The sequence below is a fragment of the Choloepus didactylus genome, chromosome 10, assembly GCF_015220235.1.
Source record: "Choloepus didactylus isolate mChoDid1 chromosome 10, mChoDid1.pri, whole genome shotgun sequence".
In the NCBI taxonomy this organism is placed as follows: Eukaryota; Metazoa; Chordata; class Mammalia; order Pilosa; family Megalonychidae; genus Choloepus; species Choloepus didactylus.
Window position 1 is genome coordinate 108,583,955 of NC_051316.1, and position 271,240 is coordinate 108,855,194.

At 51.9% G+C, this 271,240-nt stretch overlaps 4 protein-coding genes, 1 long non-coding RNA gene and 1 other non-coding gene across 11 annotated transcripts; 1 reads left to right on the forward strand and 5 right to left on the reverse strand.

Moving 5' to 3' along the window:
• Positions 1-21,778: 21,778 nt before the first annotated feature.
• LOC119505267 (alpha-1-acid glycoprotein-like) lies at positions 21,779-25,735 on the reverse strand. The gene is made up of 6 exons (XM_037797917.1): positions 25,577-25,735; positions 25,094-25,236; positions 24,742-24,812; positions 23,938-24,045; positions 23,695-23,798; positions 21,779-21,976 (listed from the first exon to the last, which is right to left on the reverse strand). Exons 1-6 carry the CDS (start codon positions 25,688-25,690, stop codon positions 21,911-21,913), a joined length of 606 nt encoding a protein of 201 aa, XP_037653845.1. The 5' UTR covers positions 25,691-25,735; the 3' UTR covers positions 21,779-21,910.
• A 9,828-nt stretch (positions 25,736-35,563) lies between these two features.
• LOC119504896 lies at positions 35,564-37,377 on the forward strand. Its single transcript, XR_005210650.1, has 3 exons — positions 35,564-35,921; positions 36,343-36,406; positions 36,886-37,377. It is a non-coding gene; the product is annotated as an uncharacterized LOC119504896 (long non-coding RNA).
• A 1,723-nt stretch (positions 37,378-39,100) lies between these two features.
• Positions 39,101-52,402, reverse strand: LOC119545330 (alpha-1-acid glycoprotein-like). The gene is made up of 5 exons (XM_037850823.1): positions 52,242-52,402; positions 51,341-51,471; positions 50,885-51,015; positions 40,648-40,822; positions 39,101-39,551 (listed from the first exon to the last, which is right to left on the reverse strand). The coding sequence occupies exons 2-5, from the start codon at positions 51,452-51,454 to the stop codon at positions 39,486-39,488; spliced, it is 486 nt and encodes a 161-aa protein (XP_037706751.1). The 5' UTR covers positions 51,455-51,471; positions 52,242-52,402; the 3' UTR covers positions 39,101-39,485.
• Positions 52,403-63,661: 11,259 nt separating this feature from the next.
• Positions 63,662-66,934, reverse strand: ORM1 (orosomucoid 1). Its single transcript, XM_037797701.1, has 6 exons — positions 66,774-66,934; positions 66,292-66,434; positions 65,971-66,041; positions 65,167-65,274; positions 64,925-65,028; positions 63,662-63,861 (listed from the first exon to the last, which is right to left on the reverse strand). Exons 1-6 carry the CDS (start codon positions 66,885-66,887, stop codon positions 63,796-63,798), a joined length of 606 nt encoding a protein of 201 aa, XP_037653629.1. The 5' UTR covers positions 66,888-66,934; the 3' UTR covers positions 63,662-63,795.
• Positions 66,935-74,503: 7,569 nt separating this feature from the next.
• Positions 74,504-74,609, reverse strand: LOC119505843. Its single transcript, XR_005210878.1, has one exon. It is a non-coding gene; the product is annotated as a U6 spliceosomal RNA (small nuclear RNA).
• Positions 74,610-75,689: 1,080 nt separating this feature from the next.
• COL27A1 (collagen type XXVII alpha 1 chain) lies at positions 75,690-229,241 on the reverse strand. 6 transcript variants are annotated; one of them, XM_037797556.1, is made up of 61 exons: positions 228,737-229,241; positions 222,429-222,499; positions 217,383-219,151; positions 208,675-208,728; positions 204,695-204,748; positions 194,867-194,920; positions 193,375-193,428; positions 184,062-184,106; positions 183,512-183,565; positions 183,061-183,105; positions 180,067-180,120; positions 178,648-178,692; positions 167,823-167,876; positions 165,288-165,332; positions 157,547-157,600; positions 156,822-156,866; positions 153,516-153,569; positions 152,613-152,666; positions 151,984-152,037; positions 148,989-149,042; positions 148,776-148,829; positions 147,443-147,487; positions 146,191-146,244; positions 144,358-144,402; positions 139,653-139,706; positions 137,733-137,786; positions 137,465-137,518; positions 130,033-130,086; positions 125,233-125,286; positions 124,735-124,779; positions 124,565-124,609; positions 124,271-124,324; positions 123,112-123,165; positions 122,239-122,292; positions 120,321-120,374; positions 118,668-118,721; positions 114,185-114,292; positions 108,980-109,033; positions 108,691-108,798; positions 107,530-107,583; positions 106,611-106,664; positions 103,015-103,071; positions 102,804-102,857; positions 102,193-102,246; positions 101,889-101,942; positions 101,016-101,069; positions 100,831-100,938; positions 100,239-100,346; positions 99,308-99,415; positions 86,907-86,960; positions 86,369-86,431; positions 85,961-86,014; positions 85,770-85,805; positions 85,650-85,667; positions 85,397-85,432; positions 85,081-85,107; positions 83,210-83,269; positions 81,338-81,506; positions 80,350-80,459; positions 78,673-78,891; positions 75,690-77,628 (listed from the first exon to the last, which is right to left on the reverse strand). In XM_037797556.1, the coding sequence occupies exons 1-61, from the start codon at positions 228,790-228,792 to the stop codon at positions 77,482-77,484; spliced, it is 5,565 nt and encodes a 1,854-aa protein (XP_037653484.1). In that variant the 5' UTR covers positions 228,793-229,241; the 3' UTR covers positions 75,690-77,481. The 6 variants fall into 6 exon arrangements, 5 of the variants coding, with proteins under 5 accessions (XP_037653484.1, XP_037653483.1, XP_037653485.1 ...); XM_037797555.1 differs by having other exon boundaries at positions 83,210-83,275; XM_037797557.1 differs by having other exon boundaries at positions 83,210-83,275; positions 100,831-100,852; positions 101,051-101,069; positions 101,889-102,012.
• Positions 229,242-271,240: the final 41,999 nt, after the last annotated feature.

Below are 271,240 nucleotides of genomic sequence, written 5' to 3' on the forward strand. Positions count from 1 at the left end.
ATCTAAACTTATTGGATGTAAACCTAAAATGACTGTATTTTATTGTATGCAAATAATACCTCAATAAAGTTGATTTTTGGAAAAAACCTCCCCCAGAGCAGAGAAAGCAAAACATGGCAAATAAAAAAATACTCACGATTCTTAATCCTGTATGAATTTAGCAATGCACCAGTGAGACTCTCTCCACATCCTTGTCAGAACTGGAATTCCCCCTTTTTTTCTTTATATTTTGTCAGCTCAGTTTGGATTTTGAATCTGCACAGCTTTAATTTGGTTTTTGAAAAAGTGGAACTTATCAGGAGGGGAGGAGTGCAGGTGAGGGTGTAGCGTGTCAAGGGATGGAAGGTCTGCAGGGCTGGAGCAGGTGATGGGTACGGAAGGTCCAGAGTCGATGGTGGAGAGGTTGGCGGGAGGCCAAGCCTGCAGGGCACGGGAGCCAGGCTGAGGGGTGTGGTGGGACTCTGGGGCACGTGGGAGAAACTGAGAGATGTCAAGTGGGGTTGAGGGTGACATCATCAGATTTGCTCTTTAGAGAGATCGCTCTGTCCATCTGCAGTGGGGAGATGGGGAGGGCAGCGGTGGGAGAATAGCCTGGAAGGACCAGTGGAGGCTGGAGCAGTGGTCCAGGTGTGAGATGATGGGGGACAGAGTCCAGACACTGTTTATTTCAAGGAGAGGCTGTGCATTGTGCAAGGATATCAGAATCCTGAGCTTTAGAGGGCCCCACATACAACACAGACACACACACATACAGACACACACAAACGGAAGTGTGCACACACCCAGAGCTTATTAAAACACAGCAGCACCTCTGTCACTTGGGATCAGGTACCAGGTCCTGGTACAGAATGACCCGTAGCCCCAACACCCACTTTCATGACCAACACTGTTCAGGTCCCAAGCAGACAAGTCTCAACAGCTTACATTCCTTAATCTTGAAGCAAGAGGCCACAGCATCAAAATTGATGATCTGAGGATGATGCTGCCACTGACATGGGAGACAGACACTGCTTTGGAGTTTAGGGAGGAGTGGAAGGACAAACGGAGAAGACACATCAATTAGTGTGGGGTGGAGGTGAAGAGCTATGCTAGCTCGACCACTTGCTAGCTGTGTGGCCCTGGGTAAGTTACTTCTCTGCTCCTTGCCTCAAGTTTTCTACCTCTAAAATGGGGCTAATCCTAGTAGAACTTCATCCAGTTCTTATGAGGTTTAAGCCAGTTTACATTGATAAAATGCACATTCAATGAAACAAAGTTGCTTTCAAGACTCTCCTAATCATCATAACTATTACCATCCATTTAAGGACAAGCCGGGGGTGGGGGTGGGGCTGTACTATTTTGTATATATTATGTCCCCCAGAAAAAGCCATGTTCTTTGATGCTCTTGTGGGGGCATATGTATTAGTGTTGATTAGGTTGGAACCTATTAATTAGTTCAGTGTTTCCATGGAGATGTCACTCAATCAGTTGTGGGTGAGACCTTTCATTGGATTATTTCTATGGAGGTGTTGCCGCACCCATTCAGGGTGGGTCTTTATTGGATAACTCTGCCCAGATGCAGAGCAACTGAGAGTGATATTTTGAAGAACAGCTGTAGCTAAGAGAGGACAAAACTCCCCAAAAGCAACATTTTGGAGAAAGTCATTTTGAAACGCCACCTGAGAGAAAGCAGATGCCAGCCACGTGTCTTCCAAGCTAATAGAGGTGTTCCAGATGCCAATGGCCATCCCTCAGTGAAGGTACCCGAATGTTGCTGTCTTACCTTGGACACTTTATGGCTCAGACTGTAACTTTGTAACCAAATAAAACCCCTTTATAAAAGCCAATCCATTTCTGGTATTTTGCTTAATGGCAGCATTAGCAAACCAGAACAGGAACCAAGAAAGAAAGAATCCTGCTTACAAAATACTTCAGTGATTACAAATTACATCCCACTTCTAAAGACATCCAAATTCAAAAATACATCTATCCTGGATTCAAGGAAATAGTGTATTTCCCACATTATAGAGATGAGATTTAAAACAATGGCTCAGAAAGGTGAGGTGACATGGTGAAGTGTCACACAGCCAGTCAGCTTTAGGGAATTGGAAATGCACACATTTGAACCCCTTCATTTCTGGAGAAGCCAATTCGAATATTTCATCACGGAGGCCAGGATTTAGCCTTGTTGACAAATGTGTCATCTCCTTCCTGATGTGCAACCCTGAAGAAACAGCAAACCACCCTACTTAGTAGCTCTGTGTCTGCGCCTAAGGAAACACCCGCAAAAATCTTTTGCTCAAGTTCAGATCCTCTTGTGTCATCTTGAGTAACTTATGTAAGCTCTTTGAGCTTAGTTTCCCTCATCTGAAAAACCAGGAAAATAATGCGAGTTACAGAGGTTGTACATGAGGTGAAAGCATGTCACACTTAGCATGTACCTGGTTCACGGTGGGGGCACATAAAATCGATGTTATTGAAATTGCCATTTGGGGTATGAAATTGTCAACCATCAGAGACTGTCAATTTGCAGATCAAAAAGCACTCGAATATCATCAATTTCATATAGTTTACCCCACCATGATTGACCCTATCTTTGCTTGGCAAGCAGGACAGGGCACACCACCGCATTACACAGAGAAAGAAACTTGACACACGGGAGAAGTCATGAGCGGCACAAGGTCAGGTTCCGGTCAGGAGGCTGGGACTGGAGCCCACCTGCCAGCCTCTCCCTCTCCACCTGCCCCTCCTGCACTTTCCCAACACCGCGCTGCAGGTCATCCTGGGATTTATTTGACTGTTCTTCTGTGCCTCAGTTTCTTCCTCTGTGAAATGGGTTGTGGTGAGTATTCAGTGAACTCGATGGAAGGTCCACAGCACATCCAAGGTGGCCAGCAAACCCTAGTGCTTCTAATGCTCCTAGAACTTGGGCTGAGGTTGTCTTGAAGTTTGTCCAGCCGCTGGTCAGCAGGATTGAGCATGCTCAGTGGCTCAGACCAGAGCGGCCCTTTAAAAGCTCAGTGGGCCTGTGCTGCCACCTGCCGGCCATCCGCTTACAGCCTGCACCGGGGGCTCTCCAGCCAGGAGGGGTTTATTCTAGTGTCTGCCCTGCGGGAAGCTTTGGGTGACTTTCAGGCCAAGCTGGTCATCAAAATAACAGCAAGTGGGGGTAAGTGGGAACCTGAAATTGCACCAGATAGCCCCTAGGGGAGGCTGGTTGCTTATTGGATTCAGAAAGCCTGTTCATTCCCCCAGATGGTGTTTATCAGCCTCCCCTGTGTGCCCATCAGCACAGGGCAGAGGCGCTGGCCCAGGGCAAGTGTGGGTGTGAGGCCCAGCGCTGCCGCTCCCCAGCTCCCCAACCCTGGGCCAAGGTGGCTGACATGGCACAGCACTTAGCCACGCCAGACAGTGCACAGAGCCTTTTAGCTAACTTTCCCACTGATCTCCACAGCCACCCTGGGAGGAGTGGAAAATGCCATTTTAGGTGGGGAAATGGAAGCCTGGAAAGGTGAAATAGCTTGTCCAGGTCACCCCACTCGCCAAGTAGATTAGCCGGGCTATGGGCACCGGCCTCCAGGGCCTGAGCTGTTGAGGCCAGCAGGTTACACTGCCTCCACATCACTTGGCTCCTGCAAGCTGCACTTCTTTCCTCATCTATAAAATAAGGATAATGATGCCGACAGAATAAATGAGACACTGCTGGTAAAGCACATGGTCTCAGAGCCTGGCACCTGGGTACAGGACAGGAGGGTGCCAGCCCTGGGCTAGGCACCGTGTTTAACCTTTTGAGGAACTGCCAGACTGTTCTCCAAGCCGGCTGCACCATTTTACTTTCCCATCAGCTGTGTATGAGGGTTTCGATTTCTCCACATCCTCATCTACACTTATTGTCTATTTTTAAAATTTTAGCCATTCTGGTGGGTGCGAAGTGTGTGAAGTGGCATTGCGTTGTGGCTTGGATTTGCATTTCCCTGATGGCCAATGATGTTGAGCATCTTTGCATATGTTTGTTGGCCTTTGCATATCTTCTTCTGAGAAATGTCTATTCAGATCCTGGCCAAGCCCTTTATATGCACTGTGCAGTAACACAAGTTAGAAAGTGGAGGCACAGGAGGAAAACCAGAGTTGCTGAGCCCCTGCAGTGTGCCAAGGAAGAGGCCACTGAATGACTCAAGCCAGATCCTCCCAAGCTCAACCCTGCTTTATTTAGGTGAAATGCCTCTATCCCATCCCCATGTATTCCATAACTCAAAGGCCACACCCTCTTCTTACCCACTGAGAGTTTCCTTGGTGGCCTTTCTGAATGCTGTAGTCACTTAGAGATATCTTTGCCTCATCTCATGGCCTCTTAGCCCATCCCACCAGGTACTTGTAAACCCCAATTTCTGCAGGCCCAGGCTGAGGAGGAGGCCTTGCCTCCACTGTCCCTGATGAGCAGAACCAGACCCTTCACCTCCCAGAGAATCCTAGTTGTTATGACATTTCTCCGGGGCTCTACGCCTGGCAAATGGGGCCACATGTAAAACCCCTTCAATGAGGGGTCTTGGCTGCGGAGCCTGGGGTGGTCCTGGGCCCCTGAGATCCTGGCTTTCAGGTTAGAAGCTCCAGAGGACTGAGTTCCCATCCCTTCCATCATCCGGTCTGGTACACGGTCTGCATATGGTGGTTGGTCAATAGATGCTTGTTCCATGTTCAGGTAGCTGCAGAGCCTGGTCTTGAGCACCTGTCCCAGGCCAGGCCTTCACACCTTTTTTATTGTCCCTCATCCTTCTGAGTCCCTCAGGTGTTACTCCCATCCTAGGGAGTGAAAACACCCAGGAACAGACAGTGGAGGCCAGTGCCCAGCTGGGGGTTAGTACTGGGTCCCAACCCAGGCCTCTTTGGCTCTCCCAGCTTTCTCCAGGTTCACAAGCCACCTCCCTGTCTCCTCAGGTACTCCACACCCCCAGGACCTACCTCAGCCCCCGCAGCCCGAGCCGCTGCAGAGTGGCTGCCCACAGCCTCCTCCCGGCCGCCCGCCCAGCTCCCCCTGGATGACCTGGAGGAGCTCAGTGAGGCCTGAGCCGCACCGTGAGGGCCGCCAGGAACATCCACGCTACCACCAGACACATGCACCGCTCCCTGCTGGCCGCCCTGCACCAGGCCCACAGCTCACGGGGCTCCTGCCTCTTCTGACCCCCTTGCGGCTCAGAGACGGGTGGGCGGCAGGAGGGCCCGGCAGCCCACTTCTGCTGCAGGCCAGGGGTCCAGTAGTCGGCCGGACCCAGAGGCCGGAAGGAGCCTGGAGACCCCCCAGCAGGAGGTGACCCCCCAGTACAGGCCCCACTTGCTCAGTCTGGGTTTTTCAAGGGAGGGGGCATAATGGGTCGTCCAGAGGGTAACTTCTTGGGGGACCAGCCTCCTGAAGGCGGGGAGGGGGCCAAGGCCCCTTCTGTACAGGCTGAGCCCCTGGAAGGGTTTTCTCCTCCTCCTGTACTTGCCCACTCTGGCTAATAAGTTGTAATTTATGTGTGAATGGACACGTGGTTTTGTAAACTGAGGCTTATTTCTGGTATTGGAGACAGCTCAGGAGGATGGAAAAGAAGGGAAAGGGCCAGGGTCTGTGGTGCAGACCTGTCTCCCTTCTTGTGACCAACACAACTTAGGACTAAGTGACTCTGTCTTTGTTCCTGGTAACGGGTGGCAGGGGGTACCTGGAGCCCCAGGTGGACATGCACCCAGCTTCCCCAGGGCCGGAGAGGCCTTTCCCACAGGCCCACTGGGATGGAGACATCCACGGAGGGCCCCAGGAAGCTGTGCCACCACGGCCCTCCCAGCCTGCACCCTGAGGCCCCAGCTCTCTCCCTGGATCCCTGTGGCATTTGGCGATTGGCGCTACCTACCAGGCCCCAGTTTGGGTCCCGGTCCATGGCCTGGAGGCCAGGCTGCCTCCTGCTCCCCCACCTACAGCAGTGCTTACCTCAGCATTTCGGGAACATGTGTGCAAAGATGATGTTTGTATATTTTAGGCATTTAGAAATCTATTTTTGTTATGAGGTCAAATGAAGAATGAATATTGACTTAAAAAAAGAAAAAAAAAAATCCCAAATCCTGTTGCATCTATATGTGTCATAGACTTGTGGTTTCTAAAGTCAGCTTTGTGGGGTGGAGGGGTGGATGCCCAGCCAGCCCTTCCCACTGGGGGACCTGTGGGGTGCACGTTCCCAGACTCTCTCTAGTGACTTCTGCTTCTCCCAACTTTCAGCAGGACTCAACCCCAAGGCCAAAGAACATGCCAGGCAAAAACTTCCCCATGAATTTTAATTAGGGACTGACTTACAGGAGGATTTTGGATTTTTCCCAATGGCGGCTTGATGGGAAGCGGAAGTCAATGATCCTCGCAAACAAGAGGAAGAGGAGTGCCTTATAAAGCTCAGCACAGCCTCCCGAGATTTGGTTACAAAGAAGCCTCAGCTGAGTCTGTGAAAGTTTATTGCCCACAGTGATCAGCTCGATGGCCTTCCGTGTCTGTGCTCAGGTCGTGGCTGCGTGCTCAAGACTCCACCCTTTTCCCTAAGGGAGGGGGGTTCCGGGCTGCCACAGTCCTCCCCCACACGGCTATTTGTGTTGACCTTACACAGACATTGTATCATATTCCACAACAGCAGGATAAGAGATAACAGAACATTAGGAGCCCCCACAGAGATAATGTAACAAAGTGATGCGGCCAAGGCCAAGAAAGGGAATTAAACCATTCTGCTAATAATTGACTGAATTACTGAAATTGTGATTTGTCTTTCTTTTCCAGATTTTCTGATATGTTGAATTCTGTCAGCAGTGTATTCTACACAGTCCAATTTGCAGGGTTCACAGTCCAAGGCAGGCTGGTGACACCTGATGATGGTAGTTCAGCATTGAGATTTATTGTACATGTAGATTACTGCAGAAGCCTATTGCAGAAAGGTATTTGCTATGATGCTAAGGGTGAAAAGAAAGATATTTATGGGGAACTATGAGAGGCAAATCCTGTTGATCTAATAGAATACAAGATAAATTTCCATTGGTAGACAGAGGTGTCCCTGGAAAAGGAATATTATCAGAGGGTTTCAAATACTATATTTTTTCTCCCAGAATTTGCAGGGAGCTTTCTGGTTTACATCCTGTTCCAGTTTGCTAATGCTGCCATTTTGCAAAACACCAGAAAAGGATTGGCTTTTATAAAGCGGGTTTATTTGGTTAAAAAGTTACAGTCTTAAGGCCATAAAGTATCCTAGGTAAGGCATCAACAATAGGTTACCTTCACTGGGGAAAGGCCATTGGCATCTGGAAAACTTCTGTTAGCTGGGAAGGCACACGACTGGTGTCTGCTTGCTCCCAGGTTGAGTTTCAAAATGGTGTTCTCCGAAATGTCTGTGTCAGTGTCTAATGGCCATCTTCAAAATGTCCGTCTCAGCTGCAGCTCCTCTTTAAAATGTCACTCTCAGTTGCTCTGAGGTCCTTCTGTCTGTGAACTCCTTTATATGACTCCAATGAAATTAATATCCGCCCATTCCTTCATGGAAATTATCCAATCAAACATTTCACTCACAGTTGATTGAGTCACATCTGCACGGAAACACTCAATCAATCAAAGGATTCCAATCTAATCAACACTAATATGTCTGCCTCCACAAAATTGCATCAAAGATGATGGCATTTTGGGGGACATAATACATCCAAACTGGCACACATCCATTGTTAACCTGGGCAAAATGAGTGACTATAAAGTCATAGTCATAGTTCTCTGGGGTATTGGGGTCCTGGATTAATGATAGAAATAACCTGTGGCATTTTTTTCTGTAAATTATAGTTTAATGCTTAAATTTTGGGTGACCCTGATACCCTATGGGCTTAGGATTCCCAACCAGTGTGGTTGCATCGGCCAGGACCAAGGCCAATCAACGCTATTTTCCCCACTTGCTAATGCTTGCAGCACAAGCAAGAGCAAATTATTTTCATTACCTTGTTGTCGTTGTAACGTTGCTGGCCCTTTTACCTGAATTCACAGCGCTTGCATGGGTCCTGCAGTTACAAGCTCAACGGGGGCAGGAGCGGCTGCTCGAGGTTGTGAATTGAGGCTGGTGAGGGCTGGATCTAGCCAATGGGTCCACTGCTGTAGGGACTGTCTGTCATCTTTTACCTGCTCTCTCAAAAGCCCACTCATTCTTTCAATTAACCCTGCTGCTGTGGGGTTGTACAGCAAATGAAATGTCCATAAGATGTCATGTTCAGTAGCCCAGGCTTGGGTTAATTGTCGGTAAAGGGGTTCCCTCTATCACTCTCCACATGTTTTGGGACCCCAATGAAAGCTCTTAATTTCTCTAGGCTACATATTGTAGCCCTCTGGTTAGCTTTTCCTACTGGGAAGGCCAGTAACAACCCAGTAGCCCTGTCCACAGCTGTAAAGGCATATTTTGCACCCTCAGATAAGGGAAGGGGCCCAATGTAGTCTACTTACCTTCTGGTGACCAGGATCTGTTCGCAGCTGATGTGACCTGGTTGGTGAGGAAGCATTCTTGGTCATCACAGCAAGCAGGAGGGGCAGGAGCCCACCAAGTCGTCTTTCAGCGGTTGCCTCGTGATGGGCAACTGCAATTTTTGCACCAGCCTCCACGGAGTCTGGTATCCTCAGTGTCCCGCAATGTTGACTCTAGGCTACAAACATTTACTAAAGCATCTGCTTCAATATTGGCAGGTAAAGTCAGTGTTATAGGCAGCAACATGAAACATAGTTACCTTGTGCTTGTAGTGGGCAGTCCAGATGCCTTCCCATATTTCTTTACCCCATAAGCAGTGGCCAACAACAGCCCATTGCTCTTGCTTCCACATGGCCATCCACACTGTTAAGCTCCAGTACACTGCCCAATTACCAGTACAAATAGTGCATCTCTTGGTTCATGAACAATGGCCATCCATACAGCCCTTAATTCAGCCCACTGGCCACTTTGCATTGTCCCAGTTTCCCACCATATAGTGTCTGTACTAGGCTGCATGGCTACTGCTATCCAGGTGGCAGGCTGCCCATATGCTGATCCATAAGTATACCAGGCAGTCTCCTGTATACTGCCACATCTGTCAACAACGGGCACAGAAACAGCCATATCTGTCAACAAATGGGCCCTTGGTTGGGGCATCAGTAGGGAGGGGCAAACTTTCTCTTCTACATAGGAAACTTGTCCTAGAATATCATGCATTTCTGCATTAAGGAGCTGTTGTTAAAGACACTGCGCTGCAGCAGATAGGCTCTCCATTTTGTTTGAGCGCTCAGCTGAGCATTCCCTGAATGCGGTTTATTTGCTGGGCCTTTTATCCACCCTGTATGAGGATGGCAGTGTGCAATGACACAGAGCATTTTTTGATTAGTCCTTCAGCTTGCAGCAGGGCATTATAGGCAGTGCATAGTGGTTTTTCTAATGAGCTATATCATAGCTCAGCTCCTCTCCAAAGCTGAGACCAAAACCGAGGGGAACTCGTTTTGCCTTTGCCTTTGCCACAATCCTCACCCAAAGTCAATATTGGTACTGGCCACATGCAATTCACAAGGCACTGGGTCCTTCCCCCTTAAAGCTTGAGCTTTTGTTTTTCCTTTCCTGACTAGGGCATACAAAGGTTTTAGGATTTGTGCTAAATGGGGTGTAAATGGTCTCCGATAACCCAACAAACCAAAGAAAGCCATTGGCTGTTTAGGAGTATGTGGGTTGGGATAATTTTGCAATTTATCAACAGCAGAGGGAATAGTCTTGGTCTTATCTGACCAAACAACACTTAAGAATTTGACACTCAAGTACCCCGGCCCTTGCAATTTATCCCAATTCACTACAGCTTTGACTGCAGTCTCCAATTCTGCAAGAGAGTTACTTGTTAACATATCATCAATATAAGGAAAAAAGAGTGACCTCTGCTGGAGGGTTCCACGTTTTAAAATCTTGGGCTACTAGACCATGGCAAATAGTGGGACTATGGAGATATCCTTGTAGTAGCACGGTAAATGTCCATTATTGACCTTCCCACGTGAAAGTGAATGCAGGCTGGCTGGAGGGGTCTAAGGAAAAAATAAAAAAAGCATTAGCAGGTCTGACACAAAATGAAACTGGCCTAATTGTGGATTCATGTCCTGTAACAAAGTAGCCTATATTTGGTACAGCTGCAAACAAAAGAAGAGTTACTTTATTAAGCTCTCTATAATCAATAGTCATTTGCCAGGTTCCATCAGTTTTTCTTACTGGCCAGACTGGGCTATTGAATGGGCTATGAGTGGGGATTATAATGCTCACTCTTTCCAATTCCTTAATGGTGGCAGTGATTTCTTGATGGCCCCTGGTAACTTTTATTTTATTGTTTTGTTTTTTTTTTTTTGGCTTATATAAAGGGGATTTATTAGGTTACATATTTACAGTTCTAAGGCCATAAAAGTGTCCAAACTAATGTATCAACAAGAGGATAATTTCACTGAAGAAAGGCCGATGGCATCCGGAACACCTCTGTCAGCTGGGAAGGGATGTGGCTGGCTTCTGCTGTTCCTTTGCTCCTGGGTTGCATTTCTTTTTTTTTTTTTTTAAATCTTCATTTTATTGAGATATATTCACATACCACGCAGTCATACAAAACAAATCGTACTTTCGATTGTTCACAGTACCATTACATAGTTGTACATTCATCACGTAAATCAATCCCTGACACCTTCATTAGCACACACACAAAAATAACATAATAATTAAAGTGAAAAAGAGCAATTGAAGTAAAAAAGAATGCTGGGTACCTTTGTCTGTTTGTTTGTTTGTTTCCTTCCCCTATTTTTCTACTCATCCATCCATAAACTAGACAAAGTGGAGTGTGGTCCTTATGGCTTTCCCAATCCCATTGTCACCCCTCATAAGCTACATTTTTATACAATTGTCTTCGAGATTCATGGGTTCTGGGTTGTAGCCCGATAGTTTCAGGTATCCACCACCAGCTACCCCAATTCTTTAGAACCTAAAAAGGGTTGTCTAAAGTGTGCGTAAGAGTGCCCACCAGAGTGACCTCTCGGCTCCTTTTGGAATCTCTCTGCCACTGAAGCTTATTTCATTTCCTTTCACATCCCCCTTTTGGTCAAGAAGATGTTCTCTGTCCCACGATGCCAGGTCTACATTCCTCCCCGGGAGTCATATTCCACGTTGCCAGGGAGATTCACTCCCCTGGGTGTCTGATCCCACGTAGGGGGGCAGGGCAGTGATTTCACCTTTCAAGTTGGCTTAGCTAGAGAGAGAGGGCCACATCTGAGCAACAAAGAGGCATTCGGGAGGAGGCTCTTAGGCACAACCATAGGGAGGCCTAGCCTCTCCTTTACAGCAACCATCTTCCCAAGGGTAAAACCTATGGTAGAGGGCTCAACCCATCAAACCACCAGTCCCCTATGTCTGTGGTCATGTTAGCAACCATCAAGGTGGGGTAGGCCAATACCCCTGCACTCTCCACAGGCTCCTCAAGGGGGCACTACATATTTTTTTTCCATGTTTTTTTTTTTTTTAAACTTTTTTTCTTTTTCAAATCAACTGTATGAAAAAAAAAATTAAAAAAAGAAAAAAACATGCAATAAAAGAAAATTTCAAAGAGACCATAACAAAGGAGTAAGAAAAAGACAACTAACCTAAGATAACTGCTTTACTTCCAACTTGTTTCTACTTTACCCCAAGAAAGTTACCTAATATAGCAACATTTCTGTGAACTTGTTCCTACTATATCCATCAGAAATTAACAGACCATAGTCATTCCTGGGCATCCCCAGAACGTTAAATAGCTTATCTGTTCTTCTTGGATTATTGTTCCCCCTTCCTTAATTGCTCTCTATTGCTAGTTCCCCTACATTCTACATTATAAACCATTTGTTTTACATTTTTCAAAGTTCACATTAGTGGTAGCATATAATATTTCTCTTTTTGTGCCTGGCTGATTTCGCTCAGCATTATGTCTTCAAGGTTCATCCATGTTGTCATATGTTTCACCAGATCGTTCCTTCTTACTGCCGCGTAGGATTCCATCGTGTGTATATACCACATTTTATTTATCCACTCATCTGTTGAAGGACATTTGGGTTGTTTCCATCTCTTGGCAATTGTGAATAATGCTGCTATGAACATTGGCGTGCAGATATCTGTTCGTGTCACTGCTTTCCGATCTTCCGGGTATATACCGAGAAGTGCAATCGCTGGATCGAATGGTAACTCTATATCTAGTTTTCTAAGGAACTGCCAGACTGACTTCCAGAGTGGCTGAACCATTATACAGTCCCACCAACAATGAATAAGAGTTCCAATTTCTCCACATCCTCTCCAGCATTTGTAGTTTCCTGTTTGTTTAATGGCAGCCACTCTAATCGGTGTTAGATGGTATCTCATGGTGGTCTTAATTTGCATCTCTCTAACAGCTAGTGAATCTGAACATTTTTTCATGTGTTTCTTGGCCATTTGTATTTCCTCTTCAGAGAACTGTCTTTTCATATCTTTTGCCCATTTTATAACTGGGCTGTTTGTACTATTGTCATTGAGTTGTAGGAGTTCTTTATATATGGAAGATATCAGTCTTTTGTCAGACACATGGTTTCCAAAATTTTTTTCCCATTGAGTTGGCTGCCTCTTTACCTTTTTTGAGAAATTCCTTTGAGGTACAGAAACTTCTAAGCTTGAGGAGTTCCCATTTATCTATTTTTTTCTTTTGTTGCTTGTGCTTTGGGTGTAAAGTCTAGGAAGTGGCCGCCTAATACAAGGTCTTGACGATGTTTTCCTACATTATCTTCTAGGAGTTTTATGGTACTTTCTTTAATATTGAGATCTTTCATCCATTTTGAGTTAATTTTTGTGTAGGGTGTGAGGTAGGGGTCCTCTTTCATTCTTTTGGATATGGATATCCAACTCTCCCAGCCCCATTTGTTGAAAAGACCATTCTGACTCAGTTCAGTGACTTTGGGAGCCTTATCAAAGATCAGTCGGCCATAGATCTGAGGGTCTATCTCTGAATTCTCAATTTGATTCCATTGATCTATATGTCTGTCTTTGTGCCAGTACCATGCTGTTTTGACAACTGTGGCTTTATAATAAGCTTCAAAGTCAGGGAGTGTAAGTCCTCCCACTTCGTTTTTGTTTTTTAGAGTGTCTTTAGCAATTCAAGGCATCTTCCCTTTCCAAATAAATTTGATAACTAGCTTTTCCAAGTCTGCAAAGTAGATTGTTGGAATTTTGATTGGGATTGCATTGAATCTGTAGATGAGTTTGGGTAGAATTGACATCTTAATGACATTTAGCCTTCCTATCTGTGAACATGGAATATTTTTTCCATCTTTTAAGGTCCCCTTCTATTTCTTTTACTAGAGTTATGTAGTTTTCTTTGTATAGGTCTTTTACATCTTTGGTTAAGTTTATTCCTAGGTACTTGATTTTTTTAGTTGCTATTGAAAATGGTATCTTTTTCTTGAGTGTCTCTTCAGTTTGTTCATTTCCAGCATATAGAAACATTACTGACTTATGTGCATTAATCTTGTATCCCGCTACTTTGCTAAATCTGTTTATTAGCTCTAGTAGCTGTATCGTCGATTTCTCAGGGTTTTCCAGATATAAGATCATATCATCTGCAAACAATGACAGTTTTACTTCTTCTTTTCCAATTTGGATGCCTTTTATTTCTTTGTCTTGCCGGATTGCCCTGGCTGGCACTTCCAGCACAATGTTGAATAACAGTGGTGACAGCGGGCATCCTTGTCTTGTTCCTGATCTTAGAGGGAAGGCTTTCAGTCTCTCACCATTGAGTACTATGCTGGCTGTGGGTTTTTCATATATGCTCTTTATCATATTGAGGAAGTTTCCTTCAATTCCTACCTTTTGAAGTGTTTTTATCAAAAACGGATGTTGGATTTTGTCAAATGCTTTTTCAGCATCTATTGAGATGATCATTTGATTTTTCCCTTTCGAATTGTTAATGTGTTGTAATACATTGATTGATTTTCTTATGTTGAACCATCCTTGCATACCTGGAATGAATTCCACTTGGTCATGGTGTATGATTTTTTTAATGTGTCTTTGGATTCGATTTGCAAGTATTTTGTTGAGGATTTTTGCATCTATATTCATTAGGGAGATTGGCCGGTAGTTTTCCTTTTTTGTAGCATCTTTGCCTGGTTTTGGTATTAGATTGATGTTAGCTTCATAAAATGAGTTAGGTAGTGTTCCATTTTCTTCAATGTTTTGAAAGAGTTTGAGTAAGATTGGTGTCAGTTCTTTCTGGAAAGTTTGGTAGAATTCCCCTGTGAAGCCATCTGGCCCTGGGCATTTATTTGTGGGAAGATTTTTGATGACTGATTGGATCTCTTTGCTTGTGATGGGTTGGTTGAGGTCTTCTATTTCTTCTCTGGTCAGTCTAGGTTGTTCATATGTTTCCAGGAAATTGTCCATTTCCTCTACATTATCCAGTTTGTTGCCATACAGTTGTTTATAGTATTCTCTTATAATTTTTTAAATTTCTTCAGGATCTGCAGTTATGTCACCTTTTTCATTCATTATTTTGTTTATATGGTCTTCTCTCTTTTTGATTTTGTCAGTCTAGCTAGGGGCTTGTCAATCTTGTTGATCTTCTCAAAGAACCAACTTTTGGTGATATTTATCCTGTATTGTTTTTTTGTTCTCTATGTCATTTATTTCTGCTTTAATCCTTGTTATTTCTTTTCTTCTACTTGGTTTAGGATTGGTTTGCTGTTCATTTTCTAGCTTCTTCAGTTGATCCATTAGTTCTTTGATTTTGGCTCTTTCTTCCTTTTTAATGTATGCGTTTAGTGCTATAAATTTCCCCCTCAGCACTGCTTTTGCTGCATCCCATAGGTTTTGGTATGTTGTGTTCTCATTTTCATTCGTCTCTATATATTTAGCAATTTTTCTTGCTATTTCTTCTTTAACCCGCTGATTGTTTAGGAGTGTGTTGTTTAACCTCCAGGTATTTGTGAATTTTCTAAGTCTCTGATGGTTATTGACTTCTAATTGTATTCCATTGTGGTCAGAGAATGTGCGTTGAATAATTTCATTTTTTTTAAATTTATTGAGGCTTGTTTTATGTCCCAGCATATGATCTATTCTGGAGAAAGTTCCGTGAACACTAGAAAAGTATGTGTATCCTGGTGATTTGGGATGTAATGTTCTGTATATGTCTGTTAAATCTATTCATTTATCAGATTGTTTAGGTTTTCAATTTCCTTATTGGTCTTCTGTCTGGTTGATCTATGTATAGGAGAGAGAGTGATGTGTTGAAGTCTCCCACAATTATTGTGGAAACATCAATTGCTTCCTTTAGTTTTGCCAGTGTTTCTCTCATATATTTTGTGGCACCTTGATTGGGTGCATAGACATTTATGATTGTTATTTCTTCTTGTTGAATTGCCCCTTTTATTAGTATGTAGTGGCCTTATTTGTCTCTCATAAAATCCCTGCATTTAAAGTCTATTTTATCTGAGATTAATATTGCTACACCTGCTTTCTTTTGGCTGTAACTTGCATGAAATATTTTTTTCCATCCTTTCACTTTCAATTTCTTTGTGTCCCTGTGTCTAAGATGAGTCTCTTGTATGCAACATATTGATGGCTCATTTTTTTGTTGATCCACTCTGTGAATCTATATCTTTTAATTGGGGAGTTTAATCCATTTACATTCAATGTTATAACCGTGAAGGCATTTCTTGAATCAGCCATCTTATCCTTTGGTTTATGTTTGTTATATATATTTTTCCCCTCTCTCTATTAATATCCTTTATTGTACCCATACCAAATCTCTTCAGTACTGAACCTTTCTCCAAGTCTCTCTGTCCTTTCTTTGTTTCTCTGTCTGTAGGGCTCCCTTGAGTATCTCCAGTAGGGCAGGTCTCTTGTTAGGAAATTCTCTCAGCATTTGTTTGTCTGTGAAAAATATAAGCTCTCCCTCAAAATTGAAGGAGAACTTTGCTGGATAAAGTATTCTTGGTTGGAAATTTTTCTCACTCAGAATTTTAAATATATCATGCCACTGCCTTCTCCTCTCCATGGTGGCTGCTGAGTAGTCACTACTTAGCCTTATGCTGTTTCCTTTGTATGTGGTGAATTGCTTTTCTCTTGCTGCTTTCAGAACTTGCTCCTTCTCTTCCGTGTTTGACAGTGTGATCAGAATATGTCTCGGGGTGGGTTTATTTGGATTTATTCTATTTGGAGTTCGCTGAGCATTTATGATTTGTGTATTTATGTTGTTTAGAAGATTTGGGAAGTTTTCCCCAACAATTTCTTTGAATACTCTTCGTAGACCTTTACCCTTTTCTTCCCCTTCTGGAACACCAATGAGTCTTATATTCGGACGTTTTATATTATCTATCATATCCCTGAGGTCCGTTTCAATTTTTTCAATTTTTTCCCCATTCTTTCTTTTATGCTTTCATTTTCCATTCTGTCATCTTCCAGGTCACTGATTCGTTGCTCAACTTCCTCTAGTCTTGTACTATGAGTGTCCAGAATCTTTTTAATTTTGTCAAGTTTCTTTAATTTCCATAAGATCATCTATTTTTTTATTTAGTCTTGCAATGTCTTCTTTATGCTCTTCTAGAGTCTTCTTGATATCCTTTGTATCCCGTACTATGGTCTCATTGTTCATCTTTAGTTCTTTGAGTAGCTGCTCTAGGTGCTGTGTCTCTTCTGATCTTTTGATTTGGGTGCTTGGGCTTGGGTTATCCATATCGTCTGGTTTTTTCGTATGCTTTATAATTTTCTGTTGTTTTTGGCCTCTTGGCATTTGCTGAACTTGATAGGGTTCTTTTAGGATTTGTAGACCAATTGAAGTCCTTATCTCTAATTTATTAGATCTACAGCTTTGTGGAGTACACTTTCTCTAACTAACCAGCAGGTGGCATCCACGAGCCACCTGTTCTCCACAAGCCAGTTCTCCCCTGCTTTGCCTTTGTGGTGAGTGGGGGAGTGAGTCTTGTGGGGTCCAATTGGTGTACCAAGCTTGCGTGTGTAGTTGGTGTTGCCCGTCCTATATATGGGGCGTGTTTCTGGGCAGTCAGGGAGGGGGGTGGCTTTAACAATCAAATCTCCCTGGTGATCCTGGAGTTTTAAAGCTGCTGCAATAGTCTAATCCTTCAGTTCAGTCCTGCCACAGTTTGTCTCTGCCACTGACCCACAAGTCCTTGGTATTGGAGTATGGCTCCTGAGACTTGCAAGTGGGTCCCTCTTCCAGGCAGTGCACCCCCTGGTCCTCTGTTGAGGGATGACTGTGCTATTTCACAGGTGAGTGCCATCCCCCCAGGGTGGTTCTGGGCTGCTGGGCTGTGGAGGGAGGCTCCCAGTCTGCTCAAATGATGGCTGAATGGGGCTTTGTTAATTCACACTGCTCCACCTTCCCAACTCTGGGACAATCAGCTGAGGTTGCAGGGAAGGCTAATGTCCACGCCCAGTTTTGTGGTGTGTGCCTGTTATTTGAAGCACTTCCGTCAAACTGGGTTGTCTGGGGCAGCTCTGGGCTATGGGGCTGGTGATGGGCAGGAGTGTTTCCTGTCCACCAGGATGATGGCTGTGAGCGGACACCCCCCTTTTCTTGGGAAGTTGTGGTGTTTAGTGAATTTTCTCAGCCACTGGATTATTGCCTTTTGTCTCAGAGCTCTCTTAGTTCTGCTCTTGTCTTGACCTGCCCAGATTGCAAGTCTTTGAGACTTTCTGTATTGGGCTTCTTAGAGTAATTGTTTTAGAAAAAGAAAAAAGGATTAAAAAAGAAAAAGGATTAAAAAAAAAAAAAAAGGGCCCTCCTCACAGATCTAATGGGTTATCGAAATGCTAAGAGACAAAGCAATTAGGGCCATTAAGGAAAAGTCCACAGGGCAGAGAGATCAGCTTTTCTTCAGGATTTGCATATGAGCCTCAGGGCCTGAGCTCTGCCCTTCCCCTTTCTATGTTCACCAGAACTCCAAAAATCCTCCACTTTTATTTTGGAGTTTTTTGTGCTGTTTTTTTCTATGCCTGTCTCCTCTCTGCTGGGCTGGCTGCTCTCAGATTCTCTGGTGTCTGGTCTCAGTCTATCTATGGTTGGAGTTTGGATCAGTAGAATGAGTTTCTGATAAGAGCTGCCACTGCAGTTCTCCCTTCTCCTTCCCGGAGCTGACAGCTCCTCCTCCCATGGGACTGAGCCTGGCAGGGAGGGGTACGGGTCCCCTGGCCACAAAAACTTACAGATTTCGCTGATTTCAGAAGTTCCACATTTTCATGAGTGTTGAATGAAGTATGCCCAAAGTCAGATTGCTCTGTGGTGTCCAGTCCACGCAGTTCCTGGCTTTCTACCTACTTTCCTGGAGGAGTAACTAAAACATACAGCTCACCAGACTGCCATCTTGCCCCACCTCCTCCTGGTAACTTTTATTGATGCACTGCCACCGTGTACCTGTGGGAGGACACCTTTACTGGTGACCACTTATGTCCTCTTTGGACAGTTTTGACCCCCCACCACCAGAGATGATATTCACCTAGAGTAGTTTGCATAATTATATTTTGAAAAATATCAGTCCCCAATATAAATTCTGAAAAAGGACATAGGTACACTGTGTACTTTTGAGGTGGTAACTGGCAATCTGCACAAGCAGTTGTTGTTGTGTTGCTTTAATACCTTGGCCCCCACATCCAGCAATGGTTAGCATAGGACATCCAGTTCATGGCCATTTCCCATATATTAAGGCGCATTCTGCTCCAATGTCTACTGAAGCTAAAATCCTATGCTCATTAGTGCGGGACCAAAAGATAGTTCTTTATGTGGTCTCCAATCCCCAGGGTCCCTATATATTGTTCTTATCTGGGGATCTCAACATACCCCCCATGCTAGGGTGACAGGGGTCCCCAGACCTCCTTGGCCGGGAGGCAGAGGGCTCTTTACATGGTATTGGCTGCGTCTTTTGGCCAGAATCCACGTCCTCCTCCAGTGACCTGGTTTCAAGCTTCATAAACCTCTGCTCCTTGGGCAGCTGCTTCACAGTTTAATACTGCATTTGGCTGCCCATTGATAACCTCAGTTTTAGCTCAAGCACCTATTGTATCTCTCCACATTTGACTAAATGATGCCCAGTTTGGACCATCATGTCTCCTTAGGACACGAGCCATAGCTCTGACTCTAGCTCCCCCTCACGTTAGGTGATCTCTCTCCCAGGTGTGCAATCATTTGGGCAGCCTGTGAGATGGGCTGTCCTATAAGTGGGCTGAGAATGGGCACCAAAGTCCCATACCACTGATTGGGAGCAGTATGTAGAATTATCTCACTAATTCCTGCAGTGTAAATTACACTATCTGGTCCAATGGCACCTGGTGTATAAACCACATGATTCACCCCTATCCCCCTCAATACATCTTGTAGTTCATCAGTGGTATTCTAATAGAGGGGTTAAGGGGGAAAATCCCCCTTGTGGGGCTGCACCTCCTTACACTGGAATATAAACCAGTTAAGTAGTGAATCTGTTTCCATTTTAGGGGCTATCAAATATATGCATTGACACAGAGGAGGATGGGTGGTAAGAGAGGACAGTTTACTCATCTCATACCCTGAGAGCTGTACACTGTCTGTACCAGTATCCCCCAATCGCAGTAGCCAATTTGATAAAAGTTCTTTAGGTTTTTGCCTATACTGAGTCCTAATTTCTTATAATTCAGAAGTGGTAAAATCATGCATTGTAATGTGTTCTTTGCTCAGTGGGTGCAGCCGGGGATGCAGCTGCATCAGTGACGTCATACCATCATGGGACATGCTCTGACTTAATCTTACGTCTGACTAGAGGGCAAACAAATTTACATACTTCATCCTCCTTCTCCCAGTCAGACTTGGAATTCTCATCACTTGAATAGAAATCCACTGGGTCCCAACCTTTAGGATACCAGTCAGGGGAAGTTGAAATATGTCTTACTCAAAATTTAGGTAACTTCCACCCCCTTACCCAAGAATAACGACAAGTTAATATTTCCAAATTTTCATCTACTTAGCGTAGCCTCTCATTGAAAGCATCTTTCAACTCTGCTTACGCTACCTGCATATCCCTCTCTAACTTAAGTTCCTCATTCAGGCGGCAAACTGCTGCTTTGGCCAACAAGGCCTCTTCTGCAGCTGATCACAAGGCCTCCAAGAGTGGCCAGGCTACAGCTGTGGTGGCCCGGCAGCTTTCCTTTTTCTTATGAAATCCCAAATCTCCTGTAGCTTGTTACAGGAGGGCTATTAGTCCAGCTGTGGAGTTATGAGCATCTCCATACTCCCTCGGTGGTCCCCATTCATCTAGAAGGGTAGCCACCTCACCCCACATGGATGTTGCAAGCCATTCCAGGGTTTCCCTGGGGAATCCTCCCTTGCCAGTATTCATGCCTTCTGCAGACAGGGGTTCATGGGACTCCTGGCTGGCTCACCAAATGCCCCAGCCTGACTCAACCCCAAGGCCAAAGAATATGCCAGGCAGAAAGTTGCTCATGAATTTTAATTAGGGTCTTACTTACAGGAGGCTTTTTCCCAATGGCAAATGGTTGGGAAATGGAAGTCAATGATCTGTGCCAACAAGAGGAAGAAGAGTGCCATATAAAGCTCAGCAGAACCTCACTAGATTTGGCTACAAAGAAACCTCAGGTGACTCTCATGAAAGTTGTTTAGCAACAGTGATTAGGCTCAATGACCTTCAATGTCTGTGCTCTGGTCACAGTTGCTGCATGCTCAAGGCTCCATCCTTTTCCCTAAGGGAGGGTGTGGGTGCTGACCCCTGGGCTGCCACACTACCTTTCCTCTACTGCCTATCTCAGAATTATAAACTATCAGTCTGGAGGGGCCCTGCAATAGAGGCATCAAACCTCTTTTATCTTTAAACAGGCCAGAGATGTTTCCAGACCCACAGTAATTTGGTGTCAGCAAAAGCACAAATAGGACTCTCTTTCCAGTGCTCATTCAGATTGTAGAAAATAATAGCAGCTGCAATTCAGCCTCAATTTTTCAGCCACCTGAGTGCTGCCTTCCACAGAAGACAAGAGGCTGTGAATCAGGCGCCCCTCTGGGCCTGGGAAGACACCAGTCCTCCTTTTCTGGGCTCCTGGCCTCAGGTGCTCAGTTCTGCACAGGCCTCAAAATGAGCCTGAAACATGGCCCCATCTTCAAACATGTGGAAGGTGCTGGCTGTTTTTCAGGTCTTGCACCAGGATGTTGTCTCCTGCACTGGGTCTCACAGGGGAGCACCCTGAGGCCACTTCTGTGGAGTCACCCAGTGCCTTCAGCTTATGCCCCAGGTCCCTGAACCAGGCCAGCCCATGGCCTCTTGCCAAGATGGACACAGAAGCCTCTGCACAGATCTTCTTATGTCTGGTCCACCCCCTCCAAACATTCCTCCCCAGACGGCCAGGGCCATATGTCTAAAATGATACCTGTCCTGATTGGGCACCAACGGGTCTGGCTTCCCACTGCCCCTTACCCACAGCTCCTACTTGGGGACTCTCTTCTCAGGTCCTTGTCTGTCAGGGGGAACAGCAGGTTTTATGTAGCTTCTAATCTCCCTACACTGATGGTTCAGATGCCCCTTCCAGGAAGCCCTCCCAGACTGCCTCTCTGCAGAAGGAAACTTCCCCACACTGGGCCCTCACAGCACATGGCACGTATCATCATCCAGCCTGCATATGGCGAGTTTTACACCAGGGGCTCCTTCCGCCAGGGGCAGTGTCTTATCCAATGCCAGCCAGGGCTCGACAAGGGAAAGGCCTCAAATGAATGAATGAATGAATGAACGAACACCTAACACCCAGTCTTTCCTAAATGCAGAAGCTTTATTAATGCAAGAGAGGAAAGATCTGAGAGACGAAAACTGGTGGTAGATGAGGATGGACCCAGATATCCGAGGGCGCCCACCCCCAACTCTGTCTCAGTTTTTCCTTGTGTCCTAGGACTCCATGTTTCCCTTCTTCCTCTCCTCCTCGTGCTGTTTCTCCAGAGGCCTGCACAGATCCTAGTGGGGAGAAGTCTCAGTTGTGGGGGAGGAAAAATTTTTTCCTTGGGGATGGAATAAACTCTGGACTCTGGAACCAGCCCCGCCCGGCTCCCAACTCTGCCTCTGTCACTTCCAAGCTGGGTGACCTTGGGGAAGTCACAGTCCCTTTCTAAGCCTCAGCTCATTCGTTTCCAAAATAGGAGACCAGACCCTGAACCACTGTCCTATACTGAGTACTTCCAACCTGCTAGGCCCTGAGGCAGAGTCTCCTGGGTTCTTCACAACTTCAACACATATCACAGAGGATGAAACAGGCTCAGCATGGCCCATCACCTGTCTGAGGTCATCTGGCCAAAAGATGGGGGAGGCAGGCTGTCAACCAGGTGGTCTTCTCTGCAGGAAGTAGCTTGCCCCCCACCCCGTAGGCAAAAGTGCAAATGGATGGAGGTGTTTTCATTTTAATAGTTACGAAATTATTTCATGTATATTAAAAAAAGTGTAACCAGCTCATCAGCCCTGTGATTCCACAGATAATGTTGCATATTACAAGAACAAATAAAGCCTTGCATTAAACATGGGTTTAAAGAAAAGCCTTGCCAACGTGGAATATGACTCCCGGGGAGGAATGTAGACCTGGCATCGTGGGACGGAGAACATCTTCTTGACCAAAAGGGGGATGTGAAAGGAAATGAAATAAGCTTCAGTAGCAGAGAGATTCCAAAAGGAGCCGAGAGGTCACTCTGGTGGGCACTCTTATGCACAATTTAGACAACCCTTTTTAGGTTCTAAAGAATTGGGGTAGCTGGTGGTGGATACCTGAAACTATCAAACTACAACCCAGAACCCATGAATCTCGAAGAGAGTTGTATAAAAATGTAGCTTATGAGGGGTGACAATGGGATTGGGAAAGCCATAAGGACCACACTCCACTTTGTCTAGTTTATGGATGGATGGGTAGAAAAATAGGGGAAGGAAACAAACAAACAAAGGTACCCAGTGTTCTTTTTTACTTCAATTGCTCTTTTTCACTCTAATTATTATTCTTGTTATTTTTGCGTGTGTGCTAATGAAGGTGTCAGGGATTGATTTAGGTGATGAATGTACAACTATGTAATGGTACTGTGAACAATCAAAAGTACAATTTGTTTTGTATGAATGCGTGGTATGTGAATATATCTCAATAAAATGAAGATAAAAAAAAGAAAAAAAAAAAAAGAAAAGCCTTGCATTTATCATGAGTTTGAAGAAAACTATTAAGGAGATATTTAGCAGGTAATTCTCGGTTATGCAAAAATCACACGTGATCCTGGACTTGCTGCAGTTTGGATGACAAAGAATCCACAATTCCCATTCCCCATTGCACAGGTAATAAAAGCAAACAATGAGAGCAAAGGACAATGGAGAGCAGGAAATGGCAAATGACACTGCCTAGGGTGAGTCTGTTCCACTCCTCCCCCCACCACACCTTAGCTGGACTGCTCCCCTCCAGTTTGCCTTGCAAATCCTCCCACCTGCTCTGGGCATCCTTCCTGATTGCACAGTGTCTTTCCCCACAAGGGCTCTCACCCAGCACCCCCAGGCCTCCAGGAAGCTTGGCTGTCCCAGCTTCAAACAGGAAGCCCTGCTGTGCTGTGCAGCCTGAGCTAGTGGCCATCCCTCTCCTGCCCTCCAGGACTGCTGACAGCAGGCCCAACCCCAGGCCGGCACTGGACACAGCTGGGCCCTCTTGCACTCACCTTTTTCCCATCCAAGTACAGGATTTCATCGTCCTGCAGGCCCAGGCACTTGAGGGCTTCCTGGAACTTGCTCAGTTGTTCCTTGGTCACCTCCTGCTTCCTGGCTGGAGGGGGTGGGAGGGGCCTGGGTGAGGATGCTGGGAGATCCAGGCGCGAGGCCAGGCAGGGCTGGGGTCTGTGGGCCACCCCAGGGGTGGGTGAGCCTGGGTGAGTTTGAAGTAAGGGGCTGCCATGTGTGCCTACCGTAGAAGCCTAGTCCCCGGTTCTGCTCATCTTCCGGGAAGACTAACGTTATGAAGGTCTCAGGGTCCTTGACGAGCCTAAGGTGGATAAATGGTCCTCTGTCCTGCACTGGAAAGGAAAAGAGCCTCAGGGTGAGCCCGAGAGCAGGGCAGGGTCCCCTATTACATGAGGACCCCTGGGCGTGCCCAGGCTCACTCAGCCAACCAGTGAGTCCCCAGTTTCTCTCCCCATTTTACAGATGAGGAGACTGAGGTTCAGGGAGGAGAAATTGAGGCAGGTAAGTGGGGCCAGTTCAGCTGCACTGGCATTTGTCTGTCCCTACTTGATGCTGTTCCATAGTGATGACTGGGACATGCATGAAACCACTGTCCGCCCAATACACGGGCTGCCACCCTCCACTTCCAGAGGATCTCAGAGTGACTAAGAGAAAGACAGGTCTTGACCCAGCCTTGGGTCTGAGTCCCAGTTCTAATTACAAGCTGTGTGACCTCAGGGAAAGCCTTTGACTTCTCTGTGCCTCTGACTCCTTATCCGTAAATTAGCAGGATCATGTCATGTCCTCTTAGGGCTATTAATTCAGTTGATTCATGTACAGCACTTTGAGCAGTGCCTGGCATAGGAAAAGCTTAGAATTGGTGGTGACTTTTCGTTGATCACTGCATGCACGGGCGCCAGGGCCACAGAGATATAAGCCGGGAGCCCCTCCTATGTTCTCTTTAGCCCCAGCCTCCTCCTCTGGGCTCTGCAGCCTGTACATGGTCCTCCCCTCTGCACACAGCCCCCAAGGCTGATGCTCAGGCTCACCACTCTTAGAAGAGGTTCCGTTCTGCCGCTGGATGGCCATAGAGCTGACAAAGTAGATGCACTGGTCCTCGCTAAATTCAGACACAAAGTGAGATGACAGGGTCAAATGGTCAAGGAGAGAAGGACAGGCACTCAGGACAGTAAAGAAGGGACAAGGTTCAGGCAGAGATTCCAGTCAGCCCTCCCACTCCACGGGTGGGGACACAGAGCGAGGCCAGGGAGGGGGGGTACTTGCTCCCATATTCCTGCTGCTCCAAGGAGATCCCAGAGCTGGCACCTTGGGGATGTGTGTGTGTGTGGCAGGGGGTGGGGGGTGGGGTGGGTGCAGAGGGCTGGCTTGTGGGGATCTCACATGGTCTGGTAGTTTCTGAGAAGTAGGGTGTCTTCCTTCAGGTTGGGGTCAATGTAAAAGAAGGCTGCCTGGACTGGCCTAGTCATCTTCTTGAACTCAGGGTTGCGTAAGACTGCGGCGATGAAAAACCACTTGCCGGAGAGCTGGGGGAAAGGCGGGAGAAATAACGGGGAGCTAGAGGCTGAGTCCTTGAGGGGTTCAGGCATATCCTCCCCACTTTTGCAAACAGGGAAGCAGAGAGAGCCCAGGTGGGGAGTTGGACGTGCAGGAGCTCGTGCCACGAGCCAGGCATCTCTCGGGACGCCCCTCCATGCCCAGCACAGAAGTGCCCCTGCTGACACCTCAGAATGGAGCTTCTGAGTTTGGAGGCAGGAGATGCTTCCTGAATTTCCATGGATTTCACCCCAGGATCCAGGAGGGGAAGGGTAGAGTCAGAAGCCAGCAGGGGGAGGGCAGCCCAGAGACGCCGGGTCTGGGTCTCACCCTCTCCAGGAAAGCATCGGTGATCGGCACGGTCTTCAGGAAGGCACACCTGGGGTCCTGGGTGGTCAGCAGGGGAAGGAGGCTCAGAGCTGCGAGGGCCCAGGGTAGCGTCATGCTGCGGCAGGAGGCACCTGGAGTTGCCCAGATGTGCGGCCAGTGGGTACAGTGACCTTTATACCAGCTGTGGGGGGGCAGGCAGGGCCCAGCAGGGTCCTCTGGGGCTGTGACACAATCCGGGGATGGTTGGGAAATGCCTTGCACAAAACCCTCCCTCCTTTCCCCTAAGGCAGCTCCAGGTGAAACCCCGAAGCCCAGGTCTAATTTGGGTCCCCTTTGGCCAAGGGGTTTCGAAGGACTGAGGGGTCTGGCTTATTCAAGGCTGGGATGGGTGCAGGGCTGGAGTGATATGAAATATTTTTAGTCCACAAATTACATTACAGGAGTCAGCCACTCAGCAATCTCATGGTTTTCGTGAGGGGGACCCAGCAGTAAATCAAGTGCCGATGGTGCCTTAGCGTCTCCTGGTTGGATAGCCTGGGGATTTCGGGGTTTGGGGATTCAGTTCCCACTGAGAGTGGTTCCAGCTCTGGAAGCAGGAACATTTCCAAAAGAAGGCGACATCTAAGTTGACTGTCTTATTGCTAGGAAATAGATTACTTGAACCAATTCCCAACATCTAAAAGAAGACAGTAAGTCCACGCTCATCCCCACCCCGGGCCATTCAAGCAGGAGCCTGTCTGTCTTTTCTCCAACATTCCCCCATCAAGGAGCAGTGATCAACAACTAGAAAATGCAATAAATGCTCTGAAATGAGTCCTGCCCATTTGCATTCCTATCTGATGCACTCAAATATTTCCCCACGTGAATTAATGCTTTCAAAGAGTATTATTATCAAATACTTACAATTTTGTATTCTCACTCATTTCTCATATTTTGCATCATAGTTCATGTTTTATTGTAGCCTGTAGTTATAATTTTCTTGGATACAAAATCTTTCATTCACTTCATCATGTTCTCTCTGCATGTCTACAGCATTTTGTATTTTGAGTTTTGTCTGGATGTCAGACAGCAACCAAAGTACTCCCGAAATATTCCATAGTAGCAAGAAAAAGAAAACCACATGTCCACTAGAAGTGGACATGAATGTTCATAGTGGCATTATTCACAATAGCCAAAAACTAGAAACAACAAAAATGTTCATCAACAGGTAAATAGGAAAAAAATTGTGGCATTTCTATAAAATGAAATATTGCTTAGCAATAAAAGGAATGAACTACTGATGCGAATTTAAAAATGTTATGCTGAGCAAAAAGAAAACAGGTAACAGGGTAATATTACGTTTCCATTTATATGAAATTCTACAATGGTCGGATCTCAACGCTAGTGATAGAAATCCAACCAGGGGTATGCTAGGGTGGGGGGTGGGGTGGTGGGGTTTGACTGCAAAAGGGCACAAGAGAACTTTCTGCAAGGGGTGGCAGTTCTATATTTTCATTGTGGTGTTGGTCCTCCATATATAGAGATTTCTCAAAACCTACTGACCTGTAAACCTGAAATGTATGCATTTTACTATATGCAAACTGTACCTCAATAATGTCCATTTTTTAAAAAACCCTCCCCCAAAGCAGAGAAAGCAAAAACAAGGCAAATAAAAAAAACACATAATGATTCTTAATGCCCTCCCAGTGTAGCGATGCATCAGTGAGACTCTCTCCACATCCTTGTCAGAACTGGAATTCCCCATTTTTTCTTTATATTTTGCCAGCTCAGTTTGGTTTTTGAATTTGCACGGATTTAGTTTGATTCTTGAAAAAGTGGAGCTTATCGGGAGGGGAGGAGTGCAGGTGAGGGTGTAGCGTGTCAAGGAATGGAAGTTCTGTGGGGCTGGAACAGATGATGCAGACGAAAATTCCCGGGTCAATGGTGGAGAGGTTGGCGGGAGGCCAAGCGTGCAGGGCATGGGAGCCAGGCTGAGGGGTGTGGTGGGACTCTGGGGCACGCAGGAGATATTGAAAGATGTCAAGTGGGTTGAGGGTGACATCACGAGATGTGCTCTTTAGAGAGATCGCTCTGTCCGTCTGCAGTAAGGACATGGGGACATGGTGGGAGAATAGCCTGGAAGGGCAAGTGGAGGCTGGAGCAGTGGTCCAGTGTGAGAAGACGGAGGACAGAGCCCTGACACTGTTTATTTCAAGGAGAGGCTGCACATCCTGTAAGGATATCAGAATCCTGAGCTTTAGAGGGCCCCACATACAACACAGACACACAGACACACACACACACACACACACACACACACACACACACACACAAAGAGTTTATTAAATAACACATGAGCACCTCTGTCACTTGGGAACTGGTGGCACGTCCTGGCACAGAATGACCCACAGCCCGAAACACCCATTTTCAAGACCAACACCGTTCAGGTCCCAGGCAGACAATTCTCAACATGTTGTACTGCTTATTCTTGAAGCAAAAGGCCACGGCATTGAAATGTCCTGATGATTTGAGGGTGATGCTGCTGCTGACATTGTAGACAGCCACTGCTTTGGAGTTTAGGGAGGGGTGGAATGGACAAACCAAGAAGACACATCAATTAGCGCAGGGTGGTGGTGAAGAGCTAGGCTGGATCGACCACTTGCTAGCTGTGTGGTCCTGGGTAAGTTACTTCTCTGCAACGTGTGTCAAGTTTTCCATCTCTAAAATGAGGCTAATCATAGTACCCACTTCATCCAGTTGTTATGAAGGTTAAAGCAGTTTCGTTTATAAAATGCACATTCAGTGGAACAAATCTGCTTCCAAGACTCTCCTAATCATCATAACTGTCACCATCCATTTAGGACAAGCTGGGGTGGGGAGCCAAGAAAGAAAGAATGCAGAATTAAAGAAATACATCAGTAATTGCAGATTACATCCCACTTCTAAAGACATCAAAATGCAAAAATATGTCTATGCTGGATTGAAGAAAATAGAATGTTTCCTTCATAGAGATGAGATCTAAAATGATGGCTCAGAGAGGTAAGATGACATGGTGAAGGGTCACACAGCAAGTCAGCTTTAGGGAATTGGAAATGCATCCATCAAAGCTCCTTCATTTCTGGAGAAAGCCTATTTGAATATTTTGTCACCAAGGCAAGGGTTTAGCTTTGGTGACAAACATGTGATCTCTTTCCTAATGCACGACCCCGAAGAAAAGAGCAAACCGTCCTAATAGGAGCTCTGTGTCTCAGCTGAGAAAATACCCACCAAATAGGTTTGCTCAAGTTCAAATCCTCTTGTGTCATTTTGGCAACTTATGTAACTTCTTTGGGCCTCCTTGCCCACCTCTGAAAATCCAGGGAAATAATGTGTGTCACACAGGTTGTGCGTGAGGTGAAAGTGTGTCACACTTAGAGTGTACCTGGCTCATGGTGGGAGCACAGGAAATTTGTTATTGAAATTGTCATTTGGGGTTTGAAATTGTCAATTTCAAACTGTCAATTTTATAGGTCAAAAAGCACTGGAATATTATCAATTTCATATAGTTTACCCCGCAATGATTGACTCTATCTTTGCTTGGCAAGCAGGACAGGACACACCATCCCCATTTTGCAGAGAGAGAAACTGACACACGGGAGAAGTCATAAGCTTCCCAGGGTAAGATTCCGGTCCAGAAGTTGGGACTGGAGCCCACCTGCCAGCCTCTCCCTCTCCACCTGCCCCTCCTGCACTTTCCCAACACCGCGCTGCAGACATTCTGGGATTTATTTGACTGTTCTTCTGTTTCTGTTTCTTCCTCTGTGAAATGGATTGTGGTGAGTATTCAGTGAACTTGATGGAAGGTCCACAGCACATCCAAGGTGGCCAGCAAACCCTAGTGCTTCTAATGCTCCTAGAATTTGGGCTGAGGTTGCCTTGAAGTTTGTCCAGCCGCTGGTCAGCAGGATTGAGCATGCTCAGTGGCTCAGACCAGAGCGGCCCTTTAAAAGCTCAGTGGGCCTGTGCTGCCACCTGCCGGCCATCCGCTTACAGCCTGCACCGGGGGCTCTCCAGCCAGGAGGGGTTTATTCTAGTGTCTGCCCTGCGGGAAGCTTTGGGTGACTTTCAGGCCAAGCTGGTCATCAAAATAACAGAAAGTGGGGGTAAGTGGGAACCCAAAATTTCACCAGATAGTCCCTAGGGGAGGCTGTTGCTTATTGGACTCAGAAAGCCTGTTCATTCCCCCAGATGGTGTTTATCAGCCTCCCCTGTGTGCCCATCAGCACAGGGCAGAGGCGCTGGCCCAGGGCAAGTGTGGGTGTGAGGCCCAGCGCTGCCGCTCCCCAGCTCCCCAACCCTGGGCCAAGGTGCTGACATGGCAGAGCACTCAGCAAAGCCAGACAGTGCACACGGCCTTGTAGCTAACTTTCCCACTGATCTCCATGGCCACCCTGGGAGGAGTGGAAAATGCCACTTTAGGTGGGGAAATGGAAGCCTGGAAAGGTGAAATAACTTGCCCAGGTCACCCTACTAGCCAAGGAGATTAGCCGGGCTACGGGCACCGGCCTCCAGGGCCTGAGCTGTTGAGGCCAGCAAGTTACACTGCCTCCACGTCACTCGGCTCCTGCAAGCTACACTTCCTTCCTCATCTATAAAATAAGGATAATGATGCCAACAGAATAAATGAGACACTGCTGGCAAAGCACATGGTCTCAGAGCCTGGCACCTGGATACCGGGGAAGAGGGCACTAGCCCTGGTCTAGGCACTGTGTTTAACCTTTTGAGGAACTGCAAGTCTGTTCTCCAAAATGCCTGCAGCATTTTACATTCCCATCAGCCGTGTGTGAGGGTTCCAGTTTCTCCACATCCTCATCAACACTTGTTGTTGTCTGTCCTTTATATTTTTGCCATAGTGGTGGGAGTGAAGTGTGTGAAGTGCCATCTCATTGTGGTTTTCATTTGCATTTCCCTGATGGCTAATGATGTTGAGCATCTTTTCATGTACCTGTTGACCCTTTGCATATCTTCTTTTGAGAAATGTCTGTTCAGATCCTGGTAAAGCCCTTTATATGCACTGTGCAGTTAACAGAAGTTAGAAAGTAGAGGCACAGGAAGAAAACCAGAATTTGCTGAGCCCCCACAGTGTGCCAAGGAAGAGGCCACTGAATGACTCAAGCCAGGTCCTCCCAAGCTCAGTCCTGCCCTATTTATGTGAAATGCCTCTATCCCGTCCCCATGTATTCCATAACCCAAAGGCCATGCCCCCTTCTTGCTCACTGAAGGTTTCCTTGGTAGCCCTGTCTGAATGCAGTAGTCACCTAGAGACATCTGGGCCTTAACCCATGGTCTCTCAGCCCCTGTCACCCAGCACTAGAAACCACACCCCATTCCTGCAAGTCCAGACTGAGAGAAGACCTTTCCCCCCACCTGCCCTGGATGAGGAGCACCAGACCCTTCACCTCCCACTGAATCCTAGTTGTTCCCACATTTCTCCGAGGCTCCACGTTTGGCAAATGGGGCCACATGCCATGACCCCTTCAGTGAAGGGGGTTTGGCTGCAGAGCCTGGTGTGGTCCTGGGTCCCCCAAAATCCTGGCTTTCAGGTTAGAAGCTCTCAGAGGACTGGGTTCCCGTCCCTTCCATCATCCGGCCTGGTACACGGTCTGCATATGGTGGTTGGTCAACAGATGCTTGTTCCACGTTCCGGTAGCTGAAGTGCCTATTCATGAGCACCTGTTCCAGGCCAGGCCTTCTCACCTTTATTAGTGCCCCTCATCCTTCCGAGTTCCTCAAGGTAGGTGTTTGTTGCTCCCATTTTAGGGATGAAAAAACACTGTACAGAGAGTGGAGGCCAGTAACTCAGCTGGGGGTTAGTACTGGGTCCCAACCCAGGCCTCTTTGGCTCTCCCAGCTTTCTCCAGGTTCACGAGCCGCCTCCCTGTCTCCTCAGGTACTCCACACCCCCAGGACCTACCTCAGCCCCCACAGCCCGAGCTGCTGCAGAGTGGCCGCCCACAGCCTCCTCCCGGCCGCTCGCCCAGCTCCCCCTGGATGACCTGGAGGAGCTCAGTGAGGCCCTGAGCCGCGCCGTGAGGGCCGCCAGGAGCGTCTGCACCACCACCAGGCACATGAGCCACTCCCTGCTGGCCGCCCTGCACCAGGCCCGCAGCCCACGGGGCTCCTGCCTCTTCTGACCCCCTCGCGGCTCAGAGATGGGTGGGCGGCAGGAGGGCCCAGCAGCCCGCCGCTGCTGTAGGCCAAGGGTCCAGGGGTCGGCCGGAGCTGGAGGCCCAAAGGAGCCCAGAGAACCCCCCAGCAGGAGGCGACCCCCAGCACAGGCCCCGCCTGCTCAGTCTGGGTTTTTCAAGGGAGGGGGCATCGCGGGTCATCCAGAGAATAACTTCTTGGGGGACCAGCCTCCTGAAGGCGGAGAGGGGACTGAGGCACCCTCTGTCCAGCCTGAGCCTCTGGAAGGGTTTTTTCCTCTCTGCACTTTCCCGCTCTGTCTAATAAGATATATTTACACGTGAACTGACAGATCATTTTTTAAACTTGTTACTGGAGCTCTGTTCTAGTCAAGCAAGATGTTACTGGAGCTCCATTCCAGGCTTGCTGTCTTGTCGCAAGAAAGAATTCAAGGATGAGACAAGCAGGTAAAAGCAAGTGAGGAAAGTTTATTGAAGCAAGAAAGAAAGTACACGCTCAAGCGGTCACTTTGGGTATGCTCAAGAGAGACACACACACGTTGTTTGGCACATGGGTTTTAACAGATCCAACAAAGTGAGGTGGGGTTTGAGATGTTAGTGTGATTGGTGAGTAAACATTCTAATTAAGTATTGAAGTAGGCTATTGTGACTGGTTGTCTATATTCTTTTTATTCTTTTTTTGTGGAATATAACATATATATATAGAAGTGAAAACTTCCCAAGTGCAATTTAACAAGTATTTAGACAGCAAATTTCAAAGAATATTATGGGTCACAGTTCAACAGTTTGTTATTTCCTTATTGTGAACCATAACATATACATAAAAAGGTGATAACTTTCAAATTACAATTTAAGATATACAGCAAATTTCAAAGAATGTTATGGGTTACAGTTCTACCATTTCAGTTCTTTCCTTCTAGCTATTCTAATACCCTAGCAACTAAGAAAAAGAAAATTATATAGGGATTCAGTATTCATAATCCTTTGTTAAATCCTATCTTATCTGTTGCTACCCCTTCCTCTAGTTTAATCACTTTCCCGATCTTCAGGGATGTCTAGGCAGTGACCACCCTAACTTGTCCATGTTGAAAGGGGCTGTCAACATTATGGGAGTATACATTATTGTGATTGGTTAATGAACATATGAATTAAGGCTTGTAACTAAGCTGTTGCAGTAGGCTGAATAAGCATTGAAATTAAGGACTGTGAACAGGTATGAGGATTATTTCAAAACCCTTGTCAGCCCTAAGTGAGCAGGGCAGGAACTGTATTAAGTCCCCACCATTTAAAAGCAATTAGGTATGGAGAGTCAGGGTGATGAGGAATATAGAAAGCATTTTAAAGATCTAGGACTGCTACTCAGCGGGCTTGCTCTGGAAAGCCCTCATCCCATACAGTTAGTTTCTTTGCTTAAGGATTTCCCTTGGGATGCCCAGAGGCCTTGATCCAGCAGGGGCCTCGGGGTAAACAAGGGGTAAACACTAGCCAGGTTTACTAGTCTTAATGTTGCCCCCCTGGGAGTGAAGATTTTCCCCTAGAGGGGGTTTAGGGCATTCGGGGACAATAAGAGATTGAAGGGATATCAGAATGTTCTTGTGATTACAAAGAAGAAGGGTAGTGGAGGTTTTAATTTTGGCTTTACTGTCACCTTCCATAACTAAGTTTGCGTGGAGGTAGGCTTAGAGTGGCAGTTCAGGACAGAGTGGCTCTAGTGTTAATTAAGAAATTAATAATTTTACCTGCCTGGAAGAGTGTCAAAAGTCTCCTTTAGGTTAAAGGTCAGATGTGAAGTTGGCAGAGCTATACGTGGCCTCGGGCACTTTTGGTTTTTTCACTTGCCCCAAGTAGGGCTCTATGGACCGTCTTGCACCTCCACCCCATTCCTCTGGAGATGGTGCAGTCCCTGGGCCTTAGCCTATGTTGGTGGCACCTGGGGCAAGCCTCGGCGGGTCCTGAGGTTGAAGGGTGCCTAGGGGTTTCTGGCCTTCTAAGCCAGTGACCGTCTGATTCACAGTTGAAGGGAGGCTCTTGTGGCCTGGAGCCATGATTTGGGTAACTTGCCAGGGGCAGGGTGCTTTTAGCAGTGACTGCACTAAACTGAGCCTGTACTCTGGTTTTCTGCTTCCCTCTCATTGCCTTCTCCTCCTCTTTGGCCTCATCTTGACTGTTCAGGACAAAAAAGGCCGTTTTAACAGGTTATTAGTGAGAGTCTGTGGGACTACGGAGAGCTTTGCAGCTTTTTCTGAATATTAGGGGCAAACTGGCCCATGAAATGAGTGCCTAGCAAAATTTGAAAGTTTCTGGAATCCGGGCTAACATTAGTAAACTTTTTAGGGCCCTTATTAACATCTCCTGGAACAGAGCTGGGTTTTCCTTTTCTTCCTGAGTGATCTTCTGTAGTTTATTACAATTAACTGGCTTTGCGGTCCATTTTCTCATGTCTTTCAGCAAACAGGTGCTTTTCCTTTAAGGGAAATGAAGACGTGGGCGTAACACAAGTGATTCGTTCTTCTCGGGTCCTCATTTTCATAGAGAGCTATAAACATCTGGGCATAGGAAATTTTTTGACTACTTTTCCTGTCTTTTATAAAAGAGATTCAATTGACCAACTATCATTTTCAGTTCCTTCAGTACTTTCACAATAGCCAGTGGAGTATTTCTGCAGTTCCCCATGGTGACCTAGGGCTGCAGCTATGGGTATATAGCCCTGGATTCCTTTGTTCCTTCCCTTAGTGTATTTTCTTCCCAAGTGTTTAACTCTATTATTATTTTTAAAACTGTGCTATGACTCTGTCCTTTGGATGAGGCTTCATCCCCTGACATCAGCAAAGAGCCCCAACAATATTCATTGGTTGAATCCAATTCTTATGACTATGCATCTATGGTACACATTTAAATAAATTTCTTTTGCAAAGGGCTTTATGCAGGCACAGTGCTTTTGACGCTTACAAAACACTTCCATATGAATTCTTGCATCTAGGTAGATGGTTAAGAGTTAGACTTGCTTGCAGAGCCATTGAGTAGCAAAGCCCACCGTAGAATCCCGTTAAGTTATGCTCCCACAGCACATTATTTGCATTTCTATTTCAGCCCCCCTATTAAACACTGCAATTTTCTCTCACTACATCTGCTCCTGAACAAGGCCCTGTCTCCTTCATTTTCTAATCCCTAAAACAAACAGATTTTGCAGTATACACCAGGATTCCAAGCCCTACTTTTTCTCACAGGGCCTCAGTTATGAACCTGATTTCCACACACCGCTGCTCCATCTACCCCCTAATCCCCGCCGCTTGGGATTTCCACAGCAGGACCAATGAAGCTTTCTGCTTAGAGAAAATTATTTAACGAGTTTCCCCTGCCCACGCAACTAGCTACCCCAATTCTTACCACAACCCGAGGTGAAAGCCGGGATGCAGTGCGAGGATTCAACTCTGCTGTGCTCAGTTGCAGGGGCTGCGCCTGGAATTTTTAAACCGGAGCCCACGGGGCCACCGGGGCAACCAGGCGAGGCTTGTCAGCCGCAGCCCGCCGCCTTGAACATGCGTGTCAAGGGGAGTGCAGAGCTCCGCGCGGGTAGCCCAGTCTAGCTCCACTGCAACCGAAGCAGAGTTTCCGACACTAGGTAGCAGGCTTGCGGTCGAGGGGCCCGGGGAGAACAAGAACGGCTCCGAGATGGAAAGACCCGGAGAGAAAAGTAGTGGCTAGGGGCGCCCCCACCTTCCGGCTAGTCCCGATGGCAGCGTGTAAACTCCGCCAGGGGCGCCGCCCATTCCGCGTATACTCGAGTCCCTGAGCGCAGCTTGGCGGCTCCCCCGCCCGCACCGCCACGGGTTTTGCACCTCCAGCCCCGGCTTGCAACCTGGCGCACACGCTGGGGCGCAGGGCGCGGGCGCACGGGGGCGCGGGGTTTGCTGCTGCCTGGCCTGTCCCGGGCTCTGCACATCTTGGCTGGCGGTGGCGGCTCCGGGGCAGAGAGCGCGGGAGGGGCCGAGGACTCCGGCGGGTCGTTGCGCTGCCTCCTCGGACACGCGCCCCTAACTCGGGGGCGGGGCTCACAGGGCACCCATCACCCTGATAGAAAGGGCCAATGCCTGGAAGCCTCGGCGCCCGGGGAGTGGGCCCTCCTCCTCCCGCGGCCTCCCCACCGGCCCCAAACCTGACAAGCCCTTTTCTCCTCCCGGGTCGGTGCCGGAGCTGACGGAGGGAGGGAACGGTGGGGAGGGGAGTGCAGCTCGCTTCGGGGTTGGCTTTCTTCTCCGCGGTGGTGCCGGCTAGCAGCTCGGCAGCAACCGAAACCGGGGCGTCGGGCATGGGACCAAGGCGACAGAGGAAGGTGCTGGCTCCGGGTGGGTGCCAGAATTGCTCTGCTGATCAGGCCAGGGAGGGGCTGCGCTGTGAGCCGGCGGAGGCTAAGAGGGTCTGCATGCTTATTACAAGACGATGAGGGGGCTTACCAGCTCGCACAGACTCAGCTCGCTCCAGTCAGGATGGCCGGGGTGGAGGGCTGCGGGTGGGGGTTGGGGTGGGGGTTCCTTACCCTGCGAAAGGACTTCTGGCTGGCTCACCAAAATAGCTGTTACCAGAGCTCCCGTTCTCCACCAGGAAGATGTTCCTGGAGCTCCATCTGGCGGCAAGAAACAATTCAAGGATGAGACAAGCTGTATAAGTAAGGAGAAAACTTGACTGAAGAAAGAAAGTACATACTTAAGCAGTGAGTGCAGGTGTGCTCAAGAGAGAGCCACATGCTACTTGTATGGCACCTGGATTTTTAACAGATCAAACAAAGGGAGATGGGGCTTGAGATGTTAGTGTGATTGGTGAGTGGGCATTCTAATTAAGTATTGAAGTAGGCTATTGCAATTGGTTGTCTATACATTCTTGTGATTGGTTAATAGACATGTAAATTAAGGCTTGTAAGTAAGCTGTTGCAATAGGTTGAATAAGCATTAAATTAAGGATTGTGAACGGGTTATTGTGATTGGCCCATGCTGTGTGGTTGAATAATGTATCTTACTTTGTTCAACCACCTCCGGTTTTAGGAACCTGACTGTTCTTACCAGATGCCCACCTCCCTCCCTTCAATGAGTACAAAGGTGCCTCAGAGCTTGCAAGATATTTTTCCTATGTCTAACTTGCCTCAGACAGGATTGTTTCTGGTCTTGGAGACAGCTCAGGAGGACAGAAAAGAAGGAAAAGGGCCAGGGTCTGTGGTGCAGACCTGTCTCCCTTTTTGTGACCAGCACAACTCGGGACTAAGTGACTCTGTCTTTGCTCCTGGTGATGGGTGGCCAGGGGGTACCTGGGGCCCCGGATGGACATGCACCCAGCTTCCCTGCGGTCGGAGAGGCTATTCCCACAGGCCCACTGGGATGGAGACCACCCACGGAGGGCCCCAGGAAGCTGTGCCGCCACGGCCCTCCCAGCCTGCACCCTGAGGCCCCGGCTCTCTCCCTGGATCCCTGTGGCATTTGGTGAGTGGCCACCACATGCCAGGCCCTGGTTTGGGTCCCAGTCCATGGCCTGGAGGCCAGGCTGCCTCCTGCTCCCCCACCCCACAGCAGTGCTTACCTCAGCATTTCAAGAACATGTGTGCATAGATGATGTTTGTATATTTGAGGCATTTAAAAATCCATAATTGTTAGGAGGGCAAAATGAATCTTGCCCTTACACCAAAAAAAAAAAAAAAAAAAAAAAAAAAAAAAAGAAAGAAAAAAAAAAAAAAAAAAAAAAAAAAAAAAAAAAATATTCCCAAAGCCCATTGCATTTCTGGCGTGTGTCATCAACTTGTGGTTTCTAAAGTCAGCTTTGCGGGGTGGGAGAGTAGCCACCCAGACAAGCCCTTCGCCCAGGGGACCTGTGAGGTACACGTTCCCAGACTGCCTGCCTCCTTCTAGTGGCTTCTGCTTCTCCAACTTTCTCCCACTGCCTATCTCAGAATCATAAACCAGCATGCAGGAGCCCCTGCAATAGAGGCTGCCTGGCCAAGCCCCTTTTTACAGATGCCAGAGATGTTTCAAAAAGCACGGCAAGTTGGTGTCAGCAAAAGCATGGACTGGACTCTTTCCAGTGCTCCTTCTGAACACAAACAATAACGGCGGCTGCCGTTTCATGAATATTCACTAGAAGCCAATCCCTGAGCTGAGTACTTGGCAGGTCACACCCCACCAGACCCCATGCCAGTCTGCAAGGTTCCCACTGTGACCCCTTATTATTGAGGAGAAAGAGGTTCCACGGGGCTGCCAGCCAGGGTTCAAACCACGTTTGTTGACTCCAAAATCCATGTTCTTAGTTTTCTCCTATTCCTATACCCAAGTGACTTTTTTCCTCTCTGATTCTGTTTCTCATTCACTTAGATTTTTCTTCATCCCCACCACTCTCCTCACTCTCTTCTCCTCAGCCCTATCCCCCACAAAGGAACCATTTCTATTTTATTTTCCACCTGATCCTCCCCAGTAGAGTGAAAACTGGCATCTTGGTAGAAGAAACACTGAAATGGAAAGATTTCTCATAGGTGCTGAGCCTGCAGTTCCAGATCTTTCTGGGCTCTCAAGGGCTGTTCCATCTGCTAGAACCTGATCAGGTGGGGAGGGAGGAGCTGGGCTGGGGGCCCACAGCAGGGTCCCCAGCCTCAAGCTCATGGGCACAGCAGTGACCCCAACTGTTTAACAAAGGATGCTAGAGTCTGGGATATGTGGAGCTTGGCTCTTGGGAGGGGAGGCAAAGGGCATTGGCTGCGTGGACCCAGGACTGGGCAGGGCTCCAGGGCTATGGACCTGCCACTGAGCAGGTAGAATGGCCTGAATCATTCAGCCCCAGTTTTTCAGCACCTGAGTGCTGCTGCTCCCACAGAAGACAAGAGGCTGTGAATCAGGTGCTTCTTGGGCCCGGGAGGAGGCCAGCCCTGCTTTGCTGGGCTTCTGGCCTCAGGTGTCAGCTCTGCACAGGCCTCAAAGTAAGCTTCTGAGTGGCCCCATCTCCATGCTCCTGTGCAAGGTGACGGCTGATTCTTGGGTCATCACCCCTAGATGTCATCCCCAGAGGAGCATCCTGAAGACACTTCCATGGAGTCACCCAGCGCCTCCAGCTTATGGCCCTAGTCCCTGCCCCCATCCAGCCCATGGCCTCTTGCCTCCGCACAGGTCTCCCTGCCTCTGGTTCGGCCCCTCCAAACCCTCCACCCAGGCACCCAGAGCCATATGTCTAAAATGAGACCTATCCTGATTGGGCAACAAGGTGCCCGGCTTCTCCCTGTCCCTTACCCATAGCTCCTATACATGGGGTCCTCTGCCTCAACCTTCCTCAAATGGGTCTTCCCGGGTCCTTGCCTGGCAGAGGGAACAGCAGGTTTTATGTAGCTTCTAATCTCCTTACACCAGTGGTTCAGATGCCGCTTCCAGGAAGTCTTCCCAGACTGCCTCTCTGCAGAGAGACCTTCCCCACACTGGGCCCCCACAGCACATGGCACATCTCATCATCCAGCCTTTATATGGTGAGTATCACACCAGGGGCTCCTTCCGCCAGGGGCAGCATCTTATCCAATGCCAGCCAGGGCTCAACTCAAGGCAGGCTTCAAGTGAGTGAATGAATGAATGAACAGCTAACACATAGTCTGTCCCAAATGCAGAAGCTGTATTAATGCAAGTGGGGAAAGATCTGAGAGACAAAGGGCTTGTGGTGGAATGAGGATGAGCTCAGATCCTCAAGGGTGCCTGCCCCCAACTCTGTCTTCGGTTCGTCCTTGTGTCCTAGGACTCCGTGTTTCCCTTCTTCCTCTCCTCCGCGTGCTGTTTCTCCAATGGCCCGCACAGATCCTAGTGGGGAGAAGGCTCAGTTATAGGGAAGGAAAGGTTTTTTCCAGGGGGATGGAATGAACTCTGGGCTCTGGAACCAGCACACAGCCTGGGCTCCCAACTCTGGCTCTGCCACTTCCTAGCTGGGTGACCCTGGGGAAGTCACTGTCCCTTTCTGAGCCTCAGCTCATTCGCTTCCAAAATGGGAGCCCAGACTCTCAACCACTGTCATTTACTGAGTACATCTGACCTGCTGGGCCCTGAGGCAGAGTCTCCTGGGTAATTCACAACTGCAACGTATTGCAGAGGCTGAAACAGACTCACCTGTCTGAGGTCACCTGGCCAAAGTTGGGGGAGGCAGGCTGTCGACCAGGTGGTCTTCATCGGGGGCCTGTGTTCTGAAGCCCTTCCAGGGTTCCTGGAGGTGGGAGGGAGGTTGTCCCTCTGGTAGGCACGTGAGATGAGGTCAGATGGCAAATGGTTGGAGATTTTTTTCATTTTAATAGTTACAAAATTATTTCATGTATGTAAAAAAAAGAGTAACCTACTCATCAGCCATGTGATTTCATAGATATTATTGCATTGCTTGGGACCAAGGAAAGCCTTGCATTTATCATGGGTTTAAAGAAAAATATTAGGGAGATACTTACATAGGTAATTCTCAGTTATACAAAAATTGGGACATAGTTCTAGACTTGCTGCAGTTTGGATAACACTGAAACCACAATTCCCATTCCCCATTGCAAGGTAATAAAAACAAGCAGTGGGAGCAAAGACCCGAGGGGAGCAGGAAATGGCAAATTGCACTGTCTGGGGTGCATCTCCTCCCCACCCCCACCACACCTTTGCTAGGCTGCTGCATCCCATTACCCCTGCAAATCCACTTACCTCTGTGGGCATCCTTCCTGAATTCACATTCTCTTGTCTTTTCCCTCCTGGGCTCTCACCCAGAACCCACTGGCCTCCGTGAAGCTTGACTGTCCCTGCTTCAAGCAGGATACCAGGCTTTGCTGTGCAGCCTGGGCTGGCGGCCGTCCCTCTCTTGCCCTCCAGGACTGCCCACAGCAGGCCCATACCCAGACTGGCACTGGGCATAGCTGGGCCCTCTTGCACTCACCTTTTTCCCATCCGTGTACAAGATTTCATCGTCCTGCAGGCCCACGCACTTGAGGGCTTCCTGGAACTCACTCAGTTGTTCCCTGGTCACCTCCTGCTTCCTGGCTGCAGGGGGTGGGAGGGGCCTGGGTGAGGATGCTGGGAGATCCAGGTGGGAGGCCAGGCAGGGCTGGGGTCTGGGGGCCACTCCAGGAGTGGGTGAGCCTGGGTGAGTCTGGAGTCAGGGGCTGCCACATGTGCCTACTGTAGAAGCCTAGTCCCCGGTTCTGTTCGTCTTCCGGGAAGAATAATAACATGAAGGTCTCAGCGTCCTTGGTGAGCCGCAGGTGGGCGAAGTGTTCTCTGTTCTGCACTGCAGGTGAAAAGAGCCTCTGGGTGAGCCCGAGAGCAATGTGGTGTATCCTATTACATTCGGGCCCCTGGGCGTGCCCAGGCTCACTTAGTTGACTGATGGGTGTGGAAAGCCGCCTCCCGAATCGGGCCTAGCGTATGCGCTGCAGCCTGCTCTAGAGTTACCCCCGCCCATCGAGTGAGCCAAGATGGCGCCTGCATCCTGTTTCCGCATAGTGACGCATGTATCCGCCACCCGCTCCTACCAATCGAAATCCTGTATACGCGATACTAGCCTAGAAGCTTATTGGTTGTTAATTGTGTATAAAAGGTCTTACCCGGACGGGGTAGGGTGAGACAGCCCACAAGGAGCCGTGCCTGACGGCCACATCGAGGCTGCTCTCCCACGAGGCGCCGTGCCCCGTGTGGGAACCAGTAACACAGAATGTTCATCTAGCTGTAGTAAAGGGCTTGCTTTCACAACTGCCGTGTGGTTCGAGTCGTGATTCATGACCAGGTTAGTTCGCGCAGTCTGCATCTCTCTCTCTCCTTCCCTGTTTCCCCTCGCCGGCCGGGAACCGGGGACCGAGCGGGGCAGCGCCGGACAAGTGGTGGCCCGTACGGGGAAGCTCCTCCTCCTGCCTCGCTCTCGACGGTCCCTCTGTGAGGAGAGCAGCGCTGCGCGTCGAGCTTACGGCGGACTTCCCGCGCCTGATCAACGCGAGAAGGTGAGTGCGTCTTATTACATGATAGTTAGGGCCCGTGGGTTTTCAGGTGACCCCGGGGGACTCGGAAGAGCTCTCCGAGTGACTGAAGTATAGTGCCGACTGCAATCATGGGGCAGTCCGGAAGTTCACCTCTCTTAGCTCCCTTAAAGAACCTTTTGAAACAACGGGGTATCTCGGTCAGGAAAAGCTCCCTTCAGCGTTTTCTTGATGATGTTGATACTTTTGCCCCTTGGTTTGCCTGCACCGGCAGCCTTAGCCTACCCTCTTGGATGAAGCTCGGTCGCGACATAGACCGAGCGCGCCAGACGGGCGTGTGTATGGACCCGATTCTAGTACCCATATGGGAGACCGTCCGTGCGGTCCTTGAACTAGAATCGGCTACCGGCCTAAGCCCGTCCTCTGTCTTGCAAGAAGCACGGTGCGCGCTCCAAGAAACCCAGTCAGTTTCGTCAGCGGACGGCTCCTGTAAGGGCAAACCGCCGGAGTCCAGTGACTCTGACTCAGAGTCAGATAGCGATACTGACGAGAAGGCGGAAGCATCCCCGCTAATTGAGTGGGAGGAGCCTCCCGCCACACCCGTGCGGCCTTCCGCCCCGCCAATGTCTACCGCTGCACCCCCAGGGACACCCCAGCTCCCAACTGACGCCTTGGGCGGTCCCACCAAAGGACCTCGCCGAGAGCTCCCTCTAGTGGCCATGCCCAGTAAATGTAATTATCCTTTGCTGCCAGACCCGGAAACCCCGATGGGTCGGTCAGGGGAGGGGCAACCTTTGCCGTACCCCCCGCCCGAGTATACAGGCCCTCAGGACCCTTTGCCATTAGGTAGTGGTGGGAGACATTTCTGGAGATGGAACCCTTTCACAACATTTAGACCTTTTGGCATGCTGGGTGGCTACCAGCCACTTGAGCCGCAGCCAGTCTCAGAAATGTACCCGGTTATTATCAATCCCCAAGGTGGCAATCGGCACGAATCATATGATTACAAACTATTGAGGGAATTGAGGCAGGCCGTCCATCAGTATGGCCCCAATGCCCCTTATACCTTGAACATGATCGAGAACCTCTCTGCTCTAAATCATACACCCGCAGATATTTTTCAGCTAGCCCGTGCTTGCTTGCCGTCAGGCCGATTCATAGATTGGAAAGCATGGTTTGAGGAGTTAGCTGAAGAGCAGGCCGCAAGGAATGCGGCGGGGAGACGTGGCGGGTGGAATGCTGACATGCTGTTGGGGAGAGGCGCCCATGCCCAGAACCAAACGGGTTTCCCACAAGAGGTCTATGCCCAGATCTTCCGCTGTTTTGTGGGTGCCTGGAAAAAGCTAACAGGTGAGGGAGAGGCTCAGGCCTCACTCAGCAATATACACCAAGGCCCCACAGAACCATTTGCGGATTTTGTAGCCAGGATGCAAACCGCAGCTGAGAGAATCTTCTCAGATCCAGGAGTAGCAGAGACTGTGGTTAAGCAAATGATTTTTGAGCAGTGCAACAAGGAGTGCAAAGTTATCCTGGCACAAAACAGAGCAAAAAATTTGACAGAGTGGGTCAGGCTCTGTAGAGATGCTGGCAGCCCTTTAACTAATGCAGGTCTAGCTGCCATGCTAGCCAGCTCCCTACAGGTGGCTACAAAAAGCCCGAGAACCTTAGGGGCAAAGTCTAACGGGTGCTATGGCTGTGGCCAATCAGGGCACTTTAAGAGAGATTGTCCCAATAGACGTCAACCCCCTGCCACTCAACGGTTTGGCGAACCAGGTGCAGCAACCAGGCCGTGTGGCCGTTGCCACAAAGGCCCCCACCGCGCAGAAGACTGTAAATCGGTTTTCGATGTGCAGGGTAGACGCCTCTCTGGCCGCCCCGAGCAGATTCCAAAAAACGGGAAGAGGGGGTCCGCCCTTTCGACGGACCCCCTTGCATGCCATTCGACAACACAGGATCCGATCAAATTCGTGCGTCCCCCGGCTCAGCAGGACTGGACCTCTGTGCCACCTCCAGACTCGTACTAACCCCCTCCATGGGTGTCCAGTTAGTAGGGACCTCCTTCAAGGGGCCCTTACCGGCTGGTACTGTAGGGCTCATATTGGGAAGAGCATCCACGGCCCTGAAAGGATTAACAGTTATACCAGGACTTGTAGATTCAGATTTCACAGGCCGTGCCCAAGTTATGGTTCAATCTCAGCGGGGCACCTTAGTCATTGCAGAAGGTGATAAGCTGGCGCAGCTCCTGCTCTTACCCAGCTTACATGCAGTCTTTCCAAGCAGAATCAGACAGAGAGGGGAAAAAGGGTTCGGATCCAGTGGAGCGATTTTTGAGGGACTCCATATGTCCCTGGAGTCTCGACCTATGCTAACCATTAAGGTGCAAGGCAGATCTTTCTTGGGCCTGCTCGATACAGGGGCCGATCGGTCTATCATAAGACAACAAGAATGGCCCCCCACCTGGCCAACGAGCAGGGCGGAAGAGCCCATTAGAGGAATAGGCCAAATTTCAGCGCCCATGCTCAGTGCAGCTGCCCTTCATTGGGCCGATGAAGAAGGACACCAAGGCAGTTTCCAGCCTTATGTATTAGCCCTGCCTGTGTCTTTGTGGGGAAGAGACATTCTGACCCAAATGGACGTTACTTTAATTAGCGGCTACTCCCCAACCTCTAAGCGACTGCTAAAAGAAATGGGGTATACCCCCGGCAAGGGTTTAGGAGCTTCACTGCACGGACGTGCGGAGCCTATACAAGCTGCCCCCAAGTCTGACAGACGAGGCTTGGGTTTTTCATAGGGGCCACTGAGGAGAGATTCCCACCCACACCTATAAAACTAAAATGGAAAACCGAGGCTCCGGTGTGGGTGCCTCAGTGGCCCTTGCCACAGGAAAAACTTGCAGCGTTGCACGCCCTAGTATCAGAATAACTAGAAAAGGGCCATATCGCCCCTTCCACGTCACCGTGGAACACCCCTATATTCGTAATAAAAAAGAAATCTGGTAAATGGAGACTGCTACATGATCTAAGAGCTATTAACGATTGCATGGAGCCTTTAGGGCCCGTTCAGATGGGACTGCCCCTCCTCTCGGCATTACCGGAGCACTGGTCGATTTTCATCATAGATCTGAAAGATTGCTTCTTTTCTATTCCGCTCCACCCTGAAGACACCCCTAAGTTTGCCTTTACTGTGCCCTCTAGTAATCAAGAGGAGCCCTGTCAACGCTTTGAATGGACAGTCCTGCCCCAAGGCATGGCTAATAGTCCTACCATGTGCCAGCTGTATGTCGCTGCGAAGCTAGCTAGCACTCGGCAGCAGTTCCCTCAAGTGAAAATCATCCATTATATGGATGACATTCTCTTAGCCCATAGAGACACAGATCTTCTTAAAACAGTTTTGTCACATTTAGTCCTTAGTCTTAGAGAAGCTAACCTAGAGATTGCCCCTGAAAAAATCCAAATGACTGACATTACCACTTTCCTGGGGGCGAAAGTCGCACCCACTCATGTTTCCCCCCAAAAGGTGTCTCTCAGGCTAGACAATATACACACTCTCAATGATCTACAAAAACTCATGGGGGATATCAATTGGATCCGTCCATACCTAAAAATACCCAATGTCAAACTAACACCTTTGTTCGACCTGTTGAAGGGGGATTCTAATATAAACTCACCTCGAAGCTTCACTCCAGAGGCAAGGCGAGCACTATGCCAGGTGGAACAGGCGCTCAGTGGCGCTGCATTGAAGAGAATAGACCCTGATGAGCCTTTTGAAGCCTGCGTGCTGCCGACAGAATTACAGCCCACTGCGGTACTGTGGCAGCGGGGGCCGCTGCTCTGGGTCCACCCTGGAGTTTCCCCCAAAAAAGTCCTAGAGCACTATCCTACAGCGGTTGCAGACTTGGCCCTAGAATGCATTAAAAGGGCTGTGCAGCATTTCGGTCAGCAGCCCAAAAATCTCAGGGTGCCTTATTCTTCCCAGCAGCTTGAGATACTCACCGGATGCATAGATCAATGGGCCATTCTCCGGTGTACATTTCTTGGTCCCATTAACAATCAGTTCCCTAAGGCTCCTCTCTTGCAGTTTGTCACCCGGCACCCAGTGATTTTTCCCAAAGTAACCTCTCCTAGGCCACTAGCAGGCGCCCCCACCGTATACACGGACGGCTCCAGCTCTGGAACAGGGGTGTATTGTGTGGAGGGGGACACTCCTAAAACAGTGCTCTTCCAACCACAAAAGCCTCAATGGGTAGAACTGCAGGTTATCATTGCAGTCCTGGAAAGCCTTTCCGAGCCCTTAAATGTCGTCTCGGATTCTGCTTATGTTGTGAACTCTGTACAAATTTTAGAAACGGTGGGCATTGTTAAACATTCCTCTACAGTAAGGACGTTCTTTGCCAAACTACAGGAGGTTATATGGACCAGGCAACACCCTTTTTACATAACCCATATTAGAGCCCACACAGGTTTGCCTGGCCCTATGGCCCAGGGGAACCATAGCGCAGATGTAGCCACTCGACAGCTGCACATCTTTCCGACGCTGGTACCGTATCAACAAGCCCGAGAATTCCATGCCAAGTTTCACATCAATGCAGGTACCCTAGCTAAGCGGTTCAGCATACCACGTGCAGCTGCTCGAGATATTGTCCGAGCCTGCAACAATTGTGCAGAGCAGAGAGCAGTCCCCTCGGTTGGGGTCAACCCTAGGGGTCTCACCCCAGGGGATACTTGGCAGATGGATGTCACTCATCATTCAGAGTATGGTAAGATCAAGTACTTACATGTGTCGGTGGACACATGCTCCCAAGTTTTATTTGCCTCTGCTGAACCAGGAGAAAGAGTCTCCCACGTCATTGCACACTGCCTTGCTGCATGGGCAGCTTGGGGTAAGCCAAAGACGTTAAAGACGGATAACGGGCCTGCCTACACTAGTAAATCCTTCCAAAAATTTTGTGACAACATGGATGTCCAATTAAAACATGGCATCCCCTATAACCCTCAGGGGCAAGGAATCATTGAAAGAGCGCACAGATCTCTCAAAGACTTGCTTAAAAAACAGAAAGAGGGTATAGGCCACGGCCTGTCCCCAAAAGCTCGACTGTCTGTAGCCTTGCTCACATATAATTTTTTAAACGAAAATTCACAAGGAATGACACCTGCCCTGCAACACACCACCTCGAGTCCTCCGCATAGAGGTCTAGTCCGTTGGAAGGATGTCCTGTCGGGGCAGTGGAAAGGCCCTGACCCGGTGCTCAGCTGGGCCAGAGGCTCTGTTTGTGTTTTTCCCCAGGAACCAGGACGTCAACCAGTGTGGGTTCCGGAAAGACTGGTGAGAACCGTGACATCACCTGAAGAAGCCAAGGAACAGCTGTCAGAAACGCCAACGAATATACAACCTGAACCATTAGACCAAGCCTCCGACCCTGCTGATGATGGCGACGACCGACAAGACGATAATAGTAGGACTGACCACCCCGCGGTTGCCCAAAAAGAGGATCGGTAACTCTGTTCTTTGCTCCCCTATAGCAATCCTTCTAATCTGCCTTTTTCTTTTTAGTGGAACTGTGGTAGCGCAGGAGAGTGGTCTTTGGGGCCTGTGGCATCATCCCCCGACCCTGGCCCCATTCTCTGCTGGGTCTCCCGCCTCTCCTGTGTTTTTCACTCGTACCCTGTCTCTAGGTCTCCACCACCTGCCTTCTGACCCTCCACAAGCTTCAACGAGTCCTTCCCCCTCACCAATGACACACTGATCCTCTCTTTTGCTAACCTCTCTGTCAAGGTTGTCAACACCACAGTTGCGGCGAATGCTACTTGTGAAACTGGTAATGGCGAGTTAAGTAAGGGAGTCTTGCTTGAATTTCTTAACGTTACAGGGAAGAGCCGCCAGTCTTGTGAAGGGATCTTGAGTAAAAAGGAGACTCAAAGGTGCCTTTTCCTTCCGGGGCTTGCTCCTACAGTCTGCAACCGTTCCAAAGACCCGGATGCCTCGCCGCCCCGCTATCCTAGTGTATCGCCCAAGTTATGTCTGGCTCCCCGTCAAGGCAACCGACTGGGTTGGCCCTGTTTCTCAAGTTGTTTCACTTAACAATATCCCCTTCTCTAAGTCTAGGCGTCCAAGAGGCATAAAAAAATGGCTATCGAATGCTGCCAGTGTAGCTTCCTCTTTGTTTGTCCCAACGATCGGGCAGGCTGTGCTACAAGCATGGACAGATCGGCAGCTCGCCATAACGATGGAAACGGTAAATGGCTTGGTCAACCTTACCCGAGACGTGCTACGCCGCCACAATCAGATGCTGAACTTAAATTTCCAGGCCATTCAGAAACTCCAAGCGGAGATAGATGAACTTGGACTGGAAACAGATGGACTCTGGAGAGTGCTTCAGCAAACATGTGACACCCGGTGGCTTACGGTTAAACTCTGTGTCACTCCTGTCAGGGCCAACGTGACCGGAAGCATTTCCAGAGTCTCTGATTGGCTGAAAAGGTCATATTTTCCTGAATTTGTTAATCTCTCCCAACAGGTGGAATCTAGTTTAGACACAATTGGGGGGATCAAGTTAAAACCCGTTAAAGTCGATCTCTCCGGGTTAGGCGAGGTTCTACAGAAACTATTGCACAGTGTTTCTTCCTGGTTCTCTTGGCCCAATTTAACTAATTGGATCCTCATTGCAGTGGGATTATTGGTGGGATTAGTCGTTGTTAAATGTTTGCTAGAACGCCTGTTTCAAGCGCAGCAGCAATTGCGTGTTACCACTATGATGGCTATGACTCCCACCTCTGTTACCCCCGATAGTGACCGATTTATTAACCATACCCCTTCCTGGTCGCCTCAGGTGGGGCGCTTTGGAGCAAAATTTGTAGCGAATCGCATGGCTGTTTCTCGGGTGTAAAAGGCGACACCAGTAGTCATAATTTTGTCTCAGGTGGGTCTCTAGGGCAGAGTCCTAGTTGTGGCCAGACTGGACCCTAGCCATTGCACAGAGACACCTAGTGACACCCCCGACTCTGGTTACTGCTGTTCCTGCCCCCGTCGTTGTTCCCCAGTTGCCAGGCAAAGCACTGCAGGGAGAGTCACGTTGTTTCCAGCTTACGGACTCTCCGGTCTCCATATGACGTGAGCATTCTGGTTGGTGCTAGAGGCTCCGCCGCTGGATGGCTGAGGCCTAGTCCAGACTCCCCAAAGCACCAAAGAGGTTGTGAACCATTTGGGTTCACGGGAGCACGCTCATCACTGGAGACACTGGGTCAAAAATAAATAAGAAAGGGGGAGATGTGGAAAGCCGCCTCCCGAATCGGGCCTAGCGTATGCGCTGCAGCCTGCTCTAGAGTTACCCCCGCCCATCGAGTGAGCCAAGATGGCGCCTGCATCCTGTTTCCGCATAGTGACGCATGTATCCGCCACCCGCTCCTACCAATCGAAATCCTGTATACGCGATACTAGCCTAGAAGCTTATTGGTTGTTAATTGTGTATAAAAGGTCTTACCCGGACGGGGTAGGGTGAGACAGCCCACAAGGAGCCGTGCCTGACGGCCACATCGAGGCTGCTCTCCCACGAGGCGCCGTGCCCCGTGTGGGAACCAGTAACACAGAATGTTCATCTAGCTGTAGTAAAGGGCTTGCTTTCACAACTGCCGTGTGGTTCGAGTCGTGATTCATGACCAGGTTAGTTCGCGCAGTCTGCATCTCTCTCTCTCCTTCCCTGTTTCCCCTCGCCGGCCGGGAACCGGGGACCGAGCGGGGCAGCGCCGGACAGATGGGTCCCTGGGTTCTCTCTCCCCATTTTGCAGATGAGGAAGATAAAGTTCAGGGAGGAGACTCGGGCAGGTAAGTGGGGCCAGTTCAGCTCCATTGGCATTTGTCTGCCCCTACTTGATGCTGTTCCGTGGTGATGACTGGGACATGCATGAAGCCACCGTCTGCCCAACACACAGGGTGCCACCCTTCACTTCCAGAGGATCTCAGAGTGGCAAAGAGAGAGGCAGGTCTGGAGCCAGCCTTGGGTCTGAGTCCCAGTTCTCTACGACCTTGGGATGAGCCCTTGACTTCTCTGTGCCTTCAATTCCTTATCTGTAAATTAGTAGGATCATGTCATGTCCTCTAAGGGCTATTCATTCAGTTAATTCATGTACAGCACTTTGAGCAGGGCCTGGCATAGGAAGGGCTCAGAAATGGTGGTGACTTTCCTTTGATCACTGTGTGCACGGGCGCCAGGTCCACAGAGATATAAGCCGTGAGCCCCTCCTGTGTTCTCTTTAGCCCCAGCCTCCTCCTCTGGGCTCTACCAGCTGCACACAGTCCTCCCCTCCACACATAGCCCTCCAGGCTGATACTCAGGCTCACCAATTTGGGATACGGTTCCATTCTGCCGCTGGATGCCCCCTGTGATGGTTGGGTTCATGTGTCAAGTTGGCTAGGTGGCCTAGCTGTCTGGTCAAGCGGGCACTGGCCTGACGATTGCTGTGAGGCTATTTGAGGCTGGTTGGTTTGTCGGATCATCAGTCAATTGACTGCAGCTGACTGATGACTCATCAAGGGGCGTGCTTCCACAGTGAGAGAATGCAATTGGCTGGATTTGGTCCGGGTGATCAGTTGGAGGCTTATAAGCCAGACGGTTAGAGAACCTTCACTTCTTCTTCAGCTGCTCAGTGAAGCTTTTCCTGGGGAGCTCGTCGAAGTTGCCAGTTCGTTTCCTGAGGAGTTCTTCAAAGTTGCCGGTTCGTTTCCTGAGGAGTTCGTCAAAGTTGTCGGTTCATTTCCCAAGGAGTTCGTCGGACGTCTTCCTTGGAGTTGACAGCTTGTTGACAGCTCTGCAGAATTTGGACTCGTGCGCTCCCGCAGTTGCGTGAGTCACTTTTACAATTTGATAATAAGAGACATCTCTCATTGATTCTGTTTCCAAGGAAAACCCTAACTAATACACCCCCAGAGCTGACATTGTAGATGCACTGGTTCCCGCTAAAGTCAGACACAAAGTGAGATCACAGGGTCAGACGGTCAAGGAGAGAAGGACAGGCACTCAGGACGGTAAAGAAGGGACAAGGTTCAGGCAGAGATTCCAGTCAGCCCTCCCACTCCACGGGTGGGGACACAGAGCGAGGCCAGGGAGGGCGGGACTTGGTCCTGTCTTCCCACAGCTCCAAGGAGATCTCAGAGCTGGAGCCTGGGGTGGGGGTGGGGGTCTGGCACGAGGGGTTTCACATGGTCTGGTACTGTCTGAACAGTAGGGTGTCCTCTGTCAGGTTGGGGGCAATGTAAAAGAAGCTTGCTTCGACCACTCTAGTCGTCTGCAGGTACTCGGGGTTACGTAAGGCGACAGCGATGAAAAACCACCTGCCAGAGAGCTGGGGAGAAGGCAGTAGTGATGACCAGAAGCTGGAGGCTGAACCCCTGATGGGCTCAGCAGATCATCCCCCCTTTTGCAAACAGGGAAACAGAGAAGCCCCAGGTGGGGAGTTGGACGTGCAGGAGCTCAAACCTCGAACCAGGCATCTCTCGGGGCACCCCCTCCATGCCTAGCACACCAATGTGGAATGGGGATTCTGGGTTTGGAGGCAGGAGAGGCTTCCCAGATCTCCCTGGATTTCACCCCAGGATCCGGGAGGGGAAGGGTGGAGCCAGAAGCCAGCAGGGGGAGGGCAGCCCAGAGAGGCCAGGCCCGGGTCTCACCCGCTCCAGGGTAGCATTGGTGATCGGCTCGGCCTTCAGATAGGGACACGTGGGGTCCTGGGTGGTCAGCAGAGGAAGGAGGCTCAGAGCTGCGAGGGCCCAGGGTAGCACCATGCCGTGGCAGGAGGCACCTGAGTCAGTGAGACATGTGTCCGGAGGGTGCAGTGATCTTTATACCAGCTGAGAGGGGCACGCGGGGCCCAGCAGGGTCCTCTGGGGCCGTGACACCATCCGGGGACTGTTGGGAAATGCCTTGCACAAAACCCTCCCTCCTTTCCCCTAAGGCAGGTCCAGGTAAAACCCCCAAACCCAGGTCTAGTTTGGGACCCTTTGGCCAAGGGGTTTCAAAGGACTGAGGGATCTGTCTTATTCAAGGCTGGGATGGGCGCAGGGCTGGAGGGATATGAAATATTTTTAGTCCACAGATTTCATTAGAGGAGTCAGCCACTGGGCAATCTCATGGTTTTCATGAAATTGAGGGGAACCCAGCAGTAAAGCAAGTGCCAATGTTGCCTTAGAGTTTCCCAGCTGGCTAGCATGGGGGTTTTGGGGTTTAGGGATTCATTTCCAACTGAAAGTGGTTCCAGCCCTGGAGGCAAAAACATTTCCAAAAGAATGGGACATCTATGTTGACTGTCTTATTTCTAGGAAATGGATTACTTGAACCAATTCCTAGAATCTAAAAGAAGACAGTAAGTTTATGCTTGTCCCCACCCCCAGCCTTTCAAGCAGGTGCCTGTCTCTTCTCCAACATCCCCCCATCATGGAGCAGTGATCGGCACCTAGAAAAGGCAGTAAATGCTGTGAAATGAGTCCTGCCCATTTACATTCCTACTGATGCACTCAAATGTGTCCCCGTATGAATTAATACTTTCAAAGAATATTATTATCAAATACTTACAATTTTGTATACTCCTTCATTTCCCATATTTTGCATCGTATTTCATGTTTCAGTTTAGTCTGTAGTTATAATTTTTATGGATGCATGATCCTTCCTTCACTATGTCATGTTCTCTGCATGTCTACAGCATTTTGCATTTTTATTTTTCTCCTGATGCTAAGTGTCAGACAGTGGCCAAATTGCTCCATACAAATACCATAGTATCCAAGAAAAAGAAGAAAATATGTCCACTATAATGAATGTTCATAGCTGCATTATTTACAATAGCCAAAAACTAGAACCAACAAAAATGTTCATCAACAGGCAAATGGAAAAAAGAATTGTGGCATTTTCATATAATGACATATTATTTAGCAATAAAAGGGAATGAACTACCGACATGAATCTTAAAAGCGTAAATGCTGAGCAAAAAGAAAGCAGACATAACAGGGCACATATGACATGATTCTATTTATATGAAGTTCTAGAATGGTGAGAACTCATCTCGTGATAGAAAGATCATGGGTTAGCTAAGGCAGGGAGGGCAATTTGATTTCAAAAGGACACAAGAGAACTTTCTGAGGGGGCTGGCAGTGCTCTATATTTTCTTTGTGGTGTTGGGCTCATACTTATATAAATTTGTCAAAACTTACTGAACTGTAAACCCATAATGTGTGCATTTTACTATATGCAAATTATACCCCATAAAGTCAATTTTTGAAAAACCTTCCCCAAAGCAGAGAAAGCAAAACACAGCAAATAAAAAAAAAAAAAACAACACTAACGATTCTTAATCCTGTACCAATGTAGCGATGCATGAGTGAGACTCTTCACATCCTTGTCAGAACTGGAATTCCCCATTTTTCTTTATATTTTGCCAGCTCAGTTTGGATTTTGAATCTGCATGGCTTTAATTTGGTTCTTGAAAAAGTGGAGCTTATCAGGAGGGGAGGAGTGCAGGTAAGGGTGTAGCGTGTCAAGGGATGGAAGGTCTGCAGGGCTGGAGCAGGTGATGGGGACGGAAGGTCCAGAGTCGATGGTGGAGAGGTTGGTGGGAGGCCAAGCCTGCAGGGCACGGGAGCCAGGCTGAGGGGTGTGGTGGGACTCTGGGGCACGTGGGAGATATTGAAAGATGTCAAGTGGGGTTGAAGGTGACATTGTCGGATTTGATCTTCAGAGAGATCTCTCTGTCCATCTGCAGTGGGGAGATGGGGAGGGCAGTGGTGGGAGAATAGCCTGGAAGGGCCAGTGGAGGCTGGAGCAGTGGTCCAGGTGTGAGAACAGACACTGTTTCTTTTGAGGAGAAGCTGTGCATCATTCAGAAAATTAGAGTCCTGAGCTGTAGAGGGCCCCACATACAGCACAAGCACACACACATACACTCGGAGCTTTATTAAAACACATAAGCACCTCTGTCACTTGGGATCTGGTACCAGGTCCTGGCACAGAATAACCTGTAGCTTGAAACACCCACTTTCATGACCGACTCTGTTCAGGTCCCAGGCAGACAATTCTCAACATCTTACACTCCTTATTGAAGCAAAAGACCATGTCTGGAAATGTCCAGATGATCTGAGGGTGATGCTGCACTGCCATGGGAGACAGACACTGCTTCAGAGTTTAGGGAAGAGTGGATGGACAAAGAAGACACATCAATTAGTGTCAAGTGGTGGTGAAGAGCTAGGCTGGCTTGACCACTTGTTAACCATGTAGCCTTGGGTAATGTGCCGTTTGGATGTATTATGTCCCCCACAAAGACATGTTTTTTTAATCCAATCTTGTGGAATATTTGGATTGTTTCCATGGAGATGTAACTCACCTAACTGTGGGTAAAACCTTTTGATTAAATTATTTCCATGGAGGTATGGCCCCACCCATTTAGGATGGGTCTTAATTAGATTGCTGTAGTCCTTTAAGAGGAGCTGGAGCCAACAGAGATGCTTAGAGATGCTTGGAGATGTGGACAGAAAGAGTCTTGAAGGTGTTTGGAGATGCTAGCCCAGAGTGTGCTTCAGAGAAGCTAAGACAGGACCCCAGATGCTTAGAGAGAAATGCCCTGGGAGAACAAGCAAGACTGCAAAGGAACTGAGAGAGAGAATCTAAGAAGGACTCCCAGATGTTTAGATGCACAGGAGCTGAAGAAGCTAAGAGAGACAAGGCCAGAGACATTTTGGAGAAAGCCGTTTTGAAACCAGAAACCTGGAGCAAAGGATCAGCAGACGCTAGCCACGTGCCTTCCCAGCTAACAGAGGTGTTTCGAATGCCATCGGCCTTTTGATGCCTTAATTTGGACAGTTTTATGGCTGCAGAACTGTAAACTTGTAACCTAATAAATCCCCCATATAAAGGCTAATCCTTTTCTGGTATTTTGCATAACTGCAGCATTAGCAAACCGGAACAGGTAAGTTATGTTACTGTTTCTTGCCTCCAGTTTTTCCACCTCCTAAAATGGGGCTAATCATAGTATGTACTTCATCCAGTAGTTATGAGGGTTAAAGCAGTTTCAATTACAAAATGCACATTCAATGAAACAAATTTGCTTTCAAGACTCTCCTAATAATGATAACTATCACCATCCATTTAAGGACAAGCTGGGGTGGGGAGCCAGGAAAGAAAGAATCCTGCATTAACAAAATACTTCAGTGGCTGCAGATTACATTCCACTTCAAAGACATCAAAATGCAAAAATATATCTATCCTGGATTCAAGAAAATAGAATATTTCCCCATTATATCGATGAAGTTTAAAACGATGGCTCAGAGAGGTGAGGTGACGTGGCGAAAGGTCGCACAGTAAGTTTGCTTTAGGGAATCAGAAATGAATCCATTTGAACCCCTTAATTTCTGGAGAAAGCCAGTTCAAATATTTCTTCACCAAAGCCAGGGTTTAGCCTTGTTGACAAACGCATGGTCTCCTATCTGATATGCAACCATGACGAACGAGCAAATGATCTGTTTCGGTTTGCTAAGGCTTCCAGAATGCAATATACCAGAAACGGGTTGATTTTCCAATGGGGATTTATTAAGTTAGAACTCTTAAGTCCTTGAAAATGTGCAAATTAAGGCGTCAACGAGAGGATACCTTCCCTGAGGAAAGGCCGCTGGCATCCGGGGTTCCTCTGTCACATGGGAAGGCACATGGCAACCTCTGCTGGTCCTTCTCTCCTGGTTCTGGTTTCAGAATGGTTCTTTCAGTTTCTGTGGCTCCTTCTTGCTTCTCCCAGGGCATTTCCTTTCTAAGCTCGCTCTCTCGGTGCGCTCTCTAAAAGGACTCCCGTAAAGAATTAAGACCCACTTTGAATTGGGTGGGTCGCATCTCCATAGAAACAACCTAATCAAAAGGTCCCACCCACAAATTCTAGACCCACAAGAACATGGCTTTCCTGGGGTACGTAACAGTTCCAAACCAGCACACCATCCTGATTAGGAGCTCTGTGTCTGGGCTGAGGAAACACCCACCAAACAGAAGATTGGCTCAAGTACAAATCCTCATGTCATCTTGGGCAACTTATGTAACCTCTTTGGGCTTCAGTTCCTTCATTGGAAAACCAGGAAAATATGCCTGTCACGTAAGCTTGTGTGTGAGATGAAAGCGTGTCACACTTAGCGTGGTGCCTGGTTCATGGCACAGGAAATTGATGTTATTGGGATGAAGTTGACATTTCTGGTTTGAAATTGTCAACCATAGGAAACTGTCAATTTTGTAAGTCAAAAAGCACTTAAATATCATCAATTTCATACAGATTAGCCTACTAGGATTGACCCGATCTGTGCTTAGCAAGCAGAACGGGGCTCACCACCCCCATTTTGCAGGGATAGAAACTGATGCACAGGGTGAAGTCATGAGCTGCCCAAGGTCAGGTTCCAGTCAGAAGGCTGGGACTGGAACCCACCTGCCAGCCTCTCCCTCTCCCCCGTCACCTCTTGTAGTTTCCCAACACTGGGCTGCAGGTCATGCTGGGGATTTATTTGACTGTCCGGGGCTGGGATTTCATTCACTGTGGACAGAGCAAACACAGGCCTGGCCAGGGCTTTCCCCTGGAGTTGGCCTGGCCTGGGAAGTCCACCTGGGCTGTTTCTTGAACTTGGTTGTGTAACGGGACATTGGGAACTGCAGGAGCTGCCAGCTCAGGGGCAGCTCCTTGTTTCCCCAGCAACCTCCTACGCACCCCTACTGGGAACGAGCTGGCCCCGCCCCAGTGCTTTGCTGGCACATCACAGAGGTTCTCCTGGAATTGGGGACCTGGCTGCGAGTGGCGAGTGTCACTGTTACAGCACAGCCCCTCTCTTTCCCTCTGGCCCTTGTGCTTGGCTCTCTCATCCCTTCCCATGGCCCCTAGGCCAGACAGATGCTGCTGGGGCCTCCAGGGCCTCTCTCCTGTCCTGCTTCGGTTGCTTCCCAGACAGCTCCACTCCACTGCCCCAGCATAACTCAAACCCCACCTGGTCAACCCAAACCTGTACTCGTCTGCACAGACCTATGGCTTGTCTTGTTCCCAGCTCAGGACCCTGGATCTCCCACATCCTACCTCCTGGTGCCACCTTGAGCTGCTTACTACTTCCTGATTTGCAGTGTTCCCTTCACCTCTGGGCTTCGACAGGTCTGTTCCCTCTCCGCAATGCTCTTCCCCATCTGTTAACCTCTATTCATTCTCACTCTAGCCTCAGCCTGGGGAGTCACCTCCAGACCACCCTCCCCCTGCCGAGACCGTATCAGCCGTTTCCCCTTTTTGTCTCTCTCCAGACCTGGCCTTCTCGTCGACTAGTCCTTGACTATCCAAGGCTCAACCCCTCCCAATGCATCCGCCAGAAACAGAGCCCCTCACAGACTCATTGTCTGAGTCGTTTGTAACTCCACTGACACATGGAAGGTGCTCGATCAACCTGGATCGAGGCAGTGAAGATGAGAGCTCCTGTGAGCATCTCTTTAACAGACTCGAGTGTTTTCTATGTGCTCTACTCTGCGACTACAGCAGCGCACAGGATACATCCCCTGCCCTCACAGAGCTTTCTATCTAGAGGGAAAATCAGAACTTGAAGGGACCTAACTTTCCCACCTACAAATGGAAAGCATAATGAAGAAGCTGGAAAAAATGTTTGGGGATGTCAGTATATGGCAGACCATCAGAATTGGTTTTGACTGTCAGTTCAAGAAATGAAAAGAACATTCCTACCTCCTCATTTCCGAGTTTGTTTCCAGTGCTGGGAAGCCATTTCTCAACCTTGGGAGGACTCAGCAGTTCTCCAACCTTAGCAGACAGCAGAATCTCCAGGAGGGCTTGTGAGCACACAGATTGCTGGGCCCCACCCTCGGGGTTGTTTGGTCTGGGGTGAGACGGAGCATCTGCATTTCTAAGGAACTCCCAGGGGCTCTTCTGTTGGTCCTGGCGCCACACTCGGGGAACCACTGATCTGATTCCCTTAACGGCGCCATCTGCAGTCTTGGGTTTGGACCACATCGCTGCCTTGGGTTCCCCTCTGACCACAGGCAAGTCTCCTCACGTCTCTGAGCTGAGGTTACCCTCTGGGTAACAAGGGAGGGTGTGCCTCGGAAGAGCCTCCAAGCCTTTCCAGACTGCATCCTGGGCTCACAGTCAGGGCAGGTGCTGGAAAGACAGAGAGGACTGAGCGGCACGTGGGCTGATGCCCTGGAAACTCGGTGCATGTTTTACATTTATTTTTAATGGAATGCTTTACCAATTAACATAAGCGAGGGGATAACTGATGCCCAGAGAGGGCAAGGAACGTGCTTGAGGTTACACAGCAGGAGAGACAGAGAGCAAGGAGCAGGCCTCAGCCTCCCAGAGCTCGAAGCTGGGATGAGGGGGGCTCCCCAGCAGCTGCTGAACCCTCTCTCTCCCCATGAGTTGTGGTTTACTGCATTAGGAGCCCCTTGGCAAGGACAGGGAGGAGAATTTCATGATTCACATAATGACAGGGGAGGAGGCCAAGAGATGCTGTGTTCAGGGTTGAGAGCTTTCAGCCTTTCTCTCTGCAGCCAGGCCGGGATGGCGAGGGTGGGAAGGGCTCATGAGTTGTCACGGCGGCATGGCTGCAGCCCTAGTTCCATCCCATCCCCTCCCCTGGGCTCAGTGTTCTCCTCTGGATCAGCCAGGGGTGCCTGAGGCCCCTTCCAAGGGACTGCCTGACACTAAAAGTGCGGGATCTGTGGTCAGACCTCTATGTTGGGGTGAAGTCCTAGCAAGGTGTTTGTGGGCATACTGCTTTCCAAGGTGCCAAAAAAGGTGCACTGCCACCCTCCCAGGAGGGTCTTGGCACCCATGAATCCCAGTTTCTCGCCCTGTGTCATCAGGGTAGAGCTACCCTCCATGTGTGCATCCACAGGACATGACCATCTCCCCGGGCCAGGACAGGGAGGGCTGGGGGTGGGGGGTGGGACATCCTCAGCAGCATCACGGGATGAGCAAGGGCCCCTCAGCACTCACCTTGGCTCCCATCTCTCCTGGAGGACCAACTGGCCCCTGGGGGCTCTGCGGGCCCTAGAAGACACACACACAGGTAGGAGAAGCCTGCCTGCAAGTGGATGATGGAAAGGCCCCCCGGAGCCTGGGCTCCCTCCCCAGCACGCTGAGCGTCACAGTGTCTGCAGCTCCCTCTTGCCACCCGTCTCCATCTGATCCCACCGGGTCCGTCTGGCACACTCGCCTCATTCCTCTCTGAGCAGTCTGTACTCCCCGCCAGGTCAAACCCACAGTGCAGAGGTGGCTCCTCTGGACCGCAAGCTGTGGGGATGAAGCATGGCCCCGGGGGTGTGTCCTCCTCTCCTCCACCTGTCCTGGCGGGGACTCCTCCTCCCACGCCCCTCGAGCCTCACTCTCCTCTCCGTCTGCAGCACCACCCGCCCGGCCCTGCCACCCTCCGCAGCCTCTCCCAGGCGACCTGGTTGTTCCCCTCAGATCTGTCCTTCACAGGAGGGTCTGCTGGTCAGGTCACCTCCTCTGTTTTAAACCGTCAGTGGCTCCCCATTGCCCTTGAAATAAAGAGCAAACGCTCTGCATGGCTTTTCAGAGTCTGTGCTCTGTCCTCCTGTCTTCCCCACTCCGGCCACATTCAACTTTCTGCATTTCCCAGTCAGCTTGTTGGTTTATTCTTATCCTCCTTCTCTCCTTCCCTCCTTCCCTCAGAGACTTGGCACATGCTGTTCCCTCTGCCTCACCCTGTGCTCCTCTCTCTATGTACATTTTCTCATTTATTCTTCATTGCAGAATTACAATGTAGAGACAATTATCCCTGTTTTTTCTGGAGAGAAAACAGAGGCTGGAGGGCAGACAGAGCTTAAACTCAAACCAGAACCCCTCTGTGAGCTCCCGTCCGGTGCCCTCTCCACCACCCCGAGACCTGCCCCTCAGGGCAGCGGAGAACCTGCACTGTCCCTCTCCAGCTCTGTCCTTGTCTGACCACCTGGTCCATTCCCCCGATGGTGCCCGTCTGCGACCAGCCTGCCACGGGCAAAGATGCCAAGAGGGGAGGGGGGAGCCCTTACCGGTTCTCCTGGGAGGCCCTTGGTGCCGGGGGGGGGGCCCGAGGGACCCTGGATGCCCTGCAGAGGCAAGACAAAGGTGACCACGGTCCCTCCGTGGCCTTCTGCACCTGCCTGCAGACCTAGTGCCATGTATTTGGGTCTCACCTGACAGCAGGGGCCCCTAGACCCAGGCTGGGAGGGCAGTCAAGGCAGGGAGGAGGCAACTAGAACCTTGGGGAGCTGATTCAAGTGGCTATGACTTCCCACCCCCAGCCCCAAAGTCCCACGAAGAGAATGCCGTGACCTGGGGGTGCTTACGGGAAAGCCTCGTGGGCCCGAGTCCCCTCGCTCGCCGGCCGTGCCCTGGAAGCACATTGGGGGTCGTCAGAGGCCGATGGCCACGGAAGCTGTGAGAGGCACAGAGCACAGAGCAGGGGCGGGGAGGGCGTCCGGGCCTCTCGGGGCAGGAGGGGGCCCTGGGGACATACCTGCTGCCCAGGCTGGCCCGGTCTGCCCTGGGGTCCGGGGGGGCCCTGCAGGAAGCAAAGCATGTGAAGGTGGGGAGGGTGCCAGGGAGGACCCTCACAGGGAGAGGATGGGAGCCCCTGGGAGCACACAGGCCACCCCTAAAGGACGGCCCCCAAAGGGGAGCGGACAGGACCCAGGGCTCCTCCCCTGCTGGAGCTGCCTCAGGCCGTCTCCACCCTCGGGGGCCTGGGGAAGGGGCGGGGCGTTGGATTCCCCCTCACTCTCGCTCCCACTCTCACCCTCCATCACCTGCAGCTCCTTCTCCCCACTCAAACCCCCATGCTCTGTGCCTGCAGGGGACCGGGGGAGTGGAGGGAGCACTTCTCAGGAGCAGACCCCGGGCCTTGCAGGGCCCCCTGCTGCCTTCAAGCCTCTGGGGGCTGAGGCGGGTGTGGCCCTAGATTCTTGAGCTCCTCCTGGCAGCTGGAGTGGGAGAAGGGCAGGCCACGGGGGTCGGTACCTTGAGGCCCCTGGACCCGGGCTCCCCAGCAGTTCCGTCTGGTCCTTGAGGCCCTGAAATAGGAAGAAGGGGCTGGCAGAATGGGCAGCAGAGGTTCCCTGGGGCTGGAAACCAGGAGGGTAGGGATGCTCAGAACCTGGGGCCTTTCCCTGCACAAGCCTGGGGCTCCCTCTCTTTCACTTTCTGGAGGCCCCATCCTAACAGTGGGTCACCCTGGGCAAAGGCCAGCTGAAATGACCCTGCAGAGGGCATTGCCTGGGTGGACTCAGCAGAGGCTCTGCGTTTTAGGCGGGGGCCAGTGTCTGTACAACCCTGCTTATGAAGTCCCTGGAGTCAGCCAGCCAACCCATTTCACAGATGCGGAAACTGAGGCCAGAGCCAAGAGTCACCTGCCCCAAGTCCCCACAGCCAGGTCTTCAGACTCTGCTGCAGTAGGCTCTTCCCAGACTAGGACCTGGGGAGGGTCTGGATGTGGCCAGATGTGTGGCCCCACTCACTGAGGAGGAGCTGACACAAGGAGGGCGCAGGTGCGGGTAAGGGGGCAGGAGCTGAGCAGCCATTCCCTGGAGCTCTGGGCTCAGGGCCAGCCCTGGAGATAGGAGCCCTGGGTGGACCCCCGGGAAGGTGGAGTCCACTCCTCACCCCACTGCACAGATGGGAACACTGAGGCCCAGCCAAGGGAAGTGACTTCTCAAGGTCACTTAGCACATTAGCAGTTGGTGCCCATCCAGGGTTCCACGTGCTGCCCCACCTGGCCCCTTCAGGGGGACTCCCACAGGGACACAGATGGGGTGGGGTCTCCTGGAAAAGACCCTGTGGAGAACAGTGGGTAGGTTGTTCTGTGGGGGCTCGGAACAGGGCCGTGTTGGGGAGACAATGAAGGTCCTGTGAGACAGGCTGGCCCACCCTAGCCTGGGAGCTGCGAGTCCGAGCAGCCCTTCCATGACTTGGGGGGCTGGGGAAGACCCTGGGTGGGTGAGGGTGCCGATGAGGCATGAGAAAACGAAACAAGGGGAAAGCCATTTAAAAACTGAACAAGGAAAATTTCCATTTAAATTGAACAAGGGATATTTCAATTAATAATTGAGCCCAAAAAAGGTGTTAAGTCTACTTATCAGCTGCCTGGGACTCCCAGAACTTGAAATCCACAGCAAGGCCTTAAATAGCACCTCTTGTTTGCTGAATGAGGTGGGAGACCCTGGGCTGAGGCCGGTGGTTTAGGTTGGAGCTTTCTTCCCAGTGCTTGCAGCCCAGGGCCCAGGGCCCACTGAGGGGCCCAGCTCTAGGCACACCCCCAGGTGCTCAGGGGATAGTTGGTGCCTCAGTTATCTCATCTCTGAAATGGGAACAAAAAATCACAACCTCGAATGCACAAAAAGTGGGCAGTTTGGCACCTGGCATATAGTCAGTGCTTAATAATGGCTGGTTCCTGTCCTGCCTGGCTCTGTCAGAGGAGGCTGCAGGCTCCCGAGCAGGCAGGGACACAGAGGAGTGGCTTGGCCAATCTGACATTAGTCCCTTCCTCAGAATAGCCAGCTTCTTTATGCTGTGTGGAACCACAGGTTCAAGATGAGGTTTAACAACTAAACAGTTCAACTCGAAGGATCATTAGAGGGCTGGGGTCTGGTCCTGGTGCTGCTATCAACTTGCTGTGTGATCTTGGGAAATCCCCTTTCCTTCTCTGGGCCTCAGTCTCTACCTAAATTAAATATCTGGGTCCTCTCAGCTTGGACATTGTCAGGCCTGGTTGAGATGGAGCTAGATTGGGGTGGGGGTGTCATGGTCACGGGTAGTGGGTCAGAGGCTGAGCTGATGGGCGGGCACCTGACTGTCTTGAGAGATGGCATTGGGTCCCTGGGTTCTGCTTCTAGCATCTCTAGTGGCCATTCTGTCTGCTAGGGCCCAATGAGGTGGGGAGGGAGGCACCGGTCTGGAGGTCCAGAGCAGGTCCCCAGCCTCCGGCTCCCGGGCACAGCAGTGGCCCCAATTGACTAGTGAAGGATGCCTGAGTCTGGGGCATGTGGAGCTTGGCTCTTGGGACCAGAGGCAAAGAGGGCGTTGGCTGTGAGGGCCAGGACTGGGCAGGGCTCCAGGGCTCTTCACCTGCTGCTGAACGGGTGGAATGGCCTGAACCATAAAGCCTCATATATGGGCCACCTGAGCGCTGGTGCTCCCACAGAAGACAATGGGCCGTGAATCAGGTGCCCTCTGGGCCCGGGAGGAGGCCTACCCCGCTTTGCTGGGCTGCTGGGTTCAGGTGTCAGCTCTGCACAGGCCTCAAATTGAGCCTCATGCGTGGCCCCATCTCCACACACCTGTGCAAGGTGATGGCTGGTTCTTGGGTTGTCACCCCTAGATGTCACCTCCTGCTCTGAGTCTTCAGGGGAGCACCCTGAGGACCCTTCTGTGGAGACACCCAGCACCTCCACCTTATGCACCGAGTCTACCCCAGGCCAGCCCACGGCCTCTTGCCAGGATGGACACAGAAGCCTCAGCACAGGTCTCCCTGCCTCTGGTCCGGCCCCTCCAAACCCTCCGCCCAGGCCCCAGGGCCGTATGTCTAAAATGAGGCGTGTCCTTATTGGGCACAAACATGCCTGGCTTTCCACTGTCCCTTACCCACAGCTCCTACGTGGGGTCCTCTGCCTCAGCCTTACTCAAATGGGTCTTTCCAGGTTTTGTCTGGCAGAGGGAACAGCAGGTTTTTTGTAGCTTCTGATCTCCCTGCACCGATGGTTCAGATACCCGTTCCAGGAAGCCTTCCCAGACTTCCTCTCTGCAGAGAGACATTCCCCACACTGGGCCCCCACAGCACATGGCACATCTGATCATCCAGCCTGCATATGGCGAGTATCACACCAGGGGCTCCTTCCGCCGGGGGCAGCGTCTTATCCGATGCCAGCCAGGGCTCGACAAGGGGAAGGCTTCAAAGGAAGGAATGAACAGACGAACGAACATCTAACACCCAGCCTGTCCCAAATGCAGAAGCTTTATTAATGCAAATGGGGAAAGATCTGAGAGACAAAGGGGTGGTGGTGGAATGAGGATGAGCCCAGATCCCCAAGGGCGCCCGACCCCAGCTCTGTCTCAGTTCATGCTTGTGTCCTAGGACTCCACGTTTCCCGTCTTCCTCTCCTCCTCGTGCTGTTTCTCCAGAGGCCCGCACAGATCCTAGTGGGGAGAAGGCTCAGTTATGGGGGGAGGAAAGGTTTATTCCATGGGGATGGAATGAACTCTGGACTCTGGAACCAGCCCAGCCCGGCTCCCAACTCTGGCTCTGCCACTTCCTAGCTGGGTGACCTTGGGGAAGTCACCGTCCCTTTCTGAGCCTCAGCTCGTTCACTTCCAAACTGGGAGCCCAGACCCTCAACCACTGTCCTATACTGAGTAGTTTCCACCTCCCTGGCCAAGGCAGAATCTCCTGGGTTCTTCACAAGATGAACCATTTTACAGATGAAACAGGCTCATCGTGGCCTTGTCATCTGAGGTCACCTGGCCAAAAATGGGGGAGACACGCTGTCAATCAGATGCGCTGTCAATCAGCTGATTTTCGTCGGGAGAGGGAGCTTGCCGCCCTGGTAGGCACATGAAATGGGCTCAGATGGCAAACAGATGGAGGTGTTTTCAATTTTAATATTTATGAAATTGTTTCATATATATCCAAAAAAATGTAACTGGCTCATCATCTTTGTGATCTCACAGATAATACTGCATAGGTTAAGACCAAGTAAAGTCTTGAATTTATCATGGGTTTAAAGAACAATATTAAGCAGATGTATATGCAGGTAATTCTCAGTTATATGAAAAGCAGGACGTGGTCCTTGACTTGTTGCAGTTTGGATGACGGAATCCACAATTCCGATTCCCCATTGCAGTGGTAATAAAAATGAGCAGCGGGAGCAAAGGACATGGGGGAGCAGAAAATGGCAAATGGCACTGCCTGGTGTGGGTATCCTCCACATGTCCCCCTGCCACACCCTTGCTAAGTTAGCCCTGCAAATCCTCCCCACCTGCTCTGGGCATCCTTTCTGATTGCACAGTGACTTTCCCCTCCAGGGCTCTCACCCAGTACCCACGGGCCTCCAGGAAGCTCGACTGCCCCTGCTCAAACAGGACGCCCTGCTCTGCTGTGCAGCCTGGGCTGGTGGCTGTCCCTCTCTCGCCCTCCAGGGCTGCCCACAGCAGGCCCACCCCCAGGCTGGCACTGGGCACAGCTGGGCCCTCTTGCGCTCACCTTTTTCCCATCCGTGTAGAGGATTTCATCGTCCTGCAGGCCCAGGCACTTGAGGGCTTCCTGGAACTCGCTCAGTTGTTGCTTGGTCACCTCCTGCTTCCTGGCTGCAGGGGGCGGGAGGGGCCCAGGTGAGGATGCTGGGAGATCCAGGCATGAGGCCAGGCAGGGCTGGGATCTGGGGGTCAGCCCCAGGGGTGGGCGAGCCTGGTTGTCTGGAGTCAGGGGCTGCCACGTGTGCCTACCATTGAGGCTTATCCCCAGGTTCTTCTCATCTTCCGGGAAGAATACCAATATGAAGGTCTCAGGGTCCTTGGTGAGCCACAGGTGGGCAAAGTGTTCTGTGTCTTGCACTGGAGAGGAAAAGAGCCTCTGGGTGAGACTGAGTGGAGGGCGGGGTCCCCTATTACACGAGGACCCCTGGGCATGCCCAGGCTCACTCAGCCGACCAGTGAGTCCCCAGGTTCTCGCTCCCCATCTTACTGATGAGGAGGATGAAGTTCATGGAGGAGACTTAGGGCAGGTAAGGGGGGCCAGTTCAGCTCCATTGGCATTTGTCTGCCCCTACTTGATGCCGTTCCGTGGTGATGACCGGGACATGCGTGAAGCACCATCTGCCCAACACACAGGCTGCCACCCTTCGCTTCCAGAGGATCTCAGAGTGGTGAAGAGAGAGGCAGGTCTGGAGTTAGCCTTGGGTCTGAGTCCCAGCTCTAATTACAAGCTGTGTGACCTCGGGGAAAGGCCTTGACTTCTCTGTGCCTCCAATTCCTCATTTTAATTGGGTAGGGTCATTGCCATGTCTTCTAAGGGCTATTAATTCATTTAATTCATATATAGCACTTTGAGCAGTGCCTGGCATAGGAAAAGCTTAGAAATGGTGATGACTTTCCTTCGATCACTGTGTGCACGGGCACCAGGGCCAAAGATATACGAGTCGGGAGCCCCTCCTGTGTTGTCTTTAGCCCCAGCCTCCTCCTCTGGGCTCTGCAGCCTGCACACGATCCTCCCCTCCACACACAGCCTCCCAGGCTGATGCCCAGGCTCACCAATTCTGGATAAGGTTCCATTCTGCCTCTGGATGTCCCCAGAGCTGACATTGTAGATGCACTGGTTCCCACTAAAGTCAGACACAAAGTGAGATCACAGGGTCAGACGGTCAAGGAGAGAAGGACAGGCCCTCAGGACGGTAAAGAAGGGACAAGGTTCAGGCAGAGATTCCAGTCAGCCCTCCCACTCCACGGGTGGGGAGACAGAGCGAGGCCAGGGAGGGGCGGGACTTGCTCTCATCTTCCAGCTGCTCCCAGGAGATCCCAGAGCTGGTGACTGGGGTGAGGCAGAGGGTGAATGACTGGCACAGGGGGTCTCACATGGTCTGGTACTCTCTGAACAGTAGGGTGTCGTCCGTGTTGTTGGGGGCAATGTAAAAGAAGGCTGCCTCGACCACTCTAGTCATCCGTAGGTACTCAGGGTTGCGTAAGACTGCAGCGATGAAAAACCACTTGTCGGAGAGCTGGGGAGAAGGCAGCAGAGATGATGGGGGTCTGAGTCTGAGTCCTTGAAGCGTTCAGGCAGCTCCTCCCCCCATTTTGCAAACAGGGAAGCAGAGAGAGCCCAGGTGGGGAGTTGGACTTGCAGGAGCTCGCACCACGAGCCAGGCATCTCTCAGGGCGCCCCTCCATGCCCAGCACAGAAGTGCCCCTGCTGACACCTCGGAATGGGCTTCTGGGTTTGGAGGCAGGAGAGGCTCCCCAGATCTCCCTGGATTTCACTCCAGGATCCAGGAGGGGAAAGGTGGAGCCAGAAGCCAGCAGGGGGAGGGCAGCCCAGAGAGGCCAGTCCCGGGTCTCACCCGCTCCAGAGTAGCATTGGTGATCGGCACGGCCTTCTGGTAGGGACACTTGGGGTCCTGGGCGGTCAGCAGAGGAAGGAGGCTCAGAGCTGTGAGGGCCCAGGGCAGCGCCATACCACGGCAGGAGCTCCTGGAGTTGGTGAGACATGGCCAGAGGGTGCAGTGACCTTTATACCAGCTATGGGAGGGGTGGGCAGGGCCCAGCAGAGTCCACTGGGGCCGTGACACAATTCAGGGACTGTTGGGAAATGCCTTGCACGAAACCCTCCCTCCTTTCCCCTAAAGCAGCCCCAGGTAAAGCCCCCAAGCCCAGATCTAGTTTGGGTCCCTTTGGCCAAGGGATTTCAAAGGACTGAGGGGTCTGGCTTATTCAAGGCTGGGTTGGGCGCAGGGCTGGAGGGACATGAAATATTTTTGAGTCCACAGATTTCATTAGAGGAGTCAGCCCCTGGGCAATCTCATGGTTTTCATGCAATTGAGGGGGACCCAGTAGTAAAGCAAGTGCCAAAGGCAACTTAGAGTTTCCTGGCTGGCTAGCGTGTGGGTTTTGGGGTTTGGGAATTCAGTTCCAACTGAGAGTGGTTCCAGCCCTGGAAGCAGGAACATTTCCAAATGAAGCGGACATCTAAGTTGACTGTCATATTTCCAGGAAATGGATTATTTGAACCAATTCCCAGCATCTAAAAGAAGACAGTAAGTCTACGCTTGTCCCCACCCCAGGCCATTCAAGCAGGAGCCTGTCTGTATTTTCTCCAACATCCCCTGCATCGTGGAGCAGTGATCAGCACCTAGAAAATGTAATAAATGCTGTGAAATGACCCCTGCCCATTTACATTCCTACCTATGCACTCAAATGTTTCCTCACTTGGATAAATATTTTCAAAGAGTATTATTATCAAATACTTACAATTTTGTATTCTCCGTCATTTCCCATATTTTGCATCATATTTCATGTCTCAGTGTAGCCTGTAGTTATAACTTTCAAGGATGCATAATCCTTCTTTCACTTCATCATGTTCTCTCTGCATGTCTACAGCATTTGTATTTTGATTTTCCTCCAGATGCTAAATGTCAGACAGTGGCCAAAATGCTCCATAATAATACCATAGCATCTGAGAAAAAGAATACGTCCACTACAAGTCTTGTACAGGACTGCTCATAGTGGCATAATTCATGGTAGCCAAAAAAGTAGAAACAATAAAAATGTTCATCAACATTACTTAGCAATAAAACGGAATGGACTAGTGACACAAATCTTAAAAACGTTATGCTGAACAAAAAGAAAGCAGACATAACAGGGCTCATATTACATGCTTCCATTTATATGAAATTCTGCAATGGTTGGAACTAAACTCTGGAAATCTGACCAGTGTTTAACTAGGGCAGGGAGGTTAATTTGACTGCAAAAGGGCACAAAAGTACTTTCTGAGGGAGATGTAATGCTCTATATTTACATTGTGGTGTTATTTCCACACATATGTACATTTGTCACACTTATTGAATGTAAACCTAAAATGTGTGCATTTTATTGCATATAAATTATACCCCAATAAATTCTATTAAAAAAGAAAAAAAACTCCCAAGAGCCTAGAGCACAAAAACAAGGCAAATAAAAAAAGACTAACAATTCTTAATCCTGTACCAATTTAGCGATGCATCTGTGAATCTCTCTCTCCATATCCTTGTCAGAACTGGAATCCCCCATTTATTCTTTATATTTTTCCAGCTCAGTTTGGATTTTGAATCTGCACGGCTTTAGTTTGATTCTTGAAAAAGTGGAGCTTATCAGGAGGGGAGGCGTGCAGGTGAGGGTGCAGTGTGTCAAGGGATGGAAGGTCTGCAGGGCTGGAGCAGGTGATGGGGACGGAAGGTCCAGAGTCGATGGTGGAGAGGTTGGCGGGAGGCCAAGCCTGCAGGGCACGGGAGCCAGGCTGAGGGGTGTGGTGGGACTCTGGGGCACGTGGGAGAAACTGAGAGATGTCTAGTGGGGTTGAGGGTGACATCATCAGATTTGCTCTTTAGAGAGATCACTCTGTCCGTCTGCAGTGGGGAGATGGGGAGGGCAGTGGTGGGAGAATAGCCTGGAAGGGCCAGTGGAGGCTGGAGCAGTGGTCCAGTGTGAGAAGACGGAGAACAGAGTCCAGACACTGTTTATTTCAAGGAGAGGCTGCGCATCTTGTAAGGATATCAGAATCCTGGGTTTTAGAGGGCCCCACATACAACACAGACACAGACACACACACACACACATAAACACACAGAGCTTATTAAAAAACATAAGCATCTCTGTCACTTGGGATCTGGTGCCTGGTCCTGGCACAGAATGTCCCATGGTCCCAACTCCCACTTTCATGACCAGCTCTGTTCACGGCCCAGGCAGACAATTCTCAATATCTTACACTTCTTATTCTTTTTTAAAAAATTCAGTTTTACTGAGATAAAGTCGTATACCATACAGTCATTCACGGTGTACAGCTGTTCACAGCACCATTATATAGTTGTGCATTTATCACCACAATCAATTTCTGAACATTTTCATTACCACATACCAAATCGGATAAAAATGAAAGTTAAAGTAAAAAACAACACCCAAAACATGACATAGCCCCCATCTCTCCCTATTATACATTTACTTTTTGTCCCCATTTTTCTACTCATCTGTTCATACACTGTGTAAAGGGAGTGGGAGCCACAAAGTTTTCACAATCACATGGTCACACAGTGTAAGCTTTACAGTTATACAATCATCTTCAAGAATAAAGGCTACCTAATTGCAGTTCAACAGTTTCAGGTATTTCCTTCTAGCTATTCCAAGACACTAAAAACTAAAAAGGGATATCTATATAATGCGTAAGAATAACCTCTAGAATGACCTCCTGACTCCATTTGAGATCTCTCATCCACTGGAAAATACAAGCAGCATAAGATTATTAAGTGTCATGGCATTGGTCTATTTGATCTATTCTGTTTGGGGTATGCAGCACTTCTTGGATCTGTAATTTTATGTCTTTCATAAGAGTTGGGAAATTTTCAGTGATTATTTCCTTCATTACTGTTTCTGCCCCTTTTCCCTTCTCTTCTCCTCTGGGACACCTATGACACATACATTCATATACTTCATGTTGGCATTTAGTCCCCTGAGGCCCTGCTCATATTTTTCTATTCTTTTCCCTCTCTGTTCTTTTGCGTGTAGGATTTCAGATGTCCTGTCTTCTAACTATGACTCTTTTCTTCTGCCTCTTCAAATCTGCTGTTGTATGTCTCCATTGTGTTTTTCATCTCCTCCATTGTGCCCTTCATTTCCATAAGTTCTGTCAATTGTTTTTTCAAACTTTCAAGTTCCTCCTTATGTTCGCCCTATGTCTTTTTTATAGCCTTCATCTCTTTTGTCATATCTTCCCTCAACTCGTTGATTTGATTTTTGGATTGATTTAGGAGATTTGTTTGATTAATAATTCATTGTTTCCATTCCTGTATCTCAGTTGAAGTGTAAGTTTGTTCCTTTGACTGGGCCATATCTTCATTTTTCCTAATGTGACTTGTAATTTTTTTCTTCTAGACATCTGATCTCCTTGATTACCCCAATCAGATTTTCCCAGACCAGATGGGCCCACATCTCAGGAGGTAGATACAATCAGTATCAAGTTTCCCTGAGGTGTAGGTTGTCAGACTTTTCTGTGAGGCCTCTAGACTTGGTGCTTTTCCTTTCCTGGTCTAGCAGTTGGCACTTGTCATCCCACAGCTCCCCACTGGTGTAAAGAGGTGTGGTCCCATTAATTCTCAGTAGACCCTGTCCTGGCCAGGGCTAAGGGTGTCAGAAGCCAAGCTTAAGTTGTTATTGGTTTGTTTGTTTGTTTTCCCCAAGGCCCTGGGGTCTGAATTCTCTGAGGGAGGGCAGCCACTTGAGCTGGGCCCCACCCCCCTTTTCTCAGGGAAGATACACCCTTTATGGAGTTATCTTCTACACTTGAATTCCTCCTTTGTCTCTGATTCTCTTAACTCCACCCTTGCCTGGGTCAGTGTTGCCAATTGAAAATGCCTGAGGCTTTCTCTAATGAGCTGCTTAGAATGAGAGAAAAAAAAACGAAAAAGAGCAAAAGCCTCTTTTCAGAGCCAGTCCTCAGCTCCCCAGTTTTGCCAATCGACCAGTGTTGGTACCTGCTTCTCTGTGCCCCTTTTCTTAGGACACATGCATTTTCCAGTATTCTGAGCTCAGCTGTCTCCAAAAACCTCTGTTTTTATTTTTTTGTGTGGTTTTTTTTTTTTCTTTCCCATCAGTCCTGCCTCCTCTCTGCCAGGTGGAACCTCCAGTTCCTTTCCTATTTGCTCCGGGTTTATCTGTGCTTGTAGCTTGTATTCAGTAGTCCCAATCTGTTAATCAAAATGCAATTGGGCCTTTGTTGAGTTACCTTGCTCCAGGTAAACAGCTTCCTTTTTCCAGAGAGAAGTTTCAACTCTCTGCCATGCCGGGGGTAGGGGTGCCAGCTCTGCAATTTGGGGAGCTTTACTTACAGTTCTATGCTGCGATCTTGGCCATTCCACCGATTCTAGGCTGATGTACGATGTGTGTCCAGTCACAGAGGTCCCCTAACAGTTGTTCCAGACTATTTACTAGTTGTCCCTGGCTATTTGCTAGTTGCTCTTGCCCCACCCTCCCACACTGCTTATTCTTGAAGCATAAGGTCACGGCATCGAAATGCCCTGATAATTTGAGGTGATGCTTCTGCTGATGGAGACAGACACTGCTTTTGAGTTTAGGGAGGAGTGGATGGACAAACAGAAAAGACACATCGGTTAGTATAGGGTAGTGAAGAGCTAGGCTGGCTCAACCACTTGCTAGTTGTGTGGCCCTGGGTAAGTTACTTCTCTGTTCCTTGCCTCAATTTTTTCACCTCTAAAATGGGGCTAATCCTAGCACCTATTTCATCCAGTTTTTATGAGGGTTAAGCCAGTTTACATTTATAAAATGCACATTCAATGAAACAAATTTGCTTCAAGACTCTCCTAATCATCATAACTGTCACCATCCACTTAAGGACAAGCTGGGGTGGGGAGGAAAGAAAGAATCCCACTTTAAAGAAATACTTCAGTGATTGCAGATTACATCCCACTTCTAAAGACATTTAAAAGCAAAAAATAGTCTATCCTGGATTGAAGAAAATAGAATATTTCCATTATATAGATGAGATTTAAAACGGCTCAGAGAGATGAGGTAACATGGTGAAGTATCACACAGCAAGTCAGCTTTAGGGAACTGGAAATGTACAATTTGAACCCCTTCATTTCTGGAGAAAGACAGTGCGAATATTTTGTCACCAAGTCCAGGATTTATCCCTGGTGACAAATGTGTGCTCTCCTTTCTGATGATCCATCATGAAGAAAGAGCAAACCTTCCTAATTAGGAGCTCTGTGTCTGGGCTAAGGAAACACCCACCAAAAAAGATTTGCTCAAGTTCAGATCCTCTTGTGTCATCTTGGGCAACTTATGTAACCTCTTTGGGCCTCATTTCCCTCATAGGAAAAACCGGGGAAATAATGCCTGTCACACAAGCTTGTGCATGAGGTGAAAGCATGTCACACTAGTGTGGTGCTTCGTTCATGGTGGGGCAAAAGGAAATTGATGTTATTGGGATGAAGTTGTCATTTAGGGTTTGAAATTGTCAACACAGGAAACTGTCAATTTTGTAGGTCAAGAAGCCCTTGAATATTTTCAATTTCATATAGTTTACTCTACAATGACTGACCCTATCTGTACTTGGCAAGCAGGATGGAGCTCACCACCCCCATTTTGCAGAGAGAGGAACTGACACACGGGGAGAAGTCATGAGCTGCCCACGGTCAGGTTCCGGTCAGGAGGCTGGGACTGGAGCCCACCTGCCAGCCTCTCCCTCTCCCCCACTGCCTCCTCCAGTTTCCCAACACTGGGCTGCAGGTCATGCTGGGAATTTGTTTGACTGTCCGGGACTGGGACTTCATTCGCTGTGGACAGAGCAAACACAGGCCTGGCCGGGGCTTTCCCCTGGAGTTGGCCTGGCCTGGGGAGTCCACCTGGGCTGTTTCCTGACACTTGGTTGTGTAACGGGACATTGGGAACTGCAGGAGCTGCCAGCTCAGGGGCAGCTCCTTGTTTCCCCAGCAACCTCCTACGCACCCCTACTGGGAACGAGCTGGCCCCGCCCCAGGGCTTCGCTGGCACATCACAGAGGTTCTCCTGGAATTGGGGACCTGGCTGCGAGTGGCGAGTGTCACTGTTACAGCACAGCCCCTCTTCTCTTTCCCTCTGGCCCTTGTCCTTGCTTCTCTCATCCCTTCCCATGGCCCCTGGGCCAGAAAGAGGCTGCTGGGGCCTCCAGGGCCTCTCTCCTGTCCTCCTTCGGTTGCTTCCCAGACAGCTCCACTCCACTGCCCCAGCATAGCTCAAACCCCACCTGGTCAACCCAAACCTGTACTCGTCTGCACAAACCTGCCGCTTGTCTTGTTCCCAGCTCAGGACCCTGGATCTCCCACATCCTACCTCCTGGTGCCACCTTGAGCTGCTTACTACTTCCCGATTTGCAGTGTTCCCTTCACGTCTGGGCTTCGGCAGGTCTGTTCCCTCTCCTACAATGCTCTTCCCCACCTGTTAACCTCTATTCATTCTCACTCTAGCCTCAGCTTGGGGAGTCACCTCCAGACCACCCTCCCCCTGCCAAGACCATATCAGCTGTTCCCCCTTTTTGCCTTTCCCCACACCTGGCCTTCTCTTCCCCTAGTCCTTGGCTATCCAAGGCTCAACCCCTCCCAATGCATCCGCCAGACACGGAGCTCCTCACAGTCTCACTCCGAGCCATTTCTAACTCCACTGACACATGGAAGGTGCTCGATCAACCTGGATCGAGGCAGTGAAGATGAGAGCTCCTGTGAGCATCCCCTTAACAGACTCGAGTGTTTTCTATGTGCTCTACTCTGCGACTACAGCAGAGCACAGGATACATCCCCTGCCCTCACAGAGCTTTCTGTCTAGAGGGAAAATCAGAACTTGAAGGGACCTGACTTTCCCACCTACAAATGGAAAGCATAATGGAGCAGCTGGAAAAAATCTTTGGAGATGACAGTATATGGCAGACCTTCAGAAATAGTTCAGGAAAGGGGCCACTCTCGCTCAGTTTTACTTATGACTGTCAGTTCAGGGAATGAAAAGAACATTCCTACCTTCTCATTTCCGAGTTTGTTTCCAGTGCTGGGAAGCCATTTCTCAACCTTGGAAGGACTCAGCAGTTCTCCAGCCTTAGCAGACAGCAGAATCTCCAGGAGGGCTTGTGAGCACACAGATTGCTGGGCCCCACCCTCGGGGTTGTTTGGTCTGGGGTGAGACGGAGCATCTGCATTTCTAAGGAGCTCCCAGGGGCTCTTCTGCTGGTCCTGGCGCCACTCGGGGAACCACTGATCTGATTCCCTTAATGGTGCCATCTGCAGTGTTGGGTTTGGACCACATCGCTGCCTTGGGTTCCCCTCTGACCACAGGCAAGTCTCCTCACATCTGTGGGCTGAGGTTACCCTCTGGGTAACAAGGGAGGATGTGCCTGGGAGGGGGGAACCTCCAAGTCCTTCCAGACTTTGTATCCTGGGCTGTGTGGACAGGTCGGCAGGGCAGGGCAGTGCTCACGATCAGGTTCCAGGGTGGGGAGGACAGAGAGGACTGATGTGGGCTGATGACTTGGAAACTCAATGCAAGTTTTTGTTTTTGTTTTTTTTAAATGGAATCCTTCACGAATTTGTGTATCATCCTTGTACGGGGCCATGCTAATCTTTTCTATATCATTCCAATTTTAATATATGTGCTGCCAAAATGAACACTCAATGCAAGTTTTTAAAACATAAAATCCCAGGCATGAACTCATCAGCTTGTGATTTGTTCTTTCAACTCATAGATGAGAAGGACAGGAAAGTTCCAGTTTGTCCAAGGTCCCCGGGAAGGCAGAACAAGCCGAGGACTTAAGAGAGCTGCATCAAGGGTCAAAAACAGGGTTCCAGCTCAGCAGGTCCACCTTCTCCCAGGAGCTTTGCCAGATAAAATGCAGACGTCTTGTTAAATTTAAATTTCTGATAAACATTTGGGACACACTTACACAAAAAAGACTTATTTGTGGTTTATCTGAAATTCACGTTTATCTGGGTTTCCTGTATTTTTATTTGCTAAGTCTGGAAATTCATCCTCCTGTGGTCTCACTCACTTCCTTCTTTCTAGGAAGGTGCTGCAGTGACCTCTTTCAAGAATCTCGCAGGGAAGAACGTCTCATATTGCAGTACTCTGCACAGTAGCCCCGCGTGGAAACAACCCAAATGTTCATCAGCAAATGGAAGGATAAGGATAAACAAAATGGGGTATGTACATACCAGGTGATATGATTCAGTCTTAATAAGGAATGAAGGACTGACACATACTACAAGGCAGATGAGCTTTGGAAACACAAAGCCAAGTGAAAGAAGCAGACTCAGAAGACCACATTTTTAATGAAATATCCGGGGTAGACAAATCCAGAGACGGAAACAGATTAGTGGTGCCCAGGGGCTGGGGAAAAGGGGAAATGGAGAGTGAGTGCATCATGGGTATAGTGTTTCCTTTTGGGGTGATAAAAATGTTCTGGAATTAGATAGTGATTGCAAACACTGTAAATGTACTAAATGACACAAATGGCAGATTTTATGCTGTGCGTATTTTACCACAATTTTAAAAAATTGATCATGTTAACCTGATGTACTTCCTCCCTAATGAACCCACATTCTCTCCCTTGAGCACCCTCATCTCTCCCTGCCCCTTTCCACTTTGGGGAAGCAGCATGAGCTGGGCACCCCCTAAGCATCTCCCCCACTGCATTCCCACCCCCTCCCCAGCTTTGGGAAGAAGCACACAACCACAGACGCCATTCCATTGCCTCAGTTTTAAATATTTATTTAAAATCCAGAAGGGAAAAGAAGAAAAATAACCCATTGGGGTTTTAACACACTGACATGTGGACAGAGACATAACAAGGACAGCCGAAAAACCCAAGAACTAGACAGCAGACAGGTCAGTCTGGTGGCGTGGGGAACCTAGCACTACAAAAACGCACTTCTGTTGGGAATGTCCAGGCTGAACAGGGGGCAAGGAATACAGGAGGTGTCAGGGTAGGGAGGGCAGGCCAGAGTGAGGTATTAAATAATGAAAATCAAATCCAATTCCCAAAGAGACACAGCCTTAGGAAAATACACAAATAGAGACTTTCACATAAATTTTCCCCTTCTATAAAAATAATTCCATAGTTAAAAATAACCCCCAAATTCAATTTGGGCGCTGACTTGTTTGCAGATATGACAATTCAGATTAAACTGAATATCACTATTAATTCTGAACTCCAAGATTCCCATAATCATTCTTTCTCCTCGCCCCCAATTCACTCTTGGAGATAATGATACTGGGTTTCTATGGAATTTAATGACAATGAAAAAGCAAGAACGATGCCCCTTAGCAGGACAGGCTCCTGGAAGGGCTCACCCTTAGAGGAAGCATTCTGTGGCTTTGCAAGATGGTCAGATACTTTTATTTCACCGCTCCAGCTCGCCTTGACCCAGCACCACTCATGGGGTCTCTTCAAAGCCAAAGTTTCTTCCAGCGCCTCTCCAGGCCCTGCCCTCCAAGGCAGGCCTAACTTCCCTTGAGGACCACAAGAGGCCGAGTTAAAATCCTTCATGCTCAGGCCTCCCTCCGCCGTAAGAGGACAAACATTTCAAAGTCCATAAGTTAAAAGGTAAAAATCTCTCTACTTCTCGCTTTTGGTAGGGGTTTTTTTGTTTGTTTGTTTGTTTAAATTTTTCCTTTTTTTTTTCCCCTCCTTAGCAGATTACCTGATTAGCACAAGGGTGACGACAAGAAAAAATTTTAAATGCCTCAAACTTTGCCATTTGGAGGAGAGAGAAAGATGTAGGACAGGGCCCCACATCAAAAAGGTTCTTCAAAGTCTGTAGCAAAATGGTAGCACCTTCAGAATCTTAAATAGTTTTTTTTTTTTTCCCCTTAAAAAAAAAAATCACATACATTACAAGACAATTCGAGCACCAGCGATTTCACAGTGGGAGGTAGCAAACGCGGGTACCCCCAGCCCCGAGGATCTCGCCACTGCCTCTCCGCACGCAGCGCTGCCCACCCCCTGGCTGCTCTCTATTACGGTCTCACCTCTTTCCCAGGTGAAAAAATAGTAACGCACCTTCTTTGTGTTTGTTTAAATAAAATATATATATACTTCTTTCTTTCCTTTTCTCCTTTTTTTTTCATGTCTCCTTTCTAATATTGCACATCAGAATCTCCCTGGCAGGGACCAGCTGGCGAGATGCCCCCTTCCCTTGAGTTGACTTGAACGTGGGGCTCTTTGGGCAGAAGGCTGGGGGAGGGAGGGGGTGGCCGCAGAGCCGGGAGACAGGCCAGGGGCTCCAGCGGTGGCCAGCCCAGCCTACTCCGGCTGGCTCTTTGGTTGGTCTTTGGGTCTGAGCTGGGACCAGTGGCTCCCCAGGATGCCCTGTCCCCGGCTCCCCCCACCCACTTCTCCTGGGCAGCCCACAGCTGGGGACCCGTCCAAGACACCTTGGGCAGGTGGGCTCCTCTCCTGGCCCCACTTGCCCCTTGGTGGCCTCCCCTTGCCTCCTCCTCCTTTCCCCTCCCCCACGAGGCCTAGAGGAGCCGGGAGGTCAGAGGTCAGAGGAAGCACGCGGGTCCAACTTCGAGGCGGTAGTGCTTCCCTGATGAGGCAGGAGGGAGGTTGTCCACGCTGACGATGGGCAGCTGCTGGGGGTCCTGGGTCCGGAAGGTGAAGAGCGTCTGATGCCAGTGGCCGTCCTGGACCTGAGGGTAGATGGCAAAGGGCACATCTGAGTCAGTTGTCATGATTTGCTGTGGCTATGTTCTGTAAAGTCCCCAGAAACACTCCATTAGCAAATACTGAACCAGCCTGGTTCCACCCCTGCTGGATGGGTTTCTTCTTGGCTGCTCTTTGCCTGTGCATGTCGGTGAATGCCTGCGAAAGCACCACTGACACTTTTAGCAAATAGGCAGATTCATGACTATGGCGGCCACGGACAACGAGGATGGGCTGCACCTACCTACCTGTTCTCATCATACACCCTGAGCACTTTCCCAACATCTGTCCTCGTAATTTTTAATGGCTACCTGGTATTTCACTACAGCAGTGGCATATTTTTCGGACATTTCAATTGTTTTCAAATGTTTTGTTGTTATAAGTAACACTTATGCAGTGAATGTCATTGAAGCTAAATCTTCATGCTCATTCTTAATTATTTCCCTAGGACAAATTCTAGAAGTGGAGTTGCTGGATCCAAAGACTTTGGATATATTTTGCCTCATAGCTGGAGTCCTGAAAGCTTCTACTGATTTATTTTTCCTGATAGCTTTGTGTGAGAGTGTTGGTTTATCCCATATCCTCATGAATACTGTGTAGCATCAGTTTTTAAGAATCTTGTGTAACTGGTTTTTCTGTTCTGATTACTTGCTAAACTTCTGTCCCCTAAAAACCCACCCTGATTTTGGCTTCTGAAAATGACCAAACATGTTAAGAGAAGAAATTAGATTGACCAGGGTAGTGGCAGAGAGAAGTGTACAAATCCTCATTTAAGTAGCCTTGCAAATAAGTACAGTATCTACCAGCCTGTTGAATTTTCACTAGCCCAGAGCTTTCCTTAGAAGTTTCCCAGAGCAGAAGTAAATAAAATCAATTTTATAAAACAGCTGTAATAAAATTACTATATGAAAAATTATATATATATATCATTACACTAAATTATATAAAATTAGTATGTAACATTTTATAGTGAAAACATGTTTTTCTGCTTGTCCCAGCATGAGGGCCCTGTGAGGGGCTCTGAGAGTTACCTTGCAGCCATCCACAGACACCTCTGGCTTGAACTGACCCCCAGCTTCAAATATCTGCCCATTCCAGGCCCGGAAGCGCACGGCCTGCTTGGCTGGGATCTGCCCGGTGCCCTCCTGCCACACGGTCATATTGAGGCAGTGGATGGTGATGTGCTGTGTCACCTCGGAGCTTAGCAGGTGCAGAAAATTCATCTGGACCCGGCTGACTGCAAACTCGACCTATGGAGCAGATGCAGCAGTGGGCAGGGGCTGGGCCTGGCTGCCCCAGGCCCTCGGGGTTCCTTGTCTCACTCTAGAGAGGACAGGGCCAAGGTCCTTCCTGATAAGCACTGCCCAACCACGTGTGGGAAGGCAGGGACTGGCGGGTGCCCACATGTGGACAGGGGAACCAAAGCCTGCCTCACGCCAAGGCCAGACCTGCAGCCCTCATGCATCCCTCCTGTAGCCTGATCCACTCCTCTATTCCATGGAAGGTCTTTGGGGCTGACGGGGGGTCAGAGAGGCCCAGAGAGAATGAGGCTCTCACCCAAGATTGAGATGCCCTTGGAGTGCTGAGGAAATGAGAAGTCCCTTCCCCAGGCCTTCCAAGTCCCCAAATCCCTGTGGCCAAGAACCCTGTAGGGTGGGTAAGGTGCTGACGGAAAATGGCAGGCTGAGAACAAAGGCAGGATTTATGCCTGGAGCAGCTCCCCAGAGAGCCCGGGCCCTTCCCAGCCGTTGTTCCAGATGGGCATAGTGTCCCATATTGGGGGGCTGCTCTGCCAACCCAGGTGCCAGCTCTGGCTTACCCCTCCACCAGGTATACAGAGCGGCCCCCAAACCTCAGAGTCTGGGGGGAATGGGCCAGCAGAGACCCTCTGGATGGGATCCCTAGCTGAATATGTAAAGGTGCCACTGGGGCTGCGAGTCTGCCATGCTCCCTGCTAAATCCCAGTACCTGGCACCAGGCAGGGACCTAACAAAGACCTGTCGATCAGTTGATGGATTGCCTCACTTAGAGACCCTCAAACTCTGGGCTGGCACGGTCAGCTCAAGGCACCTCCTGGAGCCTCCCTGGGTGGGATGGTGAGATGGGCCACAGGGAGGCTCTGGGTCCCCACCTCTCCTACAGCCAGGGCAGCTCTTCTTACTGCGAGATGAACCGTATCCAAATGCGGACGGCTTCCTGGCACTGCAGAGCCACAGCTCCCTGAGTGGTGCCCTGGGTGGTACAGCAGTCTCAGCCCCTGGCCCTGCCTGCCAGGGTTGGCTGGTGAGTCGCCCTGAGCCACCTGAAATTCCCAGCCCAGAGATAGGCACACAGCAGGTGCTCATCCACCATTAGGTAAATTTCAGCAGACAGCGCCCCGCAGCTGTCCCAGGTGAGCATCACTCTGACAGCTCAGGCTGATAGTTTCTGGTTCTCCCAGCCAGGCCAGCTTGGTTAAACTACTCTGTTTTAGATTTTAGGCAGGAGATTTGAACTGAAGAAACAATCATTGACATCATACCATTTGAACGGGTTTGGAAGCCAAGGATCTAGCCCAACTCACCCCAGCTGATGGATGAGGAAGCTGAGGCTCAGAAAGAGGGGATGACTTGCCCAAAGTCAGACGGCAAGTCAGCCAGGACTCAGCAGAACTCCTAATGACTCTTCCCAGGGCAGGGGGGCCCGGCAGGGGTGGGAGCAGAGGGTACCTTAGAGGCCGTGACGGGCTTGAGACATGTCTGTCCACCATGCGTGAAGCTGCAGGAGACTTCGATGGTGTCAGAGGAGCAGCCGAGGTTTGGGTCCACCCAGTAGGTGCCTGCAGGTGGAGCGGGGCGGGGAGGATGGAGGGGAGGTGTATATGTGTGGGGAGGGGCCCGGGCTTAGCTCTGCAGATGGTCTCTGTACTTTGTGACCCCCCTGAGCTGTAACTGGGCATAAAGTCAGGGAGGCCATAAAAGGGACTCTTGGCATCACAGAGGTAAAAAGAAACCCTCAGAGGCTGAGCTCACAGCTGGCAGAGCCCCTGGAGGGGGCCACAAGGCTGAGTGCTTCTCTGGGTTGCTGTTGTGATGCTCCCATTCTACAGAGGGGACAACTGAGGTTGAGAGAAGCTGAGCCACTTGCCCAAGAGATTCAGGGGTCAACTAGTTGAGTGGCTTCTCCCCCAAGGCCCAGGACTCCTGCTAGGGCCCACAGGAGGAGTCAGTGCCCCCCCCCCATTGGACTCCCGAGAAGATAAGGGCTCTGCAGCTGAGAACCAGGTGGTTCCCTGCCCAAGCTCAGAGAGAAGAGAGAAGGAGAAGAGGACAGAAGGGGGGACGTGCTGGCTCTTCCAAGGAGCCTTGATGGGGAAAGGCCTGCCATGGCCCTTGGGGTTTTTTCTGCCAAAGCTCTTATCTCACTGCACTGAAATGATATGTCCCCAGCTTGTGGGTCCTGTGGCTCTGGTAGGGTGGACTCAGTCCTCTGTGTTCACTCTTATATCCCCACACCCCAGGGAGCACAAGGCCTGGTACCCTGTGGGGCTCAGTGACTGTTTGTTGAATGAATAAAAGACCGTAAAAGATGTATCTAGATCCCCGAGGACAGACCCTTCGCCTAGTCGAGCCAGTCAAATGCTCCTTGTTCCCCAGCTCCCCCCAGATGGGACCCCCAGGGTAGAGAGCCCTTGTAAGTCCCTGCAGGCCCTCTTACCATCCACCATCTTCTGCTCACAGTCCATGAGGTCCCGGCAGACCCGGGCAGGGTTCTCTCTGGTGCCCAGGGGCGTCTTAATGCTCTGGATGAGGTTGCTGAGGTAGTGTAAGGTTTTAAAGATCTCCCCTCCCTGGTCCAGCACCAGCCGTTCCGGATGGCCACGACCCTGTCAGAGGAGAGGGGTGGCTAACAGCTCCTGAAGGTGGTGACCCAGCCTGAGGACCAAGCCCCCACTGCCCCCAAGTTCTCACTACTTGGGGGACACCTCTGAGTCCCAGGATCATGGTTGGGTTTCCCTCCATTTCACATATAAAGAACCTGAGGACCTGGGAGGAGACGTGGTGGGTCCATTCCCCCAGGCTCAAGGAGGGTGAGAGTCAGTCTATGTTCCCCAGGGTGCCCAGGATACTGGGGAGTGGCCCTAACTCCCTATCCAGAATGAGCCCATGAAGCAGGATGTGCAGAGAGGGGCAGACTTGGAGGGGCAACTGGTCCCTTTTGGGTTCCCTTTGGGTAGGAGACAGGAGCTTCTGTGAGGCACCAGGAGACAGAACTGACAGCAGCACAAGTCCAAGGGGGAGGACTGCAGCTTGGAGAAGGAGCTGATCTCCCCCAGGCTGAGGGGAGGGCTGCAGGTGGGACTCCCGCCTGAGTGACCCTGAGCCTCAGTTCCACAGCTACAAATCAGAGCTCATAAGCCCTTGTCCCTCTCGGGTTATGGAGGTAGTGTGTGTGTGTATGCATGTATGTATGTGTGTGTGTGTGTGTGCAAGTATGTGTGTATGCATGAGTGTATGTGCATGTATGTGTGTATGTGCATGCGTGCATGTGTAGTTGTGTACGTGCATTGCATGTGTATGTGTGTGTGCATGTGTGGCAGAGCCTGGCAGCCCCTCGCCTAATCCATTTCCTCTCTGCCTGGAAATGCAGCTGGACTACATCTCCCAGCATCCCTTGCCACAGGGGGCCACAAGCCTGCGCCGCAGCAGAGGAGATGCACTCCTGGCCCATAAAACCCTGCTGCACTATTCTCCACACTCTCCTGCCCCAGTGCAGTGTCCAGGTGACCTTAGGCCACAGGTGGGAGAGGGCAGAGGCCCCACGGGCAGTCTAGGGCCCTGATTAACAAGCCAATTAGCCTTTATGTGCATGAGAAATAAACTCTCATTGTGTCCTATTGCCACGTACCAAGGGGAGGTGACTATACAGTCAGGGACGGCTGAGGTCAGAGCTATCCCTGGAAGCAGCATAACTGACCTCTAGAAGTGGGAAGAAATGCCCCCCTGCCTGCCCCCACTGCATCTTGGATGTTCCTCTCTTCCCATTGACCTTCCTGGACAATAACGGGCTTCTCCATGTGGTCTTTTCACTGCACTGTGAGCTCTGAGAAAGCGCAGGGGTTGACTCGGTATCAGCCCCAGGTCTGAGCTGGGGGCAGCGACTTCCTCATCACGGGAAGGGGGAAAGGCTGAGAGGTGGCTCCTGCCGTGGGGCCCTCCTCAGCCTGGAGCCTCGGCCAGGGACTCAGCAGGGTCCTGGGGGCTGCCCGTGAGCTCCCTGCTCCTGGCAGGGCGGCTGTGGTCCCTGGGCCCAGGTGAGCCTCTCTTCACACAGCTCCTGCCTTCCCCGGCCCAGGCCAGCAAGAGCTCCGAGGACACGGGGAAGCCTCTGGAGGAAAGCGGAAGGGCTCGGGGCTGGCTTCTGACCCCTGTTAGCCCACAAAGCCTCAAGACATGGACCAGTGGCCGCCCCTTGGAGCCTCTGCCCCCCGCCCCCATCTGTGCTGGTGACGTGGAGGGTGCTGGCCACACGTGGGCCGTTATCTCTATTTCCTCCAGGAAGGGCTCCCCCATGGAGCTCGGGCAGTACCTCTGGTGTGAACGCTCCATTAGTGTCCATCCACGTCTGGAAAGCTGCCCCAAGGTCATCCTGTTGCTGGGCAAGAAGAGAGGATGTGTGTCCTGGCCCCCCAGGGAACCCCGTCCACCACGCAGGAGCCCCAGGGCCTGAGCATGTTCTCTCTCACCCCCGCTCCCCCTTTAAAGACAAGGCCATCAGGCGTGGGGATGGGGGAGAGGGGGTGAAGGGGGAACCCTGGCCAAGTCACATGCCCTCTGCGGCACTCTCTGTCCTTCCTCTCCTTGCAGGCAGAGGAACTTCTAAGACTCAAAGCTGACTCAGCACTCCCTTCCTTCAGGTGCTTCCGCAGCTCCTCCATGTCCGCAGGATCAAGTCCAAACTCATCAGCGTGGTTCCAAGTCCTGCCTGAGTGCTGTGCCTTGCTCTCCAGCCTCTCCTTCTCTTCTCCCCCACAGGCTCTACCAACCATTCACGGTATAGTACTTCTAAGTCCCCAAATGCCACGATCTTCCCAGCCACAGGGCCTTTGCACAACACTGCTCCCAGTGCCGGAACACTCTTCCCTCCCTCCAGTCCTCCACCTGGCTTTCTTCCTGTAGCAGCGGTTCTCAACAGGGGCAATGTTGCCCTCCAGGGCTCTGGTGACAGTTGTGGTTGTCACAACTCAGGAAAGGATACTACCAGCATCTTCTAGTGGGTAGAGCCCAGGGATGCTGCTAAGCATCCCAAATGCACTGGGTGGCCCCCCCAACAAAGGCGTATCTGGGTCAGCAGTGCCAAGGTTGAGAAATCCTGCCTTCTGCTCATCCTATAGATGTGAACTGCAAAGGGAAGCCTTACCCAATGCTCCTGTCCCCAGGCTGGGTGAGGACCCCGCTTCTCTGGGTTCACACAATCCCACATTTCCCCATCAAAGGCCAGATGCTTTGTCTTGCACTGTGATTGTCTAATATACCCTCGTATCGCCAACCCTGGCGCTGGGCTTGGCATGGACAGGAAGGGGGCGTCTGACGGGGATTAAATCCCAGGACTGCGGTTCAGAGTCAGGACTCTGGACCTTCTCAGATTCCCTTCCCAGCACTGCCACTTATTAACTGCATAATCTGGGACAAGCTGCCTCAGTTTTCTGTGCCTTGGTTGGCTCAACTTTAAAATGGGTATGATAATAAAACAATCTCACAGAGAAATCGGTGAGTTAACACATGAAAAGCCCTTCTAATGGTATCTGGCATCTAACTGAAGTGCTGAGTAAATCTTAGGTAGTATTCAAATAATTCAAAATCCTCTCATTTTCCACTTTTTAGGGGGAAAAGGCTTTTTCCTGAATCTTCATTTTCCCCCAGCTGGCTTTCTTGGGGTGGGGCTGCCATTCCGTTCATTTGGGGGAGCAGAGGGAGGGACCATGAGGAGCTGAGAGGTGAGAAGGGCAGTGAACCCCAGAATCAGTCCAAGGACCCCTGCAACATCCAGTCTTCCCTTTTGGCCCTTTCCCTGGCCTGATTCCAACAGCAGAGCAGCAGTAAAAGGGGGCGGAGCCAGCCCCGGGCCTGGGAGGGGCCGTGCTCTCTGCCTCCATGCCCACCTGTTTTGGGGCTCAGGGAATCTGAGATGGGGCGGGGGGCTGGGGGTGGGGGCGGGGGCACCCTCAGCAATCAGCCTGTGTGCATAGGGCAGCCCAGGGGTTCACAGTCAGGGCATACGGCAGCCCTCTCAGTCCAGGGCTGCTCCTGCTGCCTTAGGGTTCAGGGTTCCAGGGATGGAGTGACAAAAGGACATGGGCATCACCGGCCCCAGCCTAGGGTTAACCACTGTGGTCACAGCGGTCAGCTGTCCCCCAGACCCTACCCCAAACAGGCAAAAGAGAATGTTCTCCAACTTACAAGCTGGATAGGGTTCCCTGGAGGACCCTGCAAAAGAAGAGGGTGGGTCAGTGTTTGATGGGGACAGGGTACCAGAGCCCCGGGGCTGTCAGAAGACGGGAGGGGCTTTCAGGGCACGAGAGGGATGCCAAGCTGGTCTCCTCTCTCCCAGGGGCCTGGTCTACACTCTCCCAGATGACAGGTCCATCTGGGCCAGTGTACCCTCCCCCAGCCTGGGAGTCTTCTGAGGTTCAAGGTCAAGGCAAGGTCCTCCTGCGAAGCTTTGGGTCTCATTCAACCCAGCTCCTGCCCCTGGGAGGCACATTCGGTTACCTACCGGTGGGCCAGGCCGCCCTCTCGGGCCGGGAGAACCCTGGAGGAGAGGGAGAAGAACAGTAAGTACTGGTCAGCAAAGCCCTGCCACCCCCACCCTGACTCCCAGCCCTTCTCAAGCAGAACTGAGGTCAAGGGACAGTGGTCACCCTGGTACAGATGGGTACGGATGGGAAGACTGAGGTCCAGAGAAGGCACGTGCCCCACCCCACCCCACTCCTCCTCTCCCACCAGCACTCACACCCCAGTCCACTCACCCGCGGACCTTGCAATCCCTGGAGGGAGACAGAAGAAGGGAAGCAGAGTTAGGGGACCCCATCCTGAGAGCCCAGCCCCCCACCTACCCCCGGAGCACTGACCCCAGACCATCCACTCACCAAGTCCCCTCGGCTGCCTCTGTTGCCCTTTGGGCCCTGCAATAAACCACCAACCAGTGAGAGAGGGCTGACGGGGGAAGCTGTTTCACAGATGGGGAAACTGAGGCTCAGACAGCACTCAGTCACAGACCATCTGGCTACAGGGACCCAAGGGGGCCCAGGAGTCTTGCTGCCCAGCCCCCTACACATACCGGAAGTCCCGAAGGTCCCAGGGTTCCCAGTGGCCCAATGATGCCTTCCTTTCCCTGAAGGAGAGAAAAAAGGCCATGTATCCTCATCGCAGGCCTGGAGAAGACCCCAGGGAGAGCGCAGGGTGGGGGACAGCCTGAGGATTCCAAGGAAGTGACAGGGAAGTGTCCTCCAGCAGGGGCCGGGCTGTGTGTCTCCTGAACGCCTAGTGTGCACCTTGGGGTGGGCTGCCAGATGAGGAAGGGGAGGTGGGAGAGGGGAGGAGGCAGCCCACTCGGCAGGAAGGCAGGCGAAGGGAGAAGTGGGAACGAGGGTGCGGGAGGAGGAGAACGGTCCACCCGGCTGATGACAGAGCCAGCCTTGGGCCTGGGGCGATTGTCCCCACCAAGGTAGAGAGGGAGGGGTCTCACCACCAAGCCGGGAGGCCCCCGCGGCCCCTGGATGCCTTTGAAGCCGATGTCTCCAGGGGGGCCCTGTGGGAGACAAAGGAGGGGCTGTCGGGGCCTGAGTGGCTGCTGGGAGGGGGTCCCAGCAGCTCCCCCACCCCAGGGTCTGGCCCATCTTCACCCTCCCATCAGGAGAGGCCTTAACAGAGAGACCACCTCCTGAAGGGTTATTTTTATTATTGAGCAGGTACGATCAGGCTGGCTCTGTGCTGGGTGGTGCATGCCTCGTCTAACTAAATCCTTATAACAGCCCTGTACTGGGGTCACCCCATTTTATGGATGAGGAAACTGAGGCTGGGAGAAGCACAGGGTGGGTACACTGTGGAGCTGGGCTTGGAATGCCAGGTTAGAAGCAAACAGGGACAAAGAAGTTCATATTGATTCCGGCTGTGTCCCAGTCCACACAGTAAGCGCTCAACCAATAGCTGAATGAATGAATGAATGAACGAAAGGGTGGGTGGACAGGGTCCCAACAGGTACAGTGAGGAGTGGGAGTCTGTACCTTGGGTCCGAAGAGGCCGGAGATTCCTGGGAAGCCCATCACGCCAGCGTCACCCTGCAGGGAGGACAGGAAGAGCGAGGGCTGGTGGGGAAGAGGACAAGGGGGCCGGGCGGGTCATGGGGACCCCTGGCCTGACTTTTCTCTCCCGGTCTCTCTGGGGACATCAGCGACTCCACCCTGAGGGGTTCACACGAGTGTGACTGGATCACAAGCTAGTCCCTCAATGACAAAACGGAGGCCAGCTCAAGTATTCCACGAGAAACGGGCCTCTAGGACACTCGAGATCCCCTGTTCTGGGTCTTCAAGGAAGAGGGTGAAATATATATCTAGGCAAAAACCTATACATAAATATTCACAGGCACCATTCTTCATAATAGACAAAAAGTGGAACGACTCAAATGTGGTATATCATACAATGGAAGATTATTAGGCAATAAAGAAGAAGGAAAAACTGAAACACATGACAAGAGGGATGAACCTTGGACTCCCCAAACCCATTCCCAAAGCACTATTACAGAAAGATCCCCTACAAGTCACCCCATTAGCCGAGGGCCTGCCACGTGCCATGCGCTTTGCACACATCCATCTCATCGTGGTCCCAAACCAACCCGGGTGCGGGACACTGATTACGTGCTTCAACTTGGCGGGCCTGGGCTGGGGGACCTGATCAGCCCCTGGGGAGGGTGGTGGGCACAGGCGACAGCGCCCTCCGCAGCCCCCCGGGCCTGGGAAAGTGAGGCCGGAGGCAGGCCCCATTTCCTCACCCAAAATAACACTGTTAGGGGAGGCTTGCCGGAGGGAACCGCCTTTTCCCCACCCCCTTATCTTGCCCGGACACTCCCCGTTGCCAGTGCAACTCCCATTACCACCAGTGCGCATACATTGTTGCCAGACACCGTTACCGGAGCAACTCTCGCCCCTTTTCAATCAACCTCCGCGCCCTCTCAGAACCAATCCAAGCCTTTAACCTCTACAGCTACCCCGCCCTCTAAACGCCCGATATAAGCTTGTACTCTCCCCTAATAAACTCTCTTGGTTTCTTCACGCTAAAAAGAAACGTGTCCCGCCTGTTCCTTTCTCGCCGCCCTCCATACTTTGCACGCCACCCCGCGGGGACCTGGCCAAGTCCCCCGCCTCGCCCTCGCCTCCGGGAAAGAGCCCCCGCCGCCGGTACCCTCCGAGCAATCCTGGGAGCCTAGGATTTAGCAACCGGCCGCCACCCCCCCCCCCCCCCGACGAATCAACTGCGACCGCACCCGGGGAAGCACAATATCCCCTGGTCACAGATGCATAAAATGAGGCTCAGATAGGGTATGAAAAGGCTCAAAGCCCCACAGGTGCCATGAGGTAGAACACGCTAGACTCGGGCCCAGGGGTGACACTTGCCTGTGTCCTTCCTCTCCTGCCCCTCTTCCGAGGAGCTGGAAAGCAGTCAGCAGGCAGCCGGGACCAAGGATGGAGAACCAGGGGCCCCTGTGTTTATGCACAGTCTTGAGACTGCATGGTGAGATCTAGAGCAACTCACTTCTCCTTGCTAGGGCTCGGTTTCCCCATCTGTAAAATGGGGGTAATAAGCCATCTCCTTTAAAGGGCTGGGAGGACACAAGGGATCATGCAAGTGAAGGTGCACTGGAGAGGGCGAGCCGAGGGGGCAGGCTGGGAGAGGCCCCGCCACCTGTAATCGGAATAGCACCTGTTCGTTTTTTTTCAAATAACAGCTTTATTGAGTTTTAATTCACATACCATACAATTCACCCTTTAAAGATGTACAATTAGTGGTTTTTAGTGCATTCACAGAGGTGTGCCTCAATCACCACTATCTAATTTCAGAACAATTTAGCACCCCCCAAGAAACTGTCCCCTTGAGCAGTCACTCCCCTTTCCCCCTTCCTCTCAGTCCCCAGCAACCACTCATCTACTTCGTCTCCACGGACTTGCCTGTTCTGCACATTTCATGTAAATGGAATCATGCAACATGCAGCCTTTGGTAACTAGAGTCTTTCACTTCAGGGTCACCCCTCTTGTCGCATGTATCAACATTTCCTTCTTTTTTAATGCCTAATAATCCTCCATTGTATGATATACCACACTCTCTTTACCCACTTACCAGTTAGTGGACATTTGAGTCGTTCCTACTTTTTGTCTATTATGAAGAATGCTGCCTATGAATATTCATGTACAGGGTTTTGCATTGACATATGTTTTCAATTCTCTTGGCTGTACACCTAGGAGTGGAATTTCTGGATACTGTGTTGACTCTATGTTTAACCTTTTGATGAACTGCCAGACTGTTTGCAAAGTGGCTGCCATTTTACAGTCCCATCAGCAATGTATGAGGGTTTCAATGTCTCCACATTCTTGTTAACACATATTATTGTCTATCTTCTAGCTTTTGGCAACCCTAGTAGGTGTGAAATGGTATTTCATGGTGCTGCTGATTTTTCTTTCCTTAATGGCTAATGATATTGAGCATCCTTTCCCGCAATTATAGGCCATTTGTACATCTTCAAATTTTTTTGCCTATTTTTAAATTGGGTTATTTGTCTTTTTATTCTTGAGTTTCAAGAATTCTTTATATATTTTGGATACAAATTCCTTATCAGATATATGACTTGTAAATATTTTCTCCCATATATATATTTTGGATACAAATTCCTTATCAGATATATGACTTGTAAATATTTTCTCCCATATTGTGGGTTTTTTCCACATTCTTGATGGTGTCCTTTGACGCACAAAAGCTTTGTTCAATTTATTTGATGAAGTCCAATTTATTTATTTTTTTTCTTTCACTGCTTGTGCTTTTGGTGCTGTACGTAAAAAAAAAATATTGCCTGATTCAGGGTTACGAAAATTTACTTTTAGGGATTTCTCCTCAGAGTTTTACAGTTTTAGCTCTATATTTAGGTCTATGATCCATTTCAAATTAATTTTTGTGTATGGTGTGAGACAGGGGTCCAACTTCATTCTTTGGCATGTGGCTATGCAGTTGTACTGGCACCATGCTTTCCTATTGAATTGTCCTATATCCTTGTTGAAAATTAACCAAGATAAATTTAAGGTTTTATATCTGCACTCTTTATCCCATTGATCTATATATTTTATCATCATGCCAGGACCACAGTGCCTTGATTACTGTAGCTTTGCAGTAAGTTTTGAAATTGGGAAGTGTAAGTCCTCCAACTTGTTCCTTCTCAAGATTGTTTTGGCTATTCAGAGTTCTTTTTAGATTTCCATAGGAGTTTTAGGATCAGCTTGTCAATTTCTGCAAAAAATCACCTAGGATTTTGATAGGGATTATATTGAATCTGAAGATCAATTTGGGAAAATATTGCCATCTTAATAATATTAAGGATTCTGGTCCATGAATGTGTGATGTCATTCTATTTATCTAGGTCTTTAAAAATTTCTTTCAATACTGTTTTGAAGTTTTCAGTGTACAAATCTCACATTTCTTTTGCTAAATTTATTCTGAAGTATTTCATTCTTTTTGATAGTATTGTAAATGGAATTGCTTCCTTAATCTCAATTTTGGATTGTTCATTGCTACTGTATAGAAGTACAACTTATTTTTGTATATTGTATATACAAAATATATTTTTGTATATTATATATACAAAATATATTTTTGTATATTAATCCTGTGTCCAGCAACTTTGTTAGTTCTAATTTTGCATGTGTGTTTATTTCTTAGAATTTTCTGTATACAAGACCATGTCATCTGTGAATATAGTTTATACATAGGCTGAGAAAATAGGCTTTTACTTCTTCCTTTCCAATATGCATGCCTTTCATTTCTTTTTCTTGCCTAATTATCCTGACTAAAGTCTCCAATACAATTTGAATAGAAGTGGTAAGAGTGAACATCCTTGTCTTGTTCCTGATCTTAGGGAAAAAGCTTTCAGGCCTTTACCATTCAATATGATATTAGCAGTGGGATTTTTAAAGCTTCCCTTTATCATTGAGGAAGTTCTCTTCTATTTCTAGTTTGTTGAATGATTTTTTTAATCGTGAAAGAGTTTGAGGTTTTGTCAAATTCTTTTTCTGCATCTGTTGAAATGATCATATGGTTTTTGTCCTTTATTCTATTAATTTGGTATACTACATTGACTGATTTTCCTATGTTGAACCAGCTTACATTCCTGGCATAAATCCCACTTGTCAAGGTGTATAATCCTTTATGTATGTTGCTGGATTAGGTTTGCTGAATTTTGTTAAGAATTTTTGCATCCATATTCATAAGGGATATTGGTCTGTAGGTTTCTTTCCTTGCGATGTCTTTGTCTGGTTTTGGCCTAACAAAATGAGTTGTGATGTGGTCTACCCATTCATTTTCACACTTAGACTGCTGTCTCCTATACATCTGTCAGGTGCAAGGAAAGGGTGGCATTTTTTAACAGTTTTACTGGGGTATAATAGACAAACAATAGCTGCACCTATTAAATTGTATAATCTGATAAATTTTGATGGTAAGCATCACCATTTGAGACAATAACATCCGTAACCCCATAAATTTTTCTCATACCCTTTTGCAATCTCTCCTTCCTGCCCACCTTCCCACCTCCAGGACCACTGATCTACTTTCTCTCATGGTAGAATAGTTCTTTAATTTTATGTAAAGGGAATCATGTAGTATATAACATTTCTAAAATCTGGCTTCTTTCACTCAGCTTAATTATTTTGAGATTGATCTGTGTTTTTGTGTGTATCAATAGTCCAATCCTTTTTTATTGCTGACTAGTATTCCATCGTATGAATATACCACAATTTCTTTATACATTCACCTGCTGATGGACAGTTGTTTTCAGCTGTGGGATCTTCCAACCAAAAATGCTATCAAACTTTGGAGTATAAGACTTTGTCTGCACAAATACTTTCTTTCTCTTGGGTAAATCCCTAGGAGTGGAATGGCTGGATTATATGGCAGGTATATGCTTAAATTTTAAAGAAATTGCCCAACATTTTTCCAAAGTGGTTGTGCCATTTTACATTCTCATTAGTGGAGGCCAAGAGTTCAAGTTGCCCCACATCCATGCCAAGTCATGGTATGGTCAATTTTTAAATTTTAACTATTCTATCAGGTGTGCAGTAGCATCTCAGGGTGATTTTTATGTGCACTTCCTAATGACTAATGATACTGATCTTTTCATGTGCTTATTTTCCATCTACATATCTTCTTTGAAGTGCCTGTCCAAATCTTTTGCTCAATTTTCTTTTATTGGGCAGCTTGTTTTCCTATTTTTGAGAGTTCCCTACATAACGTCTCAGGATATTAAATCCTTTATAAGATATATCATTTAGAGATATTTTCTTCCAAGTCTGTGGCTTTTCTGTTCATTTTCTTAATAGTGTCCTTTGAAGAGCAGAAGTTTTAAATTTTGATGAAGTCCAATTTATCAACTTTTGCATTAACGGATCATGCTTTCAGTATCCTATCTATGAAAATTTTGGCTACTCTAAGGTCACAGAGATTTTCTTCTATGCTTTTTCTAGAAGTTTTATCATTTTAGGTTTTATATTTAGGTGTATGATCCATTTTGAGTTAATTGTTGTATATGGTATGAAGTAGTCACTGTTCCTGCATCTTTTTTGAGAAAAAATTATCCTGCATCCACTGAATTACTTTTGTAAATTTGTCAAAAATAAATTGTTCGAGATCTAAGATGGTGGCATAGAGAGGACTGGAAGCTAGTTAGTCTCCCTGGAACAACTAACAAACAACCAGGAACAACGAGTAAATAATCCGGGATAACTGCAGGGTGACAAACATGACCATCCACTCATCATACACCAACCTGAATTGGGAGGAATGCCCAAGATCGCAGCATAAAATCTGTAAGTAAAAACTGCGGATTCAAGCCGGAAGCCTCCTCCCCCCACAGCCCAAGCTGCAAAGCCTCGTGGTGCTAGAGAGAAGCTCTCTCCCAGCAAGTAAATATAGCTCAGCTGAGCTCCAACTGGGGTTTTAATTAACAAGTGTGGACTGCTTGCTATGAGCTATGAATCCCCAACAAGCAGACAGAGGCTTTGGGTGACGACTGACCTTGGAGAGCCAGAGGGTGGCCACGGACTGGCCCTGAAGGGGGCTTTCTGTCCCCGTTTCAGCTCAGTGGAAAAAGCCTCAGCCATTCAGTTCCCAGTGCTCTGACCCAGACAAGAGTGGAGATAGCACAGGCAGACTTTTCAAATGCTAATGACCTCTCCCTAGGGGGTCTATCTTCCCTAAGAGGAAAGAGGAGGGGCCCAGCTCTACTACCTGCCTCCCATTCAGAACCAGAGCCCAGAGCCTGGGGGAAAAGAGCCACAGGCCACATCTCCTTACACCAGTCTAGAGTTACAGGCTGACAGGTGCCACCTGCTGGGCAGAAAAGCACAGTGACCTGAGGCATCACAGGTTGTACCAATTTTCTAAGACACCCTCAGGGAAACTGGATACTGAATATTTCTTCATTCTGGGGCCTGAGCCCATTCTGGTCTGGGAAAACCTGATTGGGGTAACCAAGGAAACTATGCCTAGACAACAGAAAACTACAACCTACACTAAGAAAAATGAAGTTATGGCCCAGTCAAAGGAACAAACTTACACTTCAACTGAGATACAGGAATTGAAACAACTAATAATAAGTCAATTCAAAAAGTTTGGGAAAGATATGGTGAAAGAGATGAACCATATAATGAAAACACTGGGTGTACATAAGGTAGAAATTGAAAGTTTGAAAAACCAACTGGCAGAATATATGGAAATGAAAGGCACAACACAAGAGATGAAAGACACAATGGAAACATACAACAGCAGATCTCAAGAGGCAGAAGAAAACACTCAGGAACTGGAGAACAAGGAACCTGAAAGCCTACACACAAAAGAACAGATAGAGAAAAGAATGGAAAAATACGAGCAACATCTCCGGGAACTTAAGGACAAAATGAAAAGCAAGAATGTACACATCATTGGTGTCCCAGAAGGAGAAGAGAAGGGAAAAGGGGCAGAAGCAATAATAGAGGAAATAATCAATGAAAATTTCCCGTCTCTTATGAAAGACATAAAATTTGCAGATCCAGGAAGTGCAGTGTACCCCAAACAGAATAGATCTGAATAGGCCTACGCCAAGACACTTAATAATCAGATTATCAAACGTCAAAGACAAAGAGAAAATCCTGAATGCAGCAAGAGAAAAGCAATCCATCACATACGAAGGAAGCTTGATAAGACTACGTGTGGATTTCTCAACGGAAACCATGGAGGCAAGAAGGCAGTGGTATGATATATTTAAGATACTGAAAGAGAAAAACCACCAACCAAGAATCCTATATCTGGCAAAACTATCCTTCAAATATGAGGGAGAGCTTAAAATACTCTCTGACAAACAGAAAATGACAGAGTTTGTGAACAAGATACCTGCTCTACAGGAAACACTAAAGGAAGCACTGCAGACAGAAAGGAAAAGACAGGAGTGAGAGATTTGGAAAACAATTTTGGGAGATAGTAGCACAGCAATGTAAGTACACTGAACAAAGATGACTGTGAGTATGGTTGAAAGAGGAAGGTTGGGACCATGAGGGACAGCAGAACAAAAGACGAAAGATAAAGACTGGGACTGTGTAACTCAGGGAAACCTAGGGTGCTCAATGATTGTAATAAAAGGTAAAAATATGTTTTCACACGAGGTAGAACAAATGAATATCAACATTGCAAGGTGTTAAAAATAGGGTGGGATTGGGGGGAAAATACAATTAATGCAAACTAGAGACTGTAATTTACAGAAACATTGTATTATGCTTCCCTTAATATAACAAAGGCAATATACCACAGCTAAATGCATATGAGGGGGTGGGGACTAGGGGAAGGGTATGGGACTCCTGGCATTGGTGATGTTATCTGACTCTTTATTCTACTTTGGGTTAATGCTATCTTTCTTTTTGTTGCTTGCTAGATGTCAAGTTTGTTGTTTTTTTTGTTTTGTTTTCTCTCTCTTTTCTTTTTCTTTTGTCTCTCTGCCTTCTTTGACTCTTCCTCTTCCTTTGTAGAAGAAAGGGAGATGTCCTTATATAGAAAGTGGCAATGATGCTGAATACATAAATACGTGACTATACAGGGAACCAATGATTGTTTACTTAGGATGGAATGTATGGTGTATGAACAAAACCATCTTGAAAGAAATGAGTTGATGAAGAAATCTTGAGGGCACTATATTGAGTGAAATAAGACAGACACATAAAGGCCAAATATTGCAGGGTCTCACTGATTTGAACTAATTAGAATATGTAAACTCATAGACATGAAATATAAGTTACCAGGGTATAGAATGAGGCTAAAGAATGGGGAGCGGCTGCTTATTATGAGCAGAATGTTCAACTAGGGTGATCTTAAACATTTGGAAATGGACAGGGATGATGGTGGCATGTTGTGAGAATAACTAACAGTGCTGAAAGGTGTGTGAAGGTGGTGGAAAGGGTAAGCTCAGAGTCACGCATGTCACCAGAAGGAAAGCTGGAGGTTAAAAGATGGGAATGTATAAAACAGTGAATCTTGTGGTGGACAATGTCCGTGATTAACTATACAAATATTAAAAATCTCTCTCACGAACTAGAACAAATGTATGACACTATAACTAGAAGTTAATATAGAGAGGCATATAGGAAAAAAAAATATACCTATTGCAAAGTATATACTACATTTAGTAGTATTTTAACATCCTTTCATCAACAGTAACAAATGCACTATACCAAAACTATGAATCAATAATGGAGGGGGGCACAGTTAGGGGTATGGGAGGATCTGAGTTTCCTTTTTTTGTCTTTATTTCTTTTCTGGAGTAATGAAAATGTTCTAAAAATTAAAAAAAATTGTGTTGATGGATGCACAGCTGTATGATGGTACCATGGGCAATAGATTGTACACTTTGGATCTTTGGACAGTTGTATGGTATGCGAACAATCTCAATAAAATGTATAAATATATATATAAAATAAAAATAGCTTGATTTGTTGAGATGTTTTAAAAAAAAAAAAAGTGTGTGGCCAGGAGGCCCTTTCCTATCCCCTCTTGCCAGGCAGGGGTTGGACTGGAGCTTCTTGCTGGGGCCTGGAAAGGAATCCATTTGGCCTGGTCAGGGGCTCTCAGAGGTATCACAAAGAACTTCAAAGTGCAGTTCACTTTTTACTTGTGTTTTTGTTATTATTTTAATTTTGGGGGAATATGAAAATATTCAAAAATTGTGGTGATGAATGAATGCACAACAATATGATGGTACTGGGAACAATTGATTGTACATTGTGGATGATTGTATGGTATGTGAGTATATCTCAATAAAACTGAATTAAAAATAAATAAATAAATAAATCAGTTGTTCATCTATGTTTGGGGATATCTCTGGAATCTATTCTGTTCCACTGATTTATTGGTACGTATACCAATATATATACCAATACAACACTTTCTTGATTGCTATAGTTTTACAGTAAGTCTTGAAATTAGTACTGTTAATCCTCCAACATTGCTTCCTTTTTTAAAGTTGTTTTGGTTATTTTAGGTTCTATGCACTTCCATACGCATTTTAGAATTGGCTTGTCATTTTCTATAAAAAGAACCTGCTGGGATCTTGATTGGGATTGTGTTGAATCCATAGATCAACATGAAAATTGACAACTTAACAATATTGACTTCTTGTCCTTTGAACACAGTATATATCTCCATTTACTTAGTCTTACTCAATTCTCTCAGCAATGTTTTGTAGTTTTCAGTGTGCTTTTATCGCACACCTACCGTCAAATCTATAACCAAGTATTTTATTTTTATACTATTGTAAATGGTACTGGTTTTTAAATTTCAATTTCTGATTGCTTATTTCTAGTATATAGAAATACAATTCATTTTGATATATTGATCTGGTGTTGTGAAATCTTGCTAAACTCACTTATTCTAGTAGCTTTATTTAGATTCCATACAGTTTTCTACATAGACAATCATGTTTTCTACAAAGAAGGGTTGTACTTCTTCCTTTCTGATACGGATGCCATTTATTTACTTTTCTTAGCTTATTGCACTGGTCAGAAATGCCAATACAATATTGAATGGAAGAGGTCAGAACAGATATATTTGTCTTGCTCCTGATCTTTGGGAGGAAGCATTCAGTCATTCACCATTAAAAAAAAAAAACCTAAGTTTTTCATGAATGCCATTTATCAAATTGAGGACCTTCCTTCAATACTTTGTTGAGAGTTGTTATCAAAAATGGAGCTCGATTTTGTGAAATGCTTTTCTTTCATCTACTGAGACAATCATATAGGTTTTCTTTTAGTCTGTTAATATGGTGAGTTACATTGACTTATTTGCAAATGTTAAACCATCCTTGCATTCCTGGGATAACCATCTCTTCTTGGTCTTGATGTATTTTCCTATCTATGAATCTATCTCAATCAATCAATTTATTTCTCTCTCTACATGTATGATTTGTTTTGCTAAAATTTTCTTAAGAATTTCTGAATCATACTTATGAAGTATATTGGTCTATAGTTTTCATTCCTCGTAATGTCTTTGTCTGGTTTTGACATTGGGGTAATGAATAATCCTGCAAGTATTTCTTCCTCTTCAATCTTCTGAAAGAGTTTACATAGAATTAGTATCTTTTTCTCCTTAAATGTTTAGTAGAATTCACCAGTGAAGCCATCTGTGTCTGGAATTTTCTCTGTGGAAAGCTTTTTAAGTACAGATTCAATTTCTTTAATAGACATAAGGCTATTTAAGTTATCAGTTTCTTTTCTGGTGGTTTTGTCTTTTAAGGAATTCGTCCATTTCATCTAAGTTGTTGAATTTATTGGTATGAAGTTGTTCATAATATTCCCTTATTATCCTTTTAACATCTGTGGTATCTGCAGTGATGTCAACTCTCTCATTCCTGATCTTGGTAATTTGTGTCTTTCTCTCTCTCTCTCTCTCTCTCTCTCTCTTTTTTCCGGATCAGTCTAGCTAGAGGTTTATACATTTTAATGATCATCTCAAAACACAGCTTTTGATTTCTTCACTTTTTTCTTATGTTTTCCTGTTTTCTATTTCATTAAATACCATTCTAATCTTTATATCCCATCTTCTGCTTGCTTTGTTTTTAACTTGCTTTTTTTTTCCTGGTTTCTTTAGGTAGAATTGAGGTCACTGATTTGAAACCATTCTTCTTTTCTAATACAGGACTTTAGTGACACAAGTACCACCCACCCACCCACCCACCCCCAAATACTGAGTTAGCAGCATCCCATCAATTTTGATATGTTGTGTTTTAATTTTCATTCAATTCAAAACACTAATATACCCTTTGATTTCTACTTTCACCCTTGGGTTATTTTTAAGTTTATTACTCAATTTCCAAATATTTGGGTATTTTTTCAGATATATTTCTGTTATTGAGTTCTAATTTAATTCAACTGTGGTGAGAGAACATAGTTCGTGTAACGCAATCCTTTTAAATTTATTAAGACTAGTTTTATGGACCAAAATGTACACTTGCAAATTATGTGTATTATGTTAGGTGCTTTATATCAGATCAGTTGATAATGTTTGAATTTTCTATATCCTTACTGATTTTCTTTCTACTTCCTCTATCCAGTATTGAGAAAAGTGTATTGAAATCCTTGACTGTAATTGTGGGTTTGTCTATTTCTCCTTGTAGTTCTACCAGTTTTTGTTTAATGTATTTTGAAGCTCTATTATTTGGTACATAAAAATTTAGGATTCTTATGCCAACTTAACTGATCCCTTTATCATTATGAAATGACCTTCTTTATTTCTGTTAATATTCTTTGCTCCAAAATAATTTTGTCTATTGTTAAAATAGCTACCCTGGCTTTGTTTGGTGAGTCTTATCAGAGTATATCTTATTCTATACTTTAACCTTAACCTATTTATTTTTTATTTAAAGTAGATTTCTCATAGCAACATATAGTCAACTCTTACTTTTTCATCTAATTTAACAATCTCTGCTTTTTAATCGGGGTGTTCAGACCATTTGCTATTTGTTTTCTATTTGTCCCACCTGTTCTTTGTTCATTTTTCCTCTCTTTTTCAAGGCAAGGATAATGTTAATTTTGTCCTTGGGACAGAGAGGGGAACGGAGGCAGCACAGAATGGAAAGCGCACTGGGCCAGGAGTCACATGAACTGGGTTCCAGCCTGACCCATTGCTCCACACTCTGGAGGGACCATTTGTCTCTTTTCCTGGCTCCCTCTCCCCCACACGGGGGAGGCAGGCTGGTATCTGGTGCCCAGAGAGTGCCTTGCTCTGCCCACATCCCAGAGCGGGCGCGGGTGTCTTCTACATGTGCACCTGTGTGCGCGCGCCTGTGTGCATGTGTGTGTGTGCATGTGTGTGTGTGGGAACACGTGAGCATGTATATTCCCTGGGACTCACTCACCGGCTGGCCTTTGGATCCAGGCTCCCCCTGGTTCCCAGGAAGTCCTGTTCCACCCTCTGTCCCTCGTTTGCCAGGGGGACCAAGCTGCCCAGGTAACCCGCTTTCACCCTTAAAGAAAAATACCAAGGTCACCAGTCAAAGGGGGTGGTTCTACGGAGGGGGGTTGGCTAGAGGGGAACAGGGATTCCACAGGGTCAGGTGGGGTCTCAGGATGCTGAGGGGGTCACAGATGTAAGCCTGAGGGCTGACCCTTCTACCTCCTTAAAATGAAGGTTTCTCTTCTCACCCTGGCACCCAAGGTCCCAGAAAGGCCTCCACCCTCCTCTTCCTTATCCCCATCACACCATGCAGTCCCCATCTCCACACCTCTGCTTGCAAGCCTCCTCCTGCTAGAATGCCCCCGCCCCTTCTTTTCCCATTCAAATGTTTCTGTGTCTCCTTCTGCCTGCTGTCCTCACAAAGGGTTCCAGCCTCTCCCCAACTAGAACTCAAGCTCAGGGCAGACAGAACCATGTCTAACTCATTCATCTCAATCTTCACTTCGGTTACTATCCACGATGCCTTCCCCACCAAAGTCCCTCTAGAAACTTTTCTAAATTTGCCTTGGAGGAGAATCCCAGAGGCAAGGAACGTCTGTTGTTCTACAAAGGCCCACAAGAGGGCGCGCGCGAACAACTCAACAACCAAGTAGATGGTTTCAAGGGTCTGGGTAGGGGGCAGTATTTATAGAGACTAGAATAAACCATCCTTTGTCTGGTTCAGGATTGGGGCAGGGACCCCCAATAAGGGTCGGCAATGTGGAATTCCATTTTCAGACGGGCCCTGGCCCACGGGTGCCTGAAGAATCAGTGCCATTATAGTTGGTACTTGTATAGTTGGAGCCACAGCCAAAAGAGTGGAGGGCAGGTAAATGGATTAAGATGGGTCTGACCTTGGATCCTGGGGGGCCCTGTGCTCCAGGTAAGCCGGCCACACCTGGATTTCCTCTCTTCCCAGCAGGGCCCAAGGGGCCAGGGTCCCCGTCATCTCCCTGCTCTCCCTGCAAAGAAAGAGAGCAAAGGAGGGTCTCTGAGGTTCTGAGAAACAGGCTGCCAAGGAGGCAGGAGAGCTCCAAGGTAGGGTGGACTCTGGGTACAGCTGGAAGGCTGGAGGTCATATTCCCAGATGCACTGCCTGGGGGTGAGGAGGCGGCACCAGGGGGACAAATGAGCTGGAGCTGTGCTGGGGAGGAAGGGGAGGGATTGTGGACACCAGGAGCTCTGTCCACTGGGCAGGGGGCAGGCTGCCACTGACTGAGTGCAGACATCAAAGAGAGAGGTCAGAATGGGCCACATGCCCTGGTCCCAAGGGATAAGGCAACCACCCACCCCCAAAGTATCCCAGGGAACTTCTGGATAAGTTGGTGATGCCCCATTCAAGCTTCTAAACCTGCTCCTCTTAGCCCATGGACAGTGGAAGTCTCCCCACCCTCCATACATCGTCTTCAGTGGGGAGACCGTCTGATATCCCCAAGTCCCACTCACCTGCTGACCAGCTTGGCCGTCCCTGCCAGGAAGCCCATCAGGTCCAGTGATGCCCTCAGGACCCTGTCTCCCCACCACGCCCCGGGGCCCTGGCAGCCCCTGCAGGCCCTAGGGCACACAAGAAGTTGGTGAGGGCTGGGGGTGGGGGGAGGCTGGTGGGGGAGAAAAATTTGCCCAGCACTCACCTGGATCCCCCTCCTTCCTGGGGCCCCAGCCTTGCCTTGCTTTCCCTTTGGTCCCTGAAAAATCAAGAGGCACATCACAGAGGCTGCCTGGAGGAGGTGAAGCCCCACAGGAGCTCTGTGGGGGTGGGGGTGAGCATGGGTTTTGAGAGGCCCTTTACTCTTGGGCCTCAGCATCTGAATCTGCAATGGGCCCAAACACCTTAACCTGTGAGCTGAGTGGCTGGGCTGGCCTGGTCAGCCACTGTCACTGACCCTGCCCTGGGCCCCGGCATCCCCTCACTGGCTCCTGCACTGCAGTGGCTCAGGGCATCGGCAATTTCCCGGTCCAAGCCCAGGCTGGTCCATTTGATCCTCGGAATATCCCTGATGGGTTGGGGGGAAGCAGCCCAGTGGGGGCCAGTGTGGTTGTGAAGCAGCCAGAGCTGACCCAACCACAGGAGGCCAGGGCAGGGACCCTGGGTCCAAGGCAGGAAGTCCCCCTGCCCTCCTGCACCATCACTGTCCCTGTCCACTCCCTCCAGCCCCCTTGTCCACCTCTCCCAGTGTTTGCTCTCTATCAACAGTATGGTTTGGTGAAAGGAGAGGCAGCTTGGGCTCTTGACTCTCCTGGGTTCAAATCCCTCCCTATTCCTTCCCAGCTGGCTGCCCTCAGATGGGCGACTTCCTCCTGAGCCTCTATCCTAGGGGGCTGCTTGAAGGGAAACGGAACCAGGCTAGAAAGACCCGCGAGCTCCGGGCGAACTACCCCTCTCTGTGGTCCCCTTTCTGTCTCTCCTCCCACCCAGCCCTGCCTTTGACCTGCTGAGTGACCTGGGGCCCTTCCCTTCCCTTCCCGGGGCTCAGGCTCCCGAGGGGACCAGTGAACCCTCTTACCTCTTCGCCTTTGGATCCTTTGGGTCCCGGCAGCCCCTGGGGTCCCGGATGCCCCTGCAAACCAAGGTGAGATGACGCAAGGCAGCCCCAGGATTCTCTCCCGGGGAGGGTGGCCAGTCTCCGCCTGGAGAGGGAGGGTGGGGAGGGGTTTGGGGGTGCAGGCTCTGGGGGTGTCCCCAGGGCCAGGGCAGTAGAAACCAGAACAGGTTGCCCCAGGCCCCCCTGCAGAGAGGGTCCCTTGAAGCAGAAGGGGTCTGGTTCCTTAATACCGGCTCCACCCCTCGGGGCAGGAAGCAGCACTCACGGGCAGGCCCTGCTCTCCCGGCTTTCCGCGGAGGCCTTGCACACCCTCCTGACCCTAGAAGCCAAGAGACACAGGTGAAGGCGCCCACCCTGGAGGGGAAAGGGGCCACTTCCAACCTGCAGGAGGTGCCCCAGAAACCCTCCTTCTTCCCTGCTGGTGTTGCTATCTCTCTCAGTCTCAGTTTCCTCTTCTGCAAAATGGGTGGAATAAAGACCCTGCCAGCCTGGCAGGAGAGGGGGGTGAAGAGCTCAGTGGGGGCCCGGTGCTCCTTCCGTGGCTCCTCCTGCTTCCGGCTGCTGCTTTGGCTGGGGGAGCTTCCCTGGCCACAGACCCGAGGCCCTCAGACGGGAAGGGGCAGCTCAGGTGTCAAAAGGCCCAGATGTGCCCCCAGCCCCGTCCTCTCCCTCCTGTCCCTCAGGTAAGGTCTCCACCCTTCCACTTGCAGCGGGAACAGAAGCCCAGGAGCCTCCCGCAGCGTGAGGACTAATGGTGGAAGGAAAGCCGGCTTCCCGGCTGCCCTAATTGCAGGCTGCTGCACAGGGGCCAGGGGCCACAGGTTTCCTGCTTATTACCCGCCCTATCTGCCGACAAGCAGGAGCTGGGATACTCACAGGGTAGCCAGGGTCCCCCGGGTCCCCACGGTCTCCTCGGTCACCCACAGGGCCCTGAATAACAAGGAGGCAGCAAAGCATGGGCCGCAGGGGCAAGGGGTGCCAGGCTGGGCCTCACTGCCCACACCCTCTGCAGAGCCGACAGCCCCTTCACCCTGCCCGGGATGGCAGTATAGGGATGAGGAGGGGTGGGGTGGGGAGAGGGCCTTACCCGATCTCCAGGCGGCCCAGGGGGCCCCTCGGCTTTGCCATCCTCGCCCTGCTCCCCCTGCGGACACAGAACCAGCTTTAGGCCCACCCTCCCGCTCCTGGGGGAGTTTAGGAGTTCCAGGCACTCCACACTGATTCCAGCAGAGGGGAAGTCTGGCCTGCTTTAGGGTCACCAATGGGCCATGGAAGTGAGACAGAAGGGGCTGCTGGGGAGCTGGGGGTGTGTGCATCCACCAAGCCCCTTCTCCGTGCACAGCCTCGTGCTGAGAGCTGAGCCAGACCGGAGCGTGGCTCCAGGATGGTGAGAGCACAGCACAGTGCTCTCTGCCCTCCACCCCGCTACGCATCACCCTATCCAACCACTCAAGCTGGAAGATCCTGCGTAGTCATAGCCCAAGAGCACAGCATGGAGTCAGGGAGAACTTGGTGCTGGCTCCAGCTCCGTGTGGCCCTTGACAGCTACTTCCCATATCTGAGCTCTTTACCTCAGTTGGAGAATGGGGGGAAGGAATGGGTGGTGCCCAGAGCAAGTGTGAGGCCCCCTGGAAATGACACGGCACAGCAGAGCCATCTAGTCCTCACACCAGGCCTGGGAGGCAGGCGCTGTCATCATCCCCGCCTACAGGTGAGGCCCACAGGGCACAGGGAGGTGACGTGACTCGCTCAGAGGCCTCCAGTCCCCAGGAAGACCCCTTTCTCTGAACCTTGCTGGGAGAAGGTAGACAAACAACCAGCTATAGATGAAGCCCCCAGCCCCTGATGGGAAGGTCCCGGGGCTTCCCCTGCCCCCTCAGCAGCCAGCCAGCCTTGGGGTCTCGCCCCTAGGAGTATCCCATCTGCAAATCAGGGGTGCCGACCATCAGCCTCGCTGTGCTGGATGCAGCAAGCAAAGGTGGGCTCAGCTCTCAGCACGAGGCTGTGCACAGAGAAGGGGCTCCGTAGACTGCCTCAGAATTGCTGTTGATAATGACAGCAGTGATGATGTGCTGCACAGATGTGGCTGAGCCAGATCAGAGCCAGGCCCCGAGCTGAGAGCCTTTTCACTGCAGGCCACCCTGGGCCCTGGTCCACCTGCAGGGCCGAGGCCGGACGCCACCTGCCAGCTACAAGAAAGGGGTAAGTGACAGGAAGCAGCAGGACCTCAGGCACTGGATCATCTGGAGCCTGGGAACTGGTGTCACGTCTCCTGGGGGCCCATTCAGGGGAACCAGGAACCCCCTCGCTGTCATTGCCACAGGGAACGTAGGAGACACGGAGAGAGGAGAGCTCCTCCCTGGGGCTGGAGCACATCCCTGGGGCAAATCAGTCCCAAGGCTGGAGGCTGGAGCTCATTGGCCCTCTGTGGCTCCTGCGGGCAAAGGTTCAGGGGTGGGACTGGGCCCGTGGCCTGGAACCAGTCGTACCCAGGGAGGTGGCCCAGGGAGCAGGGATTCCCTCTTCTGTCCCAGCCCACTTTCTATGACTCTTTTCCCCAGATCTTGGTCCCACAATGGAGGGAGGCAGTTGGACTGAGAGCTCTGAGGAAGGATGCTTATCTAGCAAACTGTGTGCTAGGACTGTGTGAGGCACGTCTCATGCATGGTTTCGTAGACTATACAGCAATCTCATGCTGCTGGGGACCCTGCACCCATTTTACAGACAAGGAAACTGAGGCTTAGGGAGGGGAGGGTCTTAGCCAAGACCACACAGGGAGCAGGGGTGGTCTGGGCCCAAAGCCAGCTATCTGATCCCTCTGGCATCATGACAGACCGATGGCTGTAGTCTGGAGACACAGTTCTTTAGCTCCAGAAAGCTGGGTAACCCTCTCCTTGTTCCCAGAGTCTCATTCTATCTCCCCAGTCCCTCTTGCCCCTGACTTTGCAGACACAGGAACCTCTGGGGGTTTGCAAGGTGAACAGCATACTAGCTCGTTTAAGGGCCCATTTCTGGCTGGGGAAGTGGGGCCTGGCATTAGACCAATGGGGTCTGAATCCTGGCCCTGCCACCCTCCTGCCATTGATCCTGAGCATTGTGGAGACTCGGTTCCCCCACCTGTCAGATGGGACAGTGACACCTCTGTGCCCAGGTCATGACGGGGATAATGGGATTAGTCCTAGGGAAAGAGCTTGCCCACAGTCATTGCATTTTGGTCATTCTCCCCTGAGAATCTGCTGTCTCCCTTCCCAGCACCATCCCCAGTTTGTGGTTGGCTCCTCATTCATGAGACATTTTAATTTTTTAGCTCTTTAGGGAATCATTCCCCAGCTCCTAGCTCAGGGCCTGGGATGTGCTAAGTCCTTAATAAACACCTGTCACACAGTGGATGAATGACTGAATTAATATAACACCTTATAAGCCATATGATGCATCCCCAAGAGAGGCGCCAGGACCCTGGAGCCCGACACATTGGGCTTAGCTTTGCCTTCCCGAGGCCCCCCGCCCACGTACAGATGAGGCAGTGGAGCCTAGTGAACCCCTGGGGTCCCACCCAAGGCCCCCACAGACTGAGGGCAGGTTTGGTGTTGGGATCCCATTCTCAGCAGCCACAGGGACAACTTCTGGGGCTGCAGATGGCCAGAGCACCGGTCTCGGGGTCCACTGGCTCCTCCTGGTTTCAGGGTCCGTGTTAACCCCTTTTGTGCCAGTCCTGGCAGATGGAGGGCCCAGAAGGGGCTGGGGTTCCGAGCAGCACTGTCTGCTGCTCCCTTGGGATCTGCCGGAGCCTGCAGCCTGCCCTGATCTCAGATCTGTTCTTCAAGCAGGAGGAAGGGGCCAGCTAGCCAGCCAGCCATGTGGGGTGATTCACCAATTAGTTAGGGGAAAGATGACTTGGCAAAAGAAAGGAGGGCTGGGGAGGCAGTGGGGGCAGAGACAGCACTGGGCCACCTGCTGGGAGGCATTCTACCTGAGCAATCAGGAGGGGGGAAGGGGGGAAGGGGGGAAGGGGGGGAAGAGGAGGGACCCTGCACTGCTAATGTAGGACTCAGAGATGGGCTCTAGGGCCAGCTCGGGTGCTGCCTTGGCCCTTGGTGTCCCCCTGACAAAGGGGCAGGGTCTGCTGCTCAGCAGAGTTCATTGCAGCAATTTCTCTCCAATCCCGGATCTGCAGCCTTGGGTGGGGCAGGGACACGCCTTCCCCTCTGCCTCAGTGGCTCCTTCCTGGGCCGTTAAGCATTGGTCCTCTGCCGTGCTGCATCCTGCACCCTCGGCTTGCTGGGATCCTCTCCTCTCGCTCTGGCCGGGTGAGCTTTCTCACAGGCAAGGCCCCGATGCCCACGTTCACGTAGACGATGAAACTGTATTCAGTTTTACTCACTGCATGATCGATGTCTGTTTCCTTTGTTTGACTGTGAGCCCCAGGAGGGCAGGGATTGTGCGTTTTTGTTCACCGGTGCCGGGCAGAGATGACATCCAATGCACATGTGTTGAGGGTGGGTCTAAGGGCCCCCGTGGACTGCACACAGCAGTGGCGACACTGTCCTCGTGGGCTGCCCCCTGGCCAGCAGCCGTGTGAGCTGGGGGTGCGCCTGCCTGAACTTTGTGTGCCACGTGCACCGAGGGCCTGCTCTTGCCTCCCCCAGAGCCAACCTCTGCATGCTTCCAAGACCAAACACCCACCTTTTCGCCTTTTGGTCCAGGAGGTCCGAGGGGCCCCATAAGGCCCTTGTGTCCCTGCAGGAAAACAAGACGGTAAGAGGTGAGAGAATGGGGAAGGGAGGACTCAGGAGCGACAGATGCAACAGGACAGCGAGTCGGGGATGGAGACACTGGGCTGCATGACAGGGCCCTGGCTGGGTCCCAGCTCACTGTGTGGCTCTGAGCCAGTCCTGTGCCTCTCTGAGCTGCAGCTGTCCAGAGGGGCCATGTGGGTGGGGCTCAGCCAACCCTCTAAGGGGTGCCCCTGCTTGGACAGTTGGGGGTTCTGCCCACCCTGCTGTGGAGCAGCCCAGGGACCAGCTCTCAGGAGAGCCAGCTTGCGTCCTCCGAGGGGCAGGGCCAAGACCCCTGCCACAGCCGACTTCCCACCCTGTGGCCAGAACTACAGATGCCTCCCTGGAGCTCCTAGTGCCTCCCTCTCCCGTTCCCCTATCTCCTTGGCCCCCTCTTTTCTGTTCTCCTACCCTCTCCTCCCCTCCCTGCTGTATCTTTCAGACACTGGACCTGGAGCCACCAAGACCAGGGCTAAGGTCCCACTCCCAACCCTAACGAGCTGTCAGAACTTTCATACATTGTTTCACCTCCCTGAGCCTCAGTTTCCTTTTCTGAGCAAGCCCCAGGCCTCTCTGATCCCCAGTCTCCCCAGATGTGTAAGGTGGGTTTGGCTCAGTTACCTCTAGGGGAGTGCCAGCTTGGGAGCCGAAGAATGGGGTGCTCCCACTCCACAGATACTCAGTGAGGGCGCAGGGAGTAGTCCTCTCTCCACTGCCCCCCAACCCCTCGGTGGTCCTCTACTCTCCCCCCATTTTTGGTGGCCCTGGGCTGGAAGGGGGTGGGGTGGAGCCCCGAGGTCAAGAGGGAGGAGGAAGCATCGTCTTACGTCATAACCAGCCAGTCCTGGTTCTCCTTGGGCCCCCATCCGTCCCGGAGCACCCTAGGGGAGGAGGGGAGCCTCGTTGGTACCGAGTGTGGCTCTCACGGCGGGTCACAGGCACCCCGTCCCTCAGGCCCAAGCCCGGCCAGCCCGCAGCCTGGCATGGCCCCTCTGCCCAGCACCAAGGCCCCGGCTCAGTGCAGAGCAAACAGCATTTGTGCTTCAGCCCCCAATTCCTGCAGGAGCCCCCCACCCCACCCAGCCCTTCTTTCCCCCAGCTCCAGGGGCTCGCAAGAACCGAGTGCTAAATTTTCAGGAATTTTGTGAGCCAGTTGTTAAATAGAGCCATTTTTACAAATTAAATGATGAGAGCTTGCAATTATATAAACAAAGGTAATAAATACCCAACACATGTCCCTTCCTAATTAGTTTATGGCATTTAATTCTGACCTCTGCCCATGAGGGAGCTTCGGTCAGTTGTAGCTGTCTGGTGGAAATAAGGGAGCACCCCCCACGTCTCCCGGCTCCGCCTTCCGTCACCTCATGTGGGAGTCTGAGGTCAGCCAGGGTGGGTCCCCCCTCCGCGGGAACTGGCACATGCTCCAGCCAGCTCGCGGTTCATCAGAGACGCTGCCCCCTCTCTTCTTCCCCCCAACCCCCTGCCTCTGGGGGTGCTCACCCCCCACAGCCCCTCCAGCGCCGTTCCTTCAGGGCTGCCCAGCAACAGTCTGGGCCCCCCGAGAGTCACCCGGGACTGCCACCGCCTCACCCTGATCCTTGTGAAATCTGTTTCTAGTGGGGAGCTCCTCCTCCAATAAACACTCACGAGGGTCTGCTCGCTCCCCACCCTCACAGCAGGGCCAGTTGATGTGGGTCTGCCGACGACTTTAGGGGACCCTCAGACCCTCTGAAATGGCAATAAATACTCTGTATGGTGTGTGCCTTTCCAGGGAGAGGGGCTGCAGCTTTTCTGCAGGTTCCTAATGGCATCCATGACCCCGAAGAGGAGGGTGGATGATGAAAGCCGGGTGCTTAGGGGACAGTGGGGTGGGCTGTCAGGCCGTCAGCCACAGGGACATCATCCTGCACCTCTCTCTCTGCCTACGGTCTCCTCTATTCTGTGCCTGACCCCCAAACCCAGGCCCACACCGGCTGGAGCGTCCTCACCATTGGTCCCAGGCTGCCCCGGGACCCTTTAGGGCCTGGGGTGCCAGGGGGTCCGGGGTCTCCGGGGACGCCCATCTCACCCAGCTGTCCTTGGTAGCCCTTGGCACCCTGCAGCAGGAGGAGAGACAAGCGGTCACCGGGTCCAGCAGGAGCAGGGGGAGAGAGAGGGATGAGGTGAGGGATGGGGGAGGACTGGGGAAGGAAGGGAGGGAGTATGGAGGGACATGGGGCAGACTGTGGGGGGGGGGCCTGGGGTGACTATGGTGGGGGAAAGAGGGAGGGAGACCACCTTGGCTCCAGTCCGGCCCTTCACGCCTTGCTTGCCTGGTTTTCCTTCAGGTCCCTGAAGGGAGAAAAGGAGAAAGAGTAAGAGAAAGAAAGATGAGAAAAGAGACAAAACTGGGGCTGATCCATGAGTGGTTAGAGTGCTCTTCCTGGAGCCCTGAGCTCCTGGACCTACCTTCCTGTGTTCATCTGTGAAATGGGGGCAACAGTCATATTTTTTTCTGATTTTTTAAATTGTGGTAAAATACATTAAACAAAATCTGTCATCTTAATCATGTTTACATGTATGATTCAGTGACAATTATATATACACAATATTGTGCAAACATCACCACTATTTCCAAAAGTTTTCATCACTCCAGCCCCCGGGAACTTCTTATTCAGCTCGTATTTGCCTCGCGGAGCTGGAGGATTCAACTCGTTGATACAGCAAAGTGCCTCCAGCCTACAAGCCCATAGGAAGGGTGGGATGGGGCCCAATCTATTAAGTCCCTGTGGTCACTGTTGTCATGGTTACCACCAGTGTCATCCCCCCCCATTCCCCCCAATCCCCCGGGTTGTCCTAAGGGGAACAGCTCTCTGGCTGAACTTTCTCCATGTGCCAAGCTCTGTTCCACCCTCCTAAGGACCTCACACCCACAGACGGTGACAGCTCAAATTCCCAAAGGTGAAGGGCCTCACCCAGGGTCCCAGCTGGTCCCTGAGTCAAGTTCCACCTCCAGCCTCAGGGTCCCCTGATGACACAAGGCCGACAGAAGTGTTCTAGGCTCCCCCCACCACTGGGATGCTGCGTGTCACTTCTGTACCATCCCCGAGGCTGTGTCCCACAGACCCAGACTCCTCTCTCAGGGAGAGGGTCCTGGGGTTGGAAGGGCCCCTCCCACTGGGTCCTTGTGCTGGGAGGGAGAGCCACACACCCCACCACCACCACCACTCTCCCACGGGGCACCCAGGCCACTCACTACCAGGCCACTCTGCCCCCTCCCCCACAGGACATCCTCTGCCCTGCCCCCAAGGGAGTGATCTGGCTTTGCATCAGTGGTCAGGGAAACTGCCCAGCAGGAGTGAGCGTGTGTATGTGTGCATATGTAGGTGTAAGAGAGAGAGAAAGGGAAGGGAGCCCTCATCTTGGGCCACAGTGGGTTGAGATGTAGAGGCTGGGGCAGGCAGCTTTTCTAGCCTGGAAGGGACTTCCCAAGTGCTCCAGAGAACAGTTCCCTCAAGGCCCAAGCCTCAAAGGGAGCTGGCAAGAACATTTATCTTCTTGGAAAATACTAAAAAGCTAGTTTGATTCGGTCCCTCTGGCCGCATTAACAGAGGCATATGCTGTAGGACCAGGGAGGTGATGGTCCCATCTGCTCTTCAGACCCCACTCAGGTGGGTGTTGCCCTTTAAGAGAAGGCCTGACTAGTTGAGCTGGAGGAGGGGCAGGAAGAGAAGGCCCCAGAAGAACATGGGAACACCTGGGCCACCCCAGAGGGACTTGATTCCTGTCTGCAGATCTCTGGCCTAGGGCCGGGGCAGACGGGTTTAAGGAGTGGCCAGTGGACGGAAATTACAGGGTGGCTGGCTTTGATTCAGCACAAGAGAGACGTGTCTGCTCAGAAGACACAACGTAACCAGTATACTGGCAAAGATGGCTTATCCCAGACAAGCGCCAGTCAGACCTAGCCATGCTGGGGAGGGAGAGCGCACCTGCCCCTGGCTCTAGGCCCTCGTGTGACCCTAGACAAGCCCCGCTCCTCCTCCGGGCCGAGGCTCAGTTTCTCCACCTCTAACGTGAAGATCTTAAACTGGCCCCTGCACCATCCACAGGGTGGCTTCCAGCACGCACAGCTAAGGAGCACTCGAAATGTGGCTACTGTGACTGAGGGACTGGATTCTTAATTTCATTTAATTAAATTAAAACTAAATGTAAAAACTGATAAGCAATCCAGTTGTTGGAAAACTGACATATGTTTGGAGTACCTTGGCTACGTGAATGTACTCTCACAATTGTAAATTTTATAAAATCTAAATATGGATCAAGTTTTCCAATGAAAATTTAACACCCAAATTAAGATGTGCTGTAAATGTAAACAACAGACTTTCAAAGACCTAGTGCTGACTTCTTAGAAAAAAAATACAAAGAATCTCACTATTGACTTTTTGTATTGATTACATGTTGAAATGATTATATTTTGATATATCAGATTAAACATAACCGATGCTTAAAATTAAGCATCACCTTAAGCATTCACCTGTTTTCTTTTTACCTTTTTAAAATGTGGCTACTAGAAAATTTAAAATTACACTTGTGGCTCATATTCTGTTTCTTTTGGACAGTGCTGGTAAAATAATTTCAAGATCTCTTGTTTCCCCAGTAATGAAATATGAATAATCCTCATGGCTTTTAACCGCATGCTAAGCACCGTGGGTGGATGCTACACATGCAATTTACTCAATTTTCACAACAGTGTGGGAGGAAGGGATTATTATCCCATCTTAGAGCCAAACAAACTGAGGGTCAGCAAGAGGACGTTGGTGTCCCTGGGTCTCCCAGCCAGGTTAGAAATGAGATGGGGATTCTTAGTTTCCAAGGCACCCCTTCCCCCAGGCTGGTCCTGGCTAGGCTATGATGAAATCGTGACACAGAAGCTGGGGGAATTTGCCAGTAGATAGCAATGATTGAGCACTTGATTTGGAGCCAGGGAGACAGGAGACTGGGTCTCCCCCAGCAGAGGGCAGCTGCTGATTCTGAGAACATCCCCACGATGGGAAACCCTGAGCAAGGCTGCAGCATCCCGGGGGCTGAGGCCGGGGGGCAGGAAGTCAGAGTTTTGCTGGGCCTCCCTCCACAAAGATGCATTTCTGGAAAGACCTGCTGGCTCATAAAGTTCTATTTTTAAATACTCGACTGTTTCCAAGCTAGAATGGGAGATATGTGTCCTGTAGCCCTGATGTCCAAGAGATTATAAATACAATCCTCTGATCACCTCTGCCACCCTGAAACACATTCACTCTGGCCCCAACAAATCTCTTTACAGTCCCGGCATAGGAGAATTGGGAGTGATGGCAAAATACTGACATTAACACTTAACACCATGACTCCCACCACTGTCACCACCACTACCACCACTGTCACCACCACTACCACCGCCACCATCACCATCACAACCATGGCCATCATCACCACTGACACCAACCCTATCATCATCATCATCACCACCACCACCACCACCACCATTGGCATCCAGTCATATTTCCTCCTTCCAGTTCATTAAGACAACTATATTTCTGGTTCATTTTATAAAGTTCTTTCTTTTCCCAGGTTTTGCTCACTTTTCATAGCTGAGAAAAACAAGGCTCAGAGAGGGGCAGTGTTTTGTTCAAGGTCACACAGAGCCTGGATGCTCGAGCCAGGAACTAGGGCCCAAACTTCAGACTCTGGGTCCAGGGCTATTTCTGCCCATTCCAAAGTGTCCCTGGAATGTTGGAACTCAAGGGAGTCTCAGAGCACATTCCTTCCAAATCCTTCATCTCACCAAGGACAAGACCCAGAGCCGGCAAGGGGCGGAGTGGAAGGTCAACACAGAGAGTTGATGATCGAGCGTCAAGGCCAGCGAAACCCTCCTGGCCCATTTCCCCACTGCTGAGCCAGGCCCGGGAAGCCTCCTGGTGTTCCTCTCTCTCTCTGTATTTGGGGCCCCCACTCGGCTGCAGCTGCTAAGGGGATTAGCACTTTGGTTCTATTTTAGGAAACAAATAGGATTTTCCCACAGCCACAGTTTATTGCAGGCTCATTTGGATCCATCCTGGGTTAGTTATTTTAATACCCCAGGAGGCAAGAAGAATTTTGAGAGCAGGCCTGAATGAAACTGGGTAGCTGTGCCCAGGTAACAACATAAATCTCTCCCCTTGGAGAATGCAGAGGGAAATGGACAGCCCAGGGAAACTGGGCTAGAAGCAGAGGCACAAGTTCTCACCACCCGGTTGGCTCCAGGCAGAATGCCAGCAGGCTTGTACATCCGGGCCGGCAGCTTATCTGCAAGGCTGCTTTTTGCACTGAACCTAGCCAGTTCCGCGAATAGCCCAGTTCACATTCTGCTCAACTGTGTGAACCTACCAAGTCTCCCCCAACCACACAGTCAAATCTCAAGTCAACAGTTGAACATTGGAGGCACTCTAAAATCAGGCCTCTGCCTCACACCCGCACCCTCCCAGCAGCCCCTCCCGAGCCCTGGGCTCCAGACACATCAGAGCAGAGGGGTGGTATGTATAGAGGCAGCCAGGCCTGGGTCCACATTCCAGATCTGCCCTTTCTTAATTATGGAAGCCTTGGCAAGTTCCTTATCCTCTTTGATTTGCAGAGTCCTCGGAATGTTGCAATTAATATCAAAGAGGGAATATTCTGGAAAGCATCAAGCATGGTGTCTGCACACAGTGAAACAAGGCAGTTCGTCTCCCTTGCCTCCCAGGTTCTACGGTCCTGGAGGGCAGGATGCTCTCTGATTCACTTCTCCACTCTCAGGGGCCCTGGCCTCCAGATGATGCTCACGAGTGTTTGTGGATTGACTAAATGAATGTCGGCTAGGATGGAACACCAGAACTTTTCAATCAACAAACAGGATTTGGTCACCTCCTATGTGCCAGGCACTGGACGTTCAGGACATAAAGGTGAGCAAGGTGAGGTCTTGGCCTCTGGAGGGGGGTGTGACAGACTCACCACACGGTTATGCCCTGGAGGGGCTGTGATGCACACAGCCCGACTTAGGGGTCAGGGACGAGTCTCTGGAGGACACCTGCAGGCCAAATAAGAGGCAAACAGGTGATGGGGCAGTAAGGAAGGGAGAGTCTCTTAGCGATAATGGCACGTGCAAAGGCCCGGGGTGAGAGGCCTAGCTGATCCCAGGTACTGAGAAAAGTTCAGTGTGGCTGAATGTGGAGGTCGGATGGGAAGAGATAGTCAGGGACCAGGTTTGTGCAAGGCTGGTCCAGTCAGGCTAAGGAGATCGGATATTGTTCTGAGAGCACTTGGGAGCCACGGTAGGGTAAAGCAGGAGAGTGACATGGATACATTGGTGCCCTGGAAGACTCCCAGGCAGAGGAAGGACCATAGCAAGAGAATATTTAGCTGCTGCCAACAACCTCCCGTCCACTTGCCTGAACCGACACACGTTCTATTTTTACCCGGAAGCCTCACGTGATGCTTGCAGCCACGTACACTCACCCGGATGCCAGTGATGCCAGGGGGACCAGGGGGCCCGTCTTCACCCATCAGACCCTCCTGGCCTTTCTCACCATGCTCACCATCAGGCCCCAGGTCACCCCTGTCTCCCTGGGTGGGCAGAGAGAGAATGAATTAGTAACCAAGCCCATCGGAGGCCCCAAGCTCCAGGGCTCCATGCAGACATGCACGGCCAGCCGGCAGCCCCCAGATTCCCCTGACTGTTCCCAGAGCTGCCAGAGGGTGTGAGCTGGCCTGGCCCTGCCATCGTGGAAACAGTCCCAGACACGGTCGTTTCTGTGTGTCCTTGTCTGGGCCAGGGAGGGAGAGGGTCTCAGAGAGCAGACAGGACCCTGCTGGCCCCCGGCCCCCGTGCAATTCACAGGAAGGATTCAGGTCTGGGAGGCAAGAGCTCTTTCTCCCCACCTTAGACACATTGGGAGGACAAGAGTTTTAAGGGTCTGGAAGAAATTTCTAAAAAGGAAAAATTCGCCCAAATCTTACAATTTTTTTTTCCATTTTTTGAGTTCTATTTTCAACCTGGCTTACACAAAACAGTCAATCATTACAGTAATAATAATAATTATCATTATTAATAGGTAATGGTTTTGACTTAGAGCCGTGAAGCAACTGTTTCAAGGTGACAGAGCTAGTTGGTGGTAAACTAAGCTTTAAAGGTATAATCCAATTTGACTGCAGTGTTCCATGTTTCTTAGAATTTTTATTTCTCACTCTGTTGTGGTCATGTCTTCCCACTGCTGTCTGCTCTGCAGAGTTATCATTGTCACTGGCTACAGAATATTTCCTGTGTCTGGTGGGCAGGAACTAACACCACGTCCAGGCTGTGCTCCTTTCTCCATATAAGTGACTTCATACTCGCACAAACCTTCTGAGGTTGGTACTGTAGCCCATTTTACAGATGAGGAGACTGAAGCACAGAGGAGAGAGTCCCACAACCAGCTAGTGGTAGAAAGGCACATGAAGCCAGACTGTGGGACACTAAGTGGGAGCCTGAGGGGGGCCCCCTGACAGTTATTAGGGTCTTCCTGGGACTTCAGGGGTTTGAGGCACCCAAGGTTATTTCCTCGGAAAGGCACCCCTTGGCATGGGTTTGTGAGACCCCAGGGGGCACAGGCGTTTTCTGCTTCTCTCCAAGGGCTGGCTTTCCAAAGGGCGGTTGAAACAAACCACAAAAGGGAACCTCTGAGCTGGTCTCAGCTCATCATCATCATCTTCAAGTGTTCCCGGGGGGAAAGGGGAGAGTGGGGGCAGGCTGGGTGCTGCCACGGTGGGCTGTGGTTAGTGCAGGTGTGGTGGGAGCACTGTGGGCAGCAGCTGCAGAGGGGCCAGGCAGTGCCCGTCAGAAGGATGGCTCCATCAGGGCTGGCATTGTGGCCGGTCTGCATGCAGCTCAGCTGTTACAGCTCAGAGAGGCCTGCAGAAGAGGACATGAAGTCCTGGATCTGAGGAAGGGGGTGGGGGGTGGGCTTGGCAAGCAGAGCGTGCCTTCGCCAGTTTTGGTTCCTGTCACCAGGCTTCACCAGGGACGCTGACAAACTGGTGTGCATCCAGAGGGTGCATCCAAAGGCCAGGGTGCAGAGGGCATGAAGCTGGACCTCGGGCTCAGGCAGAGAAGAGAAGTTCCAGAACAGGATTTGCAAACCCATCTCGGCAGGCCTGTCCTGCTGGGGCCTGGGCTGAGTTCAGGAGGCGGGGATGGGGGGAAGTTGCTGGGGAGTTTTCTAGCACATTCAGGGAACAGTTTCCAATGGAGCAGCCCAGAGATGGCACAGAAGAGGTAGACTCCAGGCTAGGGCATAGGCTGGTGCAGAGCAGACGTGGGCACCAGGAAAAGGACAGGTTCTGTAGTCCCTTCCCACTGAGATTCTTGGATTGTAAGCACACCCTGACATGGAGACAGGGAGCTGGCCCAGATGACCCTCTTGCAGGCTTCCCTGGCTCCAGGATTGTACTTCTGGCTTGTCATCCTGTCCGCCTGGTTTTCCTTCCGGTTCCCAGAAGAAGGCGCCCTGTTCCAGGTGGCTGGACTGGTTTCCCAGGGTCCCTACCCTGGCATCCTGGGGCCACATGAGACCTGGCTTCAGAGATTACCTAGAACCCCACAGCCTGGGCTCCCCCCAGCTGCTGTGATGGGTATCCTTGTGGACCCCATGCAGAATGGGCTTGGTAGAGGGGAGTGGTCCTGGAGAATCCCAGAATCCGAGGACATTGGTCAACACTCAGCAAAGCTTTGCAAGTTGCTGAACTTAAACTTCTCAACATACAGTGAGGAGATGACACCAGCAGTAGGTGAGAACCTGAGGCCCCCACCTCGTCCTAATTCCAAGGTTCTCTGTTCAGGCGACAATACCTCCCTCACACTGCGCAAGTTCAAATCTTGTTGCTACCACTCAGTGGCTGTAGGACCCTGGGCAAGCATTTGTAAAATAAAGATCAAAGGGTTACTGGGGGGGAGTTTAAAAGAGATAAACCATGCAAATAGTTCAGTGTAGCCTCTGGTACATAATAAGCACTGGATAAATATTAGCTATTACTATCAGCTATTGACTACTACTATTACCACCACCACTGCTGCCATCAGGTGGACGTCAGCAAATTCAAAGGAGACAATGGGCATAAAAGCACTCTATAAACTGTAAAGTGCTGTGTACACCCAGAGGTTGTTTTCACCATGATGGGCGATTCCAGAGCAAACACCATAGGAAAAAAAAGATTCTCTCCTGGGGTTCATCCCAGAGCTGGGTGGGGCACATGCCATACATCTGAGCAATTACTCTGGCCTGAGGACTGGGGTAGAATTGGTTTTGGAGGGAGTAAAAGAGGAAGAAATCAGGACAAGAGCTTCTTGAAAAGTGCAGCAAGAAAGACAGCACAAGGCAGCCAAGCCTGGAAGAACCCCTCCCCATCCGGCCTCAGCCAAGATCCCAAGTGGAAAGGTGGCTGCCCAGAAGTAGAGCGAGGAGGCTGCCGCGTTGTGCCTCAGTTTCTCATCTGTCCAGCAGGGGTGGTAAGGGCTGTGGGGTTAAAGCACCTGGATAGAGCTCAGCACATGGGGTGTGGAGAGTGCACAAAGCATTTCAGTCTTGGCATCCATTGGCGTCACCCTGGAATGTCGCAGGCACTTGGCGAAGGGAGTGTGTGTGGGGCCAGGCGGTGGGGGCGGGCAGGGTGCCATCCTGTGCCCCAGGTCTCCTGAACCAGGACCCGGTCCGATTGCGATGCAGCAGGGTTGTGGAGAGTGAGGGCAGAGGGATGACAGACAGGGGGCGCTCTCGCCCTTGCAAGAGAAACACGAGGACAGATGGGAGCCGGCCAGGGGAGGAGGTTTAAGCCTCCGATAGCGGTGGGAACGGCAGGATGACATCTGGGGAGCCCTGCAGCCCCGAGATTAGCAGTGTGAATCCTTAGTTTATGGATGTGAGAGTCAAGGCCCAGAGAAAAGACAGGGGTGATCTGCCGTCCTAGGGAAAATGGGTGGGTGGCAGAGGAGAGGGCTAATGACATGGCACAGGGGACCCAGGCTGGGGAACTGACTCACACAGTGCAGCCGGACAGCCCTGGGGAAGCCCACGCCTTGGGCCAGGGCTTGGTTGGAGGCCACAGACTGGCCTGGGCTGGGGGTGGGCCTGTTAGACTGATAATGTCTGTCTGTCCTCGGTTCAGGTTTGCCCCCAGCACTTCTCTAAAGTCCCAGCATCCGTGAATGACAGATGCACCTATAGGAAGTAGCAGGGCCAAGTCTGGCCCAAGGGTTTTGGTGCCAGTGAGCTCTGGGTTTGAATCTTAGCTCCTTCCCTCAGAGCCATGGACTTGGAGTGAACACACCTCTGCCTCCCTCTGCACCTCAGTCTCTTTGCCTTTATAATGGGTGCATGGTACAGCAGAGCAAGCCTGGTCTTTGGATCCTGCCTGTGCCACCTACTAGCTGTGTGTCCTTGGGCAAGTTGCTTAACCTCTCTGAGACTCTGTTTCCTTATCTAAAGACAGCATCTTCCTGGTAGTCTTGATTGATAGAGGTGATGTATTTAAAGGGCCTGCTACCTGTGTGACCAGCCCTCCATAAATGGTGCTTATAGGTCATTGGTGGTGATTATCACCTATCTGATCTTTCAGGGTGTTTGGAAGATAATAGGTATCAGACCCTCTAGCTTTGGGCCTGGCAGGAACTGCCCTTGGCTGGGAGAAGCTGAAGTTTAAAGAAGAGTAGCAGGGAGAAGAGGAAGACAGGGTCAGCCACCATCCCTCCCACACAGGCAGCCAGGTGGGCAGGGGGGAGGCAGGTGCAGGGCTGGGCTGGCTTTCCCTGCCCCTGCTTTTAGTGGGAGTCAAGGGTCTGACCTCAGAGCTTTATGGGAACATGGTGCTTCCAGGAGAAAATGTGGGTCTTGGGCGGAGGGCAGTGGGGGCAGAGGCGGAGGGCAGGGCCAATCAGCCCTCCTCCCCAGAGCCTCCAGGGCACACTTACCTTCAGCCCGTCAGGCCCCACGGGGCCACTGTCACCCTCTAGGCCTGGCTCTCCCTGGAGGAGGTAATGGGGACAGATGAAGGGATATTACTGCTTTTACTTCCTCCCTCCTCCCTGGGGCAGGACCCCAACCCCCAGAAGCCAGACTTCCAGGCAGTTAGGCCCTGGAGGCCCTGTGGCATGGAGCTAGTGCACAGTGGGTGCGCAGCAAACGGGCTGGAGTCACAAATGACGGGGAGGGTTGAAGCACCCACTCTCAGTTTTGCAGAGTGGGGGCACAGACCCCCAGGCTGCAGACTGCCCTGTCTGCAGGGTGGTGGGGTATGGGGGCCAGGAACCATCCTGGACAATGTGGACTGCACCGGGGAGGCAGTGAGCTCTAGTGGTTAAGATCTCTGGGTCTCGGTCTGACCCTCAACCAGGCACCCTGCTTGTCCTTCCAGCTCCCCAAATGCCCCTGGACTCCTCAGCTCTCAAAATGACCATCAAATCAAGTTTGGGTCTCTGCTTTGAGAAATCGAAGCTGTTCAGAATCTGAATTGGAAGGGGCCTCAGAGATACAGGAATGTCAAAGACACAATAGCTGTGTGGATTCAGCCCCTCTGAGCCTGCAGCAGACATCGCTAGCAAGCCCACAAGAATGTAAACTCTTTGATGACAAGACATTCTTTGTTAACTGCTGTGTTCTAGCACCTTGAGAGAAGTGTCTGGTATACAGTGGGCACTCAAAGAACATTTACTGAATGAGTGCTTGTCATTCCCTTTTGTATCAAGTATAGATGGAGCCTCAGGATCCTTCTTAACACAGAACTCCAAGAAGACTGACCTCATCAGTCTTAGTTGACACGCCAGATTTGCTATCTCAGGTCTCCAAACTCCCAGTTCCTCCTCTATCATCCTGTGGCCTTCCCCTTTCACTCTATGACTTAACTAGGTTTGTGGAGCCTCTGTTAACTTTGGGCTAGGGTTGGCAGGAAGAATTGGAAAAAAGGAAAAATGAGAAATGAGACTTGTGTTGGGGGCCTGGTCCCCCCATTCCCTGTTACCTGTACTAACTTTCTCTGTCCCCAGGGCCTCCTCACTCTGTCAGGGGCTAAAGAGGCCAGCTTTGTGTTCTTCACAGCACCCTGGGGATCCGCATCCATGCAGGGACCTTAGAAACCAGCACAGAGCCTGCAGAGGTGGACACCGAGGCCTCACAAAGCATCTCAGAGAAAACCAACTTTTTTGGCTTTCTTTTGGAAAGAAGAAGGTACCTTCTGTGGAACGGTGTTTGAGGATATGAATAGGAGCTCTTTGATAAAAGCACTTGGAGGTCAAATAAATTTGGAGACCCTGGCTTAATCCAAATGAAACCAATTGATCACAGGCCTTCTAGATCCTTGAAAATTCTACTGTTAATGTGTGGAAGGAGCACTGAGTATGCAATGAGTCCCAAACATTTTGACTACAGAATGATTTTTTTCAAAGAGCACCTCTACATTGTGGAAATGCCAGCCTACAAAGAAAGACTGATGAGGTTGTAGAAGTTTATGATCTATTTCTACAGCTGAGGAAACTTCACTTAACCTCAGGAAAGTTAAGTGAAGCCCCATCCAACTACACAAACACTGGATGAGATAGTTCTTGGAGAATGAATTTGCTTCAACTTACCCGCTGCCCAATGAGGCCCTGCTCACCAGGGATGCCCAGAGGTCCAAGGTCACCCTAGGAGAAGCCAACACAAGTTCATCTGGGGTGGGCAGGGTCACCCTCAGCCCACACCACCCCTTCCCATTTTCCTCTGCTCTGATACGGGGTGGAGGAGGTTGGGGGGAGGTCCTTCTTCCCAACAACCAAAGAGAAATTACAAAACATCAATCAGAGCCCTATTCCAAGTAAGTCCTGGCCATGTCCTTCTCCCATGCCAAGGCAAAAGGATCATCATGACCATCAACATCAACATCAACATCATCATCAACATCATCATCATCATCATCAACATCACCATCTTCAGTCATCACCAGCATCATTGTTATCATCACCATCAACATAATCATCATGAATATCATCATCACTGTCATCATGAGCATGAATATCATCTTCAACCTCACCACCATCATCATCATCATCATCGTTGTCATCAACATCATCCTCATCATTGACTTAACATCATCATCATCCTCATCCTCATCATTGACTTAACATAATCATCGTCATCATCATCAACATCATCCTCATCGTCGACTTAACATCGTCATCATCATCATGAACATTGTCATCATCATCATCAACATAATCAACATAAACATCAACAATGATGTCATCATCATCAACATTGTCATCGTCATCAACATCGTCATCAACATAATCATCATCACATCATCATCATCATCACTGACATCATCATCAGCATCAACAGTATCATCATCATTGTCATCAACATCATCATCAACATCGTCATCGTCATCAACATCGTCTTCAACATCATTGTCAACTTCAACATCATCATCAACACCATCATCATCATTGTTGTCATCACAGCTAATACTTACATAGCATTGTTTTAAGTATTCTTTCTATATTAACACATTTGCTTTTGTACAATCCTGTGAGGAAGGTATTATATTCATTTACAGGTGAAGAAATTGAGGCAGCAAGGGATTCAGGAACTAGCTCAAGCTCATGAGGCTAATAAGCGATGGATTCAGGATCCAAACCCAGGTAGTCTGGCTCTAGAGATCATTAGATGCAGGTATGGCAAATAGTAACCAATTGGCTTTCTCATTCTCCTTTGAGAAATTTCAAACAAAACCCAAACAAGCAGGAGTCTCTAAATGCACCTGGGCAAATGGCACCTGTCCCCCAAGAGGGTCTTTCTCATCCATGGATCTCCAAGCTCTGCTTCCTGCTGGTGTCTGGGGGAACAAGGTGGATGCAGGCTCTGAGCTCCAAGCTTCTCCCCAACAAGAACAACCCCACTTCTATCTTTTTGTATATGGAAAGGTTTCCTTCATTGTTGAAGCAAAGGATTCTGGGACTAAGACAGGTCCCTCTCTGAATGGCGGAGAGACTCAGGCACAGAAGGGGGTGATGTGCCTCAAGGGCCACAGCCCTTGGCTGGCACCCCTGGACTCTGCCTCAACAGTGCCCTCAGGCCAGCCAGCACCACTCATTGGCTCCCAGGGCCTGGATGGGGAGCAGGGTCCAAATCCAACAGCAGAATGGGGAGGGGCTCTCCCCCAGAGCCCAGGTATCAATAGACGCCTGTTTCCTGGCAGCTAATGAGGGTCACCGGTGCTGAAATAGAGATGGTATCGTGCGAGGCAGGAGGTGGGCTGCCCCAGCGTGGAGGTAGGGGCAGGGCCGGTGCCAGAGAAAACACTGCCAGGCAGGGGGCAGGCGCGGGGGCTCAGGGCCGGCTGGGCACTCTGCTGTGGCCACAGCCAGTCCCCACTCCCCTGCCAGGAGCACAGAGAACCCATTATCCCAGGCACAAGAAAGACCCGTTTCTCTTCCATGGGGAGGACGGAGCCGCCAGCTGGGAGCTGGTTTCAGCAAGTCATTTTTCTCCTCTTTCATCCCAGCTTACCTTCATTCCTGCTTCCCCAGGAAGGCCTGGTTCTCCCACTGCACCCGGAGGCCCCTGCAAGAGAATACCACTGTCACTCCTGGAGTGAGGGCTGACCCCTGGTAGTAAGCGAGGGGATAACTGAGGCCCAGAGAGGGCAAGAAATGTGCTTGAGGTCACACAGCAGGAGAGACAGAGACCTAGGAGCAGGCCTCAGCCTCCCAGAGCTCGAAGCTGGGATGAGGGGGGCTCCCCAGCAGCTGCTGAACCCTCTCTCTCTCCATGAGTTGTGGTTTACTGCATTAGGAGTCCCTTGGCAAGGACAGGGAGGAAAATTTCATGATTCACATAATGACAGGGGAGGAGGCCAAGAGATGCTGTGTTCTGAGCTGACAGCTTCCAGCCCTTCTCTCTGCAGCCGGGCTGGGATGGCGAGGGTGGGAAGTTGTCACGGCAGCATGGCTGCAGCCCTAGTACCATCCCATCAACTCCCCTGGGCTCAATGTTCTCGTCTGGATCAGCCAGGGGTGCCTGAGGCCCCTTCCAAGGGGCTGCCTGACACTAAAAGCATGGGGTCTGTGGTCAGACCTCTATGTTGGGGTGAAGTCCTAGCAAGGTGTTTGTGTGTATGGGAGGGGGCATACTGCTTTCCACGGAGCCAAAAAAGGTGCACTGCCACCCTCCCACCAGGAGGGTCTTGGCACCCATGAATCCCCCCAAAACTCCCTAGGACTGTGGAGCCCAGTTCCTCATCCTGTTTCATCGGGGTAGAGCTACCCTCCATCTGTGCATCCACAGGACATGACCATCTCCCCAGGCCAGGACAGGGGTGGCTGGGGGGCCAGGACATCCTCAGCAGCATCACGGGATGAGCAAGGGCCCTTCGGCACTCACCTTGGCTCCCATCTCTCCTGGAGGACCAACTGGACCCTGGGGGCCCTGGAGGCCCTAGAAGACAGACACACAGGCACACACAGATTTGGGAGAAGCCTGCCTGGAGGGGTAGATAATGGAAAGGCCCCCAGAGCCTGGGCTCCCACCCCAGCACACTGAGTGTCACGCTGTCTGCAGCTCCCTCTTACCACCTGTCTCCATCTGATCCCACCCAGCCCATCTTGCACATGTCTCTACCCATCCTCCCCACACCCAGAGGGGCCCTTTCCTGCTCAGAAAACTTCCCGCTCCTGAGCCTTGCAAGCTCTGTTCCCTCTGCCTGGAATGCCTTTCCACCTCGTTCCTCCACCCCCCAGGTCAAATCCACAGTGCAGAGGTGGCTCCTCTGGACCGCAAGCTGTGGGGATGAAGCATGGCCCCGGGGGTGTGTCCTCCTCTCCTCCACCTGTCCTGGCGGGGACTCCTCCTCCCACGCCCCTCGAGCCTCACTCTCCTCTCCGTCTGCAGCACCAACCGCCCGGCCCTGCCACCCTCCGCAGCCTCTCCCAGGCGACCTGGTTGTTCCCCTCAGATCTGCCCTTCACAGGAGGGTCTGCTGGTCAGGTCACCTCCTCTGTTTTAAACCGTCAATGGCTCCCCATTGCCCTTGAGATAAAGAGCAAACTCTCTCCATGGCTTTTCAGAATCTATGCTCCATCCTCCTGTCTTCCCCACTCCGGCCACAATCAACTTTCTGCATTTCCCAGTCAGCTTGTTGGTTTATTCTTATCCTCCTTCTCTCCTTCCCTCCTTCCCTCAGAGACTTGGCACATGCTGTTCCCTCCACCTCACCCTGTGCTCCTCTCTCTATGTACATTTTCTCATTTACTCTTCATTGCAAAATTGCAATGTAGAGACAATTATCCCCATTTTTTCTGGAGAGAAAACAGAGGCTGGAGGGCAGGCAGAGCTTAAACTCAAACCAGAACCCCTCTGTGAGCTCCCCGTCCGGTGCCCTCTCCACCACCCCGAGACCTGCCCCTCAGGGCAGCGGAGAACCTGCACTGTCCCTCTCAGGCTCTGTCCTTGTCTGACCACCTGGTCCATTCCCCCGATGGTGCCCATCTGCGACCAGCCTGCCACAGGCAAAGATGCCAAGAGGGGAGGGGGGAGCCCTTACCGGTTCTCCTGGGAGGCCCTTGGTGCCGGGGGGGCCCGAGGGACCCTGGATGCCCTGCAGAGGCAAGACAAAGGTGACCACGGTCCCTCCGTGGCCTTCTGCACCTGCCTGCAGACCTAGTGCCATGTATTTGGGTCTCACCTGACAGCAGGGGCCCCTAGACCCAGGCTGGGAGGGCAGTCAAGGCAGGGAGGAGGCAACTAGAACCTTGGGGAGCTGATTCAAGTGGCTATGACTTCCCACCCCCAGCCCCAAAGTCCCACGAAGAGAATGCCGTGACCTGGGGGTACTTACGGGAAAGCCTCGTGGGCCCGAGTCCCCTCGCTCGCCGGCCGTGCCCTGGAAGCACATTGGGGGTCGTCAGAGGCCGATGGCCACGGAAGCTGTGAGAGGCACAGAGCACAGAGCAGGGGCGGGGAGGGCGTCCGGGCCTCTCGGGGCAGGAGGGGGCCCTGGGGACATACCTGCTGCCCAGGCTGGCCCGGTCTGCCCTGGGGTCCGGGGGGGCCCTGCAGGAAGCAAAGCATGTGAAGGTGGGGAGGGTGCCAGGGAGGACCCTCACAGGGAGAGGATGGGAGCCCCTGGGAGCACACAGGCCACCCCTAAAGGACGGCCCCCAAAGGGGAGCGGACAGGACCCAGGGCTCCTCCCCCGCTGGGGCTGCCTCAGGCTGTCTCCACCCTCGGGGGCCTGGGGAAGGGGCGTGGCGTTGGATTCCCCCTCACTCTCGCTCCCACTCTCGCCCTCCATCACCCGCAGCTCCTTCTCCCCACTCACATCCCCATGCTCTGTGCCTGCAGGGGGCCGGGGGAGTGGAGGGAGCACCTCTCAGGAGCAGACCCCGGGCCTTGCAGGGCCCCCTGCTGCCTTCAAGCCTCTGGGGGCTGAGGCGGGTGCGGCCCTAGGTTCGTGAGCTCCTGGCAGCTGGGGTGGGGTGATGGGCAGGCCATGGGGGTCGGTACCTTTAGGCCCCTGGACCCGGGCTCCCCAACTGTTCCATCTGGTCCTCGGGGACCCTGGAATAGGAAAAAGGAGCGGCACAATCCTGCTTATGGAGACCCTGGAGTCAGCCAGCAAACCCATTTCACAGATGCGGAAACTGAGGCCAGAGTCGAGCGTCACCTGCCCACGTCCCCACAGCCAGGTCTTCAGACTCTGCTGCAGTAGGCTCTTCCCAGACTAGGACCTTGGGAGGGTCTGGATGTGGCCAGATGTGTGGCCCCGCTCACTGAGGAGGAGCTGACACAAGGAAGGGGCAGGAGCAGGGTAAGGGAGCTAGGCAGTCATTCCCTGGAGCTCTGGGCTCAGGGCCGACCCTGGAGGTAGGATCCCTGGGTGGACCCCTGGGAAGGTGGAGTCCACTCCTCACCCCACTGCACAGATGGGAACACTGAGGCCCAGCCAAGGGAAGTGACTTGTCAAGGTGACTTAGCACATTAGCAGTTATGCCCATCCAGGGTTCCAAGTGCTGCCCCACCTGGCCCCTTCAGGGGGACTCCCACAGGGACACAGATGGGGTGGGGTCTCCTGGAAAAGGCCCTGTGGAGAATAGTGGGAGGTTGTTCTGTGGGGGCTCAGAACAGGGCCGTGTTGGGGAGACAAAGAGGGTCCTGTGAGAGAGGCTGGCCCACCACCTGGGAGCTGGGAATCCGAGCAGCCCTTCCATGACTTGGGGGGCTGGGGAAGACTCTGGGTGGGTGAGGGTGCCGATGAGGCATGAGAAAACGAAACAAGGGGAAAGCCACTTAAAAACTGAACAAGGAAAATTTCCATTTAAATTGAACAAGGGGTATTTCAATTAATAACTGAGTCCAAAAAAGGTGTTAAGTCCACTTATCAGCTGCCTGGGACTCCCAGAACTTGAATTCCACAGCAAGGCCTTAAATAGCACCTCTCATTTGCTGAATGAGGTGGGAGACCCTGGGCTGAGGCCGGTGGTTTAGCTTGGAGCTTTCTTCCCAGTGCTTCCAGCCCATGGCCCAGGGCCCACTGAGGGGCTCAGCTCTAGGCACACCCCCAGGTGCTCAGGGGATAGTTGGTGCCTCAGTTATCTCATCTCTGAAACGGGAACAAAAAATCACAACCTCGAATGCACAAAAAGTGGGCAGTTTGGCACCTGGCATATAGTCAGTGCTTAATAATGGCTGGTTCCTGTCCTGCCTGGCTCTGTCAGAGGAGGCTGCAGGCTCCCGAGCAGGCAGGGACACAGAGGAGTGGCTTGGCCAATCTGACATTAGTCCCTTCCTCAGAATAGCCAGCTTCTTTATGCTGTGTGGAACCACACGTTCAAGATGAGGTTTAACAACTAAACAGTTCAACTCGAAGGACCATTAGAGGGCTGGGGTCTGGTCCTGGTGCTGCCATCAACTTGCTGTGTGACCTTGGGAAGGCCCCTTTCCTTCTCTGGGCCTCAGACTCTAGCTGAATTAAATTTTTGGTTCCTCTCAGCTTGGACATTGTCAGAACGTGGACACAGGCCTGGTTAAGTTGGAGCTAGATGGGGTTGGGGGTGTCATGGTCACGGGTAGTGGGTCAGAGGCTGAGCTGATGGGCGGGCACCTGGCTGTCCTGAGAGATGGCACCTTGCCCCTGGGCTCTGCCTCTAGTGCTCTCTAGGAGAGGCATAAACCTCCCTGGAAAGGCAAAGCTCTGGGAGAGGAGTGGCGGCTCAGAAGTTTCGAGAACTTGGCCTGAGTCTCACAGCGCTCGGTTTCTTCTAGGAATAAAGGCCATTCTGGGGATACGTTATGTGATGTAATAATAATAATAATAACAGCAACAGCAACAATAGTGAAAACTGTTATCCTCATTTTTATCAATAAGGAAACGTCTCAGGATGCAAGTGAACTTGCCCATGGCCACACAGCTGGTAAGTGGAAGGGCCAGAATTTGAAACCATGCCTGCAAGATGGCCATTTTTTTTACACTGCTACTATCACTGTTTATTAGTATGGGTCACAGGGGGTCAGCAACTCAGGGCATAGAGGCACTGCCAGGAAGGCTGCAGGGAGGAGCAGCATGTTGGAGAAGGTAGCCTCTAACATCCCTGTTACCTGGTAGACCCCACTATCCCCTGGGAGCACCTGAGAGCTCAGGGAAAATCAGGTCCTCGCTTGGGAGGAAACAGGACCAACCTTTCATGTCTGGAGGGAAGAGGAGGCAGAGGGACCACCAGCCACCATCTCCCCCCAGCTCCAGAGCAGGGCAAGGAGCGAGGCAGCCATGGACACTAATCCTTGCTTTGGCCACTCACGTTCCCCCAGTGCGTCCCCCAGGCTTGCCCTCTCCTTTTCCAGCGAACACGGGCCGGCCCGCCCCTCTGGAGGCAGGCCTGGGTTTCAATCAGAGCCACATGTCTGCCCTATTGTATCTGCTCCCCAGAAAGATGTTTGCAATCACGGCCGGGGCTCCCTGCCAGTCGGGCTTGGCGGGAAAGACTCTGCTAAACCTGAGCCCCTGCCCAGGACAGATAATCTTGTGGAAACGACTTAGATGAACGAGAGGGAATGAACACGTGTGCAGCACCTAGTGTGTGCAGGGCACTTGTTCAGTGATTTAAGCCCCATGACCACTTTGAGGTCGGTTCTGTTACTGACCCATTTCACAGAGGGAGAACCAGAGGCTTAGACTGGGGAAGCCGGCTGCCAGAGGTCAAAGGGGAGGAGCTGGGATTCGGGACCAGGTCTGCTGAGTTCTCACCCCCACGCACAGGAGCAGAGGTGAGTCTCGAGCACTTGGATCCAGAATCCTTGCAGCTCCCTCAGATGGAGGAGTTAAGGTCAACTGCTGACCAGACAGCGGAAAGTCCCAGAGGCTGAGAAACCAGTCTGGGGTCCCACGGCTGGGAACTGGGGATGCCGGGACTTGTCCCCAGGTCTGTCTGGCCCCAGAGTCCATGCTCTTTCAACTGGGGCTGTTGAACTCCAACTTTAGTGGGCAACCCACCAGGGTCCGAGACTCTGAGGCCCCTCCCAATCCCTGCCCCCAACCCCTTAGCGCTCATTTCTCCCAGGGTGGTGGTGGGCAGCAGGGTCTGGTCTCATAAATGTGCAGAGAAGCAGTCAGCGCCTTGCAGATCTCTGAGCCCATTCCCCCTGGCACACGTGGGGAAACTGAGGCCCAGAACACAGCAAGGCCTTGCCCTGGCCACAGGTGAGCCAGGAGCTGCATGGCGATTTGTCCAGAATTGAGCTCTTTCACGGGCACACTGGATGCTTTTCCAGTCCCATTACCCCCATCTGTGAAGGGGGGAACCCAGGGGGACCAATCCCACAGGTTTTGCTTTCCTGCTTGCCTAAAGCTTGCCTTCCAGCCCCAGAGACTGGAGTGGTTGGGAGCCTGGGCTTCTTCAAGCAGGAGATACGTTCTTGAAGCCACTACCAGGAAGAGTGGGGGAGAGGCATGGCGGAGCCCCGAGAATTGCAGGAGGCCTGAGCCTTGCATCTGGGCTGGGGCTGGGGGCTGGTGCTAATCCAGCTCTCTGGGGCCGGATGGAATGCGCACAGGGTCAGGGGGGGTCCCTGCTGCCCCCACTGTGGGCCTCGGCCCACTCCCAGGGACCCAGAGGACATGGGCACAGGAAGGAGCCCCACCGGGCTTGAGGAATGCCTCTTAATCTCCCTTCACCCCAGCTGGCTGCTCAGGCCGTCTGGTTCAGGGGAAAATTTAAAACCACTTGAAATTCAGCCAAGGGAGAATAATGATCACAGATCCCATGTATGGAGCTTGGATATCGGGCCTGGGCTGCCTGCTCTACCTGCCCAATCTCGTTTCTTCCTTCCAACAAGATAGCGGGGCATGGCACCTGTACCCCAGTCCTCTCTGCATGATTGCAAATAAGGCTAGACTCAGTATGCAAAAGATTCTCTGGGTTCAAATCTCAGCCTGGCCACTTTCTAGCTATGTAGCCTGAGGAAAGTGATTTAACCTCTCTGTGCCTCAGCTTCCTCATCTGTATAATGGGGATAAGAATAGCACCGACATTACAGGGCAGCGTTGAGGATTAAATGAGTTAATGCATGAGATGGACAGTGGCTGCCACATATATTACCCCTGGCCACTGTGCTCAGCCCAGCCCTTGCCTAAAACCCTCTGTGGCTCCCCACTATTCTGGGAACATAGCCCGTAGCTTGCTGCGGCTTCTGAGGCCCTGCCTGGCTTGGTGCCTGCTACGCCTGCCAAGTCTAAGTCCCTGTCCTGCTGATGAACAACTGGGGACCCCTAAACACACATACCTTCTCTCACTTAAGGACTTATTCCTTGCCCATCCCTCTGTCTGGAACCTGGCATCGGCTCAAGCACTGCCCTTTTCTGGAAGGTTCCTGATACCCTGCCCAGGTGAGTCTGCCTGTGCTTCCACCACCAAATTGCTGACAACACTGTACTGTACCGTCTGCTACGTTGTCTGTCTGCCCCATTCCCCTTGGTATCTGCAGCGCTTACAGTGTATCTGCACATAGTAAGTGCTAAATAAATGGTGCTTGAATGAATGAATGAACCAACGAATGAACAAAGCACTGGTACCAGAGAATCTGTCTGAGTCTGTTGGATGGCAAGGCCCCGTGCTGAGAAATGGGCCAGAAAGTCGGGTGGGGGCCCAGGCCCAGAACCAGGCCTGGATGAGCTGGAACCCTGCCTGGCACTGTGAAAGCCACAGACCTCAGAGCTGGGCCAGAGACAAGACCAGGAGGCGGCCTCGGGCAGGCGGCCCCGTACGGGGGTGTCCCTGCCAGTGTCAGCCCCTGGGGCTGAGCCTGACTTACCCGGACTCCCTTTGTTCCCCTCATGCCTGGTAGGCCTCGAGATCCTGGAGGACCCTGTGGGGAGGAGAAAGAGTTTGGAGAAGTCCCTTTGCAGGGAGTGAGTACAACACTGGGGGCCGAGAGCTTGGGCGGCAAAGCCTGAAGGCCTGCAGCTCCCGGACAGGTTTGGCCTTGGCAGCCTCCAGACGGAAGGATTTGGTAGTCCGCTGTCGGGAAAAGCAGCTGACAGGCAGCCACCCTTGGGCACTGGAGACCAATGCCCCACGGTAGATGGGGGTGGGCCTCAACCTTTCCTGGGAATCTGGGTAGTGGGGAGAAGGCTCTCCCTGGGTGAGCCATTTCCCCCTCTTCTCATCTCAAAATCAACATCAAGGAGCTAAAATGACATCCTGACTAAAGGTCACCTCCAATTCCCATTTCCCTTTCTCTCTCCCATCAGCAAGGAGAATACGGTGACCCAAGATCTGTCCCTCACCCACCCTCACCCTGATTCTAACCTTAAAGGCAGCCAGAAGGCGACCAGGGCAGAAAGGGCCCTGCGGGAAGAGGGGGGATCTCAGAACACAACCTGAGAGAGCCTGGGGAGCAGACGGGGAGGCACACATGATGGGGTGGGAGGTGAGGGAGAAGAAAAGGCGGAGAGGCTAGGGCCGAGAAGTGGGGGTCAGGCAAGGAAAAGGGAACGGTCATAGCCCAGAGCAGATGCCCTGGAATTGTGGTTTGATAAAAAAATGACAAGAAGAGGAGCAAGGGGCAAGAGGGAGACAGCGAGAGAGAGAAAGAAAAAAGGACTGGTTTTGTTCTTTGAATTCTCCACACCTGGCCCAGCACAGGCAAATGGCCAATATTTAGGAATCTGTTGAATCAACAAACTCATGAGCAGATGAAGAGGACAGAAGAAGGGTGAAGAGGAAGAGAGAGGGGCAAAGAGAGCAAACAGGCTGTCTCATTGCCTCATTTCTCTCCCCCAGGTCCCAGGCCCAGCTGTGTCCTTGGGGCAGTGAGTCCATCCCACCTGGCAGGGCCGGGACCCCTGGGATGACGGTGCTCTGCTCCCACCTCAGCGGCAAGTCGCAGATGAGGCATGCTCCTCTGTCATGGAAGAGACAGCCCGGCCCCCCACCGAATACCAGGGCAAGGCCCAGCACCATTTGGCTTCTCGGAAAAAATTCCTGCTGCTCTCATTTCCCTCCCCCCACGGCCTTGAGGGGTGCAGACCCAGCAGCTGCTGATGGGAGGATGATGTGACAGGCTGGGTCTCAGCCCAACCCATCTCAGTGGAGCCCGGCAGGGTGTGCACCCCGGCTTAGCCCAATAAAAAGGCAGCTCTGACTCCCGATGGTGGGGAACACAAAGACTGGGCGAGAACGGACCATGTCACTGAGCAATCTCAGACCACAGAAGGACATCCCTGGGAAAGGGTGAGAGCCACAACTCTACTACTTTGAGGTAGTGGCGTGCTTAAAAGAGCAGGAAGTAGCACCAGGGAACGTGAGTTCAAATCCCAGCTCTGCTGCTTCCTCACTGAGTGACTGCAGGCAAGTTACTTAAACTCCCTGGGCCTCAGTTTCATCATCCATAAAATGGGCATAAGCTGAGTGCCTACCTCCTAGAGTTGCTGGGAAGATGAAACGACCTGGAAGGTTCTCAGTAAAGGGTAGCTTTTGGCTATCTCAAGAGGAGAGAAAGCCAGGAACTTGAATGCCAGACCCAGCTCTGGTTACTGGGTAGCCACGGGCAGGCCCCAGTGTCAGAGCCACCCCTCACCCCCAATAAAGGGGACAATCTCAGCTGACCTCAATGAACTTCGGGAGAACATGGATGTTAAAGTGATTAGAAAAGTGGGAAAATGTCAATTGCAGGAACAGAATTGTGCCAGTTTGAGTGTATTGTGTCCCCCAAATGCCATTATCTTTATAGTCTTGTGTGGGGCAGAAGTTTTGGTGTTGGTTAGATTTGCTTGGAGCGTGCCCCACCCAGCTGTGGGAGATAATTTTGATGAGATGTTCCCATGGAGGCATGGCCCCACCCATTCGGGGTGGGCCTTGATTGGTGGAGCTATATAAATGAGCTGACTCAAAGAGAGAAAAGAGAGTGCAGCTGGGAGTGATGTTTTGAAGAGAAGCAAGCTTGCTGGAGAGGAACGTCCTGGGAGAAAGCCGTTTTGAGGCCGGAGCTTTGGAGCAGATGCCAGTTGCCTTCCTAGGTAACAGAGGTTTTCCGGAGGCCATTGGCCATCCTCCGGTGAGGGTACCCGATTGCTGATGTGTTGCCTTGGACGCTTTGTGGCCTTAAGACTGTAACTGTGTAGCGAAATAAATCCCCGTTTTATAAAAGCCAATCCATCTCTGGTGTTTTGCATTCTGCAGCATTAGCAAACTAGGACAGATTTTGGTACCAGAGAAGTGGGGTGCTTTTGCTGCTGAGTTTGCAAATACCAAACATGCTGGAACGGCTTTTTAAATGGATAAGGGGAAGACTCTGGAAGAATTGTGAGGAGCTTGATAGAAAAGGCCTAAACTGCTTTAAAGAGACTGTTTGTGGAAATATGGACTCTAAAGATACTTCTGATGAGGCCTTGAACAGAGATGATCAATGTGTTGTGAACTGGAAGAAAGGCGAACCTTGTTTTAAAGTGGCAGAGAATTTGGCAAAATTGAGTCCTGGTATCAGATGGAAGGAAGAATTTAAAAGTGACAAACTGGAATACTTAGCTGAGGAGATCTCCAGACTACGTGTGGAGGACGTATCCTGGCTTCTCCTTGCAGCTTATAGTAAAATGCGAGCAGAGAGAGAGAAACTTAGAACTGAACTCTTGGGTTCAAAGAAACCAGAAGTTGATGGCTTGGAAAATTACGGGCTTCCAGTGGGTAGAATCCCAGAAGCTACAGCCCAACCTGAGGACAAGCCAAGATTGGATAAGGAGTTAAGCAGAAAGGATTTGTGGAAACTCCTATTGTCTGATGGCTTTGACCCCTGCATGCTTCATGCAAAGCCAACAGAATTTTTGCGAGATCTTTATAGACGGAGCCATTGCCGGTCTGGACTGGAGGAGACAGACAAGGAAAAAATTAAAGGAAAAATCTCTTCAAAGACAGAGCCATGGAGGTTGAGGTCTGGAGTCAAGAGGTTTAGGGCTGGGAGAGCAGAGCAGCCCACATGCATGGAAAGGGTGAGTTTGCCCTGGAGGTCGAGGGCGGGCTTTCCGCCTCGATGCTCTGGAAGAGTTTTGCCACCTCAGGTCCCAAAGAGGGTGGAGCACATTTCCAGGGAATTGAGGAGAGCCTGGCTGCCACCACACTGTTCTGAAGGGGTTGAGCGTGTGCCCCGGAGATGGAAGGGAATCCGGGAGCTGCCCCGATGTTTGAGGAGGGTGGGGCCGAGAAGGTGGTCTCCCCAATGTGTGGAAATGTTGGAGCACTCACCTAAGTGTTTGGAGAGGAACGGGCTGCAGAAAAGGCCCTTGGGAAGGGTTAGGCTCCCGCTCTCTCAAGCCCCAAGGATGCAACATTGTTCTGTAAATGACTCTCGGACTTTGAAATCTAATGGACTTTGTCCTGTGGGTTTTAGGAACTGTTTTGCTCCTGTTAACCCTGTTTTCCTTACTGTTTCTCCTTATGGCAATGGAAATGTTTATCCTATGAATGTCTCTCCTTTATGTATTGGAAGCACGTAACTTGTTCTAAGTTCACAGATCCACAGCTAAAGAAAGATTGTGCCTTAGAACTGACCAAGCCTAAACTGATTTTGATGGGATTTTGTACTTAACTTTTGTTACTGAAATGATTTAAGTTTTTGTGAAATGAATGTATTTTGTATTTGGAAAGATAATGCCATTTTGGGTTCCAGGGGGTGGAATGTGCCAGTTTGAGTGTATTGTGTCCCCCAAATGCCATTATCTTTATAGTCTTGTGTGGGGCAGAAGTTTTGGTGTTGGTTAGATTTGCTTGGAGCGTGCCCCACCCAGCTGTGGGAGATAATTTTGATGAGATGTTCCCATGGAGGCATGGCCCCACCCATTCGGGGTGGGCCTTGATTGGTGGAGCTATATAAATGAGCTGACTCAAAGAGAGAAAAGAGAGTGCAGCTGGGAGTGATGTTTTGAAGAGAAGCAAGCTTGCTGGAGAGGAACGTCCTGGGAGAAAGCCGTTTTGAGGCCGGAGCTTTGGAGCAGATGCCAGTTGCCTTCCTAGCTAACAGAGGTTTTCCGGAGGCCATTGGCCATCCTCTGGTGAGGGTACCCGATTGCTGATGTGTTGCCTTGGACGCTTTGTGGCCTTAAGACTGTAACTGTGTAGCGAAATAAATCCCCGTTTTATAAAAGCCAATCCATCTCTGGTGTTTTGCATTCTGCAGCATTAGCAAACTAGGACAAGAATCATTGGAAGTATCACTTTAATAGTACCTAGTCCTACCAAAAATAAGTAATGAACTTATATAGCAAATAGTAACAGTACCGATTATCATTAGCATGCAATGAGCACTTATAGCTTGCTACGTGTGCCAGTCTGGATGTATTATGTCCCCCAAAACGCCATGTTCCGTGATACAGTCTTGTGGGGGCAGACGTGTTAGTATTGATTAAGTTGGAATCCTTTGACTGAGTGTTTCCATGGAGACGTAACTCAATCAACTGTGAGTGAAATGTTTGATTGGATAATTTCCATGGAAGTGTTACCCCACCCATTCAGGCTGGGTGTTAATTAAATTACTGGAGTCCTATAAAAGAGTTCACACACAGAAGGACCTCGCACCTGCTAAGAGAGACATTTTGGAGCTGCAGCTGAAGACAGCCATTGAAAGCTGACATTTTGGAGAATGCCATTTTGAAATGCAACCTGGGAGTCAGCAGACGCCAGCCATGTGCCTCCCCAGGTAACAGGTTTTCTGGATGCCAATGGCCTTTCTCCAGTGAAGGTACCCTTTGTTGATGGACACTTTATGGCCTTAAGACTGTAACTGTGTAACCAAATAAACCCCCTTAATAAAAGCCAATCCATTTCTGGTGTTTTGTAAAACAGCAGCATTAGCAAACCAGAACACTAAGCTTTACATCATGTACCCTGTCATTTCTTTCTCACGACAACCTCATAATGAAGGTGGCATGGTGCTGACTTACAGATGAGGAAACCGAGGCTCAGAGAAGCCATGAATGTAGCCAGCAATCACACAGCTACTAAGTGGAGGCATCAGGATTTGAGCCCACATATGTCGGATCCTGAAGTCGGTTTTCTGGACCTCCTGCTCTCCTGCTTCCATAGCTGCACTCGGGGCAGCTGGCTGGCAGCAAGGAGATCCAAGGGACCAGCCCCCCACTGCAGCAGGCGGAGGACAATGGAGACCCTGGGATCTGGAAAGCAGCAGGTGACTATTTGATTCCACCAAGTCTGAGCTGACCCACTGAACAGGTGGACGCATGAGGCTCCGAGAAGAGCTCACTCGAGGCCACACAGTGAGGGCCAGGAAGGTGGGCGTGAGGACCATCTCAGCCTGGCTGGGGACTGTCAGATGCAGAGGCTTGTATTTAGACAAAACATCCAGTGATTGAGGAATGAGGAGCTGGGGCAAGGTCAGCAGAGCCACAACGGGACTTATTAGGCAAGGGACAGGGGAGGATGGCCCCTTCCTTCTATGTGCTGGCCTGGATGTCTCCACTTGCAGTTTTCCCATCTCCCACTGGTCTTCCATTTTGTCCTAGCCTCTCCTTGTAAGTTCCTCCTCCTCCTACTGGACAGATGGGGAGACTGAGGCCCAAGGAGGCTGAGCACTGGGCACAGGAGCTAGAATTTGAGGACAGACCCCAAGCATCCCTGTACCAGGCCTCAGCCCTGCCCTAGCACCCCCACACTGATGGGCTTCCATCCCTCCAGCTCCAAGAACATCAGCTGGGTCTCAGGTACTGATGCGTAGGTTCCTGTGGACTCTGGGAAGACAGGCTGGATGCAGCTTGCAGACCGGATGGGCTGGGACCAGCCTGCCATGCTCACACCACCAGCCAGAACCCTGGTCCTCAGACCTCCTACATTCTGTCCCAACCACAGCCCCCCTCCAGCTTCCTGTCCCTGCAGTCCCAGGCCAGACACACCTTTTCTTCCTCCTCATGAGCAGGGGAAAGCACACATCACTGGGAGCCCAGTGTGCTGGCTTCTGGTCCCAGCTCGGCACTGTAAGAACTTTCCACTTGATCACTGCAGGGGGTGGGAGAGCCGCCCACAATGGGCGGTGCTTGGCAGCCCTCCTGGTGCTTAGCGCCTCCTTCTTTGGATGATGCTTGCGTCCAGACCTCTCAACCCTGGTCTAATTACCTTCAGCTCCCTACTCAAGCACCAGCACTGCCTGGCACACAATAAGTGCTCAATAAGGCCTGTCAATGGGTGAGAGAATGTTTATCCCTGATATCTGCACTAGACCCAGAGAATCTCAAGAGCAGGATCTATTTCTGACCTCTGGGGTCAAGCCTAGGCCCCAAACGCAGTAGGTACCTAGGGGTGTTAGGGAATCAAGTTGGCTTGGCTTCCCCAATTGGTACAAAAAACAGGTCTATGTGAGCTCCTCAGGGTTCAGACTGTCAGTGACTCCCATCCCCTTCCTCCTCAGACCCCAGTGATCTCTCCTTTGGAGATCTGGGCAAACTGAACTCCTGTCACCCCCAGCCCTGCCTGGGACCTGTGCCCCTCTCCCCACACCCTTCCTTCTGAAGCCCACTCCTCCATCTCCTCTGAGTGGGCTCCCCAGCTTTGAGCTCAGTCTCTACCTTCCATCGGCAGGAGCAGAGGGACCCAATGTTCTACCTGCTCCAGGTGAAAGCAGCCCCTTGCAGCCTCACCCACTGTTCTGCCTTGAGATCCTCAGGAATATCCCTGTTTCCCGTCATCACAAGCCTGGGACCCTCACTGTCCCTTGGCTCTGGCCCTCAGACCCCTTTGTGCCCAGCATCCCCAGCTTCTTCCCTGCTTTCTCCTTAGCAGGCATCGCTTATATACCAGGTCCTCTCTCCCCCTCTGCAGGATGTAAGCTCCAAGAGGGCAGGGCCTGTTCTCTGCCTTGTTCACTGCTGATTCCCAGCTCCTAGAGCTGTCCTGGGCACATATTAGATAGTCATTGGGTACAAAGTGCAGGAGTGAATGAATGAATGAACAAAAGCAATAATGATGCTAATGAGCAAGGTGTTCCCAAGAAATGAACATCACTACATACTGAACTTTAGCTTGTTTCATTGAACCCACATGATCACACTGTCATGAGCATGATTATTTTCTCCATTTTTCAGATGAGCAAAATTCAGGTTTAGAAATGGCCTGCCCTGGGCAGAACAGCCAGGAAGAGGTAGAACTAGGACTTGAACTCAGGTCTGTCTGACTCTGAGACCTGGACTCCTTACTCTTACAGAACAGTGGGTTTGAGCTCAAGGACCACCAGGGGCTTTGCTTACCGGGAGTCCAGGCTCTCCGGGGGTCCCGACACCACCTGGCATTCCAGGATGACCCTGCCAAGAGAAAGAGGTAAAAAGGGGAATCAGCCATGGAAGGTGCCCGTTCCTCCTTTGGCCGCAACCCAGCCTTGGGCCCTGAGCGCAGCAGTCAGGCTTCCCAGGTGGGAGAAGAAGCGGGTCCTCCTAAGCACCTGAGGCACATGGAGGCAGGTGGGGGAGAGCAGGGCTGTGACAGGAGAGAGCAAGAGGATGCAGACTTACTCCTTACCATCGACCCCTTGGGTCCCGGCACGCCTGGGGGTCCCATCATGCCCCGGTCCCCCTGTAATGGAGACAGCAATTCAGGGAGGGGTCATGACTGTGAGGTGGCTCTGTGGGGGAGGGTGGGCAAGTGCAGAGGGGCCTTCTGGAGGTCCAAAGAGAGGCAGAGACTTGCTCAAAGACTACAGAGTCCTTGCCCAGCTCCTGACCGCATCACCTAGGGTGGTGATGGGGTGGGTGGGAATCTGGGATTTCACTCAGCAGGAGCTGAGACCCCTGGCAAGTCCTGGGACGCCTGGGCATCTGCTGCAGCGTTCCACCCGGTCGGTTTCCCTAGGGCGAGGATGGTCTTGATTAAGGATGCACTAATTAGGTTATCCTCTTTGATCCTGCCCCATATCTTGTGGTCCTCATTAGACCCGGCACCCCCTGGACTGGGCTTGCAGAGGCGGATATGGCAACAGGAGGCATTTCTTTTCCTGCCTACCCCTCTGCCCCGCCCAAACCTAGATGAGACGCTGGAGGATTGGAGATATAACTCCTTCTCTCTTGAACAACCCAACTGGACTGGCCAGAGATGGCAGGTTTGGCCGACAGAGCTAAGCCAGGAGGCAGGAGCTCTGGGTTCTAATCCTGGCTCTGACTTTGTAACACCCTGTTTCTTGTATCCACCGATCAAGCAAACACTCACTGAGCACCAACTCTATGTTCTAGAACTACACACCAGACCCTGAAGATGCAATGGTGGGCAAAAACAGGCAGGCCCTGCTCACACAGAGCAAAACACAACAGGGAGGCTGACATGAGTCACCAAAACAGATGCAAAACAGAGGAAGGGCAGTGAGGGAGTGGGTCAGGGTGCTAAGGTGTTACCGTAGGGGATCTGACCCACCTGGGTGTGGGGGTAGTTAGGGAAGGCTTTCCTTAGGAAGTGTGGCTAGAACTGAGAGCTGAAGGATAATTAAGAGTTATCTAGGCATGAAAAAAGGTGGGGTGGGGGTGATTGGAAAGAGTGTACCTGGCAGAAAGCACAAAATGGGTAACAGTTTGGAGATGAGGATGGACGGGGGAAATTTGAGCAACAAAAGCAGGCCAGAGCTGGCTTTGCTACCGTACTACGGTTGTATCCTTGGTGGGGACTGGGAGAGGGCACACAGGACCTCTCTGTACAATTTTTTTTGCAACTGCCTGTCAATCTAGACTTATTTCAAAATAAAAAGTTCACTACAAAAGAAAAAGAGCACAGGGTCCGGGACACTGGGAATGGTAAGGAGCAAAGCTTAAGATAGGGATGCCTGCAAAGGAAGGTGGGGCCAGACTAGGATGGGTGCTGTCTCTGGGCCTCAGTTTCCCTTCTATCCAACAGGAATAATACTGGCTTTCCCAGAGGGTCTGCCTTGGGATCAGTTAGGCCCACCCAAAGGAAAGCACAAGGGCTCCCAGGGAAAGCCATAGGCTGTTCTTGAGCTGAGAGTCAACGTGAGGCTTAGCAGGCAAAGCGTGGCCTTTGGCAGTGAACCTGGTTCAAATCCCAGCTCTGCCACTTACTATTTGAGTGGCTTTGAGCAAGTCACCTTCCCTCTTTGAGCCTCAGTTTTCTCCTCTGTAAATAAGAGCTGCTGGTGGGGGGTGGGGCGGGGGGAATAACCAATAGAGTGAGCTGAAGAAATGGGCTCCTTTTTTAAAAAGATGGACCTCTCCCTCCCTCCTTCTCTGGATCAGCTGGTTGCCACACAAGTCTAACCGTGCTTGAGGGCCAAGTCGGGAGGGCAGGGCAGGACCCCTGGGGATGCTGAGAAAGGGGACTGTGAGGAGAGAGACCAGGGGAGAGCGCTCCACAATCCCCAGGTCACTGCCCCCTTTGCCGGTTAAAAAATCGAATACACACACTCTGTTCGTTTGCTTGTTCCCCTCAATGCCAGCTTACCTTTTCTCCTACAATTCCTGGCTCCCCGACCAGACCAATGAATCCCAGAAGTCCCTACAAGAAACATTTGTGAAAGCAAGAGAAAGGAGGAAACCGTGTGAATTTAGGGATGTGCTGAGTTTTCAAGGCAACGAGCGGACAATTTTCTGCCCCTGGAGCCTGATGCTCCCGTGTCCCCTGCCGGTTTAGGACTGGGTAACAGACCTAAGAGAGCCCTGCCTCTGCGGGCACCATGCTCACTTCCCTCACTCCATCAGATGCTTCTGATTTCGGAGCCAAGTGGTGGGGCCGCTGCCAGCATCCCTGGGATCGCCAGAAGCCGCCTGGGAGGTGGCCACGTTTGGAGAGGCCGGGGCGGGGGCGGCCTTCGGGCGGAGCTGGGAAGAAGCCCGCCGGGGAGAAATCTGTCCCCGTCTCTCAGGGCTCTGGGGCTGTTTCAAAGAGAGAAACACACCCGCTGGCGGGGATAGAAATACCGTAACATTGACTCCGCCAAGCAAATGGATTGAAATCTGGGAAGTGGGAGCCTTTTGCCTGTCTTCTGAAATGCTTCCTCTCGTCTTTCTGAAAGGGCACACATGGTGGTTCCTGTGGCTCTTTCTAACTCCGCTGGGTGAAAAAGTGGCCCTGTGTTCCGGGGGTTTCTTCTAGGCGGCTGGGGGCCTCACTGCGTCTGTGCCGTCCTGGCGAGGGGGAAGAGGCTAGAGTCCCGATGTCGGGGGGAGGGGGGCGGTGTCTGTGCAATTTCTCACCCAGGCCCAACCTCTTCCCTGTAAGGAAAAGGCAAGCAGGGAGTGGGGTGGGGGGCCTTGTATGGTTCAGAGTCGGGGGGCTTGTATGCAAAAGTGGCTTCGGAAGAATCCAGATTTGAGGCAAGGCGTTTCCAGGAGAACTAAAAAAGACCAAGGGATGCATGAATTTGTCCTGTAAAATCTGCTCCCTGTCTCCCTTGGGCCTGACCAGAAGCTGACCAGAAGTTGTACACTCAGACAGTAAAGGGACCCTTCAGTCAACTGGGATGAGAGGATGCCAACCAGTTCTGAAGGCTTCGCTCTGCAACCGACACTTGGCCTTCTAAAAGACAGTTTAAAAGTGGCATCCTAAAAGGCAACTTAGGCTAGTCCTCGATGCCATGGCCTGGGATTTCACCTCTGGGTTGTTTGGCTGCAAGCTTACACAGCATCCCCTCTGGCCCGGGGCTGCAAGCAGGACCCAGCCCTGGGACCCTGGCGCCTTTGCCATCCAAGAGGGATCCTGTGCTGCCCCTGGCTCACTTGGCCCAGAGACCCCTTCCAGGATGAGATATGAAGGGTGAGGGGTACAGTACAAGGTGTGAGATCCTGGCTAACATATGACAGAAAATAACCCAGCCCTTGACTTCTGGAACAACTTGCTTTCAAAAACCAAGTCCGAGCATTTGCAAGGAGATGGCAGTAGTAAAATAACGACTGCAATGGAATGAGTGCTCACTGTGAGCCAAGCCCTGGGCCTGGTACTTTGTCTATGTCATCGTCATTCAACCTGCACGTCTGTGGCCCTTGGAAAAATCTCAGGCCCTCTCTGAACCTCATCTGCAGACTGGGGTGGGGAGGTCGGGGAAGGATGATAAAGGTCCCTGCCCCCTGGTGTTGTTCCAAGGCTTCAGGATAATGCAGGGCACACGCAGGCACTCAGTAAATATTCGTTCCCTCCCACCGCATCCTAATTTATTTTAAAAAGGCACAGGGTTAAGACAGAGGCCTGAGCTCCCCACAAGGGAGCAGTCAGACATTTAGAGGATGCTGAGTGCAGGGAATAACAACCGCTCTGTTAAGAGGCCCCTGTCCGCCTGGCCCACAGAAACAGAAATTTCATAGCTACTTTAAATTTATGAGTTGTTGGGTCCTGGTAGGCAGGCAGGTCATAAACCTCAAACAAGAAGCCAAACAGCATCCTAATGAATAAGGGTCATACAGCAAGTGCCCCATTACCCTGCTCCCCCCCACCCTGGGGACCCCCAGGGCGCTCTCCCAAAACATCCTGGCTTGCGTGTCCTGTGGGTGGAACTGAGGCTGGTTCAGGGAAGCCAGCTCCAGAGTTTCCACTTGGCAGGTCGGATGGGGAAGCAGCTGTAGGCACGGGTGTCTCCTCTTTGGCCAGCAAGATGGTACAGGGGAGGAGGCAGCTTTTTCACCTGCAGCGGGCATTGCACACACAGGAGCTGAGTCCCTGATTTTGGAGAGGAGGCTGGCCTGGTCCTCATGTTGATCTAGGGCCATTGCCTGCTAGGAAGCTTTTCTCCCTCCCTCCTTCCTTCGCTCATAGAACATTCTGCAAAGTTGGGATGCAACCAAGGACTAGATGGTGGTGAATCCTCGGCTGGACTAGGCACCTCAGGGTTAGGTATTTACAGGTCCCTGGACAGAGCTTCTGGAAGGCAAGGCCCTCATGTCATCACCTTTGTATCCCCAGCACCTAGGACAGAGCCCTGTAAGCAGTCTGAGCTCTAACTAGCTATAAGATAAATGAAAGTGTTCAGGAGGGTCGAGGCGTTTGCCAGCCCCTCCCGATGGGTGAAGGACATGCTCTTGAGAAGCCAGCAGACCTAAGTGTCAATTTTGGCTTTGACAGTTACTGCCTGTATGATCTTAGGCAAGTTACTTAACTTCTCAGAGCCTCGGTTTCCCCAGCTGCAGAATGAGGATAAGAATGCCTATCGTCATAGGGTTGTTGGGGGAAATTGCAGGTGACTGTGTATACAGCTTTTGGCCCAGCGCCTAGTATGGAACAAGCACCCAGTAAATGTAGCTGCTGCTCTGATTATAAGGAGTTCCTGTGGTGTGAGCTTTGCAGCTCTTTCATAGGGAGACCCGATTCTGCCATGAACAGGAAAGTGGCGCCCTTTATAACGGCCACCTGGGGAGGGTTGCACGGAAGCAGCTGGTGAGGCATCCCAGCATGCCTCCTGGCAGCCGCAGGGCTCCAGCTCTGCCTCACAGCTCATGCTATGGTGCAAGCTGGAGGCAGCTGGCTGGCGGCTCTGCTGGCCGAGCAGGCCTGGGGCTGCCCCAGGTGCTGGTCCCACCCCTCCTGGCCCCAGGTTTGCCACCACCCTGCTTTGTCATCCTGGTCAAGCCTGTTCTCTTCCATGGACCCCAGATTGTCAATGTGAACTAGAATCCAGGGGTTCTTAAGCTGGGGTCCATGGATGGAATGCAGAGGCTGCATACACTTGCCACTTGGATGGGAAAACCTGCAACTTTTATTTTCACTAACCTCTAGTTGAAATTTAGCATTGCCTTCAAATATGAGTGTAGGCAACAAACCACAATTGTATTAGCAGTACCTGTGACTTTGTCACAGATACTTACGTGTCGCACTCTAGTCGTTGCTATAGAGATGTCAAAATGCCACCAAGGCTCGTCCCTACGTCAAAATTTAGGCAGTTGTCAGGCCTGCTGCTCGATCTCACGATTTAACACATTAATCAACAAGCATATATGAGTATATCATATTTTAACACAAAAATCATAATTGTATTCCAATATAGTTGGTTTCCTTTCTAATCCTTTTTTTAAAAATGCCTTTACAAACTCTATCCTGAGAAGGGGCCCATGGCTTCCCCAGCCTGCCAAAGGGGTCTAAGACTCAAAAAAAAGATTAGGAACCCCTGGCTACAGTGATTTCCAAAGACCCTTTGTGTCCTGACATTCTAGGATTCTGATTACCTGTTTCCCAAGGGACCTAAAACCAACCTAACAATGAAATTGAACGTGCAGATTATATTGCCTCTTTTTTTTTCCAATCAGGAAATACATCCAGGCTGTGGAAGCCCTTCTAAACTCCTGGGCTTCCCACAGAATGTGCTTGAATGATGCTGGAAAGATTTAAAAAATCCAGGCCTCCCCCTGCTCCAATTCCTTTCTCCCCCCCAACAGATGTTCCAGGCCTGAGGAGGAAATCCATTGCATGCGACTCTCACGCCATCACACGTTTCTCTGTGCAGCCAAATTCTTCTGGGTCCCCGGCATCGTCCTTTCTTCCAGCCCGAGACAGCCCCTCCCAGGGTGCTGGGGAGGCGAGGCCTTCATTTAGGGAGTGGAAGAGACTACCACCTTCTGACCTCAAGCCCAGAGGGTCAGTGTTCAGGAGACACAGGGGCTGGGAGAAGGACCCAAAGCTGCCCCCCCACCTCCAACACTCAGAGCTGCTGCTCTCCAGCCCCGAGGGCCCTGGCACTTGAAAATGAAGATGGTGATCCTCAAACCTCCTCTATGACGATCAGTTATAATCTCCTCTTCAGACCTTGGCTCGGTTCGAATTTCATTTTATATCTTTTAAAATTTAGGGAGGCCTCAATCAAGAGCCCTAGGAAAGTAAGTTGCGCTTCTATGACCTTCCCTTTCCCCATCTGTAAATCAACGGAGGCACACATGATTGCAAACGGATCTTCCAGCTTTGAAGTTCTGGGAGCCAAGTCGTGTAACCTCTTCGGGCAAATACACTGAAAACATCTGTGCAGAGTCAGGCCACGGGGAATGGCTGTGACGACGACTGCTGGCTTTCTCCTTCACTGACCTCACCTCTTGGAGACTCAGTGTCCAAATCAATGAAAGGGGGAGGATAAGCCACCCCCTTGCAAGCTGTCATGAGAATTACATGAGGACAGACCACATGCCCAGCAGATGGAGTCTTATGTGTACACACCATCTCACAGCTGACTCACCTGCTCTCCCACGGGCCCCGGCCGCCCGGGATTTCCTGGCTCCCCCTGCAAGGAAACAAAAAAGAGGGTCTCTTGGGGTGGGAGGATGGGGGCCCAGGGGTCCTGGGGAATACCCGAGGCTACTAGCTTTAGTCCCCATCGGTGGGGATGGCCCAGAAACCTCATGCTCAGAGTCTGGCCTTGGAGACCCCAAACAAATGGAAGGACAAAGGGACACTTGGACAGACCCTCTGGTCCCATTCCCTCCAAATGACTCGTGGCAGATGACTTGGCATCCTGATGTCTGTATCCTTTTGTCAACCCGTCACATTTTGTGGAGATGGAAGCCGAGGCCCAGAGAGGTGAAGTGACTGGTACAAGGTCACACAGTGAGGCTAGAATTTGAACCTTGGTCTGCCTGATTTAAATCCCCATTCTCACTACAGCATGCCACCCCACCCCACCCCCAGGAAAGCAGGGAAGTGGGGAGTCACGGCACCTGACCCCAACCCACCAGAGCTCAGCCACAGGGTGACCCTTACGAGGTTCATCTCTGCTCTGGGCTCAGCTGCCCCAGCCGTAAAATGAGGGAAACAAAACAGACTCGTCTGTTTCCCAGACTGTTTCCAGCTCTCCTGCTTGGCTGCCTATCGTGGCCTTGTCTGTTAGCTCCCTCCCTTGCTGGGGGTGCATCCTGCTCCTTTAGGCATCTGGAGGTGAGGAGGCTGCCCTTTTGGGCTTCTGAAGCCTCTGGAAATGAAAGGCAGGGTCAATGTAACTAAAGCACAGCCGCCTCCAGCCATCTCCCCACAGTGGGAGCTGGAGAGAAGCAGGCAGGCCATGGTAAAATCCACCCAGGCCCTGCCACTGCTCGTGCCACAGAAACCCGCTGATATCTGAGGGAAAAAGGCCAAGTTCTCAGAGGGAAGTGCCCAGGCTTGGGTGAGCTGGGAGCTTCCCACAACCCTCTGGCTCAAAAATGGATGTGGCTGACCACAGCCCTGTCGGAGCCTCCCTCCCCTCCATCTCCTCCCCCAGACCTGATGTTCATGAAAACCTGAGGGGCCAAGACAGATGTCTGGGCCATGTCCCCCGAAGGGAGGGGAAGGAGCCCTGGGCAGGCGGGTCAGGAGACCCGGCTCCCCCTGGCCATGCCCTAACCCCTGGGGAATCATCCATGTCTAAACATGGCCCAGGGATCCCTGCTCAGGCAGGCTGAGAAAAGCCAACCCACCGAGAGGAGTCCTTGGAAAACCACCAAGGGAGGCCACCCATGGGTTGAGGGTCCTTTCTCCCACCTGGCCAGTTCTTTTTAGATAACATAAGAAAAAAAAAATTGCTAACAAAAGTAACACACACGTATTGTACCTGATGGGGAAATACAGAGGCCCAGAGAAGACAACAGAAATGTCTATAATCCTCCTCCCTCATGCAGAGATAACCCGGTCAACACTCCAGGCTGCGCTACGTGCACACAGGCCCTGCTGCAGGTTCGCCCTCGAATATTCCGTTTTCTAACCCACCTCCCTCCCAATCCCTCCCACAGGCCTTTTCCCATTTTGTTAAACATTCCACAGCACCATTTTTGGGGGAGGGGCATTGCACCCCATTACCTGAACAGTGCCCCAGTGCTTTGCACGCAAGGTCTGTCCATTTTTTGTCTGTTATAATACTTGGTGATAAAATGGAGCCATTTTCCCCCCTTTTCACAACTGGCTGTGAGATCTGGGGCTTGGCCTGAGGCCATTGTACGTAGGACCCCTCTCCCCTCTTTTCTTCTGGCATTCTTCCCGCCCCCTCCCCAGCCCAGCCACCGCTAGCCTGAAGCCAGTGTCCATCCCCAGGTCCCCTCACCTTCACGCCATCCGGGCCTGGCCTCCCAGGGAACCCCTTCCTGCCAGGTTGACCCTGCAACAGAGAGAGTTGGATGAGAGGAACTGGGCAGGGACTGCACTGCTGGGGGCTGGGAGCAGGGGAGGTTCACCATGCTCTGGGAGGGCCCTGATGTCACCAGGCACCTGGGGCCACAGGGACGGTCTCCAACTGTGTGAGCTCAGGAAAGTCTCTCTCCTCCCTGGCTGCTCTCCATCCTCCTAAACAGGGATGATGATACCTGCCTTCCCTTGGCAGAATGCACAGGGCACCGGTGAATGTGATCCCCAAAGTGCAGTAGAGAGAGCCCGGGGGGGTCCCTGAGACCCTTTCAGGGGGTCCGTGAGGCCTAAACTATTTCACGATGATACTAAGGTGTCATTTGCATTTGTCACTCTCCTGCTCTCGAGTGTAAGCAGCGTTTTCCAGAGGCTACATGACATGTAATATTGGCAACAGACTGAATGCAGAAGCAGATCTGAGAATCCAGCTGACTTCTATTACACTAGACATTAAAGAGATTTGCAAATATGGTAAAACAATGCCACTCTTTTCACTAAATCATTTTCCTTTGGAAAATAGAGCTATTTTGGAAAATAGAGCTATAAGAAGATTATTTGTGTTAGCATGAAATGTGTTTATTATTCATGCTGAGTGAATTAAATAAACATTTTTTTAATTTCTCAATTTTAATTATTAACATGGTAAACATCAATAGATGTACCCCACATAAAACAAAAGCTCTTTGGCTCAATGAGTTTTAAGACTGTAAAGAAGTCCTGAGACCAAAAAATTCACGAACCACTGGCTTACGCAATTGTGATAAAGGTAGAAGTGGGACAAGCGACTTCCGGAAGGCTGCTCAGGGCAGTGGACGGAGCACAGGCTTAGTTCCAGGCAAAGCATCCCCACTTCCCGGCTGGGTATGGGGCTCAATCCCTCCCACTCTTTGAGCCCCACTTTTCTCCCTCTGAGGGAACCAAGCTGTGCCCCTCTCATGTGAGAATCAAATAGAAAATGGACTCAAAGCTCCCAGCACGTAGTAGGGGCGCAGTGAAAGCCGGTCAGAGTCCGTCCTTGTCTCTCTCTCCTTTGGGGTCAGTGTTCTTTCTCGGGCTGGTCCAAGGTCCCCACTGATGATGTCTGTCCAGCAGCACCAACTAGAGGTTGCCCCGCCTGCTACGGCTGGCTCAGCTCTGACCAACTGCACCTCGGCCAGGCCAGGGACACTCACCTCCAAGCCTGGGACCCCTGGTGGCCCCATAGGTCCCTCATCTCCCTAGAGTCAGAGGAGACACAAGAGAGGGAAAAAGGAGAATGTTAACCTGGTGGAACTCTCAGAGGACTTTTCCTGTAAGGACAGGGAAATGGGGTAGGCAGAGGAGAGCCCCCTGAACAAAGGGGAACGGTGCACTGGCCTGTCACCAGGCCCCACCCAGGACACAGGTCCTCCAGTCACAGCCAAGAGGCCAGGCCACAGCAACTTTCGGGAGAATGGGGGCCCCTGTGTCGTCTGAATGTGACCAGCCGTGTTCTCGGGGGTGCTGGGCAGGAAAGCAAAACCCCGTCCTGTGCTGCGGGGCACAGAGCCTCAGACGGCAGCCCAAAGACACCAGCTCTATTCTGAGTTCTGCCATGTATTCCCTGGCAAACTTAGCCTCACCGTGCCTCAGTTTCCCCATCTGTAAAATGGTGCAGAGTGGAGAGGGTCATCTCAAAGTATAATGGCTGGCTGAGTTGGTTTCCTAGAGGACAACGATGGCGCCTTATCTTTTCTTTGACACTATGTCCCAAATATAGCTCAGGATGGCATGCACAGTGTCTAGTGGATGTTTGATGAATGAAGGAAGGGGGGAGGGCTGGAGAGAGGGAAGAAATGAATAAGTGAATGAGTGAGTGAATGAATTAATGAAGCCATGAGCCAGTGCTGTATTAGGGGCTTTCTCAACTGTGAGTGTGGACAGAAGCATGTGGCTAGTGCCTCCTTTCCCTCTTCTCCCCCTCAAGGCCCCACAGGCCCAGGCAGCCTCCAAATTGGTCCCTCCTGGCATGCCAAGCCTGCCCAAGGCTCCCTCCAGAGGCAGTTTCTGCTGCTGCTCTCCCCCAGCTTCTAGGGAAGTGGCCCCACGTGGCAGCCCCTGGAACCAGCGCTGGGGGATGGGGGTTGGGACCCTGCCAGGCCAGAACCGGCCCCGAGGAGGGATCCATGTCAGTCTGGGCCTCCCACACCCTAACCTCCGGGCTGTGTGTTGGGGTGGCCCCAGAGCGTGAGCTCAGGTGGGCAGTGGAGGGCCACAGGCAAACCAGGGGCTGGCTCAGGAGTGCCCGGCAGCCCTCCAGCTGGTGCCCCATCAGGCCTGCAGAAGTAAAAAAGGAACGCTCCACTCTACCAGTTGCTAGCTGTGTACTCCTGTGCCCACCCCAAGGAAGCTTCCAGGAGCACGGCGGTTAACAGCATAGGCCTCTAGGACCGAAGACAGAGAGCAGGCTGGGGACTTATTTTCAGGCCAGGATGGGGACTGGGTGGTGGGGGAGGACAGGCAGGGGGCAGGGCCAGAAGGTCTCACCTCGGGCCCCAGCTGCCCACGGGGTCCCGGCAGGCCTCGAGCTCCAGGCTTACCCTGGAGAGAAGGGGACAAAATGGGTGTCAGAGGCGGAACCTCCCACTCTGTCACCGGCTGCAAGACTCTGCCCAATTCCAAGCCAGGTAGCCAGCAGGCCTGTGGTTTCTGCAGAGCTGTCAGCTTCTTCAACTGGAGCTAGCCTGGGAGGGGACTCACCTTCTCGCCTTCTGGGCCGTTGTCCCCAGGGGGGCCAATATCTCCAGGGAAGCCCTGCGAGGAAGCAGAGAGCTGGGTCACCCGTGGAGCCAAAACACCCTGGGTTTCCATCCCGTCCTGCCTGGGATGTGACCCTAGGAGGGTCACTTAGCCACCCTGACCCTGCGATCCTCTGTTCTCAACCAGGGAACTGGGCAACAGCACCTGTACCCCAGAGAGCTGCTGGGAGAATTAAAAGAGAAGGTACACGACTATACTTAGCATGGGGTCAGGAGCAAGTGAGGCCATCAGACCAGAATTTCCAAGGCCTGAGTGGCCGCTGGCAAGGGGCTAGGGGTGTCCTAAGACATTGCTCCCCTTAGCCCTGGAAGAGGCCAGGCAGGGCCTGGGGTGGCCCCAGAGCCAGCCACGACCTGCCTTCAGAAGTCTCATCCTTCAACTGCAGTGAACCCGTAAGAATGATTATTTTCTGAGTTTGCTGTGAACTTGAGAGGGTTCAGGCCTCTCCATGTCAGGCCTTCCATGTCAGGCCCTGTCAGAGGCTGAAATCCCCTCTACATCCTGACCAGCCTTTCAGAATCTACCCCACGCCACCAATGGGAGCTCACTGCCCCGCCAATGTGGCCTGTTCTCATTTTTGACTGTGTGATCAAATGACCTTCCCAATGCAGAGCAGAATTCCCTCCCCTTCCCCTCAAAATTCTTGGGGCCCTACAGAGCACCGTAGTCTTTGCACAGCGTGGAGAGAAGCAGCCCCATCCCCACAAGTCTGCCCTTCTCTGCCCCTTCAACCACTACCAGTCAGGGGTCCAGGGCCTCTGGGCCTGGCTGTCTCCCACAGCCAGCTTCCGTTGTTGGTTATCCTCTCAAGAGTGGATTGCCAGGACACCCGTGGATGTGGTCTGATCAGCACAGACCACTGTAGAACATCCCCTCCCTTGTTTGCAGTGCAATAGCTCTGTTAATTCAGCCTAGAACCCTGATAGCTTTAGGGGCAGCCCTACTACACTCTCAGTTTTCTGCCAGCTAGAAACAAGAAATCTGTATTAGTTGAGTTCCTGCAGCCAAAATGCCACACCCACCTTGCCTTCATAAATTTTCTTTTTTTTTCCTTTCTCTTTTGACTTTTTAGTAGTGCCTATTAGACTCCAGCTCAAACGTCTTCTCACCCTTCCCACTGGTAAAGTCAAGCATGATTCTGAATTGGGAGCTAATACAAGAAGCCAAAGCCCAGTGTCTTTTTTTTCAAAATGGGAGGGTCAAAATCCTGTTTTGCCACTGATTCACTGCATGACCCCGGGCAAGTTCCTTCGTGGGGCCTCAGTTTCCACATTTGTAAAACAGTGACCACAACCCACCTTCCAGGGCCGTTCTGGGGCTTGAATGGAATACCAGGAGGAGAGCACTTAGCTGAGTGCCTCGTGCCTAATAAGCGCCCAAGAAAAATCTGTATCCCAAATGACTTTGGATCCTGTGTCCTAGGAAAACAAGTCTGCCTGGGGTGGGCCCATCTCTAGTGACAACTTGGTAGTCGGGGTGCTGACCGAATCTTGGTGCTCCCACACATGTGGCCCACTGAGGAGTGAAGGAGGCGATCCACCCAGGGCTGGGGGGCTCGGAGCTCCTTCCCACACAGCACGAAAGCAGGCAAAGAGCCAGGAAGGTGCAGACACACTTCTGTCTTCAGCCAAGCAGAGCCAATTCTGGATACCGAGTCAGCCAATTTAAACAGAATGCAAAGACGGGGTGACAGACCCCAATTTGTCCAGGGGCCCAGCATGGACCTTATTCATTACTAGCTGGCAGAGTGGCCCTGAGGAAGTCACTTCCCTGCTCAGCTTCCTCATCTGTAAAATGGTGGTATTGATGTCTGTCTCCTAGTTATGGTGACGATGCTCCCAGCCCTGGGAGGTGACGAATAAATGGGGGGTGAATGTGCTTTCCTGCCCCTCACTGATCAGACTTCTTGGGAACAGAACCCAGGCCCCCAGGAAAGACTTTCTCCACAGTGACCAGAGGAGGGACTCAGGGCCACAGAAGAGACCAACTCCATTTGTCTACAGACAGGACTGTGTGGCGGCCAAAGTCAACATGGTGCAAAGACAGAACATGCAGACTTCATGAAGCATCCCGTCATCCATCTGGGGGATACCAGGAGTGATCGTTGGAAGGGTCCAGAGAACTGGACAGAGCCAGACTTTTCTCTCGGAGGCAGGGACCTTGTGGATAAGCAAGGCTGGAGATCACAGAGTTGGGGGTGCTGGGGGGCTCTGGCTGGGGCTGGCCTGACCCCGGGGGACCTGGGTGCAGAGATCCGGAGAAGGACAACACCCAGCTCAGTCTAGTTCTCTCCTCGCATTAGAGAGGGGGACAAGGAGAGCTTGACCAGCGTGTCGCGCTCCATTCTATGTGAAGGCTGGTTGATAATAAGTGTTCAACGTCCACATGCCAATTTTCATGTATTAGAAACTCTCAGGGTTCCTCCTCTCTCAACTAGAGTTATTATATTAACTGCTAAATCCATCCTTCATTATTCCTTATTCTTCTTTGAAAACCCAGAATCCTAAATTTGGTTCTTGCTCCACAGTCAGGAGCTCTGAGCCTTGACCTTTTCCAAGGTCGTCATAGGTGGCCGGGAAAGTTCCAGGGCTCACAGGGAACTCTGGGTGCTGAGAATGGGGGCTCCAGTTCAGGGTCCACACACTAGAGCCCCAGAGGCTTTCCTGATGGAAACTTTGCAGCAGCCCCACAAAGCTGGGAAGGGACTCTGAGGCCAGCTTCTTGCCCCCACTGCATTTAAGAGCCCCTGGGTAAGCCAGGAGGAGCAGAGGCCAAAAAGGAAAGACCACTGATCTAGGGATTTCTGTCCTCAGTCCTGTTTCTCACTTGCTGTGTGGTCTCAGGCAAGTTCCTCTCCCTCTCTGGGCCTTGATTTCCCAAGGACAACACTCAGTACAACCTGTACCCAGACCCAGAGAAATGGGACATCACATACCTCGGGGCCAGGGGGCCCAGGAAACCCAAAGGATCCTTTGTCTCCAACTTTGCCCTGTGGAAGAAAAGCAATTGTGAGGGTGGGGTGGGGGGTAAGTGAAGGCCAACCCCTCGCCTTATTCTTCTGGCTGTGGGTAGTTGGAAAAATTCAGGTGTATCTGGATGAAATCTGCCTTGACACATAGGGTTTGAGGCTACTGCTCAAACCCTGTCTCTGTCCCTTCCTGGCAGTGGGACCCTGGACAAGTCACTTCACCTGCAGAACCTTGGTTTCCTCATCTGTATACTGGGAGCAGTAATAACTCCCTACCTCCTGGGGTTGCTGGCAGCCTGCAAAGAGATATGCAAAAGATGTCTAAACAGCACCCCCTGCTACTAGGAAAAATGTTACTATTGTTCACAAGGCATCAGGCCCCTGGACTCCTGCCTGGCTCTGCCAGTGCCCAAGGGCTGGCTACAATGCTGGGCCTCAGTGACCCCATCTGCAAAATGGGCCACTCATCATTCTTACCCTGCTCTGATTGCCCCCCCCCGCCCAGGGCTGCCACAGGAGGAATGGGATCCTAGGTGTGAAGGCCGCATCCCCTCACCATTCAGAGTATCAGAGGAGGAGGAGGAGGAGGTACTTACCAGAGGCCCTGGCCTCCCCCGTGCGCCTGGGAACCCTGGCAACCCCTGGCTCCCCTGGAAAAGACCCAGAGCAGGCTGCGGTTAGTGAGGAACAGAAACTGGCCAAGTGATCGGCTGCTCCGAGGCCTGCAGTCCACCCACCTTAGAGGAGGAAGAGCCCTCACTTTTCTTACCAGGCAGGATCACACCTGCTTGGCACCCCTGTAGGCTGGGCACAGGTGATGCAAAGATGAAACAAGCAGCCCCTGTCCTCACCAGGTAGTCCTGGAACCTGGGACCTCAGGGCTCTGAGCCGGCCCAGCAGCACCCTCAATGTCTGGGAGCTCCAAAGACTGGGGCCCAGCAGGAGAAGCGGAGGGAGGTGCTGAGGCTGGGCCAGGCCAGGCCAGGCAGGAGAGAGGGAGAGGGGGAGCTGGCCTACCTCTGGGCCTTGGTGACGGGCTGGGGGAGGTCCAGATGTGGCTACCTGGTGCCAGACGCAGGCATAAAGGAGCTGGCTTCAGCAGGCCCAGCTGGGCTCGAGGAGTCAGAAGAAGGGAAGGGCAAATGCAGAGGGACCTGCTCAAGGGGCCCCGAGTACCAGGGGTAGGGGCCAGATCTTCACTGTGGGAGCAGCTGTGAGCCACAGAGGGTGCGTGAACAAAGAGCAGAGCTGTGCCCTCAGAAGAGCAATTTTGTAGCACGGGGAGGGAAGAGGCTGAGGGCCTGGAAAGGGGACAGGCCACTGAGAAGTCCAAGTACAAGATGACGAGAGTGTGGACTGAGGATGGATGTGGCTCAACAAAACGAAACCATCTCACAGGTGGGCCCTGGTCCAGGACGTGTGCTGGGAAGGCAGGACCAGGAGAACAGCAGGGTCAAGGGCAAGATCAAGGGGCAGGGGAGAGAATCAGATGCAATTACCTTGTCTCCTTGGAATCCAGTATCTCCTGAAACACCTGGAACCCCTTGTTCACCCTAAATGCACAGCAGCAAAGAAGGTTACAATGGAACCACCGTGGGCTCCGGAAGCCTCCCCAGCATCAAGTCCCTTGCAGGGGTACAGCTTGTTCCCAAAGTCGAGCTGACCAGCAGCAGTCTTGTTAGGGCGAGCGACGGGCACCAGGGAGCCTGGGTGGGGAAAGCAGGTCCTAGGGAAGGGGGTCATGAGCTGACCTATCTGTGGGCCTGCCTGGGGGTGGCCCAGATTGCTGAAAACGCCACGAACAGAAGCTTAAACCACCCAGTGTCACCTGGCCTTTCCTGGGAATCAAAGTGTTTCTTGATCTTTCCACCTCTTCAGCACCCATGGATGCTGTCCCCCAGGGGCGAGCATAGCGCGTCCAATAGCCCTACGCTCCTGGGGTTTTCTGAGTGCTTGCATCTGCTGCTTGATACTGTGCAGCACCAGGCTGCGAGCTGTCACTTCTTCTTTCTGTAGGAATTTCTGGGCCAGCAATCAGCTTAACTTTACTTCCAATTAGCTGCTTTTAATCAACTGTAGCATGAGAAACCAGATAGTCTGGCTTGTTAGAATGAGATGCAAACGGCAAGGAAATCAGTCTTCAATGCCAGTCCGGGTGTTTCTTCTCTAAGAGGACGTTGGGACGATGTCTATGGCCCAGGCGTGGTGATGCTGGTTCTACCTGCCAGAGACCCCTCCTTTCCCTGCCTGTTTCAACCGTGCTCTGGTTGACTGAGATTACCCAGGAAGCATGCTGTCACAGGTCAGGAGAAGTCTCCCTCAGGGCCGACCCATTGCACACAACCCTCACCATTTCCAGCTTTCCCTGCTGGACTTCACCAACAGTCTGCGGGCCCCAGGACTCAGAAAACACCCACAGCCCCGGGAGCAGGAGAAGAATGAGGAGGAAAACTCAGAACAAACAGAGACTCTTAGAGAACCCATGCGGCTAAGGCCATGTCCTAGCAGGAGGACTTCCTTGGTAGAACAAAAGCCAGATTTTTTTTTTTTTTTTTTTTTAATTTTTTTAACTTACTTTGGTTTTTCTAGTTTGGAATCTCCTGTACAACATCCTGGAGTTTTGGAAACCAAGGAACATTTTTTTTCTTTTTAATGTCCAAAGGAGGAGGGAGGGGATAAACATTTTTTTTTTTTTCAATTTAGTAGGAAAATATAAAAGTTTAAAAGCCATCTAAGAAATGAGGGCAATCGATTTGGAGAGCGCTGGGCTGAAGCAGGAACCTTGGTTCCAGAATGCACTTCCACGCTGGGTGCGGACGAGCCAAGTGGTTGTAAGCGGGCCCAGCGCCAGGCTGGGTCATGGAAAATCTGGGATTCCAGGCAGGAGCGACCAGGGAGCATAAAGGGATGGCTTTGTCATCCCAGGGGAGGGCGAGGGGCAGGAGGCATGACCAGAACCCCGTCCCTGTGACTTCAGACCCCTCCCCAACCAGAGGGGCAGAAATGAGAACACTTCTTTTTGTTTTGGGTTTGTTTTTTGTTTGTTTGTTTGTTTTAATTTTTGCCGCAAAGACTTACTTGATTTTCCTGAAAACTATGGGCAAGAAAATAATTTCCTCCCCCCCCCTCCGGAGCCTTCCCAATTCTCAGTGTCTGGTCAGCCTGCCAGCTGAATTCTATGTAACACATTTGTTTCCATGTTCCCGAAGAAACAGTGAGCTGGAGGCCAGCTCTGCAAAGGGGCTATAAAAAGCTCACTGCCTACACTCCCATTTTTCCCAATTTCCTTTCTTTCTCCCTTGTCCGTGACTTCAGCATTTCCAGAGCACTGATGTCTCGAGTCTCAGGATAAACAGGTAGCTGCCGGGAAACCCCTGCCTCCAACAGAAAGCCCCTTAATCTAGAGAGGGGTTGCCAGGGTAGAGGGGGCTTAGCAGCCAGCGGGCAGAGCCAGTGGGTGGGCTGCAGCGGGAGGCTTTGGGTGTGGCAATAGGAGAGGCCAGAGTTGGAAACAGGTGAAGAAAGGATGGGGTTAGCATTACCCCAGGCTGGAGAAAACATTCAAGTGTGCCCATTTTAGCCCAATGATTCTAACGTTCCAAGAGAGGGCTGGGCTGGCTTCCCCAGGAAATCACTTTCCTTTGGCACATCTCTGACCCACTTTGGGTCTCAGTTTCCTCAGTATGAGATGAGGGCACTGGAGGAGGTGACTTTCAACAGTCTTGACCTTCAGACCCCAATTCTGCTTTGTGGTTGAGGTCCCCAGAGCCAGATACTTGGGTTCAAATCCTAATACTTCCTACCTCATGGCAGGTGTGCATGTTGGGAGATGGGGGGTTTGGAGGGATCGTGGGGTAATCCACGTGCCTGCTGCCATTACTCACGCTTTAGGAAGGAGCAGAGTCACCTGGAGACAAGTACAGGAATCTGGCCACAGAGGTGTCTGAGCAGCTCCTATCCCCTCGGGCCTCTTGTGGATTCCTGGGACACTGCCCAAAAGCCCTTCCAGGATTCCTAGGGGGTGGAGGGCATATACCCCCATCGGGGTTCCTGCCTGGCTGAGACACTGAGCAGGGAGGGCAGGATGATGGCCCAGGGCCAAGGGAAAGGCACGCTGGGCCTGTCCCTGTTGCTCGGTGGGCATGGCCAGGCCAGGTGCTTTCCCACTCTGAGCCCCAGGGCTCCACAACCTGCCTCCAGCCTGGTTTGGCACCAGGAGAGCTCAGCATCCAGGCTGTGCAGGCAACAGGTGGAAAGTGTGGCCTTCCCAGTGGCAGCTGGGAGGAGAACCATGTCAGGGGCTTGGAGGCCTGGCTGGGTTTCCTGCTGCATTTTCCCACTGCATGCTCTAGGGCTGGGTTCCAGAATCCAAGTCGGGAGAGTTCACGTGGATTTTATTTCCTCCTGTGCCCAGGAGAGGTCTCTGGACCCTTACCCCATACCTGCCCGGGGGCCTGTCCTCTCAGGGACCAGCCTCTGCGTTCTGTGGCTTTAGCCTCCAAGTCCAGACGCCGGCCTCAGCTCTGCTCTCCGGATCCAGAGACTGGCCTCGCCTTACTCCTGCCATGGCCCCCACTGCCCCCCGGGCTCTATCTGTCCAGGTCTGTGTGCCCCCAGAGCCATCTGCCTGATCCCACCCAGAGCGGCAAGAAGAAGCCAGGGAGCACAGACTGAGGGATACAGCAGGCCAGGGGGTCAGGAAGCGTGCCGGGAAGCAGACCTGGCGAGAGACGAGCAGCAGCGTCGAGGCGGAGGGGGGTCGCATGCAGATAAAACACAGTGCAATAAGGGAGTATTCAGATCACCTTATCACCTTTCAGTCCGGGTTCCCCCACGTTTCCCATCAGCCCCTGCAAGACAAAAGCCAAGCCCAGGGGTGAGGGAGAGCTCCCAGCTGCAGCAGTCAGGGGCCCTGGGCTGAACCCACCGACTTGCTGAGGACTCCAGGGCTCCATTTCTCATCTGTAAAAGGGGGCAGTGATGCCCATCTCATCGGGTGATGGTGTGAGTTGAAGGAACTAAGAGAAGAGCCCGCTGACTATCAAACCACAGCCCTCCAGACAAACCCGGGAGACGAGAGTACCAATGGGGAGAGACGGACTTGACAAGGAATGTCACGTCCTCAAGTCAGCCAAGTCAGGACATCCCTGGTAAGTGGCCCTAGCTTTTGAGCACATCCTTTGCAGTCAAGGATGTACTGAGATCACTGGTTCCCCATGAGAGCTTTCTATGCCCCTGGGGATCTCCCCACTGGGCTTCCAGCACCCTGAGGTCCGGATTTACATCAGACTCAATGCTCAGCTTGAGGACTGGTGTCCCAGGAAGATGTCTGGTATAAATGACGTGCAGATGAGGGTGGCTTTCAGGGTCCAAGGAGAACTGACACGTCCAGTGTCCGCCCCCAACACTATCTGGGCATTCTCCTGTCCCCACCCCCTACCACACTAAAGTCACCTTTCCTTCTGGGTTGATTTGGGCCAGGGGTGCCTACCTGGGATGAGGCCTGAATTAGGGGTACACCCTTATTTACCTTCATGCCCTTGGGTCCTGGGTAGCCAACTGGACCCAACGATCCCATGTCACCCTGGGGAGAGAAAGAGAAGGGGAAGTTGTGAGAGGCCACCTGCAGGAGGCTGGCTTGGGAGGGATAATTCCCAGGGTCCCTGGGGCTGGACTTTCCAGGACACAACACCACTGGATTTCTCTTGGAACTGGGAATGTGTCCCATTCATTCCTGAAGCACTGGAATGAGCGTCATGCAGGGCCTTGCCCAAGCTCATTTCTCGATTGGCACCCCCACCCCCACACCTTTCTATCCATTATTAGATTGGAGTCCTTGGCCAGCTGAGGAACTCAGGGGATTCCAGCAGACTTCCTTGGACCTCCATCTCCCCTTCTATAAAATGGGGACAGTGGTCCCTCCACCCTAGAGCAGCTGCATGGGCTCAGCACGGCATACGCAGGGTCACTGATTCCTCTCGCCGAGTGAGGGGGAGGGACTTTCTGCTTCCCAAAAGCTCAGCCAATTCGTTGTGGACACTGAGGTCAGCTGGGAGACCTGGCCCACAGGCTTTAGCTCAGACTGTAAAAGGGTGGGAACAGCCAAGCTCCTGGGCTCTGGAAAGCAAGTTCCCTTCCCAAGGTGCTCAGCAATGAGAGTTCCCAAAAGGCTGGGAGGCCGGGAGAGCCTCTGAGTACCCGAGTCAGGACACCTGGCCTCACCTGCTGCTGGCCACCCACTGCGTGGTTCTTTGTGCCTTGGTTTTCTCATAGAACAAATGGGGATTAATAATGCTGTATACCTTCTAGAGCTGTTTCAAGGAGTAATTGATTTAACATGTGCAAAGTACTGGGCAATGTCTGGAGTTGGTTGTTGCACCTTAGGAGGGGGGTGGGGAGAAGAGCTATTGGCATCTCGAGGGAAGAGGCGAGGATGCTGCTAACCATCCCATAATACACAACAGAGAATTATCCAGCCACATATCAACAGTGCTGAGCATGAAACCCCTAGTTTAGAGTGAAAAGCGACTGAATCTTTTCCAAACAAGCCTGCCCTCTTCTCCCCGAATCTCCTCACTTCCTGCCCACCCTTATCACTAGTCCCCTCAGCCATGGCCATAATGTAAAACCCACACCCAGGGACAGGGAGACCTGAAAATACTCTCTTCTCTCTTTTCCATCCTCTGGGTCTGGCTGCTGTGTGACCTCAGTCAATGTGCTTGACCTTTCTGGCCCTCAGTTTCCTACTTCCAAGAGTCAGGCTACACTGAGGGTCCTGGTGAGTACTCGGATCTTGGAGTACAGCTCTCACAGAAAAGCCTCTGGGGAACAGAGGCTGCCCCAGGTAGCCAGGCTCAAGAATGGGGGCTTGAGCTGCCCAGACAGACACATCTTGGAGGGAGGCAGGGTGCAGAATGAAAAATCACATTCCTGCTCGCCTCCCGCAGAAGGGGCCAGCACAGGGGGATGCCCCTGGGGAGACAGACAGGGAAGGTATGCAGGTCTCAGACAGCTGCTTGGCCCAACCTAGGCCCTGCTGATTCCCATTCCAACTCCCAGTGACTGAACATCAGGGAGGCAGGGGGCTGGAGTCTGGCCTTGGCCCTGCCCCAGACTGGCTGTGTGTTCTTGGGCAATATACTTCCCCTCTCTGGGCCTCAGGAGCCTCATCAGATTGGATTAAACAAAACCCTCTAGTTAAGCCTTTGCTGAGAAATTCTGCTTTCAGTTCCCATCCAGTAATCTTCTCGAGAAAGCAAGGTCTTAGTTGAGCAAGTGATAATAATATTAATAATAATAATAATACATACATACATACAACACTAGTTGCCAGGCCCCATGCTAAGCTCTTTGCATGCCCCAGCTTGGTTATTCCTCACGACATTTCAGATTGGTACTATTACTATACCCATTTTATAGACAAGGAAGCTGAGGCTCTAATAGGTTATGGCTTGAGCCAAGTCATGCACGCCAGGCAGTCTGTCTTCAGAGCTTCTAGGCGATCCTGAAGTAATCCTTGGAGAGAATGGAGTGGGAGGGGGTGAGGCCAGGACCGCTGGCCAAGGAGAGGCTGGAGTCAGAAGAAGGCAGCCCTTCAGGGAGTAGCATTTAAACAGGCCCTTTTGGCTGCTGCTTCTCTCTCCCTCTCTTTTCCTGGATGCAGGGAGCGAGGGGTGCCCTGCCCAGAACCCCCCCTCCCGCACCTCCCCCGTGGTGCACAAATAAACAGAACAGGCTTTGCTGGAGCAGCCCGCTCCAACTGGGGCGGCGGCCACGGGTAAGCAGGACCAGCCAGGGCCCAAGAACACAGGCTTGCTCCTCATGCCAGGCCTGAAGGCATGTTGTATGGGGACCAAATTCAATACAGCCTTGACTAGCTCCAGTGTGGGGCCAAGGGCAGCCAGGACACGGCAGCTGCACTGCCCAGCACCCATTTGGCCGCCTCTGCAGGCCTCTCCCAAGGGCTCTGGGTGTGGGAGGGGGTGGGGACCTGGCCTGGGCATCCAAGGCCAGGGGGAAGGAATCTGAGGAAGAGGGCCCTGTCTGCAGGGGATGTGGGGAGAAGGTGGCAGCTCGCTTGGGATGGACTCAAGGGGCAACGGAGAACATTACATGCTACCCCACCCCACCCCCATGCCCCGAGCCCAGGCACCAGGGGACCCACCTGCTTCACACTAGACAGCCCCCACGGGCAGCTTGGCCGAGCAACACGGTGTCATGTCCCCAATAAGAGAGAACAATGAGTCATGCCCTTAATTTGGATCCCAGCTCCACTTTTCTCTAAGTGCCGAGCCACGCTCTGCCCACTTCACCCTTCATCTCAGTGATTCCTGTGAAGAGCACAGACACATCTGCAACCACTGAAAGCGCTCCTACTGTGTGCCAGATGCCACGCTAGACACCTCCAAGGCATTATTTTGTCAGCTCCGCTTTAAAAATAGCCATGTTTTATTTTGAGAGCTTGCACTGTGCCAGGACCGGTGCCAGCTGCTTGGATGGTCACCGACTCCTCCTGGCAACCCTTGGCACTATTCTTAGTCCTGTCCCATTTTTACAAGAAAACCAAGCCTGGAGAGTGGACGCAACCTGCTCAAAATTAAGCAACGAGGAGCTGAGAGGGGCAAGACCAGAACCCAGGGCCGTTTGTCTGCCTGGCTGGCCGGGCCCACAGTTCATACTTGCAAGCCCTAGAATGACTTTGTTTGCTCTGATGAAGGACCCAGGCTTTCCTTTCCTTGTTGCTGCCACTCAGGAGTGGCAGGGCGTGAGGACATGCTTGAAATTCAGAAATAGGCGTGAGTTCCATTCCTCCGGCATATGCCACAGAGGCCCAGGCCAGGGTTTGCCAGGGCCCCCAAAAGATGTCCTGGTGCTTCCTCGTACTAACAGGGCCCCCCACCCTCACGCGTGTCTTTCCTTCCCGCCCCGTGGCTCCTCTTTAGCTGTGACATACTCAGCCTCTGCAGCACCCCCAGAGCCTTGCTCAAGCTGGGGCATTCTGCCCTCTACTCATTGTCCTTCCTCCATCAGCTGCCCTGTCACTCCCTTGACCCCCCAGGCCAGACCCCTGCACCCCAGGCCTGCACCTCACAGCTCTTCCCACATGGGGCATTTGTGGGTATGCCCACATGGCTTTAGGGCTGGCTCATCTCTGTGACCCAGCAGAAGTGGCTTCATGAATAGCTGAAAAAGAAACCTGCACCCTCTCACTTGCAAGCCCTCTAGGGAAAACTCTTTGCCGGAATGTTCCCTTTTACTGTTGTCAAAGGCAACAAAGCCTCTTTCCAGAAACTCTGATGGGGAGATCAGCAACTTGGGGACAGGGACCTGGAGGCTGTGGCCAACCCTGGCTCCTGTGCGGCCTTTATAAAAGCACCGTCTCTCATACCTGGACAGCCCCTGGCCCTGCTTGTTCCTTGTTCTCCTGCATCCGCTGCCCCTGTCCAGCCCAGAATTGCCGCAGAGCAGGTGGTGTGGTGCAGTGGTAAAGAGTATGAGCTGCAGAGTCGGGCCTGGGTCCAGTTTGTCAGCTGTGTGATGTTGGACAGATGTTTCAACCTCTCTGAGCTTCGTTTTCCCTAACTGTATTATGGTCACAATAACCCTGCCCTCAGAGGGTTATTGTGACAATTAACCACTCAGCACGGGGTCAGGCACACAGAGGTTTGGTAAATGTTAATTACTGGGCTTAATGACTGCTTTATAGACAAGGGAACAGAAGCCAGATGAGAATATAGGGACAGAAATAGGGTCAACTGGTCTACTGTACCCACATGCTGGGCTTGGGCCAGAGTGTGTGTTTTTTGGGTCTTGTTAAGTGGAGGAGCCAAAATTCCCTGTGTCCCTCAGAATAAAAAAGACAGTAATCTTCTTTGTTGAGTGGATTCTGGAATCAGGCACCGTTTTCTTGAGGACCAGCCAAAGGGTTTCAGTTACTCAAAGGGGGCTGTTTCGAGGCAGGCTCACCTCCGAGGCTGCAGGGGGCCCCTGGTGGCTTCTTGGGATTGAGGCACACACAGATCTGGGTTACAAATTCAGGGTGTCCACTCCCCAGCTGGCGGCCTTGGCCCTCAGCGTCCCCATTTGGGTAACCAGGATGGTGTCGCCCACCCACAGCCTAAGGCATGCAAAGCACACACGGAAGCTGACAGACGCTCAATAAATGTTAGTCCGTCCTCTCCCGCCCTTCCCCCTGGCCGCAAGGACCCTGGGGACGGGGGAAGGTTTGGCTTCAGTCTGCATGCAAATTGCTCCAGCTGACCAGACACACGGCACTGAATAAATGTGAATCTCCACTAATATGATTATCAATACGTGAATTCCCATTAGCTCAGCTAAAAACCCACATCCTCTGGAAAACCACAAGTGACTCATGATCCCTTTTCTCCTTTAACTCCTGGTTAGAAAACTTCTTTCCTCTCCAACACTCTGGGGAGGCAACATTTTCCCCAGGCGCAGAAGCTGGTGTTCCCCAAATTCCAGAGTGCGAGTGGGTGCCTTATGTCCTTGGGGATGTGGCAGGCTTGGGTCCAGTTCTGTGACCCCCCAGGGTGAAGAAAAAGGGGACTTCATCTTGGCAGCAAAGGGGACTTTAAAAGGGTGGGTGACGGGGTGGGGAGCAAGGCTGAAAGAGGCCAGACAGAGACACGGGGAAGAGGTTGTTTTAAGGCTGGGCAGATCGGCTCTTTGGAAAGGGCCACCACACAGTGGGCTTGGGGTCTGAGATGCAGGAATGCCCGGTGCTTTGCCCTCCACTCAGGCTCCCCCGAAGTGGGCAGGGAGAGGAGTGCCCTCGATGAGGACTCGGGAGACCTGGCCTCTGGCCTCTCCTTCCTCGTGTGTGACCTTAACCAAGAGCCTCAGTTTTTCCATCTGCCTCATGGGATTCTCCTAAGTGATGCTGTGAACAGGACTGCCAGATTTAGCAAACAAAAATGCAAGATGCCCAGTTAGATTTGCATTTCAGATAAGCAACGAATGACATTTAGTATAAATATGTTTGAAACATTGCATCTGAAATTCAAATGCAACTGGGTATCTTGTATTTTCTCTGGCAACCCTAACTGCAAATAGCAAAGGAACCCATAGGTGGGAAAGAGCTTGGAAAGAATATGGAGGACCAAGGGCTGGGATGGCATCTGCCGAGTCTTCAGTGTCTGCATTTATTCAGCCTAGCAGTATCCTGGCCCCTTCCATGACCCAGCTCAGTGGACTCCAGGACAGTGACAAAGGGGAACATGTGCCAAGGATGACAGCCAGGATATGTAAACATCCTTTCAGAAGAGCTTTGAAGACTAGGATTGTTGAGCCCGAAGCAGGAAGGTTTGGGAACAGACAGCAAGCATGTCCACATCTCGGACAGACTTTCCCAAGGAAAATGGGGCAGACGTGGGCTCAATAGACAGAGCCACATTGCACAACAAGAGCGCTGTTAAAATGGTCTGGGCTCGCCCAGGAGGGGGTTAGTTTCTAAACTCCAGAGGTGTTCAGGTAGGAGTTTAATGACCATCTGACCACGACACTCCAGAAGGGATTTCTGCGGGGCTTGGTGAGGGTTGGACTAGAAGACTCTTGAGATCCCATAAACTCAAGAGTCCCTAACTCTCATTTCAGATGTTTCTTTTTCCAAAGAATCGAGGTCAGTGCCTTGCACCAAAGAAGGTGCTCAGCAAAGACTTACTGAATGGACAACAGGGTTGGTATTCAACTCACGCACAAGCACTTCCCAACCCCGACCCGGGGCAGACATAATTAATCAATTGCAGCACCCTCTCCCGCTAGGCTTCAACGTGACTTTGAAATCTTTAATTCAGCAATCTAGATAGCTACTATCATGCATAAAATTTCATGTGTTTGTGTATGTATATGATAATGATAGTAACATTATTATTATGACTAACACTTCTTGAGTGCTTGCTATGTACTAGTCACTTTATATATATATTAATTCATTTAAATCATCACAACAACCCTTGGAGTTAGATACTAATGTCATCCCCATTTTACAGATGGAGAAATTGAGGCATAGGGAGGTTAAGAAATTTGCTCAGGCTTGTCATTAAATGAGGGGTGGAGCTAGACCTTGAACCCTAGAGATCTGGCTCCAGCGATGCCCTCTTGGACACTAGACTGGACTGGACTGTGTGCGTCTAGGGTCCTAACAAAGATCCCATTTTACAGAGGGCATCCCCAAGGCTCAAGGAAGTGAGGCCACTGACTGAAGGTCTCAGAGCCAGGAGGTGGCAAGTCGAAGATTTGGACACAGGTTGATCTGATCCTCTCCTCCCACCGAGTCCACCCCCCTCACCCGAGCAGGGGTAGACGGCCACTGGTGACCTCGGGGCCCTCTTGCAGGCTGGCCTCCACAGAGCAGTGGGGCCCCAAACTCCCCTGGGGCCTTCTCTCACCTCCCTCTGAGCGGAATTTCTCAGCACAGTGGCTGGAGTGGCCAAAGCTGGTCAAGCTAGGTGATGGCTACTGGTGTCCCTCCAAAGCCCCTGGGGAACGGCCCAGGATCCAGAGCAGAGGGGACATTGGACTCATTTCCCAGGCTCTGGCCCCTCACCAGCCCTTGGACTCACCCAAGACCCAGCCCTGGTTTAGCTAAGAGAACCACTCCACATGGCGTGCCCCGGCCAGGATGTAGTTGGCAGCCTGACCACCTCCTACCTCCCTCCTTCCTCCGTATGGGCCTCTCCCAGTCTGGGCATTTCAGGAAATAATAACATTAATATAACAGTATTTCCCATATTTGAGCATTTACTAAATGCAAAACCCTGTGCCACGGACTATAAGCACGATGCCTGATTTAATCCCCAGAACCACCCCAAGAGGAATCTACTAGTACCTCCATTTTGCAGATATGGAAACAAAGGCTCAGAGAGGGGAAGGGACTTGCACTTGCCCAGGTCACACAGCCAGGATGTGGCAGAACCCAGAGAGCCTGGCTCCACAGTCAGTGCTCTGAGGAAGGGGTGTGGAGGGGACTGCCTGGCGCGTGGGCATGCCATCATCCGTCCAGACCTCCCTGCAGAGCCATGGACAGGCAGCAGGTGTGATACTACATTTGTAACCCCATGCTCCAAGCTCCCATCCCATTTAGCCAATGAGCAAATGGGCTCAGAGGAGGTAGGCGACCTGCCCGAGGCCACACAGCAGGGCTCCTGCCAGGCCCCATCTGTCCTGCTTTTAACAAAGTATGAATATTTTTCATCTCCCCTGCAGGCCCTCGGCTCCACCCGTGTCCCTACTCCATGCATCTGGGTACTTACAATGAGGCCGGGGACTCCTGGGGGCCCTGGCAGGCCCAGTTCACCCTACAAATAGAGAGAAACCAAAATGGTTACCACTCCACCTCCCTCTGGAGCTCCTCCCTCCATGCTACCCTCCTCGCAGGCAGCTGGCGGGATCTTTGGGAGCTGCCAAGGCCTCATTCCTGAGCACAGGCTCCAAGTGACCCTCCTGATACCAGTCCTGCAGCCTCGAGGGTCCACTGGGACCTTGCAGCCCACGGCTCTCCACCACAGGCCTCCCCTGGCCACCTTCTCCCTTGGAGGACCTTGGATCCCTCCAGAACCCCCTGGAGGGCAGGGACCAGCTACCGACAGTGGTCAGCTCCATGCAAGGCACTTCGTAACTGCATCACGGATTTGGACAAGACCCTTCCCCCACTCTGCCATCAGCTTTCCACCTCTGCAAAACAGGAAGGCTGGACTTCCACATCCCACATCTTCCCACTGAGTGTGAAAGAACGGGCTGAATCCCAACCGTGGCAATATCGATGTCCCAGGCCTGGTGCAAGCTGGCTGATCTGGAGGATGCATTTCACCCTCACCTTGCCGGTGGGAAAGCTGAGAGGTTAAGTGATTTGCCCAAAGTCACATGCAAGGACAAAGCGAGGTGGTGGGAAATCCTCTCCTCAGCCGGGAGGTGCTGGGGGCCCTTGGGGAGCTTACACCAACCATACCCCCACCCCAGGCTCCCAGATTTCCTCCTTCCAGGGCCTCGGCGGTGTTTGGAAGAGTTCTTGCCTGGGAGTCAGGAGATGTGGCTCTAGGCCTAGCTGCCAAGGCCCTGTATAGCAATTGCATATTGATTTACCCCTCTCAGCCTCAATTTCCTCATCAGTGAAAATGGGCCTTCCATTGCTTGCACCAGAAGATACAGGTGGAGACAGTCTGGACCAAGTTCAAAATGCAAAGGCATGAATAAAAATACAGGGCTCTAGAAATAGTGATGATGGATGAAAATTGCCAATGTCATTCCAGAGGTTTTGTCTTTTTACATCTGAGCAATCCCAGGGCCAGAGAAGGAGACAGGGAGGAGAGAAATAGCCTTGGCTTTAAAATGAGGAAATTGAAATGCAGAGAAATGACTTGCTCAAGGTCACTCAGCAATTTGTGGCAGAGCTGGGATCAGATGTCAGGAATGCAGTCCTCTCTTTGCTCCTCTAGGGCCATAAAGACATCCCTGCTGTGCCCCCAAGGAAACTTCCAGAATGACATCACATGTCGTAATGGCTAACCCAATAAGCAATAGAGTTATGGAAAGGATCTGGTTTCCCACCTTCGTGCTTTTGCAGGTCCTCTACCCTCCGCCTGGAGAATGTCCTCACCTCTTTCCTCATCCCAATTCCAACATTGCCTTCCCCGGGAGTCTTCCCTGTTCCTCCCTCTCTTCTCCCCAGCACCGGGACCTCCTTGATCTTCCCCCTACCCCCATCTCATTCTGCCTCGAACTATCGACCGGGAGACAGCCTGTGACCTCCTCCAGGACGGTTACTGCCTCCCCTGATTACCTACTGTTCACACCAGCTCCATCCACTGAACTCTTACTGTGGAGGGGGCACCTTCCCCGCCTTCTCTCATGGCATTCTCATGACAGCCCTCTGAGGGTGGCATTCTGATCCCCCATTCATAGATAAGGAAACTGAGATTCAGGGAGACCAATGGATCTGTCCAAGCTCATGATGCCTGGCAAGTGCTGCAGAGGATTCAACCCCGGGCCAGTCTGGCTCAGGGGCCAGAACTTTCACCCCCAGTTGATCCTGGTAGTCTGCTCCAGCTCAGGCTCTAGGCAGGGGTTCAGGGAGCATCTGGGGAACTGAATTACACCCCAGACCCTCAGCAGGTACTGGTGAGGGACTTCTGCAGAAGGCCCAGCTGGGCCCAGCTGCCCAGGCAGGGTGCCCCAAGGAGTCTGGTCTCCCCACACCCCCAGGAGATGGGGGAGCATGGCAGGGGGCCCAAGGGGCTCTGGACAGGCTCTGGACATGCTCCGGATGTCCTCCCCAACCTGAGCCTGAAGCCTGGGATGGGCTTAGCTCCCCAGGGCAGGCTGACCTGGCTCCTCTAAGGGACAGAGCCCAGGCCTCCAATTATTTACAAACTCAATAAACACGGCTGGGGTGGAGATTCCTTAAGAACTCGGCTCTTCTCTCCAAACAGGCCTGCAAACCGTCTGCTTCTCTAGATCACCCAGTGCCCATAAATATTTATGAAGGTTTATAATATGGTAGCAGTGACCCATGAGCCTTCCTAAGTCCTTGGGGATGGAACACAGCCTGGAGCTTTGGGTGGAGGGTCTCAGGGGGCTGGGGGACTCTCCTGGGGGCCCACAGGGCATCGACAGCAGCCAGGAGCCTGGAGTTCAGAGAAGTCATGTAATTTCTTCAAGGGCACCCTGCTAGAAGGTGGCAGGGCTGGGGTCTGACCCAGATGTGTCTGATCTCAAAGCTGGGGCTCCTAAAACCTGCTGTGTATTTGCTCTGAATCACTTTCCTGTTCCCCAAGACTTGAAATACTTACAGGGTTTCCATCCAGTCCGGGAGGGCCTCTTTCCCCAAAGTCTCCAGGAAACCCCTGAGGGCATGAGAGAGAACAGATACCTGCAGGTTAGTGTCTATACCTGCAGGGTGACTCTGATCCAGACCCCCAGCAGGGGACATGAGGACGGTGTCCAAGCAGCCTCACTTCCTTGGCTCTGGAATCTGGACAGCCAGTGGAGTCCTGAGGTCACCACATCTGGTCCTTTGTCCCCAAGTAAGGTCATCCCAACTCCCTGTCAATAAAATCCCCACACAAAGAGCTTCTTGGGGACAGACGTATGGCCAGGGAGCCCTCTCCTCTACTCAGAGTCTCCAAAAAGAATATGGCACCTGGCTCCCCAGCACGGCTATGCCAGTTCACCCATCTGAGACCTGCACAGGGGGGTGGGGAGGGAAAGACACGAACTGGAGGTCCAGGAGCCAGGTCTAGGCCTGGACCAGCCACTGACATGCTGAGAGCTTTCAAGAGTAACCCCCACCTACACCCCTGTGGGCCTCAGTTTCTCCACCGGTCAAAGAGGGGAAAGTCTCCACAGCATTTTCCAGCTCAGATCTTCCATGACTGTGAACTTTCTGCCATTTGTGAAGTGACCCTCAGAAACTACCCCATGGAACCATGATCCCCGTTTTGCAGATAGAGAAAGTGAGGCTCTGAAAGGGTAAGTTGACAAGGTCACACAAGGTCACTCTGCTGGTGGACATCAGCACCGCAGCCACAGGTGAGCTAAGGTAGCCCAAAGGGAGGCCGGGCCGCCCGCAGGCACTGGGTCTGCCCTCTCACTTCTCCCTGAGTCCACTCTGAAGGCTGCTCTGTGCTCTCTGGGGAAAGAGGCAGCTGGAAAAACATCAGCTGCGGGGATGCCACCGGGAGCCAGCCAGGGCGCGGCCTCCATTCCTACTTCAAAAGGAAAAGAGAGTCCTCAGGCTTGGAGTTTGGGGAAACCCATTCCCTCCCACGTCCTTGAATTCCAAGTATCCCTTTTCCAGGGAAATTTAATAAAAAACAAAGCACATGTTTTTCTGATGAAGGGAATGCCAGAGCTGTTCAAACAGTAAAGTTTCCTCATGTGAGATAATTGTGTTTCTGGTTGCTAAAGCTATCCAGGGAATCCAGTAAGTGCATTAAACCAGAAAGATCAAACCTCAAAACAAAAGCCAAACCAATGATGAAGTCTGCACTGGCTGAACAAAGACCTTGAACTGTGTGTCCAGGCCTTTAGCCTTCCCCTGCCCAGCAATCCCATTCCCTTCAAATCCCTCTGCTGTCAGGAAGCCCTCTTGGATTGGAAGCCAGGGTGCTGCCATTCACCCCACAGAAGGATGTAGCTTCATTCAGACACTAAAAGGAGGAAAGGCCCACGAGATCGGGGCCAAGCCAGTCACACTGCAGGCAGAATCTCACTTGTTCTTGGCAACTACCCTGGAGGGGAAAATGATCGGTCCCATTTAACAGATGGGAAAATTGAGGCTCAGAGAGGAGGAGTCACGTGGCCAAGGCCACAGAGCACATCCGGCAGAGTCAGGCCCATGGCCCAGGGTCCAGCTCTCTGGCCTCTGTCATGTTGGTCTGAGCTGTTCCCGGGCAAAGCCGGCAGAGCCGCTCGAACAGGCCCAGTTGATTTGAGAGGGAGGCAGAGGGAGTGTGTGTGTGTGTATGCATGCGCGCGTGCACACGCACATGCAATGAGGCCTGTCTGCAGGGCACGGCTGTAGCATGGGTGGTGGGGAGAGTACGTCAGACCCCACATCCTTGGGGTCTTCCTGGCAGAGTCCAGCGTCACCCTGATTCGGGTTGATCCCTGTCACATCAGCTGGGTGCACTGGGTGAGGAAAGCGTTCTGCAGGCATGGGGTTCCTGTTGGGGACACCCTAGCAGGACAGGAGAGCAAACCCCTCTGAGGACAAGGGCGATGCTGTCCAGCTGGGTACCTGGCCGACTCCACGTGGCCCCCAAGGGGCAGCACTCGAGAAGTCTGTGCTTGCTTTCCAAGCCCAGTGCCTGGAGATGCCCGGGGAGCAGATCTGGCCCCGGCTGGCTTCCAGGCCAGCTGTGTGCCCTTGGGCAGGCCTGGGCCCCCAGGCTTCACTTGACCCTCTGTCCTGCTCACGCTGGGGTTGGGATATCTCCAAGGACTCTTCCAGCTCAGCGAACACCTCAACAAGGCCTGGGAAGAGGGAGTCTCTCCCCCTCAGCCCAGGAACTCCGTCCAGCGTGGGCAAGATGGACACTTGACAGCGCCCCCAGGCACCCACCACACAGATCTCAAATCCCTAGGTCTGTATCAGAGGCCACTCCAGACTCTTCCATGAGGTTATGGAACCAGAGCAATCTGATGCCAGTTCTGGTCCCCGCCCCCCCCCCCCACTCATGGGCCTCTCTGTGCCTCAGTTTTCTCTGCTGTACAATGGGTGTGCCGTGAGCATGAAATGAGGTGATGGTTGGAGGCTGAACCCTTGCCAGCACAGGGCCCATAGCAGCAACATCAGGGTACCTCCCTGAGGTACAGGCAAGGGAGACAGCAACAGAATGTTCAAAATCTCAAAGCATTCATTCCTGCAGAACAAAATGTAGTCCACGCCTAGGCCAGTGGGTGATGGACTGGTCCCATGACTATTGGCCCCATTTTAGAGATGAGGAAACTGAGGCCCAGAGAGGTTAGGGAACTTGTTCAAAGTCACACAGCTATTGAACAGCAGAGTTGGGATTTGAACCAGGCAGTCTGATTCCAGAGCCTGCTCCCTTAGCTGTGACTGGACCCTGTTAAACAAAGTGGAGCACAGCAAGCCGTGGTGCCCCCAAGGGCCCATCAGAGCCCTGGGCAGATGCAGAAAAGGGGATGACATTACTGCTGCTGAGGACAGGTTCTGCCTTCGACAAGCTGAGAGGCCTCAGGCCCCTGCTCATCAGTCCCTGGCTTCAGTCTCCCTTCCTCTAGAGGGCTCAAGGGGATGACGTCTGGGAATCTAGGGTTTGGAATTAAGCACACAATTAGATTTAAAAGTGCTGGAACAAACCTCTGATTGGAAGAACCATAGGCAGGCTAAGACAGAAGGCCCCTAGGACCTCCCAGCCTTCACACCCAAGGGCCCTGCACCCCACCAGCTTGCCTCTCCCTCCACCACTGAACGGCACTGCCTGCCCAGGGTTCTCAGTGCTTGGCCCCTCTGGATCTCAAAGAGGCAACGGCTGAGCTGGACATGTGGCCCCTGTTGTGCCCCATCTGCTTCCCTGTGGCTGCATCTGCTTGCATCACGTGCGTGCCCACCCAGCCAGCCCAGCCAGCAGCGGGGGCCTTCTCTGCAGGCCTGAGCTCCAGGCTGTAGCGGGCTGGCCCGAGGCCCAAGGAATGAGCTCGGCTCCCTGCCGGGGCCCCAGCCACGTGGTTCCTCCACTTCCCCAGGTTGGGCCCCTCTAGGGAACTGAACGCCTCGTACTTTGAGCAGAACAAGGCCCAGGAGGAGGCAGAATAAGGCTGAGAGACAAGATTCCACATTCTTTCTTGACTACAGCAATTCAGAGGAGCAGAGTTCAAGACAAGGTTGGCCCTTGTCACTGTATCCATGGTAGAATCCCCAGGGCCAGAGGAGGCTTCTGAAGGCCATCGCATCCAGCCCCCTGTCTCCAGGCAGTCCCTGCCCCAGAATATGGGATATAGGGGCAGGGGAAGCATGGAGCATCCAGAATTGGACGTTCTACTGAAGTCTAAGACTCAGCAACCTGGCATGCAAAATGGTCATCCCCTGCCCAACTCTCCTCTAAAGGCCGGGCTGAAGGAGAGGCAGGAAGTTTATATCCCACGCCTGGTAAGCTCTAATGTGCCATTGCTACACTAGTTAGGGTTTGTACCAACATGGGAATCTTTAACGACCTCTGGGAAGATCCCATCAAAGAATCTTGGAGACCTCCTTATGAAGTGTAACTTCTGCAGTGTCAGGAAGTTCCTGCACAAGTCTAACCTGCCTCTTTCCTACTGTACTTGAAGCAGCCCGTGTTCTTTTCTAGAAAGCGTGCATACCCCAAGTGTGCTGATGCGGAAAGAATCCTCAGGGTCCCTCGGCACCCTTATCTCATGACGCTGAGCATGTTTTTACCTTACCCTTTTGAAATCCACTAGGAAATCCACTTCAAGAAAAGTCATCTCAGGGAGCAAGGAGAGGGTGGGCAGGTGGAGACCCCACCAGGATCCAAGAGTCACCCAAAGCCCTGGGACAGCCCTGGCTCAAGGCTGAGGAGCTGGGGGACCACACTGCCAGCTAAGAACATCACCACAGCTAAGAACCTCAATCCATTCTAGCCTCAGTTTCTCCACTTGGAAAAAGGAGATCTCTGTCACTTTGCTCCCTGCTCCCTACAGTCTGAGAAATGGAAAGAGCCTTGAGCTTAAAGCCCAAATGCCCCATATTAGAAGCCCTGTCCTGCCATGGATGGGCTGTGGGGCCTTGGGCCAGCCCCAATCCTGCCTGAGCTGGACACCTAGGGCATTGCCCTCCCAGCTTGAAGCTTTCAGGTTTGCCTGCCTGACTCATCACATAGGGCAAGCCTTGGCAGCTTGGCCGGAGCCACAGGAGAATGTGAGTGGTGGCTAGCCTTGCCAGGGATTACAGAGGGCTTGGTAATGAATTCTCTGAGTACAGTACAAGGGGATTCACTGCACATCTTCCCAGCCCCTGGGAGAGCTCCATGGCTGGGAGGCAAGGCTCAACCTCCAGATGTATGTGCCCTGAACATACCAGCACAACCCAAGAGAAAACCCGTCCAGGAGCACCGACCAAGTTTGTAGCATCTTCTACCCAGACCCTTCATCAGGAAACTACAACACATTTCTCTTTCTAGCAAGAGATGTAAGAAGGGGCAGAGGGATCGGCAAATAAACAGACGAGACCCATAGTCTGATTTTCCCTTTGAAGTTTGAAGACATGAACACAGAGAGAAGGAAGTGGCAGGCACCCTGTACCAGCAAGCATGGGTCCTGGGTTTGAGTCCTGCCTCTGCTGCTGATTTGCTGTATGAGTCTGGGCAAGAACCTGCCCACTATGGGCTATGTTTGCTTCTCTGATCTGTCGGACAAAGGGGTCAGGCCACGTCATCACGAAGCTCTGCAGCTCTACTGTCCCCTGACCTCTGACCTCCACTGCCCCTTTCTCAGGTCTTATCAGCAAAAAGACTCACACCCCCACCTTCCAAGCTGGAAACTGAGGCTGCATGCATGTCCCAAGGTTTTCTCTATGGGAAAGAGATCGACTACAGCAAAATTATCACCAGCCCTGCCAGAAATGAGGCCAGCTGTGATCTGGCATGAGAGAATGCAGCTCATTCTCCTGACATTTCCTCTTGTTAACAAGTGCCTAGAAATCTCCTGGCCCAACGCTTTGACAAGGAGGAAAAAAACATTCACGGAGCCCCCAACCCCACCAGGGGACAGGAGTGCCACCTACAGGGGGAGTCTGTGGGCTGAGGGGCCCAATGGAGACAACGCCCTAGGGACTTGGCCGATTTAAGGCCTAGTAAACATAGTAAATCATCGGATGCCGATCACGCCGACCTGCTGGCCATGGTGGCTGGACTGGAGTCAAGGGCATTTGTGCAGCCTGCAGGGGTATGGCACAGCCATGGGGCTGTTTGGCTGAGGGGTTTCCTTCCACCAGCGCCTGACACCCCAGTGCTAGGGAACATCCCCATTATGGAAGACAGGGCTGAAGCTAGGAAGTTACCAGCAAGGAGCAAAGAAGCAGAGAGGAGGTGTCAGTTATGGGGGTTTGCGTTCTGGCTGGGGCTGAGAAGGTTCTGGAACAGATGGCTTTGACTCTCTAAGCCTCAGTTTCCTCGGATAGCAAATAGGGATAACCAGTCTTGCCTCAAAGGTTCCTGTACCATGTGGTTCCTGGACCATGCACACGGAGGGGCCTCAGTTAATGGGGTTTCCTTTTGCCCGCAGAGAGCCTTTGAGAGGGTCATGGCCGTACTGTGTTTTACTTATTTATCTGGTTTGTCGACCGTCTCCACTCCTAAAATGAAAGCTCCATGACAACAGGGATTTCCATCTGTTTTGTGCTGTCCCCACTGCCTGGCACTTAATAGGTGCTCAATAAATGTTTGTTGGAGAATGACTGGCCCCATCTCACATTCAAATGGGAAAATGGTGGGAGCACCTGAGAACAGGTGCTGTCCTCTCTGCCATGAGCAGCTGTGGCTTTTGGCTCCAAGAAGAAAACAAGGGAGAAGGCGGGTGAGGGGCCGCTAGGACACAGGAGATGAGGAGTGGAGGACAACTGAGGCACCAGCCCCGCCGATGAGGCATTCCTTGCTGGGTCGGGTTGGAGAGGAAGCCAGACATGCCCAGGGCTTCAGGGGTCCTGTCTTGTCTGGGGTCCATGGAGGAGGATCTCACCACAGCCCAGAAGGGCGCTCGTGGTTGTGAGTACCAGAGCAAAGCTCCAGGTAGCAGAGCAGCGGCGGAAGCCTGGGGTTGCCATTGATTTCTGGGGTCTGCAGTGAGCTGCCCCCTCAGCCAGGGAAGGGGTGAGGCTCAGGAGAGACAGGGTGGGAAAGGGAGGGCCTTCCGGAAACAGCTGAGTGCCCCCACTTCTCCCAGGTGTCAAGAGCCTAAGGGAAGACCCACCTTTCCTCACAGGAATAAGGAAACCGCGGCCCAGAGGGAGACAGAGCTTGCCTGAGGCCACCTAGAGAATGAGCGGTGGGAGAAGTGTTAGAACTCGGGTACCCTGGCTTCCCGGTTAGGGCTCTTCTAGAACTCTGTGTTTTGGTCTGTGTTCTCCCCGAAGTCAAAATCATAATAACCGATGAAACATTCTCTCCTCTTGGGTCCTAAAGCTGTCAAGGAGAGGAACAAGTTTATCCTAACAGCTCCTGTTTACTGAGCACCTACAGCATTCCAGATCCTCCACGCGTTGGTTCATTTACTCCTTTTCCCAGCCCTGTGAGGAAGCTTCTGTCTGGGGTAGCGCCCTCCAAGATGGCCCCAACACCCTGCCTTCTGGTTCCTACGCCCTTGAGTAGTCGCCTTCCACGTTGTCTCTGGGTTGATCTATTTGACCAAGAGAATATAGAAGTGTCGGCTTGTGGCTTTCCAGGGTGAGTTGCAAAAGGCCTCACAGCCTCTGCCTCTCTTTCTCTCTCTCTCTCTCTGGGATTGCTTGCTCTAGGTGACACCAGCCACCACATCATGAGGTGACTCCCGCAGCCCTGTGGCTCCTGCCAGCGGCCACTCGACAGAGCCATGTCCAAGGCAGATCCCCCGGCTCCAGTCAGACCTTCAGACGGCTTCAGCCCCAGCTGACATCTCAACCGCGGCTTCAGGAGAGACTCTGAACCAGAACCCAACAGCTGAGCCAGGCCCCGGGGTGTGATCCTCAGAAACTGTTAGATGATGAACTGTTGTCTTAAGACACTACGTTTTGTTATGTGTCAACAATAATGAATACACTGCTATTAACCCCATTTTACAGATGAGAAAAATCAAGGCACTAAGACATAAAGTACTTGTTCAGGGTCACAGAGGTAGGAAGCAGCAGAGCAGCATTTGAACCCTGGCCATCGGGGCCCTGAAAAGCAAATGCTTGTACTAACGTCACGTGCACTGACTCATCTAATCTCCCCCAAACCGTCTGAGGGGTGCCCTGCTCTTAGCCTGATTTTACAGAAGAGGAAACACATTCAGAGGAGGTGCAGTGGTCGCGGGCCTAGGTCTGGAGCCTCGTCCTGCTGCGCTCCGGGGCTGGAGCTGGAAGTTCCGGCTGAGTGCTAGGCCAGCTCCGACTCTCAGATGCCACAAGACCTTGACCCAGCCACTCATCTCTCTGAGCCTCGAGGTCCCTGTCTGCAAAAGGTCGACGTTTGGCCCTCCGTGAGGCTCCAAGGATAGTCTGAGCAGATCTCCCATGGGTGGCTCTGGAGGCGGGTCCAGAAGATGGGCCAGGACCGAGTCAGTCAAATCACTGCTGAGAAAGTCACCCCAGACCGAGATAAGAGGCTGAGACAAAGAGCAGGCTGGGTGGGATCGTGATATCTGGTGTGCATGTGTGAAAGCCCACCCTCGCTCAGGACCCCTGCCAAAGCCTGGCTCTGCCACCCTCGCTCAGGACCCCACTGAGCAAGGCCTCCATTGTGGTGGCTGTATTTTCCAGTGTGGTTAGTGATTCATAATCATCAGATCACCCAGTTCTAAAAAAAGGGCCCTCAGAGATCATTTAAGTCAACCACCCCCACTCTGCAAATTAAACTCTGGGAAACCAGACCCAGAGAGATGAAGCCATCGGCCCACTGTCACACATCGCAGAGAGAGGCTCACCCAGCCAGGAACTGCAAAAAGGACCAATGACTGATATTTTTTTTATCAAGCACCTATACTATGTGGCAAGCACAATGACCCCATGAGCTGGCAGCTATTTCCCCAGAGAGTTTCCAAGGGCCCTGTGCCTATTGTCTTCTCAGCCTGGGCTGCTCTTTCCCCAGCAGCCACACGGCTCCCATCCTCACCTCATTCCCCCCAAGAAGCGGAAACTTGTCAGCAAGGACCTTCCAGACCAACTCCCAGCAACCTGCACCCCAAGCACTCACTGTCCCCCCACCCTACACTCTTTCTCTTAGCACTCAGCACCACCTGATATTCATTCAGTCATTCATTCCCATTCTCCCATTCAAGATCTAGCCGGCTGGCTGCCCCACGAGAGTGGGAACTCTTTGTCGTGTTCACTGCTCAGCACCAAGCACCATGCCTCACTCATCGTAGGCACTCAATAGTCTCTGCGTGAGCGAGGGAGGGAGGGAGGGAGCAAATTAATGAAGCTCCTTGCCCAAGGTCACCTGGCTTGGAGGCCAGATCTGGCACCAGCCCAGCCCGCTGACTCCAGGTCCTTGCCCTGAAGCTGAAGTATCGACTGCTGATCCCGACCCAGTTCTACACCTCCCTCCATTGGCTCCTTGAGGCCAGGAGCAGAAGCTTTCTTTTCTTTGTATATCTCCCACTCCACACTCTACACAATACCCTGTAACAGGCAAGGTGCTTGTGAACTCACCTGTCAACCAAGAATCCTAGACAACCCCCTTTCTGAGTGCTCTGGCTTCCCCTCCAGCCTTCTCTCTAGTTCTAATCCCTCCTCCCCATTCCCCACCTCCTCCCATCCGCTGCTCCAGCCAACCAACAGAAATGAAAAGAAGCCACGGCCTGGATTTACACACCTCCCGTGATGGGACAGCTTCGACTCCTAGAAACTCCAACACATTTTCCTGAAACTTAAATTTCCCTTCTCTGCCACAACTCTTCAGCGTTTTGAAGACAACTCTGTCCCTGTGGCAGGTCCTCTTCTCCAAGGTTGTTACACCTGACAGTTTCAGGTGACACTCCTTTGGACAGGTATCTGGGGACCTGTAAGTAGGGCTCAGCTGTCTATCCCTGGGTACAAGCAGGCTCAGGGAGCACCAAGTGCATAAACCCTCTCTTCAACCCATCCATCCCCCTGCCTCCAGGCACACTGGCTTCCCAGCCAGGCAGGGAGCTGCAGGCAGTACAAGAGGGGCCAGGAGCTAAGGGCTTCTGCTTGAACTTCCCTATTTCAGTCCTGCTACTGGGAAGTTCTACTTCCCATCTAACCTAAATCCTGACTGGCCTGCAATACTGCAAACTGTAGCTTGGCTTCCAGAAAATCCAAACTTCCCCAGGCCATGTGAGGACTGCATCCTCGACCAACCAAAAAGCCCTCACCTGGAGGCATCCTGTGACTTTGCCCCAGGCTGCCTGCCCCTCTCCCCCGAGCCAAACCACAGTCTCTCCTCCATCAGCCACAAGCAGAGCAAGGCCAGACCCAAGGCTGGCGATGGTCCTGAGTCTAGGGGTAAAGCGTCAAGGCAGTGGCACAGAGCCTCAAGCCACTGACGGGGGCCAGGCCTGGGAAAGGAGGCCATGGCTACAGGCTGGGCTCAGCCTCAGCCTGTCCACGGGACCCTGGCTGGATGCGTCACTCTGCCTCCGGAGCCTCAGTTTCCCCTTCTGGATAACGAGATGATCAGAATGAATGACTTTCCTCCCATATTATAACATTATGCCAACTAGTGACCCTTGAGGCGGTTTCAAGCTGCTGTTAAGATCAGAGACCCTGGAGACAACCCAGCTGAGTTCAAACCCTGGCTCTGTTCTTTATTCCTTGTGAAACCTTGGGCAAGTTACTTAATCTCCCCCTGCCTTGCCTTTCTCCTCATGCCCCACAGATGCCCAGACAAGAGAAAAAATAGCTTTCTACCACAATGGAGAGCCATGCACAAAAAACTGGCGTATTGGGGCTTACTGCTGAGCCACTCTTGGAGTCACACCCTGCTGTGGGCCTGCCCACACGCCCACTGTCCTTTGGCCTTGTGTGTACACGAGCAAGACTGGAAAGATCCGGGACGACACCAAGGCAAAATGGGAACTGACGGTTCTCTGAGACAGGAGCACAGTCGCCCAGCCAGGCCGAGACCACCCAGTCAGAGCAGGCCCATGGACACAAATACCCCAGACTGAAGCCCCCCAGAAACAGAGCTGCACAGCAGAGCAATTGCTGCCCACGGAGAAAGGGGCCCAAGCCCACAGAGCGCCCCAGGCCCAGCCAGGCAGCAACCACACAGCCGTTCCGGCAGCAGGACGCATGGCCCGGGCAGCCCCACGCGCCAACTCATACACTCAAAGCAGAGCCACAGCTGAGCAGAGAGAAGCAGAAGCTGCCCAGGCCGCGGGTGGATGGGGCAGTGTGGCCAGTAGGAGATTGGGTTCACCCATAGAGTCTGCGTAATAGACACGGAAAATCTTTACCGGCCTACCCATCTTGCCCCTCTTGCCAGGAACGCCAGGTGGACCCTGTAGGGGAGAGATGGGGGACAGGTCAGGACAGGGCTCAAGCGGGGATAGCCAAGGTTGCCCCAAACCCGCCCCAGAGCTGCCCACCAGAGCAGAGTACATGCCACAGAAATAGTAGGCGCCAGTTACACGCACCCTGGGTGGATGGTCCTTGGGCTCTGCAGGGTCAGGGTTTGCACTTGCCTAAGCTGGGGAAATGTCTAAGAAAAGAACCCAGGGCTCCTGGTATTCAGCAGATGCTCAATAAATGCTCCTTCTTCTGCCTTCCTAAGATCCGTGATACCCAGCTTATTGATAAGGTGACAACTGAGTGCCCAGGGAGGAACGGCCAGCAGCTGCTGGCCCCAGGGATCCTAGTGGACGTTGAGATCAGGACAGGATCTGTGCAAAGCTCCCATCCAGCCCCTGGACCCTTGCGACTTAGGTACTTGGGCTGAAAGGCTGGGGTACCTTAGAAATCCCAGCATCCCCTGCCTACCCCTCAAACTCCTAAACCAGACCCCCTATCTACCCAAGAGAGCTGTTTCCCCACAGTGTCGCCATTTCTCCATGGACAAAGGGCTTGAGCCAGAAGCCCAGGCACCCACCCAGGGGCTCCTGCCAGCCTCTCCCTTGCCCCCCACACCCCCTCCAGCCAGGTGCAGCCACCCTCTTGTTCTTGGGCTCCAGTAACAGCCACCACCTGGTCTCCATCTTCACAGCCCCCAACCCAACCCCATTTTACACAAGGAAACGAACGGAGTGATCTGTCTAAGACAGGGGTTGGCAAACTTCTCCTGGGAAGGGCCAGATAGTGAATGTTTTCAGGTCTGTGGTCTCTGTCACAATTGCTCAACTTTGCTGCGGCAGCACAAAAGCAGCCATGGGCAATGCTGCAACCAATGGGCAAGGCTGCGTTCAATAAAACTTTATTTATAAAAATGGCTGACAATCTGGATTTGGCCCAGAGGCCGTAGCTTGCAGACCCCTGATCTAAAACATAAAGTGGGCCTGTTTCTCATTTGCTGAGAGTCCTTCAGAGGCTGCCCATGCCCTCAGAATAGAGTTCTTCTCCTGACCCGTGGGAATCTGCCCCGGGCCCCCTTCAAGCCTCATCTCCCATGGCCCCTGCTCTCTCTCTCAGCGCTTTGACTGTGTTGGTCACTAAACCTGCCAAGGTAGCATACGTCCCTGTCTTCGTGCTCACTGTTCCTCATGCCTGGAACATGTCTGCCTTGACTTGCCCCCTTAGCAAACTCCTACTCAGCTCAAGGGTCACCTCCTCCAGGAGGCATCCTGTGATTGCTCCAGGCTGGCACCCGGTGGGCTGTTCCACGCACTGACTGAGGAGGTGGGTGGGAGGGTAAGTGAACCAACCAAAGCAAGCATACTCACACGCTCTCCGTCAGACCCCGGCAGGCCGAAGAGCCCCGGGAGACCGATGTAGCCCTAGGAAAGAGCAGATGGGGGGGATCAGAGGGGCCAAGTGGTGGGGTGTGGGTGTGGCTGGCCCCACCTCCCCCCAAGCCCGACCTCCACTACCCTCCTGCTCCCCCGGCCCTTCTCCCTCGCTGGAGGCAGCGGTGGTTCCGGCGACTCCGCGACGACATAGGCCTTGAGGCAAGTGTATATGCCCACGGACTGCATGGTGCTGGCTTCCACGATGTAGTCCAAAGGCACATACCCTCACGCCAGGGAAGGGCGGGGCGCTCGCGGGCGGGACACCTGCCCCGCGCCGGTGGCTCCGGGACCTGCGGAAGGAAGCTCCTGGCTGGGGTAGATGCTAGAAGGGCACCGGGTCCTCGCCACCCCTGGGGATGCTTGCGACCGCCTGTGGCTTCTGCCAATACCTCCTGGGCCTAAAGGCCCCAGCCGTGGGGCTCGCATCCGCCCCCAGTTGCCTGAGCCCCGGCAGCCCCAGCAGCTGCCACCCCAGATTGCTGACAGCGGGGGTGGAGGGAAAGCCTGGCTGGGGCGGAGGGCTCTGCACACACTGCCGCATTAAACCCTCACAAGGACCCGGCAGACTGGCCAGAACCCCCTGGCCTCTCCCCTCTCTCTGCCACTGCACAGGTAAGGAAACTGAGGCTCAGGAGATGAAGGAAGCCAACTAGTCAGCAGTGGAGCTGGGAGTCAAACCGAAGCCCAACTGACCCTAAAACCCAAGCTCGTACAGTGCCATCTGCCACCTGATTTCCTGCCCCCAGCCTTTATTCACCCTGTGCCCTCCACCAGGCATGAGCTTCCCAAACCTTGTGCCTGCACAGTTAAATCCTCCAACACCCATCGAAGGCTCTGCCCTCTGGCAAGCCATCCCTGATGCCCCAAACCAGACACAACTCCCCCTACGCACACACACATCCCAGCATCCTATTTGCACCTCAGCTGGTGGCATTTAACACTTTCTCTCTAAGGTCTTCCTTCTCTATGTCTACCATTTCACGTCCTCATTAGCCTGAGAACTTCTCAAGGGCGGGATCTACACAGGGCTTTCACCACTATCAGGGCTCTCTAGATGTCTGTGGAATGTGTTAATAATAACTCCAGGAAGAGATAACCTTTCCAAAGTGCAGACTCTGTGCCAGGCACCAATCCAAGGGGTCTGCAAGCATGAAAGCCTTGGCAGTGTTTCCTCAGCTCCAGCCCTAGCAAATAGGTGTCCCCGGTCTCTCCCCAGTAGAGACGAGGTGGCCCGCCTGTGGCCCTGGAGCTGGATTCCGGTCAAGCTGGCGTGTGAACTCAAGTCCTCTGCCACCCCCACCATTCCTCCCTCGCTGGAACCCACAGGGCACTGGGCCTCCTCCTCCTCGTCCCACATGGTTAATACCCATAAACTACATGACCAACCGTTTACTGACCCTGCCAAGAGGGGCTCATATCCCAGGCTGGCAGGTGAGGCACGGGCCCCAGTGACTTGCCCGGGGTCCCCACCGCTGATTGACAGTGGAGCAGATGCCAGCCCCAGCACGCTGCCTATTTTATAAATATGAAACCAGCGATGGCAGGGGCCGGAGGACAGCTTGAGCTGTCCCCCAGTTCAGCCAGGCTGCCACGGGCTCTGTGACCTGCAGGAGACAGGAGCGCAGGGGACAGGGTTGCCTCTCCCCACATGTGGCCTCAAGATGCTGCTAGCACGGCAAACGTTGAGCGGCCCCAGATGTCGTTGGCCCATCTCGCTGCTCCCGGCCTCCGGGAGACCTTCTTCCTGAGCTCAGAAGGCCTCTCTGGGGCCCCAGCTTGTGGAAGCAGCTGGAAGAAGGGAGGCCCAGCATCCTAGGACAGGAGATTCTGCAACCCCTGCATATCATACTAACGTCCTGGGGAACTTGCCTTCCGCCCACTCGCCCACCTGGATGCTGTCCTAACAGCCACCCCATCTGCTCCAGGGATTGGCGGGAGTCTGCGGCCACCCTGACCTCTCCCTCCCGCCAGTGTATAAATAGCTTTGGCTCAGGAGCAGAGGACACGTCACATACGACCCATTCTGGCTGAGGTCTGTGTGACCTACTTGCGGAAAATTTCCAAGAGGCAGCAAGCCCAGGCCCAGGACACCTGAGTCCTCATCCCAGCTCCGCCTCATTGTGCAGTGTGAACTGGGGCCACCCGATCCCTACCATGAACCCAGTTTCCTCGTATGCAGAAGAGGGAATTCCACCAGATCATCTCATAAGCTTCTGAATGTCACTTACCCTCACCCAATTCACCCAGAACCTTCTCCACCTTCCCTAGTCCCCATCTGGTGGCCCATCCTCAGCAATGCTTGGTTGCTTTCAAATTCCTAGCATCCCAATAACCATGTGCAGGTAGGAATGGAATCCCTCCCCCTCCCCCCCACCAAGGCAAAGATGGGCAAAACGAGGCCGTAGGGTTTGCTCCATGGGGGCCTTGAAGGCAGGGGAGGGCTGGCAACTCCGGTAGCCGGCAAGCCTGGGCAGCAGTCACCTGCTGGCACCACTGCTTCCAAAAAGGTGCCCTCCTCCCACACAGCCCTCAGTCGAGGACAGGACGAAGGTCTCAGAGGGTCCAGTTACAGGCAATTCAAGTGGCCCTGGCATGGGCTCCCAGGTCACTTGGGATGTGCCAGAGTCATGGCGATGAAATGCCTATTTGCAGCTGGACTGTGGCCGAGCCCCCTGCAGAGCCTCTGCTGCCCAAACGGCCCAGCCCTGGGGACCAAGCCAGATTCCCTGGTTCAAGGGTCCCCCATCACACAGCCTTCCTGGTGCCCCTTCGCTCTCCAGGGGACACTCAGAGGGGAGGGCCTCAGCACCAGTTCCCCAACAGACCCAGATGGAGGCCCCAAGGCCCTAACTCCCACCAGGCCCCCTGGAGAGACAGGTGAAGCCCACTGAGGGCCCACCTGTGTGGCATTTGCCAAGGACCACTTACCCGGCTGCCTTTGGGGCCAGGGTTTCCTACCGGTCCAGGTAATCCCTGAAACACAAACGAAAGAGAGGCAAGGCCATATGGAGACATTCTGCCTGCCGCCAACAACTGGGGGCAAGTTCTGTCTCTGTGGGCCTGTAAAGTGAAGGTGGGGGTCAGACTGATGATGTTCAAACTGAGCTCCAAAGCCCAAGGTCCCAGGGAGGAGCCTCTGGAGCCCCAACCCCACAGAAACAGAGCCCCTCTGCCATCTGTTCTCTGTCTTGAGCATCCCGTGCTGCTGCCTTCCAAGAGAAGGTTCCAGCCCCCTGGAAAGCCCTTTCTTTCCACAGGGCCCACCCGGCTGAAGCTGCTCCCTGGCTCCCAGGCCCGCTGTCACCCTCTGCCTGGGGAAACCCGTGGCCATCTCCACACCACCAGGACCACCAGAGCTTCCAGAAGCCATATACTGCACCTGCCTGCCAGGGTAACCTTTGGCCCCTGGGCTGCCCTCAGGTCCTGGCTGCCCCTGCAAAGGAACAGAGAGACTCGTGAGGACAGGAGGGGCCCTGCCTAGTTCCAGCTCTGGGGGTCCAGGCTGGCAGTGGACGAAGAGAGTGGCGGGAAAGTGAGCAGGAGCGGGAGAAGGGGAAGTCACCGAGCCCACCCAGCTGAGAAACCGGTCGGACCGGCTTGGGGGACAAAACCCCCTCTGCTTGTAGCCCAGGAGTAAGAAAGCACAGACGCCTGGCCAGCTTTTCCATGCTGGCAGGGGCTGCTGTTTCACTTGAGTCAGGACGGCCAAAATTCCTGCAAACCCTGTGGCGGCGCGTCTAAATTCCCTTAACATCGCCCAGAACAGGCCGGCTATTCATGGCTCCGACCAGGGCTGTGCCAACCATGCCAGCACTGGGTGGGCGCAGACTCCGGCTCTTTCAGGCAGATGTGGTTGGGGGAGGGGTGGGGCAGGGGGGTGTTTCCAGCCTGGCTCTGGGGCCCATTTGGGACACGGAGCAGGCCCTCACCTGTTCTCCGGGGTGCCCTGCCGGTCCAGGATAACCCTTGTAGCCCTGTGGGGACAGAAAGCTGCATGAGGCAGGAGGCCACCCCAGGGTCTGCGGACACCAGCAGCCCGGCTCCCTGCCTGCCTCCTGCAGCCCGGATGTGCTCCGTCGGGGAGGGAGGAGGTGGTCAGCAAACGCTCGCCGAGGGGATGCACGCAACGAATCAGGCTTAGCAGGTTCTTGAGGTTTTATCTCTTCCAGTTCTTGGGGATCGCTCACTCCTTCAGCACAGCCCGTGAGCTGAACTGGGATGCGGTAACTGTGGCAAAGGGCTGCCGTGGTCCAGCCATTCTTTCCAAATCCAAAGAGAGGGTGTGGTTGTCAGGAGGTGGGGTAGAGGGATTCGTCGGTGGATGGATGGAGCAAATGGCACCTCAGGGTCTGGGTTATGTCCAACCACCACGTGATGCTGTCAGCACCTGCCTCTACTCAGAAAGCCCCTATTGGAAAAGAGCTCATGTACGCATCGATAAATGTATTAACCAAAATAGTCTCCCTCCCGCGAGTCCCAGCTCGAGAGGGACTCTGGCAATGCCCCGGTACCAACCCTGACCCTTCTGTCCCCACAGTCCAACATGTGTGCAGGCCGTGTCTGTAGGTCCTGAGAATCAAATCAAGTGTTTCAGGTGCTGCAGGGGGCATATGATTAACATTAGGAGGTCTCTGAGGGAAACCCCAGACTCTGTGCTTCAATCAAATTAGGGCTGCTGGGAAAATAAGAACAAGGGATTTCTGTCTCAGACAGGGAGACCCACTGATCCCCAGAAGACCCCCTGCTAGAGGGAGCTCTGGGCTGGCGTGCGACACTGTTCCCGGCTAACTATGAAACTCGGGTGGATTACTGCCGTTCTCTCAACTCAGATGAAGGAGTTAGGACCCTCAGTCCCCTTCAACTCTGAGTTCTAAGACTCCCCAGAGGGTGGTACAAGAAGACCCTAAAATACACACAGAAGGGCCTGCACACCCTTCTACGTACTGCTGCATACAGAGGGCTTCCCTGGTACCCAGGACTCTACCTCCAGGACCTTCCCTGGCCCTTACAACAGTCAGACAAGGTGGCAGGGGGGGTGGGGGGGGGGTGCAGATTACCATCGCCTATTTACAGAGGAAAAAACCAAGTCTTGGGGAACTCAAGCCACTTTCCCCAAGTTCCACTACTAAGGAGCAGAAGGTGACATCCTTCCATCACATCTCCCTGACACCAGGCCCATGTTAGAGCTTTGCACACATCCCCAGGCATGCACGGTTCTGTGCATGTACACAAGCACACACAAGCACACATTCAGCAACCACCCCCAAATCCCCAGGAAATGGGGACTCTTAATTATAAACAGCAGAGCCGGTCTGGTCCAAGTCGTTTGGGGAGTTTACAAGCATTCCTCCTGCACCGACTCACGCGTCAAGACCACTCAGTGATACGACTGCATCTCAAATCAGGGCCTGTGGAGACTGACGCAACACAGCTGGGTGAGCATCTCCCACCTGGGGTGTGTGCTCGTTCCCACAATGAGTAAACTGAGGCACGGGCCACAGCCAGGGTGTAGAACATAGCGTGGTTAAGATCTCATTTCACACCGATCTGGATTCCAATCCTGCTCCGCCACTGGCCGGCTGTGTGACCCAGGGCCACTGGCTCCACTTCTCTGAGTCTCGGTCTCAGAGAAAAATGGAAATAGAAGGGCTGGTGTACGGACGGCGCGATATAATGCCTGGAAAGCACTTAGCACATCATCTGGCATTGAGTTCAAGGGCCCCGTAAAGACTAGCTGTTGTCATCATCGTGACCTTCATTTTTCACTCATTCATTGAACAAACAGCCACTGAGCTTTCCTGTGCCAGCACTGCTCCAGGCACGGGGTGAATGAGAGACAGACAGACATCTTTTGCGTTAGTGGGGCTTACATTCTAATGAAGGAGACATAATAAATAAATAAATATAAAAGATAATGCCCAATCAGATCAGTGCTATGTAGAAAATAAGCAGAGTTAGGGGATGGAGAACGGCAGTGTTGGAGGGGAGGAGAGGGCCTGTGACTTCGGAGTGGAGTCAGGGAAGGCCACTGGAGGGGATGACTAAGGTGGGGGAGCTGGACCTGGGGCTGGCTCTCTGGGGAAAGGAATTCCAGGCTGGAAGTGCAGAGGCCCTGAGGCAAGAATGATCTTGAGTGCAGTTCTGAGAAGAACAAGGAGGCCAATGTGACCAAAGCAGAAGGTGTGAAGGGACAGAGAGAAGCAAGAAGCTGGCGCAAGCTGGGCCCGGGTTCTGAGCAGAGGCAGGTCAGGTTAGGACTTACATGATTCCCCTTATTATCACTTTTCCACTTTGTAGCCATGGAAAAGGAAGAAGAATCAAAGCCTTTTCCCAGGGAAGAGCTGAATGTTAGCCCCTAGCTCTTGACCTTGTGACCCGGCACAGGCCACCGATGTTTGAGCCTCTCTGCACCTCAGTCCATCATCTCCCACTGGCCTCATGGGTCGGCTGCAAAGAGTCAGTGGAACAATGGGGAAAGACAAGGGTGAGAACCAGGAAAGGGGGCCCAGGGCCGTAAGCCTCTGAGCATCATCAGCTCCTGTGGTTTCCTCCTCAGCCACAAAGAAAGCTCCTAAAACTCAATTCTTCAGCACCCCCCAAAGAATGCATTATGAGTAAAATCCTAAGCAGGGACTTCGAGTAGACCCTTTCCTCAGGATGCAGCTAAAAGGAAGCATATGGTAATTAGGGACACGTACAGAGAACTCCCCATGTGTGGCCTGCAGTGAGGCCTTAAATACATCATTAGCTCATCAACTCTTTGCAACCACCCCTAGGAGGTAGGAACGGCTGTGCACATTTTGCCAGATGAGGAAATAGAGGCCCAAAGAGGTAAAGAAGTTTTTCTGAGGCCACACAGCTTCTCGGGCTGAACAAGGTCTGTGACTCCAATACCTGTGTCCTTAACCACCGACTCACAGGATGAGACATTCCCATTGACCAGCTCGAGGCCAGCCTAGAAGAGCCACAGGGCCACCCAGAGAAAGCTCCCCTTACAGACCCACCTCACCGGGAGGGAGGCTCAGGGTCCCTGTAGTGTTATTGGACCAGAGGACGGTCACAGAAGCCTGGGCACCTGAGTTGGAAAGGACCTAAGCATTCAACTTGACAACTTCCTTTCGCATTGGACAGACTGAGAAACTGAGGCTCAAGACAGGGGAAGGGGCTTGTCCAAGTTTCCTTAGCAAGTTACACCCAAGCCCAGACTGTTCCCTAAAACTCAAGTCCGGGTGGGCTGGACTTTGTCCAGAAGGCCATGAAGCTGATCCGTGGACCCAGCCATTCCTCCTGGCTGGCTGCAGCAGTGGGGTCTGAGCACAACCAGGGTGGAGGCAGGACTGGGGAGGCTCTTCTGCTCCCTGGGATCACCTCACCAGTGTTTATACCAAGCTGGGGCCAAATAGCATCAAATGACAGGGCCCCAGGACCTGGGAGAATCTAAACCATTATCTTCTCTAGGGCCCCAGCAATTACGGGACAGGCACTGACCACAAGGTGGACCTGGGGGCAGCAATTCCCCCACATGTGATCGGTGCCTGACTGGCACCAGAGGAGAGTGGCTGCTTCGGGGGGGCTCCCGGGACCACAGATGTCTGCGAGGAGCTTCCTGCTGCCCACAGGCGGGTCTCCACAGGACCCGTGTTTATAATAGAACTTGGTCTATATTTTGGTTTTGGAGCCAGATTAATCATTGCTTACAATGTACATGGAGAAGCCAGACATCACCTCACTGTTGCTGTAGACAGTCTGCCCATCCGGCTGGGAGGCTATTCGGGCTTTTTGGGCAGGGAGGAGAGGGGGTTCTGTCCTTGCCGAGGGGCCGTGGGGACCAATGCAGGCTCTTGTGGGGCGGTGTGATGAGAGACCGAGGCCTCATGCAGGCTGAGATGGAGCCTGGGTAAACACAGCTCAAGTCTGGACACAGCTTTCAGATGGGGAAACTGAGACCCAGGGAGGAGCAGGGCTCTGAAACCAAACAAAGGGATTTATGTATAACTCCGGAAAAATGTGCCTGGCACATAGTAGGCCTTCAATAAATGGAGGTGTCCTTCCTCTCGGGCTTGCTTAGTACTCCAAGAGACTTCCCAATGGACCTTTTCTACTACCTTAGCTGCCCATACCCCACGCTGGGCAATCAGCAGGACAGAAAACCCCATTTAACAGAAAGAATCAGAGAAAGAAACACAAGCCAAGAGATGAAGTGATTCATTACATGATCCTGGACAAGTCCCTGCTCCTGCCTGGGCCTCAGTTTCCCCATCTGAAAGCCGTGGCTTATCCAAAAGCACAGTTTGTCACGGCACAGCTGGGAATCTGACACCAACCAGACTATTTAGTGGTGTGGTAGGTTGAATTATGTACTCCAGAAAAACATGTTCTTAATTAATCCATTCCCGTGGGTGTGAGCCCATTGTAAATAGGACCTTTTGGAGATATTGTCTTTAGTTAAGATGTGGCCAACTGAATCAGGTTGGGCTTTAATCATGATTACCAGAGCCCTTTATCAGCCGAATGAAATTCAGACATAGAGAAAGCCATGGAAAGAGGAAGAAGCTGGAAGTTGCTGGCCTGTGCATTGTCACGTGACGAAAAAGCCTAGGACCCAAGGATCACCAGCAGCCAGCCCCACCAATCATCAGGGAGAAAGTATCATCAGGCTGATACCCTGATTTTGGATTTCTCCTGGCCTCAAAACTGTGAGCCAATAAATTCCTGTTGTTTAACCTAATCCATTTAGTGGTATTTGCGACCACAGTCAGGAAACAAAGGCAAGTGGATTCTGAAGACAGGTGAGGTCAGGAAGGTGCAATTTTGCTGTGCCTCATTCATTCAATCAACAAATGTTTGCTGAGCCCCAACAATGAGCCAGGCCCTGTGTCAGGCACTAGGGATACCCTGGTACGTGGGACAAACCCACTCTCTACCTTCCAGAAGGGAACATGGGCATTAAGCGCACATTAAGTGGAATGAAGGAGAAGTACCAAGTGCTAGGGGAGATAAATGCACCCAACTGGAGGAGGTGACATGGTAAACTGAGGCTTGAACTGGAGGAGCAGGGATTGGATAGGAGGTGGGAGCTGAGCTCAGAGGTGACCGAGGGCCTGGGCCACCAAAGCCCAGAGCAGCTTAGCAGCAGGGGAGCCTGGCAAAGGACCCCAGGAGGGTCCCTGTACGGGGCTGGGTGCCACCCACCTGGGTAGTACTGGTAGTTCTGCAGAAAGGCAAGAGATCATCTCAGGCCAGCCTCAGTCGCATCCCCCACCACCACCAAAATATTCCCAAATAACCCCCCTCTGCCTTCCCATTTTACTCAGCTTCCCACAGACAGAGGCCAACTCAGGCAGCACAAGGAGAGCTAGAGGGCAGGGAGAGAGCAGCAGAAGGGAACTAAGAGGAAGGCACGCTGGAAAGATGGCAGAGAAGTTTCAAGTGGAGTACCAACTTCATTCTATTAGTCATGTCTTCCTGGAGCAGTGTGTTAAGAAAGATTCTGCAGCCACATCAGGGCTTGGCAAGGAAGATCAGTTAGTGCAGACTGCCACAGGCAGGGGAACGAGGGACGGAAGCAGGAGGCAGATGTACATGTCCAGCCCTGTGCCAAGCCCCACACCAGGAAACAGAGACGAACAGGCTGGAGTCTGCCCTCCGTGCACTTGTTCCAGTCTGAGAAATGTGCCAAGGACACCTGTGAGTTGACTGCCAGGCAGAAAGGGCCGAAGGATCAAGAAGGCAGGCGTGACTTCTGCCTGGAGGTCTGGGGAGTTGCTCCTGAGAAGACGGCTTTTGAGAATGGAATCACCCTTATTGTAACAACCAAAGATATCTCCAAACATTGTTAACTGTCTAGACATTAACTGTCCCCTGGGGGGCAAAATCACCCCCCAGTTGAGAACTACTCTTCTACAGAAAAGAAGGCAGGAGGGTTAGACTAGAGAGCACGGGGGACACACATCCGTCAAGGTGCAAATGGGGTTCCAGCAGCCTTCTTGACTAGTGGGAGGTGGTTAACTGGCAAAGTGACAGATGGGAAAGGCCTTCAGCTGCTTCTCCTTCATGATCATCATGATCATTCATTCATTCACTCATTCATTCATTCATTCCACAAATACATATGAAATGCCTACCACGTGTCAGCCCCATGGGTGCTGAGGATATCACACCTCATCTATCCCTCCAAACGTCCCCATCAGGTAGCTGAGGTGCAGGGGGGCAAGGGGATGCAGGAGAGCGATGGAGCTGGGATGCCATCCAAGTTTGTCTGACGCCGAGGCCTGCCACCACAGCCCTTGGGAATCAGCTCTGCAAAGCCCCTCAGTGAGCATCTCAGACGATGGCAGAGAAACGGACCTTCTCAGATGGGGAGCCTCTCCTTAATTTAAGGGCTCTCTCTTATTTGAGAAGCCGTTTCAATCAGTGTTAGTGGAGCGAGAAAGAGCCTGAGGGTGGAAGACCTGGGTTTAAATCCCAGGCCTGCCATTCAGTGCCAGCGAAAGGTATTTCCACTAAGCCAGGGGCCCTCAGTCTCAGCTGCACATGGGAATCACCCCAGGAACTTTTAGATTACTGATGACAAGGGTCCACTCTCAGTCCAGTTGAACCAGAATCCCTGGGGCGGGACCCAACCTCCCCACCCGGTTCTTTTGCCCAGTGGGTTCTAATGCCCAGTGGGGTGGGGAACCGCTGCTCCAGACTGCACCCTCAGGAGGGCAGGGCCCCAGAGGACCCCATTTGTCATTTAACACCAGTGCCGGCATGGGGCCTTACACTTAGGTTCCTATCTGTTGAACATCTGGAAGAATGAATGAAGAATGAATGCATGTGTGAATGAAACCTATTTGGGCCTCAGCTTTCTCAGCTGTAAAATGGGAATAATGTTGCCTAACTCTTGAGAGCTCCTGGGGGAAACAACGTGGTGACGGACAGTCACCCTTTCTGCAGCCCCTGAAGTGCCAGCCGAGTGGACGCACTAGTTGATATTGGAACCCTATACTAGTTGATATTGGAGCGCCTTTGCTTCCGCCTATTTTTCAGAGCCCCGCCATCATCTAATGCATCTCATATTTTTACTATTTTTGTTTATTGTCTGTCTCCCCCCACAAGAACATAAGCTTCAAGGGGGCATATATTTCTGTTTATTTGTTCGGCTTGGTGCCTTGCACAGTGCTTGGTACATGGCAGGCATTCAATAAATGCTCATGAATGAACGATGAACGAATGAATGATCAAATGAATGAATGGTTATTGGTATCATCTCAGAGAAAGAAGCCCAAATCCAACGTGTTGGTGAGCAAAGAGCAAGCTGACCTCACTCTGGCCCACCCATGTCCCTTCTCCCCCAAGACTCTCCCACAAGTGACAAAGCCAAGCAAGACTAGGGGAAAATGGCCACTGTTGTCACCAAAGATGCTTGTGGGAGGAGAGTGATTACAAACAGTGGTGATTACAAGCCCAGGCGCCCACCCTATCGGTCCTCCTCCCTGACCCCCAGCAAGGACAGGGGTCCCTGCCATGGAGCCCGAGCTCCCCCATGCTCTCCCCACCACTCTCTGGGTGGGTGACACTGGCCTGCCCCAGACCAAGCTCCTCCGTGTTGCCAGGGACAGCATCAGGGAAGAACTCAGTGTGAACGGCTTTGCCAAATATTTTTCCGCCTGCATGGAGGCACTTTCTTAACTTAGAAAAGACACCTCTCCCTGCTCAGGTGGGCTGGTTCCTTTTCACTGGGAGGGGCTCTTGGCCCTCTGCTTGGACATCTGCTTAGAGCAGGGAAGCCTGGAACCCCAGCCAGGAGCTGGTCCATCTGCTTTTCCCATCTCCCGCCACCTCTGCTGCGCTCCCACCCCATGCGGAGAGAGACCACCGTTGACTGTTTTATGAGCCAGGGCTGGAAGGAGGCTTTTCCACTCACACCTCATTCATCAGAAAGTGCTGGAGCCCAGAGGGGAAGCAAATAGGGAGAGAGAGTCCCTCTGAGTTCTCTGCCATGTCTCCCCAGCTCACAGACAGCCATGGACTCCTGTCTGGCTCTGGCCTGCTCTGGTCAACGACGGTGGAGGAGAAAGGGATGGGAGGACATGATCCTCCAGGTCCGTCTGTGCCATGGGGACCCTTGGACAAGGGGCTGGATGGAGCCAAGAGATACTGTAGCTGTCCAGATGAGAACCAGATGGCCCAAGAGAGAGGGCAGCTGTGACTACAGCTGGGATCCAGGTCCGAAGCTCAAGACGTGGCCCTAGGTTGAGGATTCTACTGGAAAACCCATCAGCAATTTGGGATTTTCCTGCAAAAAGCCATTGACCTTCGGTCTTCATTGTCCTGTCCCAGTTTCCTGAGCACCCATTAGGCAGAAGGTCCTATGCTAGGCTCAGTAGGGAGAGAAACAAACCAGATTTGCACAACCTGATTGGTCAGGCAAGACTCTGAGCTGAGAAGAAGCTAAGATAGGCTAAGTGCCCTTGAGCAGGGTAGAGACCCAGGGCCCGAAGGCTATGTGTTCCAGGACGGCGTACTGGAGGAGGTGCAACCACAGCTGAGTCTTGAAGGATGGGAGCCCCTGACTGGAGAAGTCAGAGTGGAAGGGCCTTTTTTGTATCCAGGGTCCTGCCATCTAGGAAAATGGCAGACTTTCCCCCAAGCTGTTTAGAACGGCAACTCCCCAACTCCTACCCCCGACATGGCTGAAGCAGGGATGGGGGTTGGGAAGACACAACAGCTCTGCAGGCACAGAGAGCTCACCGCCTCTCTAGAGCATTCTCCCTCCACCCATAACAGGAATGACCGCCATGGGTTCCTGGGCACCGCCCTGCAGCCTATCAGGGAGGGATGAATATTGGTTAGGGGCTAGCCCAAAGCCCCCATCTGGAAACAGTGGGAGTAGAACCCAGGTCCAACTAGCCCCACAGCCCAGCCCCTCAACGTCTCTGAGGACAGTGCCCCTTCCTCAGCCTCCTGAGGGCCCCCAGGAGGAAGTACTACAGAGCCAGGCCACGTGGCCTCACTGCTCATGAGCCTTGTGGGGGGAGGGGGGCAACTCCAAGTCAAGGCGCTCTCTGCCCCCCGCCCCCCAATTGACGAGCACCATCCTCAGGAAACCTTTTTCATCTCCCACCAATCTTTCCCGAGCTCAAGGGGAGAGGAGGCAGGGTGGGTGGGCAAGCAGGGGTGCACACAGTTCTCTAGCCTCAAGGCCTGGCTCCTCAGCAAGCCCACTCAGCAAGGCAAAGCATCATAACCAGCGTGTACCTTTCGTCCAGGAGGTCCTGGATTCCCGGGGAGCCCAGGCAAGCCCACGTTGCCCTGCAAAACACAAACACAGGGTGTGAGGCGGGAAACGGGTACAGAAACACCCATTAAATTGAAAGCCTGATCTCAAATCACCGGTTGTTTCCAAATGGGGGTCATGGAGGCCTAGACACCCCAGAGGAGTCTCAGGGGGCTGCCAAGTGAGATGAGGGCAGTAGAGTAGGTGGGGTACCCAGCCCCTTCCCCAATTGACTCAGCTCCTCTTAATCCTTGTATCTATTGGACTTTGACATAAGATACCATTGGTGCATGGCCAATGGATTCTGATGCTAAGACCATGTTTGAAAACCACTGCCCCCAAGGACACACACCCTCATCCATCCCATTCCAATCAGTTCTCTCCAACTGCATTCCTGACACCCTCCCTTCTGCCTATTCCCTCACCCTGGCCAGGTGGGCATTTCTGCCACCAACACTGAGACCTGGGAGCAGACAAAATAAGAGAATGGGAGTGAAGCCCAGGCCCTGGGTACAAATCCCAGCTCTGCCACTCGCACCCCTTCTTAGGCCTGTGTTTCCTCGTCTGCAAGCTGGGCCTATTGGCCTTCGCTTTTAAGGTACGATGGGCATCAGATTGGTGTGTAGGTGGAGACTTTCCTGGGACCCTTGGTCACCCGGTAAATGTTTACTGAATAAGTAAACTTATCAGTGAGGATGTGAAGGAATGAACCACCTGTGTCTCGGGGAAATCAAAGGCACTGAGCACATCTATGTGCACAGGCACAGGAGACTGTGTCCTGAAGGAAGCCAGACAGACCCGAGCATTCCTTCTAGGGTATGTTCGAGATGCTGGTGACCTCACTTGGAGTTCTGGGCCCCCCTGCTCCCGCCGGTCCCGCACTCCCTCCCTCCAGACTCCTTGCTCGATTATAGAGTGATGCTGCAGGGATGGGTGAAGTCCTTTGACCAAAATGTTTTCTCTTCTGTAGGAGAAGCTTGACATCATGGCCTTCAGAGTCAGAGAGCCCTAGATCTCTGGGCCCACTACCTTCCCACCTCCCAGAAACGCACACATCTGTCTACTCTAATTAACAACCTCAGGGAGGACTTGGAATGCCCACTGGAAGCTTTCTGGGCATGTGCAGCCAAGAGGCTTCTGGATGCCAGGGTCACCTCGCAGACACTGCAGAAAGCCATGCAGGGCACCAGGCAAAATATGTTCACCACGGGTGTGTCCATAAGCAAAATATTTCAGTGATTGTAATTTTTGCAAGCTGGGAAAAATGTGGCAGGGAATAGTCCTGGGTTTGGTGTTGGGAAAGACTGAAGGGCTACAAGAAGAAAACCACACCACACCCTGATCTTTCTAGACCTTCCCACCTCCCTGCCCTTGTCTGCAGGGGCCTCCACCAGGGAGGCTCACCCCAGAGTGTGGCATTTTCCCTAGCATCCACTCCCCTCTTCCCTGAGCCTGGGGTCCCTGGAAACCTACCTTTGCCCCATCATGGGCCTTTCCTGGTGAGAGCCCCGGGTCCCCTTTCTGTCCCTGAAACAAAAACAATTCCACTTTGGCCACTGAGTCATCTCTAAAGAGGATGTCTCCACACAAGTTCTGCTCAAAGCCCTTCCATCCATCCCCTCACTCACACACCTCTGGAAGGGTCCTCTCTACCACTCCACAACTCTCTTGCTCTAACACCTTCCATTTCTCCCTACTGCTTGCATGATGACAAAGTCCAGACTCCCCATTCTGGTGTCCCAAGTCTTCCATCTTGTCCAGAGTTTGCAACTCTCCTGCCAGCCGCACCCATAGATAGAGGGTCCCTCTGCTCCGGCACAAGACCAGAGCACATTTCTCAGCCATGCCCAGTACTTCCTTTTGCCAGGCCCTTGCTCAGACAGTCACCCCCTCCCAGAACACCATTCCTGCAATCCTCATTAGTCAAACCCTAAGCATTCCTCCAGAAGCAGCTTGAATGCATCTTCCCCAGCCAACCTGTACATCTCTGGGCCCAACACACTGCAGATGAGGCTTTGCATGTGAATGGCTAGGCCTGCCTCCTGGCTTGTACCTTGGGGCTCTCTTAATTTCTGAGAAGCACATCCCAGAAGACGCCTGACGTTTTCACTTTTCTGGTACATTGATGCTCCCCTCACATTTCTCTATCTGAGGTGGACAGATGGACAGCAGCTACCCTCTGTGTACAGCCCTTCATGGTTTACAAGATCCCTCACCTTACTAGATTCTCACCATGGCCTGGTTAAGTGGGCCTGGAAAGTGTTAGGATCCCATTCATTTAGGAAAGTGAGGCCAGAAGAGGGAAAGGGGCTGGCCCAAGGCCCCAGGATGAGGTCAGTACCCTGAATTTGTCACTCTCAGACCTGAGCTTTGGGAAATCCTGGGAACCACCTAAGTTAGAAGAGGCAGTAAATAGAGTAGAAACCTGCAGTCCATGAGGCCCCCATCAGACACAAGACCCTCCCCCCCGCCCCACGCCCACCTTGTGCCTAGAATATAGGAGGGTCCCCACTGCAAGGTCCTGAGAGCAGGGGGCTCAGGAAAAGGGTCCACAGAGCTCGTCAGCTGGGTCTCCCACAGGCCTGCAAAGTGTGCTGCTGGCTGCAGCCCCTCTGGTTTGGCCGAACCTGGTTGCGACTCAGGAAACAGCCCTTTGGAAAGTCGGTCCACCCCGATGTCACATTCCAAGAACCCCTGAGCCCCCCCAAGGGCTCCCTCCCTTCCCTGCCTCAGCTGAGCCCCCACCAGAATGCTGGGCCTGTCACGGCTTCCCACTCAGGCCTTGGGCAGGTCACCTCAGCTCTCTGAACCTCGCTTTCCTCACCTTTAAAATGGGAGGCACACAGCACACCCATGCACACACGCACATACGTGTGCACGTGCACACACAGGGCCACATCCACCCCCTTCCCGCGGCCTCACAGGTTTCCTGGTGGGAAGCCAGTGAGCTAATGGATGTGACACATGGGAGGGGTGGGTTGGCCAACTCTAATTAATTCCCATTTGGTTCTTTTTCTTCGTCAGAACACAGACCTTCCAAATCCTGAGTCAGTCGCTCTCTGTGGGGAAGTGTTGCATTCTGGACCAGAAGGAGCCTTAAAGAGGGGCCAGGGCGGCCTCTAGCCCTCAGCTGCTGCACACAATTCCCTGCTTAGGGAATCCCAACTGCTTCAGCCCTTGTGTCACACCCACTTGTTTCTATCAGGGACAAAGGCTGGGTTCCGCGATGTTAAGTAGCAGCCTGGGGTGAGAGGGCAGGCAAGCAGGAGAGACAGAGAGCCCCCCATTCTGTCTGACTTCAAACAGGGTAGCTTCTTCCACACTCCCCGCCCCGCCTCAGCAGCTCTGGCCCTACTACCAGTGGCCCTGGGCTGCCAGGCTGGCCAGCAGCCCTCCCTTGCCAGGCCCCCCAAATACCTACTCTGTCCAGCTGAGCCCCTCCAGGTCACTTCTGCAGGACCCCACCTCTGAGTCCCCCACCCTTGCACTGCAGCTGCCCCTCACAGATGCTCTCCCACCCTCAGCTGTTCCCAAGTCCGGTTCCAATGCCTTTTATGTCCATGGTGTGAGGCCAGACCCAGGGCTACCGAGGATTCCAATGGCCAAAAAAGGACAGCAGCTTTTCCCCACCGTGCCGTGCCCACCTCGGTCTGCAGGCGACAGAGGAGCTGGACTTTTAAAAGGCTTCAGGGGTTGATCTCAGTGTTTCCAATTTTGTCATTTTACAAAAGGGGAAACTGAGGCCCAAAGAGATGATAGACTTATTCCCTTACCCCAGGTCCTTACCTGAGCTTTTTGGTTATTCAGGGATTTCTCTCTGCACCCCCACCCCAGCAGCCAGCACAGTGCCTGAGATGTAATCCCTGCCTGAGGACAACATTGGCAAGTACAGATATTTCTTAAACACCTACTATGTGCCAAGTCTTGTGAAGGGTACAGGGAATATTACGGTGGTGAATTAGACTCAACGCTTGCCTGTGGGAGAAACTGGTGTGATGGGTAATGATAATAAGCACTAGCAAATATTAGCCCATGACACATTAACTCATTTCATCCTCACACTAAATCCACGAAGTAGCAACTATCATTATCCCCATTTTACAGAACAGAAAACCAAGGTGCAGAGAAGAAAAATCACTTGTCCAAGGTCATAGAATTCAAAAATGGGATTTAGACTCAGGCAGTCTGGTTCCAGAGCCCAAGCTCTTTATAAGTTTCCGTCTAAGGTGTACTGAAATACAGTCTAGAGTTAAGTGGGGAGGGGAATCAGGGAGAAGATCACCCAGACTGAGGATAAATTCCTGAAGGGAGTTTGAGCTAAGGTGAGGCTGCAGGAAGACAAGGAGGGAGCCAGGTGAAGTTGTAGTTCAAGGGATGCTCGTGGTATCCCCAGTCAGGTCTATGGCTTCTAGAATGAAGAAGACTCCCATGCAAAACATGTCTCCCCAGCCAGATATCTGCAAATTCCCCCAACAAGAGAACACTATATAAAGTGTTAATCATTGTTTGCACCTTGGTGAGGATGAGCATCTAGTTGCTGGCCTCAGCTCTCCAACCGACCTGGATGACTTTGAGCAAGCCCCTGTCCTTCTGTGCATGGGGAATGGTGGTCTCTGTCCAGACTAGTTAACAGAGCAGAGTGGAACCAGAAGAAGACAGATAGGAGTGTGCATTTCAAACCCTAAAAGCTAAGAAGAGAGGAGGAATGGGAACTATATTAGCTACTTTCCTCTGAGTAGGGTTGGGAGGTGGAGAGAATAAGAGGGTTTGGAAGGCTGTGGCCTGGGGCAGGGGTAGGGTGTGGGTGGTGCTGAGACAAAGGAGGAACACATATCCAAGGACAGAGCAATTCTAGGTTGGTAGCCCCTGATACACAGTCATTCATGACCCCCTAAGTGCGCAGTCCAGGGCCTGGCCCAGAATAGGCATCATCATATATTACACAAATGAGCGAATAGATGAATGGAATCTGGAGCTGGGACTGGACAGATCTGGGCCCAGCCCTAGAACTTCTTCTGAAGTTTCACTGGGCCTCCCACTATCACAACTACTATTTTGTGTTGTTTAGAAGTTCTGGCCAAAGCAATAAGGCATGAAAAACAAATGAGAATACTAACCTTCGAAGAAAAGGAGACAAAAGTCTGTCCTTCTTTGCAAACAATATAACTGCCTGTCTGGGAAACTCAGAACTGACTGAAAAACTATTGTAACTGAAAAGATAACTCAGTAAGGCTATAAAATAAACACAAATAATGGAAAAATATAGAAATTTAGTGTTTCCTTCAATAGCCGAGAGCCAGCTAGAAAATACAATGGGAAAAAATATTCCATTCACAACAGCAACAAAAATATTAAATTTTTAAGTATGATTGAATAAGGAAAGGGCAGGGCTTATGCAATAAAAACTATAAAAGTTAACTAAGAGGTATTTAAACAACTCAACTGAATGGGAAGGTATGCCATGCTTATAGATAGGAACACTTAATATTTTAAAGATGTCAATTCTTCAGAAATTAATAAACACATTTAATACAATTCCAATAAAATCCTAACAGGAATTTTCAAAAGGAAATTGTTAAAATGTGTCTACACTCTATCTGAAAGAACAAATAGCCAGAAATAATTTAAAAGAGGAATAAGGGAAGATATGTAGTATCAAGATAGTAAATGTCATATACAACAATGTTTTACTGTATAAAATATACAAACAGAACAATGAAACATAATAGAATGGCCTGAAGTAGACCTTGATCTATATAATAATCAGTAAAGGAAACTTTACTCAATAAATGGTTAACTGTCGGGGGAAATAAAGTTAGAACTCTACCTCATATCCCTGTCAAGATTAATTCCAGATGGCTTAATTTTTTTAAGAGTACAAATGATACCAGGAAACAACTAGAAATGTAAGTGAATATCAGATTCTAGGATGGGAAAGAAATTCCTAAGTATAGAAGTAAAATAAAGAACCATAAATTTTCCATATTGGTAGAATACTCTCCAAACTCTCTGGCACATAGTAAGTGCCTAACAAATGTTAGCTATTATTGTTATTCCAGAAAATAAGAATTCATGAAAATTGTCATTCATCATCTTAATAGGCAAACAACAAACTGGAAAATATTTGTAAGATACCTAAAGCCTTACTAACCTTAATATATAAATATAAATAATTACAAATAAATAATGAAAGATAATACCTCAACTCCCAAAATAAACATATTCATAAGTAAACAATTCATAAAAGGTGAAGTGCAAATGGAAAACAGATATAAGAAAAACATGCTTCCTCATAGATGATCAATGAAGTGGAAACAATAATGAATTATCACATTTTCTTAAATATCCTCCTCTAACACTAGCAGCAGCACAAGTCGGTTCAACCTTTCTAGACGACAACTGTCAATAAAATAACAGCCAAACACTCATGTAGCACTTATGTGCCAGGCAGGAATAATTTAGAACTGACTCCCCCAACCCTATGAGGGATAAGCTATTATTATCCCAGTTTACAGAAGTGGCAACTGAGGACCCGAGAGTTTAAGTAACTTGTCTAGTCATACAACCAGCAAGTGGTGGAGCTGAGATTCAAACCCAGGCACAGTGGCTCCCCAGCCCAAGTTTTAAACCACTATAACCAGTTACCCTTTAACCTTGCAGTTCTACTTTCATGAATTTATCCTAATGAAATAATTAGGGATTTTCAAACATAATATACAATAATTTTCTTCAAGATTTTACTTATATATTAGTAAAAATATGTTTTTACTAATATATATTTTCCTTTCAAAAAAAGGAAATTTGTGTAAAGTATGGGCTTTTGATTTTGAAGGCATGCCAAGTAGCCGTTAAAAAGTATACGGTGGAAGTATAGCTGACGTCAAGCGAGAAAGGCCAGCTCCGCAGACATGCTGAAATCAAGGCAAACGGACATCCAAGACACAGCACAAGGCAAGACTGCAAAGCCACATGGCTGGAGAGCTGCGAATTGCTTTGTGGCTGAAAGTATAGGCTTTGAAGTCACAGAGTCGAGGGTTCAAATCCCAACTCTGTCACTTACTAGTCAGGTGACCTTGGGGAAGTCACTTAGCCACTTTGGGCCTGCGTTTCCTCATCTGCAAAATGGGGCCACTGAAGGCAGCTTACTTTCTTCTTAATACTTTCTGGATGTCTCCACATTTTCCTTAACGAGCATGGCTGCCTCTGTCAGTCCTCAGAGGAAGGGGCAGGGCAGGCCCGCCAGGCTGCCTCCGCCGGGGCTTCCCCACCCCTGCAGACCTTGGCAGGGCTGAGCCTGCCCTTCCCTGGGACTTCTTCCTCTTCCGGTTCTCCCATCCTGCCATTCCCACCTACCTGCGCTCCCCGACAACTGAGGGCCCCTCAGAATCCTGACTAATTCACGCAGACCAGGCAGGTCAGAGAAGGGAGGGCCCGGCCGGCTGCCAAGAAGGGAGTAGAGCCAGGTGCCTCACCCCCGGGGTGCAGGCAGCACGGGCCCCCCAGCACTGCTGGAGCCCAGCCCGCCTCCAGCCCAGAGCTGCTGCAAACCCCACATCCCAGCATCCCACCCCGACTCCGGGGTCCGGCGTCAGCATCTACCCCCAAGCCTCCCCTCCCCCGCTGGCCACAGGCCATGCTCTCTTCTCTAGCCGCCCGAATGACCTTCTAAACCTCATCTGACCATGTCTCCCCCACTGAAAACCTTTCCATGTCTTCCTGCTCCTCTTTGGATAAGTCCAAAAGTCTCGCACCACCGAACACACCTGCTGCCCTCACCGGCCACCTCCTGACCCTTTGCCTTGTCACTTGCTGCTCTTCAGGTGTCAATTCAACCTTCTGCCCCCTGGGAAGGCTGCTCTCACCTCCCAGAAAAGATCAGTGCCCATTTCGTGGGGTCTCCAAGCACCCCATGCCTCTTATATGGAACTGTTATCCTGCGGTAATTCTATGTTTATTGATGTGATCATCTTGTTTCTATTCCCTTGCTCGCCTCTATGTTCCACGAGGCAGGGACCGTGCCTGGCTGTCCCCCGCTGCGGCTCATCACAAAGCTGACCCCTCCACAGCACTTGCCATGTGCCTGGAACTGCTCTAAGCACTGACCCCGGGTAACTCAGTCATTGCTCAAGACAACCCTGGAGGCAGCTGTGCCTATAACCCCATTTTCAGATGAGGAAATGGAGGATGGGAAGTTCAAAACAGTGGCCCGCAGTTGCAGAGCTAGTTGGTGTCAGAGCTGGGATTTGAACTCAGGCCACGGGCTCCAAAGTCTGGGCTCTTTCCCACCCATGACACTTTACTGCAGCAACAACCAGGTGTCAGATGAATAAACCACTCGACCCAGTGACTCATCCCTGAGCCTCTGAGGTCAGCCAGCCCGGTCCTCCCAGGTCCTGGCTCCTTGGCCTCATTCTCACAGTCCTTGAGCTTGACTCTGTGTGGAAGCCGACGAGACGAGCCCCCCTCTTGAGGGACTGGAACAAGAGATTTCAGGGTGGAACAGGGGAGGAAGCTTGAGCTCTGGAGGAGGCAGGCAGGGGTCAAGCCTGGCTCTGACCTGCACCAGCCTGGAAGCCCTGGCGACCCCAAAATACAGCCCTGCCACGGCCATGTGGCCTGGGCAAGTCACCCGGGCCCCTTGGGCCTTCATGTGTCTGCGGCCTCAAGAGGGATGAGGCTCACCTTGGCTCTTTCTCCCCTTCTCATTCCATCTGTCGCTCCCACCCCTGAGTCTGGCAGGGGGACCATCATCCCACCAGGCTATATCCCAGGAGGCTCAGACAAATGACTACACAGCAGCAGTTTCAGATGAAGGGCCAGCTCCCTGCCACCTGGGAGGATATGGCCTGGTGGGCTCACTGTGTCTGCAGGTTGGGCTCACTGTGCCTGCAGCACATAGTAGGTGCTCAGTAAACGTTTGCTGACTGAAGGAGGACAGCTGGGCAGATGGCCCAGAGAGGCAGCTCCCGGAGTTGACACATTTTGGAAGAGGAGGGGCTGGCCCCACGATCCTCCTACCAGGTCATCTCATCTGGGAATCTGGTGATCAGGGAGGACACTCTTCCAGAATCAGGCACATGTGTGCCAATAATACAACAGTCTTCATCCAGTCTCGGCAAAGCTGTGACTTCCGTCTCAAGCCCCCGTATTCACCCTCTCCTGGCCACACCACTGAACAAGGACAGCCCAAGGCCCAAGGATCAGAAGACCTGGGCCTCCACACAACCAGCCTGTGCTGGGGCCTCCTCTATTTACCCCCTGGGCTCAGGGCCAAGTGTCCAGGCAAAGGGGATGACTTTTCCCCTTGGCATTTTATATAAGTCCCAATGAGAGAAGCAGCCTCCCATGCCAGTACATTTTTGAGAACCCATGCCCTTGTCTGTTACACGCAGAAGCAGGCTGGAGTCCCGTCCACGCGGCCCTGAGTCCACAGGCCCCAGCTCCTCGTAGCACCAGGAAGGTATCCCTGGTAGGTATCAGGCACTTTTCAAATAAAGGGAGAAATAGCTGGCTGGCCCCTCCTCCTGCCTTGGCACATCTGTTAGCGGGTTGGGGGTGGGCTGCCAACCATGCTAGGCCAGTGAGCGAGGCCAGCAGGGGTCAGAGGAAGGAGCAGAAAGAGCAGTGGCTGCCACAGAAGCAGGGGTCAGTCTGAGAGACTGAAGGACCACACCCATCGCAGAGCAGGCCATGAAGGGCATTTTTCCTGAGCAAACGTGGCAGTTCCAAGCAGCTGCTGGCCCCCAGCGTCTTGCCGTACCCGAAGTCTAGGAGACCAGAGCCCTCTGCAACTCAGCAGCCTCCAGGGACCTCCCCTGTCTCTGCCTGACCCATGGGGTGGGCCCTGACGCCACTTCCAAGAAAGCATCTTAATCTTCCCAAGTCTCAGTTTCCCCATCTCTTCAGGTCGTCAAATGAGACAAGCCAGGTAAAATTCACGCACAGTGCCTAGCACACAGTAAGAGATCACTAGGTGGTGGTGATTGTCATGTTTGGTCCATGAAAACCCAGGGTACCTCCAGGCAGCTGCTGCGCACTGGACACCTGAGGCTTCCGCGGCCTTCCAAGTAGGGTCCCCAGCTCAGCCCTCGCCATGGAGTCCTGAGGCTGAGGCTCGGGCAGCTGTGTCTGAGTACCCCAAAGAAGATCCCAATTGCCACCTGGCTTCCCCGCAACCTGGGCCAGGCTGGGAAGCCTTGACCAGGAGCCCCTCTGCCCTCTGTTGGGACAGTTGCTGATCTCTGAGCTTTCGGACCTCGCATCTTCCTCTACCTCTTCATATTTCTCTGGCCATTCCTCAAGGCTTCTTTTCCCCGGGACCTATAGGTTGCTGGTCCCCTGCTCTCCTCTGGGCTCTCTTAGCTGCAGCTCCCACACATGAGCCATGTGCAGCCTGTCCACCCCTGTTCTCTGCCTGAGCCCCAGGAATTTCCTGATGAGCTCAGGGGCTGGAATTTCCCTGCAAACACCAGAGCACCATCTACTAAGAGCTCCTTGGTCTCATTTCAGAGTTAACTGAAGTATTCCTAGAAGGTTCCCTAGGGAGGGTGGCATTTGGGCCCATAACTGTCTCTGTGCTGGCCACCCCCAAGGCTCTAGCTCCAGCTCAAAGCTCTCCCAAGTTCCAGAATATACGTCCATGAATCATCTCCGCATGGATGGTCTACAGGTTCCTAAAGACATCATCATCTTATTCCTTCTCCTGGGTTCCTCCATTCAATCATCCTGGCTAACACCAGGCGTCACCCCTTCCCACCCCTCACCCTTCATCTCTCATCCATCACCAAGTCCTCTCTATCCCACTTTCGTATAATGAATGCACCACTTCTCTCCCTCCTCCGCCCCTAACCTGGCCCTTCATCTCTCACCTGTACCACCCCCAGTCCATCCTCGACACAGCATCTCTTCTAGTGATCTTCCTAAAACATGATCGTTCCAGGTCCCTCCCCAGCTCAAATATCAACACGCCTCCCCCAGATGCATCTTACAACCCAGTGAACCCTCCAGCCTTACTCCGACTTTCAGGCCTCCTCTGATTTCGCATCAAATTCCCTTTCTTTCTCCCTACTCTCCTGGGGGGGGGGGGGCCTTGATCCCCAAACCCTCCACCCTGAGCTAAACCCCTGATCCTCACTATTTCTAGCCCAGAAGGAGCTCAGGGCATGCCTGTGGCCTGTAGGAGTCCTCCCCAACGACCCTGAGACCCTCCCACCAGGGCCTCCAGGCAGTCCCCCAGAGGAGGCCCCCAACCTCGACACCCACACCATGGCCCTGGCCCCAGACCCCACTGCAAATACTCACTTTGGCTCCAGGGAGACCGGGGAGGCCTGGATTTCCGTAAGGCCCAGGAGGACCCTGAAAAGGGAAAGAAACAAACAGGTGAGGGAAAATAGGGGCATCCAGCTCTGTACAGCAACACCCAGCACCTTCCTTCCACCCACTGGTCCAACATCCTCTCCCCAGGCCAGGCCTTAGCAACAGTGTCACTCTCAGTAGGCCCCTTCGATGCCTGGGCTGCTGCTAAGCGCTTCCCCTGAGTTATCTCATTTTATCTTGGCCATCAACCTACAAGGTAGGTGCTGTTATTATTTCTATTTTGGTCATGGAGCAGGACCTTGACATCAGATATGTCTGACTTCAGAGCAGAAGCCCTTAATCCCTGAGTTTCACCAGCTCTTCACACTCTCTCAGGCAGGCCCCACCAGCCCTTCCCAGACTTGTGTCCTCAGGCTCAAATCACACTCACTATTTGCTTTTCTCCAATGCACCTGGTACTTTCTCCCCTCATCACCTTGGCCCACGCTGTTCCCACCATCTGGAATGCTTTTCCCTCTACCCCTCCAGCTGAAACCTGACCCATCCTTCAAGGCCTGGCTCAAATGCCCCCTCCTCCAGGGAGCCTTCTCAGACTCCTCCTGCCTAAAGTAACTTCTCCACTCTTTGGACTCCAACTGGACTTTCAGATGAGCCCTTTTGGTTGAGAGCTCAATAAAGGGTGCACTTGACCTCTTCTGAACAGAGGCACACCCCTCCTGTTGCTATCCCATGTAATAAGAGCTCTCCCTTAGACTCCTACAAGCTCCAAGCTTGCACAGTCCATAAGGGACCATGAAGTGGCTGGGAAGACTAGACCCAGGAGTCAAAGAGTCTTGGCCAAGGTCACACAGCAGAGTGAGGGTGGGGATGTGGGCCTGTCAACTTGGAATCCAGAGCTTATTCATGGCACTGGGTTTTCCCAGGCCATATCCAAATCCCCCTACAACAGCTGGGTTCTGTTAATGGTCCGCTTTGTCCAGCAAGGGCTGGAGGCTTCCAGACCAGTAGTATAAACAGAGCCCCAAAAGTGGGGCAATGACCAAGAATCTTTGTCCAGCAGATAAACGACCCACGAGTAATCTGGGCAAAGAGGAGGGCACTTCGGGGTCCCCCGCCACGCTGGCCTCCAGACACACTGCCCTCATCCCGGCCCCTCTTGACTCATCTGGCTAGCTGTGTATGAACTCGCTTCCTTCCTCCCTCTCCAAAGCCAACTTCCCAGCTGCAGCCTGTCACATTCTGACTGAGGCACCGCCCTCTTCCTCGATGCCTGAACTGGAATCCTCCCCTTCTCCGCTAGCAGTTGAGAGGGAACAGTGTTCCGAGTGCACTCAGCCTGGGGAATTCACAACAGCTTCACATGTGACCCTCCCTCCCAAGTAATCAGCTCTCCTGCCTGCCCCATAGTTCCGCTGAACACTGCGTAAGTGCCAAGACCAGGCCCCGGTTCTGATCCTCATCACCCCCCACAATACACACACATACCGGGGCCTCAATCTCCCCATATGTCCTGTGAATGACAGACCCACGGTCTCTAAGGAGTCAGGGGTACCTCAGATGTTCACCCCAGCCCAGGCCTCTGGGATCTAATCTCAAGGCTCGACCTGAATAGGGCAAAGGTTGGGCAGGGGTGTTTTAGGAGGGGCCCCGGATGGCCAGCATCTCAAGAACCAGGCATGAGCTGTGTGAGGGTCAAGCGTGGCCACCTCTCTCCAGTCACGCCCCCAGATGTCCCCAGATGGTGGACCATAGCACTCAGCTTCTCCATCTGCTGCTTGTGACAGTGGGGGCTTCCCTGCCCCCATCTCCCAAGCCCTCTCCAGCCACTGCCTTGCAGAGAAATGAGGCACATAGTTGACCAGGAGCCAAGCAGACTGATTCTATAAATGCTGCAGCCAGAAAGCTGATGGGGGGAAGGCTTTAGGATTCCCCAACATGACTTGATGGGTTGGGGTGAAGGGGGTGGGAAGGGGCCTGCCACGGAGCTCTGGGTAATCTCAGGTAAGGCCCCGGCCCTCCATGAGCCCCAGAGTCTCCATCTGTGTAGACAGGAGTTGGGATTGTTCTATTAGTTTTGGAATTCTATGATCTATGGAATTTCCAGTCTAGAAACAGGATGATGGGGAAGAGGGCTGGGGGAACAACAGGCAGAGAGCATGGGAAGGATGGCCACTCATCTGGGGAATTTCAGAGCTGGGAGGAACTTTGGAAATTTCTTACCGTGATGCCCAGTTTTATAGATGGGGAAACTGCAGCCCAGAGGAGGGAAGGGACTTGTCTAAGAGCCCATGGCTTCCTGATGAAAATGTCCCTGACTTCCAGACTAGGGCTCTTCAGCAACCTTTGCCCAGCACTGCTAGGTATTGTAGGGGAGAGAGGGCAGTAAATAAAGCCCAGTCTCTGGCCTGGAGGGACTCAGGGAACCGATGGAAAAATTAGCACAATAGATATTAAGCTGCAGGCTCTGGAGTCAGACTGCCTGGGTTCAATCCTGGCTCCTGCATCTTTGTGACCTTCGTCAAAGTAACAACTTCTCTGAGCCTCAGTTTCCTCATGTGTAAAATGGGGCTAATGTTGGAACCTATTTCTCAGGATGGTTGGGGAGATTGGATGAGATAACCTGCATGCAGCTGAGCTCAGTGAATGAGCTCAGTGGTCAATCTTACCTACTGGAAAGTGATCTACACCACCCAGAGGGGCAGATACACTGCTACAGGTACTCCCAGAAGGGGGCAGTCACCCGAAAAGGAGGAGGCATTTGATCTGAGCCAGGAGTGGAGGAGGAGCTTACAAAGGAGAGCAGGCCCCGTAGAGGGCCACCCAAGCTAAGGTGCAGAGATTGCAGAGATAGCAATGCTAGGTCAAGAGGGCTCATCCTGGTCCCAGGCCACAAGATACTGTGGGCCAGCCATGTTCGGGATACCCATGTGGTCCCATGTGGTCCCCAGCTCTGGGCAAGTGCTCCATGGGCGTTCCAAAGCCAGTCAAAAATGCCGCTTCAGACAACAGATTCTGGAGCGCTGGACCCAGTGAGTGCCGGGCCAGGTCTGAAGGGAATGAGGGCTCCGGTAATTGCATAACCAGAACCAGCCACTGGGCCCAGAGCCAAAACTATGCCCCAGGCAGCTATCTATGCCAGGGCCTCGCCAGGCACCCAGCGTGGGAAAGGCTGATTCAGCCTGGGCACAGATGCCAAGTGCCATGGGTCCAAGCCCACTTGGGAAGAAGTAGATTTCCTTCCAGGGGAACCCTCAAGGGCCCAGCGTGTGGTTAAGGGTCTGGGTTTGAGTCCTGGCTCTGCCATTTCCTAAATGCTGGTTTCCCTCATTCTTGCAACGAGGATAGTCACACTGGCCCACAGGGGCTCTGTGCAGAGGATGAAATGAGACCGTGTAAGTGTTGTGCCAGGCCTAATGTGGAGGAACTGTTTCCATGACCAACTTTGCTACACGGCCCACTCTGAGTCTCGGGTTGGCTCACGTCGGCCGCCGCAGCCCTGACGGGCTAGCCTCCAGCTGCCAGTTGCACCTCCCAGCATGGGGAGCTCACTCCCTCCCTGATGCAGCCCTGCCAGTTGCCTATGTCAGCACCCCCACCCCAGGATCGCCCTGCAGGGTTGGGAAGATGGCTGCAAGGGTCATGGCCTCCCAAGACAGATTTTCTTGCTGGACAAACACCGCAGCCCATCTGGTCAGGGCATGTGGTCTTCAAGAGCCCCTTCCTGAAGGGTGACATCCACAATGGACAGCTGAGTCCCTGCAGGAGGTCATCGCTGTCCCATGCCACGTCTATACACAGTGCCGTCTATGAGCACCAAGTCCACCCCCAGAGGACAAAGTGGGACGGGGTACTGGAGAGGGGCAAGGAGCAGCCTGAGGACACGCTGCAAGCTGGGACTCCAGAGGCAGTGGGATGTGGGCCAACGAGGCAACCACGGCTCCAAAGGAGAGCATGTGATCACTTACCCGTGGCCCTCGGGCACCAGGGGGTCCAGGCAGCCCAGGAAGCCCAGGGGCACCCTGAAAAGAAAGCAAGAAGACACCATCAGACAGTGGCAAGTGGGAGCAGAGCCTCGGGTTCAAGCAGTCATTCAACAAACCTGTCGAGAGCTCTGGGCATGGAAGGCCCATGGCTGAGAAGAGAGGGGGTTCCCTGAGGTCCCTGCCCTGAGCCACTCATGTTTTTGGGGATTTGCAAGCCTTTTTATCCGCTGCTTCTCCATCTTTGAAGTCTTCACCTTTTTTCACCCAACTAATGCACTCAGGGTGTTACCCTCTCCAGGGAACTGTCACTGGCCTTTCCTCCAAGCTAGGCCAGGTCTCCTCTTTCCCTTTACTTTAAAGACCTATATATTTTTTGGGAATTGTCTGCTTAGAAACCTGTCTCTCCCACCAGACCACAGCCTCCTCAAAAATACCAGGTGACATAAATTATGTCTCTATCCCCAGGGCTCAGCCAAATGTTTGATAAAATAAAACAAGAAAGAGCCCTCAGAGCTCAGCCAAGTTCTCTGCAGAGCCTATGTGGAGACAGGGCTTGCCCAAAATCACACCAAGCACTTTCACACCACGGAAAGGCAAGGGAACATAAAGGTTATCCATCAGCCCAGGCTTTTGAATCAGACAGACTTGGGTTCAAATCCCTGTGCTGCTACTTACCAGCTGGATTACAGCAAGTTCTTTAACCAAACTGTAACTGTAAAAAGGGGGCAATAATACCCCCATGGGATCACGGTGAGGAGGAAATGAGAGCTAGCAGGTGTTTCACGCAGTGCCTGGTATGTAATTGGCCCTCAAATATTCTGCCTGATCCAGTGGCCACAGCCTGGCCCAGCTTCATGTCTGCCTGCCTTCACCCTCTCCAGTCCTCCTCCACTCAGCCACATTCACCTTCCCAAGGCACTCTCCTGCTCAAGAACATTTAAAGGCTCCCCATTTCCCCCGAGAGAGAGAGGGCCAATCACCAACCCTACAGTGTGGTTGGTTCTCAAGGAGGGCTCGCCTGGCCATGCATCCCTTCCTTCACACAGGCAGGGGGCAGTCAAACAGACTTAGGAGAATCATGGGCTGGGCTTTGTTTGAATCCTGGTTTTGCTGCTTAACTGGGGACTTTGTGCAAGTGCTTCTGTCTGCCTGTGTCTCAGCTGCTCCCCTTCCAAATGGGTCCCACAACTCCTGTCCCCTCTTCCCTGGAGGAGACCACAAGGATTAACTAAACTCCTGGATGTGAAGAGCTTAGCACAGAGCCTTCAAAGGAAGCCAGGCTTTCGAGGATGTGTGAGGCCTGGGGAATTCATTTGTTTCAAATAATCACCAACGAGATTCCAGATTTCCTGCCCAGAGTTAAAACAGGTGTTGAAAATGCAGTACGGGTTGGCTGGTAATTAATCCAGATCTCACGCTGGGCAGCCTCAGCTCACAGTTCTGGCTTGTGAACGCCGCGTGCTTGCTCGTCCGTGAATACAAATCAGCGGAGAGATCCAGACAGGCAGATATGGACACCAAGGTCACAGGGTCCCTGGGAAAGCGCCCTGGGAGGAGGGGGGAGGGGGCTGCTGTGTGACCTCCTCAGGCAAGTCCGGGCCACCTGAGAGCCCCTGGCACCTCTGGGCAGATGTCAGGCAGCCTTCCTTCATACCCAGCTTGCAGGGCTGGGAGACCGGCTCTGGTTCCCACGTCCAGTTCTGCAGATTTGGGAGTGGGGACCAGTCTGCTCCCAGCTCCTCCCCAGCTGGCTTTGGTGGGGAGCAGCAGAGTGGAGGTGTGAGACTGGAGTTCTGGATTCACACCTGGGCATCCCCACTTTCTAGCTGTGTGGCTTTGGGCAACTTACTTCCAGTCTCTGAGCCTCTGTCTTAAAGAAACTGTAAAATGAGACTAGCAGGACCTAGCCAACAGATTATCCATAAAAAGTGGTAATCCTGACACTGGCACACAGCACTCAAAAATGTTAGCTGTGTTTCTATTAACCAAGCTCTGGAACCTCGCCAATTCAAAAGTATAAGACACCCTCCTTTGCATCTGTTCTTGGGGGTCAGCACAAACGGATGCAGTTGGTCCAATTCTCCCATCTTACCCTGAATTAAAGGGAAACGCCGAGATAAGGCTAAGGCTAAGCATCGCTTGGTATCCTTAATGTTACTATGTCCTTTCAACAGATGAGCAACCAGAGTGAGGTTCAGAAAGGCAAAGGAACTTGCCCAAGGCCACACAGCTAACAAGAGACAGAGTCCGTACCCAAACCCAAACCCAGACCACTGGAATTATTCTCCTCTTCCCCTGCACAGCTTCCACACAGTCTTGATCAGGTGTGTCTCTGACCTTGGGTAAGTACCTTTCCTCTTGGTATCTGTGACACAAACACCCCCAGAACTTCCCACCACTGCTACTTCCTGAGTCATGGGGCAGGGGGCGATTTCCTCCTCTGGGATCTCAGGCAGGAGAGCAAAGGTGAGGTTATCCCATCTCACAGAGGAGCCAGCCAAGGCCCAGACAGGCAGAGACGCTTGTCCAGGACTCCTGGGGAGGCACAGTCTCCACGGGTGCAGCTCCCTCGTGGACCCAGGGGGGAGCCGCCGCTGCCAAGGCCCAGACACACCCTCTCGCTGTTTCTTCTGCCCCAGAAGTGGGGGCAGCAGGCTGGAGTCTGACCTCATGCAAAATATCTGCAGAGCAGCCTCTCAGTGCCAGTGGGGACCCACAGCCAGGCCTGGTGATGTCAGCCCAGGGCTGATTCCTTCCCACGGCAGCCCAGCCCCCGGCTGCGGGCCCAGCCAATCCCAGCCACTCCACCAGCCTGGGCCGGGAGCACCCAGCTCCCCCGCCCCGCTCCAGCCAAACCTGACCCTTCTGCACTCAGTGCTCACTTTGTTAGTGGACGAGCTAGGGCGGGCGCCCCTTGCCCCCACCCGCCACCCTGATCGGAGACCCTGCCTGTTCTCCATGCAGTGGAAAAACTCTGCCATTTCTTTCCAGGGCCTGAAGCCTGAGGCGGTGACTCTGGGATGATTCATGAGGCCAGGGTGGGATTTTCCACTCCACGCTCCAAACAACGGGGCCTCTGAGAGGGCCCTGAGCCCAGGGGGAGGGGAGCGGGGGCTGCAGGCCTGTCTGGGGGAGGTGGAGGAGGCCTGGGCTCGGGACGCGTGCAAACAGCACCATGGAAACAACCAAGCAAGACCCCTCTGGGCTTCCCCCAAGGGTCCTGGCCCGGGACAGTCAGACCTAGGGGAACCCCATCTCATGGAACAAGTCCACCCTTGTGTCCAGCTGTACCCTCCTGCCTGCCAAGCCTCACAGAAAGCAGTCAGCCCAGGCTGGCATCTCCCCTGGCAGCAAGCAAGGGGAGATTTCACAGGCCTGGGGTGTGGGAGACTGGAGTCCAGTCCTGGGTGTGCTGCTAACTGCCTTGACCCTGAGCAATGACCTTTCAGTCTCCAGGCTGCGCTCCAGGCCTGTGGCCCGAGGGGAGGGGGCGAGGGATCTTGAAAGGACTTCCCACCTCTGACCATCGGAGCTCATGATTATCCCCAAGAACAGCCCACGGCAAGCTGAGCCTTCCGCAGCCCCTGTCCTAGCGAAGGGCTTGCTGGGACAGAGGCCCCTCTGGGGGTGAATCCAGCTCTGTGTGGCCTTGGACAAGTTACTTCATCTCTCTGTGCTCTGTGCCTCAGTTTCTCCAGTTGTAACATGAGGATGTGATACCCATCCTCCAAGATAATGTGCATATGCTAGTTAGTCTCCGTTTGCTCCCCAGATCTATTCTGCAGCCTGGGAAGCTGACTTCAATGGGCTTGCACCCCCAGGCTCCCTTGCCCTCTGGCTTCCAGCTGGAAGGCCCCAGCAGGAGACTACCAAGGGCGAGAGGGAACACCAAAATCCCCATTCCCTCCCTTCCATAGTCTGGAGGGACTGTGCAAATTCTAAAGCCACAGCTCCTATCAAGAGACCCTTCCTCCAAGGCTTTAATTCTCACCTGGTTCTGGTGACACCTCTCCTGCCCTTGTGCCTTCTGGTGCAGGAGGGGAATGGTCACCTGCTGTTGCCAGCCCCTGCTGCTCCACCAGCCCCCACTGCTCCGCAGCCCCCGCTGCTCCACCAGCCCCTGCTGCTTCCTTTGATGCTGCCCACACCTCTGTAAATAGTCCCTTTCTTAAACCATCTTCAATTACCCTACCCTCTGCCCATGCTAAGCTCAGGGCCTGGCACACTGTAGGTGCTCAAAAATGATCTGCTAAAGACAAAGCAAAACACCACTCCATTCTCCTGGGTTCTAAGAGTAAATTTCTTGAGATCCTGCCCAATTTATAACTGCCAAAAGCAAGAAGGCACTGGGGACACAAAGACACCCCTCCAGCTATGCCCTGGGGTGGAGACCATTGAGAAAAACAAATGAAAACAGATCAAGAAACTCTGAGAAAAGCTGGGGGATGGGGTGGGGGTGGGGGTGCAGAAGTGCAAGCTGTGGGTATAGTCCTGTCCCCATGCACCTCCTACCCAACTGACGTCTGTCATGATTCTCTTATCCAGCCAGGCTCCCCAGCTCTCCCTGCTCCACCAACTAGTCACACGTTAGTAACAGGGCCTCCAGATCCCCAAGAAAAGTGCAGCAGTGTCCCTCTCCTCCGGTAACTACCATAAGCGCACACAGTCCACGAGGAGTCAGGTTCTAGTGCTGGGTGCTCTCCACCCTTCATCTCACTGAATCTGTGCAGCAACCCCATGGCGAGGTAGGTGATACCAGAGCTCCACTTTACAGAAGCGGAAACTGAGGCTCAGAGAGGTTAGGTGACTTGCCAAAGGTCACACAGCACCTGCCACCTAGAAGGCACTCAACAAACATTTGTTGAAAGAATGAATGAATGGTTGGAGAGGGGAAGGGTTCAAATCCAGTTCATTCCAAATTCAACGCCCGTGTCCTTTTACACTACACCTGGCCTCCTTACCCCACTGGGAAGAGAGCGCATTGCAACCTCAAAGAGCCAACCTGGAAGTCAAGACAACCTGGGGGATCAATTGCAGGGATCAAATCCTTCATTCATTTCCCAGCTAGTCATGGAGCATTTGTGTGGGTCAGGCCTGAGCCGGGGCTCCCCGAAGTGACTCTTGGAAAAAGCACAAGGGTGTGCAAATGCCAGTGGCCGGATGGCGAACAAATAAGGCCTTGACTCGCCTCCTCCCAGGCGTGGGGCTTCTGTGCAGCTTCTGTGCAGCCTCTGTGAACTGCAGCCTCCCCGCCCTAGCGTGCCCGTGACCCAGCTCAGCTTTTCCATGCTCCCCCCGCTCCTGGGGCTCCCACAGAGCTTCCTCACTCAGTGGCTACAACTCCTGGCAGGCTGCAGCCCAGAACTATGTCTCAGCCTCCTGCAAAAACCAGGCAGAACAGAAACGCACACAGACGTGCACTCTGCACCCCTCACAGGCACAGAGAGGTCCCCACAGTCATGTCTACAGGGGGAACCTCTTCCAACCCTGTTTAACAGACCAGGAGACTAAGCCCCAGGGAGTAGAAGGAATTTCCCCAAAGCCACTCAGCAAAATTAGATCTCCAAGAAGGCCTTGGAGATCACCCAAATTGCTTCCGCTCTATGATGGCTTGAGATGTAAATTCTCCTTGTGTCCTCCCAACACGGGAGGTGGGAGCTACTGTTACATTGTACACAGACAGAGGCTCAGAATGGGTCAGAGTCACAGAGCTAGTAAGTGGTAGAGCCAGGATTTGAACCCAGATCTGGGGACAATTAAGCCCAGTGCCCAAGGCAACACTTTCTGCTCTGCTGGGATTAGATACTAAAGATATGAAGTGGGGGATAAGAGAGGACAGAAAGAACACAAGTTCATGGCTGCTCAAAGATGCCACTTCAGTAATGTTATTTATGGTATCTGATGAAAAACAAATAACCGGTTTGCTACTTGCCACACAGTGGACAGGATGAAAGCTTCTAGAAGCTTCTTGGTTCCTATTGGCATGAGGCAGCTTCCCAGCTGGGGGGGAGGGGAGGGAGAGGGGACATTGTGGGCATGAGGCCAGGAGTGGAGGGATGGAGGGTGCCCTTGGTCCAGGAGTGGAGGGATGGAGGGTGGAGTGGTGGAGGGGTGGAGGGGTGGAGAGATGGAGGAATGGAGAAGCAGGAAGGGCCTTGGTGCCTCTGGATAACTCATTTCATCTCCCCAACCCCTCTCTCATCATGGAGGGCATTATCACACCCTTCCTGCCCTCTTTAAGTGGTTCTCCTGAGGTCTTTAGCAGAGATGCACACCCCCCCACCCCCACCCCGCACAGGGAAATGGTTCATAAACTTGACAGGTTATCAAAACAGATTTCAGTTTCATATATTGAGCCCTTCCTCTGAGGCCAGAGCCAGGGCCTGACTTATTTCTGTAGCCCCCAGTCCTGACCCCCTCCAGGCCCGCACAGTGCCCCTGGGCTCGGAGTCCGGAGCTGGGCTGTAAGTCACAGCTCTGCACCCATGTGCTGTGTGACCTTGGGCAAGTCCTGGCCCTCTCTGGGCACAGTCTCCAGTCTCCTCACCTGCCTGATGAGGGGGTTGAACTGAAAGATCCCTAGGAGGTGATCTGCCAAGAGGCCTCACATCAGGCTGACCCAGAGCATCAAGCCATGGGGTAGAGCACATGCCTGTGGCGTGACATGCCCAAAGGCAGCTCCTACACCCAAAAAAGGAAAAAAGGCAGAATCTACACCTGGAGTCTCTGGTCCTGCTCCAATCCCCCCGCCCAGGCACAGCCTTTCTCTTCCCACACCACACAGAGCCTCGAGAGACAGGACTGGCCTCCATCACTCTGCCCGGGTGCCATGTGCTGGGGTCCAGGCCTGAACCCCACTGCCCTGTCAGAAGGGGACAGTTCCCCCTCTCTCAACCTCACGGGCCAGTGGGCCCAGCACACCCACATCCTGGAAGCTGAGTTGTCAAGTCTGGGTTGGGTAGAGCAGCCTGGAGCAGCCTAGAGCCTCACTCTTTCCTCGGGGAAGCGGTGTTCCCTGACTCTCTACACTGCCAATTTCAGAACATGGGACGTGAGCGAACATTGACATAATTGCAAAGCAATGCACACGATTTCCATAAGTTCTACAATATGGTTATAATAAAAATGGCCCCTCGGTCCCCTTGGAGACAGGCTGAGTAAATATTATTCCTAATGATTATTAAAACTAATTAAGAGTGTTGGTAAGGCCTGGGAATTCCCAGTATCCGCCACTGTCTCCCCATTGCAGGAGGCCCAAACCTCAAAGCAGAGCCTGGTGGGAGGCCCAGCCTGCGAAGGGGGGAGGGAGGCAACCACGGCGATGGCAGCTCCGAGGCGGGAGGAGAACAGAGCAGGGCCCCAAGTTTTCTGGAAGCTCCATCCCATCGTTCCCCACCCGGAGGAGTTGGCCTCCAGTTGTGGAAAGGTCGTTGCCCCTGGAGACAATCCCAGGCGAGCTGCAGGAATCGAGCTGCAGGACTCGACCCTGACCATCCCCGGCACATGGAATGTTCTTTCCTTCTCTGTTTCCTGATGGCTCCAACCCACCCTGACCCTCCTCTGCTCCAGACCCCTCCACTGGGGGCCACAGTTCAAATGCATGCAAGCACAGGCAGGTGACGAAAATGAGCAGGTAGGTCTGGGTGGGAGGGCGCAGTCGGAGAAGCGGGGACAGGGGCAAAGAGGAGCAGGCACAACCCGTTTAAAAGGCAGCCCTTCAGCCTAGGGGTCACCGCATCGCCCCACTTTGCAAAATTGGTCATCGAGTCTTTTAGGAGAAATTGCTCACATTTTCTAAACATTAGTAACATTAATGTTTTTAAAAAAGAATCTTCCGCTTGCCAAACAAAACATATCCAGGGCTTCCCATGTGTGACCTTCATCCCTAACTCCCAGCCGCTGGGAGCCCTGCCCCACGAGGCGCTGGTGGCTGCCCGGAGCTCACTGTGTGACCCGGGGCAGGTAGGTCAGTTCACGGCCTCCGCTGGCCACTCGACTTCTGCTGGTACGTTAGCCTAGAACAACTTGGGGCTGGGGCAACCACCCCAGAGGTGGCCCCCAGACCTGAGCCCACCCTGGCATATCATGAATCTAGAATGGGCTGGGCAATAATGGAGATGGCTGAGGCAGAAAAGTCAGGGGGACCTGGGTTCGAATAACGACAAACTCCAAACACAAGAGCTGGGAGCTTCGGTCTGCCCAATCTATAATGTGCTTCCCCTTCTGTCTATCTCAAATGCTGTCTCCTCCGGGAAGCTGTCCCGTAAGTGAGGGACTGGAATGACAGGGCTGGACGTGCCACCGGTGCTGGGTAAGATGTCCTAACTGGCTTCATCACCTTCTCTGGAACCCACCCAGACCCCCTTGCATCCCCAAGGTCACTCCCAGGCCAGAGCAGGCTGGGGGAGCTGTCACCTGCATAGAAAAAAGGTGACATTCCCCAGCTCCTCCTCCTGCATGGCTTTGGGGAGGGCAAGGAACACAAGCGAGGCCTCCCGGCAGCCTCTGGTGAAGCACTTTGACATGACCACAGTCTGGCCGGTTCACACCCACCCAGTAATTACGCAGGCCCATTACCAGCTCAGCCCCCTGACTTTCTGCTTTCCCCCTGTCCTTTCCAGGAGCAACTGCTCAGCCAAGCAGTCACCCACCAGAGTCCCAAGCAGCACGCAGACCCCACCCAGTCTTACCGGCAAACCACAGTCTCCCTTGGGCCCCGGAGGTCCCATCAGCAGGGGGAAAGGCGTGGGCCCCACCAGGTGGAAGAAGGAAGCGGCACTGCTCGTGGGCCAGGGGCTGGAGGCCAGGAGACGCACGGGGTCCAGGGCTGGGGCCAAGGTGGTCCATCGACTGGGCAGGGGTGGCCTGGGGCTGGGTTGGGCTGTCGGACTCTTCCACCGGGCATCCCTGGCTGCCTTGCCAGGTCTGAGGGGGGCTGGCTTCCTGGAACTGCTCTTGCGCCCAGCTTTCTTCACAGCTTCCAACCCAGTGGGCTTCTTGCTTCTGCTGGGGGCTGCAGTAGGACCGATGGGGGGAGGTGCCGTTCTGGAAGTTCTGGCGCCCGAGGTTGGAGGCCCCGCTGTGGCTGGTGGCTGAGGGGTCCTGGGAGAGCCAGGCCCGGGGACAGGAGACAGGGGCAAAACAGAGCTTTGGGAAGGTCTGTGTGTGCCGGTGCGGGCAGGGCCTGGCTTGCTGGCACGAGTGGCCATTTTAGCCTCAGTTGAGGTCACTGTGGGAACAGGATTTTTGGCAGAGCCAGAGGCAGGAGGTAGAGGCCGGGAGCTGGGGGGTGGGGATCCGGGCATCACAGGGTTCCCCGGGATTGGCTTTACCCTGGGACCGGAAACCTTGGCAGGAACCAGGCGGGAGGTGGGTGGGTCCGGCTTGGTGAGGGAAGATGCGGCTGCCTTCTGGGTGGGGCGGGGGCTTCTGACAGGGGCGACCGAAGAAGGGGTTGGACGCTTGCTGGGGAGACGTTTGGGGATTTGGGTGGCTACCCTCTTCCGCTGGGGCTGGGCAGGTGGAGCTGCAGGATGGAGAGTGCTGGGGGAGATGTGTGGAGAGTTGGGGGACACAGGAGGAAGTGCTTTACTGGTCGACAGCTTGGAAGGTGGCCGTGGCGTCCGGGCCGGGCCGCCCGCTGCCATGCGCTGGTGAGGGTCCCTGGCGCTAGTCCTGAGGGGCTTGGGGGTCACAGTGGGCGCCACGGTCACCCTGGCCCTCCTGCCTGCTGGCCGTGACCCCAGAGCTGGCATGGCAGTGGTTACGTTCCCCAGGCCAAGCAGCGCAGGGTCAGTCTGGAAGGAGAAGGGTGTGCCAGAGTCTTGTGGCAAGAGGGGTCCCAGCTGGGGCCGGTACATGTCAGCTTGTCCACACTGCTTTCTCAGGTGGGTACAGTAATTGTGGGCGACCTGCGTCACGGGGTAGATACTGAACTGGCACAGGGCCCCTTCAAACTGGACCGCGTGCGGGGTCATCTTCCCAAAGAGGAAGGAGCCCTCGGGGTCGAGCACCGGGTCCCTGTGGAAAGGCAGCGGGATGCGCACCCGGCGCTGCCCGCAGCCCGTCGCCAGGGTGACCGTGCGGCCGCGGAGCTCGAGGGCCAGGTGGTGCCAGCGCCCGTCGTGCACGTCGAGGTCGAAGGCCACGGAGCGCCGGGGCCCCAGGTGGACGACCGTCCGGCCCGGGAGGAACTGCAGGCCCAGCTGCAGCTTGTGCTCGCGGCTGCGGACGGCGAAGAGGAAGGCATGGTTCACGCGGTGGGAGCAGAGGCTCAGCACCAGCGCCAGCTCCGCGCCCAGGGCAGCCGGAATGACGGCGCCCGCGGGGGCCTGGAGCCGGGCCCGCTGCGTGAAGATGAAGCCCAACGGGAAGGGGATGACTCCCGGCGGGGGCGCGGGGCTCCGGCCCCCTGCCGCCTTCGTTCCGCCGAGGCCCAGCTGCTGCAGGACATCCACATCTGGAGAGGGAGGGGGGAGGAGAGGGAAGGGGCACAGTCAGGGTCCGCTCCAGCCCCGGACCCCTCCAGGTGTAAGGACGGTGGATACAGCCCACCCACAGCTGCTGGGTGATTCACTAGTTCAATGAAAAATAACACTGCGCCATAGTGGTGCCCGGGAGTGCAGGGCTGGAGCCAGGCGGCTTGGAGCCCAGACCCTCTCTGGCAGCAGCATCTTGCATATAGTGGTTAAAGACACTGACTCTAGAGCCAAACTTCCTGGGTTCAAATCCCAGTTCCGCCACTTACTAGTTCTGTGACCTTATGTCTCAATTTTCCCATCTATTAAATGGGATCATCATAGCACCTACCTCAGAAGGATGTTGTGGGGATTAAATGAGTTAATACGCTTAAAAAAAAAGTGTCTGGCACAAAATGATATTAAAAAGAATGACAATCGCCAAAGGCAAGCGCTAGGAATTTTGGGCCAATGACTTGCCATCTCCTCCAGGAAGCTGTCCCATAAGTGAGGGACGAGTGAGACAGGGTGGACATGTCACCGATGCTGGGTATGGATGTCCAGGTGGCCTGATGGCTTCACTGTTTTCTCTGGAGCCCACCCAGTTCCCCTCGTACCCCCAAGGGCTCTCAAGGGCAAGAGTAGGCTGGAGGAGCTGCCGTCTGTATAGAAGGGTGACAACATTGCCTGGCTCCTCCTCCTGCATGGCTTCCGGGAGGGCACGGGATGTCACTGAGGCATCCCCACAACCGCTGTTCTCTGGCAAAGCACTTGCACATCTGACCATGGTCTGACCAGGTCAGATCCATCCAGTAATGATGTCAGCAGGGCTTGCCCGAGCAAAAGAAGGGTTTCCAGGGTGTTTATGGAAAGGCTTCCTGACTGCTGGGTCATTTGACCTCCTTTAATCGGCCGTTGGCGTCTGCAGAAGCCAGCCCCGAAGCTCCATCTCGACAGAGAAGGAGAGGCTGGTTCCAGAACTGGATTCTGGATCAAGTCCACAGACCCCTACCCTGAGCTCAGCAACCTAGCCCCTAAGTGATGAGTGCTCTCTCCCTTATCACTGGGTGCAAGGGGTGCTCTGGGGAGGGCTGCTTGGGGCTGATTCAGCACTTAGCGCCACTAGGCCAACAGCTGTGAGACGGATGGACAGATAGATGGGCCGAGAGAAACTGAGAACCTGGGTGCTGGCAACACAGCCCAACGGTCCCAGGGGGAAGGTTCTGGAGGCAGAAGGCCGGGTGTCGAGCCCACACCACCTGCGAGCTGTCGACTCAGCCTCGGTTCCCTCCGCTGTAAAATGGGGCTAAGAAGAGCCTGCATCACAGGGTTGTCATCTCCCTCACCATCTGCACCCAAGCCTCGCACAGGTAGACTCTGGGCAAGTCTCTTCCCAGGCCTCAGTTTCCCTATCTGTAAGATGAGGGAACTGAACCAAACCCCAAGGCGGCCACTAGGTGCTAACAGTATGCTAAGAATTCTGTGGCTGCAGGTTGCTGTTTCAGGTTGGCTGAGGTCTAAGTCCCGTATGTCTCCCAAGACCCAAGGACCACCCATTCCCTTCAAATTCCCCCTCCCCGTCCTCTCTCCCTACACACAGTCTCCAGGTTCTAAGCTAAAAGAAACCACTGCTTAAGGGTTCTCTGAGTAGTTTTATATCTTATATGATTTAATCGCTGAATCTCTTAAGGCAAAATACTGTTCGCTATAAACACCTTAAAAAGTGGAAGGAGTCACTTGGATGGGGAAGGCGTGGGGGCTGGAAGCCACCTGCTCCCCCCCAGCCCCACCCTGGAAGACCCTGGGAAACCCCCTACCCCAAGGCCTGCACACATCCTTCCCCACATGCTACAGCTTATACTTGGCTTGCCCAGGGAAAAGCCCAACTGGCCGGGCCAGCTGGCAAAGAAAAGGTTTTCCCTTATACTCTCCAGGTGGGGCTCCAGGCCCCCCAGACAATCTGCAGGTGGTCAGCACTGAGCTTCTGTGATCCTCCAACCACTGCGGGCCCCTCAGGGGATAGAAAAGGGCTGTTCTTACCTAAACATTTAGGGTTGATAAAATAATAAACAACAATAATAATAACTAATATTTATTGATTACTTACTATATACCAAGTGCCTTCATGCATTATCTCACCTGATTCTACCACTAAGCAGATACTGATAATTATTCCCATTTTATTGATGAAGAAACTGAGGTTCAGAAAAGTTAGCTATAATAACTTGCCCAAGGGACACACAGCTTGTGAAGGGCATAGCTGGGATTTGAACCCAGGCTGATGGGCCCCAGGGTCCATGGTTTTGACCACTGTGCTATCCTCTCTGGAGCCTCTACCTCCATTCTGGTGTAGGCTAGTGGGAAGGCAGGGTGGAGGCATATTTAGAACCCATCATGGGGGAGGAGACAGGGGACAGGGATCCAGCCCAAACATCAAGATGGACAAACCCGGCCAGCTGGCCTCTGCGGGAACCCTTCATTCCATAAACCTGGCTCCGTGCAGCTCCCGCCTCTCCCCAACCCCCAGCGCCTGACTCAGGACTCCCAACAGCTGTTCACCTACTTTGTGGGGGAAACAGCAAGCTTGGAAAATATGACAGTTGCAAAAAATGTTGCCGGGCAGCAGGAGTCCCTTCCGGGCATGGCTCTCCCTTCCCAAGAGCCCAATCCCACCCAGTGGCCAGGTCAGGCCCCAGGGGCTCCCAGAGGCCCCGCCGCCCATCCCAGCCCACAGCGGCCAGCCATGGGGAGCTGGGGGAAGGGCGGCTATTTTAAGAGGCGATGTGGCTGCTTGACAAACAGATGTGGGAAAGGTTTTGATTTCCATGGGCAGCTGTGTAGCCAGCCCACGGCCACCCTGGCCCCCTGGACAGCTCCTCTGGGGCAGGAGGTAAGAGGAGGATCTTACCGGGAAGGGGAGGGCAGACCACTGGCTCACGCAACTACATCGGGGCCTTTGTGCCTCTGCTCAGCAGTTCCTGGAGTACCCATTTGACAAATGGGCACAACTGAGGCTTCCTGAGCCAAAACGACTTACCCAAATTCCGCCCCATATAGGAACTAAAGGATCACCCTTCCACTGTGCTGGGCCATTCCTACCCCTAACAGAACTTTGAACATTATTCTTCCAAGTGGAAGAGATCAGCTCCATTCTATGGATGGGAAAACTGAGGCACTGAGCTCCAATTAGGGGCACAAATGTCTCCTACCTATCCCTGGGTTCTCAGGCCCCTTCTGTCCTCCCTTGCCTCTCCCTGGACAAAGAGAAGAGAGAATTACCTTCAGGAGCTCCTTGGGTGGAAGCCAGGAGACAAACAAACGAGACTGTGATCCAGGAGAAGAGAAACCCCCTAGAGACCAGGAGACACAAGCACACACAGCATCAGCTTCCACCCCTCGGCCCAGATCCGGCGGAGAGCAGGCGGGAGTGGCTGGCCCAGCCCCAGTGCCACCCCAGCCTTGCCCCCGAGGGTGCAGGAGATGAGGCCCAGGGCTCTGGACCCCATCGGAGTAACCACAGTCCCAGGCCTCCGAGGGCAGGACCTGCTTACCCGGTGCAAACACAACCTTACTTTTGGCAGATGGATAAGCCAAAGTCAAGGACTGCCCTGTCCTGGGGCATCAGAAAACCCAGGGTCCAGCTCAAAATCTGCTATTAACTCATTGAGCAGCCATGGGCCAGCCCTTCCCCCTCCCTGGGCCACAGTCTCCCCATCTCTACCATGGCAACCCATCCACAAGGCCCCAGCCGGCGGGCAGCAGGGAGACCACAGTGGTCTGCTGGGCTGGCCAAGCTTCTCACAGGGCAGGCCTATGAGAACTGGCTCTCCAGACCCAAAGCAGGGAAGATGAGAAGACCCCTTAAGTAGGACAAGACCTTACCAAGGAAGCTGCCCACCTGGCTTTGTTCTGATGGGAAATGGGAGCAGAGAGAGCGAGGAAGCAGGTGGGGAGTCCAAGGACCCAGGTGCAAACCAGGCCTGCCGCTGGCCAGCTGTGTGACCCTTGACAAGTGACTCAGCCTCCCTGAGCCTGCCCCCTCTTCTGCAGCATGGGGCTGACATGGCCCACCTCGCAGGCCAGGCATGATGATTTGATGAGCTCACACATGTCCAGGGCTCGGCCTGGCGCCAGCCATGAAACTCCCCAGACAGTCCCTGCTGCCCCTGCACTCAGGGCCCGAAAGGGTTAATGCTCTGCTCCATGGTTCCCGCCAAGATGGGCAGAGGCAATGATCTGATTTCACCTTCCTGTGGGAGCAGCCATCGGAGACACTCGAAGCCACCCGGGGCATCTGATCCCCCGGCAGGCAGAAGGGAGGGCGGCACGTGGCCAGACGGCTGGGACACAGGCAGAGCTGTGCCAGGCGGGTGATGAGGGCTAAGGCTGGGATGGGCAGGCTGGGGCGGTACTCTGCAGAGGAATGCTAGAGGGGTGTGTGTGTGCACTCCTGGGGAGTCACGTAATCCAGGAAAAGCCTCTGCCAGGGTTTTCTTCCCAGGCTCCCTGAGCACCTTGGAGGACAAGCTCACAGCCTCTCTGATCTCCCCTACTTTCAAATTTAATAGCAATTATGAGCAGTAAAAATCCTGACCTGGGCATTTTGGAAGACACACAGGGATACCTACCTACAGCCATTCCTGCTCATTCAGATGGGCATGGACTTCAGAGGAAACTGGATAAATCTAGATTAGTCTAAGTCAATTTTGGTGATTCCATTCGCCTTGCCAGTGGCTGGTTTAGGCAGGGGTACATGACCCAAATCTGGACCATGAGATGTGAGGGATGCCTATTGGGGCCCCTGAGAAAGCATTCATAAGGACAGAGGGGAGGGTTCCTTCTATCCTCTGTATGTTGTTGAGTAAGGATGTGCTGCTTGGAACTGCTGCAGCCTTTTTGTGCACCTGAGGTGATAAGCCCCAGGACTACAGCTGACTTGCTGAGGATGGTAGAATAGACAGAGAAAAGGAAACTGGCTGTTTGGTGACACAGCTGGCTGAGATGCTGAATCAACCAACCCTGGTACTGTTCTTCCTTAGGACCTCTTGATATGGAAGAGGAATGTTTAAGATATGTTGAATTGGCTCCTCAGTTACCTGCGGCATAAGGCAAACTAGCTGGAATAGTATTCAAATGATGACAGCTGTCCCTTAAAAGCCTTCTCCAGCCTCTGGGCCTTTGCACATGCTGTTCCCATTGTCTGGACACGTTCTCTTGCCTGCTCAGTTCCCACACGTCTGTTACATGTCCTTGGATGTCATCTCCCACAGCCCACTGCACATACCCCACCTCAGCAGGTATCAGGTGTGTGGTCACCATCTATTCTCCTGTTTGTTTCCCTTTCTAGACTATGTCCCTGAAGAGCAGGGACCTTATCTGTCCTGTCTACTCTTGTATCCGCAGCATCCAGTGGGCACATAGGTAAGGCTCCACATATTTTTGCTGAGTGAATATTACCTGGTATCTCAGGACCCTGGACCAAGTATCTCCTCCAAGCCTCAACTCTAGAGGGCCTTTCCAGGATGGCTCTGGGATAACCCTTGTTCCTCCTTGACCTCTCCAACCTGCTGCTGCGAGGGGCCTTTTTCACAGGGCCAGTCCTCCCTGCCTCCACCAGGCCTCACCTCCAGCTGCCGCCACCACCCACCAAAGGTCAGAGTGCCCAGTTCTGCCCACCCAAAGCAAGACGCAGCCTCTACTGTCCCTGGAACACCTGATAAGTGGCTTTATTTAATTTGACAAACACAGAAAACTGAGGTTCAGAGAAGGTGGGCACTTGCATAGGGTCACCCTGAGCAGCCCCTGGGTTCACAGTTCTTTAGTACCATTTCTTACACACAGCAAGTAGATCCTCCAGGAAACTGTGGCCAGATAGGTTGGGGAAGAACTGTCTCCTGCATCCCAGTCTTGGAGGTTCCCAAAGCATAATCGCATACCCAAGGCTCTGAGAAGGCCTGTGATAAATAAATCGCCTGCACTTCATGCCATTCAGATTCCTCAAACTTAGAGAAGCAGGGAACTCGTTTTTCCCCAGAACGCCACCTAACCTTCCGCAGAAGACAATGCCTCTCACTTTCCTGTCTTCCTGGGAATGCACTTGTTTCGGTTCCGTTTCCTTCCAGGCCCCAGCGCTCACTCCTTGAGTTCCTCACCGTGCATGTCACATCCTAGCATGTTTCTCAAACTGATAAAGAGAAGCAAAGAGAAGCCAGGTGGGGAAAATGTACAAGAGCCACATGTCCTCCCCGGGCAGTTTCTCTGGCAAGCTGAGGTTAGCCAACGTGATGATTCCTTAGGGAAGAAGAAGGTAAATTAGGGAGACATATTTTTAATTCCAAAAGATCTCCATAGGAAGAATGGGATCAGAATCTTCTTTTCAGTTAAGCCTCTTAGCACTATAGCTTCTAACTGGAGAATTTCAGCCCAAAGGCCTTTACAAAAGTGTTTATTCCTCCACACATTCACCAAGACAAATGTAACTGACCCACTCAGAATTGGATTCTGTTTGCACTTGTCGCATGAATTTCCAAATTATACACCATGTTAGAGGAGGAGAAGGCCCTTGTACACCTCGTGTGCACAAAATGGCTGCAGCAGCTCCAAGCAGCACGTCATCACTCAACAACATATGGACGCTTCTCCTGGTGGGGAGAATGCTCCACAAGAGTGATCATCTAGGGGCAAAATTCTAGCCCTGTCCCCTCATTATACACAGGGGCAACTGAAGCCCAGAGAGGGGAGGTGACATGCCTGAAGCCACAGAGTGTGTCAGAGACCCACACTATTTGATTCTACCACTTAAAAGACAGTTCTTTTCATTTGACTGTCTTGTCTCCATGGAGAAGAAATCGGAGACTTGCAGGGATTTCCTACTTGCCAGAGACCAGAGTCCCAGCTTTCACCAACAGAAGCAGAGCGGCTGCCCGGGGAGCCAGTGAACCATCTAAGCTCCAGACCTGGAAAGCTGGCTCCCAGAGGGAGGCCCTGCCGATTCTTTTGCTGCTGTTCCAATCCTGTTTAGGTTACTGCTAATAATGTTTAGTGCATGTGCTGGCTCAGGGCTTTGTTCTTCCAGACTTCTGTTTTCACCACTGCCTTGTGGGCCTTGGCTCAGTGAACCCAGGGCTCCAGGATGTCGGGAAGACCAGAGCCCAGGGGCCAAAAAGGGCAGGAGGTGGCTGAAACGGGAGCCGCAAGGAAGGGAGCCTGAACTTGGTGATACAGCCTGGTCACACAGCCCTGCAAGAAGGGAACCCAGGTGTTCCTGACCCTGCAAAAGGCCTCTCTGCCAGCGCATCGAGTGTGGCTACTCCTAGAAGACTCGGCTGCCACAAAGCCAGTTTGGAAGGTTTTTCCTCAATCCAGGTCACCCGGGAACGTACGGATCTCAGTGACCACTACCAGCTTGAATACCTCCCGAGAGCTCAGAGCCGAGACAGAGGGAGCAGAAACACACAAGAAAAGGACCCTGTGAACTCCGGGCCTGCTGTGCTCCCATGGTGGAAGCTGGGAAGGGAGCTGGCCCAAGGACTACAGACCTGTCCCACCAGCCTCCATGGACTGGTGAGGCCCCATGTGCCCAGACACCTTTCGCCTCCTCCACAGAGAGGCCATCTGGCTGGACAGGATGCAGCCCAGAACTTTCCCATTGACTCACACGCCCATTCAAGATGAAGTGAATAATAATCAAAATAACAGCTGCCATTTATTGAGCACTTACTACACACTAGGCACCACTGTTCTAAGCCCTTCACAAGCACCCTCAATCCTCACAAAAAATCCATTAGCTGGGAATTAAGATGCTCATTTTGCAGATGAGAAAACCGAGAAGCAGAGAACAGGGCAGAGCCAGGATTCAAATTTGTCTGCCCGCTTCCAAGACCCGTGCCCTTTCTGCCCTGCCACCTGCTTCCCACAGACGTGAGTCTGTCAGTATCTTCACTGCAAGGTTCTGCCCCATCTGGCAAGGCACTTCCAGGTGCCAAGCCAGATATACCAGGGTCCCTGGAAATGCAGATCAGGGGAGACAATATGCCAACAAAGTAACTGTCCCACAGGAAGAGCGTCCTCAGAGAAGGACAGAGCGTGACTTAGGACATTTCGAGGGCAGGCTTCCTCTGGCGTGTGGTGGTGGTGGTGGTGATGGTGGTGGTGGTGGGGTGACTGCTGAGCTGAGCCTTAAGGGACTACAGGGCATGTGGACACACGAGAAAGGGAGAGTGTCCTGAGCACAGGGAGGACAGGAAAGGAAGGAAGAGGCCCCTGTGCTGCACAGGGTCAAGAAGCCTGGGCTGGGAGAGGCTGGGAGCAGGGCACAGGATCCCCAGCCATATGTGGGAGGGAGACGGGGAGGCAGGGGAAGGCAGGGGCTGAGCCTCCAGGCAGCGTGACTGCCCACTTGCCCAAAGCTCGGGTCCCACTACAGGGCGCTCGCCTGGCATCACTTTGCTGCCCGACCGCTGGCATCTACCCTGGCACACAGGGTCTTCTGGAGAAAATGAGTCAGCAGCGTGCTCACTGGTGCCCTGTGTGTATGTGTGTGTGTGTGGGGGGGTGGGTGTTGCGGTGGGGGGCGGGGGAATCTCAGCCAGCCAGCTTTTTCCAAGACATGGGCGAGAAAGGTGGGGGGCATCAACCTCCAGATTCCATCTCAGAGGGGGCAGGACATGGTGGGGTAGGGCGGAGCTACAGCCCTGGCCAGCCTCTGGGGAGTGCCCTCCAATTCCCGGCGGGGAGAGGATGGGAAGGGAGCATGTCCAGTCCGCCAGCAGGAGCCACTGTCCATCCTCACTCACTCCCACACACGCCCACACTCAGTGACTCGCTCTCGCAAACGCTCACACACTTACAGCTCCTACTCCACAGGCTGGGACACAGAACCTCTGAGTCCTTCCTTGGAAATTCCCTACCCCTCTCTGGCCCTCCGTCTCCCCATCTGTACAACGATCTCCCGGGGTCCTTTCTGCTCTGACACTCGTTTTTTCTTTCTCACGCATGGGAAAGATGCAGGAACTGAAATCAAAGGCAGGGGAACACTGCGAACCACAGCCCCAGGCAGACAGACACACATGGAGATTTCCAGAAACGTGGGGATGTGCAGAGACACCGAGACAAGAGCGAATCCAAGATTTGGAAACCTAGAAACTTGTCGACAGTCTCACAAGAACAGGGACTTGACAGGCTCCGGACGCGCGGACACCGAGACACTGGGAACATACAGCGAGAAAACGAGACCCCCCTCCAGCCCTGGGCAGCCAGACGGCCTCCTCCGTCCCCCACCCCACTCCACCCCACCCCCCCTGGCCGTTCCAGGCGCCGCCACTCACCCCCACCCCCACCCCCCGACCCCGAGGCTGGCCCTGCAAGGATCCTCCCCAGCTCAGCCCCCACCTAGGTTCGCCAACCCTACTCCGGGCCGGGGGGCGCAGCCCGCGTTAACCCTTGGCTGTCCGTCTCGCGGGGGCGCAGGAAGGGACAGGAAGCTGACGTTCCGCTGGAAGCGTCCAGCGCGGCAAGGAACCCCAACCCTCCCAGAGGCTGGAGCAGCAGGAAGCTGGGGAGGGAACGGTCCCCAAACTCGTACTCACCCACCGCGCGCCGCCGCCGCTGTGCCTCGGAGCCCCCGCGCCGATCCCGCTCCCATGGCGGGCCCCTACTTCATGCTCCCGAGCCCCGGGGGCAAGTGTGGGCGCGCCCCATGGGGCCGCCAGCCCCCCGCCCCGCCGCGCCAGGCCGGCTCAGAGCGCGCGGCCCCGGCGCCCCCAGCGCAGCCCCGCGCCTTGCGGCTCCGGAGCGGGCAGGCAGCGCGGCCGGAGCCCCGCGGGCGACCGCCCCAGGCCCATGGTCCCAGGAGTCCGGGCGCCGCGCTCGCCCCTGTCTCGCTCTTTTTTGTGTTTCCACCGAAAAGGAAGAAGCAGCAAGGAAAAAAAGAGAGAGAGAGAGAGATGATCAAACTTTTGGAAGCGGACTGCTGGCGGTCCCCGGAGGCAGAGGAAGGCCGGGCGAGAGCGCGCGGTGGGCAGTGGAAGCTGCCTCCCCGCCGGCCCTGGGGGAGGAGAGGAAAAGGAAGGATTTGGGGGAAATGAAGGCGATTTAAAGTCTCGGCCCGCGGCAGCTCTCCACCTTCCCTCCTCCCCGCTCTGGGACGTCCTCTGCTGCCCCCTTCTGCCCCCTGCCGTCCGCAGCCGGAGACACAGCCTCTGCCGGCCCACGACAGCTCAACTAGGACACCCCACCCCACCCACAACCTGATAAAGATGGGGAAACTGAGATTCACAGAGAGGAAGCAGTTGGGCAAGGCTGCACAACCGGATGATCACAGTTCTGAATTTGGACCTTCTGTCTTTGAGACTGGGGGATCCCGGGGTTGGAGGGCGGAGTTGCAGGGAGGAAGGGGGCAAATTCTCCTTCTGAAAGGAACCTGAGAGTTTCAGCGATAGCTGGGAGAAGGACTGGTGTCTGGACTCCCATGACAACCAGTAGTGTCATAACCCCACCCCAACCCCACTATTGCCCCTCCCAGATTCAGAGCGTCCTGGAAAACAGACTTCCTTGGGCACGAAAATGTTGTAAAATGTTGGTCAGCCTCCTCTTCCCTCTCCCTTCTGTAAGAGATGGGAGATGTAGACCCCAGAACCACGAAACCTCCGCGAAAGACTCCCAGGGATCTCACACTGGATCGCAGAACCGCACACTCTGACCCCGCCGCAAACAGCGGGCAAATCCGCACACGCACGACCCCAATCCGAGACCAACGTTCACGGTCGCACAGACTTGTACACGCGTTCTCTGGCGCGCACATACGCACACTCACACACACCCATTCCAAACTCAGATACGCTCCCACCCATTCACATGCAGGCACAGCTACGTACTCCTCCTGGGCTCACACAAAACACATCCTGGGATGTCTGGACTCGAGCTCACATCGAGACTCCACACGCAAATGCATGCACACGAGTGCTTACACACGCACCAATGCACACTAGTCTGGCCAGATCTCATTTACATACACCCCCGCGCGCGCACACACCCCACGTACACATCCCAAGTGCACACACTCGGGCGCTCACATCCCCATATGCACACAGCCCTCCGCGAGTGCCCTCCTCACGAGTGCACACACGCTCACTTCCCGCGCATGTATCACCCCCCCCCATGCATGCACACCTTTACGTACACACCTAGGTACCCCCAGCGCGCTCTAGGGGGCCCCCAAGCACTTACTGGGTCCCGAGGTGCCAGGCTGGCCGGTCGGTCCTTCCTCGGGCGCCTAACGGCATTTGTATTCATGGGTCCCCGCAGCCCCGGGCGCGGGCGCGGGGGCAGGGGTGCGGGGTCCCCTTCCCTAAATGGGTAGCGGGCTCGCGGAGCGCAGTGGTGCCGGGAGGGGCATGGGAGCGCGGGGCTGCGCCGCGGGCCGGGTCCGCCTGCGCTTGCACTGCGGCTGCTCAGCGTCCTCCGGCTCCGGCGCGGGCTCTGGGCGTGGGGGGCGGCTCATAGGTGCTGTGGCCGCGGCGCCCGCCGGGCCTTTTGAAGTCTCCGCTGGGGGCGGGGAGGGGACGCTGAAAGCGGCCTTTTAAACAGTGGCTGCACGCGGGCTCGAGCGAGCAAGGTGTCTGGTTTCAGCAAACTTTAGGAAAAGTCCCAAGCCAGCGGGCGGGGGTGGGGGAAGCGGTGGAGAAGCCGCAGAGCTGTGCGCTGCTTCCTGCAGGGGGCAGAGCACCCACCGCTGCCAGGAGGCAGGTCCTGCATGGTATCCCGGAGCCGGCAGGGGCCCCACACCCTCGCGAATAATCCGGCTTCTTAACCTCAGCGTGGACGAGCCCCAGGGAGTGCAGATACACCCCCAAACTGTGCACCTATTGTGCATGTCCGTGCACTCTTCTGGGGAGAGGGGCCAGGATTTTCCTCAGGTTTTCAGAAGTCGGTGGTCAAGAGTTAACGTTTAACGAGCTTCATAGTTTATGCCACGCGGATCCTGTCTTTAAGATGTTGATATTTTGTTCATCTTTGATTGTTTGCATGAATCGCGAGGGGTTTTTTGTTTGTTTGTTTTAAATATTGCACTAAAATAGTATGTATCCTCATTATTGGGTTGGTTTGGCGCCCCCTTTCCCCACCTTGCATTTTGGGTCCTGGCTGGACTCACCTAGCCCGCCCCTCCCTGCCAGGCTCTGTGCTAAGTGCCACCATTTGAGGGAGGCCCATAATATCCTGATTTACAGAGGAGGAAGCTGGGACCCTGAAAGTAACTTTTCTGAGATGGGTAAGCTGGAAAGTGGTGGTGGAGGTGGGATTTGAACTGAGGCAGTCTGACTCCTATCTTTTGCATCTGGGCCTAAAGATCCAAATCTTAATCTTCAGGGGGTTCTGAGCAGATCCTGGTCAGCCTCCCAGCTCCATATCCTGCCTCCTGATTTCCAGTCTCCCTGATGAGGGGACCCAGGCTTGAGATAAGCCCAGCTACTTCCGGTCCTTGGCTCACACTGTTTCCTGCCAAAGCCCCCTCTTCCCTCCATTTCTGCCTGTTCCCAGCCTCTCATCCTTCTAGGAGCAGCTCAAAGCCCACCTGACTCTGCTTTGCTGCTCTGCCTGCACCCATTTGTAGCACACACCGCGTGGTGGTGTCATGGTCGGATCCTTCTCTGAGTCCCCACACCCAGCATGGAGCCTGGGACACAGTAGATGTTCAAACTGGCAATTTGAATAAAGTTATTTCTTGAACTTCTATGGTGTGCAAGTCCCTGTACACAGCTCTGGGGCAGCCACTAACCAGAGAAGTGTCAAAAAAATTCACATGGTCCTGCCTTCTGAGCTTGCACATGACAATAATGTGGACAGAAGGCATGCACAGCAGCCTGGCCTAGGGAAGGTGGCCTGGATGGGAGATGTCAGACACCACCTGTAACAGAGAATGGTGATAATACCAGGAGATCAAGATTGAGACCACCAAAGAGCTGCAGCTCAATCATCCAGCAGGCTAAGGGGTGGGCAGAGACCAGGGACGGGACCCAGGAGGAGGTGGCATTTGGATCCTGAAGGGTGTGGTGGATTTAAACATGCAGCCACAAAAGGGCCAGGAAGGGGGGGTCTCCCCATCCCCATCTCTCCCCACCACACTGAATGGGTGACACCTCATGACTCACTGGCCACAGAGCCATTTCCGGGCAATAGAATGCATTTCCTCAAAGGCCGGGCAGCAGGTCAGCAGCTGAGCACCAAGGCCTTTCTGAATCTCACCCACAAATCTAAGCATGCAATGGTCAGCCCCAGGGAGCCCTGCTCCACAGAGAGAAGCCCAAAAGGAGCCCAAACAGATGAGAGTGTCCCCTCTCAGGTCCTCTCTCTCTCCCCATCTGTAAACTAGGTGTATCAGACATGGTCATCTGCATGGACCCTTTGAGCTTGGGAGTCTATGAGTCTGTTATTCCACAAGAAATCCAATTTGGTACACCATTATTGAGGGCTAACTGCATTTTTCAAGTTCAGAGGTGACACGAGTTTGGTGGCCTTCCAAGAGCTCATGGTCAGCTGGAAATGGGGACAGGGACCCTTCAAGAATTCCAGGGAAGGGGCTTTGTTTCCTGTGTCTGCTGCCTCTGTAGACCCAATCTTTCTACCAGGCAGGTTCCTGGCCCAGAGCCAGTGACTGGGCATGCAAAGTTTTCATGGAAGTTGCTTCTGGAAGAAACCAAGTCATTGCCCACTTTGGAGAAACTGGGCACTCATCAGTCAGCTCGAAGGAGGCCTTCTCTGCAGGGCAGAAAGCAATGAGACTGGGAGCTGGATGGACAGTGACTGCCAAGCCCACATAGATGTTTCAGGAGCAAGGCAGACGGATGGGAATTCTGACCTGCTGGGGACTTTCAGGGGCCACATAATTTGCTCCCTGTCCAAGCAGATCAGTCACGAACCCATTGCTCTCTGAGGCACATCTGCCTTGAGAGAAACTGTTTATCTCAATAGCCTTAATGGCAAACACATAGTAGGTGCTCAATAAATGCTTCTGAATGAATCAAAAGGTGGATGAACCTTCAACTGCAGGACAGAGATATCAATCCCCACCCTCACTGATCCATCAGCCAAACATTTTCTGAGGACACACACACACACGCACACACATACACACACACCGTGTGCCAGGCTGGGCTTCCTGCTCTGGAAATGCTGTCGTCTGGAGGAGGAGGGCAGCAAGGAGACAGACAGGCAGGAAGTCATGCCCCAAATCATACATGTGTAACTGTTACTGCAGAACTGGGAGGAACACTTGGGTCCTGCATAGCAGTCCCCCCAATCTTTCCAGTGCCCTGCACTGTTGGGCACAGCGGGACCGGTCTTCCTTTCATATTCAAACCTGCACGGCACATAGCCTGGGATGTGCAGACAACACACATCTAATAAGAGAGTCATTCACTCCGTGGTAAGCCAGTCAGTAGGGACAGGCTGCTGTGCATCAGACCCTGAGCTGGGCCCTGGACACAGGTAAATACAAACTGTGATTCCTGCTGTGAGGGGCTGCCATGTTTAGTTTCTGACTCAAGCACACAGCAGTGTCTGGCACACAGGAAGTGACCCATAAATGCTGAATGAATGAATGAACAAATGAACAAACGAAAACATGAATGAGAGTAAAGTTTGCCAAAGTGGACCAGGTTAACCCCCCTGGCCACCTGCTCCCTTTCCTTCTACACCATGACCCTCATCCATTAACAAATATTTATTGGGCACCTGCCATATAGCAGATGCAATTCTAGATGCTGCAAATATATTAGTGAACATAATATGAAGCATCTGTCTTCATGAAGGAACAGAATATATGCAAACAAATAAACCTGTTGTATGACATCAGGTTGTCATAAGTCCTATGAAGATGAATAAAGTCAAGGAGTGAGGTTAGAGAGTGACGGAAATGGGTGTGTACTTTAAATAGGGTCCTTGGGAAAGCCTTCTTGGAGGTGACCTTTGGTCAGGACCTGAGGGCCTGAAAGAAGTGAGGAAGTGAGCCAAGTTCAGCAGAAGAACCAGGAGGGACAACAAATGCAAAGAAAACAGAGACACCCCTCCAACTTCTCACTGCTTGAGCAATACACAGACCATGCATTCCCTGAGGGCAGGGAGCACACTGCCTTGTTCTCTGCTTTATTTCCAGCATCTGCGATAAAAGCAAAGTGAATCAAACTGAACTCCAGCCTGGAGGGAGAGCCAGCTTCCAAAAGTGTCACACACACACACACACACACACACACACAGCACCTCCAGACATTGCCCGCCCTGTCCCTCTCCCCAGAAGAGCTGGCTGGAGCCAGAGTTGGCTGGGGCCATGGCCCACTGGCCTCCTTTCCTTGGGCTGTGCTTGGGGAACCACGTGTCACTGGCCTGGATGCTGCCGAGACCCCAAAGACAATCACTCCAGCACAGGGGAACGAGGGATGATGCCAAGGCTTCCTCCAGGGCCCATTGTCTGGGCGCCCCAGACTATCTCCCCTAGGTCCTTCTCTCCTCTCCCCAGACTGGGTTTATTTCCTTGGGGCGGCGGTGGCTGGAGGAGGGCTCCAAGATATCCAAAGGCCACTTTCCAGAGATCAACCCTGACCCAGATGCAGGGAGCTCAATAGAAATTCAGGCCTGCACGAACCCCTAGAGCCACCTAGCCCAACTTTCTCATTTCACAGGTAGGGAAACTGAAGCCCAGAGACAGGGTGCATAATTTTCTCAAGGTGGCACAGGGTCAGCAGTGGGGCTGGAGTGAGAAGCTGCTCCCGCATTTGCATCTGACTGTACAGGGTTAAACATATCTTGTCATCCTTCAACTCACTGTGTTATCTTTGGAAGAATTAGACCCATTTTCCAGATGTGAAATCTGTGGCCTAGCTACCAAGGTGGCAGGGCAAGTCAGGGGCAGGTCTCAGTCCCTCTCCTTGGTGATGTGTGGGGAGCAATCAGCTGCACCAAACAGGCCATCAGTGATGAGTCCTGGGCCAGCCCAGCAGCCCCAAGTGGAGACAAAGAAGTTGATGTGCTTGGAGTTTTCGGGCCTGTGCTCCTGTGGCTGCTTCTGCCTGGAATGTCCCCCCTGCCCTTCTCCACTGGATTCCCTCCTCAGCTAAGGGAAGGAAGGAAAGTGGGGAAGGGGAGAAAGCTGTGGGCTGTTTGCCCATCATCCTAGAACATCCACATGACAGGGGGCAGACGCTTCTGTTTCATCCTTGCTGACAGAACGCTATCTTTGTCCACCCTCTTCTAAGCAGCCCCATCCTTTGGTGTTATATCCTTAAGTGTTATATCCTGCTTGGATTAAGCCCACCCTGGTGGTCTCCCTCCCCTAGCCGGTGATTGGTTTGGGTGTGGACTTAAGTATAGTCTAACAGTTAAGATGTGTGAGGAATTAAGTATACTAAGGACTTCTGAGAAAGTTTACTTCACACATCAAAGTAGACACAGGCTGGTGTCTTGCCCCTTTCCTCTCTTTGGACACTGTTGGGTGAGGAATCGCTGCTTGGAGAGGCTGCAGCCATCTTGCCACCATGAGGCGACAAGCCTGAGGACCATGGTCGATGGGCTGAGGATGGCAGAGAGGAAAAGCAGAAATAAACTGGGTCCTTCAAAATATTGTTGAAATGCAGAATTAACCCTCCCCCACCCCTCAACTACCTTTTCTCAAAATAGTAGTGTCCCTCACTGCAGAAACCACTTCTAGTTGGGTTTTCTTTCACTGTCAGCTGAAAGCATCCCAGTGACGTACCAGAGAAACAGGAACTTTGATCTGTACCAAATAGACCAGGGGATCATAATGACAGTGACAGTCACAATCCCCTTTCCCAGAGATCTCACTCAAAAGTGCATGAAACAATTCCCTGTTCAGCACATCAGATTATCCCCAAAACAACCCCACAAGGAAGACAGGACAGATACCTGCATCCCTAATGTAGAGATGAGGAAACAAATTCCAAAGGACAGGGCCTTTTCCAAAGTCACCCAGGGGGAAGGTGGCAGAGCTGGGACTAGAACAGTGGCCCCAAATCCACTGCTCATCACAATGCACCAAGCCCCATGCAGAGGTGGGAGGGGGCAGGTCCCTTCACAAGCCAAAGGAGTCGTCAGTCAGCCAGCTGAAGATGGGGCCACCAAGTGAATCAAAGAGTTGAAAATTCATCCTGTCAAATGCCTGGTTCCATGATCCCTCCAGTAAATTCCTCCCATGTGGCAAACCTGCTCTGGGACACATTGGAGTCTGACAAACCTGTATCAGGAATCCTGCCCCTCATCTCCCCACCCCCACCCAACCCCCACATCCTCACCCCGGCCCCGCACCATTCCAAGATCTTGGCTGCCTCCTTCCCAAGATCTTGGACGATCTTCCCAGACCATTCCATGTGATACATTCCTGCTAGCAGGTAGTTCTAGAAACAGTTGGCCAACGCATACACCTTCGGGCACTTCCCCTATTACAAAGTGAAGACAGAGGAGCCCGGCTTGCACTGCTCTGTCTCCTCATCCAGGAAACCAGTGCTGCAAAGAGCTCTTCTGGCAGGTCTTGGAGTATTCCAGTTTGCTAATGCTGCTGTTATGCAAAGTACCAGAAATGGATTGGCTTTTATAAAGGGGGTTTATTTGGTTACAAATTTACAGTCTGAAGGCCATGATAATGTCCCAGTTAAGGCTTTAACATGAGAATACCTTCACCGAAGGAAGGCCAATGGCATCTGGAAAACCTCTGTTAGCTCGGAAGGCACGTGGCTGGTGCCTGCTGATCCCGGGTGGGTTGTGTTCCAGCTACTCTTTCAGGTCCTGTGCATTCTTCAAACTGTTGCTCTTGGGGCATTTCATCCTCTCTTAGCTTCTCTGGAGCAAACTTGGGGCTAGCATTTCCAAAGTGTCAGCAAAAGTCAGCCTTCAGTGGCCATCTCCAAAATGTTTCTCTCAGCTGCCCTCCAAAATGTCACTCTTAGCTGCTCTGAGGTCCTTCTGTTTGTGAACTCTTTTATAGGACTCCAATGATTAAATCAAGACCCACCCTGAATGGGCAGGGTCCACATCTCCATGGAAATCATCCAATCAAACATTTCACCCACAGATGATTGAGTCACATCTCCATGGAAACACCCAAAGGATTCCAACCTAATCAATGCTAATACATCGCTCCCACAAGGTTGCATTAAAGAACATGGTGTTTTGGGGGACATAATACATTCAAACTGGCACACCAAGTATCGTCATGCCAAAGCCACCTTTTCAGTGAATATTGAAAGTAGCAACTTGGAAATCAGCTAAAGCCTGGCTCTATGCTTAATCCCTCTGAAAGTAGCAACCCCCCTCCCAAACCATCCTTTCCGCAGTCCCAGCATTCTTATTTCCTCCACCCCCTGCTCTTCCAGCACCCCTTTCATATCGTCCACCATTGTCTCCTCCAAAGGCATGGCAGCTATTCAGAGCCCTGCGACTGCCAAGCGACCACAGCAGAGCTCAAGAGTCTGGGTGGTGTCTGCCTCACCCAGAGCTGAGCAGGACAGTCACCTCCCCTATCCATATTTTGTGCTCCTGTTGATGCAACCTGAGAGCATGTTCACTTTTCTGACGATCACACCACCACATTCACACCAAGCTGAGGACCATCTGGAGCGGTAAAGTTTTGTCCCCTATGTGGAGCCCTGACAGGTCTGGCTTATCCTTTCAGCCTCGCTGGCTCATTGCTTGTTAAACATGCTTCTCTCTTCCTTGTGGCATCAGGACCTGTGACTGAAATAGGAGATGTCCCTGCACGGCCCTGACCCCTTGGTGCCAAAGCATGAAACTTAACTGATTAACGGTGCAGCTTTGTATCCATTAGTCTGAGCCGTTTCTGAGTGGTTTACACCTACTTACCCGCATTGTTTATTGATAACGGTGAGACTGATGATCTGTTCTTGGTCTTGGTGAGACCTCCAGCAGACTCTGCCACTGGGGCTGGTTTCACCACAAGAAAGTTTCTGCGTGATCGGGTGGGATAAGATACCCCACTTGAGACTCCCTTCGGGGATCCCTGATTCTGAGATGTTCTCTGAACAAGTCAGTGGTCTCCTGATCTGCAAGAGATCAGGTCCACCCCGGTGCAGCCTTCCCAAGGGAGAACCATGGAGGCCCCTGCCTGGCCTCTAGGACCTCTTGCCCTGAGGCAGCCTTAGTCTGTGAAGCATTCTTACTTCCATGCTCTTGCTACATTGTATCCTTTTCCTGTGATGATCTGTTGATCTGTGAGCACAGTCATTTCAGTCCCGTGAGTCTTCTTGAGCAATGGAGCTCTAACCACCGTCATTTGTGCAGGATCCTCCCACGTGCACGGGCATCTGTCTAGATAACAGGGAGACGATCATAACTACCCTAGCAGGTAATTAAGAAACGGGACGATTTACCACTCCTCTCTCCTGGGGATGGGGAGTCTATTCGTTGAGGGGTATTTTCCCACATTTTCTGCAGTTTTTCAACCAGTTTCTTATTTGGGGCCTCACCTATTTAGATATCCTGGGAATGGTTGTGATTTTATATGAACCCCCAGGCCTGCCTGGTGCCTGAGGCTGGCTGCAGGATGGGGCCGAGTCGATACACCTGGCTCAGGTCACAGCTCGACCTTGTAAAGGGCTGACTCCCTTTTCTTCTCAGAGCCTGTTTCCACATCTGTGAAATGGGGGCAAGGAACGTGCACTACCCTGGTGGCTTTTCCTTCCTCCCAACTTTGTCAGCCCCTGAAAATTGAGCCTTCAGTTCAAATCCAGCCTGTCCTGGCTTGATGTGCCCCTCCGGCTATGAGGTTTCCTGTAGCTGCCTAAGACTGCCCCAAAATGCCCTGGAATGCCCCGACGTACCCCTGTCCCTTCTCTGCTCTTGCTGTCCGTATGGGCAGTGAGTAGCAGCAAACTGCCCAGGTTGAAATCCCTAGCCATGGGGTCTTGGGCAAGCCAGTTAACCTGTTTGCATCCACATTTCTCCATATTTGAATTATGATAATAATAGCATACTCATCTTTTAAATTGGTATAATAATATTTACTTTGTGCATCTGTTCTTGGGATTAAATGATTTCATACATATAATGCACTTAGAACAGTGCCCTGATCTTGGTAAACAAAAAATAAATTTAGGTTGTTATTATTTATTATTATTATTGTTATATTCTAAGATAGTTTAGATGCCCATGGCTTCATAATAAAACAGTATTCTTGAAGTGAATGTCTGTGAGAAGGTGAACCCTTGTGCCAAATCTGGACTCCAGCTCTTATTTACCCTGGGTGAAAACCGATCTGAGAATCTTGTTCTCTCTTAGCCCTGGTGTCCTCGGGGCTGCTGCCTCACGCCGGGAAGCAGCACAAAGGGACAGCAGGCTTGGATGCATGGCCCTGCACACAGTGAGTCAGGTTCAAAGAGTGCTTCACAGCATATCTGGTCTAGTCCTTCAAGCTGGGAAAATGAAGCCCAGGATGACAGAGAGATCACCCCCAATTCCAACGTACCCCAATCATGCAGCAAGCCAGAACCAGAAACCTGTCTTCCCAGCAGGGTGCTAGAGTGAGCTCATGCCACTTCCTACTGGCTCGTGAGAGCCGTCTGTTAAATTCCCAGGAATTTTATGAGCTGGTTGTTGAACACATAAACTTACAATTCAATTACACCAACTTCCAATTAAATAAATTATATTCCAAACAAAGGGCATAAATGCTCAAAACTCATCTCTTTCAGATTATTTCACTACCTTTTCCTATCATCTGAGTATTTGAAATTATTTAGGCCTATTATAACTGGCTGGTGTGAACACTGTGTAATGATGTGCTACTCCACATCTCTCTGCATAGGTAGCATGAAATTGGCCATGGTGGGAGTATTCGCACTTCAGAAATTGGCAGATGCTGTAAATCTCCAGAGATCCTGATATTAAACATTTATTGGCACTCCACAGCCATCTCCTGCCTGGGCCAGTACTCTGGATACTGCAGAAGCAGAGAACCTCCTCCTCCAGCCTTGCCCCTAAAGTGTAGACCCAGATCTTGCTCAAACTCAGAGCATCACCTGGTGCTGTGACCTCCTCTGCGTTCATGAAACTTCCTCCTTCTGCAATACCCCACATTCCAGCTACACGCGACTCCTTGCAGTCTGGACTCCTCTGCTGCCTTGCACATTGAATTCCTTCTTTGGGGGACATTCTTTCTTGCCTTTTCTAGATTCTTATTGTGCAAAATTCAGAAGGCATCTCCTTCTCTGGAAAACCTTTTTCGAAGGCCCGGCTGGCTAGATAATGGTAAATATTTAATAATCAGCTCTCCAAGAAAGAGGAGGGGGAGCCTGGTTTTTAGCATCTGCCAATTTCCATAGTGCAAATACTCCCATGGTGGTTGATTTCAAGCTACCAACACAGTTCCCGAGTGCAAAGTTGGGAAGAGATGTTCACATGCTGCAAGCCAGTTCCAGCACAGCCTTGGCTGGGTCAGATGCATTTTCTGGCCCCGCAGCAGCCCTCAGACTTCCCCACAATACAGTGCCATGCCAAGCCATACTGGAACCTGAAACAATAGAAAAAATCAGTTAACACCTTTCCTGCCTTCATTTAAAATTTTGGTTCTGCATGAAATGTTTTGCATTAATTTTGTTTTTTTTAAATAATGCAGTAAAATTTTGTTTATCTTGATTACTGAATTTTTATGGCACCTCATTAAATTTTGTGTCCAAGGCAAATGCCTTGTTCACGTCTCATCCTGGCCCTGCCCAAATAGCCCGTATCACACTGTTTTAATCACCTTTGACTTACCTGTTCCCCCTACCCAGTTGTGAACCTCAGAAGCAGGATTCTGAGTGTTCCAAGGCCTAGGAGAGTGCCTGGCATATAATAGATGCTTAATACTTATTGTCCAATGAGGAAGTGGATGAATGGATGGATGACCCCATCACTCAGTCCCTTTGCCCACAAAATGAGACCAATGAAAAACATCCTCTACTCTTACCTGGGGCACCTTTTGAGTTTTTGAGTGTCAATTCCTCTAAAGCAACAAAGATGAACTTTGCCTGTGATATGTGTGAGCCAGCTCCTGTGATGGTCATTTTCATAGAACCAATTTGCAGACACCTCCAGCCTGGGGCAACAGTAAAAGTAAGGTGCATCTGGAAAGTGGAAGCTGTTACAGGACCAAAGGTGGGAAAGGCACAGAGAGACAGATGTCCCTTAGATCCTGGGAGAGATTTTCTAATAATTGGTACTAGCTACCTCAAGAGGTAACAAGGCTTCTATTTTGCAATGGATATAAGGATATTGCCCTTTGGTAAGGTTATTGGAAAGGAGACTCGAGCACTAGAAATTTCAGGATGACTTCTGAATCTACAATTTTTGGGTCATCTGCCCTCTGAGGGTACCAGGAGCTTGATCCTGTACCAGGCCCCTTTGCCCTGAGGACCACCAGTAAAGAGGCTTCTAGGGTGCAGCATCCTTGGCTTCCCAGGCATCTCACTGGCCTCCAGTGAGGGGGTGATGGTTAATGGGCTCTAGTTCTATAACAATGGCCATGGCTTCCATTTCTTAAGCATTTAATATGTGTTGGGCCCTTTGCAAAGGGTTTCATATAAATTCGCTCATTGATTGCTCACAAAACCCCTCAGACATAAGCATCATTCTATCAATTTTATGAATGAGAAACAGAGAGGTAGGGCAACTCACCCAAGCTCACGCAGCTGGAAATTGATGGAACTAGAATTCTAATCTGGAACCATCTGATTCCAGAACCTATGAGCTTAACCAACTCTCTGCAAAGAAAAGGAATTTTGAGATGGACCCATGCCTATGAAAGCCAAACTGGAGGTGAGAAGGGCAGGTGCAGCCAGTTGTGTCTTCCTCAGACCTGGCCTTGTCAACTGCTTTGGACATGCTCCCTGCTCTCCTAGCCATCCAATCGCAGATGTTCTATGGCCCCACTCCACCCACCACCCCAGCCAGTTTCCAGAGGGCACAGAATGTTCCCAAAGGAGGATTCCTCAGCTCAAGGATGCCTCTAAATCCATGATTAAAGGGGGCAGAGGAGGAGAAACAAAAACATTCAGTGACCATCTCCCACCAGCCAGGCTCTAGACCCTCTTTATCAAGCCTTCTCAACCCAAGACCATCCTCATTCTAAAGATATGCATGTCCACCAGCCACGTGTGACTCTTTAAATTTAAATTCCTTAAAATTCAAAATAGACTTAAAATTCCATTTCTCAATCGCACTAGTCATATTTCGGTGATCACTAGCCGTACAAGGCTAATAGCTACTGTATTGGACAGAGCAGGGATAGAACATTTCTATCCTGGCACTAGGTTCTATGGGACAGCACTGTATAGAGGAAAAAAAATTGGCTCTGAATATGACTTGCCTAGAACCACACAGAGAGTTGTTAATAGAATTGGGATGGGACCCATACTTCTTGCTTCCAAAGTTTCTAATCCCAGAACTTGGACTGTACTCACCACCCACCTGGCCCCAGAACAAGGAGGATTGTTTGCCTGGGATGGTAGGTCGATTTGGAAAACCAAATAAGAGATCAGAAGACTGTGGGTGAATACCAAAGTGGAGAAAAGGAGCTGGCTGTTCTTAAGGGCTATTTTTATCCTGCCCAGATATCCTGGTAAGCTGCCCCCACCTCCTTAAAGCTATTTTTATCTCATGAGCTGGAGTCAGAACACAGTCTCCCTTGGAGGGACTGACAGATCCACTGATACTTCATAATTCCAACATCAGAACCCCCTTCCTGCTTGACAATTTCCAAGAAGGCTTTGTGGTCATTCTCTGATCCAGTTCTGGCCTCACAAACTAGCATTCTCATATGGTTTGTGAGGTCAGCAGAGCAAATGGGGGAGTGCAAGCCCCAAATTGCAGATGGGGAAACTGAGGCTCAGATGGATGCAGTGAGCTGTTTCAACAGTTCTTATGTGGTAGAGCCAGGTTTTAATCTGACAATTCCCTCTTTCCAGAGGGGAAGTTGTACATGGGTTTCATGTAAAGGGTATCTACTGAGTGTTGGGAAATGGCTTGACTTTGTTGCTAAACCACACATCACCCCTTTTTGGATGAGTGGGCAAGTCACGCAACATATTTTGGGCTTCTCGTCCCTGGCCCATAATACAGGGAATTCTAATATTTCTCTCGCCTCCCCCACATTCTTGCTGGGAGTCTGGCCAGTGGAAAAGAAACACCCAATGTCCAGAAAGGATTTATCATCATCATCATCATCATCACCATCATCGTCACCAGTTGTGAGATTTATGAGTTTATGCATCCCCCTTCTCTTCCCCCTCTTTGGGCCTCAGTTTCCCAGCTTGAAACCCAAGCAGTTTTGGCCTAGAGGATCTCCATGGGGCCTGCCTTCCAGCTCTGGCTTGCCATTTCTATGACCCATTCATTCAGTCAACAAGTGTATATTGAGTTGGAGCAGCCTGACATGGTGGGGAAATGAAGGACCAGCTCCTCCAGAAGGCTCTCTGTCCAGGCTGTTTCAGCCACAGACGCAACTTTCCTTGTGTTTTCAAAAGGCAAATTATGGGAAGCACATTATTCACCAAAACACACTAGACCCCATCTCTCAGAGACAGAGAGACAGAGAGACAGAGAGAGAGAGAGAGGAGGAGGAGGAGAGAGGGAGAGAAACCTCCTACCTCCCCAAGAACTAAGCTAACAGAGGACAGAAACCCACCCTTGTTTCCTCTGGGCAAGCTTCCAGGGGCTCACGTCCCTCCTGAGAAAGGGGAAGCTGTGTGCAGCCATGTCTCTCTGGGACTCCTATAGACCTCGTAAACAACCTGTGTTTGTCCCAGCTCTCTCCATCCTTAGAGGTCGGCTGTAGCCAAGGAAAAAAACAGCCTCATTTGGTGCCCAGCCTGTCCCCAGAGTAAAGAAAATTGTCCATAAATATTTTTATCTTCACGGTCACCCAGGGAGCTGAGAGGAAGGCTTTGATTCTCCAAGCCCTTGGACCACTCCCTTCCTCTGGGGACCCTGTGGTCAAAGCCGACCTGGGATGCCAATCTCCCACCCCCAAATTACAGGCTGCTGCCCATGCCGCCTGCCACAGGAGGTGGGGGGATTAGAAGTGGGACCACACTGTACCGCCATGGCCAACCTCAGGACTGTGGAAATAGTCTCTCCCAGCCAGCTGGTTTCCTGCCGGGAGCCGGGTGGTCAAGGCAAAGGAGGGGAGGACCCAGAGATGGTGCTGGAGGTGGGTAGAGGACCCCAGGACTGGGACAGAGAGGTCCAGGGTCACGATCTTGGATCTTGAGTTGTCTTGTTCATCAGGATCCATGTGGAGGGGGCCCTGGGAGCCTTACTGACCCAGGGCGTGGTTTATGGCAAAGAAGATCTTTGGAGATCCAAAGAAAGAATAGCTAAGGGTGGAATTTCAGATTCTGTGATAGCCGCTGACAAAAATAATCAGGGTCAGGGATCCCAACCCACAACATTTAAAATCACCTACACAGAGATCCCATATGCCCTGTCCTTCTTAGCTGTAAACTCTCTGCCTACCTGAAGAAGACTCTGCTACTTTTCTGGAAACTTCTAGAAAGGAATGCTACATCATGGAGTAGGTCAGTCTTGAGAACCTCTAAGGGTCATCCAAGTGCAGGGTTCTATAATTCTATGGTTCCTAGATCATTTGAGCCATAAAATTTTATGCCAAAAGTGCTAGACTTCTAAGGCCTTTTGATGCCAGTGCTCAAGGCTCTAAAATCCTGGAATCCTACCTGGCACTGATTTTCAGCTTCTATGATTCCATGCTTCTGAGGCTAAGATTGCTACACGCCTTCAACTCCGTGACCTGCTTGAGGGCAGACCGGGACCTTGCACAAGGGGGCATTCATTCCCAGCAGGAATTATGTGCCAAGGGCCCCATGGGGCTGCTGTGCCCTCCTGCTCTGTCCTGGGCAGCACACCATGGCCCAGAGGCTCCCAGGGCCCCGCTCCCCTTCTGACCTCTTCCAGCACATAGCTTCTCTTGGCCCCTTTAATCCTGCCCAGCCTCACCCACCCCACATCAGCAGTGGTACAGTCTCCCTCTTATCAGAACCCGTTCCCATGGGGCAGAGAGAATGGGAGGCAGTAGATTATGTCCCCCAGGGACTCAGAACTGGAGAAACCAGAGAGGATGGGCTTGGCCCTAGACCCATCCTAACTCGTTTCATCCTGATTTACCCGACCCCGCTCCAGGAAAGCCATATTGGAGTGATCCAAAGGTCCCATCAGCCCCAAAATAGGTCCTTCGTGACCTGTCCTTGTGGTGCGAATGCCGTCTCCAGGAAATGCTCCTTTAAGTGAAGGTTCTGGAACGACTCTGTTACCTGGAGGGAGAGATGAACCCTTCATTCCTTCTTTCATTGTCTTATTTATTCAAAAGACACAAAGGCTTACTCTCCTCCACAACTCAGGATACAAGATGTGAAATTTTATTTTCTTTAAATGAACTGAAATCCAACTTTGAGTCCAGGTATCACCCTGCTGGCAGGAGAGTAGTCTTGGACATTCCAGAGGCTTCTTTACATGTCTCCTAACCTGGTCATGCAAAGGTCCCAGAACTTAGGCAGAACAGCACATTCTGGGAGGCCCCTCTGTCCTCCTGTTCACATCTGCGGTCATTGAGGGGCTCACTGTCTATACTAGGTGTCCCTTTAAGTCCAGTGGCCTGGCACCACTCTTTGTCCCCTTCCCCTCTGGGACCCAGAGGGTCATCTCCTTACTGAGCTCACAAAATACCTCATTTCAAGCAGCTCTTCCAAAAAGCCAGAGATTAGGACGTCTTGAAGGCTGTCTACTTGCTTGAATTTGGGGCTGAAGGCAGAAGCCCGCAGAGCATAATGCAAATTACTACCTCACAAACTCATCGTCCCACACACATTTATTGGCACCTGATCTTGGAAGATTTATAGGAATGGCTGGCTGACTCCAAGAGTGGAGTCCTGGAGAAATAGGGGCATAGCACGGGTATGGTTTGTGGGTCAGCACAGAGACTAGGGTACTCTGGCAGATTAAAGCTGGGGGTGGCAATGTTGGGATGGAGGTTCTTGGAAAGGGGGTGCAGCATTTCGGGTGGCTGATTGATCTGCCCATAGCCCTGGGAAGGGTCCTGAGAACTGCTAGGGAAGGCATTTGCCAACTGCACAAAGAACACTGGGCATGGAATCCAGAGCCCTGATTTCTGGCCTTGGATCTGCCCTAACTCAATGCAAGACCTCGAGCAAACCCCCTTTCTGGGTTTGGTTCTCTGTCTGAAAATAAGAGCATCAGGCTAAATGATACAAAGGGCTCCCCATCAGGTAGGGCCTGATTATCTGTTATCGGTGACTGGATATCTCTAACTGGCTATTTAGTGTCATCTTCATATCTGGTCTCCTTTGATCCCTGTCCGCCATCTTGAATAGGGCTGGCCAAGGGCTGCTGCCGAAGTGGACGATAGTCTGGAATCACAGCTCAAGGATGGCAAGGGATGGGATGGAACACAAGCCCATAAGAAGAGGCTGCATCTCCTGGCTCCTTTTTTCCCAGCCTGGTACCCCTCCCCTCACACACATAACCCCTTCCCCTGCCACACACACACAGGCTCACATAGCCCAGCCCTCTGGAGGAGACTGGTCACGGCTGGCAAGGAGGTCAGCCAGGAAGCCAATGCTTCAGAGCCTTGAACGGCACCCTGCCCCCCGCCCCAGCCTCAGCATCTTGCCTCCCACAGGCATCAAAGCACCTGGAGTCCAGCCCCATCACATCTTTGTGACCTGGTGGGAACCCAGGTGGCCCAGACACACACGATCAGGCCCAGCTATGGGCAATAATGGAAAAGAAAGGAGAGAAAGAGACAGTGAAACTGACAGATTAAGACAAAGAGAGAGAGTGAGAAACAGAATGACAGCAAAGTGGAGTGGGGACAGATGAGAAAGACAGAAGAAGAGGGAGATGGAAAAAGATGGAAAAAGAAGAGAGACACGGAACGACAATGAGACAAACATGTTTTTAAAAGGGAGGACAGACAGATCACAAGAGGAGAGCAAGAGGAGAGATACTGAGATACAGTTAAAGGGACTGAAGGAGAAACAGAGAGAGACATGGACCAAACTGAGAGAGAGGAGGACACACAGACACTCACACAAACATGGGGCAGGAGAGGAGCTGGAAGACCTGGAGCCAGGTGAACCTCTAAACACTCTACCCACAACCAGACCTTGATCACTGACTCCCAGTGGCTGCTTAGTAGCTCCCAGGTTCTCCAGAGCCCAGGTAGCCTCACCAGTGAGGTGGGCACTTCCACATCACACCTTCAAATGCAGAAAATCCTTCCATCCTCCTAAGAGGGGTTAGGGTGGCCCAGAGCTTTGGAGGAAGCTGTCCCACTGCCCCTGCCTCTGGCTTCCTGCCCTGATGGCATCCTTCCCAACACTACCAAGGGTCTCCCATCCCCATCTCAGAAGTTCACTGAAGACTCCCATGACTGAGGCCCCGGCTGTAACAGAGGTGATATCTGGAGAGAAGCTCAAGCCAGCAGATGAGGGGGCTTGTATTGGGGTGCCTCCTACCCAAAGATCCAAAGGTCCCATGCTCCAGGATGAGCAAGAAACAGAAGCCCCTCAGATTATGACTTGTAGAAAGTTCCAGCATCCATTACCAAACATCTCCTGATGTTTGACCACAGCTATGATCACAGAAATGCCCTCTGATGGATGGGCTCCTCTAATCCTTTCCTTTTCTACCTTTGCCCCTGTTGGCTTTGGGAACATGGGCAGATGACTTCACCAGAGTGGAGCTCCACCCTGTACCTTCCGGTGCACCCATCTCAAAGCTAATGCAAGTCTGGTAACCTTCTCCAAAGCAGTGCCCTTAGATGCCAATGTCTGATCTGGGGGTTTAAAAGTCTGGCCTCTGTGCTTTAAGGTGAACCAGCTCAGTTCCCTTCCCTCTCCTGCTTCCCTCTGCTTCCTTCATTCCCTTCCAGGTTTTATCTGATGAGTACTCCCGCAGTAAACCACACACAGCTGGACCTCTCTCTCAGCCTTTGCTTCTAGGGAACCCAGCCAAAGACACACCACTCAGCTTTAATTCTTTCTTAAAAATATGGATAAGACTTACTCCTCAGGGCTGATTTGATAATTAAATGAAAGATGGTTGTATTAGTTTCCCAGCTGCTAACACAAATATCATACAGTGGGTTGGCTTAAACCACAGGAATTTATTGGCTCATGGTTTTGAGGCTAGAAGTCCAAAATCGAGGCATTAGCTAGGTGATGCTTTCTCCCCAAAGACTGTGGTGCACTGGGGCTGGCTGCTGGCGATCCTTGGCTCTTGGCTTTTCTGTTACATGGCCATGCACATAGTGGTGTCTTCTCCTCTCTCTTCTGGGTTCCCCTTACATCCACTTCTGGCTGATCCCCATGGCTTCTCTCCCTGTGGCCTTCTTTACAAGACTTCCAGTAATGGGATTAAGACCCATCCAGAATCAGTTAGGCCACACCTTAACTGAAGTAACCTTATCAAAAGGTTCACACCCACAGGAACGGATTAAGCTTAACAACATGTTCTTCCTGGGGTACATAACTCCAAGCCACCACAGTGGTAAACCAATTACTTATTATGGGCTCTTTCTGGCACTGAATAAGCCCTTAGTGGATGCTGTTGTCATCACCATCATCATAACACCATCCTTATTGTCATCATCACCATTACTAGCGTTGTCGTCATCACCGTCACCCTCACCATCACCATCACCAACCACCACAAAGGGGTGTGGAGAGGGAGGGAGGCTGAGGCCAGGCAGTTCCTCCTTCTCCTCAGAGCTCTGTCTCCAGCCCAGGCCTCTCCCATGGGCTTCACACCCATCTCTCCAGCTCCCTGTGGGTCCTCTCCAGCTGTCCCATAGACACGTCAAATTCAACCTTCCCAGGACTAAGCTGTCACCTCCCCCAAACCTCCAAACCTGCTTCTCCAGTGCCGCCCTCCCATCCCCTGGAGCTACCAGCACCCCTGTCCCACTCCCACCATTTCCCAAGGCAGAAATCGAGAACTCATCCTAGGTGCTCTCTCTCCCTTGCCATGAAAATTTGCTAATCACAGTGATCTGTCTGCCTCCAGAAAGATAAACACTATGTATTGTATTTATAGTTCTAATGATGAGGATACAACCTACAATAGAAGGGGTACTCAATACATGTTTGCTGAATGAATGAATGAATGAATGGGAAACTTAACAAGAAGGGGCATAACTTGCCTAAGAACACATGGAGCTTGGGGAAAATTGGAATGGAGATCCATGCCCCTTTCCTCACAGCCCTGCACAGGTAGCACAGGCAGCAAGAGCTGGGATCTCCCCTCAGGGCAAACAGCTGCTGAACCCCACGTCACCAGGTTCCAGGATTAGATGGGGCTCTGGGCCACTTCCCATTACTCAGATGGTAAGATGGAGGCACAAAGGACTTGCCCAGGGTCACCCCATGGGCTGGCACAGTGCTTTGTCAACCACATCTCCTGGAGTCAGAACAGTAACCACACTGGCAGCTATTTGTCTAGTCCTTTCTCGGTCCCAGGCACTGTGCTCGGTGCTCTGGCTCTGGGGTCTTATTTAACCTTCACATCAATTCCAAGACAGAGATCTTCTCACTCCCATTTTAAATATGAGGGCACCGTGGCCTAGGAAGGCTAAACCACTGCCTCGGGGTCACAGATCCCAGGCCAGCCTACAGCACTGGAGAGTCCAGGCTGCTCATAGAGTTTGCCATTTGCCCTGGGGCCCGGGCACAGGTACCCAGCTGGTGCCGGGGGCAGAGGCTCTCACTTCCATGGCCCCCACCAGCCGGCCCTCAAAGCCCCTTTCACGTGCCTGCTCCACACCCCATAGGGAGGCCTGACAAAACTGCTAGTGTTGGGATTATTTTTCTATTTCCAGATGGATCCGTTTGCTGTCTCCATCCAAGGCCTCCCATCAATGCGTGGGGGCTGGAGGCCCAACGCCAGGTTAATATTAGGAGGCTGCAGGGGAAAAAAAGGCAACCCAACGCAGCAACTCTCAGAATTCTGGACTGTTCCACCAGGGCAGCCTCTGAGGAATATTCCTGGGGCATTTAAGGAGGCTGGCAGTCATCAGGAGGACCATGAGGAAAAAAGAATATTCTTTTTTTTTTTTTTTTTCAAGGAAGCTCTTGAGTGTCTCGTTTGGGGCTGGGAGCCAGAGTGGAGTCCCCAGGTGATCTGAGGAGCTGTGTTCTATACTCATGCTGAGCTGAGAAGGGTATTTTTTTAACTCAATCAGGCAGGGGTTCACTTAACCAGCATTTCTCAGAGCACCTACTATTGCCAGATGACACGCCATCCCTGAACACACAATGGTTTCTACCCTCGTGGAAGAGACAAACATTTGTCAGATAGTCACACATGTAAATGGAAAATTGCAGCCATGGTGAAGTGCTATGGGAAAGAAGGCAGTTGTGTAGACAATGCCAGCCTTCAGCTTTTTTTTTTTTAATCACCCAACCTAAACACCTTATTTTTTCAGCAGAAAAAAAATGGCCCCATAAAGGGTATCAGAGGCAGAGCTGTTCCCACCCATTTTGGCTGGGCCATGTCAGAGGAATATGGACAAATGGTAGGATTCTGGCAGCCTTGCCCCATGATCTTGTGAAGCTCATTGAGGCAGGTGTTGCTCACTCACTGATCACCATTGACTGGAGGCAAGTGTATGAGGATGTTGTCTCCAAAGATTGAGAAAACTGGCCATGAATGAAATGTGACCAGTTACTGTCACTCAAAATCCAGCCCAGACCAATCCTGCAGCTCTTGGCCTCAGCTTGGCCCATTGGTTACCAATGCCAGGAGCAAAATCCACAGATACGGGCAAACCGGTGTATGTTAGATGGGAAGTTGGGTTGGGGAGGGATAGCAGACCAGCTTCTCGGAGGACCAGGTGAAATGCCAGGAGATTTGACCTGAAGCAGAGTCATCTCACTGGGGAGGTGTCGTGGGTCTGGTGGCCCCAGAGGGGAGATGTCAGCTCAGGCTTGGGAAGAACATGCAGAGGTTCAAACAATGAAAGAATAAAATTGGGGTTGGGGGGTGGCAAGCAGAAATCAATGAGGGGGAAACTTCTAGCTTGATTCAGGGATTGGACCAGAATCCAAGGCCAGATGAAGTCTACTGATGTTGCATCACTCAGGATCCTGGCAGGAGCAGCAGATTCCAAAGGGGTCAACTGGAAGAGCATGTGCTGAAGGGACCATGCACAGAGTGTGGGCAGGGTTATGGAGACTGTGATGGTTTGGATGTATTATGCCTCCCAAAATGCCACGTTCTTTGATGCAATCTTGTGGGGGCAGACATTTTTAGTCCTTATTAGGTTGGAACCTTTGGATTGGGTTGTTTCCATGGAGATGTGACCCTCCCACCTGTAGGTGATAACTCTGATTAGATTATTTCTGTGGAGGTGTGGCCTCACCCATTCAGTGTGGGTCTTAATTAAATCACTGGAGCCCCATAAGAGCTCAAACAGAAAGAGCTCAGTGCTGCAGCCAAGAGAGACATTTTGGAGACGGCCATTGAAAGTAGACGTTTGCTCCTCCAGAGTTTGCCTGGGAGAAACTAAGAGAATAACCCCAGAAGCCTAGAGAGAAGCATCCTGGGAGAAAGCCATTTTGAAACACAACCTGGGAGCAAAGGAAGAAGATGCCAGCCATGTGCCTTCCCAGACAACAGAGGTGTTCCAGATGCTGTTGGCCTTCCTTCCATGGAGGCACCCTATTGTTGACGCCTTAGCTTGGACACTTTCATGGCCTTAAGACTGTAACTTTGTAACCAAATAAACCCTTTATAAAAGCCTATCCATTTCTGGTATTTTGCATAATGGCAGTATTAGCAAACTGGAACAGGGACCAACCAACCGGAGCTAGCAGCAGTGGGAAGCCCTTGCCTCCTGGAGGGGCAAAGGGACAGAATGTGGTAGCAGAGCCGGGCAAGAACAGGAGCTGTGGAAGGGATGGCCGACCGGAAAGCAGCCATCGCCAAGCTCCAGCAGGGCAGGGAGGGAGCCAGGGAGCAAATACCCCAACCTCTCCCCTCCTGCACTCCGATTGGCCAGCACCTCCCATAGACTGAACACACTGGAAGTCAGGGAGCAAGGGGTGCAGTCCAGTCCCTAGAGTCCATAGAAGTCAGCCCCCAGGGGCACAGGGCAGGGCAAGGAAGGACAGAGAGCAGATGAGGGGTGGGAGCAGGTGGAGGAGGGAAAAGAGAGATGTGTGCTGATTGGTTGTCCAAACGGGCTCACCTTTTTGTTCAATGCTTTGGGTGGTAGGTCAGGCGATTCTCAGTTGGCCCCAGGCCTTAGGCTCCCAGATGCCTTAGAGATCAGCCGGCCCAGGCCACACATATGTTCTCAGCTGCAGGCATTTGGTTAGTGACCTCTGTAAAGACGAACTCAAAGGCATCTCCCAAGCCCCCTCTGACTTCATGTTTCTCAGAGAGCTGAGGGTTAAAGAAGAGTCATTTGTTCAACAATATGTTCTGAGTCTCTGCTCTGTGTAGGGGCCTCGCTGCAGCTCTGGGGACCCAGTGACCATCAAGGCAGATCTGTTTTTTAACCTCAGGGAGCTGATGGGAAAGACATACATTTATTCATTGAACAAATACCTGCCAGGCAAGCTTAGGTGCTGGGAATATAGCAATGAGCTCTGAAATCCCTGACCTTATATTCTACTCGAGAGAGTCAGAAAATAAGCAAAGAAACCCATAAAAGTATAATACAGTTTTGTAAATATTGTGAAGAAAAACAAAGGAAACTTAGTGGATGGACTCTGATGGGAAAGGTGGGGCTTGTCGCAGTTGTCGATCGATGGCTGTGTAAAAACCAACTCCAAAACATGGTGGTGCCACACAACTGTCTTCATTCTCCAGGGTTCTGTGGGTCAGGAATTTGGGCAGGTATTTGTCTTGTCTCCGCTCTGTGATACCTGGGGCCCCGGTTGGGAAGACTCAAACAGCCATGGGTGCCCTGAACAGGTAGGGGCTGGAGCTGGCTGGGGGCATCCTCATTCACATGCACGGGAGGCAGAACACCGGTGTCCCCAAATGTCCCCAAATGTCCACATCCTAATCCCTGGCACCTGGATATGTTACTGTAAATTGCAAAAAGAACTTGCAGGTGTGAGTAAGTTAAGGCTCTCGAGAAGGGGAGTATCCTGGCTTGTCTGGGTGGACCCAATGTCCTCACATCCAAGGGCCACAGAAAGAGATGTGACAGCAGAAGAGCAGGGGTTGTGGTCAGAGAAGGACTGGAAGGTGCTGCACTGCTGGCTTGGGAGTTGGAGGAAGGGGCTGTGAGCCGAGGAGCGTGGGCAGCCACTAGAAGTTGGGAAGGACAAAGAAATAGATCCTCCCAGGAGCAGCAAAGCAGCCTGACTGACATCTTCATTTTAGCCCAGCGAGAGCCTTTTTGGACTGCTGCCCCAGAACTATAAAAGAACACATCATGTTGTTTCAAGCCCCTACACTGGGGTAATTTGTTATAGCAGCCATAGGAAACTAACACAACACATTGGCACCTTGGTTGGGATAACTGAAAAAAACTCGCCAACCTGTCCGTGTGACTGGGCTTCCTTCTGGCATGTCAGGTCTGTGCTCCGAGAACAAGTATTCCCACAAAACAAGGCAGACCCTCCTTGACCTTTCACGACCCGGCCTCAGAACTCCCATAGTGTCGCTTCCACCATAAACTCTGTCGGTCAAAGCAGTCACCAGCCCACCCAGATTTCAAAGGGAAGGGACAGAGACCCCCACCTCTTCAGAAGAGGAGGGTCAAAGAACTTGTGACCATGTTTTAAAAGTCACTGTGGGGCTAGTTTAGATTGGGTGGTCATGGAAGACTTCATGGAGGCCGTGACTTTGGAAAGGGAGGCCTAGATGACGGGACAGAGCAAAGCAGGTGGCAATCTAGGGGCAGAGAGCTCCGGGGAGAGGAAGCATCAAGTGTAAAAGCCCAGAGCAGAGAATGAGGCAGATCAGAGGCAATTCCAGTTGGTACGGTAAGTGATGCAACAGGGGAATCCAGCTGAGGGGACCGAACCCAGCCTGAGAATCTTCCTGAAGGAGGGCATGCCTGAGCAGAGGGCTGACGATTGCAGCCCAAATGCCCTACTCTCGCAGACTCGGAGACCCCTCTCCTGCATCGCCCCATGCCACCCTGCAGAGGCCTGAGGGCAGCCCACGCACTTCTCGAGCTGGTCCCACTGGGCCCTGGACCCTCTGACTGTGTCCAGCCAGGTGCCCCCAGGCCCAGGCCCCATAAAGGCCTCTGCCTCCTGTGTCCCCTGGTCAGCTCCCATTTGTTTGTTTTTTAATTGTGTTAACATACATGACACAACATTTCCCATTTTAACCATTTAAAAGGATACATTTCAGTGTTGTCAATTAGTCACAATTCTGTGCCACCATGACCACCATCCATTACCACGACTTTTTCGTTAACCCAAACAGAAACTCTGCATCTATTAAGCAATAACTCCCCATTCCAGCCCCCCACTGACCCCTCGTGATTTCTAATCCACTTTCTGTCTCTATGAATTTGCCTCTTCTAGATATTTCATATAAGTGGAATCATACAAAATTTGTCCTTTCATGCCTGACTTAGTTGTCCTTTGGTCCCTCCCTGGTTTATTTCACGCAACATGAAGTCTTCAAGAATCATCCGTATTGTAGCAAATATCAGGACTTCATTCCTTTTTATGGCTGAATAATATTCCACTGTAAGGACAGACCACGTTTTCTTTATCCATTCATTTGTTGATGGACACTTGCGTTGTTTCCCCCAGCATCAGTGCGCTATGAACATTGGTGTAAAAGTATCTGTTTGAGTCTCTGCTTTCAGTTCTACTGGGAAAACAGTAGAAATGGAATTGCCATGACATTTGGCAATTCTCTATTTAACTTTGTAAGGCACCCCCAAACTGTTTTCCACAGCGGCTGCATCATTTTACATTCCCACCAGCCTTGTGCAGGGTTAGCTCTCTTTTTTGGATCCCTGTCGCCCTCCCTACCCTCACAGACACCCTTTCACTGGCTGCAGGAGATGAAGTCTTACCCAATTAACCAAAGGCTCAACAAGTACACTTTCTAATTAAGGTAAATAGAGCCAGTGGGGCACAGAGGGAGGCAGTGTTCACAGGGGCGCCTGCCTCCGGAACCGGACACCCCACCAGGCCCGTCCAGCCACCCTGCTGGGAGGCCCAGTGCGAGCTTCCCTCCCTCTGCAGCGGGCATGGGGGAGGCCCCAGGCCCACTCGGCCAGGAGGGAAGAGGAGAAAACCTTTCTCTGGTCCCAGGGTCAGCACAGCGACATCAGCCTTCCCCACGGGGCCAGGGATTCCAGCCCCAGCGCAGGGTCTGGCACGTAGGAGATGCACAATAAATATCTGTTGAACAAAAGGAAAAAGGAAAGAAAAGGTTTTCTCTTGGACACACAACAAAGATGATGACGAATACAGGCTTGCGTTTCCAGTTGATCTGGGTTCAAATCTCGGTGCTGCCTTATACTCATTTACTATTAGTCATCGCACCTCTCTGAGCCTCAGTTTCCTCATCTGTAAAATGGAGATAATCAGGCCAAGCTTACAGAATGACTGGGAGGAGGAAACCGGATAATCTCAAAGGGCTGGTGAAGACGTGATGGTGATGAAGATGATGGTAACATTTTTTAAGCCGCTGCAGGCACAGCTCTGTGACCCCTCCGAGAACCTGCTGATTTCATCCTCACAACATAGGAAGCGTTTTACAGAGGAGGAAGCTGAGGCACAGAAAGGTTAAGAAACTGGCCCAAGGTCACACAGTTGCTGAGCTGTACAGCAGGGATTCAAACCCAGGCAATGTGGCGCCTGGTTTTACGCTGGTTTTACACTCCCCCCAAGCTTGGCATGCACAAGAAGCTCAGTAAGGGGTGCCCTTCAGGTGAAGTCTCCTCTCCTTTACTGGGGTTTAGTACCTCAAAGATCAGGCTGCTAATGCCTCTGTCTCCCGGTGCCCAGCACTGAGCTGGGCCCATCACAGGGTCGCCCCAGATGGACGAGGCAACAACGGCCCTGCTCTTGGGATGAGGGCGCTGAAGTCTGGCTGCCTGGACTGTTTACCAGCCCTGAGCTTCAGTTTCCCTTGCTGTCAGGGGTGGGGGGAATCACAATGCCCATCCGGCCTGCTCTTGCTCCCAGGCTCCATATGTCCAATGCTGAGGCACTGCCGGGTGAGTGTACACAGCTTTGGCCATCGTTTCATTGTTACTTCTCTGGTCATCCCAGACCCCAGCCAGGATTCCCGACAGTACCCAGGCCTTGCAGGGAGGGGCCAGGCTGTCCTTCTGGACAAAGAAGAGTTAACCAGGAACGTTCTGGTGACGGGTAACTTAACTCCATCTCAAGGGAGACAGGCCCTGGGCCGTGTGTGCTTCGGAGCTAATCGGCCGGAGCTTTCACCCCAACTCTTTCTTCTCCTGCCTTCCAGAGCAGCGGTCACAGATATGGGGAAACAAGATCAGCCTGGTGTGGGGCTGGGGTTGGAAGGTGCGGGGAGATGCGGGGAGGTGGGAGCAGTCGGCTTGAGGGAGGTAACGCGAGCCCTCAATGTCCTTCCCAGCCCAAGCCGAGTCTGTCCCCAGAGGCTCAGAGAGGTTAAGGGCCAGGGCCAGTATTACACAGCTTATCTGGAGAAACCCCCTCTGGCCCATAGCCCCACTTCATGGGGCAGGGGAGTGTGACAGGGGCTCCTGGAGTCTCCCATGGGTGTGGGGGCTGGGGGTGTGCAGGGGATCAGGTACCAGGCCCGCTCCTTTGCCCACCAGCTGGGCCCCCGGGAGGATCAGGTGCTCGGAGGAGGGCAGAGAAGGGGCAACACTCCAGGCACGGGAGGTGCTGGGAAAGCCGTTTCCCTAACTCAGCCTCGGCCTCAGTTTCTCTCTCCGCCTCACTCCTCGCTCGCTCCCCTCTGTCCTGTGGTCTCTGCATTTCTCCGTCCCCCTCTCTGCCTGCCTCTCTCTGCATCTCTCTGACTCCTTCTGTTTGGGTCTCTCTCTGTATTTCTCTTCGTCCCTCTATCCTTTCTTGCTGTTTTGCTCCCTCTCTTTTCTTGTCAATCTCTCTCCATATGTATTTATCCTGTTGCTCTATTTCACTCTAACTCTCCATTTCTCTTTCCTTTACCAAACTCTCTTTCTTCTTCCCTATTTCTCTCTAGTTTCTGTCTCTCCTCCTCCCTCTTCTCCCCTCCTGCCTCTTCTCCTCCCTCCTCCTCCTCCTCTCCCTCCTTCTCTCTCTCTCCTCTCTGCCCTATCATCCAACTCACTGGGGAGGAGATTACAGATCTGGGGTGGGAGAAGAGCATAAAGTCGAGCTGGGAGGTCGGCCTGGTGGCCTGGAGGAGGGGAGAGCAGAGAGCACAGACAGGGGGCCACTGCAATGGTCCAGGCAGGGGGTGGCCTGCCCAGGGCCCCGAGATAGTATTGGGGTGGAGCGGAATGGACGACTGTGGGAAAGAGGACAAAGGAGGGGCCAGGATGGTGCCCTGGGGCCAGCAGCTGGGAAACTTCCTGCAGGGTTGACGAGGGAGGGAGGATCTCAGCAGGAGCACAAGTCAGGGGATCTTTTAGGCTGATCCGTGGGGTGGGGGTAGGCAGGAAAAGGGGCAGATGCTGAGACCAGAAGCCTAGGCCAGGGCTGGCTTGTGGGGAGCCTGAGTACGACCAAGAGCCTGGACTCCAGCCCATGGAGTGGTAGCTTTTTATGTGAATCGGGAACTTCTCCCAAGACAAATGTATATGCCCAAAGTTTGGCACCCAAGATAAGGCCTCTGGGACCCTCTGAATCTCTTCCATGAGCCCACAGACACTCCAGGATATGAAGCTGGTTCCAGGCCCTGGGGAGCCATCGATTGTTTTTGAGCTGAGGAGATGGCAGACATGGAGCTGCACTTTAAAAAGGTATACTCAGAGCTATGGCCTTAACTGTCAGGCAAAAAGGCCGCTGACAGACTGTGCCACAAGGCTCAGGGCCCCTCAGGAGTGTCCTCTACTCCAAAGCAGGGCTGCTTGGGCCTAATCCAGAGCACTGGGTCTGAGCCCTGAGCCAGGGGGTGCTGCATCCCAGGATGCCCAATAGTCAGAGGGAGGGGCTGAGGCCCTTTCCTTGCTGCTGGTTTCTCTGGGCAAAGGGACAGCAGGGTCCTGAGCACAGGGACCTGATCCAAGGGGACTAGGCCTTCCCTCCGTTTGAAGCATCAGCCTAGGAACCTGGGACTATAGTCCCTGCTCTGCCAGCCCAGCCTAAGCCCATCCCTTCCTTCCCACCAACCCCCTTCCCACCCCACCTCCTCTGCTGTGTGCCCCACTTTGGGTCTCTGCCTCCTCAAACAAGGTCTGTTGAGACAGGGAGCAGCCCAGGTGTGGGTGCCATCCTCTGCCCTGCCAGCTGGGCTGGCCTGAGCCAGCGACAGTAACCCTTAGTCCTCTTCTCCAATCCCACTGTACGGGTGGGAAACAGCTAAACTGGCCCTGTTGTTCCCCAGCAAGTGGGGGACCCAGACCTCTAATTCTCCAGCCCCAGGGCTCTTTTGCTTGTGCTCAAAGGGTTGTCTTCCAGCCGCTGCAAATCTCCCTAGTGCCCTGTTGCCTAAAAGCCTGGGTCCTGTCCTGGCTGCCCTTTGCCAGTTGGAGAACTCATTGTTATTGCAGTATTTTACTAAGCACCTACTATGTGCCAGATACTTGCTATCATGCAATCCTCCCAACAACTGGCCATGTAGGTGATCATGTTACCCCATTTTATAGTGGAGGAAGCAGAGGCTCAGAGGGGCTAAGTAAGTTGCCTGTGATTGCCCTGTTTGTAAATGGCAGAGCCAGTTTTTTTGCAGGTGTACCCAGCTACAAAGCCCAGACCTTTCTCCCACACCACATCCCTTTCTTTCTGCTCATGGAAAAGGGCTCCTGGAAGCCTGGGAGACCCAAAAATCTGTCCCAAAGGCCAGATGTCCAGGCATCCTGCCTGACACCTAGAAGACCAGCCAGGGGTCAGTTTCAACAGCCTTGGCTGCCCCGTTTTCTTTAGCAGCTCAAGTGTGGGGGGAAGCAAGAGACATTGGTGAACATGGTCTCTAGGGTGCCGGCTCTGCCACTGACTTGCTCCGTGCCTAAGGCCACCTCACCTCCTCTCTCTGGCTGTGCCTCTGTCTCCTGCTCTGGGAGTTGGGCTCAAGTCTCCCGGGGGCCATGCCAGCCCAAGTTCTGCATCTTGGTGCCCTCTGGGCAGAAGCCTTGCCAAGCAAGGGGTTTGGCATGCCATCTTTGCCTGCTCTGTTTGAGGGTGACTATCTTATTCCAAAGAGGAGCCACCCCCAGGGTGGCCCACTCCAAACCCCAGTGACTCACTTACGGAGTGAGGGGCAGGCGGGCGGGAGCCGGCTCTGTGGCTCTTGGCGACCGGCGTTGCCCACGGACCCACGAGCCCACGCCGGGCGGGAACGTGTGTCAACCACTGGTGCCTGTAAATGGCAGGGATGGGACAGGGTGGGACTGTGGGGCAGCTCTCAGAGAGAAAGCTGAGCCTGTGTGCCCCGGGGAGGTGACCCGGGGGGACCCTGGGCTGTAGCTGGGGGCATTAATGAGTGCTCCATCTGGTGCCATCCTCAGCCACCAGCTGCTGACACAGCATTTTGGCCAGGAGAGAGTTCGTGTGTGTTCCAAGGCTAGCAGAGGCTCGGTTTTTCCGATCTGGAAAAATCCATTCAAAGAAGGGAAAATTGAGGATGAGGAGCTGAAGATAGCCTGATTCACGTTTCCTCAGTCTGCAGCTTGAATTGGTCGAAGCAGAGGATCCTCTCTCAAGCCCAGCAGGAAAGACTGAGCTCATCAACGGCCGGGCCCCCTGGGGTGGGCCATGTCAGGGCCAGGATAGAAACCCGACTTTTCACCTCTGAACCCAAAGCCCCAACCGCTCTGCTGCCTGCCTCCCTCGGCCCTGGTGAATGTCTGCCCTGAGAGTACTTTGACTCTGATTTGGACTCAAGATGTTCCCACCTCTGAAACCACAGCACCAATAGGGATTTTTGCTAGAGGATCCCGTGCAGGGCACCCAGTTCCCACCTTCAGGAGACTCCTTCCTGGGGAGACAGGAAAGGGCTGAGGAGTAAAACAATAATGATAATAATAATCATAGCCAATGCTTCCATGGTTCTTACTATGCACCAGACATTGTTCTAGGGGTTTCTCATGTATTAACTTATTTAATCCTCACAACAACCTATAAAGTACTGTCAGCTCCACTATAGAGATGAGGAAACAGGCACCCCAGGGTTAAGTAACTTCCCCTTGGTCACATAACTAGGAAGTTGTGGAGCTGGGATTCAGACCCGGGCCACCCAGATCCCAGGTCCATGCTACCAATACAGACATTCATGTGGCAAGTGTTAGCATCTCTTCTGTGCCACTGTCCTCAGTACTGGGAACCCAGTGGACAGTGCCCTGCCCTCAAGAAACTTGTCATCCTTCCTTCACTCACTCATTCATCTGTCCATCCTCACTTTTCCTTCCTTCCTTCCTTCCTTCCTTCCTTCCTTTCCTTCCTCCCTCCCTCCCTCTCTCCCTCCTTCCTTCCTTCCTTTCTTCCTTCCTTCTTCTCCTTTCTTTCCAACCATCATCTATCCAGCCAGCCAGCATCTATCCACGCATCCATCCTTCCATCCATCTATCTGTGCTTTTACTCACTATTATATCCCCCATGCTCAGCACAGTGCCTGGCACATAATAAGCCCTCTGCCAATATTTGCTGAAGGAATGCAGACAGCCTTGGGTCCTGCCTAGGAGATCTTTGCTCTAGTCCCTTACCCTCTCCCAGGCTCAGTTGGCCCATCAATACAGTGGGTTAGTAAAAGCTGTCCTGCTCACCTCGTGGCGTTCTTGGGAGGCTCTGTGGGTAGGCAAGTGTTTTGCAAACTGTAAGGGGCTGTGCAGCCACAGTCAACATCAGGCTGTTGAACTGGTTGGGGCCTGCAGAGTTGACTCTCTCTTGGGTCTGGCTGGTGAGACCTGTCAGACACTTCCCGTCAGCCTGCCAAAAGGCCCAGAAAGGAAAGGAAATTGACTTTTAATGAGCATCCATTATGTGCCAGGAACCTTCACATACTTTAACCCTCTCTTCTCTTTTTTTTTTTTTTTGTGCAGATCAAAAAATGAAAGCCCAGAGAGGTCCATCAATTGCCCAAGGGCACACAGCCAGTGAGGAGCAAAGCTCAGATTTGAACCCAGGTCTGTGATCCCTCAAAGCCTGTGCTGGTGATGGCACCCCACACCACCTCTCCTTAAAAAGCATGCTGACAACTTTCTGTGTTCCTTTCAAGGGACCCAGGGTTCAAGGTCACACAGCAAGATCCTGGCAGAGCTTTTTAAAAAGTGTTTCCATTTAGCATTTGCATTGATTGTTTCCTTTTTGTTTTATAGGATTTTTTCCCTTTTATTTGCAAAGAAAAGCCAGAGTAAATCCGAGGCGGATTCTGCGCAGGCGCAAGCGCCTTGGGCGGGGCTTCCGGCCGGAACCTCGCGATAGTTCACACGCAGGTGTGCCTGTGCTGCCTAAAGCTTAGTGGCAGAAGCCCGTGCTTCCTGTGGCACAAGGCAGCCTTCTAGGATCCAAGTGCCAGAGGAACAGTCTTCCCAGAGTTGCGACCGGTGTGCCACGGGCTGAGACAGAAGAAATGGCCACAGCCAGGGTTCTTGGGCCACCCACTGAGGGCCCGGCATAGCACTGGGTGCTTAGCCAGCGTCCTTCACTGAGTCTTCTCGACAGGATCGGCTGGTCTCGATGACCCGTTTTACGCATGGGGAAGCCGAGGCTCAGAGAGGCAAAGTCACTTGCCCAAGGCCACAGAGCTAGTGAGGTGCAAACCTAGAATAAGACACGACCGTTTCTTACAAGCTGCTTACGGGTGAAATGACAAGTCACCTCTTCTGTGCCAGCCACCCATCCTGAGGCCGGGGGGCCCTGATCCAACAAGAAACTGATGGAAGCACGTCCCAGGTCTGCCACAGACTTGCTCAATGACCTTGCGTTGGTCGCTTTCCTTCTCTGTGCACTGTGCAAAATGAGTGCGTCAAATGGAACATTATTCAGCCATCAAGAGGAGTGAAGTTCTGAAACAGGCTACAACATGATTGCACCTTTACAAATATTGTATTGAGTAAAATGAGCAAGGCACATAAGGACAAACACTGTGCGATAAGGCTGCTGAACTGTTATATACAAATAGGTAGATATATCCAGAAAAATAGCAAATTTCTAGAAATAGAAATATCTAGAAATAGCAAATTCATAGAGACAGAAAGTAGAGTGGGGGATGTTTGATGGGTACCAGAGTGTGTGTAAATTTTGGAAAATTTGAAAATAAATTAGTGGGAAAAAATGACTCTCAATTTTTTATACTCTTTCCTATGAAGTGTTTGCATAGCAGTTTAGGGGGTGGGAGAAGATGGAGGAGGTTTGGGGATGAGCACTGCATCATGGCTGAGTTACTCAAATGCCACCCCACTCCCAACACCTCATGAAGCAAAATCTCGGGGGAGTCAAGGTACACTGGGATTGAAGTGCCCCTGCAGCCCACTCCACTCTCTGAGCAGTAACACCAGGGTTTGGGGGCTGAGTAGAAGAACTGCAAGTCCTGGGCCAAGCACCAGGAGGGGACAGCACAAGGCCTTGGGCACCGGTGCACAAGAATTCTCTCTGAGCTCCACACGCAGCGGCTCTTCCCCCAGCCCCACTCCCCATATAGCCCCTGGCCCCCAAGACCCAGTGCTCCAGGGCCCCCAAACCCCCAGCTCCCCTCAGCAGAGGCTCCTCCCGCCCTTGACTCCAATCCAGCAGACTGGCCATTTAAGGCTCCACCTCAACCCTTTAAATTCTATTTTTTCAAACCACATTCTTGAACTTGGCAGATAACATGGCAGCTCGACAAGAGCCCTATTTACTTGGAGAGCCGTGAATGGGCCCTTTATAACAAGCTTCATTAATATTTCTACCTATTGGCCAGCTCTCCATTTCCTCCCCCTATACAAACAGATTCTCCACACAGAAAGACTTTTCAAACACTCTTGTTGACTTTCCCCAAATGGGGAGGGTAGCGGGGTTGGCCAGGGTGTATGAGTGTGTGTGAGTGTGTGTGTGTGTGTGCAGGGGAGGGGGTGGCCATGGGCGTGTGCCCGTCCAACCTGGCGCAGGAAGGAAAGAGGCCCACTATTCATGGGCAGTGGCAGGCGGGCCGGGTGTACCCAGGTAGGCCGCATTTCACAAAGGCACACCGAGTCTGGCCTGCCTTTGAATTCTAGAGCCCCAGTGGATGGTCCCTTCTCAGCTTTCTGCAGCCTGGCCAGGTGACTCGCTCTGGGCCTCAGTGTCCCTTTTTGTCAGCTGGTTCTGGACCCTGCTGCTCAGAGCATAGTCCATAGGTCAGAGGTGTCAGCATCACCTGGGAGCTTGTGAGAAATGCAGAATCTTGGGCTTCTGTCCCGGGAGCTGTACCTGAATCTGCATTTTAATAAGATTGCCATTGATTCATGTGCACAATGAAGTTGAAAAGCATCTGTTCTACACCACATGCCACTCTGTCCCCTCAGCATCACCCCCAGGGCTGTTCTGTGGCTCAAAAGCCATCACGGACCTTAAATATCAGCAAGGAGGTAGGGACCAGGGATGTTTTCCTCTCTGCTGTGTGACCAGAGGTCTGGCCCATGGTTGGGAGCTCAGGAAATAAATGAGCAAACAGAAAAGTGCATTTTCAAAGTCTAAAGTCTTGGGTAATGACAGAAATTCTTCTTCTTCAGTATTTGGGAAATCGTGAAGAACGGCCGTTCCATCCTTTGGAGGGTCCCACAGTATCGGAAGGGAACTTAGGAAGTTGCGATGGAGAGAGTGAGCCCCCTGTCCTTGGAGATACGCAAGCGGAGGCTGGAGGACCTGGCAGGGAAGCTAGAGAAGGCTCCGAGCCCAACGTGTGAGGAAAGGATGTGTCTTGAGGACTGAGGAAGTGTCACTGCAGAAAATGTGGCACCATCACTGAGCAGTGCTAGGTGGCATGGTGGCATCTTTGGAGCCAGGCAGACCCAAGTTTGAAAGCTGACGATGCCCCCACTAACAGTGAGGACCTGGGCAAATACCTTCACTTCTCTTCCATTCATTCACTCATTCATTCATTCATTCCTTCATTGGATAAACATTTGTTGAGTGTCTTTTATGTGCCAGGCCTGGTGCTGAGCCTTGGGGATGTGATGGTCAAAAAAAGGGACTTTGTCCTTGCCCTCTTGGCACTTACAGTCTCGTGGGGAAGAGAGGCAATCAATGAGTAAATAAAAAATAAATACAATAAATTTTTTTATTTGATAAAGTAATTCTTAAAAAAAATACAAATACTGGGGAGGAAGTAGCGAAGATGACAGAGATGAGGGGTGAGTTTAAGCAGTGGGGCTATTAGCCAGGGGAGTCAGGGAAGACATCATTGCACAGGGACTTCTTAAACTGAAACCTGAAGGCCCAGAAAGAGCCAGCCAGGTGCAGATCTGAAAGAAGTGCACTCCTGGCAGAAGGAACAGCATGTGCTAAGGCCCTGGGGCTGGAAATAGCATGTGCTAAGGCCCTGGGGCTGGAAACATACAGTTCGTTGAGAGGTTAGTCTGGGGATAGCTTTCCTCACACAGGGGCAGAGGGGCCTGTCAGGGGTGGTATTTCCCACCCTGGGGGCTGCTGGGAGGGGGACCGGCAAAGAGTAGGTGCTTGTTTGCTCTTAACTGGCTCCTCAGGGCCCTGCGGCTGCATCAGGCCCCGTCACTGCTGCCTGCCCTTTACCCTCTCTGCAGCAGCAGAGACAGGGCCCTAGCCTGAGGGCCACGGCTCGGGACAGAGCCAGCTGAGCTGGAGGGGGCTGAATGAGCTACCTGTGTGCATCTTGGCTGTTTACATTTGCCTTTTCAGCAGGGGCGGGGGGTGCCCTGCCCTCTCCCGGGACTCTGTCCCAGCTTTGGCTGGTGGGGTGGCTTGGACAGGAGTCCCTGACCCCCTGCCCAGGGCTCAGCAGCCAAAGGCCAGACCCTCTCTGGAGCACAAAGCCCTCCAGCCCACACCAGGTCCCCTGGCCAGCCCTTAAGTACCAGGCTAGAAATAACCGATTCTCTCCGCCCTGGGGGCTGTGGGCTCGCCCAACACCGGGGCTGAGGTGGCTGGGCAGGGGGGAGCAGGAGGGCTGTCCTAAGAGAGTCCTCTTGGACCCCTCCAGCTGGGGGCCCTGACTCTCAGGCTGGGTCCTGAAGCAGAGACTTAGGACAGGGAAAGCTGGTGCAAACCCTGGATTTGCCACTGACGCCCCATGAGCCCTCCGAAAGCTGCCTTAGCAACTGCTCCTCAGTTTATTCACCCATCAGGCAGCCTTCATCACCCCCCTCTGAGGGTGGGTGTGAGCGTTAAATAACCTAACAGATGTGCAAGAACTTTGTAAACTGAAAAGTACAATACCCTCAGGAGAGGTCGTGGTTGGGGTGAACAGTTCACATTGTGCCAGAGATGGTGGAAAAGTGAGTCCTGGCTTCCGGTCCCCACTCTGCCTTTTGGATCCATCACGGCATTTCTAAGAGTCTCAGTTTCCCCAACTGTGACATCCGGAGCCTCACCCTGACCTGAAGGGTTGTTACTGGAATCCAATTAATTCCAACAATACGCTGAGCGCCTGCTACATGCACTGACCGTGGCATGCCAGGCTCCTGGCAAAGGGGCAGCCCCCCTTCCCTCTCCAACCCCAAGGCATCCGCTCCAGGGGACTCCAGGAAAGTCAGGGCCCTTGGGCCACAGGTCCTGAAACCAGACCAAGAACAGAGAAGGAGTTTAGACCTCAGGCTTGGCCACCTGTTGAGACCCTGGCTCAGCCTCTCGCTGTCGCCATGGCTTGGAACAGGTTACTCAGTTTCCTGATCCATAAAGGAGGGAAAATATTAATATCAAAGAAGGGGCTGCTGTACTAAAATTGCATCAGTTGATAGAGATGCTTAGCTTAGTTCTCGGCCATTGCATGGGATCCGTAATGTCACTGATCTTAGAAATAGTTGCAAATGGTAACTAGTGCTTCTCAGTGGAAGTACTACCACTAGTTGTAGAAGTACTACTAGTAGCAGCAGTGATGGTGGCAGTAGTAGAAGTACTAGTAGGATTAGCAGCCATGGTGGTTGCAGTAGTAGTAGAAGCAAGAATAGCAGAAGTATTAGTAGTGAAAGTAGTAACAGTGGCAGCCATTCCAATGACAATAGGAGAAATGTGGCATCTAAGTGGTGATATGTGCCAGGGGAGAGAGGGAAGGCTCAGAGAACTCAGTCCCCTTTAATTCCAAGAGGAGGGAGAGGGTCCAATTTAGAGGTCTGGGTGGATGGGACTGGCAAGAGGAATGAAGAGGGGCAGAGCCCTAGAAATTGGGGCAAATCAAATCCACCTAGGTTGGGTGGAGGCTCTGACTGTCTTGCAGACAAAGTCTTGGAATTGGGGGTGCTGCGTGTCCCCTGCCAGCGTTTGCTCCCAGATCCCTGGAACGGGCTGAACATTGAGTGCCTCTGGCCAGCCCTCCCCTCCTTTAACTGTGGGGACACTGAGGCCCTGGGGGTGGGGACGGTGGTTTTCCCAGGGGCAACAGAGCGAGGAATGATGACGTTGGCTCTGGGGACAAGCTTCCCACTGCTCTGGCGTGACGAGCTTTGAGGGCTTGGCTGCCAGGCTTGTGTGGAAGCCCCGGCTCCATGTTCCAGCAGCTCAGCCGCCAGAGGGGCCTGAGTCAGCAGCGGGACCTGGCACCCACCCAGGCCTTGGAACTCCATGTCCTCCGTGCAGATAAGGCGGGGCAGGGCTTCCTGGGAAGAGTCTGAATAATCTCAAGGAAAGGGCACAGGGGCATCCCCAGGCTCTGCTCATCAGGACCATTCCCTGGAATTCCAGGGAAGCTTCTGTCCCCTGGCTATTTGGAATTTGAGCTCACCAATCTTCCCAGCTTCCAATCCCACTCCAGCCAATGTGTCATCTCGCCAGACATTTGCTTGAACTGCTCCCTTTGCCCGAAATGTCCTTCTTTTCCCTTCTGCCAGGCCCAGTGCCACCTCCTCCATGAAGCCTCCCCAGATTCCCCAGCCCTTGCTGCTCAGAATTTCCATTCCTCTCCCTGTGCTCCCACAGCCTTCGGTTCCAGCTGCTATGAGTAGTTCCGTTTAACAGACATTCCCGGAGCACCTACCCGGCTTCAGCCCCGGTGCTGACACAGCCGCTCCCCTAGGAGCTTAGGGTTCTATGAGGCAGACAGGTGGTGACCCCACCTCTCCCCCCACATACACCAAGTGGTAAGCTCATGGGCTGGTAGGTGTGGGGGGCTGTGAGTCCCTGGAGAAGGGCTCTCATCCCCTTCTAGGAGGGCTTCCTGGGAGAGGAGACAGCCAACCTGTGCTCACAACCAAATCACACAGAAAATTGCTAGCATCTAATTTAAGGCCCAGCTCATAGTGGGTGCTCTGTGGTTGCTGAATTGGCTTTGAGATCAAATGTGCAGCTGTACCTCACATATTGGACAACTTCCTCTCACTCATGTGCAGGAATTTTAGTAGGGTGGAAACATCTGGAAAACTCTTAATGGACTCCAGGGGCCCCTCTAACCAGGTCTGTGAGCAGTTTGAGCCTGCTCCAGCCCTGTGATTTCTCAGCTGATTCCGAGCTAGAAGTTTAAAAAGGGAGTCCAGGGACCACAGTGAGATGGCTCATCAGGAAATCTGGTCCCAAGAGAGGGCTGGGAGTCCTAGAAAAAGCAGACAGAAGGCCTCAAAAGTTCCATGAGGGCCCAGGACATCACTCTATCAGAAGAGAGCCCAACACACATACTGTGTGGGATGCTTCTGCTCAGCTAGAAAATCCGAGAGCAGAACTTCTTAACCTCTGACAGGTCATTAAAATTACCTGGGGTGCTTTAAAAATACTGGTGCCCTGCCCCACCCCCAAACCACCTAAACTGAAATCGCTGGGGGTGGGGCCTGGAATCCCCAAGTGATTCTGAGACCCAGGGAGGGCTGAGATCTACAGCCTTAAATTGTCACTTAGTGTACACCGGGGAAGTAGGCAGGCTGTGAGAAAGACAATATGGGAGAATGTTTCCACAGATGGATAACCAAGATACAATGTGTGCTTAAGATGTAAACTTTTCAAAACAGCTCACAGAAGCAGGTTGCAGAGAGTAGAGAACAGAACTCAAGCTCCAGTGACAGACAGACTGGCGTTCAAATCCCCCTTCTGCCGCTTACTGCATATGTAACTTTGGGCAAGTTATTGAACATCGCTGAGCATCAGTTTCCTTCTCTGTAAAATGTCCCATCAGAGTGCTTATCCCAGAAGGTTGCTTTGACAATTAAAAGGAAATAGAGGAAGTGTTCAGTGTTCAAGAAGTATTAACCCTCATTCATTTGACCCAGAAGGTTCCAGACAAACGAGGCATCATTGTGCAAGAAATAGTCATGAATGCCCTGTAACATTTTTACATTATCATTTTTAGAGGAAAATATCCAGCTCATGGGGAAGTCATTTCTGAGTGAACAGTGGGTGGCACTGACTCGGGGAAAAGCTGTTTACGTTTCTAGGGAAAAGAGCTGAGATCTTGGAAACCACAGGGGGAGTGAACAACCCTGGTGTCATTTGATTTCACAACCACCGTCTTTACCAAGAGACAACGGTTGGCTTCCAGGGCATTGCATCACCTCATTGGGATGACGTTTAGTGGCTGTGCCTCTGTGTTAGGCCCTGTGCTAGGCCCTGGGACATGAGCCCTGACCCCACAAAGCCCCTTGTCTAGCAGGGAGCCCACAAAGCTGCTGACATCCATCATACTCTGCAGATAAGCTACTGCACAGCAGGAAAAGAGCCAGGCGTTTGGGGACTTATTCCCGGAAGCTTCCTGTTTGCACATAGCCAGGGCCTTTGGCGCCCTCCCCCACTGAGGTGACATTTCAGCTCTCCCACCCAAGAAGCACAAATGCAATCACTGCTCCTCCCTGTACTGGCCCCACTTTAGTTTTTCCCATCTGTAAAATGGGGTGGGGGTCCAGATAGAAGTTAATTCAATGATCCCTTACGCTCTCTGCCTTGGAGAATTTTGTGGAATGTGTCCTATGGCCCCCATTCACGTTTTAATTAAAGATTACAGCAAGGTCTGTTTGGGGAATTTCACAACAGGAGCTGGACTCATCTGGATTTTTCGGGGTTGCAGAGTTGGTATTAGTGGAGCAACGAAAAATAAATGTCATGCAACGAAAAGAGGCCTGCCTTCCTCAGTGATCTTCTTCGCCATCTTTGTTTTCACTTCAACGCAATGCAACACTGTCTGGCAGGGTGAGCCCCAAACTGGGCTCTGCTTCAGTCTCCCCCTCTGACAAATGGGGAGAAGCCCTCCCGTGTGATGTGTCTTGGGGAGAGGAGGGTTGGAAGGAGAAAAGGGGATTGGAAACTGGGAGCCCCTGGGTCCAGTGGAGCCTGTCCTCCTCCCTCTAGGAATTCCATATTTGTTGCAGATTGTCTGGCCCTGGAGGCTGGCTCTGCTGAGGGCTGGGGAGTGCCACCCAGCTGCTGGTCACATCTGAGAGTGGCTTTGGGTCCGGAGCTGATGATCCCGATGATAAATGGGTCCTAAATGAATCCTTAAATCATGAAGTCAAGTGTTTGCGGTTAGCCCCGAAGGGAGCGGGAAGGAGGCCACGGAGGGAAGCAGGGATGCTTCTTGCCAGCTCCCTCCCACCTACACAGCTCCTTCCCTTCCTTCCAACATTCGCTGAGCGCCTACTGTGTGCTGGGCCCAGTGCTGGCTGGGGGACCCTGGTGACGAAGCAGATTCAGCCCCACCCTGGAAGAGCACGGCAGAGTGAGATCAGTGCTGCGACAGAAAGCAGCACAGGAGGCGGTGGAGACTAGATGTGGCTCCAAGCAGAGTGAGATGACGGGGAAAGCTTTCTCCGAGCAGACTTGAAGGACAAGTCCACGGGGCAGAAGACAGCATTCCTGGCACTGAGAGCAGAACTGGCAAAAGCATGGAGGACTCAAGGAGTGTCCCAGGAAAGACCTTGGGCTGGAGCCCAGGGCACAGGGGTGGAGGCAGAGGGAATGGAGAGGGGCAGCCAGGGGAGTCAGCAGGAGGTGGAGTCCCAGTGGCCTGATCGCCTGGGCTGGGGAGCTCAGACTTTCTTCTGAGGTCCCAGGGAGTCCGGGAGGAGATTTCCCGAGGTGGGGGCTGCAGGGAGGCAAATGGATGGTGGGGGCTGGGAGCAGGGGCTGGGGTGTGCCTGGGAAGGTCCCCTGATTGTTCAACGTTGCTTTCTTCACCCCCTCCAAGAGCACTTCTTGAAAGCCTGCGCATCCTTCACCACTACATCAAGCTACTCACCCCCACTCCTTCCCGTGTCCAAGCAAGCGTGACAAAGCCTCCTTTGTACAGAGCAGAGCCGAGGCGGCATGGTGTTCTGCTGCCCCCTACTGGGGGCTGGGGGTGCATCCTGTGGGGCCCAGCAGGCTTCTAGGGGTACTCTGTGTTTCCCAGCACGCCTTCCCTCTGTGCCTCCTTCCACCACCGGGGCCCCACTGCTCCTGAGGGACCTCCGCAGCCTTCAGACCGAGGCCTGGCCCCGTGCTCAGTGGGTGTTCTAGTTTGCTAATGCTGCCAGAATGCGAAACACCAGAAATGGATTGGCTTTTATAAAAGGGGGTTTGTTTGGTTACACAGTTACAGTCTTAAGGCCATAAAGTGTCCAAGGTAAGGCCTCAACAATCGGGTGCCTTCACTGAAGGATGGCCAATGGTGTCTGGAAAACCTCTGTTAGCTGGGAAGGCACGTGGCCAGTGTCTGCTCCAAGTTCTGGTTTCAAAATGGCTTTCTCCCAGGACGTTCCTCTTCAGGCTTCAGCTTCTCTCCAAAATGTCACTCTCAATTGCTCTTGGGAGTTTGTCCTCTCTAAGCTTCTCTGGAACAAAAGTCTGCTTTCAAAGGCATCTCCAAAATGTCTCTGTAAACTGCAGTTC

Bases quoted from the DNA above. Each gene is read 5' to 3' on its own strand.
- LOC119505267 (XM_037797917.1), bottom strand. From the start codon at position 25,690: ATGACGCTACCCTGGGCCCTCGCAGCTCTGAGCCTCCTTCCCCTGCTG. The intron at 24,813-25,093 runs GTGAGATCCCCA...GTCTGAATTTAG, and splicing joins CTCAGAAACTACCAGACCAT to CGAGGACCAGTGCATCTACT. The intron at 24,046-24,741 runs GTGAGCCTGAGC...TTTCCTTTCCAG, and splicing joins CGGAACCTCTTCTAAGAGTG to TGCAGGACAGAGGACCATTT.
- LOC119545330 (XM_037850823.1), bottom strand. From the start codon at position 51,454: ATGGTGCTACCCTGGGCCCTCGCAGCTCTGAGCCTCCTTCCTCTGCTG. The intron at 51,016-51,340 runs GTGAGACCCGGG...CCTTCTCCCCAG, and splicing joins CCAATGCTACCCTGGAGCGG to CTCTCTGGCAGGTGGTTTTT. The intron at 39,552-40,647 runs GTGAGTGCAAGA...TCTCCCCACTAG, and splicing joins TGTACACGGATGGGAAAAAG to GATCTGTGCGGGCCATTGGA.
- ORM1 (XM_037797701.1), bottom strand. From the start codon at position 66,887: ATGGCGCTGCCCTGGGCCCTCACAGCTCTGAGCCTCCTTCCTCTGCTG. The intron at 65,029-65,166 runs GTAGGCACACGT...CGCCCCCTGCAG, and splicing joins CCTGGGGATAAGCCTCAATG to CCAGGAAGCAGGAGGTGACC. The intron at 63,862-64,924 runs GTGAGCGCAAGA...TCTCCCCACTAG, and splicing joins TCTACACGGATGGGAAAAAG to GATCTGTGCGGGCCTCTGGA.
- COL27A1 (XM_037797555.1), bottom strand. From the start codon at position 228,792: ATGGGAGCGGGATCGGCGCGGGGGCTCCGAGGCACAGCGGCGGCGGCG. The intron at 180,121-183,060 runs GTAAGTGGTCCT...GCTCTTTCCTAG, and splicing joins CTGGCCCCAAAGGCAGCCGG to GGCTACATCGGTCTCCCGGG. The intron at 124,610-124,734 runs GTATGTCCCCAG...ATGTGCTTCCAG, and splicing joins CGGGCCAGCCTGGGCAGCAG to GGCACGGCCGGCGAGCGAGG.